This window comes from Equus przewalskii, chromosome 14 (genome assembly GCF_037783145.1).
Source record: "Equus przewalskii isolate Varuska chromosome 14, EquPr2, whole genome shotgun sequence".
Classification (NCBI taxonomy): Eukaryota; Metazoa; Chordata; class Mammalia; order Perissodactyla; family Equidae; genus Equus; species Equus przewalskii.
In genome coordinates this window covers 36,037,765-36,313,971 of record NC_091844.1, presented here as the reverse complement: position 1 = coordinate 36,313,971, position 276,207 = coordinate 36,037,765, and the positions used below count along the sequence as shown (strand labels likewise).

At 42.2% G+C, this 276,207-nt stretch overlaps 4 protein-coding genes and 1 long non-coding RNA gene across 39 annotated transcripts; 3 read left to right on the top strand and 2 right to left on the bottom strand.

Annotated features, from left to right (window-relative positions):
• Positions 1–3,114: 3,114 nt before the first annotated feature.
• Positions 3,115–29,162, top strand: SLC1A4 (solute carrier family 1 member 4). Its single transcript, XM_008535433.2, has 9 exons — positions 3,115–3,259; positions 3,776–4,348; positions 14,644–14,686; positions 16,952–17,014; positions 17,796–17,962; positions 22,018–22,251; positions 23,501–23,695; positions 23,996–24,130; positions 26,340–29,162. The coding sequence occupies exons 2-9, from the start codon at positions 3,822–3,824 to the stop codon at positions 26,572–26,574; spliced, it is 1,599 nt and encodes a 532-aa protein (XP_008533655.2). The 5' UTR covers positions 3,115–3,259; positions 3,776–3,821; the 3' UTR covers positions 26,575–29,162.
• Positions 29,163–48,735: 19,573 nt separating this feature from the next.
• LOC139075536 (uncharacterized) lies at positions 48,736–60,102 on the bottom strand. Its single transcript, XR_011526021.1, has 2 exons — positions 59,899–60,102; positions 48,736–53,119 (listed from the first exon to the last, which is right to left on the bottom strand). It is a non-coding gene; the product is annotated as an uncharacterized lncRNA (long non-coding RNA).
• On the top strand, positions 59,254–84,418 carry CEP68 (centrosomal protein 68). Of its 28 annotated transcripts, XM_070572493.1 has the most exons (10): positions 59,257–59,391; positions 65,593–65,645; positions 66,480–66,527; positions 68,452–68,851; positions 70,512–71,151; positions 71,653–72,038; positions 73,525–73,647; positions 76,103–76,199; positions 79,749–79,921; positions 80,902–84,418. In XM_070572493.1, exons 4-10 carry the CDS (start codon positions 68,501–68,503, stop codon positions 80,923–80,925), a joined length of 1,794 nt encoding a protein of 597 aa, XP_070428594.1. In that variant the 5' UTR covers positions 59,257–59,391; positions 65,593–65,645; positions 66,480–66,527; positions 68,452–68,500; the 3' UTR covers positions 80,926–84,418. The 28 variants fall into 28 exon arrangements, with proteins under 28 accessions (XP_070428579.1, XP_070428586.1, XP_070428594.1 ...); XM_070572492.1 differs by lacking the exon at positions 66,480–66,527; XM_070572486.1 differs by lacking the exons at positions 59,257–59,391; positions 66,480–66,527 and adding an exon at positions 62,014–62,102 and having other exon boundaries at positions 68,452–68,590; positions 68,812–68,851; positions 70,512–72,038.
• Positions 84,256–210,891, bottom strand: RAB1A (RAB1A, member RAS oncogene family). 6 transcript variants are annotated; one of them, XM_070572500.1, is made up of 12 exons: positions 210,538–210,891; positions 210,105–210,252; positions 189,911–189,978; positions 125,372–125,421; positions 124,703–124,754; positions 117,956–118,203; positions 113,089–113,968; positions 96,844–96,916; positions 92,774–92,869; positions 88,324–88,419; positions 86,351–86,482; positions 84,256–86,091 (listed from the first exon to the last, which is right to left on the bottom strand). In XM_070572500.1, exons 7-12 carry the CDS (start codon positions 113,109–113,111, stop codon positions 85,894–85,896), a joined length of 618 nt encoding a protein of 205 aa, XP_070428601.1. In that variant the 5' UTR covers positions 113,112–113,968; positions 117,956–118,203; positions 124,703–124,754; positions 125,372–125,421; positions 189,911–189,978; positions 210,105–210,252; positions 210,538–210,891; the 3' UTR covers positions 84,256–85,893. The 6 variants fall into 6 exon arrangements, with proteins under 6 accessions (XP_070428601.1, XP_070428602.1, XP_070428604.1 ...); XM_070572501.1 differs by lacking the exons at positions 117,956–118,203; positions 210,105–210,252 and having other exon boundaries at positions 210,538–210,786; XM_070572503.1 differs by lacking the exons at positions 117,956–118,203; positions 124,703–124,754; positions 125,372–125,421.
• Positions 210,892–210,925: 34 nt separating this feature from the next.
• On the top strand, positions 210,926–243,530 carry ACTR2 (actin related protein 2). Of its 3 annotated transcripts, XM_008535093.2 has the most exons (11): positions 211,256–211,802; positions 214,126–214,313; positions 215,981–216,047; positions 218,047–218,157; positions 223,706–223,921; positions 227,414–227,486; positions 229,276–229,412; positions 231,010–231,159; positions 233,782–233,927; positions 237,445–237,577; positions 240,838–243,530. In XM_008535093.2, the coding sequence occupies exons 5-11, from the start codon at positions 223,712–223,714 to the stop codon at positions 241,006–241,008; spliced, it is 1,020 nt and encodes a 339-aa protein (XP_008533315.1). In that variant the 5' UTR covers positions 211,256–211,802; positions 214,126–214,313; positions 215,981–216,047; positions 218,047–218,157; positions 223,706–223,711; the 3' UTR covers positions 241,009–243,530. The 3 variants fall into 3 exon arrangements, with proteins under 3 accessions (XP_070428599.1, XP_070428598.1, XP_008533315.1); XM_070572497.1 differs by lacking the exons at positions 211,256–211,802; positions 214,126–214,313; positions 215,981–216,047 and adding exons at positions 210,966–211,105; positions 220,263–220,277; XM_070572498.1 differs by lacking the exons at positions 211,256–211,802; positions 214,126–214,313; positions 215,981–216,047 and adding an exon at positions 210,926–211,105.
• Positions 243,531–276,207: the final 32,677 nt, after the last annotated feature.

Genomic DNA, 276,207 nt, shown 5'->3' with positions numbered 1-276,207 from the left:
CACAAGAAATGTGATGGAAGAGCAAAAGGAGAGGGCTTAAAAAAAGAAAGGAGAGACAAAGAAGGCAGCAGGTGAAACCCTTTACCAACTCTTGGGGAGGCCAAGAGCGAACACCTGTTTCCTGGTCTGCCTCACAAGTAGGCAGAGCAGCCACAGGGCAGCCAGTCCCTGAAAGAAGCCCCAAGAGACCAGCTCCTCCTTAACAAGAGGTTTTGCTAGTTCAATGACAGATACATTCGGCATGGCATAAGGCACCCCCAAACACTACTCTCCCACTCAGCAGCTCACTTATGTCCAGTGAAGGTGCCAATAGAGCAGGGAGTTCTCCACTCCCAACTGAGGATTAACCATTAACACAGCTCTGGGGTGCACGAGAACAGCACAAAAAGCTATAGGCAGCAAAGCAGGGTTGGAGCAGGCGGGATTAAGAAGGGCTTTGGGAGAGAAGTGGTATCTGAACTGGGACTGGATGGAGGGGCAAGAAAATGCAAAAGGACCTCAGAGCCCCATTTATGTTGCATGCATAGAGGGCACAGGCCTGGAGAGTGAACTGAGGCCAGATCACGGCGGGTCTTGAATGCCACACTGAAGAGTATATTCTTTTTTTTTTTTAAAGATTGGCACCTGAGCTAACAACTGTTGCCAATCTTTTTTTTTTTCCCTGCTTTTTCTCCCCAAATCCCCCCAGTATATAGTTGCATATATATATATATATTTTTAGTTGTGGGTCCTTCTAGTTGGGACATGTGGGACACCACTTCAACATGGCCTGATGAGTGGTGCCATGTCCATGCCCAGGATCCAAACCTGTGAAACCCTGGGCCACTGAAGCGGAGCATGCGAACTTAACCACTTGGCCACGGAGCCGGTCCCTGAAGAGTATATTCTTAATTCAACGGGAGCCACTGCAAGCTTTTGAATATTAAGTGATATGAAGGACTTGCCCTTCAGTATATTCTTTCCTGCTTCTTTATTAACAGAAACCCCAATTTTTAACTGTGTATATGCCTGTGCAAAATAACGATTACATTTCCTATTTCTCGTGCAGCCAGGAGTGGTCATGTGACTAAATTCTGTTCAATGAAATATAAAGGAAATAGTGTGTGCAAATTTTAGGAAGTGTTCCTAAAGGGAGAGGGCATTGCTCCTTCTTTTTTTTCCTGCTGGATGGGAGCTGCATCTAATCCTGACCCGCATATTATTCATTAAGGATGACTGGCCTGAGGCAAGGCAAAATGGAGGATGGTTGGAACAAGAGGAACATTGGAAGCGGGAAGGCTAATTAGAACATTGATAGTCAAGATAAAAAGTGAGGAAATAAGAACTGAGCCAGTATGGTAGCAGTGGGAATGGATGGGAGGGGTGGTTGTGATAAATATTGCAAAAGGAGTGTCTGTGGGACTTCGCAATTGATCAGATGAGAGGAGACACTAGAGAACGAAGAATCAAAGGTCACTTTGAGGTTTCAAGCAGAGGTGACCGGGCGGTCAATGATGTTGATAACAGAAATAGGAGAGTCAGAAGGATGAGCAGGCTTGAGGAAGCCAAGCGCGTGTTCGGTTTCGGACATGTTGGATTAGGATGCCAGCAGGATACCCAGGTGGAGATGGAAAGCAGGCAATTGGAAATTCATTTCTGGAGCATGATTTGAGAGTCCTTTGCATAAAAGTGGTAGTCAAAACAAAGAGAGGGGATCGTTGGTCAAATACAGAGTGTGTCTTAGAAATTCCTCTTTCTTCAGTGCACACAGAGTAACAAACTTCTTTCTGCAAAACCAGATAAAAATATGTACAGCTTTTCACCTGACACTACCCCCTGCCTCCCTCAAAAAAAAATCCGACAGGCTCCAGCCAATGGCTGGCTGGCTTGCCAGCCTCAAGCAGCTAATCCTCACGGTCTCCAGATTTGCACAGCTCCTCCAAGTTCCTTACCAAAGTGTTTTGATTTGCACAAATATCTGGTGTGACATGTTTTAATCTTAAAACATGATTCCTTTTCAGCAAGATCTATAGTAAACTACCTTCCTCCTTCGTTCAGGTTAACCACACATAAGAAGACTTCCTTTTCACAGAAGTCTTAAAAAAACAATTTCTTTCAAAAGCAGAATGAGAAAATATAAAAATCTAATAAATGTGACAGAGTAAAACGACTCTGTAGAGGTTTCTCTTATATCTGCTGTGACCAGAGCAGATATTAAAAGTTGAAATAAAAAGGAAATGAGGGGCCAGCCCTGTGGCATAGTGGTTAAGTTCGCCCACTTGGCTTCAGTGACCCCAGGTCCCGGGTAACGATCCCTAGTGCCGAGCTATGCACCGCTTATCAAGCCATGTTGTGGCAGGCATCACACACATAAAGTAGAGGAAGATGGGCACGAATGTTAACTCAGGGCCAGTCTTCCTAAAAAAAAAAAAAAGAAGTGAATCAAATGTGAACATTAAGGAACCATCTTTGCAAGCTGGCTAAACAGCTGTCTGCACTTTCACTAGACGGCTGAGCGCCGGCGGGATAGAAGAGGTTAAACTCCAGCTGCTTGTGTGTTTCAGCTAAAGTTACACGGTGGAAACACAACCGTAAGTGGTGGCGAGAGAACTGTGCTTCTTTTGGAAAAGTTTTGCGTCTTCGGCCCACATACCGCAGGCAGCTGCCAGGCAGCCCCCAGCACGCGCCTCCGAGTGCACTAGCGCCCTCAGTGGCGGATCCGGCGATGAGTTTGGTGCCACGGGGGGCCCCCCTTTCACTTATGGGTGAAGCTTTGTCAGAGCCGTTAATGAGCGTGTGATAAGGCTTTTCTAACTCATCCATCCATCCATCATCCATCTATCCATTCATCCATCCATCCATCCATCCTTTGTCTCAGGGCCAGGGCCTGCGCTCAGCACCCGTGTCCTTTAGCCCACGCAACCCAATGGGACTCCCGGAGGACGGGATTTTACGCAAAAAGAGGGTGCAGCTGGAGGACAGCCCTAGGCCCCCCTCACCTCGCGAGGCCCCTTCGTAAGAGGCTGGCGCGCTCTGGAGCCGCCTCCGGCCGGGCGGGGGCGAAGGCACCCAGCCTCGCGTGAACCCTTCCCCTCCCCCAATCCCCAGGACAAGGAACGCGCCGCGTTCCACATTCTCCTGGGCCCTCTAACTCCGAGGGCCCAGACCCCGGCCGGCCCGAGCGGCCCCGGCAGGTGCCAACGAGCGCAGGCAGTCGCTCAGGCCGCGCCTCCTTGCGGTCGCCGGGAGCCGGCCCTCATCACCCGGGCCAGGAGGAGGGGTGGGTGCCGGCATTGGCGGGCTCTGCAGGCGCCCCAAAGGCCTGGGACAGCGTGCCGGCCCAGTCGACCCCCGTCCACGCACAGGCAGCTAGGGGCGGGGCGGGGGGGCGGGGCGGGGGCGAGGGGCGGGGCGGGGGTTGGGGAGGGGCGCGTGGCGGCTGCTTCCGGGCGCTGATTGGCTGCAGGGGCGGGGGCGGGGCGGGGCGGTGGGTGTGAAGGCGTCACGCTCAGGCCGCTCTCTACTCCCTCCTTCCTCGCCTTTGCGTCCCGGCTCGCCGCTCCCGCGTTGCATCATCTGCAGCGTGGGGCCGCCGTGGGACTGCTGGACGCGGCACGATCCGCTCAGGCCGGGGCTCCAGCCCGCTCTCCCGCGTCTCTCCTGGCTCTCTCCGCACCTGCTTCTGTGTCCAGGCCGGGAGTCCCCCACGGGCCGGCTCCCAGAACCCGCGGGGCACAGCTAGCGAGCCTCGCCAGCTCCGCCTGATCCATTCATTGAGAGCCCCGTCTTTCCTCAGAGCCCAAGTCCCCCGCCTCCTCCAGCTCGGAGCCGCGGCCAGCGCCATGGAGAAGAGCAGCGAGACCAACGGCTACCTAGACAGCGCTCAGGCGGGGCCTGCCGCGGGGCATGCCGCGGCCGGGGCCGCTGCGGGACGCGAGCGGCGCTGCGCCCGCTTCCTGCGGCGCCAGGCGCTGGTGCTGCTCACCGTGTCTGGGGTGGTGGCGGGCGCAGGCCTGGGCGCGGCGCTGCGCGGGCTCGAGTTAAGCCGCACGCAGGTCACCTACCTGGCCTTCCCTGGCGAGATGCTGCTCCGCATGCTGCGCATGATCATCCTGCCGCTGGTGGTCTGCAGCCTGGTGTCGGGCGCCGCCTCTCTTGACGCCAGCTCCCTCGGGCGCCTGGGCGGCATCGCCATCGCCTACTTCGGCCTCACCACGCTGGGCGCCTCAGCGCTCGCCGTCGCTTTGGCGTTCATCATCAAGCCTGGGTCTGGCGCGCAGACCCTTCAGTCCAGCGACCTGGGCCTGGAGGTGTCGGGGCCTCCTCCGGTCCCCAAAGAGACAGTGGACTCTTTCCTCGACTTGGCCAGGTAACGGTCCCCCACCTTGGCGTTTGCGCAGTGGGAGACACCGCTCTCTGATGCGCTCCAGTTCATACATACACACATACCCTCATATATTCCTAGGAGTTAATTCTTAATTGGCTGCTGGTGGCCTTTAACATTTTTTTAAATATAGAAATAACGTCTGGAGTCTGCATGCTGACCACACCTTTGCAAACATCAGCCAGGGCGCACCTGACAATCTCAAGGAGCAGGCCTGCATCTTTTAGCAAGAGCCAGTCTTACCGTTAGGTCGGAATGTGTGTTAGGGAAGATGCAGCCGGCTCACCTGTGCTTTATTCCTTATACTCTCTGGCCGCCTACACCGGTAAAAACGTTACTCCACGCCCCTGATAGGTTCGCCTCATTTTCTCCCCGCAGTGCCGGAAAGCTTCTGGGAGCATCGGTTAAATTTTGCCTGTTGGGTCGCCCTCGTCTGTAATCGATGGCCGCCTCTATTTCAGCCCTCTGACTGGGAGGAAGCTGGCAATTTTTTGAAGAGTTGTCAGTGGATGTGAGGATAACAAGACTGGGGTTAGCCGCGTGGGGCCCATTGCCCAAAAACATGCCTCTCTTCTACGCTTGGGGCAGGTTGCTGCTCACCCCATAGTCAGGACCACTTTAGAGGATTGTGAGTTTCAAGGGGCTTTATTTGTGGGAAGGTGTGAGTTCTGGAGGGGAGGGGAGAGAAGCATCTTCACTTAGCTTTGCCTATTTTTTGGCCTTCTTAGAAATTGCATTGCATCCCTTGAAATGCAGTGTAGTTTCTGTGGATCATTTAAAGCCTCTGTCCGGGCCTTTCTTGGTTTCTCCATTAGCCCGGAGTTCGTAGATGGGAAAACTGCAACCTGGAGGCATTCTCTGACCTGGCCAGGTTCAGCCGAGTGAGGGGCTCAGCTGGCTCTCCCTCTAGGTTTCCGATAATTCTGGGTTCGGGGCCTTGGAGGTAGATTTTGTCTTGAGTCACTGAGGCAAAGCTCCTCATTCCTGAGGCTGTTGAAAAACAGCAAATCCTGGGCAAAATGACTTGACTTCCTGCTATTTCCATTTCTCCCTCTGGAAAATGTGATGACTGTCTGCCACTTAAGAGAGAGAGTGTTCATCTAAAACTACATTGAAAAAAAATCTCTGATGAGGGGGACCGAAATGTTCTCACCAAGAAGGCAGGTGGAGGCGGCCTATTAGGACTTGGATGAGATCACAGAGTTTGTTTAGCATCTGGCAGCTAGATATTTAGAGTCTTTAGAGGTCCTTAAAGTTTGGGGACTCACTTTTAGGTGGGTGCTGAAAACAAAGTCTGCTGAGGTTGAGAGTGCCTTAGACTTATTACCTTCAGTGTGTCAGTCAGCTCTCCCCGGGAAGGAAGTTGATTATGGGGTTAAAGGATTCCTTTTTGCAGGGGTCAGTGGTCCAGAGAAGGGAGTGTGGATGCCCCGCTCTGACCTGCTGGTGGTGCCCCATAAGGAGGCTCAGTAGCATTCTTTTATCCCCAAGAGAGGGGCAATGGCCCAACAACAGGGGGTAGGGGCTGAGGGGAGGGGGTACCTTATTACCACCAGTCCCAGAAGAGACATCTTATTTCCTGATCATGGTTTTCTAGTTTTGGATCCAAGCCTCTTCAGTCCTGCTTCTGAAGTGAGTGGTGACCCAGCCTCGTGGCTTAGCAGTCAGTGTAGGTGCAGCCTTTTCAGTGACTTGGGCTGCAGATACAGGAAGGGACTAAGAGAACCTTTGTCGTGGCTTGTTGGGAATAGCTAGCATTTCATGCTTCCAATGGCCAACCTCATTTAATCCAGCAGCTCATGGATAAAGGTAGGGCAGGGGGTGTGATCCTATTTTATGACTGAGGAAACTGAGACATGGAGAGACTAGGCCATTTGCTCAAGGTCACAGAGTGGTTTATCAAAAGGGGGATTAGAAAGTTCAGGGCTCTCTTTCTCCCACTCCCCTCGTCCCCAAGTCAACATGCCATGGTAATGACACTGTGCTGCTGGGCTAGTCTGACGGTCTCAGAAATGTTTGCTCTAGGCCCAAGGAGGAACCAGGTGAGGGTATGATTGCATCAGCCAGATGCTCCTTCCTCTCAGCTCCTTCCTCTCAGCAGAGGAGCTGAGCCCCTTCCGTGAAGGAAAGCACGGGCGTGTGCAGCTGCAGGCTTTCGCGTGGAGCAGCTTGTGTGAGGAAACAGTCCTGAGGCTCGTGGAAATGCTTCTTAGGTCTGGAGAGTCTCTGGATAAAAATTTTAAAGTTGCTTCCTTCAAAGAAACCCCGTGGATGCCATTTTTATGACTCTGGGCATGTTCTTTCGCAAAGGCAGGGTGCAATGCTTTCTGCCTCTGGGCACTTGAATGAAATGAGATTCTGCCAGTAAATACCTCAGTTCTCCAGCAGGCTCTCACCTGGTCACTGCCCAGAACTTAAACACCTGCAAGGGGTGGGAGAAGTCTCTGGTGATTTAGTGTAGCTACCACCAAAGCTTTGCTAAAGTCCGTGATCTTTCCTGGTGGCAGAGTGCCCCAGAACTCCCGTGGGGTTTCTTTGCCATCATTTCTAATTTATTTTTTCAAGATGAAACTACAAGTCAGAAAGAAATGAAGCTAATAGATATTCATTATGCCTTTTAGAAAATTCAGAATGACATTGCCAAGTGATGTGATTTCCCAACACACGATGGATTAGAAATGACATAGTAGACTGGGGAGTGGGTATGAGGCACTGGCGCTAGGAGCAGGCCCTTTATTGCTGAGGAATGATGGCGGATGTCAACCGGCAGGTAGGAAAGTCACAGACAGTCTCCCCCTGGGCAGCCTGGACTCGCTGCCTGGGGACCTGGAACAGTACAGGACTCTCAGAGCTGGGTGTGCCCCTAGTGATTGAGCTGTGATTTTTCATCCAAAAGGAAATGGTTTGGGCACCAAAGAGACAGACACAGATTGTCAGGAACCCAATCCTTGTGGAACTTATGGGTCTGCAACAATTCTTACTGATTGTGGGTCCTAGGGCGTGTCCGGAGCTTTCTGTGCCTTGGCCTCCTCATCTTTATAATGGGGTCATGAGAACAGCTACCTCACAGGATGGTTTTGAGGGTTAAATGAGTGCTGTCTGTAAAGCTCTTAGAACAGGACTGGCCCAGTATATGCTTGCTCTTATTATAAATGGAACGATACCACAGAGTGATTGTGTTTTTCCAGTTCACATGAGCTAATGGGAATGACTCTCTTTTCATAATCTGAAATAAATGAGAGTAAATGGGAAGAAAAGGAATGTTTAGGGGAACCCAGGATGACTTGAAGCTAGTGTCTCTTTAGGTATATTGGGAACCACATGGAGCCTGGAGAAAAAGAAGTGAATGGTGACTAAGTTTTGGACTAATGGAATCAAACTATGGGAAGTTTGGAAAATGGAGAAAAGCTCAAACTAAACACAGAAGAGCCTCCCATTCTGAAATGGGGCAGAAATCCGCACATATCCTCGCTGCCATTCCGGTTTCTTTTTTTCCTGCCTTACATGTTCATGGTCTCCAAAGTTGACCTCAGTTTTCTTTAGCTGTAAATGTAAAGGATTGAGGCAACTGGCTTCTAACATTCCTCTGGATGCTGAAATTTGTAGTTTTCAATGGAAACCCAGAGGCTTATTTGCAAAGGAAGCAGGTAGGGTCAGCTCCTCAGCCAGGACTCTGGACACCAGCAGCCAGAAGAATGGCCTTGGGCCACTGTCTTTTGCAGAGGGTGGCAGGGTGCTACCATGTGCCTGGTAAACACAGTTGAGATTTTGCTTGTTGCCCAGTTTTTTAGGCTTTATTGTTTTTTCTTGTGCTCATTTTCTCAACAGTGGACAGTGCCTTTCCCTTCACTGAGGGAGACGCAGGGGCTTACTTTCCTCCCCAAGGACTGGCATGAATGTGATGCCTCTCAAGCTGCAAAGAACACATTTCTTTAATCCATGCCAGGAAACCTATTGGAGACGGAGATCTGATGTCAGCGCCTAGATTGCAGTCAGAGAGAATAGTGAATCATTTCTTCTAAATATTGGCCATGGCAGGTGGTTTGAGCTATGCCTAGGACTACTCTTCTGTAGGCAAGATGAAGACTCTTAGCAGATCTGACAAGGACCCAAATTAATGGAAGTTTCTCAGCCTAACTAGTCACTAAAGGGAAAAAATGTCAGCTTGCAATTAAAAAAAAGTCTTTAACACGATGCTATTTCTTCTACCACCCAGGAGAATACCTGAGTAGTTCAGAGACTGAAAAGAGCATAAACCCAGAGAGGCAGCATGGTAGTTACTAAGAGCAGACACTGAAGGTGACTACCTGGGTGTGAATCCAGCCCTACCACTTACAGCTGAATGGACAAGTCATTAAGCCTCTCTGTGCCTCAGTTTCCTTATCTGTAAAATGAGGTTAATAATAGTATCTGCTACTTACACTTGTTAAGAGGATTAAATGAATTTATATTTGAGTGTCTTGCTAATGTTCTGTGTCGCAGGCTCTCAGGGACAGCTGAGGGCTACTTGATACAGAGAATGAGTGCTCCTAAAAGGTCCCCTACCACGGGGGCCCAATATTAGCTTTTCCGGCAGGGATCTAAAACTGGATGTGGGCCTTAAAAAGAGGGCGGGTTACTCCCCAACCCCTACTGTCACCATAGCGTGAGCCCACCCCCTCTGCCCTTCCTCTGCTCCCAGCCTTGAAGGGAGTGCCGATATCCGAAAGGGCACATCCCTGTCAACTGCTCTACAACAATAAGCACTCGGGATAATAAATATTTATCAGGTGTGCCATATCCTGTTCTGAAGAGTCTTTGAAATTTTCATCAATTTGGTAAAGAATTTTTGAACTTAAATAAAAGGAAATACTTCTGGAACAAAAATATACATAAGCAAAAGTAAATTGTTTTACATTCTTCTCATATAGAACAGGAAAATGCGTACCACCCTTGACAACAGGATCAGAAGAAGCAGTACCAGATGTGTAAAGAAGGACCATTTTTGAAGTTTCCATTGTGTGAACTGCATGAGTCTGTACAGCCCCACTAACAGAACTTCTGCCTTCAGCAGCTCGGCCTCAGCTCCTACCAGCTTTTCTGTTTGTTTTAAGTAATGTGCCCAAAGATTCCTAGAGCACTGGAAAGCCTTGTCCATTCTCTCTCCGTGTGGGTCTCTGGATTTAGCAGTATGGTCCTGGCATTTGCAGATGTCTTTGACTTAGACTCACGATAAGAAATACATTTTAGATTATGGCATCCCCACATACACAACCTGAAATACAAGTTCCACAAAACAGCATTTTAAATGTGATACATGCTGATATTTTCTGTTCTGTCTAATGTTTGACATCTTTTATAAAGTGCTGGTTAGAGCCAATAACTTGATTTCATGGCCTACTAATGTTTGAGAAACTTTGGTCTAATGTATATCTGGTATTATGTAATTCAAGTAAATTTCTCAGGATCAAATAACAGAGCAAAGAAATATTTGAGGATTTGAATAAGATACAGAGCGCAGCGGTTAGAAGCACCCTAACACCCAGTGAAATTGGTGCTGTGCAGAGGTAACCATGAGAAGACCATTGGTCCTTCTGATTTCCAGACTCTGGATCTCAAAACTCCAGATTTGCACTGTCCAGTATAGTAGACACTAGCCACAAGTGGCTATTGAAATTTAACTAGTTTACATGTAAATAAAACTAAAAATTCAGATCCTCAGTAGGACTAGCCTATTTCAAGTGCTCAGTAGTCATGTGGCTACCATATTGGACAGCACAAATATAGAAAGTTCTATTGGACAGTGTTGGCCTAGATGGAGCATGAGTGGGAGATGTATCAACTCAACGTCTCTGGGCCTTGATGTTACCATGGGCAAAATGAGGGAGTTGAACTTGATCACTGCTAAAATCCCTTCCAGCCCAAGTTTTCCTCACTTTGAAAGCCCACAAAGTTACTGTGTGAATGTGAGGATTTGGGAAAAGTGCCCAAAGACAGAGCTCTGGGGAGCAAAACATGACGAGCAGCTGATCCTGCATGCAGGAGAGCTTAGGAGCAAGAAAAAGCCAGAGTTCATGGCGGTATCTGTGTTTAAAAGCCACAGGAGCGAGGGGTAGGAAGAGGGCAGAGAGAGCAGAGTCAGAGGACTGACCCTGCCCGACTATGAGACTTACCACAGAGCTACAGTAATCAAGACTGTAGTATTGACGAAAGAATAGGCAAATAGATCAATGGAACAGAATAGAGAGCCCGGAAGTAGACTCATGTAAATACAGTCAACTGATCTTTGACAAAGGAGCAAAAGCAACACAATGGAGCGAAGATAATCTTTTCAACAAATGGTGCTGGAACAGCTGGACGTCCACATGCAAAAAAATGAATCGAGACACAGACATTTCCTCCTTCACAAAAATTAACTCAAAATGGATCATAGACCTAAGTGTAAAGTGCAAAACTAAAACTCCCAGAACATAAGGCTGGAGAAAACCTAGGGGACCTTGGGTAGGGCAGTGCCTTCTTGATATGACACCAAAGGTACGATCGGATCGAGGAAGAGTGCAGAGAAATCTTTTGCTTTACTCCCACAGCCTCCGCTCCTTGGCCGTTGGTGCGCACAGGAGGGGACTGCTCCTGCTCCTAGGCTGTCTGTGGCAACCAGAGGGACCAAGGGAAAGGAGTAGGATTTTGTGGATGCACGAGCTTCAGCTCCCTGCCCCCAGACGATTCCTTCCCAGGAATAAATATCTGAGAGCTGAAGTAAAGTTCAGTCATCCCTTTGAATGTGGTTTTTTGGGAGGGGTTATGAAATCACTGCATCTTTTTTAACTTTTTAAGCAATTTTAAGGTATGATTTACGTACAATAAAATGCACCCATTTTAGGTGTACAGCTCAATGAGTTTTGACAAATAGATAACTCATTTAACCACCACCACAATCCAGACTCTGAACATTTCTGTCGTCCGTGACCCTTCTCGGCAGTCCCCGCTCTCCACCCCTGGCCCCAGGCAGTTTTGGAGAGAAAATTCTGCTTTCTATCACTATAGATTAGTTTTGCTTTTTCTAGCCTTTCACATCAATGGAATCATTCAGCGTGTACTTGTCTGGCTTCTTTTGCTCAGCACGATGTGGCTGAGATTATCCACATTGTGTTTATCAGTAGCTGGTTCCTTTTTATTGCCAGATAGGATTCCATGGTATGGATTTATCAGAATCTGTTTGTTCATTCATCTGTTGATGGCCATTTGAGTTTTGAGCTATTATGAAGAATGCTGTTATACATATAGGTCCTTTTTGCAAACATGTATTTTCATTTCTCGGGTAAATATCTAGGAATGGAATTGCGGGGTCATATGGTAAGTGTATGTTTAACTTTAAGAAACTGCCAGCATACATCGTGTTCTTCTTAGGAACTTGATTTTTTTGGCAGGCGTGGCTGTTTTGCCTCTAGTGTTGTCTGTAGCCCTCTGTTCATGTTGGGTTTTGTAGATTAGATACTGTAGACTGTCTGAAAACAGGTGGATGTGTCAGTGGCTGTTTGGTTTACAAGTTCTGGGTTAGGGTCAGGGTCCATTCTGGGTGAGAAGGTATTGGGTTATTGTTTATGCTAAAGAGACCAGGCAGGCCAGATAGAAGGGCTTAAACGAATAGTGTATGCTCTTTGGAAGAGACTGCATTTCAAGGCTGTGGGAAAGGCTGTGCTCGCACCCCTTGAGGAAATGGCTGATCCCTGAAGGATGCAGGGTATTTGCAGGAGAAATTGTTCCCTATGGGGAAGATGGAGGGCTTCTAACCCAGCTCTTTCCTTAACTTCCCTGCCGTCTTAGGGGGAGAACCCCGTGGCCAGCTCAGTCTGGGAACTACTGACAGTTGTGATGTGGTGGACAGGGAAACCTGTCTCCTGACCTGTTTCTGCTTCTAACTAGTATAGCAAATGGAAATGAGATACCAAACCTACGCCCCAAGATTGAAATGTGTAAGAAAGGTGCTTTATAGTGAAAATAATAGGCAAATGTAAGTTGCTATTCATTTATATGTTAAAGAATAGCCAATGCAAATTGCTAGTCTGTTTCTGCCTTTTTTTTATTTAAGTAAATATGTTTGTGATAGGAATGGAATTTCTGATCACCATTTTGCAGTGGTTAATTCAACTCACAATCACGTTTTGTCTGCTTAAATGCAGATGTGTACTTCCTGGTATTCTCTAAGTATGTTCTAAGCAATTCTGGTCATAGACAAGTAAGTTTGGGAAATGCTGTGTTGCAGTCTCTAGATGCTGGCTGTCTTGTGGAAGCACCCTAATTGTACTAATGAAGTCATTTCTGCATCTCATTAACCCTGTTGGCTGTTGTATTAGTTACCTATTGCTGTCTAACAAGTTACCAACAATTTAGCAGCTTAAAATCACACACATTAATTATCTCACTGTATCAGTGGAGTCAAGAATCCTGGCATGGGTCTTCTGCTTCAGTCTCTTACAAAGCTGCAATCAAGGTGTTGGCCATGGCTGAGGTCTCATCTAAAGGCTTAACTAGGGAAGGATTCACCTGAGGTCACATGGTTGTTGGCAGAATTCAGTTCCTTGAAGTTTAGACTGGGAGCTTCACTTCCTAGTTGGCTGTTGGCCACTGGCCACCCTCAGTTTCTTGCCACATGGGCCTTTCCAACATCAAACATGCAAGCTCAGCAGGAATAAAGAGCGTTTTCTGGCAAGATGGAAGCCACAGTTTTATGTAACCAAATCATGAAAGTGACATCCCATGACCCTTACTGTATTTTGTTGGTTAGAAGCAAGTCATAGGCCCCACCCACACTCAAGGGAGGGTATTACACAAAGGTGTGACTACTGGCAGTCCATCTTAGCCTCTGCTTGCCAAGCTGGGTTGCAGTCAGAACTGCCTACCTCTGAAACCAAATGCACTGCAAATAGTTGCCTAGAGATGCTAGTGCTAGGTGAACAACTCAACCACAAAGTAAGAATTCGCGGATAAGTTTGGCACAAATTGTAAAGGAGGGTCCAGAGTCTTTTACTCTCTAGATTTATTCTCATAGGAAGTGAGTAGAACAAAATGGACTGTCAGTGGGATTTTCTTATATATCAAGGCCGGCATCCTGCACAGAGCCTGACCCAAAGAAGGCCTTCAGTAAAAACTGTTTACATGAATAGATTTTAGCTTCAAAATAGAGCTTAACTTGATCAGCTCTATTATCCTGCTTTTGTAGCAAGTATTTTATAATATCCTTCATCTTGAAATGAAATCCAGGTATTTCAATTCAAATGTAGGTAGAATTTACCTACACACGTAATCTCAAAACATCTGTCTTAACTGTAATATCAAAGACAAGAGAAGAGTAATTTATAATAAAAAATAATGTGTTTCAATATGTAAAAGAAAGTGGTTAGGTGCTTAATTCTGAATTTAGAGTCACCATTAATGAGACAGCTATAAATGCAGCTATAAATTTATAGCTATAAAAAGCTATAAATAAAATATAAAATAAAAAGCTATAAATGCAGACAGATACTTGATGCTGGTGTTTGCAACTGAGGACCCAGATCCTGCAATTTGCCATTGGTGATGTGATTTTCCAGAAAGATGAACAATTCAGAAAATTTGGAAGATGCACATTTGGAAACACTCTGAACAAAACAAAAAATAATTATCCCACATTTTACACAGGAGTTGCACTCCCAGAAAATTCAGTGTGTGTTCAAGTTGTGCAAAAATTACCTTGTTTTGGAGCTAGTTTAGGCTCAGGTAATTATAAATAAGGCTTGCATCTACAGACATGTCATATAATACATTTGAAAGCATGAGGAACTTGAGACCTTTTATTGTACTGGACTAGGCTACACTCAGCAGAACAAGTGGCTGGGCCCTGGCGCTTCCCCCTACACACACTCCGCCAGTTTCAGGAATGCCCCCCACTTATTGCGACAAGAACACTCCCTTGCATTTCACTGTGGGCAGCACCACTCCCCCCTGAAAACCACTGCAGTGGGGCTTACCCTCTTGGGGAAAGGGAAGTGATGCAGTTATTCTGGTCTGGATGGACCCAGTTAAGCCTAAATATCCACGAGTACCATGAGGGAGAGGAAGATAAAAATTGGTGCATTCCAAGGATCTATTGTGGCCCAGTGGCCGAGGCATAGTTCGGGGCTTGGATCAAGCAGAAGACCCAGTAACTGCTGAAGTGGAGAGAGAGGGAACTCCGTGTTAGGCTGTCAGGATGGGCGTCTTAAAGTGGGCACTTCGAGCACTGAATTTTAATAGTACTGATGAAATGCTTTCTTTTCCAACAGAAACCTGTTTCCTTCAAATCTTGTGGTTGCAGCTTTTCGTACGGTAAGGCCTGATGCTTTGCTAAAAATGTGAAACTGACGGGGGAGGAGGATGTGTAAATGACTGCTGTAGAGTTAGGTAGGGTGGAAGAAGGAGCGACAGTATCATTAACAAAGCTTGGCAACATTGGCCTGAAGTTTTATAGATGGGCCCCTGGAGTGAAAACAAACAAAACAAAACAACACTAAACAAAAAAAATCCCCAAATTTTTCTAAAATATCCCACTGGTTCCAACATCTTTTCACATCACCTGAGAAATACCTTCAAGGGGCTGGCCCCGTGGCCGAGTGGTTAAGTTCGCGCGCTCCGCTGCAGGTGGCCCAGTGTTTCGTTGGTTCGAATCCTGGGCGCGGACATGGCACTGTTCGTCAGACCACGCTGAGGCAGCGTCCCACATGCCACAACTAGAAGAACCCACAACGAAGAATACACAACTATATACCGGGGGGCTTTGGGGAAAAAATTAAAAAAAAAAAAAAAAAAAAGAAATACCTTCAAATCACATTTCAGGAATCTGTTAAGTATTTTAGAACTTTTTAAAAAATACACATATTTTTTCTGATTATAAAGGTAATATATCCTCATTGTAAAAAAATGAAAAAGTGCAAAAAAGTGGAAGAAAATAAGAATCACCCATAATCACTACCTAGAGCTACCCATTAACATTTTGGTATACACCCTTCAGATATGTTTTTTCTATGCATGCACACACACGTTTTAAAAATAATTATACTACACATATTGTTAGTATGTACACACACTGCACACATTGTTTTGTCACCTGCTCTTTTCTTTTTTTTTTTAAAGATTTTATTTTTCCTTTTTCTCCCCAAAGTCCCCCGGTACATAGTTGTATATTTTTTTTGTGGGCCCTTCTGGTTGTGGCATGTGGGACGCCGCCCCAGCATGGCCTGATGAATGGTGCCATGTCCGCACCCAGAATCCGAACTGGTGAAACCCTGGTCTGCCGAAGCGGAGTGCGCAAACTTAACCACTCAGCCACGGGGCCGGCCCCAGCCTGCTCTTTTCTAAGACAATATATTGTGAACGTTTTCCCAGGCCGGTAAATGTCCTTCCACACGTGTCGTTGGCTATGTTCCACTGTGCGAGCAGACCGTCAGTTTACTCCCTCAGCCCCTTGGTGCTGGGCATTCAGGCTGTTTCTAGTTTGTCCCTCATTTTAGCAGTGCTGCAAGTCATGTCCCTGTGCCATGCTTTGCACAGAGAAGGAATATAAAGGTCTATATTAGATGGACTAATCTGATTGCCTTTTTCAAGTGAAGACTTGCCTGTTTCTCCTCACAGTCTTTTTAAAAAAAATCTGCATATCAGCCCAGCTGTGCCTTGTGTATATAATATGAGGTAGGAGAAAAGTAAAAGGTGTGTGGGGCTTTCAGTGCCTGTGACAGAAAGTGTAGGATGGGGTTTGTTTCCCCTGCCACCCCTGATTACAGGACATCTGAGCAGCTCAGCCATCTGAAAGCTTGGTAAATCGAAGCCGGGAGAGCCCAGAGCTCCTCCAAGGCAGGCAGAAAGCAGCCTCCAGGTCTGTGCCCCCTAAGGGGCTCCCACAGATAGTTCAGAAGCCAGATGTCCTTAAAAGAGGTCAGGAAGGGGGTTTTATAACAGATTCCACTCGATAGAGCATCCTGCCACAGGGAGTCACCTGTGTGCCTCGTGCAGGAGTATGTGAAGTCAACCGTCGGACCAAAGTTTGCAGAGACGGTTCACTTCTGCCAAGTGAATCTCCCAGAAGTCTCAGCCAGAAGACGCCGCCTTGCCTCACATCCTGTGCTTTGTAGAGCGGCGGCTCAGGCAGATTAGAAACAGATGGTGAAAAGCAGTCAGGCTCAAATAAGTTCTGGAACAAGGTGGAGCACAAATAAATGAATGAAAATAAAATGACACATTGAAAAGTGGACTTTGTCTTTATGGAATTAATACAGGCGTTCTCCAGATCGCATCAAACTATGAGCGTGTAATTGTGCAGACCTTCTCCTCCAAACCATTATCTGAGGGACGGAGGAAATGTTCCCTGTTTTCTTGGGTCCCTAAATAACCCAGAGGCCTCTTGGAGTGCATGCTGTCGTGGTCTTAAGTAGCTTTTCTGCAGTTCTCCTAGGCCTTGTCAGGCCAACCACGTGAGGAGTGCCCGGAACCCTTGGAATGGATGATGAGGAGTAGCCGGAGGCCTGCAGTGCTCTCCGTTCCTCTGGTTCGGTCTTCACCCGTGAACTGACAGTGGATTTTTCTTTCTCTTGCTCACAGTATGCAACCGATTATATAGAGGTGACCCACAACACGAGCTCTGGAAACGTAACCCGTGAAAAGGTAAAGCTCTTTGTAAGATCACTTGTGACAAACACTTAGAAAGCAGATAATGTTTCTTCACTGAAGGAGCATCCACAATGCATCTTTTTCTCAGCAGGGCTGGAAACTTTGGGGTTAGAATGAACTATTTGAGGCACACAGGTTAGGTTTGCTCCTTTGGCTGTTTACCAGCTTGGCCAAAGGCCAGTGTCTGGAGCGTTGGAATCTTTAGTGAATCCATTTCATTGAATTGGAACTAACATCCCCTTTCTTCAAAAAATATTTTATAACACCCATTCTGCTATCCTGAAATATAATTAACAGATGACTTTACCTACCTCTACACGTGGAACTTGTCTTATGGGCTTAACTCACTATAGCTGTCATTCATTCCACGTATTTTTTTGAGTATGTATTATTTGCCAGACACTGGGCTAGGTCCCAGGCTTCATGATAGAGGTGGAAGGGACCAGGGACTTCAAGGATTATTCATTCCAGCCACAGAGCTGTCATGGGAAGAAGGAGGTACTTTGTGCTTCCCCCGCCCCATATACAACTCCCCAGGGCTGAGGGGCTCTGAGTTCTACCAGCCTTTCTTTGGTTGAAGGAGAAGTTCCTCGGACTCCTTCTCCCTTTGAGTTTCCTACTCCTCAGTTTGTGAAATTGCTGAAGGTTAAAGAAAACATGAACCTTTTCTCATTCTGGCATAGCGTTTCAGTCAGCGTTTCGGACCAAGCAAATGCATGTTTAATTTTCACTCATCTGCTGAAACTTAGACCCACTGTCCCCGCTGATCCTACAGATCCCCGTTGGCACTGAGATTGAAGGGATGAACATTTTGGGATTGGTCCTTTTCGCTCTGGTATTAGGAGTGGCCCTAAAGAAACTCGGCTCTGAAGGAGAGGAGCTCATCCGTTTCTTCAATGCCCTCAACGAGGCAACAATGGTGCTGGTGTCATGGATCATGTGGTGAGTGTCGCCCCACTGCCTACTCTCCCTCTCATTTCTCCTGCCATCCAAAAAAGAACCCGACTCTGCTCTTCTAGATTAACTCTGTGGGGCCACCTGGCTCAGTGCTCTGCATGTGGTTGAGGCATCATGGGCCATCTTGGTACAGCAGGTGATGGAAGTGGAGATGATTTCTCCTCTTGTCCAGGACCTCAGAGAATCACTGACTTCCTCAGCACCCACAGTGACCCCTTAGGGTTCTATCATTGGTTGTTTGTTTATGAGTTCCCGCCATCATCTCATATTTTATGGGATGCCCATATCATCTTGTGGGGCAATGAGTTCCATGTTTGCTCTGTGCTGAATAAAATAAGGCTCATTTATCTTAAACCTTCAAGCTTCAAAGGGGCCGCTTACTGTAGTATTTCACAGCATGGAAGACTAATCCATCTTCACCTCATGCATATATTAACCAGAATGGTCTTTTTTTACAAAAATGTTTCATTACGTAATATCAATGAATGGGGTTATTGTTTAATAAAACCCATTAGATTGGTTTCTGGCTAAAAAGTAAAAATTTGACCATATCCCTCAAAGTAACTTCTCAGAAATCATACCAATTCCAGTTCCAATGCCTCATAAGCTTCATCCTGCTGTTTTACTGAAGCCAAACTTCTGTGGGTTTTAGCTTCTGCCCATTCGTTGTTGAGAAACTATCCTTTCATGCACAAAGCATTTTCCTTATTGTCAAGCCTTAAATATCCCACAACTTCTCTCTCTCAGATGGCGCTGGGGACTGATTTTAGGAGAGAAGCCTGGAATTTGGTGGGAAAGTTTAGAATTGAGTGGGAAGCACATCCTGAGCCCCCACTGGTGGTGTTTATCTTGCTCAACCCCAAATTCCAGAATCTGACACTCTACCCTTGCAAACATTGTGCTTCTTATGACTGTTGTTCTCGGGAGAAAAATATTTTCAGAAAGGGAAAAGTGTTTTCCTCACATGTCAAGTTCTTTTCCTGGCTTATTTTTTTAGTCTGAAATCCTCCCAAAGTTTGGATTAAAAGAAACCCTTTGCGAGAGAGTGATGTTCCTATGTTAAGACGTTCGTTTTCAGTCTGGAAACCAATCTGCAGTCCTTCCTTCAATGGGATGTACTAGTTACATAAGCAGGTATTCGGTAAGGCAGGCCCTGCTGAGGCTCCAACTGCAGCGGGAGATCTGTGGCCTGGAAAGTGTGTCTGAGGTTTAAAATGCCTTAAATGGAGAAAGGATCTCAACCAGGTGTGGGTGGGGTCTTCAGTAGTAGCTCTTTCTGCTTTCGTTCCTCCTCTGATGACCTCCTCTGATGTCAAAGCCCCTGCCCACCCTGCACTATTTGCAGAAATAACTTCTCGATGGATTAAGCACACGGTCAGCAAAGTGCAGGCCACATGGTCTCTATCGCGACTACAGCTCTGCCACCGTAGGGCAAAAGCAACCAGAGACCCTTTGTACTCGAACAAGCGTGCCTCTGTTCCGTGCATTAAACTATCCAGAGGGGAAGGAAGGACGAAAGAAGAGAGTCCTCTAAAAGTAGTAGAAGAAAATCTAGGAGTAAGGAGTCTTCCTAAACAAAATATGAGAAGTAAAAGCCATAAAAAGCTGCTGAATTTGACTACATCAAAATAGAAAATGTTTGCATGTAAAAGCTACCTTGAACAAAATTAAAGACAAGACACTTGTTGAAAAAAATTGATATCTGTTTACAGATAGTACGTGTGTATATACACACACACACGACCTGGAAGCATTCCTATCCAAGGGACAGGTACCAGTTCACAATCTGTTTATCTGTCTGCAGTGAGATTTATAGGGAAGTTGAGAATAGTGTTTAGAAACTTTTATAGCAATTTCATATTGCTGCAACATTCAAGCACATGATCATTTTTCTAATATTTTATTTTTATTGTCTTTCATAAGAATATTGGTCCATGACTGGCTGCATAGAAATAAACTGGTCTCTCACCAAAGAGAGTTTGAGAAGCACTAATATAAAGCGTTCTGATTATTGAAAAAGAAAAAAGACTGAATAAACAATTAGAAAATGGGCAAAGTATGTGAGCAGGCATTTCATAGAAGAGGAAATCTGAATGACAGGTAAAGATTTTAAGGGCTGCCCAACTTGTTAGAAATCAGGGAAATGAAAAGTTTGGTTTTATCAGGCATCGATAAGGTGAGGACAGGCTTTCTCACCAGCAACACTGTTGACGTTTTGGGCTGGATCATTCTCTGTTGAGCGGTCTTGTGTACCGTAGGATGTTTATTAGCATAATCCCTGCCTCCACCCCTAGATGCCAGCAGCACCCCCTCCCCAAAATTGTGACAACCAAATGTGTCTGCAGACATTGCCAAATGTCCCTGGGGGCAAAAGCATCCATGGATGAGAACCAGTGGTGCAGGAAAGGATTATTCTCCTAGACAGCTGGCGGGAATGTGAATTGGAACAGCCACTTTGGAGAACAGCTTGTCAGTATCTACTGAAATTTGAAATATGCACACCCCATAACTCAGCAGTTCCACTTCTCGGTGTCTCCACCTCAAGAACATAGGCATGTGGGCACAAAGAGACCTGTTTGCAGTGTTGTTTGCAATGATGAAAACCTGGGGACAATGTAAATGTCCATCGGCAGGGCAATGGCAAAATAATCCATAGTATTTCAGTTCTGAGGCTAATATTTAAAAAGAATGAGGTAAAGGCGGAAACATCCCAAATGTCCATTGACAGGTGAATGGATAAACAAAAAGTGGTATAAACATACAATGGAATATTATTCAACCTTAAGGAGTGAAATTCTGACACACGCTACAACATGGATGAACCTTAAAGACATTATGCTAAGTGAAATAAACCAGCCACAAAAGGACAAGTATTGTATGATTCCACTTATAGGAGGTGCCTAGAGTAGGCAAATTCATGGAGACAGAAAGTAGAATAGAGGTTACCAGGACAGGAGGAGCGGGGAACAGGGTTTACTGTTTAATGGGTGGGGGGGATGAAAAGTTCTGGAGATGGATAGTGGGGATGGCTGCACAATAATGTGAATGTACTCAATGCCACTAAACTGTACACTTAAAAATAGTGAAAATGGTAAATTTTATGTTATGCATATTTTACCACAGTTAAAACAAATGAGGTTTCTGTGTATTTGAAAGAAGAATGTATTCATGCATTGCTGTGGGATTTAAAATTAATAATACTGCTTCGAATATCTCTGGAAAGAAAACTCAATAAACCAGTGACATTGGCTATCTCCAGGGGAGAAACTGGGTGCTTGGGGGCAAAGCGGTGGCGGGAGACTTCACACTCTTCACCCTTTTGTACCCTTTGAAATTTGAACTATGTGACATTATCATTTATATAATTAAAATTTACAAATGAAGTCAACGGTTGCAAAATTCTTCCTCAATTTATATGAAATTCAAAACAACAGACTTTTGTTCTTGTACCTCCCATGGTTCATTCCTTCCCTTCCTGCCATTAAAAAAACCCTCACGCTCCAGGAGTGTTCCCGGAGGGTCATTGTTAATGACTTTTTCCCACGGAATCGTGTTTTCCAAACTACAAAGAACTTAAAACTTCACAGCAGTCCCAGCTTTGGTTCAATTTTATATCACAGCGATTCTGCGAAATAGGTGTTAGTCTCTTGTGTTTCTAAATTCTCGGAACAGACCTGAGCAAAGCGGAAGGTCAGGCTCACAGTCTCAGGCTTTGATCCTTAAGAGCTCCTTGCCTTTCCACTTGGGAGGAGCCTATGGGGTTGGTAGCATCCATGTGTTAAGAACATAATATATCCGAGGGGCAAGAAGTCTGGGTTCCGGTCCTGACTCCGTTAGCCAGGGTGATTCATCATGTTAATTTTACTCAGTTTCATGGCCTGTCAAATGGGCCCATCCTTTTCTATTCCTCAGGGTCATCCTAGGGAGAGATGAAGACCGCCTAGTTGAAAGTCCCTGTGTTCTGTATCTGGAAGGGCCTGCATCTCCCAGCCCCATCGTCGCACCTCTCTTACTGACAAATGCCCTTGCTCGTGCTCTAGGTATGTACCTGTGGGCATCATGTTCCTCGTTGGAAGCAAGATAGTGGAAATGAAGGACATCGTCGTGCTGGTGACCAGCCTTGGGAAATACATCTTCACATCTATATTGGGCCATTTCATTCATGGAGGAATTGTTCTACCACTTATTTATTTTGTTTTTACACGAAAAAACCCCTTCAGGTTCCTCCTGGGTCTCCTTGCACCGTTTGCAACAGCATTTGCCACTTGCTCCAGGTGAGTGGGTTCTGGGTGCCCTTGGCTGCTCTGAGCCATATTAAGGTGGAAACAGGTAAGGCCAGAGGTGGATGCACAGCTAGCATCTTGACGTGTTTTAATCCCTTGAAAACTCTCTAAGCTGGTCTCAACTGATTTTTTTGTATTACCAGCCCCAATGCTCTTATGGAGGTGGGTTTCTGGGATTGTCAGAATGAGGGATTGCCTCATTCCCTTCTCCCTCCTTCTCCCTGAAAGTCAATCAAATTGTTATTTCACCCAGATATGGGCCCTCACTCTAATGAGTAAGACCTTTGCCTGAGTAAAAGAAGGCAACCATTTAACTCAAAATGCATCGCAGAGAAGTTTCTAGAATGACACCTGCCCAATTCTCCCTATGGATGCATGAATTAGAAAATAAGACCAAGACACCATCATCACCATCATGAGGGATGTGTGCTCAGCTCTCTAGGAGTCCACAGTATTGTGGGATTATCTAATTTAGCACAAAAGATACACCTTGTCATTATTGGAAATCCCTTCGAAAAAAGGTTGGGCTTTCCCAATATGTTAAAGAAAACTTTCAAAGGATGGCAGCACATTGTTTCATTCACACATTTAGTTTTTGCCTCTCTACTGCATGTTTCCTCCCATCCTGAATGGCTGTTTGTATGATGGAGTAGTGGTGGTGAAAAGAATTAGGGAGGTAAGTTTCTCTGGCTTGGGCAGATATGAACCTACTTCTGAGCTGCGCCAGCCATCCTCCTCAGAGCCTGCAGAGGCAGCTGAAGAGAGCAGGTCTTCTCCACGGAACATCGACACGGTTACTCTTTCCAAACTCTCAGAGCCATTTCTGCTTCTTGGCCTCAAAGGAAAAAAAGAGAATCATAGTTTGCCTTTTACTTTTTTGGGGAAAAAAAAACCATTCAAGAGAGGAGATGCACATAAAAAGTAAATAGTTATTTGTTCTCTTGAGAACATTTTACACCACAAGGCAATGTGTGGTTCCGGAGAAATTTGGAACAGGTGTATCCAGGTAAATAACACAACAGGTAAATCTAGGCAATCAGATTCTGAATACTTTGGGAGTTGACAGAACCCCTTGTTGTAACAGAAACTTGGAAACATTTTGGATTTTTCCCTTATTTCAAGGAGAGAAAGCCAAAAACTAGGATGGTGCTAATTGCTGTGTTCCTGGGTCGGAGCTGAGTACTATGTTAGCCTGGCTGGGAGGGCCTGTTCTCATGGTGGGCTGTTTTTCCATTTCTAGCTCAGCAACCCTTCCTTCTATGATGAAGTGCATTGAAGAAAACAATGGCGTAGACAAGAGGATCAGCAGGTTCATTCTTCCCATCGGGGCCACCGTGAACATGGATGGAGCAGCCATCTTCCAGTGTGTGGCCGCGGTGTTCATTGCCCAGCTCAACAACATAGAGCTGAAAGCAGGACAGATTTTCACGATTCTGTAGGTTCATTATTCTTTCCTTCACCTGTAGGTTTGGGTCAAAACTTGAGGTTTTTCTCGTGATTTCCTTTGAAAAACCTCATGAACACCAATCTCGCCATAACTCCGGTGTCTCATTTGTAAAGTGAGGACAGCATGAATTCATTGCTTGAAGAGAGTGAATCATTTCTCTAGGGCTCAGCTAGCAGAATCTAGGGTTGTGTGGTTTTCAGTTTCATGCAGTGGTTGCCATGTTCTGCATTTCTCTGTGCCCACTGCGTGCTCTGTGTTAATTGCTCACCCTGCTTTGCCATCCCCTAGAGTGACGGCCACAGCATCTAGTGTTGGAGCAGCAGGCGTGCCAGCTGGAGGAGTTCTCACTATCGCCATTATCCTGGAGGCCATTGGGCTGCCCACTCATGACCTCTCTCTGATCCTGGCTGTGGACTGGATTGTGTAAGTAGCAAGTCCTAAGGGCACCGAATAAAAGAAAGTCTGTATTGAGTTCCCTAGGAGCTTGGCACTCTGCTGGGCCTGGGGCATGCAGAGAAACTTAAAACATGCTCCCTCCCTGGTGAGGGAGCCCACACGCAAGACATTTTCCATTTACTAGTTGTGCGATAGGAGCTGTTCTGGGCTTTGGTCTGCTCCTCTGTGAAATGGGAAGAATAATTGAACCTACACCAGAGTTGTGGTGGAGGTTAAATGAGTTAGCACATGCACAGCACATAGAAGAGTTCTGGGCATGTGGTAAAACATTCAGTAAATATTAGTGAAGAAAGACACTCCTGGCCAGGCTAGTCAGAGCCATGCACGGGTTGACCTAAATACTGGAGCCTGGCACTGGGCTCATAGCTCTGCCCACTGTGATTGGAAAAGGTGGTTTCCAACCTTTTTTTCTTTTTCTTGGTAAGGAAGATTGGTCCTGAGCTAACATCTGTGCCAATCTTCCTCCATTTTGTACTTGGGACACGACCGTAGTATAGCGTGATGAGCAGTGTGTAGGGCCACGCCTGGGATCCGACCCCGTGAGCCCTGGGCTGCTGAAGTGGAGCCCACGGGCTTAACCACTGCACTAACCAGGCTGGCCCCAACCTTTTTTTTAAGCCCTAGAAACTTGAAGGGGTTTCTCAGAATCTTTATGGCAACTCAGAGCAATGAAGGTGAAATGTCCAGCATTGTCGAGACAACTCATCAGAGGGAACTCAGTCCCGGAGCTGGTGAGTTAGACAGGACCAGAGGCCCTGTCTCCTTCCTCCGCCAGCAGCCTCCTCCGCATGGGGAAGGCAGGCCTCTGAGAGGTGCTGAGGCAGGAATAGGGCAATAGGGCACCAGCGGGCTGCCCGGTGGAGATGTGAGGTCACACGAGCCCTCGCCACCCTGTGGCCTGTGATGCCGCAGCCCTCAGCTTCTCCGTGCCCTCAGGCAACTGCACATTTTCCCCTCTCTTCAAAATGGGCACAATACTTCCTCTGAGCCCCGGGGACGGAGGGTGGCTATTGGGCTAATCTATGGGAAGACAAGCTTCTGGAAAGGACAGTGCTATTTGTTGTGAGACGGTGTTTGCCAACAGCCGTGGATTCACATGAAGATTAATATTCAGTAGAGATGCAGTGTCACAGTGAGAAAAAGAGGGGAAGCTCCCACAGTGTGAGAGTGAGTGGGGCACAAGCTGGACGCAAAACTGTATCTGTTATTATCCCAGTCATCTGCGACTTTTATATGACGGGCCTATCCCACATAGGATACACACATAGAAAGTAACTGCAGGGAAACAGGTCAAAAAATGGGTACTGACCGCTCAGAGCGGTGGAGTATTGGGGGGGCACTTTTGTTTTCTTCTTCATATTTCCCTTTTTTCTAAGTTTTCTACAGTGAAGGTCTGTTACTTTCATAAGAATAAACGTATTTAAAGAAAATCAATTTAGAGTAAAATGAGGCCTTATGCCCTCAGTAGCATGCTCTCCAGGAATCAGCAGGGCCCCCTCAGGGTCACAGCTTCTCCAGTGGCTGTTCAGCCTGCTGTGACTGGGCCGCCCCCATGGTTGCTGCAGGCAGCATCAGCTGTAATGCCTGCCTTTTTCCTTTTTAAAAAAAAATTATTTTATTAAAATCATATTGGCTTATAACATCTTGTAAATTTCAGGTATACATTATTATATATCAGTTTCTGTATAGACTGCATTGTGCTCACCACTAACAGTCCAGTTTTTATCCATCACCATACGTATCTGCCCCTTTACCCCTTTCTCCCTCCCCTGGCCCCCTTCTCTGGTAACCACCAATCTATTCTCCTTATCCCTGTGTTTGTTTATCTTCCACATATGAGTGAAATCATATGGTGTTTGTCTTTCTCTGTCTGGCTTATTTCACTTAGCATAATACCCTCAAGGTCCATCCATGTTGTCACAAATGGTACGATTTTGTCCTTTTTTATGGCTGAGTAGTATTCCATTGTGTATATATGCCACATCTTCTTTATCCATTCATCTCTTGATGGGCACTTAGGTTGCTTCCATGTCTTGGCTATTGTGAATAACGCTGCGATGAACATAGGGGCACATAAATCCTTTGAATTGTTGATTTTACGTTCTTTGGATAAATACCCAGTAGTGGGATAGGTGGATCATATGGTATTTCTACTTGCCTTTTTCTTTTCTCCCAGGGACCGCACCACCACCGTGGTGAATGTGGAAGGGGACGCCCTGGGTGCGGGCATTCTCCACCACCTGAATCAGAAAGCCATGAAGAAAGGGGCGCAGGAACTGAGTGAGGTGAAAGTGGAAGCCATCCCCAACTGCAAGTCGGAGGAGGAGACGTCGCCTCTGGTGACCCACCAGAAGCCCGCTGCCCCTGCAGCCAGCGCCCCAGAACTGGAATCAAAGGAGTCGGTTCTGTGATGGGGCCGGGCGTCGGGCTGGCCTGCCCGCAGTGGTGCCCCGCCCTGTTAGTGCAGCCGCGGGACACTGGCACGCCCTCTCTGACTTTTAGCCTCCCAGCAATGCTTTGGCCCCGTCACCAGTTTGAGGATTACTTCTCACACAGGCACTGGGCTTCCCAGCGGGAACTGGTTGCCGAGGACCAGGACACTGATGTTTGGCCTGATCCATGTCCAGGTGCCACCGTGTGTGCACCCGGGCTCTGTTTGGAAACATGCCCTCGGGCTACCAGGCTCTGGAAATAACAGTCTCACCGGGACCTGGTGGTTAAAGTTTGGGAAGATGCTGGTGTACGCCTCGTCGCACCCAGTCAGCTCTGCGCTGGGTGCTTCCCCGGCAGACCTAGGGGTTTGCAGTCATCTGTCACATTGCCTTGTGAGCCGAAGTAGTTGGAAAAGTTCCCAAATTCTTAGCCTTGGCTGGACTTCGCTGAGCTGGGACTGAGGTGTTCAGTGTGTGCTGGGTGTGGCTGGCTTCTGGGTCACCGATGGCCGGTGGTGGGCTGGATGTATGTGCTGCGCGTTGTCAGGTTAGAAATATTCCAGGTGGTGTTAGCACTGCTAGGGTCTCTGGTCAGTGTCATTGAGTAAATAATGTAAATTCGGAGGTAAAAGACAGGAGGGGGGAACGCAGCCTGCAGAGGGAAAGGAAGCACCCTAATCAAGACAGGATGACAGGATGCACACACACCATTGTCCCCACTCTCCTCCCAGCCCTGGGGAAGTTTTCTGCTTCCGTGACCCGGGCCTCTGACAGCACTGTGGCTTTATCCCCAGCCACTCTGATTTGGCAACAGGCCAGAGAGAGGCCTTCTCCTCTTGGGGGGTGTGATGTGGTCGGCGTGTTCAGGACCCTTGTTGGTTTATCAATCTATTATTTTAGTTCAACTAGACCCTGCCTACAAAGCTGTGTTGCAGCAAAAAATTTAAAAAATAAAACACAAACCCACCCACTCATTGGAATGGGGTGCCCCCATCCCCAGATCCCCTGGCTTGGGCTGATTTCCGTGGACTTGGTTTGAATCTAGGTGAGGGGGTGTTGTAGAGAAGACCAGCATTGCCAGGGACAGGGAAGACCGAAAAGGCACAAGACAGCTGTTCCGCGGTGTGACCTGCAGCGAGTCCTGGGGCCTCACTTTACCCCGTGTGTAAAATGGGTTGGTGTCACCTGCCTCTTACCTACCTCAGAGGGATTTGGTGAGGCGAACTGAGTGGGTCCATGAGAACGACCGTCTCCCTTCTTGGATAGCGAGTGCTGACACCCCTCTGCTCTTCTGATTCGGTACCAGTGGTACCTTTCTCCTGGAGGCCTCGTTCTCCTGGGCAGAACAGCTTTGATGAGCAGGGCCTCCTCCGTGTGCATTAGCAGTGTTATCACGCCACTCGTTCTCCCCGTAGTTCTGTGACAGCATCAGCGCTGCCTCTCCCGGATGTCCTTCAAGTGTCCGTGAGTTCACTACCCCGCCTTCCACGCTTCCCGGTACCTGACTTCCGTGACTCCCAGACCTAGGTAGTGTGTCTGTCACCCCACAACAGGCCATTAAAGCTCCCACACTTTCAGCCTCGTTCATTCCCTTGTTTTCCCTGTTGCTGTGGTGTTGCTGTCACCCGGGCCCTATAGGAAGGGAACACACCACTGCGATGTGTGTCCCCTTGTGCTGAGGATGGGCGGACAGGACAGAGACAGTTGAGCGCCCTCATATTAAAATGAGGGGCGTGTGCCTGAGCAGAAGGGGTGGGGAAGAGCCAAGGGCACAGAGCTGGCCCGGCCAGGTGGGAAGGCCCAACTCCCTCCAACTCAAAACCAGCTGAGCCACTCCCACCTCCTGTGAAGCCAGGAATGACGAGGGACTGAGTCGAGAGGTGCCTCCCTGGAAACTCACCCTCCGGCCACAGCTTGTTGCTGATAACCTTTCTGTTTTCAAAGGGGAAACAATCACCTTATTTGATTCCAAACTGCGAATGAACATTCACTGTTTTTCAGGTTTCAGTGCATCTCATCTGTCCTTCTTCCACATATATATGGCTCTATATGTACACGTATACGCATACATATTTATGTGTGTATGTATGTTGTTTGGCTCCAATCCAAGCAAGTTTGAATGTGGCCAGAGGTGAACTAACTGGAAGTTGTGTGGCTTGGGCATCCTGGAGTTCCTGTTTCTAAAGATGAATTTCACAAAATGTGGAAATTAGAGCTGGACAATGAGACCCAGTGACTGCACAGCCTCTTTCTTGGACCTGGAAATGCAGTGAGGAGAGTGCATGGCCTGGAGCAGGGCCCTTCCGTATACAATCCCAATGATGAGCACACCCCTTCCCCTGGGAGGAAGAAGGTGCTGCTTTTCTCATTTTTCAGTCCACGAGAGGAATCAGACCCGGCTGGCGAAAATCCCGCTTTCTCATTGTCTGAAGATGTCTCCCCGCTGTTCTCTTCTAACCTGTTGTCATAGATACTGTTCGAGTACTGTTCGTCTCTGACTGTTTTGTACGCGTGACATTTGCCTTAAAACATAGCAGTCCTCAAAAATGAATCCAGTGTTTCTACTAGGGTCTGTGTGTTCCTTTATTCCTTTCTTGTGTTTTGAAGTGGCATTTACTGATGGAGCTCTTCTGGGGGATGGCCTGCGGGTAACTGAGTTAATTTTTTTCCTGCTGCTTTTAGCCAGCTGGCCCCCCTGAGGCAGTGTAGGGCTGTTCAGGTGGGCAGAGCTGGGGCAGAGCTGGCAGTGGTGTGGGTCGCATCCAGCCACTTCTGGGCTCCTATTCAACCCTGGCAGGGCTCTTGCAAAAAGTGAGTGGTTTTGCCACATACCTCATAAAGTTAAGTCTTGTTAGAACAACTAGGTGAACGGGCCCTAATTGAGCATCTCCTGTAAGCCAAGAGCCGGGCTGGAAGAATGCCCCAGTCGTAGGATTACTGAGGAATTCCGTGCATAAGGCAGTTGCCCATGCCTCTGCCATTGGCACCACCGCACCCAGCCCATTCTTTCGTATAATCTCAGTTTCAGTGACACCACGTTCCAGCACAATTAGGGAATTTAGAAGCCTCTTATAATAGGATTATCCTACAAGTTCACACTGGAAGCCTGAGTTTCCAGACCCCGGAGCCTCTGAAGAAACAGGTCCCTATTCTGACTTGGACATTTCTGGCTCTTCATGTCATACAGAAGTCGGTTTTAATTTCTGGGCAAGGCCCAAAGGGATGAGGAGAGAGTTTGCATAGATCAAGAATTGATGGGGCCTGTTACTAATGCGAGGTTGGGCTCCCACCTTGGACTGTGGCCGCCTTGATTGTCTGTTGCGGAGAGTGTGGAGGTTGAGATTAGTGCACAGCGATCCAGCTTTTCAGTGGAGCCAGATCAATAGGAGCAATTCCATAGGCTGCCTCTTCCCACGTGAGCAGAAAGGGCACTGATCTGTTAGGTTGCCTGAGCCTGCTCAGAGGAGCCCCCAAGTGTGTCCATGAACAGCATCAACCATGTACCAAGGGGGAGCGTGCACTGTCTGGGTTCCAGTTCCAGCTCTGCCACCTGCTTGCTGTGTGACCCTGGGCATGATAACATCTCCATGCCTCAGTCTCCTCATCTTTACAATGGGGATAATAATCATACCAAGGGCATAGGCTATTGTGAAGAGCAGAGGAGTTAATTAACATAAAGGGCTCAGAAAGGCTCGGCACACAGAGGTGCTCTGTCAGTGTTGGCTCAAATGAGACGCAGGGTGGCAGGAAAGCTTCCATGTCGCTTTGCATCTGGGCCCCACACGTGGCATCTTCATGTATGATCCCTTTTTCCCTTGGGGCAACTGAGAGGAAGTTCTCTTTCAACTCGTGGGCCCCCCTGCCGTCTGTGCCTGTGTAGTGCGGGAGCAAGCCCATTTTGAACATTTGTTCCAAAACTATTTGGACAACTGCTTAAAAGGAGCCAGGCCTTGTAAACGATTGTCAGGATGCACTTGAATGTCCCTCATCCACAAAAGTTCTCCACTCACGCTTTCCTCTCTTCAGCTGTAGCCTGCCAAGTCACAGCCCAGGGCGCAGACGCTCCCAACAACACCCTGCCTTCTCTCCGGGCCTAAGCGCCACCCTACTCACCACGCTCAGGGAGGCAGAGGCAGGCTTGGGCATGGGGGTTCTGGTCTGCCTCAAGGTCTCAGGCCCTCCACCTGCAGGCCCTTCCCCTGGGGCTCTCGGGGAGGGAGATTGTACATGGGGAGAGGGCAACGTTAGTGGTCTGAAGGAAAACCTCCGCCTCTCACAGGAAGACAGCCGTGAGTCCTCACCGGGCTTCCATCTTTTCAGAGAGTTGGAATCAAGTATCTTAGTATTTTAGAATTTCTCACATCAGAGTCTCAAACTGAATTATTTGTCTTAGGAGCAATATATAGAAGTGTTGGGCCAGATTTTTAGCACATTTAAGATTATTTGGATCAAGACATGAGACTGAGATGACAGCCTTGGGATTCTGAGGGTGGTTTGTAGCAGGCGAACTTGCCCCAGGGCCTAGGGCACAACTGTCCCCAAGCTCTGCCTTTAGGGGAAAAGGAAAATCGTACATAAAGCTCAGAAGTGTTCATTCTTTGAAAAAATAGTTTCAGGGGCTTCCTGAGGTCAGTGGAGACTTAGTGTCTTTTCATTATTTTAAAAAAATTATAGTTTTATTGAGATATCATCCATATACCAAAATTTACCCTTTAAAAGTGTACAATTCAGTGGTGTTTAGTATATTTACAGAGTTGTGCAACTATCACCACAATCTAATTCCAGAAGATTTTCATCACCCCAAAAGAAACCCAGGACATCTGGCAACCACGAATCTACTTTCTGTCTCCATGGATTTGCCCATTCTGGACATTTCATCTGTATAGATAGAGATGTTTCCTTCTATACATACATCCCAGATAAAGCGAATTGATGTTCACAATGTAATCACTGCCCGCCTTCGCACTGCCCTCCGTCCTCCCCACACACCCCCACGGGAGATTCTGTGAGATCTTAATCATCAAATACAGACTCAATCCTTTTAGCCCGTTGGGTCCAAAAAAAAGAAAGGACTTCTGGCTAATGAGTTAACCAAACACTTAACTAATTTGAAGAGCCTTTTCCCCAAACATGTATAACTGATGAAGGTCTATGTATCTAGATCACAAGCTAAGTTAAACCGTGATCTGGATCCAGGCAGCTGATTCTGCTAACATGCTGCCAACTGCTCTGTGCAGTCCCATGGGCAGCAAGGTCACATTGTATTCTATGTAAATGATGCCCCTGGAGTTGTGCAGTGCGCAGCCTTCACAGTTGTACGTGGCAGCCCTGAGATCCGGAGGTGAGTTTCAGTTAAAAGATTTGATTCACACTCAAGCATAAAGCACGTTGAATACATGTCTGCCCCGTCAGAAATTTTTTTTTTTCTTTTTAATAAGTGGAGGCTAATGAGTCTAGACTTGAGGTCAAGAGGAACTTCCTTTATCAACTATGGCAGTCAGCGGGGTTTTCCCGGTTGTTAGCCTGCCTGTCACAAGGCATCTGGTTGGTTGCTAGGCACTTTGTAGCATCAATGTACCTTTTATCTCTAGTCCCCACAGCATCCTGGGCAGGCCGGCTGGCTGCTCACGGGCCCTCCTCAGCTCCAGCCAAGCCACTCTAGGACAACGAGTCTCATGACAAAAGGACCTTGTGAGTGGTAGTCCCTCCAGAAACACAAGAGCAACAATGATCAGGACAGAAAGAGACCAGACACAAAGTGCAATGTGATATGGGGTATTATTCCATTGATGCCAACGAAACTGATCTACAGGGTTAGAAGTCACTTTAGTACCCTCCTTCAGGTGGAGAGAGTGGGCAGTGATTGGGAGGGAGACAAGAGGAGCCTCTGGAAGTGCTGGCAAAGTCCTGTTTCTTGATCTGGATAGTGTTTGCTTTGAGGTAATTCATTTAGTTGTACACGTATGTTTTATGTACTTTTCCATAAGTGAGTAATACTTAATTAGGGAAAAAAGAATAGGACCATGCGGAGGCAGGACCTGGTGGGAGATCTAACTCTCTGTAGGGGTTACCAGTCACTTTAGGTGACCGTGTCTTTTCTTCTTATCCTATGGCCCACTGGAAGTTCTCTCAGGTAATTACATCTGGTCACCTAGAGCAGAGGTCAGCCAACCATGGCTACAGTCAAATCCAGCCCACTGCTTGTTTTTGTGTAGCCCTTGGGCACCACTCCAACAGACTAGTACTGTGAGCCACGGAGACCAAGCTTGGTTCACCCTCTCCACCCACATCAGGGCCGACTTAGCCATTAGGCACAGTACGCACAGAGCCTAGGGCCCATAGTACTTTCAGGGCCCCACAAAAGTATTTTAACTTATTTTAAAATCAGAAGAAAAGAATATAATTCAGCCTGGATTATATGTGTCTTTATACCAACATAGTTGTAAAATATAACCTTTAATATGTTTTTAAGGAGGAAGGGCCCATGAAGGCCAAAGTTCCGAGGGCCCACAAAAGTCACATGCAGCCCTGGCCCCTGTGCTCCCCTCCGTGCCCAGCACCAGCCTCCCTAGCTGGTGGCCACATCTTGCCCCCGCCCAGGGCCCACACTGCTCACTATCTCATGCTGGTGACTTCACTGTTGGCAACTGCCATGGACGAAACAGTGGAATCCCAACTCAGTGAATTGCCTCCCCTCTGGCCAGTGGCCCAAGTTGAAACAACCAGATTTGTGCTCCAGGGTCTATGTGACACTGGCAGAGTGAAAATGACTGTGGCAATCAACACTCCCACTGTCCATCAAGCCCCTCCCCATCAAACCAGTGGCTCTTTGTCCTAAGAACATCTCCAGGTGATGGAAACCGGGCATCAAGCACGTCCACCACTGGGGATGGCTCATTCCAGGTGAGTGGGGTTGGGTGGGGCAGAGCAGGAGTTTTCTCTTCTGTTATATAAGCACCTACATGAGAGCCTCGATTTTGCCTCTTGTCCCAGAAAGCCTAAATGGCTTACTATATGGTCCTTTATGGAGACAGTTTGCCAACTCCTGCTCTAAGGAAAATGTTTCCTCACTCTCCTGACCCATTTGCCACTGGTGTCATTTGGCGGAAACTGGAAAGCCATGTAAACTGTGCTACAGTGTTCAGCCCAGGAAAGAGGGCTCAGCCATCCCAATCCTAGGACAGTGGTCTGAGGTCTTTTGGCTGGCTGGTTGGAAGTTTTATCACCTAGAAGACAAACTAAGGCACATATCTGAGAGCGACTCCAAGACGGCCCCCGATGATCCCCGCCTGCCACTTTTCATGCCCTTGTCTAGCTCCTACTCACCCCAAAAAGGCCTGATCTGTGTAGGATAGTCTTTGATTGGGAGGCTGGTCTCCAGCCACAAATGGTACTTACTAAAAAACCTATGTGGTTACTTCATCTTAAATCCTCAGATGCCTGTGAAGAGAGGAGAAAAAGCCACACTCACAAGGATAAAGGGGGCAAAGTAGAAAACCCTACCCAGTGGTTCCCATTAGCACCACGTGAGCTTAAAAAAGAAGTGTCTGGGTCCCACCCACAGAGATTCTGATTTGATGGGTCTAGGTTGGGCCTGGTTATTTACATTTTTTAAAAAGTCCCAGTGATTCTAACGTGTAGCCAAGCATGTAAACCATTGGACTAGCGCAATATTGTGATTGATAAGAAATGTGTATTTGGTCATTCAGATGGCAAAATATATTTCTCACATATATTTGGCATTTGTCCACAGTTCCTGGCTCACAGCTCCCAAAACCCTTGGAATTTCTTGAGCACTGAGAGCAATGAGAGCATCTTTTATTGCAATATTTGGTCTCTTGTCCTTAGTTCCTGAAATCGCTTCAGAGCCATAAAGGTGAAATGGGTGTCTTATTGATCAACCAACGCCTTTCCATCACAGCTGGGTTTACGTTAATGAGATGACTTTTGGACAGCACCTAAGGACGGGGTCTGGCCGTCGGGAGAACCAACCATGCGATTGGAGGGTTGGAACTTTCAGTCCCACTCCCTGATTTCCAAGGCGGGGGAAGGGGCTGGGGGTTGAATTGATTGTCAATGGTCATGGGTTTAATCAATCATACTTATGAAATGAAGCCTCCATAAAACCCCAAAGGACAGGGTTCAGAGCACTTCCAGGTTGGTGAACACGCGGAGGTGCTGAGAGAGCGGCTTGCCTGGAGAGAGCATGGAAGCCCTGCACCCTTAGCGTATACCTTGTCCTATGCATCCCTTCCATCTGGCTGTTCCTGAGTTATATCCTTTTATAACAGAGCAGTGATCTAGTAAGTAAACGGGTTTCCTGAGTTCTGTGAGTCACTCTAACAAGTTAATTGACTCCAAGGAAGGGATCATGGGAACCTCCGATCTATAGCCAGTGGGTCAGAAGCACAGATAACGACCTGGGCTTCCAACTGGCATCTGAAGTTCCTTACCCTCTGGAATCTGATGCTATCTCTGGGTAGAAAGTGTCAGAATTGAGTTGAATTGTAGGACACCCAGCTGGTGTCAGAGAATTGCTCGGTGGTGTTGGGGGGGTGTTCCCCCACACACTAGAATTTGGTGTTAGAATTGCAGCTAGCCACTTTATGACCTTTCTTAGCACAAGCGCCTTCTCTCACTGACTAGTTAGTACTATTGACTTGAAGCATCTCTAGGCGGTTTTTAGTCCTTGTATTCAACTTTCTTGCCATCTGCCTCTTTGTACAATCAAAGTATACTACTCTAGTACTGTTCTATACAAGGCTGACAGTGCCACTCACATGAGGAGTTACAGCTTTGAAGAATAGAGTTAACATAGATCTTTTTTTTACAGTACCCGTTAGCCGGTAGATGGAGCATTATCACACGCCCTCAGCCAAGGAGAGCGCTCCTGGCAGGCCTGTGAGCTCTGGATCAATGAGCACTTAGGCTTTGTTTTTTCATTTTGAGTCGTGTGGGTCAATGTGTTTACCTCCCCATGAAGTTTGTGTTCTCATGGTAATAGCTGTCAAAAAACATCCAAGTGACAGTGCCGGAGGCGCCACAAAAGTGTCAAGGAAGAGTGTCAGGCTGGATGTCAAAATGAACACCTTCAGGGGACCAGAGGAGGAAACAGAGGACAAAAATCAGCAGTCAGGTAGGGAGTAAGGGAACCCCTCCAGCAACAAACATCGGAGCATACGGAGGAAGAGATTGCAACTGTGATCAGTAAGTAGAAGAAAGGGTAACCAGAGACTTGTCAGGACTTCAGGGGATTTGGAGAGAACAATGTCACAACGCATCTCCTCAAGCCCAGGCTGAATAGCTTTGATTTGGATGAAGTAACCTATTGGTAAGGATTCCAAGTTGCAGATAACAGAATCCACTCTAGTTATGAAAAGCAGAAAAGCGTTGATTACAGGGTATTAGTAAGGAGCGTACAGAATTTCTACAAAGGATAAGGAAACAGGTGGGTTGCTAGTAGCTAGGAACAATGCAGCTAAGAGTTCTAGAAGAACTGTTGTCACAGAAGTTCCATCTCTGCCGCTGCCCACCACCCCACAACTGGGACACTAGGAACCACACAGTGGAACCCATCCAGAGTTACTGCAGCCTGACCTCCCAGTGTAGCTAGACCCTGTATTCCTCGCTTCCACCTTCCCAAGCTCCCTTCCTGAGCTTACACAGGTGCCTCTTCTCGGCAGAGCTTCAGGGAAGTCCGGGAAATGGTTTCTAGTCTTTCAGCCGTTACAGTTCAGGATGGTACACCTGAGGAAGTTAGAATGGGCCTGGAGGGGCCAGTGGGCAGGGTCTGCCACAGCTCCCATTTACAGGATACACCCCCCTATTCTAGAGGTCCGGATTCCCCTAAATGCCTGCCATATGCCAAATGCAGACTTTCAAGAGTGAACAAGTACTTCAAACCCTCTCACGGTGCTGCTGACCACCAGCCAGTGGATCTGTTTCTGTGGTGTCACCATCTCTTCAGCAATATTTCTTTTACAGCTATTTGAACTTGTACTTGCCCTAGTTCTTTTCAATTTTTTTTTTTTTAGGAAGATTAGCCGTGAGGTAATATCTGCCGCCAATCCTCCCCTTTCAGCTGAGGAAGACTGGCCCTGAGCTAACATCCATGCCCATCTTCCTCTAGTTTATATGTGGGATGGCTACCACAGCATGGCTTGCCAAGCGGTACCAATCCTGCACTCGGGATCTGAACTGGTGAACCTCGGGCCGCTGAAGTGGAACATGAGAACCACTGGGCCGGGCCTGCCCTAGTTCTTTTTTTTTCTCTCAAATGAGTAGAAAACAGAGAAATGAGAGTAATGACATTTATTATAAGAAACATAGGTCTCATAAACTTAATAAAACTGAAACGCAGATTAAAGATTACCAGTAGTACCCAAAGCAGTCAATCTGTAGCCTCAGTGAGACTCTTACTGGGAAGAGAGATGGACTGCCTCTTCACAGGTAAAGAACAGATTTAAATGGCTGAAACTGTATTGATGACTATGTCTAATGGGCAAAGTGTCATTAGGAATTTTTACGGTCTTGCTTACCTTTCTGGGAATGGAAACCCCCTTGTAATATGGAAGGCTATATTTAACTTTTGCACATTCTCACTTGGGTATGTGAAAGATGACGTGAGCGGAACTATATATTAAAATAGAACTGGAGAAGCCATTTCAGACCTGCACGTCTTATTTATCTCCCAAATTGGACCAAACTGCCAACATTCCAATAGGTCAGTAAGGACAAGAATATCCTGTTTGTAAGGACTGATGCAACTAGACTTTGCTGATGACCAACTAGCTAACCAGTCAATGAAATATAAGTCTAGCCTTTTGCCTGATGACCGAATCTCAAGCCAATCTATGAAGGTCAAACCTAGCCTTACCTCATCCAGCACCAATGAACTCTTCCTTCACACAACTCACCTCGTCCTCCCTTTTTCCATAAAAACCCTAAGCCTTTCTCCTATTAACGGGACACTATTTAGGTTTCTACCTGAATCTTTGCTCCCCAAATTGCAATTCTGATCCCAAATAAACGCTTTGCCTCTTAAACTGGTTTCTGTTTTTGTAAGTTGACAGATGCGTTTTCCAGATTCCCATAATGTATGAGATTGGGTTTCAGTCCACAAAGAAGGGGATCAAGGAAACAAGCGCGCAGGGGAGAAGAGGGAGAAGCCTATACTGAGTCCACTCACGTCGCCTCCCACCCCCATCCCCACCATCCCTCCACCGCCCCCACCCCCGTCCCAGCACTCGCCACTTCGGCCCCTCAGCTGCCAGCCCAGCTACTCCTCAGGTACCAACACCTTCAGGTGGCACAGGCCTTCAATCCTCCCTCCTTTTCTCCCGCTCCTGCCGGTCCCGGGCTCCGTTGTCTGGCTGGGAGCGAGGTGAAGGGCAGCTGGCAGCTGAAGGACAGGCCCCCCTCTCTTCACCACAGTAACGAGTGGTTGGGGGTATGTGAAGGGGTGTGAGTGGCTGACAAGCGCAGTGTCTATTGTGTGCAGGGGGCCACGGGCTACAGAGAGGTGGTCGTTTGTTTGGGTATGCTTCCTTCCTTGTTGGCTACAACAAAATCGCCTTTCATCTTCTGACATAATGTCCTCCCACACTTACAAGTCTACTTTCCCCTGGGTCATTTCCATCTGAGTGACAGCAGTGACTTCCAACGGAGCACAGAATCACATTGCTAAGGAAGCCACCAGCATGCCCCATGAGGCACAGCCTTTTGTGAACAGCAAACTACTGGTCCTATAGATAAATTCACTTTTTTTTTAAGAGAAATACTTTGGAACTTCTCTAAATGACAATAGCTGTTTTAATTGGGGGCCAATGGGATTATTACTAGAGCCAGGGGGCCACCCTGTGGCTAAGTGTCAAAACGTGAGGTCCAGAGCTTGTTCCCCCATACATTTCTTCAATTAATCTTTTTCATTCAAAGAGCAGGTAGGAACATCAGGACAAAATCTGCCAAATTTCTTCTCAGAATGGTCAATTGGCCTTCCAGGCTAGAATATTTAGGTCAAAGTATATGCTTGAACCAGCATCTCAGTGCCACCTAGGAACTTACTAGAAATGCAAATTTTTAGGCCCACTCCAGAACTACTGAGTCAGAAATTCCAGGGATGGGGCCCAGCTGTCTGAGTTTTACAAGCCCTCCAGAGGATTCTGATGCCAGGTCAAGTCTGAGAACCACCAGTTTAGACCAGTTGGGTAAAAAGAGCATGTCCCTGGGCTGGGCTAGCATTACAGCTTGTACTAATTATTATTGATTTTCATGATTGTAGAACTCATTCATTCATTCATTTATTCATTCAGCAGCTATTGTATTTCATTCATTCAATGAATATTTATTGCATTGTTGGGGATCAGAATTGGCCACCACAAAATCTGTCTCTTTGGCTTGTTGATTTGTTTGTTTATTTATTTATTTATTTATTTATTTTGTGGAAGATTAGCCCTGAGCTAACATCTGCTGCCAATCCTCCTGTTTTGCTGAGGAAGACTGGCCCTGAGTTAACAACCATGCCCATCTTTCTCTATTTTATATGTCGGACACCTACCACAGCATGGTGTGCCAAGCGGTGCCATGTCTGCACTCGGAATCTGAACCTGGGAACCCTGGGCCACCAAAGCGGAACATGCACACTTAGCCCCTGCACCACCTGACCAGCCCCTGGCTTGTTTATTTTTAAGAACAAAATACTCTAAAAGAAACTTTGACCTTCCCCCTAACTGCCTAAAAGAATTAAAATAGAAGGGCCTCTTTCAGGAAGGAGCCAATACCATAAGATAACTGCAATGTACTGTAAAATCTATCTCTTGGGTCACATTGTCTGTAGTTGGCCCATTTACATTTCCCTCTCCATATATATTGTCTTCCTCCCACTTGAAGCCCAAACCACTACCCCCAACATCCTCCTTTGTCTTTAGCTAAAAATGGTATTTAAGGTAGCAGCTTTGGCCACTCGGGCAAGCTGCTCAGTTTTTCTGGGTTTCTCCCATGTACACATGTTATAAGGCTTTGTTTGATTTTCTCCTCTCATTCTGTCTCACGTCAGTTTAATTCCTAAACCAGCAAGAAGGACCTAGAGGGTAGAGGAATTGCCTTTCTCCCCTACAGTGTGTTTAAAGAACAGCAAGAAAGCCTACGTATTTGGAAGAGAGTGGGTGATGGGGGGGAGTGGAGGAAATGAGTTCTGAGAGGCAGGCAGGGGCCAGGTTGTGCAGACAAGTACACCGGGATGCGGACTGGTGTGTCATGGGAGCCACTCAGAGGGTACTGAACAGGGAAGAGATATGATAAGAGTGTCGTAAATAATCGCTCCTGCTACTAGATGGCGAACAGACAGTGATGAAAGCAGGAGACAGATGAGACGCTACACAAAGCTCAGGGAGGGAGAGGGTGACCGGATCTGGGTGTAGCAGTGGAGGTGTTGAGATGGCTGGATTCTGGATGGACTTTGAAGGTAGAGCCGGCAGGATTTACAGATGGATCAGATCTAAGATGAGACTAAGAGGACTCTAGGATGACTCTAAGGTTTTGTGCCTGAGCAAAACTGTGTTTAGCGAGAAATAACTAAGTGGCTAGTAAAGGTACACTTAAGATGTACCTCACAGTTACAGATCAAATGTTTTAAGAGGAAAGACCAATTAAATGAAGATTATGGGTTGTTTTTTTCTTCCACACAATTTACCTACCACTTTGTTTTAGTCAAAATATTTCACTTCTTTTAAAAAAAATGTGTTTCAATTTCAACAAGCACTTTGGAATTTCACAGACAGTACTCTCCTACACTGGTATCTATCATTAAGGCAGGGGTTGTACTTAATCAGGGGCTATTCTTCATATTAGAAGTAGAAATAGAACTCCTTTACCAGTTTGCTACTTTTATTCTTACTGAGGTACAAATTAGCAGCGATTATGCGTGCCTGCAAACATACATTTTCGTATGTAATAGAGCCATACTCCCCACTTAATTCAGCAGCCAGACTCTTGGCAACCTCAACCATCTGGAACTCAGGTATGAGTTCCCAAACTACACTCAGCAGCTGAAGCAATGTCTCTAAAATTAAGGTTAATGATTTAATAAGCTTAGTTATTTGATTTCTTTTGGCAACCTTCCATTCTTCCCAGGCTTAATCCAATTTAATAAATGGTTATTGAGTGCTTACTGTGTACAGGGCACTCTGTTAGGCTGTGATAAAGAGTGTAAAAAGGATAGCAGAGAGCAGATGACAATTACCCGGTGAAGGGGAGCAGAGAGGCCGACTGCGGCAAGAAGGAGCTGGAAAGATCACCACACAAAAAAGAACACAAGCCTCAGAGCTTCAGAATTAGCACTAATAACCCCAGATCATTAAATGGCCCCCTAGGCTAGACTGCAGCCAGCTCAGAGCCAGCCAGCTCCGAGGTTTCGTAACAACTCTGAGTCATAAAATTATATAAAAAAAAAAGTGGTTAGTAACTCAATGACAGGAAATGATAGGACGTTTTAGAAAAAGTTTAATCAGAATAAGTAGCATTTAACTTAAAGAGCTCGTTTTTGGTTGTCCGAACGATTAATTAAATCTAGATATCTCATTTCTATAAGAATTAATAGGGGGCCAGCCCCATGGCTGAGTGGTTAAGTTTGCGCTCTCTGCTTCGACAGCCCAGGGTTTCGCTGGTTCGAGTCCAGGACGCGGACATGGCACCGCTCATCAGGCCATGCTGAGGCGGTGTCCCACATAGCACAACCAGAAGGACCCACAACTAAAATATACAACTATGTGCCAGGGGGCTTTGGGGAGAAAAAGGAAAAATAAAATCTTTAAAAAAAAAGAATGAATAGGGTGTTTTTGTAAATTCACTTGGAAAGTTCTATTAGGGAAGAATTTGAAAACTGAATCTCGACTAGCCAAATAGACCACTAGTCTTTGGTTCTTTCTACATTAATGGGCTACGGGCTATGCTGGAGGAGTAGGGCTGAGAACAGAGAGAATAATTGCTAACTTTTCATTGTTGTTACCTGTGTTCTTTCTATATTTTTTTAACCTTTTTATTACGGAAAATTTAAAATACACACAAAAGTATACATACCATTATGTATTTATCACCCACTGGCCAATCCCATTTCACCTTGTTGCTGAGCAAGGGCTCGTTACCCAATGCACACAGAAGCAGATACCATGATACACCCGTCTTTGAAAGATGCAGTTTATTGTGCAATAGGTTGGTAAGGAGACAGAAGGAGAGGCTCTCAACTGTCTCCGGGATCTAAGGAATAGTGTAAGGTTTAAGGGATCAACGAGGGCAGGCTGGGATGCAGGAGCCCTGGCAGGATGAGTTTCAACTAGCTGATCAAAATTTTCTCTTCTGCACATGCTCCTGGCTGGCTCACTGCTCTTGAAAAATAGCTTTAACATCCTACTGTTAAAATGAGGTCAGCACAGTCAACAAAAATAAAGTTGTTATGCAGATTCAGGTCATTGCCTTTTTCATTGAGAGAGTTTCCAGAGATTTCTTCAGACGTCCTCTCCTTCCTGGCACAGAGAGGACGGCACCCTCTCTCAATGCTCTCTCAATCTCAAATGCAGGTTTGTCCTATAAATGTAAACTTATACAATCTATACCCACCTGTGTTGTGTCCCCACCCCCCCGCTGGTGCCCCACATTATTTTGAAGCAAATCCAAGACATCATATAATTTTATCCATAAATATTTCAGTATATATCACTAAAGGACAGTATATATCACTAAAGGTAAAGGACTGTTTAAAAAATTCCATTATCATATCTAAAAAATTAACAATAATTCTTTAATATAACCTAGTTAGAGTTCAAATTTCCAATTGCTTCATAAAGTTATAACTTTTAAGGAGTTTACTTGAATTAGGATCTCTATCAGGTCCACATTGCAATTGATTGATATGTCTCTTAGTCCATATGACACTGAGCCTCTTAATCTCAAGTTCGTGTGCCCAATGCACAGTAAGCCAAACCCTGAGACATCAGTGCTTGGAGATGGAGAAAGATTATTCCAATCGGCCAAAACGAGGAAGTGGGAGCCTCGGTTCCCTCAAAGCTGCCTCCCCAGGAACAGAAAGCAGGGTTTTTTTATAGAGCTAAGGGGCTTGGCAAGAGGAGCTTCCGGGAAACAAAGGGGTCACTCCCCATAAACTCCTGGACAATCTGACTTCCGGAAGGCAACGGCTGCTGAGGGCCGGCCATCTGGTGATGGCAACCTCCCAGAAGGTGTTCTCCTCCTTCTGAGAAACAAGCTCACGAATCCTCTGGAAAATAAGCTCGCAAATCCTTGAGACTCCTGAGTCACCTCTCAAGTTAAACAGGAAAAACAGCAAATTGGTTTAACATCTACAGTGCCCCTCAGGTACCAGCTTCACATATGTTTCCCCACCCCTCACACCCCAGCCCCTTGTAAAATTTTTTCATGAAAATTAATTTATTTAACGTGTTTCTCTCTCCTCTCCTTTGAATTTCTTAAAAGTTGATTGTTGGAAGTAGAGTCTCATTCAGATTCACGTTCAATGTTTTTACAAGCCTACTTCCCGGGGAATAGCGTCTTCTACTAGCAGGAGGCTCTTCATGTCTGATTGTCCCTTTTTTTGTCGTGATGATAGGTGTTGACGCTCAGCACCTAGATCCTTCAACACATGAAGGTTGTCAAATGGTGATAGTCTAATCCCATCGTTCCTTAGACAGCACTTAAAGAGAAACGCCCTTCATTTACTACTTGGTTACCCAGTCACACAGTTCATACAGAAAAGCAGGACAAAAGCTTGATTCTCTTCTTTTTCTTTTTTTTAAAGATTGGCACCTGAGCTAACATCTGTTGCCAATCTTCCTTTTTTGCTTCTTCTTCTTCTTCTCTCCAAAGCCCCCCAGTACATAGTTGTATATTCTAATTGTGAGTGCCTCTGGTTGTGCTATGTGGGACGCCTCCTCAGCTTGGCCTGATGAGCAGTGCCAGGTCCGCACCCAGGATCCGAACCCGTGAAATCCTGGGCCACTGAAGCGGAGCGTGGGAACTTAACCACTCAGCCACGGGGCCAGCCCCTGGTTCTTTTTCTTTATTTACCAGTTTTCAGAATACTGAGTTGACTTCCTAGCATCCTCCAACAGGGAACAATATATTTCTTTTTAGTAACGTTGTTAACTCATCTTTAAATATATTTGATGTGTTTGAATCCATTGCAGTTTTTATCCTTCTTGATGCTGAAGTCTTCCCACTTTTGGACAGTGGGAGGCTCCCCAAGTTGGCTCCTGAGTCCTTCTCTAGGACCCAAGTCATCTTTGAAAGCTTCCGTACTCTCTGATATGAGAAGATCTTCCAGGCTCATTTCATATATTTCCTGGAGCCAACAATTTCTCCAAGGACTACTGGTTCCTTTTAGTGGGAAATGGTATTTTGAGATATACTAGTTATGTTTTAATTTTATGATGTTTTGGGATCTTGAGGAGCCTTGACGACTGGGAGGAGACTGCCCCTCCCAGGGCTGGCTGATGCCTAAAAGAATAGACAACTCACCTGCAAACATACCTTTCATATGCAAGTCCATACCCCCAACCTCCTTTATCTAACTCTCATACATCAAGCCAATATTTCCATTCTCCTGAATCAGCCCAGGGCCAGGTACCAGACAACCAGAGCCTGGAGCCCAGAGCCCACTGATATTATTCAGATTATCCAGTTCTAAATGGTTTACTTTGCCTTGCCTTTCCCACAGAAAACACAGTAAAGCCTCTACACCACAGCTTCTCCTCTCTTCTTCTGCTTCCTGCCTAAACCGAGTGCTTCTCCATGTGGCCCTGCATGGTAAGGCATGCCTTCTTCTCTTGGGAAACATAAGTAATATATTATTCTTTTGATGGCGGTAGCCTCTCTGTGCCATTACTCAGTCACCTCATAAATTAGTATCCTGTGGGCAAATTTTAACACAAGAGCTCACAATCTGGAGGCCAGGAGTGCTCGTTGCTACAGGGACAGAGCCAGGAAATACATTCTAAACTCACACTGATAGCTCCCACTCAAAATCAGGGGGATTCTGCTTGACCTCTTCTGTCTTATATCCACATACCCTTCCTCCCACACTGAGAATTCTGGTTCTCATTTATTCTGGGAATGACGGAATTACCATAGCACAGATTGTACGGCTTTATCATACCACAACGATCTCAGAATAACAGTTCTGTTAGCAAAAATGCAACTACTTTACACAGTTTAAAATCTTTATTTTAGTGGTTCTCTTTTGTCCTCAAGATATAACCAACCAGGGATGTGCACCTAAATTACTGTGTTTCACAGTCACTAAGAAGAGCTCCTTCTCTGGGTTGTTATCCCCAAAACTGGTTTGTCCGTTTTATTTTATTTTTGAGGGATGGCTTTAACATTTTTGAATGTTATTTTATGATTATGTAAATTATTTACATGGCTCCAAAGCAAATCTACAAATGAAGTTATGTTCAGAGAAGTCTGGCTTCTACTCCTGGCTACCTCCTCCCCATGACCTCATTCCCTCTGTCCTGTATAGGTAACCATTTTTATTTAATTGGTTATTCTTCCATTATTGTTCTTTTAATATAAGTATATATGTATCTAACATATAAGTATGTGTATATGTTTTTGTATATTTAATGTGGTTGCAGACCCTGTACACTTTTCTCTACCTTGCTTCTCTCACTTGGCAACACACGCTGGAGATCACTGTGTGGTAGCATTTAGAGATTCCCTTCACTCCTTTTACGTGACTAGCTGCTAACTGTGATTGAGTGCTCAGTCTTCAAGTGCCAGGCACTGTGCTAAGTGGCTTACACAGATTATCTCATTTAATCCTCAGAACAACCCAGTGACATTGGCACTATTATAATTGCCATTTCACATGAGAAATTGAAGGTTATGTAATTTGTCCAAGGTCAGTCAGCTGAAAAGCAGTGAATAATCTTTTATGATGGAAGGAGGAAATGGGTAAATTTTATGTCTACATTATCCATGTATTTCTTTATCTCTAGTTAGACATAGAGATGAGAAACCATTTACACCCGTGAATTAGTAGACATCAGTGTCCCAAAATATGCAGAAGCCGTGTCTGGTTTGTAAACAATGATTCATAGAGAAGTTTCCATGGATGCAGAGGGCTTTTAGAGCAGGCAGAAAATAAAAATAGACACATAAAGTAACTTGAAAACCATTTTAAAAAGCTATTCTAGCATGTGAAAAAAAGTGTAGATTAACTCTATAAATAATGAGGTGACTTGGAATCAGTGAGAAATCAAAGTAGGTGTAACATCACAAAAGTCATCTGGAGATTGTAATTCTTTGGACACAAAACTAGAGACACCTCTACTGACACACTCCATCTCTTTGTCCATTTTGTTGTTGTTGTTCTCTTTTTGTTTGTTTGTGCGCTTTCTCATAGCAGGGTCTCTTTCTGCCATCAGCTGCAGCTGGTACCTCCCCCAGGGCAGGTGGGACAGGTTCTAGAGAAAGAGGAATGAATGGCTGGTGGGCTGGGATGACACCCCAAGTGGCTTTGGGTTTTTTTTTTTTTTTAAAGATTGGCACCTGAGCTAACATCTGTTGCCAATCTTCCTTTTTTTCTTCTTCTTCTTCTCCCCAAAGCCCCCCCAGTACATAGTTGTATATTCTAGTTGTGAGTGCCTCTGGCTGTGGCATGTGGGATGCCGCCTCAGCATGGCCTGATGAGCGGTGCCATGTCCGCGCCCAGGATCTGAACCAGTGAAACCCTGGGCCGCCCGAAGCCGAGCGCACAATCTTAACCACTCGACCACGGGGCTGGTCCCAGCCCAAATGGATTTGTATTCTACTCGTATGCTTATTTTCACCTTTCTTTTAGACTGTTAGCAAATTTAGGCAGGCCCTGTTACACTCATTCTTGTATGCCTGCCCCCATCTCAGCTAATGGACCAGATGGACACTTGACTCAAAGGGAGCCAATCAGACTCTTTCGTTGGAATTTTTGATTAGGATCCAGAGACGCTGAGTGGCCTCTGCTGGACACTGACCTCCTGATTCCCACCCCTGCTCCCTACCCTCATCATCATGACTCAGTATTCAGGCTGGCAACTGAAAAGGTGCTCTACATTCTTCTCCTTCTTTCACTTCCCACCCATCCCCATCCTATCCATCAGTAAATCAATCATGCTGATGCTAGCTCTAAAATATATCTCAGATTCGCTCGCTCTCTCTGTCCCATAGCTAGCACCTGTCTGGGTGTCTGCCATCTCTTACCTGGACAACTGCAGCGCCTTCCAAATTAATGCCCCTCTTTCTGGAGTGATCTTAAGATGTAAATCAGGTTAAGTCTCACCCCTGCTTAAAATCCTTCAGTGGCAACTCTCTGCACCCAGAATAGAATCCAGACCCTGGTCTGGGAAGCCCTGCCTGCCTCTCCTGCCTCATCCAGGTGGCTGTCCCCTTTGCCCGCCTCCCTCCAGCCACACTGATCCTGTGTAGGTTGGGTACACACCTGGCACTTCCCTATTCTCAAGCCTGTGCTCATCAGGGGCCTGGAATTCCTGCATTCCCTCCGCACTTGTTGGCTCCTCCTCATCTCTCCAGCCTCAGCTTAAATGTCACCCTCTCAGAGGAGCTTTCCCTGAGCACACAATCTAAAGTAGGTCATCGATGTTTCTCTTCTCTCGGTGCCTCATTTGTTTCTTTCCTGGCACTTAGCATAATGTATAATTATTTTTATTTGTGTATTTAATTGTCTTCCCAACTACAGTGTAAGCTCCATGAGGGCGGGAACCATACCTATCGTGTTGGCCATTACATCATATCCAGTTGTGGAAATAAGGACAGGCTTGGTATTAGTCAGGGTTCTCCAGAGAAACAGAACCAATAGGATATATATGTATATATATATATAAAAAATAGGAGAATTATTATATGAATTGGCTCATAGGATTATGGAGGTCGAAAAGTCCCACGATCTGCCATTTGCAAGCTAGAGAACCAGGAAAGCTGGCTGTGTGTCCCCTACAGCTAAGGAGGCATTGTGGATGAGTGTCTTGCCAGCACTCAGGAAATCTAGAGGCAAGAAGTGGGCTGGTGAGCTGCCTTGGGAGGAGCATGAAGAAGGGTTGCTGCTGTACTGGGATAGGCTTGCCCGCCCAGTTTCTCAGGGCATGGAGAGTGAGAGTGTGTCTCATGGACCTGATGGTAGCTGAGAGGGAGAGAGAGAGAGCCATGGAGCCGGTGATTTGTCTTAGACAACCACCAGTTGGGCCATCCAGAGGAGCAACAGAACCTCAGCCACAGGAGGACGTTGAAGCAGACTCTTAGGGACTGTGGACGGAGCAAAGAAACTGCTGGATTCCTGGGTCAAGAGAACTCAGGTGAAACCTGATCAGTGGTGTTAGGGTTCTTAAAAGAGAACCCCATGTATAAATATCAAATCACTATGATGCACACCTGAAACTAATAAGATGGGGCCAGCACCGTGGCCGAGTGGTTAAGTTCATGGCTCTGCCTTCGGCGGCCCAGGGTTTCACCGGTTCGGATCCGGGGCACAGACGTGGTACCGCTCATCAGGCCACGTTGAGGCAGCGACCCACATGCCACAACTAGGAGGACCCACAACTAAAAAAAATATATACAACTATGTACTGGGGGGATTGGGGGAGAAAAAGCAGAGGAAGAAAAAGATTGGCAACAGCTGTTAGCTCAGGCGCCAATCTTTAAAAAAAAAAGCTAATAAGATATTGTACATCAATTACACTTCAATCAACAAGAGAGAGAGAGAAAGAGAGCCCATGGGAAAATCAGCTTTAAACACCTCGAGGCGGACAGCATGAAGCCATCCTCCTATGGCACCAGTCAAGTAAAAATGTACCTGGCCCCCTCCTACTCCTGCTTCCTGTAATCCCGAGGGGTCCAAAGCAGAGTCAGAGAGCTGGGGTGAAGGGGGCAGGACTGGAGCTGGGAGCAGGAGACAGACTCCTCCTTCCCCACACCCCCACACCCCAATACCTCCTCGCATGCCCTTGTGCGGAGCAAGGAGAAGATTTAAAATCATTTTTGGAGTTCTGATTACTTAGGACTGACACCTTAATGGCTAAATTGAGACTGTGTTTATAATTGAAAGTGATGACCTTTTTTTCCTTAAAGTGACCAGAAAAATAATGGAGCTTTCAGAGTTTAATGCAGGTGAAAGGGAAGAATTACTAACCCCCCCAAAAGGGATGATGGGATTTAAAACTAAGCTTGCTGTTCATATTATAACTTCCAAATGCAGCTATTTCAACATACAGTTAGATTAATAATGCCGATAACAGTGTAATTCCTATTAGTAAGGCATCTTATTTTCTCTCGATAGGAGAGGTTTGTTGTCCCCCAACACTCTACAGGGAAGATCTGTGCCTTTGGTCAGATTTGCCTTTTTCAATTGTGTCAATGTCCTCATTGTTTTTAAAAATGGGGGGGCGTGGTGGAGAAGAGCTTTAGTAAAATACCCCAGGACATCTCTTGAGTTCTGTTTTCTTTTCTAAGTGCACTTTCAGAAAGAGAAAAGTATTTCTAGCTCCTAGCGAACCCAGTTTTGTGACTGCCCTCCCACCAAGCTGCAGCCCCAGCCATACAAGTCAGGGAGCTTCTGGAAGGCAGAGCCCAGCACAGAGAAGATGCTCCCTGGATGCTGCCCGGATGAATACTGTGCTCCCACCCCCGGTCAGTCTAAGCAGTTCTTTGCAACAAAATGGGCTCCACCTTGTGGTCACACTTAAGAACTGCACCACTGCTCTCCAAGGTCTATACCCCCAAGGGCAGCAGGATCACCACCCTGTCTTTCCTAGTGTTTCTTATACCTTTAGGCTCCTAAAAAAGAAAAGTACACCAACATAAAGTTTACTGCATGGGACCTCATGCAGACATCTTCAACACAACTTATGTCAAACCAAATATACTCTTTCTTCTCCACATCTTACATCTTATTCTATCGATATTATTGGTTTTCTTCAATGTCTTCAAAGCCACATTGGCCAGGTGCTTTAAAAACATTTTCACATTTAATCCATACTATAACCCGGGAGACTAGCCATTTCACAAATGGGGAAATCTGGGCAAACTGGCTCAGACAGTTTCAATAACTTGCCCAAGGCCACACAGCTAATTAGCAGGGGAGTTGGGATTTTCACCAGGTCAAAGAGATCCACAACACAGGCTCTTTCCACCAAACCACACTGCTTCTGGCTGATAGGATTTTCATCTACTCAGATTTTGAAGCCGGAAATTAGTAAGGTGTTCTTGATTACTCTCTCTCCTTCACCTATGTTAAAAAGAGACAATAGGGGGCTGGCCCCATGGCCGAGTGGTTAAGTTCACGCGCTCCGCTGCAGGCAGCCCAGTGCTTCGTTGGTTAGAATCCTGGGCGCGGACATGGCACTGCTCATCAAACCACGCTGAGGCAGCATCTCACATGCTAACAACTAGAAGGACCCACAACGAAGAATATACAACTATGTACTGGGGGGCTTTGGGGAGAAAAAGGAAAAAAATGAAATCTTTAAAAAAAAAAAAGAGACAATAGGCCCAAAATGGAGTCACTTATGCTAAGCCCCACATCAGCAAACCAAGACTCGATACCTAACCTAAATGCAGTTTCAGCTTCTCCCAGGAATGCAGCCTTTATCCTGTCAATCCGGAAGTGCCTGCTCAGGACTAGTGAGCTAATCTGTAGGATAGACCCCTTCTGTCCCCCTTGGGAAGGTGACCTTGCCTGAAACAATCCACTCTTTTGGAATGACTTCCTTTTCTCATGCTCTTTCTGCCTTTAAAACCTTGTCTCTTCTACAGCTCTTTGGAGCTCTATCTGCCAAGGTGGGATGCTGGCCCATTCATGAATCATTAAATAAAGCCAATAGATCTTTAAATTTGTTCAGCTGAATTTTGGTTTTTAACTCCCATGTGCAAGAAGGTTGACTGATATCACCTCCTAAATGACATGCATTTGTCCCTTCCACTTTCCCCACTGCCGTAATCTCACTCTGGCCCTCCCTCATGTCTCACATGAAATACTTCAACAGACTGCTAACAGGTTTCCGGTCTCTCCACAACCCTAGCCCACTGAAGAGAGGTCCTAGTTTTAAAATCCAAATCTGAAAAGGCACAACCCATCCAGAGGACATTCAGGCCATACATATCAAGAGCCTTAAAAATGTCTATTCTCTTTCAATTAGTAATTCTACTCCTGTGAATCTACCTTCAAAAAAGAATCCTGTATATATAGAAAAAGCTGAATGCACAAAGATGTCAGGGCAGTATTATTGATGTGATATATTCATCCCCTACAACTTTTTTAAAAATTCCATTATGGAATAAACTAAATCAAGTTAATTTCAACTCCAAGCCAACAGGAAATTCTGCCTCAGATCATTTTTGAGAGCTCCTTGGAAGACCCTGCATTTATGGGTCATCCTTGGTCACTGCCAATCCCCCATTGTCTCAGTTTACCTGATCCCCCCTGGTTCTAATAGCCCACTAGCTTACATGCCACTCTGGGGACACATGGATATTTGGTGAAGCTGGGAACCCTTCACTATTCCTCTCTGAGATCTGGCCACCTCCCTGGAGTGTTGTCAGGGAGCAGGTCACTGGTCTCGGCTGTTGCAGGACCCTGGACCCCTCCCCCAGCCTGGGGACATCTTTTAGCCTGGGGAAAATCCGCCAGTGCCTGCAGCTGGTCTCCTCTCCCTGTGGTACACTGAATCACCTCAGGGGGCTAGACTTCTGAAAACAAAGCCGGGAAGGAAGTGTTTTGCAGGCAACTTCTTTTGGCTCGCCACAAACCTCCCCTGTGGAAAGCAAACACAAGGCCTGCTACCTGCTCAACAGGAGGAAATATGGACAGAAATCCCACATTAGTATCTCAGAAAATTATGCTACCTTGAGAAGCTTGATGATCAGGCAATGCCATAAAAAGTGAATGTTAGACATGAAGTCTGTGGGCGGCACGAGATGCTGACACAACATGGACATTATACAGCTTGCAAAACCCATTCACTCCAGCTGTTTAAGCTAGATGCAAATTTCTGAAGTTCTGGTGAAAATGGTTGGAAAAATAGATATTACTGAAGCAATCACCCTTGGCTTTCCCAGCTTTACAAACTCTTCTACGCCTATGGAACTCTCGTCCTGCCTGTAGCTTTAGCTGTCACATCCATATGACCAACTATCCCATCTTCTTCTCCTGCCCTGACTTCTGAACTTCAGCTCCATGTCTCCAACTGACCACAAAACGGCACCACCTGGACATCCTGCTTTCACTTCGCGTCCAAAATCAACCTCATTGTTGTTACCCCAGGTTGGCTTCCTCTGTACAGGTCTTATTTCTGGCAAGGAGATGGGAGTGTATGGGCCAAGCAAACTTCCTTCCTCGACACTGCCCCCTTCCGGAAGCCTCACAGTGCCTGCCAAAGTCCCCAGTTCAGGGGCTTCTTTGCAGAAGTTGTTCTGTCTGGTACCCCCTCAGAGGCCAATGAATGGACTAGAGGGGACCCGGTCCAGGGGCACCCAAGCTAGCGGCCCAACTAGCCCTTCTGAAGTCACCTTGAAGGGGAGCGCTGACCAACAAGAACACCCTCTGTTATATAGTGACCAGCCAAACAATGAGATCATCTCTCTGGGGGCTGATACAGGAGAGTAAAAGTTGAGATGGAGATAGATAGTAGTTGAGTGGCCATAACAGGTATCCAAGAATTTTAGTCATCAGGGACGCTCTGTTGATGCTGTTCCCTCCCACAGCAGGTGAGCTTTCCAGGCAGCTGGAGTAGAGGTGTAGAAGAAAGTATGGGAGATGTTTTCTCTTCTCTTTGTTTCTCTTCTTTTCTCTTCCCTCTCTCAGCCCTCCTTTCGTCCTTTCTTTTGTCCCCATTTGAGGGAAGTCCTCCATTGCGTGAGTCCTGGCAGATGGCAGGGCCACAATTCCCACTGTGGATGCTGAGAGACTCAGGTGCTTTCTGTCCCCAGACCTTGGGAGCTGGATCTTGGGCACATGAGAAATCAGACACTCGGAGTCAGTAGAGAAATAATCTGCGGCAGCAGCACCAGATGTGGGCAGTGGCAGCATTTAGTGTGTGGTGGCCATGGCAGTGGGCAGGCCAAACTGTGCCTGTGGTGAGAAAAACTGTTCGTCTATGGAAACATGGAAAGAGTACAGGGGATTCACCCACCACGTAGTGAATTAGTTGTCTATTGCTGTGAAACAAATTACTCCAAAACATATCAGCTTAGGAACAAACAGTTACCAGGCCACAGTTCTGTGGGTCAGGACCCCCGGCATCACTCAGCAGGGTGCCTCTGGCTCAGGGTCTCTCACAAGGCTGCAATCACGGTGTCAAGGGGGTTGCAGTGTCACATGGAGGCTGGGCTTGGGAAAGATCTGCTTCCAAGCTTGCTCAGGTGGTTGTTGGCAGGATTCAGTTCCTCACTGGCTGTTGGCCTGAGGCCTCCCTCAGTTCCTCATCACATGGGCCTCTTCTCCACGGGGCGGTTCACAGCAGCCAGCTTCCACCTGACCCAGTGAGGGAGAGAGAACGTCAAAGATGGAAGCCACGGTCTTTTTGTGACCCAATCACAGAAGTGACATTTCATCATCTCTCCCACAAGCTAAGTCACTAACTCTAGCTCATACTCAAGGGAAAGGGTGTGAATTCCAGGAGGGAAGAGAAGAATTCACTGAGTGCCATCTTAGAGGCTGCCAAGCACAGGTTTATTGATTGTTAGCATTTTACCACATTTGCTCTCCCTCCTCTTTATATAGATATAGATACATCTGTTCGTAGTATATCTATCTATCTGTCTATATTTGTGTATATATACTTTTTTTTGGTTAAACAACCAAAAATAAGTTCTAGACCTCAAGATATTTCCTCTACTTCAGCATGCATCTCCTAAGAATAAGGACGTTTTCCTACAAAACCACAGTGTTACCACACTATTTAACAATAGTGCTGTAATATCATCTAACATGAGCTCAAACTCAACTTTCCTCTACTATCCCCATAATCTCTTTTATAGTTCTTTTTTTTCCTGCTCCAGCATCCAGTTGAGGTTCCTGTATTGTTTTTGATTGTTTTATTTATTAGTCTCTTTTAATCTAGAACAGCTCTTCGCAATACCATCTGTTTCTGTTTTCTCACACTGTTGACATTTTTGAGAGCCCAGGCCAATTGTTTTGGAGAATGATCCGTATTCTGGAGATGGGTATTTCCTTACAGTGTTGTTTAACTTGTCCCAGTATCCACCGTATTTCCTGTAAGCAGGAAGTTAGATTAAATAGTCTTGGAAAAAAATACTTCTTAGGAGGCTAGTGGTGTTTGACCACTTGGTTATGGGGGTAGCTGCTCGATTTCTCCTTTATAAATACATCATTTCCCTCTTGTAATTAGTCAGCAATCTGTAGGGTGATACGTGGAGTCTGTGTGGCTATCCTTTTCCCCAACAATGTTTCTCCCAGGGGTTTTAGCATCCATTAGTAATTCTTGACTTGGTTAATTATTACATTTGGGGTTGCAAATGGTGACTGTCTAATCTATCATTCCTTCTACATTTACCATTCTGTAAAGATGAACTTGTCTTATGTTTTATATGTTTGTTTGAGAATTATGTTGAACTCATTTTTTAAAATTATTATATTACAATCAATTAACATTGTTCTTTTTGATGTGCAAATTGTCCCTGATTTGACCAATGAGAAACTCTTTCAAGCTGATTCCTGTATCCAATAAAAAAAAAACTCTGCTGAGATATAATTCACCTACTATACAGTTCACCCATTTACAGTGTACATTTCCATGGTTTTTAGTTTATTCACAGAGTTGTGCAACCATCACCACAATCAATTTTAGAACATTTCACCATCCCAAAAAGAAACCTGTTACCCATTAGTGGTCACTCCCCATTCCCCACAACTTCCTCAGCCCTAGGCAACTATTAATCCACTTTCTGTCTCTATAGGTTTCTCTATTTTAAACATGTCGTATAAATAGAATCATATAATATACGGTCTTTCGTGAATGGCTTCTTTCACTTAACATTATATTTTCAAGGTTCATCCATGTTGTAGCAGGTATCGGTACTTCATTCCTTTTTATTCCCAGATAAAATTCTATTTTATGGATATACCATATTTTATTTATCCATTCATCAGTTGATAGACATTTGTGTTGTTTCCACTTTTTGGCTGTTGTGAATAAAGCTGCTATGAACATTCATGTACAAGCGTTTGTGTGAACATATGTGTTAATTTCTCTTGGGTAGTGGAATTGCTGGGTCATATAGTAAATCTATGTTTGACCTTCTGAGGAACTGCCAGACTGTTTTCCAAAATGACTGCCCCATTTTACTTTCCTACTAGCAATATATGAGGGTTCCAATATTTCCATATCTCACCAACACTTGTTATCACCTATCTTTTTGACTATAGCCATCCTAGCGGATGTGAAGCGATATCTCATTGTGATTTTGATTTGCATTTCCCAGAGCCTAATGATATTGAATCTACTTTTCCAACGTACTTTTGATCCCTTTCAAAAATTCATGTCTTATTTTATTTCCAGAAAATTTCCCTGTATTATAGCTTTGTTTTCTTGTTATGTTTTTCTTCTCTGGGGACTCTGATGATATACATGTTAGTTCTTCTTTGTCTATCTTCTACGTCTCTCACTTTTTCTCTGATATTTTTCCTTCTTTTCCAAATTTACTTTTGGTTCTCCTAACCATTTAAAAAGTTTTTCCCAAGGTCCCTTATGAATTCTTAATCTATCCTGTTTTCCCTTAGATACCATAAAATTTAGTTCTCCTATCTCAGGATTATTTTTTCTTCTTTTTCTTTCCTGAATTCAGTCAGTCTTCATTTCACAGCTTTCTCTTTCGTGTCCATTTCTTTTTTGAGCTTTTAAATATCTGATTTTTCTATATTCTTTACAGCTGCCGTTGCTTGCTAAATGATATTTAATTCACGTTGAGTTCTGTGTTGCAGTTTTCCTCTGCTTTTTGGCTGTATATTCATTAGCTAAAAAGGTTTGATTATTATTTTGTTCTTATAGTTGCTTTATAGGGATGGTGGTTGCTGTTTTCAGTTTATTTCAAAAAGTCTTGGATCTTCCTGAACCAGAAATAACAAGTGTTTCTACTGAGGGGAGATGACAGTGCAGGAGGCTGAAGAGTGACAGGTAAGGTTGGAGCAAGAGGCTGGAAGGATGGAAGGAAGGTTTCTTAGGAAGAACATCTCTGGGGGGAAATGTAAATGGTAGAACATATGATGAGTGTGAGTATTTTAAAACAAACTATTGATAGAAACATGACACATTTAATGGAAAAACTAAGAACAGAAACAATGAAATCTGTGCAGGTGAAAAAATCATTAGCTCCAGGAAAAACCAAAAAATTGTAAGAGAAAGGAAATATAATCACAGTATAGAATTCATCAGTAAGCAATATTTATAAAATCATAATAATATAAATGCTGTCCAGTGACTTAAATAAGGAAAATTGTGATATAGCAAATATAAGCTGGATGAGAGACAATGGGAAAGGGGGTAAAATGGGCTAAATCCTCATGTAACATAATAAAAAGTCAACAGATCAGATCTAAAATGCATAAATCAATAAGTAACAGTACAAGTACAGATCTTCCTCAACTTATTATGGGTTTACGTCCCTATAAACCCATTGTAAATTGAAAATATCATAAATTGAGAATGTATTTAACCTACCGAACATCATAGCTTAGCCTCACCTACCTTAAACGTGCTCAGAACACTTACATTAACCTGCAGTTGGGCAAAATCATCTAAGGCAGAGCCTATTTTATAGTAAAGTGCTGAATATCTCATGTAATTTACTAATACTGTACTGAAAGTGAAGAATACAATGGATGCGTGGGTACAGAATGGCTGTAGGTGTACCGGTTCTTACTCTTGGGATCGCGTGGCTTTCTGGGAGCTGTGGCTGGATGCCACTGCCCAGCATCTCAAGGGAGTATCCTACCGCATATTGCTCGTCCAGGAAAAGATCAAAATTGAAAAATCGAAGTATGGTTTCTACTAAATGCGTATCACTTTCACACCATCGTAAAGTCAGAAAATCATAAATCAAACCATCCTAAGTCAGGGACCGTTTGTACTATTTAAAAATGTGAAAAAAAAGAAAAACAGAAGAGAAAGCTAAAAATTTGAAAGTGAAAGCCTCAGATAAAGAAGACTAAGAGGGTTGAATGGGCAGTGGACTCCTTTGCCTTATGAGTCTTCTAGTTCTGCATGATTTTTTTACAAAGAATATGTGCACACATTACTTTGACAACATAAAAAAATGTAATTCTTTCGTGTATGAGGAAGATCTGCCCTGAGCTAACATCTGTGCCAATCTTCCTCCTCTTTATATGTGGGACGCCTGCCACAGCATAGCTTGCCAAGCAGTGCCATGTCCACACCCGGGATCCGAACCAGCGAACCCCAGGCCGCCGAAGCAGAATGTGTGAACCTAACTGCTGCGCCATCCGGCCGGCCCCTGGGTCGCATCTTTGAGGACAAGAGGTGGGAGACTATAGGTGGTCAGGCCTGGGCCCCACCTGACTTGGGAGGCCAGGGAAGTGTGATGCCCCTAAAAGAACCATCTGACCCAGGGGATCTCAGGCGATCCTTCAAAGGAAAGATTACTTGTCAAGCAAAAACAAAAGATGCTCACAACAGAAAATCACAGAATTACAGTCAGAGCTGAAAGGAACCTCAGAAGTCACCCATCCTCTCCCCTCTTAGAGATGAGGAAAACATACGAGGAGGTAGAAAATGGTAAAGGCCCCGCCAAAGGGACACACAGAGTATGGCAGAGTTCAAGGAAGGGAGAGTGCACATCTGGCTGAGGAGATCAGGCTGGGCTCGATGAAGGTCAAATCCCTTTGACCTGGGACCTGACGCACAGTGGGTGAACGGTAGTTTTTTTGCTGACTTCGGAATTACTCTTCTCCTCATGGTCTGCTTCTCTTAAATCCCACCACCCACAACTTCCTTGACTTTTTGAGTCCTTATTCATTTGGCTTGGATTTTTTTTTCAAGTTCCAATTCCCTTCACTTGGATTTGGTGCCCTGGTTCAACCTTGACCTGGCTGCCTGTTTGGACTTGACCCCGTCCTCTGTCCAGCAGGGTGTCTTGGCTGGGAAAGACCAAGTCTCAGCCCATGGGACAAGGTGACTCCCCCAGAGGTCTTCTGTGTATTCAGAGAAGACCCAGGGTCACAAACATGAATGCCGTCAGATGTCAGGCAGGTAACAAATGTGTGAAGAGGCTGGCTGGTTTAATATGCAAGTGGTGCTTGTGGGATTTAAATTCTTATTAAAAAACAAGAGCGTGGGGCCAGCCATGGCATTCTGCTTCAGCAGTCCTGTTCTGATCCCGGGTGTGGACCTAGACTTGTCAGCCATGCTGTGGCAGTGACCCACATATAAAATAACAGAGGAAGACAGGCACCCATGTCAGCTCAGCTCAGGGGACTCTTCCTCAGCAAAAAAACAAAACACAACACAATCAGTGTGCTGCCCAAACCACACCATCTGTGGGCTAGTTTCTGCTCTTGCTGTAAAAACTTTGTGACTCCCGCGTTAGACAAAACCTCGAGCTCTCATGACAGGTTCAGGAAAACCCAAGTCTTTATCTCCTAAACTGAAAGAACGTGTACCCTCCCTACAGCTGTTTTATGACCTGGCGAGGCATTCAACAGCAGCCAGATCGCTGAAACTGCTGCTGGGAAAAGCGTCAGAAAGCAGGAACGCGGGGTTACAATGTGACCCCCTCCCCAGCCCCGCCCGGTGGTAGTTCCTCTAGGCCCCAGGATTCCCCTGAGCAGTAAGAGCTGAAGAGCTGTGTCACTAGGCTCCTAGGCCTCACTGCTGGCAGGGGCGGAGGGGAGGGGTTGTGGTGAAAGGGGGACGTGCATCTTAGCCTCCCACAGGCTGGCTCTCACTTCCCCTTGGCCTCCGACACCAATTTCCCATCAGACCAGGCTAAAAAAAAAAAAAAAAAAATCAGAAACCCGCTAAGCAGCTCCCGGCTCATTTATTCACACCCCTCCCATCCGTTTCGGGCCTGCCTAGGTCCCACTTCCCTCCTGAAGCCATCCCAAACCCCCTGGCCTAGGGACCTCGCCCTCCTCGGGCGCTTCTGCCCGACGGCACCTGTTCGGGCCTGGGTTACACGCCGCCCGGTTGTTTAGATGCGAATGTAAACAGACGCACAGGAAAAGAGCGTGGGACCGCCTCCCCGCAGCGGCGCGCCTGGACCCAGCCGTGCGCCCCGCGCAAAGGGAATGAATGAACTCAGGACTCAAGGGGCGGCCTGCAGGACGGAAAGAGCGCGCGCCGACCGCCGGCACCCACCCCTCCGCGCCGCCCGGGACGACGCGCCCCTGCGTGACCCCGCTCGCCGCGAACACGCGATCCCGAGCCGCGAGCGCGGGAGGCAAGGGAAGGCAGGCGCTTGAGGAAGATCCGGCCTCATAGGCCCGGAGGCGCAAGGGGTGGGCTCTTCTTGCAGGAGTGGGCCGCGCATTGGCCGAGCCTCCGGACTGAGCGCTGGGATTGGGCGCCCCGCCCCGAGGGCGCCTCCGCGGGAGGAGGGCGGGCCCCAAGGGCGTGGCCGGCGCTCGGCCCCGCCCCAGGCGTTCCAGGCTCGGGTGGGAGGGCCGTGGTCTGCATCTGGGACCCCCGCGTTGGGGCCGCCGTATGGGGCTGTTGGGCCCGCGCGCACCGCTGCAGGCCCGGCTGGGGCGTCCGAAGCGCTCGAGCTGCGGTAGGTAGTGGCCGGCGCGCAGCCGCGGTGTCCGAGGGGCCGCGGCGCTGGGGGCCGCGGCCGGACAGCCCGGGTCCCCGGCGGCCCGGCCCCCTCTGCCGCGCGGTCTCTCTGGGTCTGCGAGGCCCTGCCGGGCCGCCGCGCCTCGCGTCCCCCGCGGGAGGGGCACAAAAGCTGCCTGGGGGCGGGGGCGCCTCGTGCCTTCGCCTCCATTTTGCAGGCGGAACGGCGGGTGCGGGTCGCGACCGCGACCGCGGAGCCGGGGCGGGGTGGGAGGCCGCGGTTGGAAGGGCCTGAGCGCGGCGAGGCCGGGCGGAGGTGGGGGCGCGCGTGTCCTCGTCCTCCCGTGCGAGCAGCTGCTCGGCCGTGGCCGCGGGGGCTCGCTTCCCTCTCGGCCCGGGCCCGGGCGTGCCCTGTTTACCCTGCGCCCTCGCCGAGGCCCCGATGCCCCGGAGTAAGGGGCTCGCGCTGCTCCCGATCCGGCCCACTGCGGAGACCCTGTCTCACCAGCTCAGGGTCATTCCCACTGGAAAGATGGAGACGAAGGATGCCTTCTTGTCGCCTTGAATGCAGCAGTCCCCAGCTGCCGAGGGGAAAAAGCAAGATGTCTCACTTTTTTGCCCAGAAGGGCCACCCTTTCCAGCCGTCATCACTAGAACAGTTCTCGGCAGCCCAGGGGCGCGTGTCCAAAACCTCCTTCAGCCCCTGTATAATTATCCGGTTGGGTTTGGGGTATTGTTTGTAATAAAAATGAGCGGAAACCTGCCAGTGCCAGAGTAAATTAGACCTCACTGGGAATTCATTGCGGGGTGGAGGGAGGCGGGCACGAAGATGGGTAGCGTTCATGAAGACCCTAACGGTTCCTAGATCCAGAGTATGAAGAGCGTTGTTAAAATGCATTACAAACTGTGTTGCGTCAAGGGTCAAGGGCTTGGTTAAAAGAAGTAGAGGTCACCATTTCTCATCCTTGTTCCCCCATCACCTGGTCAGTCAGTTCCACTCAGCACAGAAAAGAGCAAAGAACTCACCACTTCTGGAAGCTTTTTATAACTCTCCTCCCACTCCAGTAATAATCACTAATAATCACTCCCGCCTTGGGCTACCTTCTCTTGCCTCTATTTTTACACAGCACACTGTATCGTGGTGTCTCCAGCCCCTAGCACAATGCTTGGAACATAGAAGGCACTCTGTGATTGAAAGAAGCCAAAAGAAAACAAAAAATCAGCAGTGTAGCCAAAACTTGACAAAAGGAAAAAAACACGCTTTAATTCCTTTAACTTGTTGGGCCAGTTATTCCTCCAGGGTAGGGAGACAGTTGAGCTCTGGCTCTCTGAAGTCAAATCAGACTTTAGCTCTGTCGTGTTACTAACCCTGGACAGGTTATTTAACTCTGTCTCAGTTTCCTTATCTGTAAAATGGGAGTTAGAATAGTATTTACTCCATGGGTTCTCAATATTAAATAAAATCTTGTCATAAAGTGCTGATCATAGTTCCTGGCACAAAGAAAATGTGCAGTTGCTGTAGGAGTTGTTAGGATAAAAATAAACAGGGACTTGAACAGATTCACTAATACTGAGTATATCTGTGTAGTGCTTCACCCGTCAGGGTCTATCTGCCTTTGGTCTTTATCTGCTCCTTGATTTTAAAAAATTGCTTAAACCTTTCCAGATTCTCCCCACCCCCCAGTAAAAGAATTCCATAGAAGATTAATAGTTTATGCATGTAGTCCTACCATCCACTAGAGATTGATGAGGTGCCAAATAACAATTTGGCCAAGTATTACAGTAGTATTTGATACACTCTTAATGTGGTCTCTTACTCAGAATGGTCATACAAAAGCAGAGGAGGAAGACAGACTCGGCCTGATGTGGCTGAGAGAAAGTCCGTGGGAGGGGTGGTCCAGCCAGAGAGGCGGAGCTTGTGGAGGTGGGCTTGCGCCGCTGTCTCTCCTTATAACTTAAGTCTCTTCTCATGAAGAAACTGTCTCCTGTCTTTAAAGTTGTTCACAAACATTGTGAAAAGTGGAAGAAGCCTTCCTGTTGGCTCTAGACAGATTTGCCAGCCCTGGAGGTGGCAGATACAACCCCTAGGGGAGGTTGCCTCACTTCCAGGTTTTTCTGGACCACTTTCTGGTGCAGGAAACAGGCTAAGTTGTATATTTCCTTACAGCTGTAGGTCCCCTTGGCACATCAGTTTCTCTTAAATTATTTGGAGTCTCCAAAAGAAATACCAGTCCTCCTCTCATTTGAAACTATCATAGGAGAATTCTGGTCTCTGGTTCTGCTTGTAGAATAGCCACAATGAGTCTTGAATCCTTTTTGAGGAATACTATTCTTTCTGGGGACTCTCTTCCAGCTGTGACATTCTATAATTAGCCATTAAAAACCTGCCACAAGGTGTGGGTTTTTTTCTGGTGTCCTGTTGGAAAGCCGTTAAGTTCGAGGACCGTAAATTTCCTTCTTTGTGTGCCTGGCATAAGAGAGGCGCTCGATGAATGGTTGTAAAGCCATGAAAGTTGTTGCTTTTCAGGGCGCTAAAACAGGCGTACTCACCTGGTGTTCTGAAACATTATTGTGCTTACCAGTTGCCTGGAGATCTTAATGAAATGCAGGTTCTGATTCCAAGGCTCTTGGTGGGGCCTGAGAATGTATTCCCAACAAGCTGTGAGGTGTGGACACTGCTGGTCCATGGGCGACACTTTGAGTAGAAAGGTGCAGACATAAGCATCTGCATTTGCTTTTTATAAGTACCAGTAAACAGGTTTTGTTTTCTTTGGGTATTGGAGTGAAGTCTTGAATTTAGGAGCTTTTTTCCTATTTATTATTTTATTCTGTTTTTAACAGTTCTCTTTTATTCCAAAAAGTGATTTGAGCAATCTTTCCAAGATAACTTTTAGTGTAACAAGATTTTATATAAAAGTAATCAAGGCAGAAAAGGTAAAAGAAAAGTAAGAGGAAGTCGAGGGTAAGATGAGTATAGAAGGTGAGTGTTCCTCTGTCCTATACGTTTTAATTGTGCAGGACTGCAGATTTGGCCCTGGGCTTCCTAGTAGCCAAAGCAAAAAGGAAAGTTTTTATCAGTTTTGCCAGTACCTATAATGTAAAAACAAACTGGCTGCTCAAACAGCTGTTTCTATTACTGGGACCAGAGAATTCTCCCATGGGTTCTCCAAAGAGGATGCTTTGATAAGGTGAGTGACATTCTTAATAGCATCTCTTGAGAAAACCAGTAAGATTCTTATCCGTCTTCTTACATGTGGCCTGATGGGCTCACAAGAAACTTTCAGTACAGTAAAAGCAATGGCCTGTGGAACTGCGACCACGTGGTCCAGGGCCAGCTTCCTTGGTGGGTAGGACCGATTTTTGCTGCAGGGAAGCTGTTTTTCTGCCTTGCTCTTTGCTGGGAACAGAGGGTACAGTTGATTAACATGTTCAGTCCTCTGCATCCTCATACATTGAGCTTTGTTGGATGGGGACAATCTAGGGACTACTGAGGCCAGAGGGCTTGGGATTGAGGGGAGGGGTGGCTGGAAGCTCAGACAAGCTCCTTGTAGCTGTGGCATTTGCATCTCTTTAAAGGCCATCTAAAGACCTCTCATGACAAGTTGGAAGATAGGCTTTGCTGTGAGGCTGTCTGGTGGTCCCAGTCAGCCAGCCAACTGGTGAGTGAGCAAGTGAGAAAGCAGGGGAAGAGCAGCCCAGTGACAGCCTTCCCTCCACACTGATCCAGAGGGATCCAGTGGTTCTCTGAGGGCCCTGGAGGACTCTTTCTTTGACTCTCAGGAAAAGGTAGGGAAGCAGCCTAGGGGGAAAAGGCTGGAAGCTGCAGGTGCCCGAGGATCCTGAGGCTGGCATTGGCATATTGCCACACCATCAGAGACACCCCTCCACAGCTTTGAACCTGTTCTTCCTTTTCACTTTGCTTTGCTGTTACCTGCATAGGAGGGGACACTGCACTGAGGGTGATCTGCCCCCCAGCAAAGACAAGGTTGATGCAGAGGACTAAGGGGCTTCAGGGCGTCCACAGCTGCGGAAGGAGCAGGTGGAACAGTGGGGCTCTTGGCCATTGGCCTCCCAGTCTCAAACCTCCAGCCACAGCGCTCCTGGCACCCTCCCTACTCTGTGGCAGGCCTGGGCCTCTTGTGACTGACCCGTTTGTTGCCAGCCCGCCCCTCCCCCCCCGCCCCCCCCCCCCCCCCCCCGTATGTCTTTACCCCCTTTCATGCTGCCTCCTATGCCTGGATTGGCTTCTGCCTTTAAGCTCCTTTCTCCTGTCATTCTAGTTCCCCGAGAAGCCTTCCAGCACCCAGACAGTTCTGGGTCCTGCCCGACCCGGTCCCCTTTCCTTGTGGGCAGCTTCGTGTTCTTAGAGAAAGAGCAGCACTGAGAGCTTCTTTGTCTGGTTCTCAGGCTTGATTCTGCCAGTGTGTGTGCACGGCATTTACACTTACACCTGGGGCCTCCCGTGGAAACAAGGAGTCGTCTCAGGGCTTTGGCCCCTGATCTCATAGGGCTTGCTCTGTGGCTGGTACAGGTGGCTCTCTGTGTGCTCAGGAACAGAGCTTCCTGGGCAAAATTGATATCAGATTGTTTCCTTTTTTTTTAAAGATTGGCACCTGAGCTAACAACTATTGCCAGTCTTCTTTTTTTTTATACTTCTCCCCAAAGCCCCCCAGTATATAGTTGTATATTCTAGTTGTGAGTGCCTCTGGTTGTGCTATGTGGGACACCGCCTCATCGTGGTCTGATGAGCGGTGTCATGTCCATGCCCAGGATCCGAACCAGCGAAACCCTGGGCTGCTGAAGCGGAACGTGCAAACTTAACCACACGGCCACGGGGCCAGCCCCTGAATCAGATTGTTTCAAAGGGAGCTTGTGATTTAGAGAATCCTGGAGAAAGTCCTTTTTGATCAGAGAAGGATTCCTCCTTTGTTGACCATTCATCTGTTTCATCTATTTGAATGATTTGGTTAAGACAGGAACACCACTCCTCCCCCCAGTCGCCAGTCCCCCTTTCTGATCCTGGACAGGAGCAAGTGGGAGGAAACCCTGGCAGCTGTGACAGGACCGCATGAGGATGGTGAGGCAGATACCAGGAAGGGTCAGATGTCCAGGCTTATGGAGTTAGTGTTACCACGTATGTGATGTGTGAGCATATTTTTACTGTAGGGCAAGAGTAAGCCAAGCCTGCATCACTCCTAATTATATCTGGTAGGTCATCCGGCCTCTGCAGGCCCTGGAAACTAATGGAGAATTTTAATAGCCAAGTCCAGGTCATCCCTAGAACATCCTGCAGCTTACGTGGCTTGTGTCTCGGTTTGGCCAAGGACAGGGCAGATCTGGGTATACAGACCTTCCTCAGATGGAAGGTTGAATTCATTGTTCATTTCATTGTTCATTGTGCTGTGAGGCCTCTCCTCACTCAGCCCAACCTCCTGGTGCCTCCCTGTTAGGGAGAAGGCCAGCTGAGGCCTCTGCCTGCCATGGAACTGCTAGCCTCCAGGAACCCTGTACAGTGTGTGATCTGAGAGCAGCGAGGCCCCACAGAGAGTAGTAGATTGTTTACAGCTACTGACCTGGGAGACAGTGTTGGTCTAGCACAGCGAATCGTTTTCATCAGTCTGAGCAGTCCGTTGGTTGCTTTGGAAAGGAGTAAGCTGTCTCACTGGAAGGGTCCAAGCAGAATCCCCCACTCCACCTTCACCCCCAGAGACTTCGGAGGAATGATGTGCAAAATCCAGACTCTAGGGAGGTGAGGGCTGGACCTGTATGCAGGGGACAGCTGCCCACCTGGCAAACGCGGACAGGACTGAGCTCTAGAAATCCAGAACTCGTGCGTTTGCTGGGCTGATGTTTTCTTCAACATAATTGATGTTTTAAAATGGTTTGCCTTTGACAGTTATTACTTCAAGGAATTTTCCCTGGTTATCTCTATCCCAGTTGATTTCTCCCTTTCTTTGTGTTCTGTAGCATCTTATATACAATTTGGAATGAACTTTTGAGGGCCTCTTTTTGTTTTTTCCTTGTTTTTTCTTTCATGGTTCTCATAATAAACTTGTGTAGCACGGGAGAAAAAAGCATGATTTGTCAGGCAGATTAATAAGTAAAATTCTGAAGGGACTGCTTATCCAGACTCAGAAAATAACCACCTGTAATCTGTCTTTTCAGAAGTAACATTTCCTTGAAAATCATTGCATTTCAGACCTTCTTACCTGGTTGCTGCAGGGCTCTGGTGACACTGTTAACCTAGCTCAGGTTTGTATGTATATTTGTAAGTTATCTAGGTGTCTCCTGAACAGCTTATAATTCTAGCTCACCCCCCCCCCGATAAATGGATACCTTCTTGTTTGAATAATGAGATCCAGACAAGACAAATCAAACATATGTTATCAAAACAAAGACTGCGCTCATTTGTTTGCACCCCTCTCTTGCCCCAGCATCATCTTATTCCAGGCCCGTGTCACAGGACCACACCCTTTAGTGGAGGGGAGGTAGGGGAATAAAAGGAGTAGCCACCCCTCACAGCCCGACTCTGGCCATTTGAGAGTTGCTAGGAATGGAGCAAGAAAGAGAAAGGGGGGGCTGTGGGCTAGGTTCAGCCTTCACCCTAATTGTTCCATCTCATGGGCTCAGCTTACTCCCATTATTGAAAACAGTTTGCCTGCAAGCATCTTCATGTGCAGTTTCTTAGATAGCCACAAGGTGAGGATGTGGCTCCATGGAAGTCTCTGGCTCAGCAGGACTTGGTCACCCATCCCTCAGTCCCTCCAGCCAGCTCTTCCCTCGTCTACTTTGAGTGCCTGTCTGTTTTGTAACTCATTCCCGAGCTGGTTCATGAAGGGCTTGGGTTCTGGAGTCACACGGTCTTGGATCTGAATCTCTCTGAGCCTTGGTGTCCCCCTCTGTGAAATGAGGGTAAGAGGCTGGCACTCGCATGCTGCTGGTGGGAGTGTAAATCGCTGCCATGCACAGAGGGCCACTGTACCCTGTGCCTCAGCAGTTCTGCTTCTGGCTGTTTATGCCGTGGGTGTGCTGGCGTGCGTGCAGGTGATGTGTGCGTGTTACTCACTGCAGCATTGTTCGTCACAGCAAAAGACGGGAAGTGACTCCAGTCTCCACCGGGGAGGGACTGGTGAGGTAAGTTAGAGTACATCCTTACAGTGGGCTGCAGTACTGGGCAGTGAGAAAAAGGACGAGGAAGCTCTCTGTGTATTGCTAAGGAAAAATCTCCAAGATATTTTGTTTAAAAAAAGAAGAAAAAAAGACAGGAGAGTGAGGTTCTGAGCAGTGTCCTGTAGCGTTTGCTACTTTTGTGTAGAGAGAGGGAAGGGTTAACTAGGTCTTTGCGTTTGTCTGCATCTGCACTGGGAGATGAGGGGACGCGCAAAATTAATGAGACTGCCTGTTTTTGTGGGAATATCTAGTAGTAAGTATTTTCCTTGGTTATACGGAAGAATTGGCTGCTTTTTCTCCCCCTGTTGGAGTCCATTATTCCTCGCAAGATGACTTGTCACAGTGACTCTGTCATGCACATACTCCCTCCCCGTGACACTGACGGCACTAGCTGACACTCGCTGCACACTCTGCAGGCACTGTCGTCATGCCCTGCACACACCACCTCACTTAGTGAGGGATGGGGACGGGGGCAGAGGCAGACTTAGTCCACAGTGCATTTTAAGTTTGAACCACATATTATCTGTCCAAAGAAATTGTTTTTCAGCTTAGTTCCTGCCCCTGGTGGTGGTTGTGAGAAGTAAATGAGAGTACATGTGAGGTGTATGTTCTTCTCTGGGGTCGCCTCTGAATGGGTCTGGAGCCTCGAGTGCCCAGGCAGCCGGGCAGGGCCCGCTCGTGTTCGGGTAAGGGCAGTCTCAGGTGACATGCTGTTCCCACCCAGCCCTGTTGCCCAGTGTGCAAGCTGAGCAGATGAGCCCGCGTCCATGGCCGCCTCCACCTTGTCAGGCTTCCCTGCTGGCGCCAGCTCCTCCTCTTGCCATCACTCCTGCTCCCAGGCTCTGAGGAAACAGGCTATTTCTGCCCAGCTTTTCCCTCTGAGGTTGGCCCAGTGCACTCCAGGCGGCCACCGAAACCCTGGGCACTTGCTCCTTACCCGCCTTCCAAACCCTCCTGGGGTTCTCCTCCTGCCAGCTTTCTGGCTTTCCAGCCCCAGCCCAGCCCAGCCGTGCTCCCGGCAGCAGCCCTTGCCTGCACATGTAGGCTGAGGGGTCTCCCTGTGTTGTCACTAAAGCTCTTACTGGAACAGCCCTATTTTCAGCTCCAGCTTCCAAATCGTTCCTTCCTCCCTCCCTGAGCACTCACCCTGGTTCTCCCTTGCCTGGCAGCGGCTGCCTGGTGTGCTGCTCGCTTGCTTGTTAGCATGTTAGCGTACTTGCTGTCTCTCGCTTGCACGCGCTCTCTCCCTCTCCCTGTCTCTGTCCCTCTCTCTCCCTCTCCCCCTGCCCGTCCCCCTCCCCCCCTCTCTCTCTCACACTTGGAATGAGAAGTCCCCATCTGCTCCACAGCCTGAAGTGTGGTTTCTGGCTTTGAGAGGGTCCTCCTGCCTCCTCTGCTGGGCACCAAGGGAGCATCCTGGGCTCGGCCAAGGCCTGAGCCTGCCCTGACTTTCTGTTTTCTAGAGCAGAGTGGTCAGAGCCAGGCCAGAGTGCCTGCTGACCAGGGCATTGTGACAACAGAACCGGAGGGCCCAAGCCAGGCCCCTTACTCATTGGGGATGGGCCGAAGGGACAGGGACGAAAAGGTGATTTTAGGCAGGACCAAGCCTTGTCTCGGATTGGACCTGCATTGTCCCTGCTGGGCACCCGCTGCTGGGCCTGGTACTGGCCCCGTAAAAGCAGAGGACAGGATGATGGTTCCTGCATCTCCTTGTGGAAGGTCTAGAGCCAAGGAAAAGCTGGACCTCTTTTCTTCTCTGAGGAAGAAGCCACGTTTGTTCTTATTTTCCTTTGGCTAAAAAAGTGTTTGTCTTAATCATTAAAAAGCAAGGTCTCCTGGACACAGATGCAGAAAACTTATCTTTTTCTTTCTCTTTCCCATTTTGTAGGGAGCTGCAGGTTTCAGGGGGCGTCTTCAGGGGACCTACGGACATCTCAATGGCCCTGGGAGAAGAAAAGGCAGAGGTAGAAACATCTGAGGACACAAAGGCCCCATCCTACAGGAGGTGGAGCTGCAGGGAGCAGGAGGTGGGCACCCCAGGGCCCGTGAGCGGGGAGCAGCTGCCACGCCTGGAAGCTGAGGGAGGGCCCGCCTCCCCTGTGTGGCGGGCAGAGGGGCTCCCTGTCACTGCCTGCTGCGGTGGGGCCAGCCCTGGTCCCTCTGGAGCCTACCAGCCGCAGGCCAGTGACGCCAGCTGGGAGCCTGGTGGCTCCAAGCCTGTGTTCGGTTGCCTGCTTCCTCCTACCAGCATGGGGACTGGAGACCTTTCGCACTCCGTGGGAAGCCAGGTAGGTACTGAGGTAAATGGGACTGTGGGTTTACCTAGTGCTGTCCTTTTGGAGCATGTCCCGGCATTTTCTCACCATCTTACATGCTTTCCCAGCCCCTGCACAAGGTGGGGAATTGGGCGAGCTTGGGTGTGATGATCTGTTTTATAGGTTCACCTGGAGAGCAGGGCCTTGGGGCCAGCAGGGTCCTCTGTCCACAGCAGCTCCTATTCCTCAAGAGTGTGACTGGTGACCTTTTGAGGACTGGGGATGGTGTGGCCAAGACCTACTGCCCAATGGGCCAGCCAGAGGAGCTCTGACAGGGCGAGCCACATCCTGTTTCTGACTCAGTGATCTGAAGGCTCCGGGGCCCTAAGGAGACTTGGGGAAGGAGGGTCCAGGGCTTTCTGCTCCTGAGGCCTCTGAGACTGTATCTCCTGGGGACCCAGGGAACCTAGCAGAGCTGTGGAGCCCATGTAGTAGGCAGTACTGTCCCTGGGCAGGGAGAGTTTCTTGGGCCTCCCTGACTGCAGGGCGGCCTTGCCTGGTGGGAGTCACATGGAGCAGAGAGCCCTGCCTGGCTCTGTGACCTCAGACAAATCACCAAATCTTTCAGGCCCTCAGCATAATTGGGAAGGTGACTGAATGACCTGTCCCTCCCAGCTCTGACGTCCTATTATGTTCTGCTTGCCAAGGCCTTTTGTGGGAATGGCTTGATCTCTTCAGTATCATTGTGGGCTTGGCAGCTGCGTGCTGCCCCTCTGGAGCCCCATCCTGTGAGGAGGCTCTGAGCAAGATGGTCTGGGAGGAAACAGAAGCTGGGCCCACCTGCCTGAAAGCCGGGGGCCTAGGGAGGCTCAAGGCACCCATGAGTCAGAGATTGAGTGAGGCAGGAAGCAAATCAGCAAACACAGAAGTGGGCCGCTTCATGAGTCTGCGTCTGGTGTGCACATAAAGCTCTCGCCCTGTGCTTTTCCCACATGAGCTCACATAATCCTCAGGTCCTGAGGAAGTGGTCCTCTGACTATTCCTGTTTTACAGGTAAGGGAAGTCAGGCTCAAAGTCACATATCTGGAAGGTGCTTGGCGTCAGGTCTGTCTGGTTCCAAAGCCCATGCCCTTAACCACGGTGCCGTCCTGCCTCCCTTGGGGAAAGTTCTTCCTGGAGCAGAGTAAAGATTCAGAGTGAAGAGGCTGAGATGAACGACTCATTTTGCCAGTGTGCAGTTAACACTGGCATCTGAGCTGAGCCTGGTGGAGCCTGGTGGGTCACCTGCCTGCTGGGTTTGGATGTGTCTCCTGTCGGTGACAGAATGATTGAGGTTTCGTCTGCCCAGGACACACTTGTCAAAGGCGAGGCAGTGGGTTCCATCTTCACATGACAGAGCTGTCTGAGCTCTGCTCACTGGCAACTGGGTGTCTGTGGAGGAGGAACCTTTGACAGGACCGAGTGGGGGATCAGTTGGGGAAGACAGTCTGCTTCCCAGAGCAGGGTGACCTTGGTGCCGGCCACTAGCAGCGCACTCTGTCTGATTCTTGCATCAGGAGCTGACTCTTGATTTCAGGACCTTTCCCGAACATCACCTGGGCCCCCCAAAGAAAACTCCGAGTTGTCATCTAAGAAAGACATTCAGTTTGCCTATTTTCCCCTGAGTGTTCTTTCTTCCCTCTTATCATTGCAGATGGAGGAGACCAGGCTTTCTGCCTCAGAGGAGCTACCTCAGACCCTTACCGTTCCCAGAGCCACAGCCCTTTGCTCAGGACATGATGCTGACACCGAAGAGGACCTGTCCCCAGTTGAGTCACCCCGGGTGCTGGACCTCAGCCAACAGCCTCACATCTCAGGTTTCCCTTTCCCGTCAAGGTGGAGGTCTGGGGTGAGCCCAGGTGCTGCTGCTCCGCAGTTTTCCAGCTGCAGCGGCTCCGCCTCGTCCCCCGGCAGCAGTCTCCAGGGTCACCAAGAGAAGGCGGAACCTCGAAGTTGCTCCCTTGCCAAGGTCTCCTCCCTGGAGCTGGTCGTCCCCCAGTCAGCCCCCTCTGTGGGGCGGCCAGGGCCTCGGCTCCAGTGGTCGCCACAGCCTGTGTTCTCTGGGGGTGATGCTCCTGGGCTGGGCAGGAGGCGCCTCTCCTTCCAGGCTGAGTACTGGGCCTGCGTGCTGCCGGATTCCCTGCCCCCTTCCCCCGACCGCCACTCTCCCCTCTGGAACCCGAATAAAGAGTATGAAGACCTCCTGGACTATACTTACCCACTGCGGCCCAGGCCTCAGCTCCTGAAGCACCTTGACAGCCATGTGCTGGCTGACCCTGTCCTGCAGGACTCAGGTGTGGACCTGGATAGCTTCTCTGTTTCCCCAGCAAGCACGCTGAAGTCACCCACTAATATCTCCCACAGTTGCCCACCAGCAGAGGCCACTGCCCTGCCATTCTCAGGGCCCAGAGAGCCGGACCTTAAGCGGTGGCCCTCTGGAATACCCCAGAAGCAGGGTGGCATGGGGCTGGCGTCTCGTAGACTGCTTGCATCTACCCCCAGAGCCCCAGGCAGTACAGATGCTCCTTGGGAGAGCAAAGAGCCAGCCCTGAGGGGCGTGAGGGACTGGCTGCCTGTGGGCAAGCACCTTGAGGTGGGCCTTCCCCAGCTGAAGACATGGGACAGAGGGTGGCCTTCACCCGGGCCAGAAAGAGAGAAAGGGACCAGCCAGAGTATCCGGCACCGTGCCTGCATGGACTCTGGATGGAAATCAGAGGAGGAGGTGGAAAGTGACGACGAGTACCTTGCCCTGCCCACTCGGCTGACGCAGGTTTCTAGCTTGGTTTCTTATCTAGGTTCCATTCCTACTGTGGTGACCCTGCCCACCGGGGCTCCCAAAGGGCAGAGCTCCCTGGACGTGTCAGACAGTGATGGGCCAGCTTCCCTCCCATCGGACTCCAGCCAAAGCCAGCTTCCCTCCAGGCCTGCCCGCAGAGGGTCCAGGGGCCCTGAGGGCCAGAACCACTGTTTGCTGCGCTCCTTCGTCCATGCAAGGGACTCTGCAGTGACAGGCGGTCTGGGGAGTGGCCAGGCCCTGGGGGTCTCCTCTGGACCGCTGAGAACATGTTCCTGCTTGCCAGCTATGTTGGACCGGCGGGCATTCTCAGATCCAGATGCTGACGGGCAGCCTCCCCGGAGAGGAGGAGAGCAGGGAAAAGAATCACTCATGCAGTGTGTGAAGGTAAACTCAATGTTTAAGAGGCTTCGTGTAGAGGCGTCTTGTCTCCTCTTCCCCCAGTCCATTAACATCATCATAAAACGTAGTAACACTGAGCACTTTTCATCTGGCAGGCACTGTACTGCACCTTATGCTGTTCAGTCCTCACAGCTCTACCCGGTTAGCTATTGTTCTCATTTCACAGTTGGAGAAGAAGGCAGCGAGAGGTGAGGTTACTGCACACTCACAATTAGCAAGGGCTGGAACCTGAGCTCTAGACCCCTGCCCCAGGCTGCTCTGCAAGGCTCCTGACCTTGAGGCCTGAGAGGTTCTCTGCACAAAAAGGGCTTGTGCTCAGATGCCTTCAGGAAACACTGGGCTAAACAAAATGAGTGCTTGCTTGACTGCAGGGCTTCTCAGAGCTTCCTTCTGATGACGTGGGGTAACTGCAGAGTCAGGGGCGTTAGATGTGCCGTGGCCACCGAACCTTCTCTTGTGGGCCACCTCTGAGTATCCAGAGATAGAATGAATACTCTGCAGCCTAGTGTCGTCAGTGTCAGGCAGATCTGCATTTGAATCATGGCACTGCTGTCTCTGAATTTTGGCTCAGTCCCTGAAAATGGAGAGCCTTCCCTCCTTGGGATGTGTGGATAAATGGAATCATTTGCGTCAAGGGCTTTGCACAGCCCCTGGCGCAGCATCAGGAGTGTGGCTCCCCACACACTTGGAGAGCCACACAGGCTGCCTCCTGGCTGAGCACATGGACACTGAAACCACACCGCGGCAGGGCTGTGGGCCAGAGGGCCGTGCCCCATGAGCCCACACCCCAGACATTTCCTAGCACTGGAAGGGGGCTTTCACCTGCCCCGTGGATTATTTTATTTGCCCTGTGAAGCGGGTAGGATGGATGTTAGCCTGTGCCCTCTTTTATGATAAAAGATTGAGATACCATGAGGGAAAGTGTTTGGCTCAGACTCCCCTGGGTGTGCGGCTGGCAGGAGCCTAGGGCCCTGGCTCCCTGGGCAGTGTGGGAGAGAAGAGGGACAAGCAGTTTGAATTTGGTTGTTTGGCTGCAGGTTCAGGTTAGGCACGATTATAGTCACTGATTTTCTGTTCCCATTTTCCCCATGACAATTCGGTAGTTAGCAATGGTGCTGACGTGAGAACTGGTTTCTGTGTACCTCTTCTGGGCTGTTCCCATCCCTGCCCTTACCTTAGCTGCTCTAGTCCCACATGCAGGGCTGGCCTTTCTCAGCCTGTCGTTTTTGGTGTCCCATCAGGCTGAGGGGATACAGAGCCAAGGTGGGGCTCTTCCTCTTGCCTTGGTGGAAGTCTGGAGTCATAGGGTGGGGCCAGTCAGGGCAGGAGAGAGGAGACTAAGGCTTCCAGTGAGGGGAGCTTAGAAGGGTGCACGGGCTGTTTCCAGGAACCCCCTGGATAGTTGCAGTCTTGAAAATGTAAACAGCAGTTCGGTCAGTAACCCCGTGTGTTCTTCTACTTGTCTACACAGACATTTTGCTGTCAGCTAGAAGAGCTGATCCGCTGGCTGTATAACGTAGCAGACGTTACCAACCACTTGACTCCAGCCAAGTCCAATCTCACAGGTCTCAGGTCTTCTCTGCAGCTTTACCGGGTAATGTGTGGTCCTGGCTTCTGGCTGCCCACTCACCAGAGTGGTGGCTAAATTACTTGATTACCAAGTAAATTCTTAAATCACAGATGCTTGGTATGTTGTGGCTCAATTGACGGTTTCACCTGAAATCTAATCAGAGCTCCCTTTTCAAATTCTTAATGCTGAAAAACTGTAAAATGTATGTTATTTCCCAGGCCAAATAGAGTTTGGAGAAAATATATTTATGCTCAATCAAAAATACTTAAGTGTGATTTGCAGTGTAATTTTCCAAATGTCTCAGGGATTGATAAGCATCGCTCTGCACTGTTACGGAGTCACTATCACACAGGGCTGTTTAAGTAAAGTTATCCATTCCGACTTCTCAGCTGCACTGGCCACACTGGACTGAAAGTTCCAAGTGTTGGATCATCACATTTATCTAGTGGCCGCCATACTGAACAGTGCAGCTACTGAACATTCCCCTTGTCACCGAAGGTCCTATCAGACAGCACAGACTGGTATTCAAGGATTTGAGTGGAAATCATACTGACTCCAGAAAATACACAGGGCATTGTGATGATATTTAAACAAAAATACAACTTGATTAGCTTCTTGGTATGTTTTGGTTTTGGGGTTTTTTGCCTCTTTTTCATTCAGGTTTTGTTATTTTAAAAATCTCTTTAATTTCGGCTTCTGGGTAACTTGACTTAAGATCAGATGTATTTAGGGTAACGGTTTGTGCCTGCTATTCCGGCATAATTATCAGTAGATCCCCCTTCATTCTGCGAAGTGTTCTGAATTGGATGATGTACAGTTGCCCAAAGTATAACATTAACTTGACTGAACTGCCTGCCGACTTCTAGCATGTCTGGTTGGCCAAGCCTTTCTAACCTCTTGTGAAGGAGCAGAGGTGATATTTGTGATCTGAGCCCAGTGCTACTCGAGAAAGGGTTTCCTAGGACAGTTCTTTGAATTTCTACCACCATCTATAACCTGACCATGTGCCTTCAGAAGAAGAGGGTGATTTACACGTGCCTGGGCCAGGGCCAAACACCCTGGCCTGACTGCAGCAGAGGGACTTTGTTTTTCAATGTGAAGCCAACTAAAATTTAGGGGAGGGGCCTGGCCGGGGTGTGCCAGCTGCCATACCCTAGTGGGAATGCTGTTTCCTGCTGGGTGGAGCAGGATTGCCATGAGTTCCTTGCCTGGAGTGCACTTGAGGCAGGAGAGGAAGGCTGAGTGTGAGGTCTTTGTGTGTAGCCCCCGAGTGCATGCACATAGCAGTGCAGGGCCCACCCCCAGGAGGCCCAGGGGCAGTACCACTGCAGGCGATGGAACTGCCATCCTTAGACTTACCTGGGTGGCCTTTCCAGGGTGCCTCAGCCCCGCCGCCATCGGAGCGGGTATCAAGTAGAACAACTCCATTCCCTCCATTTGTCTGTCATTCTGTCCTTTGCCTCAACTTCCAGGCTAGCCAGAAGCAACTATCTTGCTTTGTGGGTAGAGCCGAGATCTAAGCTGGGAGTTACGCCTGTGGGTCAGTGAAGCCTAGCCCTCTGCTGTCACCCACACAACTGTGTCACAGAGTAGGACTATACTGCCAACCCATTCCCCACCCAGAATGGTGCATGGCTCATGCATATGTATGAGCTACCTTGACCCCTGCTTAGATACCTAATATAAGCAAGTGTGTGTGTTCACATATTTTAACCGTGACTCTGTCTCATATACTCACAGTTTGTCTTAATAACACAGTGAGTTTGTGGCAGCATATAAACTACGGAGTGCTAAAGAATAAAATAATAGGCAAAGGAAAAGTGAAGACAGGAACATAGTAAATCCAACAGTAAAATCCTAACTTCAGAATGTGAACGGCCAAGTTCTGCACACTGTACTGAAGGTGGGCATGGATTTGACTTTACATTTCTTAGCAGCTAAAGGAACATCAAAAATAGTCAGCTTGGTAGTGATGAGGGGAAAACAAATCAGCTGCTTAGGAGACTCACAGAGGCTTCTCGAGGCCTGTCCACATAGAGGAGGACATGGAGGCAGGACTCGGTGGAGGCGGCGGCTCCCTGTGGTCAAGTTCACAGCATCTCTTTTGTGGTTCTTACACGTCCATTAGAAGAGAAGACTGTGTTTTGAGAATCCCATAGGCCTGTGAGTTCTAAGAGAAGCCAGTGAGATGTGGCACAGGAAGGAAACCCTGACTTTAGGCTGTTCATGAGCCAGGCTCTGCCAGGGAAAAGAAAACTTTTGTTAAATTGTAAAAAAGGATTGACTCTGTATGTACCTTTGATTCAAAGAAGGTGAAGTTAAACTATTGCACTGTTTACTTGGGGAATTCTGAAGACTGAGTGGGTTTATCTTCCACATTGGAGGGCAATCAGGCTCCCTGCAAGGGATCATTTTGAGTAACTTTTACAAAACGATAGTAACAAAGCTTTCTTCTTTTTTTTTCCTGATATGCTTTAAGCAATTTAAGAAAGATATAGATGAACACCAGTTCCTGACGGAGAGTGTCTTACAGAAAGGAGAGATTCTTCTCCAGTGCCTGCTGGATAATACTCCAGGTAAGATGCTTGGGGTTTTGATTTAGCCAGCGCTTAATCCCTCTTGGCAGCAGGTCCAGTGACCCGCGTGTCACTGGTCAGGAGCCCCTCCCATATGCACCCATTGTCTTAGATTTCCTGACTGTCTGCCAGCCCCTCACATCCTCACTGCCCTGGCAGCCACACGGTGAGGCCATGGCAGTCCTAAAGGTAAGCCGAGTGGAAGTTAGGCGTCAAGCCTGCAAGAACAACATTTTTGCTTCTGCTTTTATTTTTTCCTGATGGGCTCCTGGGTGGGAATGCTGGTTTTAATCCAGACGTCTTTGGTTTTCCGCTAGGGTGTTCACAGTGGGGAGCCCTCAGAGACTCCCCCCTTTCCCAGCACAGGTTGAACCCCTCTGTAGTTCTCTGCTTTGGAGAAGGATTTGTTTCAGGGTGGGAGAGCAGTTGGTCTGTTCTGTGGGAATAGCCTGAAGGATGAAATGAACTGATAGAGCGAGCACAGGTGGACAGTGGTGCTCAAACTGGGCTCAAGCCCCTTTTGCAGGGTGGGTTCCCAATTTAGAAAATGTAAAAATCATAGACTTCAAGAGTATGTCTAAGCACGCAGGGTACAAGGATTTACAATTGGTGTTGTCCTTGCTGGGGGCGGATATAATGAGGAGGATGAGCTAGAGGTTAGGTTGAAGCAGTAAACTGATGGGCCCCCAAAATCAGCCCCTCATTTTTCCTTTAAGACTGAAGAACCAAGTGCTAAAAGAGCCTGTCGTATTATGCCTCAGTTTTGGAGTGAAGTGGGGTTTACACTGGAAGCAAACAGCATAAGCAAAGCTAGGCAGAACCCACAGGCTTGAGAGGCAATGAGGTTGCACTTGCCTGACCAAAAGTGGGGGGCGGGTACTTGTTACGGAGGTGGCATACAACAGCTTCTCAAGCTCAGGACAACTGACATTTTGGCCTGCAGGATTCTTTGTTGTGAGGACTTGTCCTGTGCATTGCTTGATGGTCAGTAGCATCCCTGGCCTCTACCCATTAGATGCCAGCAGCACCTCCTCTCCAGTTGTGACAACCCAGAATAGCTCCAGATGTTGCCAGGTGCCCCCTTGGAAGAAGAATCACGGGGTTGACAACTGCCCTCGGGGATAGGGAGCCCTGAAGGGCTTGCAGCAGGGCGGTGATTATCCAGTGTGAGTTATGGGAGCCATCCGCCCGAGCCCCTGCCTTGGGGAGGACTTTGACTCTTCTGGTGTTCTCTTGCACTAGGGTTTTTTGGTTTTTATTGAGGCAGAAATTCAATATGCCAAGCTTCTTTAATTACACCAGCATTTTACTGAACACCGTGTGCCAGGCGCTGAGCTGAAGCAGTTGACATATCAATTATTTTTCCATTTAATCACAGCTCTGTGAGATGGATACTATTATTACTCTCACCTCACAGAGTTGTGAATTTGCCTGCGGCCACACAAGGAGTGGCGCCCTGGCTTGAGGCCCCCAATGCCGGCTCCCAGGCTGCCCTCAGTATCTGGAGGTGCAGGGGCCTGAGCAGGAAGGGAAAGAGCTCAATAATGGAAGCTCTTCCGGAGGCCACATTAACAGTGGGCCTTGTAAAAGCTACAGGTTCTTTGACTGTCATTTAAAAATCAATGAAGTAATACTTCTCAGTGCTTAATCTGTAATAAGAATATCCGACTTCGCCCTTCTCTTAAAAGGAGTCTAAAAGTATTTTACTGCCAAAAGAAGAGGCTTTTGGGTTTTCTGTGGTTTTCAGATATGTATCCAGGCTCTTTCAGATTGACACTCTGCCGCTCCCCATCCTTGCTTGGAATAATTGCTATTGTGAAAATCACATTTCCTTGACATTCACAGGGTCTCTCCAGTTAGGTGCATGGCTGTTCTCCTTTCTCCAGAGCACCCTGCCAGGCTCACTAGAGCCCAAGCACAAACACTCCTGTCCAGCTTCCTCAGAGCCTGCTTTCTTCCTCAGCCACGAATATCACCTTAGGGATGGGAAGCCAAATTAATTCCCCCTCTAAAATGTCTCTATGTCAGCCTCCTGCCAAAGGCCTCCCCACAGAAATCTGGCAGATTTTCACTACATTTTGACCCAGTTACAAGTTGACGATCCTGTCTCACACCCAGACTCCTTATACTGATCAAATGACTGGAACCTATTGACATTAAGCTGAACCAGGCCCCTGTATGCATGTGTTCAAGTAAAAGATGAGTCTCACTGGGAAAGGCTATTTCATTCCCCTTCCCAGCTTTCCTCTCACATGGCCCCAACCAAATAGTCTAACATTGTAAAATAAAAGTTCAGTGAAATAAAGGTTCCCTGAATTCCACTGACCACACACAGGAGGATGAGCAAAGGTCTGGTGATGGTGGAGGGGAGAACCCAGCCCGGTCACCCTTACAGGCGAGCTGTACCACACACCCTTGCTGCATTCCTCTGCCAGCCTGGCCAGCTCTCGTGAGTGGTCAGGATGGCACTTTGCCCTGATGCTGCTGCAGTGATGCGGCTTCCCCAGGGGCTGATCTCAACACAGGCAGCCTGTGTTCCTTCTCCTTCTGCCCATCCGTCAGCATCCTCTGCAGATAGGCAGCTTCCCCTTTCCTTTCCGCTGCTGGCAGACATTGCAGCTGTGGCAGGAAACTAGGGAGAGTGTTAGCACAGCTGATAAAGGCACAGGAAGCTAAAGCAGCCTTTGAGTTCAACAAAGGAAATCGTTTTTAAGAGAAAAACACAACTGTGCATTCTGAACCTAGCCCATCCCTTCCTCAAATGAACCCTTGGCCTCACTAACCATCTTGTCTTAGCCTGCTTTCAGATAACTTGCTTTTGAGTTTGTTCATTTAGGACCCACAAAAAAGGGTTCACAAGCATTCCCAAATACAATACCAGACACCCATTTACATGCTGACACTCCCCCAGCCAAAAGCAGCTGATAGGACCTGGTAGCAGGACCCAGCGTCCGAATCTTGGCATGTTGTTTTGTTTCATTTAAGCCTTCTGCCCCACAGGATCTCCATGTGCCCTGTGCCTTCTCTCTAAAAGTCAGATAATACCTACCAGTCCCCAGAGAACCATGTTTGTGTCTCCTTTTGTAAATTATGTACAGTCATGCGCCACATAATGATGTTTGGGTCAATGACAAACTGCATATACGACAGTGATCCTATAAGATTAGTACCATATAGCCTAGGTGTGTAGTAGGCTACATCTTCTAGGTTTGTAGTAGGCTACACCTTCTAGGTTTGTGAGTACGCTCTCTGATGTTCGCATAATGATGAAATCACCTAACGATGCTATTCTTGTCATTAAGCAGTACATGACTGCAATTTCAAAGTGGAGCCACTGAAATTCTTCTCTCAGCTTTAATCAGAAGTTAACAACATAGATCCCTCCAGTACAACAGCAGTCCCCTGGAGAGTGACTGTTTAAAAAGAGTGGACATTCTTAGACTATTACCATGGTCCTATTTTATGTAAAATGCTACACCCTTGTATGTTCTTTTGAAAATAAACTTGGATGATTTTTTTGGCCTAATTGCTTTGAACCTCATTTGTCAGTGTTAAAGGATGTCCTCAGGAGGATCTCGAAGCAGCCCAGTGAGCTAGAGAGCCACGCAGATCACCTGTATGACACTATCTTAGCCTCTCTGGACATGTTGGCTGGCTGCAACCTCATCCCTGACAACATGCCAGTGACACACAGGAGCGCCGACGTGAAGGGGATTAGCCTGGTAAGGAGAGGAACCCAAGAGAAGAAAATCTGTCTGTAGACCCCAGTGCTGGATTAGGGTATTGAGCTCCTGCTCTAACAGTTGGCTGTTTCTTAGAAGCTTGTTGAGCTAAAGAAATGAGATGCTGGGAGAAGCCCCTGATACTGAAAAGGGAGTTGCTACCATTGCCAGGAAGAAGGCTGGGGGTCTTTCTATGATGATGAAGGCTCACCTGGGTACTTTCCATTACTCAGTTTCACCCCTGCTCTAGACTAGGGTGCCCCAGGCTCCCATTTATGACAGTCCCTTTACCACCACTCCAGCCACTCAAGGAAAAGAGTGGCAAAACCTACCTTTTTATTTTTGCATGTGTACGGTTCTCCTGTATAGTGCTGTCATGTTGCCCCCTGTTCTGCTGGCTCTTCTCACCCAACTAATTTGGTACTCCAACTGCAAGCAACTCCTGACAGCACCAAGTGCCTGCAGAGACCCAGAGTTACAGATAACTCCCTGCGCCTCCCTTTCCCACAGAGGGCCTCTGCAATTTCTCATCCCACTCCCTTCCCAAAAGGGCTGGGGGATAGATTGGGGTAACAGGCCTTAGAGACTTAATAGTACAACTCTCTTTTGATCTCTGGGAAGGCCAACCAGGGAATGAGAGCGAGCTGGGCTAAGAGAGCAGAGAGGGTTCGTGCCCACTGTGGGGTTGCCACTGCCCAATGTTCTTTATGATTCCACAGCTGGACCATACTTCTCTGAAATTCCTCTCCTATAACCAAAATATGGTGCTTGACACAGATTTTCTAGGCAAGAATTCACTGTAGATAAAAGAAAGTAAAGGATAAAATCCAAGGATGTCAAGAGCAGGGAGTCCCTGTGTTTTCATGGAAGGAATTTGAGCAATATTAGAAAGTAAAATTTTAGTTCTAAAACGAACGGAGGTTGTCATTTCTTCCTCTGCGGCATTCTGCCTATAACAGATGCTTCTCTTTCTCTTTCAGGCATCTTCTCAGGCAGAGATGTAATCTGTCAGCCCGAATCTGGCTGGTGGGAAACTTTCAGGAAGTCCTTGTAAGAGCCATTTAACACTGAAATCAAGGGGGAAACTTCACGAATGTACTAGCTTTAAAATGCCTTTCTCTTCCCTGAAGTAAGGGCCACTGCGTTATTATTTTTATTTAAAATGAATCCTTCCAAACTACCATTTTCCTTTGGTGCTTCTCTACAAAGAGCATGTGGCTTTGCAGTTTTTGATAAAATAATGCTAACAGGACTTAAAGGTCTTTCCTCCCCCCACCCCATTCTAGTTAAAAAGGGCAGACAGAGCTCCTAAACTAGTCCATCTGCTGAGATCATTTAAAGAAGGCTGGTATGAGAAAGGTGGTACCAGATACTTGGTATTCTCAGGCATACAAGATGACCCAAGAGACTGAAAAAAGTGAATGCTTGGCTGGGAACTTGGGTCTTTTCAGAAAATGAAGCTTATGTTTATAAATCCCTCTTTGAAGGTTTTAGAAGAGACTTTAACTCTCCGAAGAAGGTTCTAAACAAAGTGAACCTCTACAAATTATTTTGGGCTGTTAGGACACCTTTTGTCATCTTCAGGGTTGGCTGCATCTGCCTGCCTAACTAATATCTTAAAGGAAAATGTGTGAGGGACTTAGGAACTGCCCCTGAGCTCCGGCAGGGCTACAGACTAATCATCCACCTTAAGGGTACGTCTAGGAGGATGCAGCCCTCCAGCCCTCCGTTCCTCTTCTTCCTTGGAAGAGTATCCAAGGTCAGGGAAGGGCATGGATAGGAGCACACAGCCTGATTACCTAAAGAAACTAAGGCTGTCAATAATAAAGGAAAAAAGGGAATTCTGTGTAGCTTAGGAGTTGACATCTAAGTACCTTGATGGAAAAAAAGAATCTATGGATCAACCACTTGAAGCACTGATTTTATATCTTTTCAAAGCAAAATGCTCAGCTCTTGCTAGTAACCACAGATTCTGCAAAAACAAAAAAGCACTTAAAAAAAGTTCTACTGGGCCATGTTTATGGAAGGAGGAAAGCACATTTTTTTCCCATCTATTTTTAGTATTACAATAGGCTAAGACGTAAGGGAAGAGTTCTTCACACTTAAATATGTGTGAGATACGCCCTGACAGATCTTTTTTCACACTCCTTCCAAATTCTCATTTGAGGAGGCTGCTTAAGAAAGGAAGATTTTTTTTAGGCTTATAAAGAAATTAATAAGTCATCTTAAGCCAAAGAGGGTGACTTTGGAACAATTATTCTCATAAGCAGACTTCTGATATCCCTTCAGAACAAAAACTTTTAATACTAAATTACCTCCTTTAAAAGACGTTTAGGACTTTGGTTTTGGGGGCTGAGCCACATAATCTTAACACTGTCTCATCCACCTCCATATTAAATTAAGTATCAAACATGACTTTTCTGCTTTAAAATTTCTTCAGACTTGACAGTGATTGGAAAATAAGCTGTTAAATTCTAATGTTTAAAGATTAACTATGAAGGAAAACTATATAAAGTTCAGTTGTAGCTAAATAAAATGCAGAATTTCAAGCACCTGCTGCTACTATGGCACGATTTACCATACTGCTCAAGGGCAGGATCAGAATTAAACTGTATTATGATTCTGCCATCTCCATATTAATCTTGGTTCCATGCACAGATTTAAAAAGACAACACAAAACACCTCCCTAGCAAATAATTATATTTGTTAAACAGTCTTAAAAGCCTAGAATTAGTTAAAAAGGCAGATATGTCTGATGGCCCTATTCTTAAATTGATGTATTTCACTTTCTCTTTAATGTGGCCGTAAATTGGGACATGCCTTGCCACTTGAGTATGTTACAGGATAGCCCTCAGGAGTTAAACCCATTTATTTACTAGTATTGGATAGGTCTCTTAGTTAGCCAAAAGATTGAAGATGACAACCCTATAGAAACAAACTGGCCAATATTATAGCAACTGAATGCTGAATATGCCATTGTTTTCCCGTTCAACCTAATTATAATCAGCTTCAACTGACAGGAATTTTCATAGAATATTTTATTTCAGAGTGCCCTGTTTCCCAAGAAAGTACTACTTTACCCAGAAATGATCTAAGATATTTTTGTTCATTTCCTTTGAAATAAGATGTGACTGAAGGGTGCTTACTCTGGACCTAGCCGTGAATGCCACTGAAGAGTATCAACACAACTGTTAATTAGATCTTCAGCTGTGCTTTAAGAAGTCTAAGACCTCCTTTAGAACTCAAGCTGAAACTGTTTGGGCCTAGGAAGACGCTGCCAGCAGCATTTCTATCAGGAAACATGGCTGGGTTAGATTCAAGTAGCCTGGCTGGCCAGTGTGCTGTGGTACACGTTAGCCTTAAAGACAACAGTGGCCTGCAGTGACATGACAGTGGTTATGAAATACCAAACCAAGTGTACCTGTAGTAAAATTTCCTAGTAGTTCCTTTAAATTAGAACTTAAGTCCACAGGGAAGGCACAGTACTAAGAGCCAGACAGGCAGTTTCGAGACCTGGCTTCTTGTTGCAGCTCCATGGCTAAGCTCATCTGCAAATAGGAGACAATGTCAATACCGGGCTGTTCTGAAGCTTAAATGGGAACATAAAGAAGGGTTGCTGTAAAATACGCTACAGTGGCAACATGTGTGCTAAGGGATATTTCAGTCAAAAACAGGAAGTTACTGCTCAGACCAGAACAGCTATCATTCTGCAAGGATTTCCCAGAGACTGTGACTGCTCCGGGTTCAGAACACTCTTCACTTATGTAAGCTAATTCATGGCAGCCACTTACATTCAAAATGCCAATAAGCAGTAATTCCCTTTAAGTGGTCAAATTATTAAAGGCCATAGTAGCTGGAAATGTTTGTTTTTGAAAATGGGAGTAGAAGTGGGAATGTTATTTACAAAACTGCATTTATTGGCATATTCATAAAAGCAAATAACGAAGCACGCTGCAACAGCCTGTGGTAAGCCCCAGTCTTGACTGCCATGGGGGAAAGAACACTAGAATTTTCAAAACTAAATAAGTGTGTAAATATGCTTACATCTTAAATTTATGTAATGGTTTTTTCTAACTCACCAAGAATAATGAGCTGATGGTTTGAGCTTGCTGTATAGAACTGAAGTGCACAGCATCACACTGTCTAACATTTGTGTCACTTATCTAATTCAAAAAACAGTTTCTGAATTCCTTCCCCCTTTATACTGTATTGGTAAGGCAGAATGCAAACCTTTTGAAGCATTAAAAAAAAGATCTTCACCCAAATAACTATTGGTAACTTGAGGAATTTTTCAGTTGCCTTATGTGAGGATGAATAGATCCAACAAGCACATCTATAATACAAAGTAAACTATGATTTTATTGTGAAATTCTCATAGATGGAAAATTAAATTGAATATTTATTCTGTCCATTTCATTTTACAATAATCTTACCACTTATTTTTGTACCATGTATTTCAATTCCCTGTTTAGTGAAAATAAAAAAACCTGTAATTTTTGGCTTGTTTTTAGTTTAGATTTTATCATTGAATTAAAGACCCCACCATAAAATGTGTTGCCAAGAACCACATCCCAAGCCTCTAAGTAAAGAATGTTTTGGCTGCTACTTCAACCCCAAGGAAACAATCTTTGATTTCTATCACCTTAAAATGCCAGTGTTAGCAGAAGATTTTTGTTTCCCACAATAAAACAAACCTTAGGATCGTTAAGGTCCTATTTAACAAAATTTTTCCCATGTGCAAAATTCCACTGAAATAAATATATTTCTCTCATTTATCATTCCCACCCAGCCTTTGTGTTTTCAGTTAATTTTTAGGGATATAATTTCTAAAATTAGGGCAATCAAGTAATAAATTTCCTGCTTTCTACTTGAATGCTTTAACTCTCCTCCACTCTAAGTTATACAGTTGTGGAGGATAAAACAGTTGGCATCTGACTCGAGCACGGAGGAAACAGTATTATACAGCACACGCATTAGTCTGATCGTTGCCAATTAGGAAAGGTGTGCTGCTTTCCCACCTCTACCACAGATGAATTAACAAAATGTTGATCAATGAAGCCATTTCAAATGGTTTTCAGGGAAGGATCAGAGATAACAGGCTAGATAGGGTAACATTCTAAACTTGTTTTCCATACAGTTAAATCTCCCTGAACCGTTAAGCCGGGTTAAATCCCTACACAGCACAGAAGGCTCTCTAGGTCATTGATTGGGTATATTATCTGGAAAGCATATTGGATGCTGCTCTAAGCTAGGTCTGCAATGCCCTGCTTGCACACACAAATGGCCATTTTGAGTATAATGCAAGGTTCTATTTCCCTTTAACCATAAGAATTAAAACTTATCACCATACAGTTTGATATTACTTCCAATAAGTACAATATTTATTAAACATATCTTCAGTTGTTTTGTTACATAGTGTGCAACAAATTACAATATTCTGCAGCCACAAATTATATGCAGAGTATGAAGAAACTATTAATCAGATAGTGTAATCTTTCCGTTTATAACTCTACAAGGAAGAACTAGCAAATCAGATCTTACATATAACATCTCACTAAACTTTATGCATGGAAAGTGACAGACACTGGTTGTGCTGTTTGATACAAAATGGCTGAACTTCATCTTCAGAAGACTAAACCTGACGTCTAAACATGCCAATATAAACATCAAAACAAAATATATTCTAACCAACCACGGGAAACAGTCTGGTATCAGGAAAGCAACAAAGATTACACACATTATTTTATAAACCAGCACACAAAGGTTTAAAACAGTTCTGAAAATGAAGTTAGCTGTCTTGAGTCAAGGGAATAAAAAAAAAGTCAGTATTGACCATTTACAATCTCTGACCTTTGTGGAGACGGTAAGAATCTGTTGTAGTGCAGCTACATACAGTACAATTCAGGCAATTTTGTTTTCACTTGGGTTCAGATTGCAAATTCATTGCTGTGAGAAAAGGACGGAGGCAAATCTTAGCAGCAACCTCCACCTGACTGCTTGACCGGAGTGCTCTGAATTTTAACGTTGGACTTCTCTGCACCGCCAGCTGTTGCTCCAGGACCCATTCGCTTTTTAATCTCAGCTGCCATGGTCATGAAAGACTGTTCTACATTCGTTGCGTTCTTAGCACTGGTTTCCAAAAATGGAATTCCAAGGGAATCAGCAAATTCCTAAGAGAATAATAAGGCACAATTAACACTGAAAAATCTTTTTCACTTAGTACATTTCTATCACCTGAAATGGGGGGTGAGGAAGGACTAAGTTTACCGAGTCTAAACAGAGACTACGTGAATTGTCACTGTCAGAGTGTTCTAGTGCACGTATTTTAAATACCCATATTCTAGGTGCACATATTTTAGATACTCCATAGCCATACATAATGCAGGTCAACACCTTCAATTCAGTTTGAGCATCAAACTTTAAACATACCTTTGCTGTCGTGTAGTCTACCACCTTCTTTGTGGTCAGATCACATTTGTTCCCTACCAACAACTTGTTGACGTTTTCACTGGCATAACGATCTATTTCCTGCAGCCACTGTTTAACATTATTGAAGGACTCCTAAGAAAACGGACATTTTTAAGAACGCTAATACAATTCTGGACACACGCTCTAATGAAGCAAGTGATAAACAGAAGTGTCTTTCTTGACCTACGAAGAGCTAGTGAGACAACTAACTACAAAATAATAACTATAGTGCTGTGAAAGAAGTGCACTGATACATTAAAATGACTACATAAATGAACAAGAAATCAGAATTTGAAGGCTTGAGGATGCAAATACCTTATCTGAGAGGGAAAGAGCTCAGTATTAAACTATGGCTCAGGCAAATCCAATTGTATGGAAATATGCAATTTAAATGCACTATAAAACCTGGGTTTTGAAATTTGATACAATTTTGGTTTATGAATAAGATGGCCTACTCAGTGTTAACTACTAGAGATATCAAAAGAGATTAAATGAATGGGTCCCAAGATGCTTGTTTTCTTTTCCACAGTCATATTTCAGGGAGGAAAATTTTCATTTTTAAATATTTCATGGCAATGACTTGAGATTTTTGAAATTAGCATTTTTTTCTCCTGTTGATATCAGTCACCCAGTACTTCTAAATCGCACTGAATCTGAAGTCTATGATTCTAGTTATTTCCTAATTAGCTATGATTTCACAGTTGAGGTGAAATTTAACATTTGCTCTAAGAAAAATAAATTGTAAATTTCAAAATTTCTTTTTTTTTAAAGATTGGCACCTGAGCTAACATTTGTTGCCAATCTTTTCTTCTTCTTCTTCTCCCCAAAGCCCCCCAGTACACAGTTGTATATTCTAGTTGTGAGTGCCTCTGGTTGTGCTATGTGGGACGCCACCTCAGCATGGTCTGATAAGCAGTGCCAGGTCTGCGCCCAGGATCCGAACCAGCAAAACCCTGGGCTGCTGAAGCGGAGCTCAAAGACTTAACCACTCGGCTATGGGGTCGGCTCCCTATTCTTTTCTCTGATGGGAAAAAAAAAAAAGGACCCTGAAATTTTGTAAGTTGCTGATCAAAAGAACAGTTATGACCCTTGGACCACATTCTTCACACTATCTCTATATCCCCCTACACCTTCTCTCAACAGCTAATCTTCAGATATTCACTGTCGTCTTAAAATCTTCCTTGAGCTTATCTTATTTCTGAACCACATCCTCTACAGGCAGAGACCCCTAATCTCGCTTTTGGCAATTCTGTCAGGTCTAATTACTAGGCAAAGTCCTGTTAATACGTAACACCAAGAACACAGTATAAACCAAACTACCCCACAGTTCCCTATGAACTCTTGCCAAAATAATCAGTTATTTAGTTGACAATAAATATATCAGAGTCCCTTGAAAGCAAGTGTAAAACCAATTACTAAATTTTCTATTTATTAAAGGAAAATAGTAAGAAATTTTGGTTGACCAGTTCATTAAACCTTCAAATGACGGGAGAGGAGAAAAATAACAATGTTCTTGTTTTAAAAAGATTATTGCAGGGCTGGCCTAGTGGCTCACTGTTTGGGTTCACATGCTCCACTTCAGTGGTCTGGGCATGGACCTACACACTGCTGCTAAAGCCATGCTGTGGCAGCATCCCACATACAAAAATAGAGGAAGACTGGCACAGATGTTAGCTCAGCGACAATCTTCGTCAAGCAAAAAGAGGAAGATTGGCAACAGATGTTAGCTCAGGGCCAATATTCCTCACCAAAAAAAAAAAAATTATTGCTTTGAAACAAATTTTTTTAATGTAATTCACTTATCTGGGGGTGGACAAAGTTTTCTGCCATATAAATAATACTGATGGCTTATATGCAAAGTAAAAGAATGTGATATTTATCAAATAGTAACTTCCTACTTTGTTACTATAACACAATTTCCTCCTGGAACTTACCTGATCTGTCACATCATACACAACTATGATGCCATGGGCTCCTCTGTAATAACTGGAGGTGATTGTTCGAAATCTTTCTTGGCCTGCTGTGTCCCACTATTATAAAACAATCAAGAAACCCAAACAACTCCATTAACATAGAGTGGGGGGGAGGCAGGAGTAGGGAGAATAGTTTAGTTTACATAGTTATGGAGACTGTCAGGATTTGATATGGAAACATTAGCCCTCAGCACTCACACTACTAAACTGCATGGTAATGACACCAATCTTATAGGCTCTCTGATAGCAGGAACTATGTCATACTTTTCATATTCCCTACAGCTCTTAGCACCGTGTGAGGCATGCAGTATGAAGCCGAGATGGGCTGACTTGATTAGGAAAGCTACCGGCTGAACGTCCCTTTAACACAGTACACTCTCACACGTAAGACAAAACCACTTGCTGGCTCACTTTACCATCCTGGAAAGCACTGAAAGAACCTAATTCAGGTAACTACCAGTCAAGACGGCACTTCAGCCATCTCAGGAAGGTGGTATTTTAATCCTAGGGAAAACAATGTAAAGATGATTCCAAATACTTTTATAAAACTCATTTTAAAAGCAACCTACCTTCAACTATTTAGGCTCAAACACCAAAAACAAATGCTTACATTGTTACATTAAACTTCTGGGTTTTAAAAACTAATTAAAAATATCAAGAGGAAAACTCAATTGTTAGATTTTAAAAGCCTTGGTTTTAACAAAGGAAATGAGAATTTTGTTTAAATTGCTCCTAGACAATGGCTTCTTCTTAAAAAAAAATTTGTATAATTAGAATAGCTACCGACCTCACTTTAAAAGATACTGGTAAAAGGTAACATCTTGATTGATTGGGAAGTAACAGAATGGTTATTTAATGGTTACCACAAAAGAAAAAAAGAAATGGATTTGAAGCCTACAACAAGTAGAGATTAAGGTGCAACAGCTCTTAGCGGGAGCCAATTGTAAAGTTTTGGAGTATACCTGTGAACTTAACATTGCTCCCCACTAATGTCTTAAATGGGCAAAAAAAAAAAAAAAAAAAAGGTTCAGTTTCTCTCAATGAAATCACTTCCTTTTCTAAGACCCAGTCAACACATAACTGTTAAAAACAAGTTGCAATTTTGGGGAAATCTGAATATAGACCAGTTATTAGATAATATTAAGGCATTAGGGTCTGTTTTCTTAGATGTGATCATTTACACTGTAAAACAGATGCATATTGAAGTATTTTTGAAGTAAAATATCATAATGTCTGCAATTTACATACTCCAGGAAAAAAAAGTAATGAAGCAAATAAAGTAAAATGTTAATAATCGTTAATCTAAAACAAATAAAAACAAGGCAACACAGCTTCATTACCTTTTTTGTCCAAAGTACTAGCCTGAGAGCTTACAAGACTATTTAGATCTGACGTACCAGTAAGGCGCCTCAAAGGCTTTCAGGATATCCTTGGAGAAACATGGCTTTGGAGTCAAGGTGACCTGACTTCAAAACATCAAATCTAGGTTCCCGATTACTTAACACTAGGGAGAGTCATCCAAAAGTTTACTCACCTATAAATCCTAGATATCACTCACCTTATAAAATTACTAAACTGTTTAAATGAACTAATGTTTGTAAAATGCCTAGCACAGCGCTGATTATAGAAGCTGCTCAATAAAATAGTCCCTTCTCCACCTACCTCCTTCACAAAGATAGCACAAGGAAGAAACTGTTTCTGAATTAGTATTAATTAACTGAATTAGTACTAATTAATTGCCGACTAAGCAATTACCTCCAAAGAGTAAAATTTCTGACATCTCCTTGCCGCTCTGAAAACTCTCCTGATTCTACATCCTATCAGTACCTTTCTCTGTAATTGATTGCCCTTTGTTTATAACCCTCATTACCCCTCATAATCACAGGATAACTGATTTTCCTGTTTGTCTCTCCCGCTGAAATGGGATCTCCTGTGGGGCTATGTTTCATTCATCTCTGTAACCTCAAATCTATCTGAGCTCCTCATGTAATATAAGCATTTCCATAAATACTTCATCAACAATCACAGAAAGAGTGCTTCCATGGCATGGGACTGGACTCCACACCCACCCTGCCCTGATCAATGTTTTGTAATCACTAACTCTGATACAAAGATCCAGATGGCACAATGAAGAGGAAAAGCTGAAAGAACAATTAAAATATAGATCAGCATGATCATTTTGAAAGACGCAGAAAACTTGGAAAGATAACTCAAGCCAAGCAAGATGAAATGTAATGAAGTTATCAAAGTAAAATCTTGCATTTAGATTTAAAAACACTAGTCACAAAGTATACAATAAGACTTTTTTTCTTTTAAAAACAAACCAAAAACCTCAAGATCCAAACTAGTAGGTAATATGGCCACTGAGACAGCAAATGCAGTAAACTCAGGCTTTCTTTGTCCTTGAATGGATTAATGATGAGAAAAGAAGTCCAACAGGGAAAGAAAAGAACGTCATAGTCCAAATCAAGAGAGGATTTACCTCTCTCATGTAGTCCTCACTGGCTGGACTATACCTCATATTTGATTTTAGGAATCACATTTTAATAAAAGGCACTTAAAAATTGAAAGAGTAACCCAAATTGTAAAAGATTCTGAAAACACGCTTCCAGAAAGTTATGACTGACTTAAGAGGCAGAAGGTTGTGATATGATCACTCTATAAAGGGCAAGCTGCCAATAGAAAAGGAATTAATCTCATTCGGGCAGCTCCAAAAGGCAGAGGAATGACAGACAGAAGTTAAAGGAAACTGGCTTCAGCTCAATATAAAGAATTAACAATCAGAGGTTATTTATAAATGAAACTAGCTGCTTTGAAAAGTGATGAACTTCCCAAAAATGTTCAAAAAAAGGCACTACATACGAAAAGGAAATTCCTACTGAAGATGGAATGAAGACTGAGTGAGTGACCTCTAAGATCCCTTTCAGACGTAGCAAAGTATCAATATATGAATGTTTCACAAATATACACCCAAATTGTATGGAGACAAATGATCATTTCACTTCACTAGTTAGATTAGAGGCTTGGGTGTATCTTTCTGAAATATTCTTTATGGTGCCAAGCAGAAAGTTGGCACTCTACATGTAATGGGAAAAATCAATATAGAAGGTAATGTGTTCACTGGCTGAAATTATTTCAAGCTATTTCTGGTAACTATATCCTTGCAAGTCCTAATTTGGAGTGTCAAGTGTATTCACTTGTATCAAAATCCACAATTTGTTTGTAATGTACCTTTTCTTTTCCTCATCAGTAACATAAATACGAAAGGGAGAAACTAAAAAAAGTAACCTATCAAACATCCATTCATCTGGGTATGTCATATCATCAGTAACATTTGTATACTGCCCAAAAGTTTACAAAGGGCTTCCACATACATTATCGTATACACATAGAACTGCAAGATTTGGTTCTCACAATTACTTTATGAGTTAGTAAATCATGTATCATCATACTCATTTTAGAGAGAAGAAACTGAGTCTCAGGAAAAAGGCTGAAGTAAGTTAAACTGACAACTCTGTAACTAATAAATACCAGAAGGAAGACAACAAATCCAAGTTTTCTGACTTGAAATCCAGAATTACATCCCAGTTTAGTGTGTTATCTGTTACATGAAAAGGTCACTGATTTTCTGTTACCTCATACTGAAAGCTGACTCTAAAAGATACCCAGAGATTGATTTTTTTAAAGACGATAGATATGTCCACACTGGTAGTACCCAGGCCCATATTAGAGTGATACTTCTGAACTACTACAATAGCCTGTTTTTAATTTGGGGTTGGGGATGTAAGGATGGAAAGGGAACTAGAATGGCACAGGGACACAAAATATTGAAGACAGAGAGCTGTGGGTCACTCGGTTCTGCTAGTAACTGTAGGCAAGTCATTAAATCTCTTGGCATCCATTTTCTGAGCTGTAAAAAACATGTTAGAAAAGCTAAACTCCTTTCCAATAAAATTCTATGTTACTACAGAATTGGTACATACTATTTAATACATACAACAAACTAAATAAAAACTCTTCAACTAAACCACGTATCAAGAACCTCTGCTGGGTTGCTTTTAATGTTCCACAGTATTCAGCACAATAAAAGACATACAAAAAATGCTAAATATACTTTTCCTATAAGAAAAGGTAAACTTCAACTTAGACCACCACCAACCCCCACCCCGCCCCAATAAAAGCACAAGAAAAAAAGCTGGGACCAAGTTTGACTTAAAACATGTATTTCTCTGCTTTATGAACAGAAAATTCAATGAGGAAGGTAATTTTAGACAAATCATTTTTCTACCACTCTATCAAAGATGGATGATTCTTAAGATAGTTTAATCTTGTTAACATACTTGAAAGTAACAATATATTCTAAATTTATCAAAATAATTTCCAAAAAAATGTCTAGTCCAAAATTACTTACTATCTGAAGCTTGATTGTTTTCCCATCTAACTCTATAGTTCTTATTTTGAAATCCACACCAATTGTGCTGATGTAGCTTTCTGTATATGTATCATCCTGAGGAAGAAAATAGTTAATGATTAAAATTAATATTCAATAGAGTAAATATTATGCTTTTATCTACAAAGTTGATAAACAAAGTTTCTAAGGCATAACACGTTAAGAGGCATTCCACCCTGCTCCAGTACTCAGTTTATGTTCTGATTACAAAGCACCATTTAACCGCAGTTTCTTCTTAAGATTTTTCCAATAGCTATTTTTTAATTTTTCCAAACATCTCTTGACAAATTCTTTACATACATCACACAGCAAAAGGTTTTATATTTTCAATAATTATGAATGATTTTTCTAATTGCTAATCAGTGAAACTTTTGATCCTCTGCTCCGCCCCCACATCTAATTTATTCACCACAAAGCAATGATAATGTCACTCTCCTGGATTTTTTTAGAAGTCAATTTTATTTTCCAGTTGACTTTTTAAAATTGAGATATAATTCACATAAAATTCACCCTTTTAAAGTACACAATTCAGTGGTTTTTAGTATATTCACAAGGTTGTGCAACCATCACCATATTTAATCCCAGAACATTTTTGTCACCCCAAAAGGACACCCTGTACCCAGCTGGCAGTCAACTCTCCACTTCCTCCTCTCCCCTTAGACCCTGGAAACTGCTAATCTACTTTCTGTCTCTATGGATTTGCCTATTCCGGACATTTCATATGAATGGAGTCACATAATATGTGGCCTTTTGTGCTTGGTTTCTTTCTCAGCATAAAGTTTTCAAGGTTCACTCATGTTATAGCAGGTATCAGTAGTTCATTCCTTTTGATGACTGAATAATATCCATTCTTCAGTTGATGGACAGCTGGGTTGTTTCTACTTTTTGGCTATTATGAATAATGCTGCTATGAACATTTGTATACAAGTTTTTGTGTGAACAATGTTTAACCCAATGTTAAACTTTTAAAATTACACCTGTTTTTCTCTAGTAGCTGTTATGACATTTTACTCAGAATGGAGACAAAACTTTTTTTTTTCCTTTAAGTGAAAATGTTTGTGAAAAGATGTGAACAGAGAGATCAGGCTACCCAAATCACTGAACACTCTTAGCAAGCACAAAGTACCACCTAGGATGTATGCTGCCAACAAAGATGGACCTAAATCTAATCAAACTGAAATCCAGTAAGACAGCACTGTCAAACAGATTTCTTTGATGATGGAAAGGTTCTGTAAACTGTGCTAGTCAATACAGTAGCCACTGGCCCCATGGAGCTAGTGAGAACGAGGAACTGAAGTTTTAATTTTATTCAACTTTAATTAACTTAAATTTAAACAGCTACATGGGGCTAGCAGCTACCATAAGGACAGCACAGCTCTGGGGCTTACTTCCAATTACAGAAAAATGAGGGATAAAGGAACAAGTTAAAAGACACTACAAGGAAGCAAAGTGACAAATCTAAAATGTTGGACAATCTACAGGACAACTGCCTCAGTTTCTGCAAAAAGCAAATGACATGAAAAATTCATAAATAAAAAAGTGGGAGGTTGGAAAAATTGTAGATTAACAAAGTAAGCAGCAAAACAACCAAATGGAATGTGTGGACCATGTCTGAATCCTGATTCAAATTAACTGTAATCCTGTTTGAATCCTGATCCAAATCAGCCAATGCACGTCTGAGAAGATCAGGGAAATTTATTTATTTTGTAAGTTGATAATGGTGTTATTTTCTAAGAAAATGTCCAGCTTTAGAAATGCACATTATAGTATAGAGGGGGAAAATGACACGTTTGGGATCTGCATTACAGCACTCCCAAAGAAGAGAAGGGGAAAAGAGGGTTAAATGAAGCCAGTGTGTGCAAGTCTTGATAATGCTGAATCTGATGTGAACATGGAGAATTAAAACAAAAAAGGTCTCTTAAAAAAAACTGTAAAATGTGATCAGAGAGAATTCCAAGTGGCTAGAGGTAGCTATGTTGACTTACCCTCTTCATATATTCACATTTATGCACATAGAGAATCACTGGGTAAAAGGATATCTATTTTTAAAGCACTGAATGCAATTTACAAACTGGTCCTCACCATTACTAGGTACTCATTTTTTAAAAATTTTATTTATTTTTAATTGAGTGTCTAATAAGTAGCAGGTATTACAGAAAGTGGATAGAGAACAAAATGAATGCAATAAACATTCATTTAGCACTTCTACATGCCAAGTGCTTTGTTAGAAATACTGAATTCTTATAAATCCCTAAATTACCCTTACTTGCATGCCTCTGAGCCACTGCATTTGCTATTCCTTTTGTTCAAATTATTAGTGTATCTTTCTGCATACTCCTGTCAGGGACAGGGAAATTACCCCTGCTACCCTTCTTGTGTTCTCATGGCCGGACTAATAATAAAACTGACACAAGACCAGAATAACAGGAGAAAAATCCAGTTTCATACACACATATTGGAGATCATGGAGCGATGACGCTTGGAGAGTGAACAAAGCAGCAATGTTTATATCTTTTACACAGAGAAACAACAAATTTGTGAGGAATGACAGGACACAGACACTTAGATTTGAGGTATGTAATTAGCGAGGATCTCAAGCGGAGCTTTGGCTTGAGGTAGTATTGAGCAAAGTTTGTTCATATAGACTTTTCAGCCCTGAGTCCCTGACTCTGGGGATAAAGATGCAGGGAGAACACCTTTCACAGGGGAGATTTACTTCCTGCTTTCAGCAGGAACAGAGACAGGAGGGTGGGAATGCCCTTTTTGCTTCTCAAGTATTGGAGATGCTGCTAAGCTCACAATGGTGAATTAAAATTCTCCCTTAAAAGCTTGAATTTTATTATAGTTCGCAAATGCTGTCAGATATTTTCCTTGAAGTGACAGTTTCGGTTCATTTGAGAAAATGTTTGCCCAATACCCAAGTCTACATAATAGTTTGTCTGTCAGTTGTTCTTTCAAGTAAAAAAAATGGTGTTCAATGAAAAAAGCAGCTAGTTCAGCTCGCAACTCAAACTACACAAGTATTTTTCTTTTCCTCAAGACAACCAACACACTCTAGTATGTAGTAAAGGTGCTTATGCACACTCCTCATTTCTTCACAAAGAATATTCTAAAAAGAACCTCAAGGAACAAGATTTTTAAAAATTAATCATTTTTACTGTTTCATCAAAAACACTCAAGTGAAAGTGGCTTTTTCCCTGTGCTCTGTGAGTGCACAGAGGTAAACACCATGACTATGAGTATAGCTGGGGCTTAGCACTGCCTTGATGTGTGTGTGCTGGGTGCCAGCAATTTTACCCAACTCTGCTTTAGTGTCATCAGAGCAAATGTCAACATAGTGGAAAAAGGCAAATGTCTTTTGTCTTAGTACTATTACTAAGTAAGTATTTACTTGGTCAATACTAATAGTTTAGTAGCATTAGGATAATAGCTTTAATCTCATGGACCCCCTGAGAGGGTCTTGATGATCCCCAGGGGTCTTTGGCCCATGATCTGTGGACCAATGATCTAGACAGTGAGAAGGAAAACATGCTAAATTTGAAGATAGTTGATAAAGACCAGGAAGCAGACTGTGGATTCTATTCATTAGGTTGAAAGTTATTTCCCTGTTTGTAAATTGCAGCATATAGAACACTATGCTATTGCCAAAAAACCTTTGTACCAGACCCTGCTTTCTCTTTTTATTCCACTAGTTTCACTTGAAGATTCACTTTCCATCAAGTCACTTTCAACAAGGGCCAAGTATTTTCCCCTTAGCTCACTACCTACGTTGGAATGAAACATTGTTTGACCTCTACCAAGAGTATTAGACACTCTGACTTTAGAACCACACTTTGCTGAATTTCTTTCAAGAGTAACAGCATTTCTTCTATTTAAGAGTTCAAGACATCTGTGAGGATGTACACTTGGAGGCTTTAAATATATAAATTCTGGAAGGATTAATTTATTCTGAACAAAATTGTTTAATCTTTTGTCAATCTAGAAAACATACATGCATAAATTTCTTTAAAGGCATTTCAATTTCAACTTACTGCAAACCTAAGAAGGAGGCAAGACTTTCCAACCCCAGAGTCGCCAATCAGAAGTAACTTGAATAAATAATCACTGCAAAAAGAAAAAAAAAATCACATTAATAAAAAGCATATTGCATTGTAAGTTCTACAACAAAAACACAGCCAAGACCAACGGCACACTGAGGAAGACTAAAGCCCATGAATGGCTTAACAGCAGCCAAAACTGCAACCAGCAGAAGTTTTTTTGATGAATCACTGAACATGACAGACTTATGTAAAAGTAAGATAGGCAATGCCACCCTTAATCTCTGAGATCGGCCAACTCCTACTTCCAAGGAAAGAATGCAAGGAAACATAAGTGACGTGCATTCTTTGAGAGTCTCAAGAAACTTATGCTAGATAAATCCCACTCCTCTGCAGTTTTAGAATACAGGGAGTTAACTTTCCATTGTTCTTGCCTCTTGCCAATAAAACATAAATCTCTCCTTCAAATTCTAAGATGAAATCATTATTCCACAGCAATCCTCAAACAAAGGAGCTTTTATGATCCTTTCCTAGCATCCACCTGAAATTCTCCCCTTAAAGAAAAAAAAGATCATTTAACTTCTGAAAGCCTGTATTATAAATATTTTAAGGTGGAGATATGGTAAAATCAAAGGCTGTTTATGCAAATCCACAACTTTACCAACATTCTAAGCTTGCAGTAAAGCCTATTTCAGAGAACATTGACAGCTAGGCTCTGTTTATGTACATTTTACCATTGCCGAGTCTAACTCAAAAACGATCCCCAGTGACTCCCTCATGGACCTGAAGAGGAGAGACTGTCTACCTATGGTCTCCAAAGGAATCATAGATCCTTCCCAACTCCGATCACTTCTTTATGTTCTTTTAAGCAATTTCAAAAGGACAAAAAAATCCAGAATTTACAAATATTTTTTCAGTAAATAAGATTTTCAATTCTTTTCTTTGCGATTTAGCTTTTTAAAAATGCTACCTACTTAAGGCGAAACCCAAATATCCACGATTTAAATTTAGATTACAATTATCATATTTACATGTAAGATATAAAACTTTCAGAAGTGATAATCTGTGTGAATATTCATTGTTACCTAGGTTTACATAGTCATATGTATTACTTAAAACATATCTTTTTAATTTTACCAAGTTACCATAAATATGCTTATTGTCCCTAATTATAGCCAAAGGAAAGAATAAAAAGAAATCCAAAGTGCCCTAGTCAGCAGCAAAATAAAGGTCACATAAGAAAATAAGAAGCTTTTAAACAAGTCCTCAAGAAGAGGATTAAACTAAATAACATCCCTTCCAGGGGCTGGCCCCGTGGCCTAGTGGTTAAGTTTGCGCGCGCTCCACTGCAGGCGGCCCAGTGTTTCGTTGGTTCAAATCCTGGGCGCGGACATGGCACTGCTCATCAAACCACGCTGAGGCAGAGTCCCACATGCCACAACTAAAAGGACCCACAACAAAGAATATACAACTATGTACCAGGGGGCTTTGGGGAGAAAAAGGAAAAAAAATAAAATCTTTAAATAACATCCCTTCCAGTCTGAGATCATAAAGAAAAAAAATGAGGAGGGGGATAATCATTGCAAAAATTTACCCTTTATAAATGATACTTAATATCAAACAACTTTCATTAGGCAGTGAAGCTGCCGACTGACTCTAGTACTACTGATAGCTTCCTCCTTAATTAGATCAAATAAATTCTTAAGAATGCTGCACACTGACATTAGCAATGAGTACATGTTAAAATTTACATTTCAGTCAGCAAGAATCATCACATCATTGATACTACCATAGTTACTTAGTTTTTAACAGAAATTTTTTTTTTAAATTTTTTTAAAGATTTTATTTTTTCATTTTTCTCCCCAAAGCCCCCCGGTACATAGTTGTATATTCTTCGTTGTGGGTCCTTCTAGTTGTGGCATGTGGGATGCTGCCTCAGCGTGGTTTGATGAGCAGTGCCATGTCCGCGCCCAGGATTCGAACCAACAAAGCACTGGGCCGCCTGCAGCGGAGAGCGCGAACTTAACCACTAGGCCACGGGGCCAGCCCCCTTTAACAGGAATTTTGACACAGTAGATGCCCTGAATTTACCAATCTCGCTGAACACAGTGCGAGGCATCCAGTAAACACTCAATAAACATCCCTTGAATCAGCTGTACTGACCTGTCACAACAAAGAACAGCAGTGGGTCACAGATGTTGCCTAACGTAGCATTCATTACCTTAAAGATCAATTTCTCTATTTCAGAGTAACCATAAGGCTTGAATAAACATGAATTCTTCCTAACTGTGTTACAAATTACATTATGGTTTCAAGAAATTAAGTCAATTTTTAAAAAATCACCTTTTTCAATTATCACATTCTTTTTAAATTTTACAGAATTATTTCAAAACTATTTATGTGTTTCTGACAGTTTAAAGTTCACAGCCATTATAAACAATATGAAGAACTGAGCACTCTTCTCTGCAATGAGATAATCATTGCTAAAGAAGACTACTTTGTTCTCTCCCAAACCATTAGCTTTACTAACATGACAAGAGACATGGAGAACAGCAAACAAAATCTAACTCACAAACTTCTTCCCCTTATTGAATACACACAGCTGGAGAGTGTGATCAACAGTATGCTACTTGCATTGGAACATTTTAAATTATCACTACCATAGTAGCTTATTTCTAAACTATTAATATACTGAATGTTCAAGAGAATTCAGAGATTTGAGACTGCTTAAAGATATTTCTGTAACTGTAATTTATAAAACAGAACACAGTAAGAGTGTTGACAGAAAATATGCAAATCTAAAATTAGAAAGCACAAGGTCAGAATTTTGGTACAAAGAGTCAAGAATAATTTAGCAAATGGTAAAACTTTAAATGAATTTTTTCTTTTTCCCTCAAGAATTTGGATTAAGTTTTCAGTATACAATATAATTTTGACTTAAGTGAAAAAATTGCATTATGCTAGCTGAGAACTCTATAGAGTTATAATTGTAATCGTCATTCTCCTAAATTAAGACTATCTAGTAAATCCTATCCACTATTTCCAAATCAGAACTTACTGAAGTCTTTTTCATGCGTAATTTACTATGACACTTCATACTTTCTCCCCCTAAGTAGTTGGAATCTGTTTTTCAGCACTCTTTTTTTTTTTTTCAGTGTTGAGGAAGATTCGCCCTGAGCTAACATCTGTGCCAGTCTTCCACTATTTTGTATGTGGGTCACCACCACAACATGACTGCTGATGAGTAGTATAGGTCAGTGACTGAAAACCAAACCTGGGTGGCCAAAGTGTAGCATGCCAAATTTAACCATTAGGCCATGGGGCCAGCCCCTGCACTCTTATTTTTGACTTATCTGTGAATGAGAAGATAAACTGACTTATTCATCTGTATATCCAAAATCTAGCATTGTGCCTTTTAAAAAGCATACGCTAAAAGATTAGAGGACATTTTAATTTTGTATTTTTAATCAGGCCTCTTTCATTGTGAGATATATACAAAAAATATCTATGGCCATCCTCGATTAATATTTTGGGCAAAATGGAAAAAAATGGATGGGAACATGGCATGTTAAAAGGACATAGGAGGGACCGGCCCTGTGGCTGAGTGGTTGAGTTCACAGGCTCTGCTTCGGCAGCCCAAGGTTTCGCCAGTTTGGATCCTGGGCGCTACTCATCAAGCCATGCTGAGGTGGCATCCCAAATGCCACAACTAGAAGGACCCACAACTAAAAATACACAACTATATACCAGGGGGCCAACCTGAAATTTCTCTCGATAGCCAAAGCAGAACAATTTGAGCCACAAAATAAACAACCATGTACTGGATTATAACCCAAAGAATAAAATAAATATCCATGAGTCCGTAGTACTGGTATAAATCATTAAATAAATAAATAGCAGAGAAGAGACAATCTTCCTTATAGGATTCCAAATAATACACATAGAAGGAATGAGAGAAAGAGAAAATCAGTGGTAGAGATCACCACAGTAATAACTGCCACTGGCAAGATCCACCAATGAATACTAAAACTAGTGAGTGAAACTTTGAGAAACAGAATATCTGCATGCCCCCCAAGTATGTACCCCAAAATATTTATTTATTACTGTGGTGGTCTTAACATACGCCTACAAATTCTTTGAATACTCCTCCCCCTAGGAGATGGAGCTTAATTCCCTTCCCTTGAGTGTGGGCTCTTAATGACTGGTTTCTTAGAGTATGGAAGGGGAAAAATACTAACTTTAAAATGGGAGAAACCTGACAGATGCTAATTTTGATAAATGTAGCACGGGATGTAAGCTTAACATTAGCTTAACATCTTAAGTTAGGTGAAGGGTATACAGGACTTCTCTGCATTTTTACATTTTACAAGAGTTGTATTTTCACAACTCTTCTGTAAATCTAAATTTATTTCAAAAAGGTTTTAAAAAAACAAACTACGAAGACATTAGTGAAATGAGCACAAGCTGGCTTCTCATATTTTTTAAACATAAGAGAGACATAGTCTGTGTTTTCTCAAGTTAAACAGTTAAGGTAAGACCGACAGATCAAGGCTGGATGGAAGGGCAGACTCAGGGGAATTAACAGGCTTTTAACAACTGGATGGTAAGGTGTCAAAGATAATAATAAGTAAAAACTTATTTTTTGCTATCAGTTCCTCCTGTGAGTCAACTCTTGGTTTACTTTAGCAATACTGGAGATTCTCTATTTCCATTATTTATGATCTGAACATATCTTGAGACCTATGCCATTTCTGCACGCAAGCACTAACATTTCCTATACCTTCAAAACAGTCACTTTTATGAAAGCATGAAACATTCTTTAAAAAAGTTTCTAAAACAGATTTTAGTTCAGAATTCCATTTATGGAGAACGTTTTCCTTTTCATGAAGTTACCAAACTGTATACATAAAATATGAAGTAGAGGATGAATCTGCTTGTTTCTGAATCTAAAATGCTAATGGGAATTCTAAAATCTCAAAAGAGACTGTTACGTGAAAAGATTACAGGACATTTTGTTTAGTAAAATTCATTTTCATTTTAAAAATTTTTGCACACAGATAAATGATACGGAAAAAAACGGACACTCCTAGATTGTAGCATTACAGTTAACTGATTATTTTTCCTTTATGCTTTTTTTAACAGTCTGCAGTAAGCTTGAATTACTTTTATAACCAGGAAAAAAAAGCTATTTGAATTACTTTTATAACCAGAAAAAAATGTTATTTGAGGGGATTTGTTAATCAGAGGGTTTATTCAATGACTTAACATGCTTAAAAGTTCCTTCAGCACACCTGCCTACCATAACACAAATGATTTCTAAGTAGGTAGAGTAGGTCAAGGGTGTAAGCAGATAGCATTGGCACATTCCCAATACAGCCACAAGTGTATGAAGTCAACTTTCCGTATTAAATGAAAACAAACATTTTTCTTCTTTTATGAAATAAAATTTGGATTATCAGACATAGTTCACATGTCAGTGAGTATTTTACACGAGCCAGTTGACTGACATTAACACACCTTTCAACATCCCACGCTTTGGAAACATATACCAATGAAGAAAGATAAAAGTAAAACAGTGGAGGACTATAACGTATAGCTGCTTTTATCTAAAAGGTGGTACCCCCAAACACAAACTTCATAATGTCAGCTACAATATAAGTATATCTTAGAAAAGGCCTGCTATTTTAAAAAGGTCAGTGGAAACTAACTTTGTTCTCTTTCTTCTAGAATGAATTTACCTGCATGATGGGAATCATGTTATTTTACCTTTTTATAAATGTCATACTTAGAAAAAGCCTAAAACTAAGCTCACACATCAAATTCAAAACAAAATCAGGATTATGATATTATGATATAGTGGCCAAATAAACTTTAATTCACTATTAAACTAGACACTATTCTATTAGTCTTTGGGGTAAGGAATGATTAATAAAAACTTGGGCTGCAATTAATTGTGTTTGACATCAACTTTTCTTCTTCACTCACTTTAAGTAGGTTCCAAAGAACACAATTCAAAACTGACCATCATGCTGGAGGAAAGAGGTAAGAACTTAGTTACTTCATATGCTTCTATACTGTTTGAATTTTATAGAGCATATATTACTTTTGTGATCAAATTTAAAAGAAAAAAACCACGAACCTTCAGCTATGGAAAAAAGCAGCCTGTTAGGCAAAATAAACAGGCAAAATAATCAATTACCAAGAATCCTAAAGGGCAACAGTTTTCCTCCAAATTTAAGGAAACAACCAAGCAATTTTTTAATAACTGTCCCCATAAGTGACCCCTAAAACTACATGTTTGTCTTTGATATTTAGAGACAATGGATTAATTTTCCAGGTTCCATTTTAGCTCTGTTTAGAAGAGTGTTCCAAAAACTCAAAGCTGGAATTCTGAAAATGAAGGAAACTTCGGTAGTGCTAAAAGAAGTGGCAAGTCATAAAAGAGGACAACAGAGTAGATGGTCTTATAACCTATTTAATGACAAATATTTGCTGAAAAATGCACCAAAAGGAGGTGTAAAAGTCCTCTATCTTCTTAACTTTCAAAGCCTGCATGTGTTTTAGAGCTGGAAAGATTTGTATTTGAATTCAGGCTCCGTTGCATACTAGCTATAATTGAGGCAAGGTACTCACCACTATGAGCCTCAATTTCCTCATCTGTAAAAAGGTTAATTAGCACTTTCTACCACCCAATTAGGCTTGTTGTCAGGATTAGAAATAATGCCTCTAAAATCTCTAGCAGTGTCTCGCACATTATAGGAACACAATAAATGGCAAGTATTATTATTTTTCTTTTCTCACTCCAAACCACGTGACAACTTGATGAAAAATTTCAAGAGCTATAAACAAAAACTTTGAAGCTATTTATCCAAAGCTTCTGTTCAGATACAGGTGACGAAGTATCACAGGACTTTACCAGTACAATCTAAAGCAAAAGTTTAAAAATTACCAACTAATAGTTGTAAGTACTATGGATCACACCAGTCACAACTCCCAAAACCTAGCAACACAAAATAGTAACATGGTCTGCAGCAAGTGGGTCCTCTCCAGCAAGAGAAAGACAGTTCTCTGCTTCACTTCTTTACTCACTGAAAGACATCCACGACTTCTAAGGTCCCAAGTATAAAATATTCAACAACAGTCACGAGGACAGAAAAACTGAGAATGGATACAATAATTAACCTCAAGCCTAAGGCAGCTTTAAATATCAACCCAACACAAGATGTGAAGGAGAAAGTCAAAGGCCCTGTCATAATATCTATGTACCTCACAAACCGTTTTTGAAATTTTAAAAAAGACCTCTCCAATCATGAATTTTAAAAGTAACCACAAAAATGTTAGTTGTCTAATTAACTGGCTTAAATTTTAAATTCCTAGAAGTTAACCACACACAGTAAACTGGAAATAGCATACTTGGACTGTGAAATTACAGGCCCTTGAGTTAAAATTCCAACTCCGCAGTTTACTCTGAATGCCCTTGGGCAAGCCATTTAACTCTTCTCTGCCTCTGTTTCCTCAACTGTAAAACTAGGACACTATTTCTTCACAGGAGGAAGGGAAATAATGCACAGACATAAAATTTCTGGCTGCTGGTGACAACTCAAATTGTTAGCTATTGACCACATTCCAAGATTAGCATCAAGCGTTCTGGAGAGTCCTCCCTGGTGCTCTGTTCCTCTCCATCTAAATCAAACATAACTAAAACTTTCTGTTAATAACAGAAATCCGAGGCCCTTTCTCCAAATCTTTTGAACCGTCTATTCTTCCATCCTATTCTTTAAAAGTATCACAAGATACAATTTGTGCTAATACTGTTATATTGATTATGCTTGTTTGACCACAAGTCATCTTCATAACTAACTGGTAAGCACCTGAGAGCAGAGTCCATGTTGCATAATTAAAAAACAAAAACAAAAAACCCCCTCAATTCCTAGCATACTTTAACTGATGAGAGAGAGAAAGAAAGGGCTGGCTGTTTATTTACCAAGCTTTCTTCCAAGGTGAAGCCAGGAGACAGAGAGACAGAGACAGAGACAGAGACAGAGAGACAGAGAGACAGAGAGACAGAGAAAGAGAGAACCTACATACACATAGATGTACGTATGTATACGTATATATTCACCTGGAAGATTAAAAGTCTGTATTGAAAAAAACTGTTAAAGTAGACAAGGACAGAGATAAATGTATGATGATTAACATGTAGAAAAAACTTTAACTCCTGCCATTCACACATATTCTAACATCCCTTACTAGAATAAATATGTCAATGTCTGCATAGCACCATAGTTTACTCTTGAGACTCAGAACTGAGGTGGTACTAACCCCATTTTATAGACAAACAAACAAGCTCAAAAGGCATAAATGACTTGTATGAGGTAAGTGGTAGCCTGAACTTAAACCTAGGGTTTACAACTCCAAATGCTGGGGCTGGCCCAGTGGCGCAGTGGTGAAGTTCGCACGTTTCGCTTCTCGGTGGCCCGGGGTTCACTGGTGCGGACATGGCACCGCTTGGCACGCCATGCTGTGGCAAGCGTCCCACATGTAAAGTAGAGGAAGATGGACACGGATGTTAGCTCAGGGCCAGGCTTCCTCAGCAAAAAGAGGAGGACTGGCAGTAGTTAGCTCAGGGCTAATCTTCCTCAAAAAACAAAACAAAAACAACTCCAAATGCTATGTTCTTTTTATCACATCACGTTCTCTCAACGATATATTTTATATACTCAGATGATAAAAATTTCAGTAAATATGCTAAATCCTACATATAAAACCTATCGGAATAAATCAAACTGTCTATGAACTAGCACACGGGACCCAAGCAAATATAAAGAAAAGGGTGATTCACTGCTTAAATTAACTTAGATCATTTGTGTTAGTAGAGAATAAGTTGGCTCAGCTCAAAAGAGCATGGTAAATTTTGGCATTCAGACATCATCAGCTTTAGTAAGTGATGAACCCAACTGTTCTTCATGAGGACATGTGCTAGCCACCAATCTACAAATAAAGCACTGAATAATTATCCATAGTATGGGACCAGCCCAGTGGAGCAGCAGTTAAGTTCTCGTGGTCCGCTTCGGCGGCACAGGGTTTGCCAGTTCGGATCCTGGGTGTGGACACGGCAGTACTCGGCAAGCCATGCTGTGGTAGGCGTCCCACATATAAAGTGGAGGAAGATGGGCACGGATGTTAGCTCAGGGCCAGTCTTCCTCAGCAAAAAGAGGAGGATTGGCAACAGATGTTAGCTCAGGGCTAATCTTCCTCAAAAAAAAAAAAAATATCCATAGTGCATGTTTCACAAAGTTGCTTAAATGTCCTTTTATAAATCTAGCTATTCAACTATTTTTCTAAGTTCCATCTAATCCGCTTAAGTAAGAATACATATTACACTTGGCTAGGCACTTATCCTAACTACATCTGTATGGATTTTAAGGTAATAAAGATACTAGAGAGATGACCTATTGTTCTTAATGCGAATGCTAACATTCTATGAACTTAGTGTGCCTCTGTTTCAAGACTCTTGGAAACACTTCATATACTAGTAACTTAATGAGAAACAGGTAAGCATTTAAAAAAAAGAAAGAAGAAAAGAAAAGCACTGATGAGGTCACCAAAATAAAGCCATGCTGAAACAAATCTCATATTTTAAAATTAATTAGTTCAGGATACCAGATTTAAAATTAAACTGCCACTCCCAGGTTTCCACATTTCAAAAGAGTGGTAGTGAACACTCTCTTTTCTGTTTTCTCAATCTCCTAAATCAGGCATCCTTAACTTGAGGTTCATGAATAGTCTCAAGGAGTGTGAACAGCTTGCAACTTCACGCAACATGTTATGAGTATGTATGCACATGGGGAGAAGGTAGGTACAGAGGGTTCATGAAATGTCCCTAGGAGTACACGACCATAAATGGGTTAAGAATAACGATCCTAACTCAAGTTACTGGAAAATGTCTATAGGCAGAGTGGAAAGGACAAAAAAATAATTCTACTTAAGTACTATTGTCATTTAAAGGAAATACATTCAGACAAGTTAAATTCATCATTGTTCTTGGAAAACTTCAATTATACAATTCACTCAATTTTATTTGTAAAGTTTGAGGTACCGACTGCATAAAATACGCTGTGCAAAGACCATACCCAAATGGCTGGCACATACAGTTAAGCATTCCTTAAATAGGAGCTATTATTATTAAAGAATGGTGTTTCCAGGGGCTGGCCCTGTGGTGTAGTGGTTATGTCTGGCACACTCCACTTTAGCAGCCCAGGTTCATGGGTTCGCATCCTGGGTACGGACCTACAAAGCTAGTCGATCCATGCTGTGGCAGTGACCCACATGCAAAATAAGGAAGGCTGCCACAGATGTTAGCTCAGGGCTAATCTTCCTCAAGCAAAAAAAGAGGAAGACTGGCAAGAGATATCGCTCAGAGCAAACCTTCCTCACTAAAAGAAAAAAATTGTTTCCAAAGAGGGGTTCCCCTTATGAGCAAAGGCATGCATATGTAAAACTGCCTGTCAGAATTAGGAATCTACAAACATGGAACAGAGTTAACTGGAATCTATCACAACCTGGAATTTAATAAAGCAATGTATTCTGACCAGTCACAAAAGTACCACAGAAAACTGCATTTCCTACTTCTCCTTTGCACCCTATGTCTTCACATGTTTAAGTCAGTCAACATCCAATAAACAACTGTTCTCTGGCTTCTTAAGGCCTCAGGACTATTTTTTTTTCCCAAATAATAATAATCTGAAACACTGACAGGATGGTCCCAAAGAAAAGCCAAGACCTAAGTCTTCTTCCCTAAATTCTATTCCAGACATGAAAGAAGCGATCTCAGCCCCAGCTTCTACAGGAAAACAGTGGGGCAGGCTGACCACTCCCCTAAGATTTTAAAAAAAAAAAATTTTTTTTTAACATTTTGCCTAAATCTCTTACTAAAACTCCAAAATGTAGTTCAGGCAAAGAGTGGTAAAAAGCTGATAAGCTACATATCTAAAATATCTCATGCACTGGCATCCTACGCCCATTTTTGGTTTCTCGTCAACTTAAAGTATTTTTTAGCAAATCTTTGAAAATCTCAAAACTGGGGCCAGCTCCATGGCTGGGTGGTTAAGTTCACGCACTCCACTTCAGTGGCCCTAGATTTCGCAGGTTCAGATCCTGGGTGCGGACATGGCACTGCCCATCAGACCATACTGAGGTGGCATCCCACATAGCACAACCAGAAAGACCTGCAACTGGAATATACAACTATGTAACTGGAGGGCTTTGGGGAGAAGAAGAACCCAAAAAAAAGAAGATTGGCAGCAGATGTTAGCTCAGGTACCAATCTTTAAAAAAAATCTCAAAACCTTAAAAAGCATTTTATTTAACACTAAACATTTTCATATATCAAGAGAGAGACAACAGTAGATAACATTAGCAAAAGGAAGCTACTCTTACCTATCAAAAACAAAACAACTATTACAACTGCAAGTAGGAAAACCACCATATATGTACAGTCAAAGTTGCCAAGGAGAGAAAACACACATACACAGCCAAAGGACTGCTAATAGGATGTGAATATAACAAGATATTAGCACATAGGTAAATTACTAAGACTGCTTCCAGAACAAGGAAGACTGAAATATCCAAGAAATAAAATTACACAAAAAGCAAAATTCTCTTTAAAAGCCAACTAAAGATTTGGCAAAGAGAACACTTGATTCTGAAGCTCTTCCATCTTTAAGACATTAAAAAAAAATTTTTAAAGATTTATTTGCTGGAATATGTAAGAAACTGTCAACATCCCTCATTTTAACTTAATTATGATGAAAAGGAAAAGAAAATTTTTTTTTTAAAGACTGGCATCTGAGCTAACAACTATTGCCAATCTTTTTTTTTTTTTTCCTGCTTTTTCTCCCCAAATCCCCCCAGTACATAGTGGTATATTTTAGCTGTGGGTCCTTCTAGTTGTGGCACGTGGAATGCCGCCTCACCATGGCCTGATGAGTGGTGCCACATCCACACCCAGGATCCGAACCAGCGAAGCCCTGGGCTGCTGCAGCAGAGCATGCGAACTTAACCACTTGGCCACAGGGCCGGCCCCAGGAACAGAAATTTTTAAATGCAAAATTTGAGTTATCTTTAAATGATCCCACAAGATCATACATTCATGCTAACCTCTTAAGATGCACTTTGTGGAGATTCTATATAGCTAACGGAAACGTACATTACCCAAAGAATTACATCTGTTGATTCTCTACAGACATAAAGAAATCATATTCTGGATAGTGAGAATTGGTTACTTCACTTCTTTAAACTTTTCTGAACTTTTCAAACCACTACCAACACCATCAAAAAGTCAACAACACAACCAACAAAAAGAAAACTTACTTTTAGTTGATTTCTTTCTTTTCTAATAAAAAAATTCTAAAAATTATATGAAAGCCAGTAATGATACACTTATTAATGAAACTACACTCTGTCAGACAACAGAACTGATTTATCTTGCTTTTACTTTCAAACCCCAAGATAAAAGACAGATTTATTCAAAGCACAGTGCTGGGGGAAAAAAAAAAGTCAAATGTTCCTTGAGTCTACAACGACAGAAAAGTGAAGTTTGAAAGGCTGATTAAATCTTGAACCATGATCTCAAATATCATTCTGGAGCCATGATAAAAAAAAAAAAAGGTTAAAAAACATGGTAATTACCACATAATTTTTCTGCCTTAAAGAACTACAGTTGATCTAAGCAGATTACTATAGCTCTTACTAGTGTAGTTTACTGGGATATTCAGGACAGGGACACACACTTTATTCTTAACACATTCCTTATAGATGAAACAGCCAAACAGATTTTCTTGACACCAAAAAAACCCACCAGAAGGTAATGGATTAGGAAAAATGTTTCTGGTATGAGAATAACGTTAGGTATTTCTTAACCAGCGTGCTGAAATAATCACTGCCTGCTTCACCACCTATCTCAGAAAATCAATATCTTTTTTCAGATCTCCAGAAAAAGAAAGCTCTGATCCTTTCCATCTACTTTTTCCACTGTTTGGATTCCACCTCTAGTTGCCTTGTGCTTTTGTTTGTACTTGAAATTCCAACGAGTCAGTCATTATCCTTAATTTCTACCATAAAGATAACCCAAGGTTGTCATTTCCCACAAATCAGCCAAATAACATGCAAAGTAATCAAAGGGACACCTTAAAATTAAAACAGTGACTGGCATATTTCTTATTCTCCTCACTCCCAAAAGCTCACAACTTAAAGACCATAAAGTAAAAGCATTCAGTAATAAAGCTACTAACAGGTAATCTTATGTCAATCAATATAAATCTAAAATCCTATTCCTTCTGAGAGAATCATACTTTCTTTTGTCAAGAGCCCATTTTCATTACCAAATTCAGCAGCACTGATAAAGCAGATTTTTAGTGTCTAACAGGAATAAGATAAATTCGTAAATGATAAACCAAAACAAGGAACATTTGGGGTGCATTCGTAAATATTACCTAGTATACTATTCTTTCACATTAGCATATAATGTGTCTGCTATAACACACATGTATTATAATGTGTAATATTGTACCTGGCATATAATAAGTGGCTATAAATGAGCTATTAAGACATCATGGAATCATGAAAGGCACTCACCCATTTAAAGTTTTAATTTAAGGAAAAAACATAAGATTTTTAGAACAAGGTGTTAAATGGCCTTATATTTGAGTGATAAATCTCTAAGTCTTTCTTTCCTTCTTTTCTCTATTTTCCAATCTTTCTCTAATTACTTTTTTTATGGTAACAAGCTTCATTAAAGACAAAAAGAAGAAACTGCTGAAGTCAGATCGCTAAAAATCTGCCTGCTAGTTGCCCTTGTGACCTTCCCGAATATAATATCCATCACCTCCTCTCATAAGTAATTTTCACTAACGCTTTTCCAAAATTCCCAGATTATTTTACTAGACACAGTCTAGAATATAAACACAGTAGCCAGGTACTGGCATACTCCATGCCAGAAAAAATTAAAAAATGACTTCTAGCTTTGATTCTGTTGAGGTTATTAATCTAGAGTCCTCAAAAGAAAGAATGGTTTGGCACTGTATTTACTTGAGAATTACTATCCTTGCCATTTATTAAACCATTCTTCCTTCTTCCCCCTTGAAAAATCCTCCTCACTCCCTTCTGCTTCTTCAAATCCACTGCTAGTAATTCTCTTACAGGTCTCTTTTCTATAAAGTCTTCCTGGACCCAACTAACCAACCACAAGCCTCACCTTCCTTTGAAATCTTGCTCCTCCAATCCATGCTGCACATCTAGAACTTGCTATATCTAGAGGTATTTGATTTATATACAATCTATTTTCTATATTCCATTATAAACTCCTTGAGGGTAAGGATCATATTCCTAAATCCTGGCACTACTAGAATGTCTTACATGAAGATGACGTACAAAATTAAAGTGCTCTTATAGTTTTCCAAATTCTTTTACAAACACTTGAACCTCACAACTACCCTGAGAGGAACAATGACTCCTACTATCCTATTTTACAAAAGGAGAAACAAATTCAGAAGCTAAATAATTTGTCATAGTTCTGTTCAATTAATCTTCAAGATTTATTTACAGTACTAAATACATGTAGCAAATCTAAGAAATTCCCTGAACAGAAGAGGTTTACAAACCTCTATAAAGTAGCAAATCCATGTACTTTATTGTTGCCAGGAAAACTACTAAATTAGGGACCTCAAGTTCAACTCTGCTCAATTATGCAAAACCTTGTCCTTGGAGCTCTTTATAAAGAAATAAAAAATTGCCAACATAGCAAATATGGCTCTATTACACCACTACCCACAACTTCTTAAAGTATATAAAATTTTAATAAAATACTATGGCTTCTGTTTAGTACAAAAGGGGATATTTCAGCTTCAAACCACAGTATTACAAAACTTGAAGTCAGAATGCATTTTGCAAGAGCCATGTGACACACACATGACAGTCAGCTAAACCGATGGGTGGACGGACCTCTTAGGGGAAACGCTTAGCAGTAAGTGACCAAAGCAGCAAATAAACTCAACTTTTAGGACAAATACTGATTTTATGCTTTAAAAAATTCCACGTCTCCCCCAAAATCTTCTGACACTGAAGAGGAATAACAATTAAATCTCCTCTAATTATTCATTAATTTATATACGCAAATTGTAGGAGGATTTTTTTAAAGGGCCATTAAGGAGAGCCCAACAAAGTCTTCCCAGGGAAAGTGAACCCCAGTTCCCAGGAAAGGTGCCAGGTGTGTCACATCTGCTGGGGTGACTTCTTGAGTAAGCAAGAAAAAGAAATGCATTAACTTTTCATGACAAGTCATGGAACCTCATTCCCTATCTGTAAGCACTCAAGTAGGTAATGCAAAACCTACAGATCTATCATGGGGTCCATTCGTTTCTCTTTCAACCTGACAGCAGTGTCTTCCCTTAATTTGGTAACACTGTCAGAAAGGTGTTCCTACGTCTTAGTTTTAGGTTTTCTTTTTTCTTGACCTACACAAGACAAAATGACTTTCGTGTCCTCTAAAAGAAAATTCTCACAAATGCCCAGGTTTTTAGCAAGGCACTGGGCCTGGCAAGTTCTTAAAGAACTCCAGGAAATAACTCAAAATGAGAACTAAACATTTTAAATCGCTTCTCACCATCTACTCATTCCCCTCAATCCCACGCAGTCCTGAAAAGCATCCATATTACCTGCAACCTGGCGGGGAGGATGCAAGGAGAGGGAGCCAACAGGCTCAGGATTTACAAGTAAAGCTGGTTTCCACCCAGCCGATTCTGACAGCTCCGCAGAGTGCGGGAGCAGGGACTGACAGTGCCCTCTAGGAGTGCTCTCCCACCCCCGCCCCTCCCCTTAAAAACAAGTCCTCCTTCAAAAGTCACTGCCTCCAGAAGCGGCCCCTTCCCACCACCCCACCGCCGACTCCCAAACGCCCCAACCCCCTCAGCAGACTGGTCCTCCGCCCCGGCCCCGCAGTCAGGCCCTCCAACCTGGCCCGGTCCAGGCCCGAGCAGCTCGCCCCTCCAGCCCGACCCCTCCCCCGGCCGCCCCTCCTCCGTCAGACAATGGGGCCCCACTCCCGGCCGCAGCCTCTCCTGCCCCATCACCCTCCCCTCACCGCGGCCGAGGCCGCTCCTCCCGCCCCAGCCCTCCTCGCCCCCTTTAAGCTTTCCCAAGCTGGCCCACCGACCCAGCCGACCGGCGCTCTCCTGCACTCACTATTCGGGATTCATGCTGGACATGTCACTGCAGCTGCCGCCGCCGCCGCCACCGCCGCCCTTGCTGCTGCAGCCGCCGCCCTGACTCTCCGCACCACGGGTAACCGAAGGAGAGGAATGAGATAGGCTGTTCGGGGAGAGCAAACGTCTTCCCCCACTCGGTCCCCTTAGAACACAATCAGCAGCCGCCGCCACTCAGCTATCGCTTCCACCCAAAATGGCCGCCGGCGAACCAGGAAATAGGAAAGCCTTGGACCGAGGGGGTCTTTACATAGCCCCGAGGGCGGCCGCACCGCGCGGCATGCCGGGAAAGAGAGTTGCGAGTGCGGCTGTGGCCGCTGAGACCGACGGTGTGGCGCGGCGGCCGGGACTCCACTTCCCGTCGAGCCCCGCGCCTCTGGCGCATGCGTACTTGAGGGGTTGTCGCCCGCCCCATTCCCCACTCTCTCGCCACCCCCTCCGCCCCTCCCAGTTCCCCTCCCCGCTGACTCGCTGGCTAGGACCTCGGTCGGACTCCCCCTAGCGGATTGGCTAAGGCCGAGCGGCCCTGGTGATGTCATCAGTGAGACGTGGCAGCCGGGCGAGTCAGCGCCCCACGGGGGAGGAGGGAAGGGAGGGGCAGAGGGCGGTGCCAGCCGCCGAGGGAGGGTGGGGGTGCGGGGCGATCAGGGGACTCCGAGGGTTGGGGAGAGACGCGTCGGTCCGGGAGGAGTCGCTGAGTGCCGAGGCCTGGAAGGAGGCGGGGTTGGAGGCCACTCCTGGCTGGTCCTGCCGCCCGTGGGGTTTTCAGCTTGAGGCTTGAGCTTCCCGGCTGGCCCCAGCATGTCCGCTCTGAGGACGGAAGGGGAGTCGAGGGGCCTCTGCTGAAAACTTCGGAGTTTCTGGAAAATACGAAGCCATTCTTTCAGTTCTCTTCCTCACTCACCCAACCCCACTAGGTCCAGTCATCGTCCAGTGTTGGCCGCAGGCACTACCATTTTCTTTTCTGTTTTTTTACCATTCTCTTTCCAGCCCTGCTCTTATCACCGCAGCCTGGTATTGCAGTAGGCTGACTGCCTCTTTTTCCTCTCTGCCCCAGGCCTTTTGCACACACAGCCAGATTTATCTTCCTGAAACAGAACTTTCATTGCGACCCCACAACTTTCAGTGTATCCACTTTCACAGCCCAGGGTCAGCCAAAACTTCGAGGTCTTCCTGTCCTGGTCCCAGCCTTCAAATTGAATTGTACTTATTTTTAGTTGATATTTAATGCTGAGCTGTTCTGCAGGATTGGAAAGTAATAAGCGATAGAAACACGCAATTCATCACTATATAATGCCTAGAAACTCTGGGAAAAGTAATATTAACAGAATGTTTTTTAAAACCTTATGGTCTTAACAGCTCTCTTTAATCAGCTCGGGAATGTAAATCTCCACTAAACTTTAACACATTATCTTGGGTTATTTAATTACAAAGGGCATAGTATAATACATTGTCCAAAGTTTATCTTCCAACTTGTTCTAAGAACCAAGAAAATTATCTCCTAAGAGTGATTGCAAAATCACTTTAAATCCTCATGACACCAAAAATATGGGAAGAAAGCTGTTCTCAGTTCTACCCATTTACTAACTACACCATTTAACCCCCAAATTCCACCATGTGGAACTTCAGCACACAGTACCCTAGAGTTCCTTCACGTCTGGTTGGCTTCTGAAATGAGCATGGTCACCACACTGTGGTGAAGTACCCTGAATGGATCAAGGCTAGACATCAAAAAGTGTTTATTACCTGGACTCTGTCCCTTCCTGGTTATTGTGATTTCCCAGAGGAAAAACTCAAAATCTCCGAAGAACTCATCCTGAGCCGAAAAGACAATTTTTAACCTGTCCCTCCCCTTGGAGGTATACTCCTAAACTTCCTTTAATTAGCTGTTTCCTTTCCCAACAAAGAATTACCTCCTAATAACTTTTAACTTAAGTGAGAGAGCAGTTTAAGAATTAAGTAAAATGGGCTATGAAGCATATAATTCTATGACTTTGCGGGCACTTGGTAGGTGCTAGTTACCTTTCTCCTTCCCTTAACTTCTCTGACAGTTTTCAATGTACCTGCTATATACCAAGCACAGAGCGCCTCATATCTTAGTGATGGGGTTGTAATATGCAAGGCGATCAGGGGCAGCCTAGCTTGGGAGGGGTGGATTGTTGTTTCCTTCCCCAACCTACGACTTATGTGTCATTGACATTAAGACTTCCTCCTCAAACTTAAAGTGTCAGTTTTGCTGATTCAAACTTTAATGTATTTTATGTTTAGGTGTTTAAGAGTAACTACTTTTAGGGACCAGCCCCGTGGCTGAGTGGCTAAGTTTGCGTGCTCCGCATCGGCGGTCCTGGGTTTTGCCGGTTCGAATCCTGGATGTGGACATGGCACCACGCATCAAGCCATGCTGAGGTGGCATCCCACATATCACAACTAGAAGGACCCATAACTAAAAATACACAACTATGTACCTGGGGGCTTTGGGGAGAAAAAGGAAGAATAAAATCTTGAAAAAAAGTAACTGCTTTTATAGTTCAGATTAATTAATAACTCAGAATAATTCATTAAACCAACATGAGCCCTGTTGGCTGCCCTATTGTTGAATCAAAACTCTCCTGGGGCTGTTTGTCCGTTTGCTTTTCGGCTTATTCTTTTCTTTCTTCCTTTCTTTTTCCCTTCCTTCCTTCCTTCCTTTTGCTTTTATTCCCTTTTTTAAAATCAAATATTTATGACCTGGCACTTAATAAATGTGTTTGGAACTTGTTCTTGGAACCATGAGGAATACAAAGGTGAATAATTACAACTTTCTGTCTGCAAGGAAGTTACAACCCAGTGAGAGAAAGACGTGTACACAAACAAGGCCTATAGAGGAAAATGCAAAATAAGTTAAAATGGCATGAGGTGTAGAGGGACAGTAATGAGATCAGTGATTGCCAAGAGCTAGGCATGGGAGGAGGCAGTTGTCTACAAAGAGACACAAGGGAACTTTTTTGGTTTGATGGAGATACTCTATATCTTCATTGTGGTGGTGGTCAGTTACTCAACTGTATATGCTTGTCAAAACTCAGGACTGTTCTCCTAAAATGAGTGAATTTAACCGTATATAAATTATACCTCAATTATGAACCTGACATTAAAAAATGATGTGAGATGGAAGTACAGAGGAGGGAAACAATTCCAACTCAAATTGTTGAGAATGCTTTCATGAAGGAGTTGCTATTTGAATTAGGCCTTGAAAAAGAATAAACGTTTGATCTTTGGCAGAAATGGGGGAGAGGGAGCCATTTATCCTACAATGACCTACAAAGGAACGTGAGCATAACCCTAGAAGTGTGAAGATACACGTGTGTTTGAGGAACAGTGAATACAGGTTCCATAGGGCATGAGCTGGGAGATGTTTAGGTTCAGGTGAGATCTTGGGGAGCCCCCGGTGCCTACGAAGGAGTTCCAACTTTATTCAGTAGCAGGAGAGAGTCAAGAAAAGTTCTGAGAATGAAAGCAAGGTGTTCTGCTCAGTGTTTTAAAAGGAGCACTTTGGGGTTCTATGGAGACTGGAGGAAGGGAGATGAGCTAAAAGGTAGTTACATTCATTTAGGCAAGACACGATGTGCCCTGACCTCGGGCGGCTGCGTCATGAATGGAAAGAGGGGAGAGTCCAGGGAGGAGGAGATAGAATGTGAAGGTACGAGGGAAGGGAGGACCTAAAAGTGACCCAGAGATATCCAATTTACCTGCCAGCGTGGGAACCAAGGCCCCAACCAAGTCAGAGAACAGGGGACCAGGGGCTTGGAGTCGGGTAGAGAAGGAGCAAGATGGACAATGCCATGCAGTTCGAGATCAGGGTTAAAGCCGCCTTGGCATGGAAGTACTAGGACTACCAGAAATTGTCCTTCTGTCCTTCTGAATCGGCACAAAAAATAGAAGCCTGTCAAAGACAAAGCTATACACTAGTTGAATCTCTAAGCATAGACTTCATTCAGTAACAACTGTTGCAATAGGGAAGAGGGCCCAGTGGGAACTGAACTCAATGTCGCTGAAACAAAAGATAGACTTTTTTAAAAGCTGGGATGAGCTAAGGGAAAGGCATTGAGGGATGTTGAGGAGGTTGGTCCACGTGACTCGGTCATCTGGGTTTGTTAACTGGCACTATCTGGAAGACCAACTTTCTGCATCTTTATGACAAGAGGCAGTGGTGCAAGTTAGCGCAAGGGGCCCACTGGGCTGGGAGTGAGAGTCCTCTCCTTGAATGTTTGCATTTCAAAGAGACTGGAAGCAGGAAAGGATTTCTAACTGCAAGCTTTCTAGAGTCACTGCTCTGAGAAGGGGTCCTGGAGCCTGTCTGCCTATCACCAGGTTTTGGCTGGAACAAACAGTAAACTCTCCAGGCAGAGTTGAGCTTTCTCATGGAAGCATCTTAAGGGGGGCTGGGGTCATCCTAAGAATGTGGCCTTGAGCTGTTAGAAACTGTCCCCATGGTAGTTCAAATCTCTTAGTGTATGGGGTTGGGGGTAGACCAAATCATTTGTGCTGAGAGTCTGTAGTTTTAGAGGCGACAGTTGAGACCTCGTTGAGAATAGGGCTCCAAGGAGCCTGACCAGAGTTTGGCCAAGGAGAGGGTCTTGTGAGGACAGAACTCTGGATTTAAGATGTCCAGCGATTGTGTGAGAAACACCCCTTTATTTCAATGTCTCCAGAGTGCCACATTCAATCTACAGATAGGAGGCAGCAGTGGTGAAAAATCTTAGGGGAAATTGTAAAGTTCAAAAATGTTTCCAGAACTCAAACTTCCCGCTCAGCACTACCTGCTCCATACCCAACCTGACCCCAAGCATATGCTCTCAACACACACTCACCTCATCCCCACTTCACTGTAAGGTGTTTTCCACTCCTGCTCTAGCTCTCCCCGCCTCTTCCAACATACAGAAGATCCCCTATTGCCTTAGGGGTGAGAGGTCCTTTCGAGGTGAGCTCACCACTCCTTCACCTCTGCTTTCTCCCTCCGAAACAGGAAGGTGGAGAAGATGTAGACTCTTGCCTCCTACACCCTCCATCCAGTCCCCTTCTCCAAGACTTTCAGCTCAGCGGCATTGGGCTGCACCTCCTGTTGCACCGAAATGGGATGGGAATCAGAGAACACTGGTGCAGTAAACCTGGAGAACATTTACTAAAGAACCCTTGATTCTTTTTAAACAAGAAAGCTAAGCCCTGTGGGTGAGTTAATGACACAGCAGGAGTAGAACCCATGTTTCCTGACTCCCATTCTAGTGCTCTTCCCATTGCCCTTAAGATTATTCGGTCAGGCCCCTGGGAAAGAAGTGTCAGAGAGTATTAAAGAGAGATAATTGCCTTACCAAGCCGACCATGTTTTTAACACAATAGAAGAAATGAAAACCAGAAGAGCACTGTACTCTGTTCAATATTTGCTCTCTGGTACCCCCAACAGTGCTCCGAAAATTCCCAGAAGCTAGTACCATCTTCTATGTATTCTCCTCTCAGAATCCTACATATTCCTAAGGACCCAATGCTAACCACAGCCTTCCTTGTCCACATCAACCTGAAGTGGACGATCTTTGTCCTCTTACTTACCTCATCTGTTTTTTTAGTGCTCATTTAATGCCTCATACAAAGCTGTCCAATTCAGAAGCCACGATCCACATATGACTATTTAATTTAAATTAAGTTAAAAATTCAGTTCCGTTCCTCAGTTGCACTATCCACATTTCAAGTGCTCAACAGCCACATATGGGTAGTGGCTACTATTAGACAACGCACATTATGGAACATTTCCCTCATCACAAAAAGGTCTATTGGACAGCACTACATACAATTAGTTATAATTTTTTATGTACATGTTTTATTTTCCAGTGAGACTGTGAGCCCTTTAGGGACCACACCTTATCAAACTCTATATCCCTTTCCTACCAGCAATCTTAGCACAGCGCTTTACACTTAATAAATATCCAACATATTCATTGATTGGGTCTTCAGGAAAGAATTCCCTTATTAGTCAGCTCTCATATTACTTAAAACTTTTTGCTTTTCCTCAGCCACAAATAAAGCTCAGTCCATCTTCCCAGAAAGAGGAACGGTGCATTGAAGCCTAACAGATAAGAAATGCCTGTCCATCCAGGCGTGGTCTGCAGGAAAAAGGGCAAAGGAAGGGACTGGCTGCCATGTACTACGCCTGCCATACATTCCAGACTCCAGGCCTTTGATCCTCTGAAAAGAACTTCTGTCTGAATGCCTAGTTCCCTGACTTCTACCTCCCAGGGAGTTGTTCCCAATTTGAAATATTCCTATGAGGTCAGGGTGCTGCCAAGGCCACGTGATGTTTAGCAATTGGCAAGGGGTGGGGGGTCGGAGGTATGTTGAATAAAATCAGCCTGAAAATTCCCTAAGTAGGTCTCAGAACCATTCTAGATGGCCTGGGCTCTGGGTGACAAAGGACTCAGCTAGCCATTCTGGACCTGTTTCACGGTGTACCCCCAACAGCCTGGCCTTCCTCAGCTCTCACCTGCCGACCTCATCTCCATCTGGAGGGTTTTTGGATTTAGTTACTGAAGCCGAATCTCTCCTGGAAATCCACCAAGAACTGAACCACCCTTGGATATGTTCAGTCCAGTATTTTCTTCCCTAACATCTTCTATTGTTTTCTAGTTGTTTTAAGTATAATACTTATACCCTTGGGAGCAGAGACCTCATGCCATCATTGTACTCCACCTTTTTTGAGATGATTAAAGGAAGACGATGTTTGTGAAAGTGCCTGCCTGGAGGAGGCCTCAAAAATGTCAACTCCCGGGGCTGGCCCAGTGGCGCAGCAGTTAAGTTCGCATGTTCTGCTTCTTGGCGGCCCGGGGTTCACCACTTCAGATCCCGGGTGTAGACCTGGAACCGCGTGGCAAGCCATGCTGTGGTAGGCATCCCACATATAAATTAGAGGAAGATGGGCATGGAGGTTAGCTCAGGGCCAGTCTTCCTCAGAAAAACGAGGAGGATTGGCAGATGTTAGCTCAGGGCTAATCTTCCTGGGGGAGGGGCAATGTCAACTCCCTCTGCCCCTGTCTCCCTCCCCGGCATCTAGCCTGGAGCCATGCCTCCTTTTTTGTTCCTCCAAGTCTTGCCCATTCTAAAGATGCAGTTTAAAGTCCCTTTTCTCTCCATGAAGTCTCTTCTGACCACCTAGTGGGAAGTGATTCCTCTCTCGTTTGAAATTCCACCACCACACTAGGAGACCCTCACCACTCAATTGGCATAAGTATTGTTAGTTACCCTTCCGTGTATGCTTCTTGAGGACTTTATACTTCTTTGTGTCTCTAGGGCATAGCCCATAGCAGATCTTCTATGAATATGTAGGGTTTGATTTGTTTGTAATATTGACAAGTATATATATATATTTTTTAAGATTAGCACCTGAGTTAACATCTGTTGCCAATCTCCTTCCATTTTTTTTTTCCTTCGTCTTCTTCTCCCCAAAGCCCCCCAGTACATAGTTGTATATTCTAGTTGCAGGTCCCTCTGGTTGTGCTGTGTGGGATGCCACCTCAGCATGGCCTGATGAAGCAGTGCCTTGTCTGCACCCAGGATCCAGACCAGTGAAACCCTGGGCCTCCAAAGCGGAGCACACGAACTTAACCCCTTGGCCACAGGGCCAGCCCCAGGACAAAGGCTTTTAAAGTGGCTTTTAGAAAATATTCATATATCTTAAAGCACTTTACACAGTACCTAACATGTTTTAAGTGCTGAGTAAATGTTGAGTGAGTGAAGTTTCCAGATAAGCCCTTTAGAAAAGCAAATCACAGTCATCTGGTCACTTATATTCTAGTATGTATATAACAGTGATGAGCCTATATCAACCACACCATTGATTGACAAATCTCAGTGATGACTCTTCTTATGGAGCATGTCCTAGTGCTGCTGCCATGGCACCACTTGTGGGCGTAGCACCATAACCTTCTTCACAACATCACTCAAGTTTCAGCTGATGCTCTTGTACGGGAGGAAAAAAATCTTTTCCTCTACCAGTCATACGTTCATTTGCTTGTGCCCTATAAATTAAACTGATAAAAGACAGATTAACAAGAGAAAAACAAGTTTATGAACACATGCATCACGCATACCCATGGGAGCACTCAGAGATGAGTAACTCAAAGAGGTGGTTAGAACTTCGGCTTATATAGCATTTTAAAAGAAGACTAGTAAGTCTTTAGAGATGTGACAAGACAAAGGCAAAGGACTTTGAGTTTCTAGCGGTGGCAAATTGTGGGAAGGTATATATATATGGGGGAACTAACGGAAGATCAGGGCTAGTTAGTAAAGTTTGTTATACAGATTCCTCTGCTGCCATCTCTGGGCTGATAAAGGGCTAGAGTTGTCTCTGATGATTAATATTTGTCCTTCCAGGTAGAGAGGAGAGAGGGGTCCATCTTTACAAATTTATGTCCTGCTTTCAGGCAAATAAGGGGAGAGCGGAGAGTTTTTCTTACATCTGATCAGCTCTAAATAATCCTTGTGTCAAAGTGGCATATTTTGGGGTGGCATACTCTGTGACCCTTCATACCTCAACCAGCCAAGCCACACTGACACATTATGTGCTGCAAGGAACTCATTTTCACTCACTTCTCAAACAATGGCAACCCTTGTGGACTCCTATTTCACCTAATGGCGATATTACACAACTAGGCCAGGCAAATCAAAATCATGAACTAGCAGATAAGCAGCTATATGACAATCTGAGGTCATCATCAGAGCTCCATGTAAAATCCTGTATGGTTGCATGATAGTCTCTGGAATTGGGTTAAAGCGGAAGGGTGAGGAGCTGTTTCTGTGGCCAAGTGGCTAAGTTCATGTGCTCTGTTTCAGTGGCCTGGGGTTCACCTGTTGGGATCCTGGGTACAGACCTAGCACCAGTCGTCAAGCCATGCTGTGGGGGCATCCCACATAGAAGAACTAGAATGACCTACAACTAGGATTCACAACTTTGTAATGGGGCTTTGGGGAGAGAAAAAAAAAAAAAGAGGAAGTTTGGCAACAGATGTTAGCTCAGAGCCAATCAAAAAAAAAAAAAAAAGTGGAAGGGCGAGAAAGTGGAATTCACTTTACCACAAGTCTCAGCTAGGAAGTCTCATCAGTAAGAGTTGCCCTTGTACTCCATGAAATCCATCTTGGTCTGTCATCTACTCATTGATCCACTCATTCATTTAATAATTATGTATTAAGTACCTAATCTGCCTGGACATGGAGATAAACCAATGAACAAAACTGACCATGTCTAGGCCCTTATGGAGAATGTAAATTCTCACAAGAGATTTATCAATCAACTACTCTATTTCCTCAAATCTAAGTCATCACTGATTTACATCATGGATTTAATAACAGCTTTTCAGGAAAAAAAAAGAAGAAGAAAAAGAGCTACCACATTAAATATACACATTGATTAGATATTAGCATCAAAATTTACTCCCCTAAAATATCACAAAACAATGTGTGGATATGACAAAACTCAGTTTATTACTTACAAGTTATCTTGCAAATCTTTGTAGCATCTCAAAGGAGGGTAAGAGCAAAACTGGGCTATTTATTAAACTTTGAAAGTCTGGTTGAAGGTGGGTCTTTCAATAGGGGGAGAGGGAAGTCTTAGCATCAGATAATGATCATGATAGTTTAGAACCAGTAGCACAGCAATTGAGACGAGGGGCTCAGAGAGTCTTGGGGTATAAATTGTGATTTGGTGCTTTATTTTGAAGAGTTGGTAGGTCTTTCAAGAAGGTCCTGGAATCAGCAATAAAGTCATTTGTTTGCAACTTTTATCTTCCTTGTCAAGAGCTTGCTGGAACAGTAAAGTTATGCTGATGACAGCTGTAGAACAGTAGTCATGCTCATGTGTAGAGTAAGCTATGGAGATGGTCTCATAAACATGTGAAAACATGCATCTTAGGAGAAAGAAAGTAATTACACAATTAAGGATATGTGATTAGAATTGCAAAATACACTGTGATGGATGAATATAGGGTGCTGTGGGAGCATATAACTGGGGCACCTCACCTAGTCTGCAGAGGTCAGAAAAAGCATCTTTGAGGAACTTGTATTTGAACTGACACAAAAGGATGAGTTTGGCTAGATTAAGAAATGGAGAGGTGGGGGTGGGAGGATGAGATAGCTTGTGCAAAGGTCCCACGGCAGGAAGTAACATGGTATATCTGAGGACTTGTTGCAAGATCAGCAAGGCTAGAGCACAAGGAGTGAGAGGAAAGAGGCACACAGTGGGGGTGGGGAGGAGATTGCTGTCCACTGCTATGCTTCAGAGAGATCTCTTTTTCTGAGATGAAAAACATTTTATGCTCTGAGATCGGAAGACTGCATCCCCAGAATCATGATCTAACATTCTCAAAGCTTTAAAAAGGGTGACAAGTGAGCCTCCATGCTAGACTACCACAACAACATCAGATTCAAATTGTTGCCCAACAGTAGCAAAACCAGTTCTAGACTCTCCTCCTACCTGAGCTCAAACTTGTCATCAAACAGGTTGTCCTGATTCTCATCTAGAGATCTGGCCATGACCAAGAGGCCAGGTCAATTTAAATTAAGAAAGAAGAGTTATTTCCAAGTGTTTGATTTGTAAGTGAGCAAATCAACTTTTTTTTTAATCTGGGATTAAGACTTCTGCTTTATAGTGATTTTTGTTTTATATACAATCATTCATTAATTTATTAAAATACTTCAATAATGTCTACTAGGTACCAGCTGCCATGCTTGTTCTTGAGTAAAACTTGCTCTGAAGGATTCCAAGTAGTTGAGGATGGGTTTAGAACTATGTGGTCAAGTGAAATCCTTTATGCAGGGGCTTCTTTGTTCTGGTTCTCTATCCCCCAAACGACAATGTATTATTATTTCCTGTGGTTTTGTGGGTTCACTGGGTCCAGCTCAGCAGCTCTTGCTTGGTGTCTCTCATGTAATTGCAGTTGTAAGTCAACAGGGACTGTAGTTAGCGGAAGACTCCCCTAGGTGAGACATCCCACATGGCTCACATACCTGGCTGGCAGTTGATGCTGAATGTTAGTCAGGAGCACAGCTGAGGCTGTCACCCAGAGCACCTACATGTGGCTTCTCTATGTGGCCTGGGCTTCTCACAGCATAAAGCCTGAGTTATGAGAGAGAGCAGCCCAAGAGCAAATGTTCCAAGAGGCAGGAGCAGAAGCTGCTGGGCCAGTAAAGGATTATGCCTGGAACTTCCCCAGTGTTACTTCTGCCATATTCTGTTGATGAGAGCAGTCACAGGTCCTTCCCAGATTCAGGGGAATGAAGAAATAAACTCTACCTCTTGATGAGGGAGTGACAAGGTCACATTGCACAGGAGCAATGGCACAGGGTAGGAGACATGACTGCAGTAATCTTTGGAAAGTACAATCTACCATATTGGAATAGTGGTAATGTTTGGACAGAAACTTGGTCCAAAGTTTGGTAAGGCTTGTTACCAAGCCTTATAAAAAGAAGGAGAGGGATGCAAAAGAATACCATGCATGGCTCTTGCCTTTGAGGTAGTTGTTGCTTATGCTATGTTTACAACTGAGAGAATGAGCTAAGGTACTTCCAAAACCACATACCAGTAAGTACGGACAAATGCACAGGCCTCTTCCGCTCAGTGTCAGAAAAGATCTGAAAAGTAGAAACTCTGTGTGAAAACTCAAAGTGAGAGCCTATTTTGTATTATTTAAAGGGAAAAAAGTATAATCAGTTACACATCAACCCCAAACTCCCAATCAATTTTCTAAGTCACAACTAAAACATTAAAACATTGTAAAGCACCTACATATATGTGAAAATCAATTATATTAGGATGCAAAATGCTTAAAACATTTGCTTCCTCATCACCAAATGATTAATATGAATGTTTATAAATAGCTGCTTTGTGTCAAGTACTGTGAAGAATTTGAGATTTTTATCCTACTTGCAAGCTAAGTTAGTCTGCTACAGTTTTGTGGTTGCTGACCAAAGACAAACCCCCTGCGTTAGGGACAAAGGACGATGTATTACTCACAGCAATAGCAATAGCCAGAGAACCATCACTGTCTTGCAATTCCCTGACTCCAGTTCCTACAGATGACACAAGAGCCAGGTGATGCCTGCACATGTGATGGGTTGCATTCCAGGAGAGGAACACTAAACTTAGGAATCTCCAATTTTGTATGATGGGCTGCAAGCAAGCCCGTTGCCCAACCTTTGCCCCAGAGGGAGACATTATCTTTATTATACTGCACAGCAAACAGACCTACCTTCTGCTCTGGAGGGAGACACTATCTCCATCTTCCCAGGCTGTACTCTCCTTGAAAAAAAAGCACAAAACTTTCTTGTTGGTGCCTCTGCTCACAAGACATGAAAAACATGAGAGCGCCATGGAGAACTGTCTCTCAACACTTTTTGGGCAGTGAAATGCTATTTCCTAGATCAAGCAATAGCTGAATTGTGTGCCCCTTTTCTTGACATTTGGCATTTTCAAAATATTTACACCGAATTTTGATGTTTTAGTACTTGTGTTTGTAAAATAGCAAAAGAATTTCCCTGACTATCATTTTATTATTCAGTTTCAAAAGAGAAAGAGAACTGGCAATATACATTTTTCCAGTCACCAATACATTGATGAAAATTGAGGCCATGGAAGGAAATGATGAGGTCACCATCTAACCATCTGTTATTTCTCCATTCGTGCACTCACTCATTCATTTATTCAACAAATAATTATTTAGGCTCTTAGGATTATGGAAGTGAAAAAGACAGCTATGTTCCCTGCTGTCATGGAGTTTATGGTCTAGTGGAAGAGACAGACATTAAACAACTAACTACACAATGAATTGTTTATTAGAATTGGGATAAGTCCTCTGAAAGAGGGGAAGCTGATCTTGCCCGGGGAGTCAGGGAGGGCTTATCTGAACGAGGCAGGTTAAAGGACAAGTACTAGTTAACTAGGCAGTGAAGGGGCAAGACTGAGAGGAGTGAAGAGAGCGAGCATAAGACAGACCCTGAAGATAAAACCTTGAAGATCACCAGTATTTAAGGGAGGGGAGAGGAAAAGAAGCCCACAAAGAAGACTGAAAAGGAAGAGCTAGAGAGGTTGAAGGAAAATTAAGAAAAATTATCCAAAACTTGGAAATGAGGTGAAGAGGGTGACTACGTCCTTTCAATGTCATGGTGAAGCCCATGTTTAACAGGCCCACTCAAGGATGATTTCATTTTCAAGGAGAATGTACCATTGTTTGGCTTTGTCTTTTATTATTAATTAAGAATTGAGACTCTGTAAAACTACTTAATAACATGTTAATATCAGTGGTGTGCTGGTAAACTGGCTGAAGGCAGAGGGGCTAGCTTACAAACTTCCTGAATATTTAATAATCAGCTGGTATGAGCTGGCTCTAGCACACCACCTGGTAACCTCAAAGGTTATGGTTTGTTAGGACATTAACCAATTTTGTCTCCAACCCAGCAATCTTATTCTAAGATTCTTCTTTTTTTAAGGATTACATAAACTCTGGTTTCTCAAAATAGTCTTTGAGCCAGCGTTACCATCTTACTGGTTTCCTCATTAATTAATGAATTAATTAAATTTTGACGCATTTTCATTTTAGTTTGGGAAAGAGTCATGTTTTTAAACTTTTTTGAAAATTATATTTCGATCCTAAGAGTATAGCTTCTTGGAAAGCAAGGGAATCTTTCATATTCAAGAAGAATGGTGTGTCACAATGAGAAACCACTTGACACCCACTAGGATGGCTGCATCAAAAAGTCAGATACTAACAAGTGTTGACAAGGATATGGAGAAACCAGAACCCTCATACAGTGCTGGTGAGAATGTAAAATGGTGCAGCTGCTTTGGAAAACAGTGTGGCAATTCTTCAAATGATTAAACATAGAGTTACTATATGACCCAGCTATTCCACTAGGTATATACCCAAAAGAAATGAAAACATATGTCTACACAAAAACTAGCACACAAATGTTTATAGCAGCATTATTCATAATAGCTAAAAGGTGGACACAACCCAAATGCCTATCAACTAATGAGAGGATAAACAAAATGTGGTATATCTATACAATGGGATACTATTTATCCATAAAAAGGAATGAAGTACTGATACATGCTGTAACTTGGATGACCCTTGAAAACAATATGTTAAGTGAAGGAAGCTAGTCATCGAAGTCCACATAGTATACGATTCCATTCATATGAAAGTCCAGCATAGGCAAACCTACACAGACAGAAAGTAGATTAATAGCTGCTGAGGGGTGGGTGTGCGGGAGAACAGGGAGAGAGAGGAGTGACAGCTAAAAGATATTGGGTTTCTTTGTGAGGTGATGAAAATGTTCTAAAATTGACTATGGTGATCGCTGCACATATCTGTGAATATACAGAAAACCACTGAACTGTACACTTTAAATGGGTGAATTATATATCAATTAACAAAAAAGGAATGGTGTGGTTCATAGTGTTAAATACTCAGGGAAATCTAATAGGAATAGAATAGTAAAGTGGGAGGTGAGGGAAGAGATGAGTTGGAGGAGTTTTTCAGGAAGTTCGGCTGTGAAGGGCAAGGTAAATGTCTAAAGTGGATGTAGTATTAAGGAAATTTTGTTTTAAAGATTGAAGATGAGGAAATATGTCTAAAGATGTCAGTAGAGAAGGAAAAGTTGGAGAGACAGGAGAGAGGTTCATTGATGGGGTCCCCGAGGCGGCAGCAGTAGGAAAACCCAGGCCAAGTGAAGCGCACCATCTGAGACTGCATGAGGAACACCACTTCGGGTGAAACGGTGGGGGATGGAGAAAGGCAGCTGGGTGTGGAAGCAGGTAGGTTTGTAGGTTGGGTTATAGGAAGTTGAGGAAGTTCTCTGATGCCCTTTCTTCTTGCTGTGAAGTAAATTTGGCCATCTGAGGGAGTGAAGAGGAAGGTGACAGGGGTGGAAGACTGAAGAGTGGAGAAAGTTTGAAATGGTTGCTTCTGAGAATGGGAGAGTCAGTTTGCAGTGATGCAGCAAAGACTACAGTAGGAAGAATCTTATTTAGTTCCTACCCAGCAAGTCCAGACAAAGTTTAATTCATAAATATGTCTACCAAGATGAACAGGAGAATGATGGATCCCAGGGTCATGGTGGCCTGCTGGAGACTCCTTTTAGGAGAAATAACTTTGGGTTTGGGTCTAGAGACCTGGGTTCTAACTTCAGATAAAACACTTACCTGTTGTGTGGTCCTGAGCAATCAATTAACCTCTCTACGCTTCATTCCTTTTTCCATTGAAATTGTATTTTTCAACTTTTATCTTGAAATAATTTTAAGTATATAGAAAAGTTCCAACGGTAGTACAGAGAGTTCCCATGTACCTTTCACTGAGCTTCCTCTCCTGTTAACATTGCACATAATTATGGCATATTTATCAAAACTAAAATTAACATCGGTGCAATACTAAACTACAGATTTTATTTGGATTTTACCAGTTCTTTCACTAAGATCTATTTTCTATTCCAGGATCTAATTCAGGGTACCACATTACACTTACCCGTCATGTTGCTTCCAATCTATGACAGCTTCTTAGTCTCTTCCTGTTTTTTATGAACTTGACAATTTTGAAGAGTACTGGTGAAGTATTTTATAGAGTTTCTCTCCATTTGGGGTTTATCTGATGTTTTCTCATGATTAGGCTGGGGTTATGAACTTTTGGGAAAAGATTCACAGAGGCGATGTGCCCTTTTCATCAACGTGACCTATTACTGATGATGTTATTCTTGATCATTGGTTAAGGTGGTGTCTCCCAGATTTCTCCATTATAAAACTGTTACTTTCTTTTTTCCATACCCTGTTTATTAGAAGTCAGTTCCTAATTTGAGCGTATACTCATGGAGAGGGAAATTCTGTGTTTCCATTTTTAATCTTTTTAATGAAGAAGTTTAGCCCCCACATTCTATGATTCTAGGGTCTTTTCCATAGTGGTACAATTTAAGGGGAACCAAGAAGTTCCCTAACATTAGTCATCTACCTATCCTAGCCTGTGCTTGAAATTCCAGGAGTAATGAGGTGTTCCTTGGGGTTTTGTATCACGTACTTTCTGCAGGTCTTCTTTCAAAATGCAATTATTTCTGGGTGAATCAGCACCATCTTCTTGGTATCTTGTTGGGGTTTTGGATTTAAAAGGATCCTTGGAGGCCAAATAGTGCAACCTCCCATACCAAGTGAAAACTTTCTTCTTTTGTTTATGCATGTGTAACCTGAAATACCTATTGGGTAGTCCTTGCTCTGGCCCTTTGCCCCACTGAGACCAGGGAAATGATTTATTTCCTTACACATATACCCAAAAAATTACTCCCAAAGCATTGTTGAGTAGTCTAGATTTCATGGATATTTTCATGGGGAGACTAAGCCAAACAAGACAAAGTTCCCATTAGACATCTCTGTACTCTCTCTCAAACCACCCTCCTCAACTGATCAGTTCCTTATCTCCTTCCACAACCTGTCCCCTACCCCACTTCCCAACCCCTGTATTATCCCCATCAATAAGCACTCAGCATCTCTCACGAGTAAAACAAAAACCCAAAGCTGATTAGATGGCCCCTGGGGAGGGTCTAGCCCAGCCTGTCATATCTGGGTCATACCTTTTTGAGACAAAAAACTAAGAATTCTCTTCCCAAAGAAATGCACATATGCACTTTCACCAGCAGCTTGCCAACATCTCTGGGGGCATCACTGGACTCTCAAAGCCCATCCTTGAACCCCCCAGGTTCCCACTGCTCCACTGCATTCCTGAAAGCTGGTCATCCACCTCCTGTCTGGGAAATGGAGTCACTAAGTAAGTCTGTTCTCTGGAGTGACAAATAATAAATCAAATCCCCTTCCATATGACAGATTTTCCTATATTTGAGGACTGTCATCATAACTCTTTTTGGTCCTCCTGTTTTTCTAACCAAGTAGCCTCATTTTCTTTAGTTATTTCTTCATGTGATATGTTTGCATAACTGTCACCAGCCTGGGCACTCCTCACTGGATATAAGACCAGTTCTCAGAAGCTTTTTAAAATGAAATATCCCAATGAGATGCTACTTCACATCCATCAGATTGGCAAATCTGACAGTACTGATTGTGGCAAACAGCTATTGGGTAAATAAATTGAAGGGTATGTCCATCCAATGGAATACCATACACCAGTGAAAACGAATGGACTAGGGTTACATGTGTCAATACAGATAAATCTCACAGAAATAATGTTGAGCAAAGTTGTAGAAGGATACACATAGTATGATTTCATTTATATAAATACACGGAAACCATCTATGTATACGTAGTTTGACTTTTTAATATAAATATAAAAATACATGGGAATAATAAATACCAAATTTGGGATAGTGGGGCCCTCTGGAAAGTGGGAGGGAGATGAAATGGGAAAGGCAAACAGGGGGCTTGAACTACTGGCATTGTTTTGCTTCTTAAGTTGGGTCGGGATACCCAGGTATTTCTGGTATTGATCAAAATGTAAAACTAAATAAAAGTGGATCCAAGATTGGCAATATATATTAAAAGCTTTAAAATTGTTTATATTCTTTCATTTGCTTGTTCCTTTTGTAAGAAATTTTCCTAAGGAAATAATAAAAAACATATACACATACTTATATATACAGACAGTTGTGATGGTTTTCTTTATAAAAGCAAAAAAAACAACCAAAAACCTAAAGGCTCATCTCTAAGGGTTTAGTCAAAGATTATGTTCCATTCAGAGGCTGAATGAATACAACGTAGCCACCAAACATTTTGTGTTGGGAGAATATTTGGTGGCATGGGAAAGTGCTGACTACTTACTATAGTTTTTTAAAGGATGTCACAGAGTAATATTTACTGCATGATTTCAGTTAAAAAATGAAAATATATGGACATGGAAAATGGACAAATTGTGACATATTCCTGAAATGCAATATGAAGTGGCAATTAAAAGAAATTAATTAACCTTCATGTATCAGCTACCGTCAAAATTATAAAGCTGAGTGAGAAGTGTTAGAAAATGATACATACCATAAGCTACCATTTATAAGAAGATTTAAAACACACAAAATTGATTATGGACATGTACTATTTATAAAATACTTAGAATAGTACCTGGCACCTAATAAGAATTTGTGACAGGTTATATTTTCCGAGATGGCCACAATAAGATTTCCCATGCTACATGATCTTCCTACAATGTGACATTTATATTCCTCCCATCAAGAGGTGTGGGAAGGTTGTCTATGTCCTCTCTTCTTGAAGCCGGGTGGGACCATTACAGCAGAAATAACACCATGTGACTTCCAAAGGTAGGTCATAAAAGACGATCCAGCTTCTACCTGGTCCTCTTGGAACATTCTCTCCTGGAATCCAGCCACCATGTTAAGAAGCCCAGGCCATGTGAAGAGGCCACATGTAGGTGTCCCAGCTGATGGCCCTAGATGAGATCTTAGCCAACAGCCAGCATCAGCCACCAGATCTGTGAGTGAGGAAGCCTTCAAGACGACTCCAGCTCCAGTCTCCATCTGACTGAAGCCTTGTGAGAGAACCGCCCATCAGCCTCATCAACCCACAGGACCGTGAGAGATAATAATACAATTATTGTTGTCACTTTGAGCCAGTAAGTTTTGGGGTGATTTGTAATGCAGCAATAACTGACTGATACAGTGTTACATGAGTATTTGTTAAGATAAATAACTAAAATAGTGAGAGTATAAAAACAGAGCCAGGAAGTGTACCTGCCAACTTCGTGATAGTAAATGCATCTGGGAAGGGAGGAAAGAGGATTGAGACTGGAGAAGATATGTTAGTTCTTTAAATACAAACAAAAAAATCTGGAAAAAAGATAAAATTAGGATTTGTTAGTTCTGGGGTTGAAAGCTTTTAATAAAAAAATTATTTGTCTAGCCACCACTCTCCTCCCCTAATACACACATACTCCTCCAAAAAGCAGATATGGGTGTATAAAAGGGACTCTAAACCTATCGGGTTTAATCAGATGCTGTGCTGCCTGCCAGAGGAGCCTGGAGCCTTGAGAGGCTCCCGGCTGCGCTTGTCGGGGGGGGGGGGGGGGGGGAGGGCACTGGAGCCAGGAAAAACAAAGGCCCGGAGGGTGCCTAGTCAGCGCTGCTTCCTTCACAGTCTAGGGCCACCTAGGAAGAAAGAAGGTCACCTCATGGCCTGTTGCGGGTTACCTCACATCTCAGCTAACCTAATTCGTGTCTGACACAAGAATGTTAGTAACACACCAACTCCTCCTGCTCTGGGAGAGAGGAACATGAAGGCACCAGAGAGAGGAGATAATCCTTAGCACTCTTCTAAACATAGTGGCCTGGCCACACTGTCACAGGCACCTTACAAACGGCGCCCTTTCAATATTGACTAAGATCTGGAAGGAAATTGAGCCCTATTTGGAAGGGATTAAGGAGACTAGAAGGGCAGGAGGAACAGAAACTGATTCTCTGTCATGGTGCTGAAATCTGCAGCTGAAAACATCAGATGTCATGTGTCTTCACACTTGGAAGCAGAGCAGCTAAGAAGGATAGAACAGTATTATTCTGTTGCCTAAGAAAATTTATGAGGTCAGTCATCCTTGGAGAAGATCGTATACTGCTGAGAGAATTCCCTACAATAGCACTTTTCAAACTGTCCGTGGTGAAGGACCAGAGTTTTTCATTTTCAATCCAACATGAACTGACACTTTTGCCAAATGAAATGAAAATAAAGTACCACAAAAATAATCACACGCGTAGATTGCTATAAAACTTCTTAGATGCTTACTCTCTATTTCTGAGCTTATCTCGTCATGGACAAGTAACAAACAGTTTGCCAGCTGGCACCAGTGAGTGGATGCCACCTTAAGTAGCACTGCCGTACAAGGCTGTCCCAGGAAGGCAAACCTCACACTGTCCAATTTCATGATAAATAAGTGACCCGCTAGAGAAAGGTGGGAATTCCTCATTACATCCTTTATCATTAAAAGAAAATTCGTTCAACTTCTATGGTTTATTTTTCATTGCTGCATCAAAGGAAGTTGGTTCATTGTAAGTAAACTTATTTTAAATGGTTTTGGTGGAAGAAATTAGGACAGGCTGGCATTTTGTAAAACTCCATCTGAAGCCGTAGCTAAGGATAAGACAGATTGTCCAGAGTCTCAGGAAGGCAAGCTACTTTCCCTATCTGGCAATTTTTATTAATTGATCCACCAGTTAAGAAAAAATAAATAAGAAAGAAGAAAGAGGAGAGAAGCCCTGATAGTCAATCTGGAGCATAGGCTGTCAAAATCGATGAGCATAAAACTCCACTGCTCTTGAGACGTCTCACACCTGCATGACTCTGAGCCAGGTCACCTATTTCCCAGGACAACTCCAGAGATAATGCATCTAGTCAGGTTGGCAAGAAAGGAGTGAGCTGCACGCAAGGACATGCATCTGGGGTTTAATGAGGCACACAGGATTATTATTTATAACACAATCAACATACACAATGTATGTAGTGATTAAATCTTGTCCCAGAAGAGCTCACATGCATCTATGCTATGATGACCCAATTATTTAGAAGATTTTTCTCTTTTCTGTCCTAATTTGCTCTCTTGTGACAAAAAAAGGATTTGAACGACTGTGAGATGAAATTCAAAGCCATAATGGCCTTTGTTTGCTCCAAATTAAATGGTAGCAGAAACAAAGACTTAGGTTAAAAAGCAAAACAAATTAAAAATAAGCTCACCCTGAAACCCCAGAAGGGGCCATGTACATTTCAAACTTTGGGTTGTCATCCCCGGTATTTTTATATCCTTTCACTCCTCAGGATCTGACATTTATATGGTTGTTATTCTTTGAAAGTGTTTTCAGTTACTGTACAAGATCCTTTCAAACACTTTGGGGTAGGCAGTTTAGTTATTATATCCACTTTCTGTGGTGATATTAAAAATATTTGGCTTGGACGCCAACCAGTCCAAATGAGGCATGAGCCAATCAGAAGTGACACCAGCAGTGAACTCCCAGGACAGCTGGAGCAGAGCCCACGAGGAAAAATGGCCCTGCCCATTTGTGAGAGAAGGAAATGGATGGTCAGGAAAACTATGCCTGCGGCCACATAGTATTTTCTACTTCTGGATAGTAGGACTGGTTCCAGGCTGCCTGACTTCCAATCTGAGTCCCCTCCCCCAGAACATAGTTCTCACCATTTTACAATAACACTAAAACTCCAAAATGAGTAGAGAAGATGTTGGATAAATTTCTTTCATGTCACTACAAAAAAGTAGGAAGGAAGAAAGGAAGAAAGGAAAAGACAAAGGAAGGGTAAAAGGGGAGACAGAGAAAAAGAAAAGGAAATATGGGAGCCCCATAATCAGCACTGTTTATGAGAACTGGGAATATAACTTCATTGTGATCAACTGTTCTGTTTTTGGTTTCTTTTTTTTTTTTTTTGAGGAAGATTAGCCCTGAGCTAACATCTGCTGCCAATTCTCCTCTTTTTGCTGAGGAAGACTGGCCCTGAGCTAACATCCGTGCCCATCTCCCTCTACTTTATAGGTGGGACGCCTGCCACAGCATGGCGTGCCCAGCAGTGCCATGTACGCACCCAGGATCTGAACCCTGGGCCACCGAAGTGGAACGTGCAAACTTAACTGCTGCGCCATCAGGCCAGCCCCTGATGAACTGTTTTCAAATATCAAGTCTGTTCTGGTAGATTGTAATTGTTCAATATACTTTGTTTAGTGCTGGGTTTTTCAACATTAGACATTTGACATTTTGGGCCACATCATTCTTCCTTGTGGGGCTATCCTGTGCATTGTAGGATGCTTAGCAGCATCCTGGCCTCTACCTAGTTCATGCCAGTACCATGTTGTGACAATCAAAACTGTCTTCAGACCTTGCCAATGTCTCAGATAGTTCTCCAGTTGAGAACCACTGGTTTAGTGTGTTTGTTCTAAATATATTTTCAAAGTCAATTCAGTTTATATCTGAAAGTCAAACATTGCAGCTGAGAATTGGAATTCATATAGAAAAGAAAATACAAGATTCTTTCACTATAATTTGATCAAAATGTCCCCCCATGCCCATCCTCTGGCTGAATTTTGAAAGCAAATGGAATTTTAAATCAGACAGGCAGCCATGAGCAGATACCTACCTTTGAACTGTACAGGTCATAGGTCAAACAACAGGTTTGCATTCTTCTACCTGTTATGATATATAGACTGCTATTTCTTTTTTTTTTGAGGAAGATTAGCCCTGAACTAACATCTGCTGCCAATCCTCCTCTTTTTGCTGAGGAAGACTGGCCCTGAGCTAACATCCGTGCCCATCGTCCTCTACTTTATATGTGGGATGCCTACCACAGCATGGCGTGCCAAGCGGTACAATGTCCACACCGGGATCCGAACTGGCGAAACCTGGGCCACCGAAGTGGAACATGTGAACTTAACCACTGTGCCACCACACTGTCCCCTAGATTGCCATTTCTTGATATTTTTCTAACATTTCCAATAATTTCTCATGTTTGTTTTAGATTTATAACACATTTTCTTTCATTCTTTTCTTTCTTATTTTATTTTATTTTTAAAGATTTTATTTTTTTTCCTTTTTCTCCTCAAAGCCCCCCGGTACATAGTTGTATATTCTTCGTTGTGGGTCCTTCTAGTTGTGGCATGTGGGACGCTGCCTCAGCGTGGTTTGATGAGCAGTGCCATGTCCGCGCCCAGGATTCGAACCACCGAAACACTGGGCCGCCTGCAGTGGAGTGCGCAAACTTAACCACTCGGCCACGGGGCCAGTCCCTCATTCATTTCTTAAGTATAATAACTCTATATTATCTTGGGAATTTACTTAAATTTTTAAGTAATTTTTACTTAAAAATTCTCTCAGGCAAAAGTTAGTTTCAAAGTACTTTCAGATAACTGAAAAGCGCTCCGTGAGTAAGAAATGTACCTTTCAGCTCAGTCTACATCAATGTTCCTGGCTGCATTAGTCACAATAGCTAAAAGGTGGGGTCAACTTGAATGCCCATCAACAGATGGACAAAATGCATAAACAAAATGTGGTACAAACATACAATGGAAGATTGTTCAACCTTAAAAAGGAAGGAAATTTTGACACATGCTACAACATGGAGGAACTTGAGGAAGTTATGCTGAGTGAAATAAGCCAGTCACAAAATGACAAATATTGTACAATTCCACTTCAGGTATATGAGGTACCTGGAATCACCACAATCATAGATACATCAAGTAGAATGGTGATCACCAGGGGGCTGGAGAGAGAGGGAGATTGGGAGTTTTTGTTTAATGGGTACAGAGTTACTGTTTGGGACAATAAAAAGATCTGGAGATGGATAGTGGTGACGGTTTGCACAACAATGTGAGTACACACGTGAGTGTACTTAATGCCACTCAACTGTACACTTAAAATGATAAAAATGGTAACTTTTATGCTATGTGCATTTTACCATAATAAAAAAAATCAAATTGGAACATTCAGCAATATAAAAATACTGCATGTACGTAAAGTAGGCAACCATAATACCTTCTTCACAGAAAGGCCTCCTCTCTGGAGGAAAGGGCGTGACATCACTGTGATGTCCACGGATACGTCTATCGTTCCTTGGAATTTGGTCCAATGCGTCTCCAGATGTTCTGCTGGACTGCACTTTGGCCAAGCCAACCATTTCAGTCATCCCTGAAATCCAGCTGCTGAGGTCAGCCAATCCCATAGGAACTCACTGAGTTCATTTGGATGATTCAAAAGAAGAAAATGGCCCTCTCTAATCTTTTTTCTCAGAGTCCCAACCTTGGATTCAGTTCATTAGCCTCAAAAATCACTCAGATCATTAAGAGTTGAGAATTAATATTGTTTCTCTCATCCACTAGGAAAGCAAGGTGGAAGGAGCACCCCATTTCTTTTCACGGCACAAAACCCTATTAAATATTTGACGCTATGTCTGTGGAATTGATTTGCTCTGTTGGTCACAGAAAATATTGAGTGTCTCTAGTAGAGGATATGGTGTACGGAACTATACTCTATACTACTTGATTAAATTAAAAGTTGGAGAAGAGAGTGGCCATATGTGGGATGAAGTGCAATCAACATCCAAAGACTGGGGCCAGCCTGGTGGCACAGCAGTTAAGATCGCACGTTCCGCTTTGGCGGCCGGGTTTCGCAGGTTCGGATCCCGGGTGCGGACATGGCACCGCTTGGCAAGCAATGTTGTGGTAGGCGTCCCACGTATAAAGTAGAGGAAGATGGGCACGGATGTTAGCTCAGGGCCAGCCTTCCTCAGCAAAAAAGAGAAGGATTGGCAGCAGATGTTAGTTCAGGGCTAATCTTCCTCAAAAAAAAAAAAAATCCAAGAGGAGGCCCCTTTCTCCCACTTCTGTTTGCCCAGCATCATTCTCGGGCTCTGAGAACTGGAAATGTTGGGAGCACCCAGAGACCACAGCTTGTGGGGACCAGGAGATGCCACCAGGAGGCTAAAGACAACAGCAGTGGACAAAGCGGTCCATCTCTGGAGAAGAAGATGAAGGGGGTGTCATGATGGGCACTATTGACGCACCCCTTTGTTGTTCCCAATAATGATGTGGGGTCGCTACGGGGGGAAGGGATGGGTCTCTTTTTACGAGTACAGCGATTCATAAAAGTCAGTAGATATTGAATTATACATAGATTGTTTTATTTAGCCCCTATAATAATCCCATGAGAGTGGTATTATTATTCTCATTTTACAGATGCGGAAACTGAGGCTCAGAGACGTTAAGTAACTTTCCCGAGGCAACACAGCTCCCAAGAGGGAAAGCTGAGTCAGAACCCAAGTATGTTTGACTCTAAAACCTATCTTCTTAACTGCTGTAAATGGGGACAGGCTCGGGACATCACAATTCCAAATGTTGCTAGTTGCTCCATTTTATGCATTATTACTTTATAAAACACAGGTAAGAACGCAGTATGTTTTATATACTCATGGTTTTGTCATTTTGCCAGTAAATGCTATAAAAAAAGACTCATAGTCTTTCTTACAAGTTCACACATTCAACGTAAGTGATTGTTTTCTTTTGTATCCCACTATAGTCCTTAAAAAATAGTCAGCATAAAAGTGGAGGCCCGGCCCGCCCCATGGCCGAGAGGTTGGGTTCCTGCACTCTGCTTTGGTGGCCCCAGGTTTCACCAGTTGGGATCCTGGGTGCAGACACAGTGCTGCTCATGGGGCCATGCTGAGGCAGTGTCCCACACGCCACAACTAGAAGGACCCACAACTAAAATACACAGCTGTGTGCTGGGAGGCTTTGGCGAGAAGAAGGAAAAAAACAAAATTAAATTAAAAAATTAAAAAAAAAAGTGGAGGCCAATAGCCTATCCCAAACTATTTTCAGATAAGGTTGTTTAAAGACAAATGCCCTCTAAAGCACAATTCTGAAAAACTAAAGAGTACCTCCATACACCTCCCACTTTCTTCGTAACCTGAACGCATATGTAATCCATACATGCGTGACACTTGTGAGTCCATCACACATTATTTTGTCTGACCCCTTCTGAAATGTGTTTATACTTCTGGCTTACTCAGTCTCTTCCATAACAAGCTCCCTTAACTTAGTTACATATTCCAAGTGTTTAACAGAATAGGACAGAGTGACCCTGGAGGCCCTCCAGTGGGATCCCTTTTACATTTAGCTCCTCTATTTGGGTGCAAGAAGTCTTCCACTAGAGTGCAAACTCCCTGAGAAGAGGGGCCTTCTTTTGCTCTCTGCTGTATCTCTGGAAAGATACTTTTGCTCTCTGCTGTATCTCTGGAGAACCATGCCTGGGGTAGGGGAGGAGCTCAGGACATATTTGTTGCATGAATGAATGAGGGAGGGAATGTATCCAGCCTCTGTGAAGGACAGGGGAAGGGATGTTTCAGATCCACGCGGGATGGAACTGTAGAGTCTATCTGGCCCTTGGGAGCCACAGGTACTGCCTTTGGGGCCTGGCCTGTGTTTTGGTGCAAATTCCTAGTCTGGGTGGCCCAGCTAAGGACCATGGCCCCCTTAAGCTCCGCCATGTTGTATTTTGAAGCCCAGTCTGTGGATGAGCTCTCCTTGGGTCAGAGGCCTGGCACGGGTCCAATCAGCACCCTTCTCTCTCCACTTCTCAGGAAATCCTGAATGGAAGACTATGGAGGAGGACGGTCAGTTTTAGCAGACACCATGGCAGACATGTTTTCTACTTTGGTCTTCAAAGTGTGGTCCCTGGACCAGCAGCGTTGGCATCACCTGGAGCTTGTTAGAAATGCACCCTTTCAGGCCCACTCCAGACCTACTGAATTCAAATCTGCATCCTCATACAATCCCCAGGTGATTCAGAGGAACATTAAAGCTTGCAAAGCACTGTTATGCAACATCATTCTTGCAACTTTCCTGCCATACACGTTATGCCCAGCACAGCTTTTCAGTATCACCTTTTACCTCAGTAGTACCATTTTTAAGTGCTTATTTTGCCTCTTATTTTAATTTTATTATTTAAAAAATAGAAGAACTACTGTTTATTGAGCACTATGAGATTTTTATCCTTTTCTTTATTCATGAGGAAACTGAGGCTAAGAGATATTACACCACCTGCTCAAGAGTGTAAGCATGAAGCCAGTACTGCTGTATAAGCATTCCTTGCCATACCCAAGGGATGAGTTCTTAAAAAAGCATGCATATGTCAAACAATTTCCTCAGAAGGAAAAATATCAAAAGATTTTATTGCTTCATTCCCAGGCTCTCAGAGTTGCAGTGAGGCAGCCTGGTTTCTTAGCTATGACACCAAAAACATAAGCCACAAAAGAAAAAATAGATAAATTGGACTTTGTTAGAATTTAAAACTTTTGTGTGTTAAAGAACACTATCAGGAAAGTGAAAAGGCAACCTATGGAACAGGAAAAAATATTTGCAAATCATATATCTCATAAGAGTCTAGCATCCAGAATGATTTTAAAAGGCTTACAACTCAACAACGGAAAGACAACAGCCCAATCAAATAAGAGCAGACACCTGAGGATTAACAGATATCAGAAAGCAGCTTCTAATATCAAAGATGTGGACCAGGACAAGCAAATAGAAGAAAGGAACTTGTAGGAAACAGGGATAATGCAAGGAGAAGGCAATCAGTAGCTATGAAACAAGAAGAGGATGCTACTGAAAAATAAAGAAAACAGCATTCAAGGGCCAGCCTGGTGGCACAGGGGTTAAATTCGCACATTCTGCTTCAGCAGCCTGGGGTTTGCCAGTTGGGATCCCGGGTGTGCACCTTCACACTGCTTGTCAAGCCATGCTGTGGCAGTGTCCCACATATAAAGTAGAGGAAGATGGGCACGGATGTTAGCTCAAGGCCAGTCTTCCCCAGGAAAAAAAAAAGAGGAGGATTGGCAGCAGATGTTCAGCTCAGGGCTGATCTTCCTCAAAAAAAAAGGAAATTTTGGGCTGGCCTGGTGGTACAGTGGTTAAGTGCCCACATTCCACTTCCACACCCTGGGGTTTGCTGGTTCAGATCCCGGGTGCTGACATGGCACCGCTTGGCAAGCCACGCTGTGGTAGGCGTCCCACGTATAAAGTAGAGGAAGATGGGCATGGATGTTAGCTCAGGGCCAGGCTTCCTCAGCAAAAAGAGGAGGATTGGCAGATGTAGCTCAGGGCTAATCTTCCTTGGGAAAAAAAAAAAGAAATTTAAAAAAAATCTTTAAGAAAAAAAAAGAAAACAGCATTCAGAGAATGGTCCTGGACATTAAAAATAAAAAAGTAAGGGGCCGGCCCCATGGCTGTGTGGTTGAGTTTGCACGCTCCACTTCAGCGGCCCAGGGTTTCACCAGTTCAGATCCTGGGCGCAGACATGACACTGCTCATCAAGCCACGCTGAGGTGGTGTCCCACAAGCCACAACTAGAAGGACCCACAACTAAAAATATACAACTATGTCCCGGGGGACTTTGGGGAGAAAAAGGAAAAACAAAATCTAATAAAAACAATAAAAAAGTAAAAATGAAAAACTCAATAGAATTTTTGGAAAATGAAGCAGAAAGTGTCCAAACTGTCATTTGAACCCAAGTTAGTCTGACTCCAAAGCCCACGAAAATAAAACAAAGATATCTTACATTTGTTAACATTATCTAACCCAAATTACGAAACTGTACTTCTTTGTGATGGATAACAGGGCATCTTATATTGCCAACTTAATCAGAGTCAGCTTGAGCCTGTAGTTGTTTTGGAATCTACTAGATCATCAGTAGAACTAGAGGCAACCTCTTGCTTTTATTTGTTCTGGAAATATAAAAAATAACAATAATTTCTGGTTTCAACCTCTTTATGAATCATGTGCAAATTATGGGATGCCACTCATACAAAGTGCTCCTGGCTAAAGGCTTACAATAAATATATATGGGTTTTTGTTGTTTGTTTTGACTTGGAGAGCTGCATTTTGGAAAAAATATTAAAAAAGCAGTATTTTAGGATTATGGAATTTTGGACCTAGGAGGAACCCTAGATGTCATCTACTCCTCATTTTCATCTCAAATATGTGAAAAACTAAGCTAGTTAACTGAACCGGGAGTGGAATTCAAGTGTGCTAGCTCCAAGTTCACTGCTGTTTCTGCCCCACAGAGCCATGAGAAGTAGAAATAGCTATAGCACCAATGCCCGTATATAATTACTTTAAAATCAGGAAACAGTAACTGGGTCATCTGCTTCAACCACAGAATAAAATGAAAAGGAGGACAGAAACACAAGACTTTGTCTCCAAACTGTAGTGCTGATGGAAAAGAAAGATAAAATCTTCTAACTTAACTTTTCCTGCACAGAATCATCAATAAGCATTTTTTGAATAGTCACAAAATACATAACAAGGAATAAAGCTACTAGAATATAGAGTAATGCACAAACGGAATTGCTGTGCATAAGCTGACTACACACTATTAAACATCATTTGGTGCAACATTCATTAATTTCAATGAACAACTAACTCAGGAATATTATATATGAAGCAGAATTCCTCTCACAATTAAACTAATTAGACATTGTCTTTTTGTGTGGCAGTATTATTTTTTATAGTGAATAAACTATGAGAAATCATAGGGAGATGAAATGGTGCTGAGTCCAACCTATTGAAGTCAAAAAGTATTTTCTAACATTTTAAAGATGATCTCTTATACTACAGATGTGTTATGTATGCAGTGAAAAATTGAAATGCAGATAAGCAAAAATAAAAATCTGAGATTATCACACTGATGCATATTCTTCTAAATCTTTTCTTTCTAATTTTTGACTAAAATTAGATTATATTGTACACACTACTTGTAACTGGCTTTTTTTTTTTAAGTCAGTGTTCTCTATCTTCCCATTTTAGTAAATTTTATCTCGCTTAATACCCAGATCCCAAACTGCTTTACCATTTGGTTTGTTCGGGAAGATTCAGTCCAGGATTTCCTTTACATCTGGTTCTTCTGTTCCTTAAATCTCTTTTAATCTAGCCCAGACTGTTGCTGCACGACACTGACTTAGCGAAGAGACTCAGCCAGCTGTCCCACCTCCTGGTTTTTCCGATTGCTTGTGTGTATTAGCTTGATCCTCTATCCCCTGTATTTCCTACAAACTGTAAATTAGATTGAAATGCTTAAAAGGTCCAATCAAATATCTTGGCTAGAATTTGTCATAGGTGATATTGGTAACTCCTTGCCTTACATCAGAAGACATCATGGTAGCTGGCTGCCCGAAAGAGTAGTTATTAATTACCTGCTGTGTGCCTAGTCCCTAGTAGTCCATTAGCAAGTGCCCTGGCGGAAAACCAGAGAGGAGTCCAACGCACAGTGTACCCGGTCTTCTTCCTCCCCGTTTTCTCCTTTAAGCTTCTGGATTTTCTCTGTTCTGCTCTTGTTGTTGTTAAGTGGCCTGAGAGTTTAGCGGATGTGAGGCATGATTGGGATGTTTGTGAAAGTCAGGGAGAAAGGGTAATTATTTAGAAGATAGGGCAAAATAATGCCACGGGCTCTGATAAGACTCCATTTGGCTCCATTATCCCTTTTCCTGTGTGCATGGCAGCAATGACCTCCCTGTTGGCTCCCTGTCACCAGCCTCAACTGCTCAGTAGGACATTCTTCATTCTCTCTGTCATTAGAGCTCTCTTTCTAACACATAATCCAATTGAATCATGAAACTCTCTCGTTTGAAAGTTTCTGCAGGCTCTTTCTATCTGCTACAAGATGCAGTGCAAGCTCTCCCATACAATGCAAGCTACAAGGCTTGTCAAATTCTGCCCCATCCTTTCCAGGCCAGTCATTCCTCATCCTGCACCCACATGCCCTTCACTCTGGCCGTACCGGGCTTGCCACCATTCCCTGAACACACCATGTCCCTTCACAATCCTGTCTTAGACACGAAGACTGCTTCCATCTGCAATGTCATCCCCCACTTTTGGCCTAGCAACTCCTAGTTTACTTTCTAGATCCAAAACAAATAGCCCTTTTATGGGGCCGGCCCAGTGGCTGAGTGGTTAAGTTCACACGCTCTGCTTTGGTGGCCCAGGGTTTCACTGGTTCAGATCCTGGGCACAGACCTAGAACCGCTCATCAGGCCATGCTGAGGCGGTGTCCCACATCCCACAACTAGAAGGACCCAGAACTAAAATATACAACTATGTACTAGGGGGCTTTGGAGAGATGAAGGAAAAATTTTTTAAAAATCTAAAAAAACCCCACAAATAGCCCTTTTGTGTAAAGCATCCTTGAGTCTCCTGCATTAGGTGTTCTGTTTTGAGATGATATCATCCTTTGTTGCTATCTTATAGCCCTTAAGACCACGTATTTAATTTACCTGTTGAACCAGTAGGTTGAGCAAGCATCACATATAGATTGTGATCAAAATCCGACTTTCTTTTTTCCACTGTCCTTTTTCTTTAACTCCTAATGTAAATTTTCAACATATGTAAAAATAGAGAGTATAGTATAATAATCCTCGCGTCCCCATAAGCCAGCTTCAACAACCAAATTGTTGAATTGGCCAAAATTGTTCATCTATGCCTGACCCATTTCCTCCCCTCAACAGTTTTATTCAGAAGCAAATACCAGACTTCATATCATTTCATCTATAAATACCTCAGGTTGTCTCTCTAAATGATAAGAAATCTTTTAAAAAACATAATAAGGATACTACTGTCATTCTTTAAAAAATTAACATAATTCCTTGATAGTATCAATATCCATAAAAATGCTGTCATTTTTTAATTCAGTTCAGTTGCTCTTTCCCGGCACTAGGTGAAAATTCCAGTTGGCCTAGGATGTCTCTGTTCAGTCTTACAAAACAGATAGTCTTATGCTGGCTTTTCCTACAGTCAATTTAACTAGCAAATACAGTCTCAATTCAGAAATCAGAATGTCCAATTTCCCATAATAATCAAAACTCAGAGCCTGACCTGCGGTATATCTTAGATCTTAGATAGAGTAGGATGGAGAACTTACATCTTTCTGCCCTCTCCTTGCTCGCTTCCTTCCCTGCTACCGCTGGGGTTGAGGTCTGTGGGGATGTGAATGGGCCCCTTCCTCGCCATTTCCCTGCCCAGAAGGATGTGCTCCTCCTCCGAAGAGTCACGAGTGCCCCTGTCACCCAGGAAAGTCCCTAAAACATTTTCCATGTCTAATGCTTTGTTTTTAATTTGCGCTTGCTTATAGGAACCAAGACAGAACAATGCCAGGTGCCCAAATGGCAGAATCTGTCCAAACCAGAAAGGTCCAAGATGGTGATGGAGTGCCGTGCACAAAAGGAAACGTGCAGAAGGTGCCGTGTACAAGAAGGGAAGATCTGCGCATGCCCAAATGCCCCCGCACCCCAGCGATGATGTGGAGACCCCTCCCCCTTCACGTCCCATAAGAACCCTGCTTACTTACCCTTCAGGGAGAAGGTGTTTTAGAGCAGGAGCTCTGCCTCCTCCATTCATTGACCAGTGAACCACGTTTCTGCTCTGCTGTTCTGAACCCAGTCTCGTTCTATTGGCAAGAGCAGCCCTGGGCAAAAGGACCCACTTGAGGGTCACTAGTCCCTTAGGACTCCGTTAACACCTCCATCCTCAGCCCTTTGGCCTCTGGGACCCCCTCCGGCCTCTTTCTAGTCTAGGTAGTCAGTCGTACTGAACAGAATACAGGGAGTGCAGGGCAATTCCAACGCACGGCGTCTCCTAGCTCATCACCGAAGCAGAGCCCCCTCTCTCTCGCTGGATTTTGCAACATGGGCATCAAACCGCCTTCCAGGGTATGTCTGAAATTTCTCAGGCCTGAGCTCTGCGTCTCTCAGCTGGAAGAAGCACATTTTAACCCATCTAAATGGTTATATTTGAAGTGAGTTCCTCGTAGACAGTATAGAGTCGGGTCATGTATTTTATCCTCTTCTCAGTCCTGTGTTTCAACTGGTGCGTTTAGACCACTTATATGTAACGATATGTGAGGGCTTAAGTGTCCCATTTGGTTTTTTGTTTTCTGTTTGTTCTCTCTGAAGAAACACATTTGAAAGCTCTCAAAAGCTTTCCCTTGGAGGACCCCAGGATGGGATTAAGAAGGTCGAATTCCAGCTCTCTTCTCTCAGGGGTGGGGCCCTCTCCCATGTCTATGGGCTGGATCTAACTAAGGAATCTAAGCATTGTAAAGCAGGATATTTTTCATTTGCTGTGTAACTTCTGCATGGGGGAGGGGACTGTGATCTTTAACTGACTTTATGAACGCTATCTATTCACTGGTGCCTCCTTGAAGCTGAGACGGAGAAGCCCTGCTTGATTATCCCTGAGACATTTATTTACATCTCTTTCCCCTTCTAGATTGTAAACAAGATGTGGACAAGATCCACATGTTATTCTGCTCATCTTTATGTACCCCAACGACTATTAGATGCTTAATCTATGTTGATGCCTTGTTTACTAATACTTAGCCCAAAAAGGTCAAACTTTTTTTAACTCTTTATTTTGAAATAATTTCAAACTTGGAGAAAAGCTGTAAGAATTGTGCAAAGAACTCCCAGATACCTTTTGCCGAGCTACACCAACTGTTAAGATTTTGTCACATTAGCTTTATCCTTCTCTCTTTCAGGGATCAGACCTCTTTTTAAACCTCTGTTCAACTTACTTTGGTACAATTCATTTCCATTTAGTGTCTTATATTAGCTGTCTTTTTTCTCAGAATTCACCAATTTTCATGTCCTAATAGAAATGGAAGAGAGGGAGTAGAAAGGATAAGATCAACTTATTTTACTTGGTAACCAGTGGGTTTTCATCCATTTAAAACTATGAGATTTAGTTTGAGAAACTAAGAAAGGTATTTAACATGTCTATGAATATGGTTATGCTAGAAAAAAAATGGAGCTACCTTCTAGAATAGGCTATTTTTAGTACAGAATTACTATAGAAAAGAATGGTGCGGCATTACATAAATAACTCTTCCTGGGAGTATAATGATAACTCTGCTTCTGCTATTTGAGGAATCAGCCAAGAAAGGTTGGGAGAAATCTATTATGTTATCAAAAAGAAATTTTCCAGTCTGTTCCAAGGGACTGATAACATTTAGGAAGAACCTGGCTTGTCATTGAATATAAAGAATGTGGGGGTGAGTTTTAGGGAGAATGGATATAAGGGTTCATGTCCCATGGGACACATTTCAATTCTGCCAGTTCAAATGGAGATTCTTCTTCTTCTTTTTTCTTTTTTTAGGAAGATTAGCCCTGAGCTAACATCTGCTGCCAATCCTCTTTTTTTTTTGCTGAGGAAGACTGGCCCTGAGCTAACATCCATGCCCACCTTCCTCTACTTTATATGTGGGACGCCTACCACAGCATGGCCTGACAAGGGGTGCCATATCCGTGCCCAGGATCAGAACTGGCGAATCCCGGGCCACTGAAGTGGAACATTCACACTTAACCACTGCTCCACCGGGCCAGCCCCATGGAGATTATTCTTATTCTGACTTTAATTCACACAGATTCTCACATATTTAGTAGTGTCATTTCGCTTTAAGGAAGTACTAAGTGAAATCACTGAAATAGCTGAATTGATACAAGTTCCAAGAATTGCAACATACAGAGTAAAAAGAACAATGAAATCATTCACAGAAGAGTCCATTCACAGACATCTAAGTACCATGGTAGTAAGCAAATAAGGAACAAACTGGAATGAAAGGGAAGTGTAGCTCAGGGTTCTGGATTTAAAAGAGTTTTGATTTAAGTTTAATTTACGGCCTACTAAAGTTCATATTCTAGGTTCTTTACTCAAGAAATACAACCAAAGTGTGACCATTCAATTCATTCATTCCACAAACATTTACTGCATGCCAGGCCCCATATTGGGCCAGGCACTGTTCTAGGCACAGGGTATATAATAGTAAGCAAAATATCCCTATCCTCACTGAGCTGATATTCAGCTGATCAATACAATCTGTAAGTAAATTAGGTCGTGTGTTAGAAGGCGGTGTGCGCTATAGGGAAAGAAGAGCAGGGTTAGATGGATGTAGCATGTGTGGGGCGGCGAGTTGCAACCATAAGGGTAGGCTTTGTTGAGAAGTAACTGTAAGCAAAGACTTGAAAAAGGTGCAAATGTTTGGGCAAGAAGCCTTCCAGGAAGAGGTAATAGGCAGGGTGGATTCCCAAACAGGCAGGAGCATCTTGGCTTATTCCAGGAACAGCAAGGAGGCCAGAGTGGCTGGAATCTAGAGGGCCAGGAGGGACGTGGAAGGAGAGCACGTAGGGCCTGGGGCTGTTGAAGGAGTTCAGCTTCCACTCTTGCCTTGTTTGCTCTGGGGAAGACTGCTTTTGAGCAGAGAAAGAACGCAATTTGACTTCATTTTAAAAGGGTTTCGTTGGCTTCTCTGTTGTGAGTAGACTGAGAGGGACAAGGTGGAAACAAGCAGACCCATTGGGAGCCTACTGAAATGATCAGAGGAAGGGCTGGGAGTGGTTCAAACCAGACCAGGGTGTAGAGTGGCCGTGGTGAAAAGTGATCACACTCTAGATATGTTCTGCGGACAGAACCCACAGGGTTTCCTGGAGGATTGGATGTGGGCTGGAAAGAAAGAGAAGAGTCAAAGTGCCTTCAAGTTTTCTGGCCTGAACAACTACGAAAAAATGGACTTGTCAACAACTGAGGTGGGGAAGCTGCTGATGGAGCAGGCTTGCAGGAGGAGGCAGATGAGGAACTCAGTTTCGGGTATATTACTTTGACATCCAAATGGGGAAGTCAGTGGGCAGTTGGATGTGTGAGTCTGGCGTTCAGGAGAGAGGTCTGGGTTGGAAACATAATTTGGGAGTTGTCAGTATATAGATGACGTTTATTTACTTATTTCCATTCTTTTAACATGTACACATACAAACATACAGAAATGTACACATATGTAGTACATATACCTTCTACCTCCATTCAGTAATTCACATTTTGCCATATTTGCTCTATATATTTCTATTTGTATATGCTTTTATTTTGTTTGTTTAAGGGAACCATTTGAGAGTTGGAGGCATCTTGTTGCTTCACTCTCAAACATGCCTGCATTCTTGAATGGAACGTAAAGTCACAAGACTGAATGAGATAACTGGGGAATGAATGCAGATAGTGACCAGGGACAAGGAAAGAGCCCTAGGGCACCCCAAGCATAAGAGGTCTGGGAGAAGAGAAAGAACCCAGAAGGAAGCACTGTTATGGAAAGAAAAAACCAAGAGAGTAGGTATAATGTCAAGCTGGTGGACATTCTCTTCTGATTGCTTAAATTTACCAAAATGTAAAGAGGCAGATAGAAAAGCTATTCATGGGAATCGTCCTTCTAACTTCAGAGTTTCTCCTTCACGCTGTGAAACTGACAATTCCTGTTCTCCTCGGTCTACTTAAAACTGGAGTGACTATGAAAGGAATCTAATAACTCCCTTGGATTGTTTTAAGTGAGCAACCCAATAAACCCCGGGTCATAGATGACACAGAGGATTGTAGGGTGGCAGACTATGCCACCCCAAAATATCCTGCTTTGGCATATCGATTATTTTGAGTTTTAGCTGCTTAAAAAGCAGCAAATGTAGAGAGAGGCTTTCTCAGAACTCCCCTTATCTGCCCAGTGACAGATCCTCCACTAGGAACTGGATTGTCAGAAATCCTCTTATCAGGGAGTCTCATCAACCAGGAAAGATCAAATCTTATCACAAGAGAGGAGACTAGAAGTTGACGCCACACCCAGACAAACTTTGTCACAGACCATCATACCTCCCATCAATTCTTCCAAGGGCCCATTCATCTTTCCTAAAAATCATTTACTCTCCCCTCAGAGACCTACATTCTCTCCACTACCCCTCCAAAGATGGTATTTAATCCGGAATTCCAATCTGCTTTGGGGAGTTACTCATTTCCCCTGGGCCTCTCCCGTGTATACATGAGGTATACATGTTAATCAACTTCTGTTTTTCTCTTACAAATCTGTCTTTTACTACAGAGCTCTCAGCCAAGAACTCAGAAGCGTAGACAAAATTATTTTTCCTTCTCTACAGGACAAAGAGGCCAAGTCTCAACACTGCCATCTGAATTGGTAAAAAATCAGTTCGGTTTTCATAACTAACTTAAACCAATCAATCAAATTGAGACTGATAGAAAATAAAGAAGTTGAATGACAACTTGATTTTTTGTTTTAATCACACAGCTAACCCTTTCTTAAAAGGTGCTATTCACATCTACCTACACAAAATAAACCATGGTTAAAAACTAAAAATATTGGGGCCGGCCCGGTGGCGCAGGTGCACACATTCTGCTTCGGCGGCCCAGGGCTTGCTGGTTCAGATCCTGGGTGTGAACATCACACTGCTTGGCATGCCATGCTCTGGTAGGCTTCCCAGGTATAAAGTCGAGGAAGATAGGCACGGATGTTAGCTCAGGGCCAGCCTTCCTCAGCAAAAAGAGGAGGATTGGCAGCAGTTAGCTCAGGGCTAATCTTCCTCAAAAAAAAAAAAAAAACTAAAAATATTTCCTTTCCCTTGAAATACTGTTCATAGTCTAACCACAACAGAGATAAATGAGAGTATCTGTGGGTTAAGAGCAAACTCACACCCTGTATCCAGTCCTTGTGCGTAATGCTAAAAAGATTCATTTTCAGAGAGAGGTTGATAAGCGGTCAAGAAAATCTCATCCATTCTTGGGCTTCCTGAGCACAGGAACCCCTCCCTTCATGACTCAGGAAGTAACGACAAACAAAATAAATCATATGTGGATCCAAGATCAGACAGGCACTTTGCAATAAATAATAAAAATAGTTGGTGTCATCTACAACCCGAAACCCAGAGATAAAAGACACTGGATTGAAGACAGAGGAATGCTTGGGTCCAGCATCATGCATTTTATTCCGAGTCTAAGAGAAATGAAGTCTGGCTCCTTCTGGGAAGCTAGAGAGTGACTGCTCCAGTAAAGAGCTAGTCAGCTCAGGAATGTCTCTTCTCTGGACTCTGTTGCTTCTCTCTACAGCTCTGGTTCTTCACCCAACAACCTCTCCTCTTTCCTTTTTTCAGTTAAGCACCAAGTTCAGAAAAGCAACTACTATTTCCTAGACCTGCATCTACCTGGTTCCGAACAATACCAGTTCCATTCTGAGCTATTGGGAGGGATTCCAGGAAACAAAGAACAAAGAGAATAAAAGGGGAAGAAAAGAGACCCACGAGAAACAGGAGGGGCAGAGAAAAGGGAAGAAAATGAGAAGGAAGGACTATGCCGCCTGTTTTTCCACTGAGCACTGTAAACTAGCTGTAGAAGGACCAAAGGAAAAAAGGGTTCTATTTTAAAATGAGCTGCTTGCACATTCTAGGAGGGTTGCCAAGGGATGTGTCTTGTTGGAACGGCACTGAAATGGGCTTTGTTAGGCAGAGAGAGGTCCCTGGGCCAAGTCTAGAAGCAGGAAGTTGAGAAAAGAGGAATACAATGACCGTGGTAAGAACCTCAGAGGTGAGCTACAAGGGGCCATGGAAACCTTTGCAGATTTGTACCTTTGATGCAAACTTCCTCTTTCCGCTTGATGTGAATTTAGACTATCTTCTCTAGAGTTGTTGTTAGTCTTAGGACACTGGGTCTGTTGAGTTTTGTCTAAGAGCTACGGATGGACCATCAGGAATAGAGTTGCGGAGAGAACTGAGAAAACCAAGCAGGCCTCTCTTGATGTCACAGCGGCACAGGGTTCTCCAAACCAGGCTCACAGGTAACACAGAGCATTTATTATGTGCAAGGCGCTGCTCTTGGTGCTTTATCCATATTATGAGTACAACCTTATGAAACAGAACCTTATGAAATAACTCTTCCTCCAACGTCACGGATGCAGAAACAGGTGCAGAGAGGTTAAAGGATGTGTCAAGGTGGCAAGCGGAAAAGCCAGGGCTTGAACTTGGGTAATCTGGACCTTCAGACACCAGGATTTTAACCACTTCACTACACTGCCCTTTTAAGAGGACAAAAACTGGAGTGTTCTTGCTCCTCCTTCCCACCGTGCCCTGTCACATGCTCTCCTTGCTTCTTCCAACTCTGTGTACCACACCTGCCTCACCCCTATATGCTTATTTGAAAAACTCAGCCTGGGAAATGGACTGTTCAGGATTACTATGGTTCGAGGACCATCCTGGTAGTTGGGGGAGGGGAAAGATGAGGGGAGGATGGGAGAAGCCAGGCCCTGTGGGTAGAAGGTGGGGGGTGGAGATGCTCAGAGAACTGAACACGGCAGGTTTGTTTCTGCTGGTGGGGCCGCGGAGGGGTAGGAGGCAGGCTTGGAGGCCAGCAGCCTTCTCAGCCCACCCTCTCTCTGAGTGGCAGTACCCAATCAGGAGGTGCCTTGCATTAGGGATCCCATGTTTCCTTCAGAGCCGTGTTCTTGACCCCCAGCACAATGCGTGGAGTTTATGCTGGCTGAATGATTGAATAAACGAATGAACTAACCTTGTAATACATGCCCTTCTACAAGTTGTTGTTCTTTCCTTGTTTTGGCCACATGTTGATTTTCCCTCGCTGCTGTTGCACGGATACATTTCTCTTTTTCTCAAGCTGTTTCCCAGTATCAAAACATTAAGAGTAACTGTGAAAGCATCTGTTTTTTGTAAAAGCCCACACGTCCACTTTGTGAGCATCGCCGCAAGGACCGGATCTAACAGTGCCTGCATCCCACCTCCCTGGTTCCTTTCCTATCCGCCTCACTAGCGTTTCCTGCCTTAGCCTCCCAGTCCTTGTCTTTGAATTACTTTAACTTCACTTGATTAATAAGCTTTGTACTGTCAGCTCTTCATAAATAATCGGCCATCCTTAAATTTTATTTTAAAATTATTTAAAAATTTAAAATTTTGGAGATCTTGAACTCAAAACCCAACAGGCTGGTTAAGTCTAAAATGCCTTTATGAAGCAGCATAACGTTGTATGCCACATCATCTAACTGCTCAATAAATATTTCTTGAACGGAAAATGAAGGAAGTGAATCACCACACAGGGAATGAAAACACCTCTCCCGAGCCCTGTCACTTATTTGCTGTGTGACCTTAAAGCAACTCATTTAACCAACATCAATGTAAACTATTAAAAAATATTTGTTTTCTGAGGGGTGGAGGGAATGGGGAGAGGTTTGTAAAAGGGTACAAACTTTCAGCTATGAGATGAATAAGGTCCAAGGATGTAACGTATAACATGATGACTGTAGTTGATGACGCTGTATTATATAATTAAAATTTGCTGAGAGAGTAGAACTTAAATGTTCTCACTTAAAAAAAAGATAAGTATATGAGGTGATGGATGTGTTAATTAACCAGATGGGAGGAACCTTTTCACAATGTGTATGTATACCAAATCACCACGATGTACACTTCAAATGTCTTACAATTTTATTTGTCAATTATACCTCAATAAAGCTGAAACAAAAATTTGTGTCAGACTTATAACCTACAAACATGTAAGATAATAAGTTCGTTTTGTGTTAAGCCACTAAGTTTGTGATAACTTTTTACAGCAGTAATGGAAAACTAATACAGGGATTAATAAAGCTTAAAACTCAATCAAATCTATTTTAAAAATTCGGTTTTTTAAAACTACCTAGATAGTAGTCAAGACGCATGGTGCTGGCATAAGGATAAACATATAGATCAATGGAATAGAACTGAGAGTCCAGGAAAAAATCCGTACATTTATGGTCAATTAATTTTCAACAAGGGTGCCAAGACAACTCAATGGGGGAAAGAATAGACTTTTCAACAAATGAAGCTAGGAAAGCTAGATATCCACCAGAAAAAGAATGAAGGTGAAGCCCTACTTCACACCATATACAGAAATTAACTCAAAATGGATCAAAGACCTAAATTTAAGGGGTAAAACTATAAAACTCATAAAACAACGTAGGTGTATATTTTTGTGACCTTGGGTTAGGCAATGATTTCTTAAAGACGACACCAAAAGTGCAAGGAATCAACATAAATAAAATAAATTGGACTTCATCAAAATTAAAATCTTTTATGTTTCCAGGGACACTATCAACAAAGTGAAAAGAAAACCCACAAAATGAGATAAAATATTTGCAAATCATATATCTCACAAGGGATTTCCATACAGAACATATAAAGAACACTTACAACTCAACAATAAAAAGACAACCTAAATAAAAAATGGGCAAAGGATTTGAATAGACATTTATCTAAAGAAGATATAGGGCCAGCCCAGTGGTGTAGAGGTTAAGTGCATGCACTTTGCTTTGGTGGCCTGGGAGTTTATGGGTTCAGACCCCAAGCATGGACTTTTACACTGTTCATCAAGCCATGCTATGGCGGCATCCCACATACAAAATAAAGGAAGATTGGCACAAACGTTAGCTCAGAGACAATCTTCCTCAAGCAAAAAGAGGAAGACCAGCAATGGATGTTCGTTCAGGGCCAATCTTCTTCACCAAAAAAAATAAAAATAAAGAAGATATACACAGGGCCAATAAGTCCATGAAAAGATGTTCAACATCGTTAGCCATCAGGGACATTCAAATAAAAACAAACGTGATATTCTTCATACCCTCTAGTACACTATGGCTATAATAAAAAAGACAGACAATAATAAGTGTTGTGAAGATGTGGAGAAATTGGAACCCTCATACACTGCCAGTGGGAAAGCAAAATGGTACAGCAGCTTTAAAAAGTAGTCTGGCAGTTCCTCAAAAGTTTAAACATAGAGTTGCGGCATGACACAGTGATTCCACTCCTAGATATATGCCTAAGAGAAATAAAAACATATGTCCACATAAAAACTTGTTCACTAATGTTCATAGAAGCACTATTTACAATAGCCAAAACGTGGAAACAATGCAAATGATAAGCACCTGGTGAATGGATAAATAAAATATGCTGTATCCATGCAATGGAATATGGTTCAGGCTTAAAAGGGAATGAACTATTGATGCATGCTACAACATTGTTGAGTCTCAGAAACATTATGCTAAGTGAAAGAGGTCAGACACAAAAAATCACATACCTATTACATGATTCCATTTATATGAAATGTGCAGAATAGACAAACCGTAGACACAGAAAGTAGATTAGTGGCTGCCAGGGGCTGGGAGGCAGGAAGTATAGAGAATGATTGCTTATGGCTACAGGGTGGTTTGGGGCGGGGAGTGTGGGGGAGAACAGGTGATTAAAATGTTCTGGAATTAGGTAGTCGCAATGCTTGCACAACTTCATGAATACACTAAAAATTACCAAATTATATACTTTACAGTGGTGCATTTATCATAGGTGAATTATATCTCAATCAAAAATAACTACCTAGAAACACACAAAAAAAGCTAATCATCTCTCTCCTCATTCTTCATTTAATCTCGCCTCTCATATTAAAATTTGGATCTTTTTATTTGCAGTCTTTTCTTCTTGTTCTTACATACGTACATGCACATAAAAGGGGTTTTGTCTTTGTTTTCTATCCTTATAAAAATGAAGTCAGTATATACACAACTTGCTTTCTTCACTTAACTTCTCAGAGATGTCCCACCAAGTCAATACATATATAGATTTAATTTGCATAAAATTCATCTCTTTGATGTACCATAATTTATTCTTTCCCCCCCAATCTGATGGTTTTAAAATGGTCTCACAATATTTCACATCATCAAGTTGTACCCATTAAATTTATACAATTTATATGCCAAAGACATCTCAATAAAGTTGTTAAAAAAGATATTGAAAAAAACGGTGTCACATAAGTCTTATACATACATGTCTTTTGGTGTCATATAAACACATTTCTGCCAGGTATGTCTACCTAGGAATAGAACTGTCAGATTGGGGCCAGCCCGGTGGCGCAGCAGTTAAGCACCAACGTTCTGCTTTGGTGGCCCGGGTTTCGCAGGCTCGGATCCCGGGTGCGGACATGGCACTGCTTGGCACGCCATGCTGTGGTAGGTGTCCCACATATAAAGTAGAGGAAGATGGGCACAGATGTTAGCTCAGGGCCAGTCTTCCTCAGCAAAAAGAGGAGGATTGGCAGCAGTTAGCTCAGGGGTAATCTTCCTGAAAAAAAAAAAACAAAAGAACTGTCAGATCCTGGGATGGTACCCATCTTTTCAGTGTTAGTAGATGATGCCAGTTTGCCAAAGGGATTGCATCAAGGTCAATTTCCACTAGTAATATATGAGCAACCCAGTTGCTGTACATCCTCACCAAAACTTGGTATTTTCTGCTGTTTCATTTTTAGCCATTCTGATGAATGTGTAGTGGTATTGCATTGTAGCTTTTATTTTGTTGTTGTTGAACTTTTTATTGAAATGCACGTATCATAAGTATATATCTCAGTCGATTTCCATAACCTGAGTATACCTCCGTAACCAATACCTAGATTAAGAAACAGAGCATTACTAGAACATATGCATATCCCATGACCTAGCAATTCTACTCCTAGGCATATATCCAACAGAAAGGCAAGTTTACATTCACCAAAAGACACAACTCAAGTTTGATAACTGTTACCATTTTGTCACATTCCCCTCAAATCTTAATATATCTTAATAAAAGAAACAAAGAGTTGCAGTTAAAGTTGAAGCCCCTTTTGACTTCCAATCCCAGGCCTATTACCCTCCCCTAGGTCCCTGGGCCCCAAGCCAACCGCTCATAAATTGTGTGTTTTTATACCACTGCATGCATGTATTTATATCCTTGAATTCATTGCCTTTTCCTGACTCCCAGTGATACCGAGCACCTTCTCCTATTCTTTCTTCTGTGAACTGCCTGTTCACATCACTGGCTCATTTTTCTCTTGTGTTGTCTTTTGTTTATTAATTTGTAGGAGCCTTTGTTTATTAGGATATTTACCATTTTCTGTCATTTTTATCACAAACATTTTTCCTCACTTTTTCTTTTCACTTTCTGGTATCTTTTGCTTTGCAAAAAATATTAATTTTTACATAGTCGAACATGTCTATTTTTTTCTTTAATTTCTCTGGGTTTCCTGTCTTGCTTAAGAAGACCTCTCCATCCCCAAGGTTATACAAATATTCCCTCATATTTATTTCTAATGTTTTATTGTTTATATTTAGATTTGTTTGCAAAGCACCATATCAGACACTACACGGGACACACATGGACACCCTGGGGTGGGCCGGGAGAGAATTGCCTACATGGGAAAGATGAGGTTGAAACCACTTTTGTCTTCTTTTGCTATATAGTTGATGAAAAAGAAAAATATATACCACTAAAAATTACTCCAGCAGCTAGGCTACCATTAGCAGGAAGTAGAAAAATATTAACCGTTTGATGAAATGAAATCAGATGAGGATTTTTAATCTGCAACTTTTTTCTGGTGGTATTCAAAAGATGTGGTAGTCCTAGAAGAAAAAAAAAAGGCGGGGGGGGGGGGGGAGCGCTGGCCCAGTGGCCAAATGGTTAAGTTTGCCTGCTCTACTTTGGCGGCAGAGGGTTTCACTGGTTCAGACCCTGGGCACAGACCTAGTACCACTCATCAGGTCATGCTGAGGCAGCGTCCCACATAGTAGCACCAGAAGGACCTACAACTAGAACATACCACTATGTACTAGGGGTTTTGGGGAGAAGAAGAAGAAAAAAAGATTGGCAACAGATGTTAGCTCAGGGCCAATCTTTAAAAACAAAAAAAATGTGGTAGTCCTGAAACTATTCTAGTTCCTTTCTAGGTAACGACAAGGCCTAGGGATGAGCATTGACAACAGCTGAAAATAGCTGCTTAACTTTAAATACCAGACAAAGCCATTTTTGGCGTTTGGTATTTCTTTACCAACGCTGGCTCTCTTTGCTTTGTTCTCATCGGGCGCTCCCCCGCAAGAGCAAAGGACTTTTTAACAACGGAGGGGCATGGAGGAAGTGAGGTCTCTAAACAAATATTGTCGTTGCTCCCACTACCCAGACTCCTAAGTATACTATATCTGATTTCAGACTTTCCCAGCAAGGATCAGAACATACCATCACTCATAACTGAAGCAGTCACCTTGAGCTAAACTTGAAGAATAGAGTTGGCGCTTACTTTGTTAAGCGGCGGAGAGCTGCCCAAACTTTTGGAGGCTGCTTCACCCCAGCTCGCTTCAGGTAGTAGTGGAATCTGGAAGCCACAAATGGGACATATCTGATTTACATAACATAAACTATCTGACTTAATCGAAATCCTCGGGAACTGTTTCCGCTCGCCCCCTTCTGGCCGAGTAAGCTCACGTCGCTAAATGAGCCATTTTATTCCTCGCAGCTGCCCGCAAACGCAGACCTGGACGCAGAAATGCTGTCGGCCGTGCGAGGGCGAGGTTCCATTTGGAAAGGATACAAGGTTTAAACTTTACTTAGCTCATTTTTCAACATTTGATGGTAGATAAACCAACGGCCCATTCAACTCCCCTGAAAGTTTCCCATAGGTTAATTAAGGGGAAAAAGTGTTATTTTGTTTGGGCTTTTCCTTAAAGCCAATTAAAACCCTTTCTTGCGGATGTGTTTTGCCTTAGCGATGAGAAGGAAGACATGTTTAGGGAGAGAACCAACAGCTGGACTGAGACACGTGGCGCTCGGAACTCCTCACCAAATTATTTCTCTTCCGTTGTTCCTCCAGAGAGGAAGGCAAGCACAGCCTCTTTACTTTTGCTCCCTGAGTTGGTTTACAAGGTTAGTCAAATACCCCGTACCACGGAGGGCCCGGGTTAATGATTTATCCAACTGTGGTAAAAGCCATATGCCACTGCAACGCTGCATTTTATTCTATGTTCCCAAACTAGTCAGCTATCTACACTGATGATGTAGCTTAATGCTGTGTCACCAGACTGTTCTAGAACACATGTATATATTATGTTCACAGTGCTGCAAGGAGCAACAAAGATCTCCCCTTTTTGATAGTACTATGATTTTTCTGATAACCCTGAAAGGAAAGAAGAAAAAGTGACCCAAAGAGACAAGACTGCATGTGGGTAATGTTTCAATCAGATAGGATCTCAGATCTGAGGGCATTAGTAAAGTAGATTTTCACTTTATATTGAAGTTTAATATACGTACAGAAAAGCACACAGCACAGATCATCATCCTGTGTAATGCTCAGAAATCACAAGACAGACATCACATCATACCAGTCACAAGATTACAGTCCTAAGATTAATCTTGTCCTCTCTTCTGACATCATAGATTAGTTTTGCTTATTTTTGAACTTTATATAGATAGAATCATATGTTTTGATATCTGGGTTCTCACCTTTAAGTTTGTGAAGTTCATCTATGTTGGTTCATACAGCTGTAGTTTGTTCCTTCTCATTGATATATAGCATTCCCTGTGTGCATACACCACAGTTTATTTATCCATTCTACCATTAATAGGTATTTGGGCAGTTTCTAACTTTTGGTTATTATGGATAATGCTGCTATGAATATTTTTAAACCATATGTATATGTTCTATTGGGTATGTATACCTAGAAAGTGAATTGCTGAGTAATATACATAAAATTACCAATACGCATATGTACACATATTTGTTAGTGTTAGTAGATACTGCCGGTTTTCCAAAGGAATTATACATATGAGCATTCTTGTTACTGTATATCTTCATCAACACTTAATATTTTCTATCTTTTTTATTTTAGCCGTTTTGGTGGATATGTATTGGTGGTGCATTATAGTCTGTTGGGTTTTTTAACTTTTTTGAAGTATGTTGTACATGCAGAAAATGAGTTGTCCGTGAATGTTAATAGCCACTTTATTCATCATAGTTGAACACTGGAAGCAACCTATATGTCCATTAAGAAGAGAATGGATAGGGGCCAGCCTGTGGCCAAGTAGTTAAAGTTCCATGCAATCCACTTCAACGGCCTGGGTTTGTAGGTTCAGATCCTGGGCATGGACCTACTCCACTCATCAGCCATGCTGTGGAGTTAACCCACACACAAAGTACAAGAAGACTGGCACAGATGTTAGCTCAGGGCTGATCTTCCTCAAGCAAAAAAAGCAAAAGAAGAGGAGGGTTGGCAATGGATGTTAGCTCAGGGTGAATCTTCTTTACCAAAAAAGAGAAGAGAATAGATAGATGTACACCTGAAATTTATATAACGTTATAAACCAGTCTTACTGCAATAAAAAAAAATAGTAAGTAAATAAGAGGAGAATGAATGAATAAATAAAGTATGGGATATTTATAAAGCAAAATACTACTCAGCCATGAAAAGGAATGAACTACTGATAACATGCAACAATATGAATAAATTTCAAAAAGATGCTGAGCTAAAGAGGCAATTGCAAGTGCCTACTGCATGACTCCACTTAGATAAAGTTCCAGAACAGACAAAGTTCATCCATGGTGAAAGGAATCAGAACACTGACTGCTTCTGGGGAGTGTGGGGGAAAGGAGAGGATTGACTAGAAGGGGGCACGAGTTGCTTTCTGGGGTTTTGAGATGTGGTTTATGTGTTTTTCAAAATTAATCAAAGTATACACGTCATATCTGTGCCTTTTATTATGTGATAATTATACCTCAATTAAAAAGTAGTATAAAACATTTCTTATATATAATGAATCTTATTTACATAACCCCAAAAGGTGAAGGGATGAATTAAATCAATTAGGATACAAAAACTAGTTCTCCTAGCAGAAAAATAAATCAAGAATACTATCCCACTTACAATTGCTAGAAAAAGAATAAAATACCTAGAAATAAACTTAACCAAAGAGCTGGAAGACCTGTACACTGAAAACTATGATATTATTGAAAGAAATTGAGCAAGACATCAAGAAAGGGAAAGATATTCTGGGTTCATGAGTCAGAAGAATAAACATAGTTAAAATGTCCATACTACCTAAAGCAATATACACATTCAATGCAATCCCAATCAAAATCCCAATGACATTCTTCATACAAACAGAATAAAGGATCCAAAAATTTATAGGGATCAACAAAAGACCCCAAATAGCCAAAGCAATCCTGAGAAAAAAGAACAAAGCTGGAGGCATCACAGTCCTTGACGTCAAAACATACTACAAAACTATAGTAATCAAAATAGCATGGTACTGGCACAAAAACAGACAAAAAGATCAATGGATCAGAATTGAAAGCCCAGAAATAAAACCACACATCTATGGACAGTTAATCTTTGCCAAAGGAGCCAAGAACATACAATGGAGAAAGGAAAGCCTCTTCAATAAATGATGGTGGGAAAACTGGACAGCCACATGCAAAAGAATGAAAGTAGACCATTATCTTGCACCATACACAAAAATTACCTCTAAATGGATTAAAGAATTGAATGTAAGAACTAAAACCATAAAACTCCTAGAAGAAAATATAGGCAGCACACTCTTTGACATTGGTCTTAGCCACATCTTTTTGAATACTTTGTTTACTCAGGTAAGGGAAACAAAAGAAAAAGTTAACAAATGGGGCTACATCAGATTAAAAAGCTTCTGCAAAGCAAAGGAAACCATGAACAAAATGGAAAGACTCATCAACTGAAAGAAAATATGTGCAAATCATTTATCAGACAAGGGGTTGATCTCCAAAGTATATAAAGAACTCATACAACTCAACAACAAAAAACCCAAACAACCTCATCAAAAAGTGGACAAAGGATATGAACAGACATTTTTCCAAGGAAGATATACAGATGGCCAACAGACACATGAAAAGATGCTCAGCATCACTAATTATTAGGGAAATGCAAATTAAAACTACAATTAGATATCACCTTACACCAATCAGAATGGCTATAATTACCAAGACAAAAAACAAAAAATGTTGGAGAGGTTGTGAAGAAAAGGGAGCCCTCATACACTGCTGGTGGGAATGCAAACTGATGCAGCCACTATGGAAAACAGTATGGAGATTCCTCAAAAAACGAAAAATAGAAATACCATATGACCCAGCCATCCCACTACTGGGTATCTACCCAAACAACTTGAAATCAACAATCCCAAGTAACACATGTACCCCTATGTTCATTGCAGCTCTATTCACAACAGCTAAGACATGGAAAAAATCCAAGTGCCCATCGACTGATGATTGGATAAAGAAGATGTGGTATATATATACAATGGAATACTACTCAGCTGGAAAAAAAGACAAAATAGTACCATTTGTGACAACATGGATGGACCTGGAGGGTATTACGCTAAGCAAAATAAGCCAGTCTGAGAAAGACAAACACCATATGATTTCACTCATATGTGGAATATGAACAAACACATGGACAAAGAAAACAGTTCAGTGGGTACCAGGGGAAGAGGGTGGGGGGTGGGTGCAGTGGGTGGTGAAGGGGAGCACCTATGTGGTGACAGACAAGAAATAATGTACAACTGACATTTTCACAATGATGTAAACTATTATGAACTCAATAAAAAAAGATAACAATTATAACAATACACTGTAATAAAGATTACCTTAGATTTTAGCAACCTCAAAAAACAAAACCTGGTTCTCTGGAAAAAAGGAATTCTAAGATTTTTACAACATGAAGCTAGCTCTGCAGGCTGTTAAAATGAACTATTCGGTAACTGATTTAACTTCTCCCCCAAATTAATGTTTTTATTTCTAAAGAGATCCTTTTTACCAAATTGGGATAATATCCATTTTGTAAATTGTTCTCTCCCTTTCATGCTGCCTGCATGCTGCCTCTGTCAGTGACTTTTAACAATTTTTATAGCAAAAGGTTCAAAGAAAGAAGAAAGTTCACAATTAATCAATACATCACTTAATTACATCCTAAAGTTACTTTTTAACACTTAGGCAAATGAGAAGAATTCCTGTTCATTGATACCTTTATATTCTGCTTTTCAAAGGTTGATTTTCAGATATATAAATATGAACAGTGTTTTTAAAAGAGTTGAGATAGGCATTTTGAAATAGACTAGGAATTGTTACCTGAATTATATATCGTATCAGATATATGCACAATACAACCCTTTTGGAAACAGACCATTAAAGCAAAAATGGAAGCTCATACTATTTTCTTGTAATTTCACTTCTAAAAATTTATCCCAAAGAAAATATATTTAAGCAAAGCAAAAACAAACATTAATACAGCTTTTCCTTATAGCAGTGACTATGATATATTTTAAAAAGTGAAAATAACCTAAGTACCCAACATTACAATAGCTTAGTAAATTATGCTACATCAACAGAATAAAATATAGGTAGTAAAATGATAATTAGGAAGACTTGCGAACCTGAAAAAGCTGAACATAAAATAGAAAAATATTATAATTCTTTAAGAATTATCTATGTAAAAAGCAACATACAAAATTACAAAATAATTGTGTTAGAATGGTAGTTTTATGGATATTTTTAAATGTTTTTAATTATATGTTGTTAATTGTCTTATAAATACTGGTTAAAAGTTTTGAGTTTTTCTTATTCCCAAGTTTGCACATGATATACATTATCAGAGGTTGCACTTTTTTTTTTTGAGGGAGATCAGCCCTGAGCTAACATCTGCTGCCAATCCTCCTCTGTTTGCTGAGGAAGACTGGCCCTGAGCTAACATCCGTGCCCATCTTCCTCCACCTTATATGTGGGACGCCTGCCACAGCATGACTTGCCAAGTGGTGCCAAGTCTGCACCCGGGATCTGAACTGGCGAACCCCGGATGCTGAAGCGGAACGTGCGCATTTAACTGCTGTGCCAATGGACCAGCCCAGAGATTGCACATTTTAAATTTCCTACTAATAATCTCATTAACCTGAAATATCTTGCTTAGATACATTGTGATTTTCAGAAGAAACAATGTTTATTTAAAACGATGCTTTGTTTTTAAATTGGATAGACCTTATTGATAATCATAGTTATATCTTTAATAAGCTTGCGTTCAGGGCCATAAACTTGTCCTACAACTAAGAATCCAGTTTAAGCTGGTTCAATCCCAACTTTTCAAAGCTTATTTGTCCATGAAACAGTTAAATCATTCTGCTGGTGAGCACGGTGGTGTCTCCCACAACCCTATACCACTACCTCCTGCTCCCTATCTCCCCCTAACCCATCTCAGCCCCATAGGGCACTGGGAAAATCCTGAGGAGCCCACTTCTGAAGATCACACCCTGTACAGCACCTTCTGAATTGCTGGTGTGGATTTAGAAACAAGAAGCAGAAACATAAGGCCACTGCTCTACTGACGCCAAATGCTAAAATAATACTGTCAAGCGCTCCTGCTTTATCTCAAACCCATAACTCTGAAAAATTTTTTCTAAACATAACCACAATATCTTTTTCATATCTTAATATCATCTCCAAAATCAGGCACCCATTGGTGACACCCATTACAGTCCCACTCTGGCTCCACATGTGCTCAATCCAAGAGATGCGGATAAAATGCACAGCTGCTTAGCAGGCTAATTGGCAGGCTACCGCTTTTGGCCAATAGTGCTTGTCCCTGCTTCTCTCCCAAAGAGTGAGAGTGTGTTTGCCTCAGGCACCTGCCTGCTAAGCACCCTTGTCAATCTCTGCTTTGGTTCTTGTCATCACACCATCAGCAGGGGAGACTGATGTGGCAGAAAGAGAAAGAACATCCTTCTGAACATTGCATAACACAGGATTCACGTAGCATGGTCCTCCACCCATTCCTAAACGTCTCAGTTCACCCCAGCTCTTACTTCCTTGCTTCTAGCTGTATGTTTTAAGGTGATTCAACAAACTGTGTGATTTGAGTATCTTCATGTGATCTGTGAGCCTTTGTGCACCATGACCTCGTCTCAGATAGCTTGCCTGGTAGGATGCATGGAAAACACCATTGCATCAAGTTAATTTCCCACGTTATGGATTAAAATCCAGGCAATCTGATTCCAAAGCCTTCCCCCTTAAGAATTATGCTGTACTGCCTCTCTGAAGAAATCGTATGTTCAAAATCTATTGGTCTCCAACAATTAAGATATTTTATTCAGAGGAGGAAAGCGTACTTTCTAACAAACCAGGTAGGAAGATGTTGAAGTCCATAAAAGGAGTCACAAGGAACTTGGCTAAAACAAGACATTCTAAAGTGAGGTGATAGAATGAGATAGAACATGCATCAAATGGAGCAATTAGAATTTTGATTAAAAGTAGCTTTCTGAAAAAGCCTACAAATAACGACTAACTCAGTAACAATGAACACCTTTAGCAACTGGATTGTAGTTTCTGAATACAGTTTTCTACTAAGAAGAGCCATGCTTCTTGAAGAAATGGCTAATTCCAAGTCTGAAGCAGGAGATACACGCAAGGAGCCCTGGACCATCTTATCCTATCAGAAAGCAAAGAAGTTGTCCGTGATTAATAGGATCATATGAAAATGACTCAGGAGCAAAGGTCAAGATGCTTCCGCTGGCCAAAGAAGGGCAGTTTAAGTCTCAGTAAGAATAATAGCTGTAATGAGTTAAAACACAACACATTAAGGTGTGTAAACAGTAAGTTTAAAATTATGCTTTAAAAAAATCTCATTGGTCATCTTAGGAGAATGCTAGAGAACCAATTCATTATTTTGAAAACTCGTAAACAAAAGGAAAGAATCAAACATTTCTGAAAAATGGACTGTGGGTTCAACAGAACCTATTGAAGTGAATTAATTTGTAGTTTTTCAACTAACACTAGAAAGTGGGACCTCATTACTCTAGATCCGTGAATATTAAGATGGAGACTGTTCTGTTCCACGCTGTTAATAGTTCACTGAATTCTGTGAAAGAAACAGAATAGGGAAGAATGCTCTTGCTGTACTTTTAATAAATTTTTACTGTGGATTTGTAACCTCAAGTAGCCATGTAATAAATGTTAATGAGTGATGACAGAGATAGAGCAAGAGGTGTCATCAAACCTAGTTAAACAAAGCATTTTAGTCTGTTTTAACAGATTGCAACCCATTAGTCATTTGTGATCGTTTTCCAAGGAAACCTCCATTTAAATTGGCACACATATGTTTCACAAGTTTCATTATGGGCCGTTATTCCTATATATTTATGTTAATAACTACAGGAGACAAAAATATTATAGCATAATGTGTTTTAAGAGGACCAAGCAAATGAAATAAAATGTCATGACCTTTACTTCTCTCTTGTAGGTTTATTTTAAATTATCATTTTATCCTGCATAAAAGGATTTTTCAAGTGGCATGTGATTTTTCCATTCTAATAAACCTCTTCAGAATACACAGTATTCTACTTTGCATCCTACTCTATAATTTTCTACCCTACTCGATGGGTGTGGAGGTTACCCCATTAGCTCAATGCCTTATTAGGCCAATTCACAGTAACTGCCATGGCTGTCGTACGTAACCCATTCCAGAATGAAGGGGGTTTGAGGACGCAGGTTATATCAATTACACTCTTCCACAGAAGGACAGGAAAATGGACTCTAAAATGAGAGAACTAATAGAGAACAGGCGTCTAGAAGTCTGCTCCTAATTATCAGGTCTTAAAGGGTATGCACATGGGAATGGTCAGACCAAGGGTACATATTACACTTTTTTTTTTCACTCCTCAAAGGCAACAGTATTCATAGATAAGGATAAATTCAAGAAAATAGAAACCCCAATGTTGCCAGAAGGCAACGTCAAACAGTTGTGTTAGAATCACTGTGAAAGACATTGTGCTAATTGCTAGAGTTACCAAGGAGTATGAAACATAATCATTATTCTCAAAAGACTTCCACAAATAATAACTAACTTCGATGGAGTGATTTTTGTGTACCATGCTCAGCACTGTGTGTGTGTATCTTATACATATAAAGATATATATATATCTTCAGAGCCTCACTACAACCTTCCCAGATAGGTATTGTTATTTGCACTTTAGAGATAGAAAAAGTGAAGCTCGGGGATGTCAACTAACTTGCCTAAGATCACACAGCAAATTAAGTATATTGGATCTGGTTTTGGACACTTAACAGCCTGTCCCTAGAGTCTGAGCATTTAGCTATTAAGCTATCCTCTCCACTGCAAGTTTGATCAAGAGACAAAATATTTACATATACTAGCTAAGATGCACAGATTGCGGGCTGGCCCTGTGGCCGAGTGGTTAAGTTCTCATGCTCCACTTCGGCACCCCAAGGTTTGCGGGTTCAGATCCTGGGCACAGACCTATGTACCGCTCATTAAGCCATGCTGTGGCGGCATCCCATACAGAAGAGCTAGAATGACTCACAACTAGCATATACAACTATGTGCAGGGGCTTTGGGGAGAAAAAAAAAAGAGGAAAGATTGGTAACAGATGTTAGCTCAAGGCCAAGCTTCCTCACAAAAAAAAGAAAAAGGAAAAAACAAATGATGTGCAGATGGGTAGGTTAGAGATTTTGGCTTTAGTCTTTAGTCTATTTTAGTCCACTTTCTTTGTGCCTTATTTTCCTCATCTATCAAATAGGAATTATAACAGTTGTCTGTCTTCTGTAACCTACCTAATGCATTTATGATGATAATAGATGTCAAAGTGCTTTGAAAGGACAAATATACAAACATAAAGTGCAATTTTTTCTGAAGCAACCGAGGGCCCCTCATCTGTCCCCTGTCTTTGTTGGGCCAATGTCTAGATTGATATTCTCATTCAACAAATCCTTATTGAGCATCTGCTGTGGACCCAACAAGTACTTGGCACCATTTGTATAAAAGATGAGCAAAGCAGATATGGCCGCTGCCTTTGTCGGGTGCACAGTCTCAAGTCAAAGACAAACAGTCAACAAGCAAGTACACGAATACAGGTATGATTTTAAATTGTGTCTTGAAGGCAGAGGGTGCGGTCAGTGAGTCAGGGTGAGAGAGGTCCCAGCTCAGGGCTGGGGCATGCAGGGCCTCGGGTGCCCTCTGCTGAGTTTTGTATCCTACCTCAAGTGCAATGAGAAATCATTAATGAGTTAAAAGCTGAGTTTGGCATAGTGGAAGAATTGAAGGTGTTTGCAAAAGTGATTACGCTGATGACCGATGATGTCAGGACTGGATGAGGGGTCAGTGAAGAGAGGAGGGCACTGCAGGATGGAGAGAAAACAGCAGGTCTCGGGACTGAAGGGCTTGCCACAGTGAATAGAGTGTTGCCGGAGGGTTGCTTGAGAAAGCAGAAGGATAGGAGAGTGTGTTTGAACGAGTGAGGAGGGCAGGGAAGTTTCTGGTCCACGTTATGATCATGTGAGTGGGTGGTGGGGACAGACTAGAGGAGTGTGTAGCTGGAGATGTGAAGTGAGAGAACTGAAAGGCTGGGACGACTTGACTGAACTGGGAAGAAAGCTCCGACGCACGGAAGGCTCAAGCTGTGGGTTTTGCGCAGGGCTGACCCCTGCTGGCACATTTTGGTAGAAGCCGTGGAAGCCCAGCTTCGGGCTTAGTGGAACCCGGAGCGGGCAGTGAAAATGGCAGCCATAGGCAGCCAAGAGAGAGGGCTGTTTCTACTCAGACATAACACTTTCACTTTGCGAAATGTCTCTGCCACGGGTTTTTGCCTCAGAATGTCCTCAGAACTAAAGCACCCTTTATAAATAATCCCGGGCTCGTGTTATCAAATGATGAAAATATGATGCATGAATAGTTGGGAGAACACAAATTTCTCCATAAATATTTTTATTTCTTAGTGAAATGTTATAAAATACACAAATCTTAACTGTACGGCTAGGTGAAATTTTGGGAATGTATAAACATATTACATTATAAAACTTCACCATCATTCAGATTAAGAAATAGAATATTCCAGCAACCCAGAAATCTTCCTCTTGACCACCCCCTAGTCACTACTTACTGCACCATCCTGAATTCTAATGGCATTAGTTTTGTCTGTTCTTGAACATCATGTGAATGGAATCAAACAGTATCTACTCTTTTGTATTTTGCTTCTTCGACTTATGTCTGTTTGTGAAATTTACCGGTATTGCATGTAACAGTAGTTCATTGCTTTTTTTTAATTCCATCTTTAAAATATACAACCACTGTTTATCCATTCTTTTGCTGATGGGCTTTTGGGTTGTTTTCAGTTTATGACTTGTATACTGCTATGACCCTCCCTCTGTATGTCTTCTGTTGATTGTAGGTATGTGGCGGATATATAACTAAACATGGAATTGCCAGGTCACTTTACGTAGAAACTGTCTAAGGTTTTCTAAAGAGTCCCTCCCACCAGCAGTATATGATAATTCCAATTATTCCACCGTTTTTGCTAACACTTGGTATTGTCAGGTTTTTGTTTTGTTTTGCTTTCTGGTGTGTGTGTCCTCTCCTATTAGCCAAACAACAGAGGGTACTTCAAGAGAACACCTAGGACATTTTGACCTGGGCTCCTTGGAGTTTGTGTGGAACAGAGGTGAGTGCCAAATCTAGTTCTGAAAAAAATCCTCTGGGCCAAGGCAGCAGGTGGTGGCAGAGCACAGAGGGCTGTGCTGGATGTGGACTACACTCTCTCTGGGGCCAGGGCAAAGCATAGGTGCTTCTTATAGACCAAATTTGAGTCCTGAAGAGGCCATGAGAACCCTACAGAGAAATGGTCTGAAAGATGAAAGAGAGTGGCCAAAAATGGTAGTCAGAGGAGGGGCATTTCAAGGGTCCAGGGAGCTGTCATCAAAAGGCCCGGCTCAGGAATCTTTGAGGGACTGAAGGAAGGACCCCATGATAGGAAGGGCTAGCCCTGGGGATCCGCCTCCCCCAGAGGTCACCTTCATCAGGTGCCTGTCAGTGAGATCTTTCTGTCCCTTCCTATCCCAGAAGAGGAGCTGGAGACAACCTGTGAGATCTGGGGAAGAGGAGGAGAACCACAGTGGGAAAGAGATCCAGAAGCTGACCATGCCCTCTCCCCCACTGTTGTCCTCCCAGCCTAAAGTGGGCCAGAGCTGAGAGAAGGGGAGAAGGCTCCAATCAGGTGTGAGTGTGAAGTTGTGATTAAGACACTAGCCTGAACATTTGAATTACTAATATATGGCTGAGAAACTCCCACACTCCAAAACTTGCTCTCCCTGCAGAATTGCATGCTTCATTTAATGGCAACTGCATCCCTCCAGTTGCTCAGGCCCAAAGCCATTGAGTCATCCTTCTGTCTTCTCTCACATCCCACATTCTGTCCATCAATAAATCCTGCCATCCCTACTTTAACATGTTGTATGTTTTGAATAGGGGGAGGGGTCAAGTATGTTTTGGTGTTTTCCCATATTTAGGATGTCCTGAATTATTATTGCTGGCCAACTTTCAAGAAGATAAGAATTAGTACAGTCTGAGGTTTTCTAAGTTTACAAAGAAATGCTCTGTCCCTTCTTTTGCACATGCTTGTGTTACTAAAAGCTAAATCATCAAAATAAAGACCAAAACCTAAGAAAAGAACTAATAATGCTTTAAAGCAAAATGATTGTTGTTGCTACTATTTCATATAATCCAATACAAAAGAATTGTTGGTACAGGATAAATAACATAGATCCTGGGCAGATGAACTAAATCTGGTAGACGAAGGTTTTATTTGGACACAACTACCTATGAATATGGGTTTTAAAACAAATATAAAGCCTTAACTTAGAGTTTAATTGTATTTTATAATCATCACTGCCTTTACGTTTAAATATCTGTTTAAGTCCACTTAAAAAAGGAGAAATATGTGTTTGTGTGTGGGGTTTGTGAATATAAATGTAGTGAACCATGGCTTTTAAAAGAATACATTGTTTAGTTGGTATGCTTGTTAATCTAGCCAATAGAATTTTTTGTTGAAGAATTGAGCAGGTAATAGAGAGTTATTCATTTACAAATAAGAACTATTTCTCCAAATAACTTCAGTTACTTTAATTATCCTAAGATTATTTGTAAAAACTAAAATTTAAGGGATTCTACTTCCAGAATGGCAGCATGAGGTGCTCCACGAATCCAGTCCCCAGTGAAATAATCATCACTGGTGAAAATTACTAAAAACACCCACTTAAAGGCTCTGAAAATTGTCCTAAGTTTATACAGCAAATGAAGAAATAGTTATTCAAGGAAATCTACTCAATTTCAGTATGAACAGCAAGAGTCTAAGGCACTTAAGCCACAACCTGCTCCCTCTCTCTCTTCTCCAGCTCAGCTTGATCAAAGCTCCACTCCAGGCAGATTTGCCCAAGAAGGCAGGGCTTTCTTTCTCCTTAGTGCCTAGTCAAAGGATAAAGTATCTCAAAAGGAAGCGCCACCAGCATCTCTCATCTCCATCTCTGAGTTGCTGAGGCTAAATTCTTGATGAATGTAGCCAAGAAATTGAAGAGTCCCTTCCTCTACTCGTCTCTTACTCATTTGTTGGAGGCTCTACCCCTGGCACAGCTGACTGAGAATACTGGGGTCCCAGTTGCCCTTGCCCCAGCTCACTTGTAGGATGGAGGTTACATATCAGAAGTAGCAAGACAAGAATACCAGAGGCTACCATCCCTATCCAGCATCCTGTTTGTAAAGCAGTTAAACGTCATTTCCATCCCCAGCTCCAGAGCAATGGCTCAGAGATATCGCCTGGGAGGAAGCAACCTATAAGAGCAGAGAGTTCAAAGTTCTCTCCAAAGGAACTGATTTTATTTCAACTGGCATAAGAAAGAATCAACAAACTTGAAAATAGATTAATAGAGATTTTATAATCCAAACGACAGAGAGAGAAAAATGAAGGCAAGTGAAAAGAGCCACAGAAAAATGTGAGACATCAGTAAGCACACTGACATATGTGTAATGGGAGTAGCAGAAAAAGAGGAGACAGAAAGGACCAGAATAAATATTCAAAGAAATAATGATTGAAAACTTCCCAAATTTGATGAAAAACAGTAATCCACATGTTCAGAAAACTCAATAAACTCTAAGTATGATAAACTCAAAGAGATCCACATATAGACACCTCATAGTAAAAATGCTGAAAAACAAAGAAAAAGAGAAAATCTTGAAAGCAGCAAAAGAAAAACAACTAGTCATGAACAAAGGAAGCAAAATAAGACTAACAACTGACTTCGCATCTGAAACAATGGAGGTCAAAGGCAGTAGAATGACATATTCAAAGTTCTGGAAGTGTCAATCAAGAATCTAAGATCCAGCAAAACTGTCTTTCAAAAATGAAGGCAAAATAAAGCCATTCTCTCATAAACAAACCTGACAGAATTCATTGTTAGTGGACTTACCTTACAAGACATACTAAAGGAAGTTCCCTAGGCTGAAAGCAAGTGACTCCAGGGAGTAATTGAAATCCACATGAAAAAATGAGTAAAGGTAATTATCTAATTATGTAACTTTTTTAAAAAGTATACTTTTTAAAAAATAGTTAAGGAGAGTATACTTCTCCTCTTAAATTATTTTAAAGCCATTCTATAAAATAATGTGTCTATAATTGTATTGTTCAGCCTATAACATGTAGAAATGTATTATATTTGATGATAGTGGCACAAAGGAGATAGTGGGAGCAAACCTTTATGGAGTAAGGAAAGTACACCAGACGGTAATTCTCATCCACAGGAACTAGTGAAGAGATCAGGAATGGTAAATAAGAAGGTTAATATAACAAATTCTATAAAATATGTACTTGCTCTCCTTTCTTCACTTGGCTTCCTTACTAGACATAAAATTATATAAAGTAATAGTTATGACAATGTATTCTTGTAACCATGTGCCCTCTAGGACCAGATCAACTGACCCCATCTTATCAACAGAGTAATTGAGAGTGGTTTTTCAGGAACTTGGACCCCTTGTCCAGTTCAGGTCAGTTGAGACCACCAACCCATCAACTGGGCCTGTTCAAATGCCCAATAAGTGACCTTTTTGACATCAAAGGGCTGAGAATTCCACCCTTGGATCATGCTAACACCACCATTTTGTGAACATGCATTCTATGAAGAGCCATGAAGCTTGACTACTCTTGCACAGATAATCAGTTACGTCACTTCTCCTTTCCTCCAATCATCTCTCTCCACACTTTAGACCACTCTGTCCTTCATCCCATAAATTTTTCCCCAAGCTCTGGATCAGGGAGACAGATCTGAGAGTATATGCTTCCTGTCTCCTTGCAGATCAATCTCAGAAATAAAGCTACTTTTCTTTCCCCAAAGGCTGATGCTGTAATAATTGGCTCTCTATGTGCATTGAGTGGTGAGCCCTTGCTTGGTAACATTCTGAGTTTGTATCTTATATAGACATAATATATATAACAATGATAATACAAAAATGAGAGGAGAGAATGGAAATATATAGGAGTAATGTTTCTTTATCTCACTGGAATTGCGTTAGTATAAGCCTGAAGTCAATTCTGGTAAGGTAAGATGTGTATGGTGAGCCCTAGAGCAATCATTAAGAAAATAACTCAAAAAAATATTTAAAAATAATTAAAAGAATTAAAATATTACACTAGAAAATATTCACTAATGCAAAAGAAATCAGTAAAAGAGCAGTAGAGGAGCAAAAAGACATAAGATATTTAGAAAACAAAAGGTAAAATGGGGGCCAGCTCCATGGCTGAGTGGTTAAGTTCACACACTCTGCTTTGACAGCCTGGGGTTTGCCAGTTCGGATCCTGGGCTCAGACCTACACACAGCTCATCAAGCTGTGCTGTGGCAGTATCCCACATAGAAGAACCAGAATGACTTACAGCTAGGATATACAACTCTGTACTGGGGCTTTGGCAAGAAAAACAAAAAAAGGTAAAATGGCAGATGTAAATCCAAATATGTCAATTATAACATTAGGAGTGAATGAATTAAATAATTTAATCAAAAGTCAGACATTGTCAGACCAGATGTTTTTTTTTTGAAACTATATGCTAATACAACTTTAGATTTAAAGATACAAATGAGAAGCTGGAGTGTATACTAATATCAGATAAAATAGACTTTAAAACAAAAAAGGTTACTAGAGATAAACAGAAATATTTTATAATGATAAGAGGGATAATTCACCAGGAATTTATGACAATTATTATAAACTTATGTGCACGCAATGACAGAACCTCAAAATACATGAAGCAAAACTGACAGAAATGAAAGGAGAAATAGCTCAAAAATAATGATTGGCTACTTCAAAGCCCCACTTTCAATAATGAAAAGAACAATGAAGCAGAAGACCAACAAGGAAATAGAAAACTTGAAAACACTAAAAACCAACTAGATCTAAGACCCTACCTAAAACAGCAGAATATAATTCTTCTCAAGTTCATATGGAGAATTCTCCACAATAGACCATATGCTGGACCATAAAACACATCTCAGTACATTTAAAAGGATATAAATAATACAAAATAAATTCTCTAGGCGCAAGGGAATGAAGCTGGAAATCAACAACAGAAAGAAATTTGGGAAGCTCACAAATATGCAGAAATTAAACTACATATTCCTAAATAACCAATACGTCAAAGAAGAAATCACAAAGGAAATTAGAAAATACTTTGAGATAAATGAAAATGAAGATACAACATACCAAAATGTGTGTGATTCAGTTGAAGTAGTGATTAGAGGGAAATTTATGCCTCTAAATACTCTATATTAAAAAAGAAGAGGGGCCAGCCCAGTGGTGCAGCGGTTAAGTGTGCACATTCTGCTTTGGCAGCCTGGGGTTTGCCAGTTTGGATCCTGGGTGTGGACATGACCGCTTGGGATGCCATGCAGTGGTAGGCGTCCCACGTATAAAGTAGAGGAAGATGGGCATGGATGTTAGCTCAGGGCCAGTCTTCCTCAGCAAAAAGAGGATTGGCAGTAGTTAGCTCAATGCTAATCTTCCTCAAAAAATAAATAAATAAATAAAAATAAAAAAGAAGAAAGGTCTCAAATCAATAACCTAAACCATTATCTTAAGACACTGGAAAAAGGAGAGCAAACTAAACCAAAAGCAAAAAGAAAGAAGGAAATAATAAAGATTAAAATGGAAATTAGTGAAATAGAAATTAGAAAAACAATAGAAAAAATCAACAAAACCAAAAGTTGCTTTTTTTGCAAAATATTAACAAAATTAACAAAGTTTTAGCTGGATTGACCAAGAAAACAGAGAGAAGACTTATTGGTTAAAAACTAAACTGTTGATGGTGAACATGGTACAGTCTATATAGAAGCTGAAATGTTAATACTGTGCACCTGAAATTTACACAATGTTGTATGTAAGCCAATCTTACCTCAATAAAATATTTTTTTAAAAAGAGAGAGAAGACTTAAATTACTAAAATTAGAGATGAAAAAAGACACCACTATTCTTACAGAAATAAAAAGGATTATAAGGGAATACTATGAACTGAATGCTGATAAATTAAATAGATGAAATCAACAAATTCCTAGAAAAGACACGAATGACCGAAACTGACTCCAGAAGAAATAAAAAAGGCAATAGACTTATAAATAGTAAAGAGATTAAATTAGTAGCCAAAAAACTACCCACAAAGAAAATCCCAAGCCCTGATGGCTTCATGAGTGAATTCTACCAAACATTTAAAGAATTAGCACAAATTCTTAAAAACTCTTCCAAAAAGTGGAAGAGAAGGAAACACTTCCCAATTCATCCTGTGAGGCCAATATTACCTTGATATGGAAACCAAAGACATCACAAGAAAGAAAGCTACAGATCAATATCTCTTATGAACATATCTGCAAAAATCCTCAACAAAATACTAGCAAATCAAATTCAGCAATATATAGAAAGGATTATACACCAGGACTAAAGGAGGTTTATCCCAGGAATGCAAGATTGAATTAACATCCAAAAATCAATTAATATAATACACCATATCAATAGAATAAGGAACAAAAACCACATGATCATCTTAATAGATGCAAGAAGTAGCATTTCACAAAATTGAACACATTCATTATAAAAACACTCAAAAACTAGGAATAGAATGGAAATTCCTGAACTTGATAAAGGATATCTACAAAAATTCCACAACTAACATCACACTTAATGGTGAAAAACTGAATGCTTTCCCCTAAGATCAGGAACAAGACAATGATGTCTTCTCTCACCACTTCTATTCAGCATTGTACTGGAGGTTGTAGTCAGGGCAATTAGACAATAAAATAAAATAAAATGCATCTAAGTTGGAAAGGAAGAAGTAAAACCATCTCTATTTGTAGATAATATACTCTTGTCTATAGAAAATCCTAAGAAATCCACTAAAAAATTATTAGGAGCAGTAAACAAGTTCAGCAAGGTTGTATGATACAAGATCAACATACAAAAATCAAATATATTTCTATACTTTAACAATGAGAAAACCAAAATGAAATCAAGAAAACAATTTCATCTACAATAGCATCAAAAAATAAAATACAGTCAATTCTTGTTATTCACAGCAGTTTTGTTCCATAAGTCACCATAAACACTGAATTAGCATATACTGAACCATTGCTCCTAGAGGAAATCCAGGGTTAAGTTTCTGTGAGTCTCTGGTTACAGCATTTTCATCAGCTGGTCAATACATGACCTTGCCTATGTGTGTTTCTGTGTAAAGACACCTGATTTAATAAATATTGTTGATTCATTAGCATTGAACTCAGAACCAATAGCACTATAACTCGTGCCTGAATGAAGCTTATCTAACACATGTAGTTTTCCAAAAAGTCACATACAGCTTTCTGTGCTCAGGAACACCAAACAGCACTTCAGCACTATGCTTGGGGGCCATTTTAAACAGTGAAATCAGAAGCAAAAAGCACAAAAAATGTGGAAAATGTGGCACTAAATAGACCATGAAAAAGACACTTGTTTACAGTATAAGAGCTGAAAAAGGAAGGCAGAACATAGGCTTGTTTGACTTCAGCTGGGAAGGTGTGCATCAAGCAATTCAAACTTTATGCCACTCTGTGCATGTCGATAAATGACTGCAAAAGTCCTACGGGTATTGATTTTGGAGTCACAAATAAATGTTAGTGAATAGGAGAATTCACAAATACAGAATCTATGCAAAGTGCAAAAGCTATGCTCTGGAAACTACAAAACATTGTTAAAAGAAGTTAAAGAACACTTAATAAATGGAAAGGCATCCCATAGCCATGGATCAGAAGGCTTAATATTCTTAAGAGGTCAATCTTCTTCAAATTGATCTACAGACTTAACACAATCGCTATTGAAATCCTAGCTTGATTCTTTGCAGAAATTGACAAACTGATCCTGAAATTCATATGCAAGTTCAAGGGACCCAGACTAGCTAAAACAGTCTTGAAAAAGCAAAGCAGTTTTGGAGGAGGACCCGCACTTTCCAACTTCAAGACTTACTACAAAGCCACAATAATCAAGACAGTGTGGTACTGGAATAAGATAGAAATGTAGATCAACGGAATATAATTGAGAGTCCAGAAATAAAGCCTCACATTTATGGTCAATTGATTTTCCACACAGGTGCTAACATAATTCAATGGAGAAAGAATAATCTTTTCAGCAAATGATGCTGGGACTATTGGATATCCACACACAAAAGAATAAAGTTCATTCCTTACCACAAATCATATAAAAAAATTAACTCAAATGGATCAAAGATCTAAGTGTAAGAGCTAAAACTATAAAACTCTCAGAAGAAAACGTGGGCTTAACTCTTCATGACCTTGTATGAGGCAATAGTTTCTTAAATGTGACATCTAAAGCACAAGCAACAAAAGATAAAATTGAGAAAGGGACTTGTATCTAGAATATATAAAGAACTGTTGCAACTTAATGAAACACATCACCCAGTTAAAAACGAGCAAGGGATCTGAATAGATGGTTCTCTAGAGAAAATACACAAATGGCTGATAAACACATGAAAAGATGCTCAACATCACAGGATGGCTGTAATCAAGAAGACAGATAACAACAAATGTTAGCAAGGATGTGGAGCAACTGGACTTGTGGGAAAGTAAAAGGGTACAGCTGCTTTGGAAAACAGTCTTTAAACTGTTCTTTAAAAGGTTCTACTGGAGTCACTATGGATCCAGCAATTCTACTCCTAGGTATTTACCTAATAAAAATGAGAATAAAAATACATTTGCACAACTTATACATACGTACAAAAACTTGTACATGAATGCTCATAGCAACATTATTCGTAATAGTCAAAAAGTCAAAATGGCTCAAATTTTCATTAACTGATGAATGGATAAGCAAAATGTGATATACCCATACAGTGGAATATTATTCAGCAATAAAAAGAAATGAAGTACTGATACATGCTACAACATGGATGAACCCTGAAAATATGCTAAGCGAAAGAAGCCATTCACAAAGGGCCATATAATGTATGATTCTGTTTATACGAAATGTCCAGAAGAAGCAAATCTATAGAGACAAAAAGTATATTAGTAGTCGCCTAGACCTGGGGGAATGGGGGAATTGGGGGTGATAGCTAGGGGATATAGAATTTCTTTAAGGAATTATATTCTAAAATTAATTGTGATGAAGGTTGCACAACTCTGTGAATATACTGAAAAGCCATTGAAGTGTACATTTTGCAAGGGTGAATTGTACAGTATGCAAATTATATATCTTAAAAAAGCTGTTTTAAAAAAAGAATTGAGTTACAAATTTCTAAAAGGATATTGATGAAATTATAATTCAAAATAACCAAGATAATAGTGCTTGCAGGTAGCCTTATCTACAAGACTATGAGAAGATCTGAAAAATTATTTAATCCTGTAAGATATTTGAACAATGAGAATGTTGAAAATATTAATTATGGTATTTTTCTCCTTGATCATTTTCTCTCCTCCCTTTTTCTTTTTCTCACCAAATCATGTTTTTATGTCTTTTTAAGTCTTATACTGTATTGATTTCAAAGTCTTTTTCAATTCAGGTAGAACTCCGTGAACAAAGAGCATAGAAACCAATAAAAAGAGAATTGTTTTATTAGATATACATATATAAATTTAAATTATTACAAATTGATATAATATGAAAAATGATTCTAGTTAAAGGAACATAGTAGATTTCCATCATTTGAATCCATCCTTTGAAAAACCTATCATGTATAAAAAAGACTAATGTTTCTCACTTGTTTTACCTTCAAATTGGTTTCTTAATGGGAATAAGAACCTCAGACAGTCAAGTAAAGTTAAGGAAATTATTATTACTATTATTATTATTTGAGGAAGATTAGCCCTGAGCTAACTACTGCCAATCCTCCTCTTTTTGCTGAGGAAGACTGGCTCTGAGCTAACACCCATGCCCATCTTCCTCTACTTTATATGTGGGACGCCTACCACAGCATGGCTTGACAAGTGGTGCCATGTCCGCACCCGGGATCTGAATCAGTGAACCCCGGGCTGCTGAAGTGGAACATGAGCACTTAACCACTGTGCCACAGGTCTGACCCCCAAGGAAATCATTTTTAAAACCCATTTGTCTATGCTGTCTGAGAATTACGTATTTGTCTCCTTTAATTGGACCTAAATTCTAAAGCCAAATTATGTCTTTTTATTTCTAAATCTCCCTTTACCATTAGCAATTGCTGCAATTCCAGAGTTGTGAACAATTTGGCTGTGCTTTATGTAAGCCTTTTTATTTTAAGCTTATTTAAATCAGTTAGCCCTGGGTCTAATAACACTCAAGAATTTCTGTATGCTTTCTTTGATAATGTGTTCTAGAAACCAAAGCTGAGACTGAAAATATCTTATGAAGCAAGTAATGTTTTTTCTCTCTTTAAAACTTTTGCACATAGTTAATTTATGTCATCCGCTCAGTTCACCTTGTTGGATGAGAACTCTGTCACTGAGGTTTGAGTCTTTGTTATTCTGAGGCCAGGGCATTCAAGCATCAGAGACAGCTGTAGAATCCATAAGGAAGGAGCGAGAAGGAAGGAAAGCAATAACGAAAAGAGCCTAGAAGGATGGAAAAGCATGGTCTGCTTTGATGGGCTCTGAGAAGACAATTATTGAAAATGACAGAAAGCATGCTCTCGGCACAGTGAAGGCCTGTCTCTTCACGCAGGAACTCAGAGGGCTCCACCTAAGAGATGGGAAACATAATGAAAGAAGAAAAGCAGACCAAAAAAAGAGAGAGAATGGTAAAAGCAGAAACAGGGGCGATTAGAAACACCCAGCAAAAGGCAGAACCCAGAGATGGAGAGCTACAGAGGGAGGGCAGAGGAGCAATGAGTCTGGTGGAGATGGAAGTGAACAAGTGAGGGCTGCTTCGACAAGGAGGCTGAGCCCAGCCATTGACCTGAGAGAGGAAGAGAGGTGGGAACACCAGGTAGCAGGTGGAACAGCCCTCAGCTCTGAGGAGGCGGAGGGCTGAACGGGAAGGGATGGGGGAGGGCTCAGCACATACACTTGGGTATTTTTAGCACCAAAGCCAGGACAACTCAACAGTTTGGGTGGAATGGAGAAAAGTAGGTGGGAGAAAGGTTTATGGAGGGTTGTGACAAACTGAATTACTCATTCCTGATTCTGACATTTCCTTTATTACACAGTTCCCACCTGCTTTCTTACAGGAGGTGGGAACAGCATGAACACAAGTGCAAAGACAGGAAATTACAGGCATAACGGGGGGCAGGGAGTAGATGAATTTAATTAAAATGGAAGATTTTTTATACAGGGGAATGGTAGCAGAAAAGACTAGAAATCTGGGGCAGAGTCAGACTGTGAAAGTCCTCACATGGCAAGTTAAGGAACCGGGCCCCAGCAAGAAAGCAAAATGATGAGCACGGTGTTTTACAGAGAGAAGTTTACCAACACAAGACAGAAAGGAGGGAGAGAGAAACCAGAGGCAAGAAAATGAATTAGAAGGCTCAGGCGCTTGTAGTCCGGAGCAAAGGCCTTAAAGATGTGCATATAATGCAATTCTGCTTCTGGGAATTTACATCTTAAGGAAATAATTATGTACAAAAAGATTTAACTACTAAAGATGCTTTTTGCAACGTTGTTAGAAATCATTTATAAAATGTTTCTGAAAACAATTTAAAGAGCATCTTTAGCTGCTAAATCTTTGCACGCATTCTTAATTATTTCCTAAAGTTCTATCTATAGAGTCAAAACCTCCAACATTGCTAATGAAAATAAATTATTATGATTTTTCTTAGATCCACAATACTAAAATGACTAACAAAGATATAGCTATATAGCTACACACACACATACTGCTGTATGAGCTCCTGAAGACAGACGTATCAATGCATTGCTCAAATATATTGGTATTGGAATTGAGAAAAAATTAGTCTCCCATAGTTACTGGAGGTTTCCTCCATGAGCACCATCTAAACTGACATGGGAGCGGGGCAGGCAGCCCCAGGGGCGGGCGAGAACCCTTCAGAGGGCATGTCAGGGGCAATTACTTAACCTTTCATATCTTTTATCTCATCTCTAAACTACACTGTAAATTCAATGAAAGTAGAGACAAAACACCAACCAGAGGAAGAAAGAAATAGGATTTTTTAAATCATCAAACAAAATTTTTTTCTCTCACTGGGCCATTCCTGACCCAATTCCAGTGGTTAGCCAGTCCCATGCAACTGGCTTGTGTTTAGGTTACCTCAACCAATGACTGTTATAAGGGTGATGGAATTACCCTGATTGGGTTAAACCCATCAGAACATTCCCTGGGAGCTGGAGATGGGGATCCATCTGTATGCCCCTCAAGTCTTGTAGCTGCTACATTATTTGCAATGAATGGATGGTTGTTGGTAAAATAAATACCTTAAAGATTAAATTGAAGCCTATGATAGCAGAATTCAAATGTCAAGAGAAACTGCATTGTAATGCAATAAAGGATTTTGCAGACATGATCACAGAACTGCTGACAGTGATTTGAGAAATCTTGAAGAACAAATGAAATACCAAAAGACTAGACATATGTAGACAGTATTAAAAGATGTATGTGGGCAGGATGGTGAGGGGTAGTTGGGAGATCAACTCTACCAATTAATCAACTTTAACTATAGGAGAGTGGTTCTCAACTTTTGAGTATTTGAGACATTTTTAAATACTACAATTCTTGATAGCAAATGTCACTGGATGAAATTATATAGAAGTTAACAAAAGTTATATAAAACAAGTCAGCAATAATGACAAGGTACTAGCTACCCCGAGATAAACATATCTGACATTCATTGTGTAGTGGACGGCTGCTGCTTAGGTTTCCCAGCATCCATTCCCATTCTTCTGGGAAAACAGCACGCCAGAGTGCCCGTGGAGAGCCACCTCTCCTCTTTCTCTATCTATGTGGTTAGAGCACTAGGGGTTCTTCCTAAGTCAACAAGCGATTCCCATCCGCTTGGCCACAGTGATTGGTCCAAACCTGGCCAATAAGAATGAGGACCAGGATCTTTGTTTGGCTTTTGGAGGAAAGAAGCTCCTTCTTTTCTTCAGGACTTGAAGCAGAAAGGATGTAGAAGAGAGCTGCTGCTGTCCTTTAGGCATCACGGGCTGGGAGGTGGAGGAGGGAACGATGGAGTCTGGAACTGCCAGGAGCCACCAGGTGGAGCCTGAGCTCAATGCTGAGATAACCTCATATGGGTCATATCTAGCTATGCTGGAAAATTTATTTCCCTGGGCTTTTCAGTTATGGGAGCTGTGTTGACTATACCTTCTTATTTTCTGTATTCTTGATGCTCTGGCATTTGGGGCTTTGATCCTGGAGAGACTGCTTCTCCCAGGGCTAGCTAATTACTAGAGATAGCAAATGACTTCCCTCTGCTCCTCCTGGAACACGCACACCCAGAGCATGCCTTTGATATACAACTAACCAATCCAGAGCCCACATCCCAAATCATCTCCTTTATCAAACTCTCACCCACCAAGCCAACAGTCCCCCCTGCCCTAAATCACACCAGGACCAAGTACCAGGCAACTAGAGACCACCCCCATAGACCAGAGCCTACTGAAATTAATCAAACTATCCGATCCTAAACTTACTCAGCATCCTTACCCTGCCTCGCCCACTCCTTCCTATGAAAACTTTAATAAAGCCTCTGGGCCATCCTCTCCCCTCTTGCCCCTTCCTGCCTCCTGACCAGCCTCGGTCCTTCCCCATGTGGCCCTGCATGGCATGCCGTGCCCCCTGTTTCTAGGGATCTGAGAGCATAAACTTCCTTCTTGACAATCATTTCCGTGTCTATGTGTCTTACTATACCTAATTAAAACAAATCCTGTGTAAGTTTTTGAATAGGAGCCAATAAATTCCTTTCTTATTTTTTTTAAAGACAATTAGAGTTAGGTTTTTTTGTTGTTTGTGTTAGAACAAGTCCTAACTGATACATGTAACTGTTGCACTAGGGTTGCCTCCTGGGGCTGTTTGGTTGTCCAATAAGCATCCGTTTCCACTTCTTTTGGTAGCTGCATTCTGGTGTCCTGTTACAGATGCTTCCTGTTCTCAGTCCTCGAGCAGCAAGTGGGTATCTTCCTTCCATCAGGGGTTGAGAGTGTGACCAGGACCAGCCAAGTATTGGAATACCGTTCCCCTGGTCACAGTGATTGGTTCAGGGGATGTCATTTGACCAAATTTGCCTAATTATAATGAGTCATGAGAAAAGACTTCTTTTCTACTTTTGAACCCAGAATGATATAGGATGGAGAACTTCTGACATCATCTTATCACCTCAAGGTAAAAGCCTGCCTGAGACAAAGCGAACCCGGTGGACATAACCAAGAGATGGAGAAAGAGAAATTGAGTGCTGATGCCGTTATTTGAGTCTCTGATCACACCATGTTGAAGTTTACCCCTTACACTTTTCCATTGTAACAGTCAACTAATTCCATATTCTGATTAAGCCAGCTTAATTTAATTTTATTAAGCCAATTACTTGTTAGAGAAAAGCCTCTTATAAAATTTTAACTTGGTCACTCTTCAGTGCTATGTCCTATTTGAAGAGAACCGTTTATACTTCTGACCTGTAAGCCCTGGAGAAATTTTGATGGGCAGACCAGGCCTAACTAAGATGAACAGAAGGTGCTAACAAGGGACATAGGCAGACATCACACTGAGCCAGCCCATCACGAATATTCCACAGCTAACCTCTCAAGGTTTTCTAGAGAATCCATAAACAACTCAGGTTGTTGCTAGCTGCCTCTAATCAGCACTGACCTAAGAAAAGGAAAACAAAGCTCATTTGTCCTAAACCGTATTTTTTTCTTGACTTTTTCTCATTTTCCTTAAATAAATCCTGTTCTTGTTTTTCTTAGAATCAACCTGTCTGTTTATCCTCCTTGTACACAAATAAAATAGCATGCTAAGGGGCTGGCCCGGTGACGCAGCGGTTAAGTGCGCACGTTCTGCTTCAGCGGCCTGGGGTTCGCTGGTTCAGATCCCAGGTTCGGACATGGCACAGCTGTGTCCGGCATCCCACATATAAGGTAGAGGAGGATGGGCATGGATGTTAGCTCAGGGCCAGTCTTCCTCAGCAGAAAGAGGAGGATTGGCGGCAGATGTTAGCTCAGGGCTGGTCTTCCTCAAAAAAGAAAAAAAAAAGCATGCTAATAATTAATTCTTTGAATTGTTCTTTGATTTTGCTTTGACAATTTTATTCTCCCATAGCTAATTTATTATTGTTCTGGGATACAAGCAATCTTTCTTTGGTGTCTGCTTTTTGTCACATTATAAATCCTTTACCTCAAAGCAAATTAGATGCTGCTTTGTGCCTAGCCCCTACCTGGCTCCAGGTCACGGCAGACAGGCATCCCGTAACCATATGTATACTCAGTTATGGGAAAGATTAATGTTTCACATTAGTTAAAATGTTGTGGCACTCTTGAGGAAGATTCACGGAAGACCAGTTTGCTGCCAGACAAGCAAGTTTGGTGTTGATCCCCAGTACAATTTTAGGATAGATTTCTACATGAATGCTTGGTGAGTTCTTCTGAGAGGAGGTGGTGGGCAATAAGAACCAGTAGAAGAGTATTAAGAAAAGTCAATTTAATTTTTGATTGGATTAATAGACTGAAAGACCAGAGAAACGCCAATTCAAAGAAGGAATCCAACATGGTCTTTCATGATATTTTGATTGGCAAAATAAAGTAACATGGGCCATTGCGCACAGCTAATTGAACAATCCAAAAAACTATCAATTTTTTCATTTAATTTGCATAAATATTTATTAAGTATCTACTATGTACCAAGTAGATAATATAGAATAAATGCCTTATTAGACTTCTTAATAGAATGATCCAGGAGCACAGAGAGGCATCAAATGCAGGCTGAGTATAGCTACTCGAGGAACTATTATGCCAATGGTAAATATCATGCTTAAGAAGATTCACAATAATATTAAAAAATGCTGATATATATAAAGTGGAAAAGTGGAACACAATATTATATAGAGATTTTAATCTTAATTATGAAAATCAAATCAAAGGATACATAGAAAAATACTAGAAGAAAACGCACCTAAATTTTGTCAGTTGTCGTCTCTGGGTAGTGAGTTATCAGCTCTATTTTTTCTCTTTTCTAAACTTCTACCTTTCCCCATCATGGTTTGCCTTACTTTTATAATAAAAACACTTTAAAGTTTATTATAAAATTTGTTAAACATATTAAAAATTAGATAGAAAAGTACAATGAACTTCTATATACTTATCTCCCAGATTCAGTTATCAAGATTTTACCCCATTTGCTGAATCTATCACTTTTTTTCCCCAGAGTATTCTAAAGCAAATTCCACACATCATATCATTTCACTTGCAGACACTTTGTTAAGAATCTCTTTTAAAAAATCTATTTTGAAATATACATATTTATTTATATATGTAATATTTTAAAATATTTTTTAAATGTACTTTTTTTTGCATAATCACAATGCCTTTTTAGCACTTAACAAAATTAGCAATAATCCCTTGGTATCCTTGGTATACCATTTAGTCCCCATAATCCTATTTCCCCAATCATCTCAAAAATGTCCTTTTTTTAGTTGATTTATTCAAATTTGGGTACAAATAAGGTTTACACATTATAATTCGTTGTTGTATCTCTTAAGTTTCTCGTAGAGAAATTTAGAGAATTCCCCCCCCACACATGCACTCACACACTTTTCTCATGACATTGATTTGTTGCAAAAACTGTTAATTGTCCTATAGACTAGTCTACATTATGGATGTGTCAGTTTGCTTCCCTGCGGTGTCATTTAACTATTTCCTCTATCTTTTGTATTTCCTCTAAGTGGAGGTTACCTCTGGAAGCCCAATTAGATTCAGGTTCAACATTTTGGGCAGAAACACTTAACAGGGAATGCTCTAAAAGTTCTTGTACTTAAAATAAATCTTAATCTCAACATGCTAGAATTACGGTCCCGATTCAAGAAGATTTAATTAACCAGAATAAGTTTAAAAACACCGTTTTAGGTTGCAAGATTAACTCTCGAAGCACAGATTGAGGACAGCTGGATAAACACGCGGGGAAAAAGACCAGAAGGTTTTAACTGAACGCTGCAGGCGGCAGCAGCCACTGCAGAGGGTGAGAATACAGTGTCGGAGCTGGACAGATAGGTTTGAACTCTGGCTCTGCCTCTTACTGGCTGTGTGACTTCTGGCAAGTTAGTTAACTTCTCAGTTTCCTCACTGATTATAATAATATTATAGCCAGTGCTCAACAAATATTGACAGCTAGTATTTTTATTATCTCTAAGTATGGGAAATACCATGCTAGAAAAACTCTTGCAACGTGCACAAGTCAGGTACAAAGATATTCATCACAGCAAACTTTGCAATACACAAAAATAGGACAAAAATTTAAATGTTCATAAATTGAGGAGGGGATAAATATAATGTGACATATTCATATAATAGAATCCTATGCAGTAGTTACAAGAACTAGGTCTCTGTGTATTAATTTGGATGAATTTCAAAAACAGAATGTTGAGTGAGCAATCAAGCTTACAGAATGACACCTTCAGGATGATACTATTTATGGAAAAGACACATATGTACAAAAATCAACACTAGAAATTTTACACAGGAACATGTATGTAGGTAATGGATATTTTTTGTACTTGACTTTTGAAGTATTAAATAATTGTGGATAAACAGGAAGTTGCAAAAAGAATAGTATAAAGAGGTCCTATGGATCCTCGATCCAGTTTCCACCAGTGATAATATGTAAGTAGAGTTCAATATCAGAACCAGGAAAGTGACTGATGCAGTCTGCAACCTTATTCAGATAGCACCAGTTTGGGGGTTTTTTTGGTGAGGAACGTTCGCCCTCAGCTAACATCTGCGCCAGTCTTCCTCTATTTTATCTCTGGATGGCTGCCACAGCATGGCTTGATGAGTGATGTAGGTCCATGCCCAGGATGTGAACCCATGAGCCTGGGCCACTGAAGCGGAGCATGCCAAACTTAACCAGCACACCACCAGGCTGGCCCCCTAGATCTCACCGGTTTTCGGTGTTTTTTTTAAAAATGTTTTTTGGTAGGAAGAGTGGCTCTGAGCTAACATCTGTTGCCAATCAACCTCTTTCTTTTTTTTCTCTCCAAAGCCCCAGTTCGTAGTTGTATATCCTAGTTGTAAGTCATTCTAGTTCTATGTGGGATGCCACCACAGCATGGCCTGACGAGCAGTGTGTAGGTCCGTGCCCAGGACCAAAACAGATGAACTCTTGGCTGCTGAAGCAGAGTGTGCAGACTTAACCACTTGGTCACTGGGCTGGCCTCCTCACCAGATTTATGTGTACTCATTTGTGTGTGTGTGTGTGTACTTCTATGCAGTTTCATCACATATGCAGATTTATGTAACCACCACCACAATCCAGATATGGAACTGATTGATCATCACAAACTCTCATGCTAGAATCATACCCATCCTGCTCCCCTACCCCATCCCTGACACCTGGCAACCTCTGATCCATTCTCTACCTCTATAATTTTGTCATTTCTAGAATGTTATATAAATGAAATTAAACAGTATATAACCCTTTAAAAATTTTTTTTCACTCAGCATAATTCTCTTGAGATCCATTCAAGTTGTTGTTGAGTATATGGAAAGTTTGTTTCTTTTTGTTGCTGTGTAGTGTTCTACTGTATGGATATACCACACTTTGTTCAGCCATTCACTCACTGAAGGACTTTTGGGTTGTTTCTAGTTTTTAGCCCAAAATAAAACTGCTGTGAACATTTCAGTGTAGGTTTCTGCGTGAATGTATATTTTCATTGCCCTGGAGTAAATGCTCAAGTGTATGACTGTTGGATTGTACGGTAAGTGTATATTTAGTTTTATAGGAAATTGGCAGACCATTTTCCAGACCGAGTGCATCATTTTATGTTCTGACCATCAGTGTATGAGAGATCCAGTTTCTGCATCCTTCCCAGCATTTGGTGCTGTCACTATTTTTTATTTAATCATTCTAATATTCTAATTGGTGTGTATCCATATCTAATTGTGGTTTTAATTTGCATTTCCATAATGACTAATGATGTGGAATATCTTTTCTTGTGTATCTAATGGATATTTTTTTCTTTTTAAGATTGGCACCTGAGCTAACAACTGTTGTCAATCTTTTTTTTTTATTCTTTTCCCCAGAGGCCCCCAGTCTATAGTTGTATATTCTAGTTGTGGGTCCTTCTGCTTGTGCTATGTGGGATGCCGCCTCAGCATGGCTTAGATGAGCGGTGCCATGTCTGCATCCAGGATCCAAACTGGTGAAACCCTAGGTCTCCGGAGCAGAGTGCGCGAACTTAACCGCTCGGCCACAGGGCTGGCCCCTCTAATGGATATTGCTGAAATGATCTTTAAGGATCCACCAAAATGTAAAGTAATATTACTTCTGGGGAAGGTGAGAGGGAACTTGGAAGAATTATGAGCATAAAAAGGGACATGAAGTACATCTGCAATGCTCTGTATTTTAAAATAAGAATGAATTCGTGTGTTATTTATGTAATTAACTATTAATTAAAACCAAAAAGAAACACAGAATAAAAAAAGAGTATTTTATCATAGAAAAAACTCAGACTTCGAATCAGACAGACTTGGTTTGAAGTCTGACGTTCCTACCAGCTGTGGGACTTTAGGTAGGTGACTTTAACCTCTCTTAGTCTCAGTTCTCTTACCTGTAAAACAGTGATAATAGCACTCACCCCATAGGATTATTGTCAGATGGTAGTTAAATTAGATAATACATTGAAAGGGCTTAGTATAGTGTGGTAGAACAGAGTTGCTCAATGAATAGTAGCTCCTGTCCCTACTAAGAATGAGACTTTATTATTTTCTTTAGTGTTTATTTAGACCATTGACTCATCTTAATCTCCAGTAAATGGACTAGTATTCATTTGCAGGAATAGTGTCGTGCTGTAACATGCTTTGTGATCTCATTCCATGCTTGCTAAATGAGTAATAGATGACACTTTCAAGTTGTACAAAGTTGACACTAGCAAGTCTCTAGTAAACTCTTTTCCTTGAGGTCCTCAAAATTTATTAAAATATCTGTAATGCTGGGGCCGGTCCCGTGGCCGGGTAGTTAAGTTCGCGCACTCCACCTCGGCAGCCCAGGGTTTTGCTGGTTCGAACCTGGGCACGGACATGGCATCGCTCATCTGGCCAGGCTGAGGCAGCGTCCCACATGCCACAACTAGAACCCACAACTAAAAATACACAACTATGTACTAGGGAGCTTTGGAGAAAAAGGAAAAACAAAACATCTTAAAATATCTGTAATGCTTAACAAAGCCTTTTTCTACATCAATATGATCGTCAGACCAAATTAACAATGGAAAGTGTTCCCTTCCTATAAACCAAGCAGTAAAGAGCAATCATTTATTCTTAAGAATGCCCAAACAGGTTGGAACAGGACTCTGCTTCTCTGTGATGACTTCACATTCCAAGATAAAATCTCATCCAGATATTCAAAATGAAATCCAAGTCCTCTGCAGTGTGTGGTCAGTGAGGGTATCATGTTACCAAAATTATATGTCTGGCCTCCAACATGAGTTAGGCCACCTTAATGTACTCAGGTTTCTCCACCATTGGAGATGACCAGTCTATGGTCAATGACAACATTCTTTTAGGCGCCAACACATTGCTTTTATAATATACAGTGGGAATTCAACTCAAGTATAATGTATCAATAATCCATGTTTACCTGAACAAATATAAAGAAATGAGCACATTTCTAGAAATGTTAACGCAGGTCATGGGGGTGAAAGTGGTGAATCTTCTTCTGATAATTAAGGAGAAAAAGGAAACAAGGGAAGGGGAAAAAGGGAGGAACAAGTATTTGAGGTGAGAATATCTGATCATCTTAACGCTCACCCTAGTTAGAACATCCCCAGGGGAAAAACAAAAGGGAACACGAAGTTCAAGGTCGTAACTGTGATTTGTAAAATAATAACACCTTTTTAAAGTTAAAAGAGTAATGCATTTATTAGGGGCAAAAACCAAACAGAATAGTATAAAATGAGAAAATTTTTTAAAGTCTGGCCAGGATCACAAAACTAAGTCTTCCTAAAGTGAAGACTAGAACCCAGGTCTTGTAATTCATGGTTCAGTGCTCTTTCTGCTAGATTTGTTATTCCATGATATAACTATATTCATTATTCCATCGTCTAACTTCTCTGCACCTCAGGCTACTTACCTTCAAAATAAGGGGGTTATAACAAATCTGAAGGTAGTCATGGGCATCAGAGGGCTATCTTCCATATTCTGCAAAAGAACAGTGATACTGTTATTTCATAATAGTGATACTGATTATCTCAGGGTGTGCCATGACGGCTGCTGGAGCACACCTTAGACAGTCACTCACGTGCTGAGCACGTAGAGTATGTGCTCTGCCTCGCAACAGTTCAGAGCAACAGCCGTAATTCGCATCAACGTGTCCTCAATGGGATCCTCGTGCTGAAAAGATTGGAAACCAGTGGACTAGATGGCTGTGTTGTTTTAGCAGTGGCAGAAAGAGAGTTAAGTCCCCGCTCACTCCTCTTGCTATCTGTAACTTATCTGAACAGCCATAACCAGCAGATGAGTCAGAGTTGGAAGAGGGTTCATGGCTTCATCTAGGAGTTACAGGTAAAGATCTCAGCTGGACTCATAAAGACCACAACGCAGATAAGAAGTAATCCCGGGAAGGCAGAAGAAACAGACCTTAGGCCTCCAGGCCAATGGAAGAGGCAGGGCCTGTGCCTAATCTTAGGTTCCACCTCTATTTTCTTAAACTCACATACTTTTATTTTAGACTTGTTTGTTAAGCTTCCAGGCCTGAAACAGCTTGTGACAAAAGCTCATGCTGTTCCACCCGCTGCCGTTGGGAGATTTGGCCATGAACATATCCCTTTTTAATCTTTCTTTAGAGGTTTAAATTTGCCACTGCCCCCGCAAGCCTTGTGTTTCTTCTCTTCAATAGCAAATTATTAATATCAGGTTTTGATCACAAAGTTGAGATGACAGAGTATCTTATTTAGGTTACAGATATATAAATCCTGAATTTAATGAAATGTTTATTTTATCTAGGTAATCTGAATGATTCTTAAATTGAAACTTTTTCTGTTCTGATCATTTACTTTTCTTTCAGTGATGACAGATCACTTGGAAGTCAGAAGCTTATATTTTCGTGTCAGGCACACTTTTTCCACCTAAATCATGTGAAAAGAGAAACTCAAACCTACTTGGTTAAAAAAACTATTTAGGGGAGCTGGACCCTTATTAAAAAGTCATCTATTAATAGTCAAATTCTGAGAGCAATGACAGCCTCAGGCAACAACATGAATGAATGACTCTTGCAAACATGTTGAGTAAAAGAAATGAAACAACAGAATATATACTGTAATGATTCCATTTCTATAAAGTCAAAAATAGGCAAAATTAATCCATGTTGTTAGAAGCTGGGTAATATTTTCCTCTTGAGTGGAGAGGTCGGGCAGCGACTGAGAGGAGGTGTGGGGATCCTCTGGGGTGCTTGTAATAGTCTAATTCTTGACCTGGGTGTGGTTACATAGCTGTATTCACTTAGTGATGATGTCTTGAGCTATAAAAGTATCATTTGTGCACTCTTCTTCATGTGCATTATACCTCAACAAAATTTATTTTGAATTCTATGCACTTTTTAAACATTAATTTTTAACATCATGGGAAATATATCAAAACATTCCTCCTATTAAAAAAAAGGAATATTTTAGTTGAAGTAAGTCCTTTTTGATCCCCTTCAAATCTTGTATTCTCCCAAAACGGTATCAGTTTATCCTTTTTACATATATTTACATACCTAAGTAAAGACATATAGAAAATATAGTATCATTGTGAGTGTATATTTTAATTTTAAGCTCTGTGCTTTTTAAAAAACTATCTGGATTAATAGACTTTGCGTTGTTTCTTTCAATAATACAGGATATCGGCAAGATCTATCACCAAGAAACCTCTAATAATCTTCACTAAAATGATATATCATTATATAATAGGCCCTATAGATCTAAGCTTTATCATATATATTATGTTGGATATATGTTTACTTTTATATATGTTATATATGTGATATACATTTTATTATAGTGCAGATCTATTATGAAACTTACAATAAAAAATAAAATAAAACAGTTATTATTACCTGTTGATTAGCAAGCCTCAAAGACAGAAAATTAAACTTGTAAATGGAAACCTATAAAAATCAACGGTATGTTGTTGATGTCAGTATCATGGTGGAGTGACTTGTTCCCTTTGTCTCTCCCCTCTAAGTTACAAGCAGCAAGACATCCATCAACCAACAAAGGACTCCCTGCACAGCACACCAGAGCACCCGAGAGATCCAGACATCTATACATCTGAAAGTGGGTAGATTGAAACTCTGGGAGGCAGTGAAATTAGGGGATAAGCCCCATCCCCCTCCCTCAGTGGCGGTGATCCAAATAGTGGATACCCTAGGCAGTGGTGGTGGTACCCTGACCTAAGGCTTCAAAAAGTTGTGCTAGGGGTTGGCCCCGTGGCCGAGTAGTCAAGTTTGCATGCTCTGCTTCAGTGGCCCAGGGTTTCACTGGTTCAAATCCTGGGCATGGACACGGCACCGCTCATCAAGCCACGATGAGGCGGCATCCCACATGCCACAACTAGAAGGACCAACAAGGAAAAATTCACAACTATGTACCAGGGGGCTTTGGGGAGAAAAAGAAAAAATAAAATCTTAAAAAAAAAAAATTTCACTAGTGTTAGAGACAAGAGGATGCAGGAGCAGAGGCATTCATGGCTTAGCCTCTGCCCCTCCCCCAGCAGTGATGGGAGGCACCTGCAACCTGATGCTTCAGGAAACACAGCAGTACCCATGACCCAGCCCCTAATGGTGGCATTCCCGACACCAGCCCTACCAGCAAAGGGGGTTGCATACAAGATGCCAGGCCCCTGGCAGTGGCAGCAACACTTGTGAACCCAGTGCCCCCAGCAGTGGTGTTGCCAGCACCCCCAGATAACCCAGGAGCAGCAGTGCTGGTGGTACACATGGCAGCAGCACCTGAGTCTGTGGAGACCCAGTGGGGGAACATGAGTCCAAGCAAACCCAGAAGCAGCAGAGTGTTTGCAGCCTGGTGACCCCAGTGGTGACACTCATGACTGCAGCAACATTGTAAGCAGCAAGGCACCAGCAACCTGAGAGACACACTGCAGCACAAGGAGGGCACTAACAATGCTTCTGGCAGAGGCAGTGGAGGGCAGAAAGTGCAGCTCTCAAATACAACCAGAAGAAGCTCAGAATCAAAGTAACCAAAGCCTTACCCAAATATGAAAGATGTTTACTACCACAAATGTCCTGGCAAAAGATCAACTCCTCCAGCACCATGAAGAATGACACTAACACAGTAGAGCAGAAAGAAAATGACAACTCTCCAGAAACCAAACTTGAAGTCACAGAAGATTGTGATTTAGCTGACAGAGAATTCAAAATGCCTGTCATGAAGAAACTCAGTGAGGGTCTGATCCCATGACCTAGTAATTAAGTTTGGTGCACTCTGCTTCAGCAGCCCAGGTTCAGTACCTGGGTGTGGACCTACACCACTCATCAGCAGCCATGCTGTGGTGGCGACTCACATACAAAATGAAAGATTGGCACAGATGTTAGCCCGGTGGGGGGGAGGGGGTCCTCCTCAGGGGGAAAAAAAGAAAAGAAACTCAGTGAGTTACAAGAAAATTCAGAAAGACAGTTCAATGAGCTCAGGAATAAAATGAATACACAGAAGGAATATTTTACCAAAGACATTGAAACTCTAAAAAAGAAAAAAAAAACAAACAGAAATTCTGGAGATGAAGAACATAATTAATGAGATGAAAAATAAAGTAGAAAGCATTGGAAATAGACCAGACTATATGGAAAAGAGAATTAGCAAACTTGAAGATCGACATCTAGAAATGATTCAGATGGAAAAGGAGAGAGAAATAAGATTTTTTAAAAATGAAGAAATTCTACAAGAAATATCTGAATCATTTAGGAAAAGCAACATAAAGATAATGGGTGTCCAAGAAGGAGAAGTGAGGGAGAAAGGAGCAGAGAGCTTATTTAAAGAAATACTAGCTGAAAACTTCCCAAACCTGGGGAAGGAACTGGATATACAAGTATATGAAACTAATACAACTCCTAATTCTCTCAACGCAAAAAGACCTTGTCCAAGACACGTTATACTAAAACTGTCAAAACTCAATGACAAAGAAAGAATATTAAGGGCAATCAGAGAGAAAACAACTTACAAAGAAACCCCCATCAGGCTATCAGTGGATTTCTCAGCAGAATCTCAACAGGCTAAGAGAGAATGGAATGATATATTCAAAATATTGAAAGACAAATAGTATCAACTAAGAATACTTTATCTAGCAAAGTTATCCTTCAGATATGAAGGAGAAATAAAGGCTTTCCCAGACAAACAAAAGCTGAGGGAGTTCATTGCCACTAGACCTTCCTTACAAGAAATGTTGAAGGGTGCTCTCCTTCAACAAAAAAGCAAAGGTATACAAAGCTTTGAGCAAGGCGATAACAAGACAGACAGAATCAGAAAATTGCAACTCTATATTAGAATACATTAGTAAACACTTAATGGTAACACAAAGCTTAAACAGAAAGAAAGAATAAAAAATAACTGTAACCACTTCAATTTGATAACAAGCTCACAATACAAAAAAGGATAATTTGTGACAACAAAAGCATAGAAAGACAAGAGGAGAAGGATGGAACCTGTGTAGCCTAATAAGATAAGATGCTATCAGCAGAAAAAGAGCTATCTCACTTATAAGATCTTTTATACAAACCTCATGGTAAGCACAAAACAAAAAAATCAGAGCAGAGTCACAAAACAAAACACAAAAGAGGAGACTAGAGTAACGTCAGCATCGTGGCAGAGTGAGCTCTTCCCTTAATCTCTCCCCCTTAAGATACAACAAAAAGGACATTCATAAACCAACAGAGGACATCCACACAAAACAATAGACATCTGAGAGATCCACACAGCCATACATCTGAAGGTGGGGGTGCTCAACCCCCCCAGGAGGCAGTGGAAGGAGGTAAGGGGATTTCCTCTCCCTCCTGTGCAGCAGTGACCCAAGGGTGAGACCTTGCAGCAGCTGGTGCACAGCCATGAAAGGAGAAGGAAGAGAAGGCAGCCTTCCGCAGGAATGCTTGTGCTCTCAGAGTTACCGCCCAGCCTGTGGGAACACCCCACACTGAGGCAGCTAAGCAGTCATGGGGGTGTCTGCACCAAGGTGGGCAGAGAGTGAGTGCAGAGCTGGAGCATGCAGGATCACGCACATGAAAGAAAGCGCCCCCTTCCCCTTGCCTGGCACACCAGCTTTTTCTGATGGACTGAGCAGAATACCCCCGCCAGAGTGACTGTGCATATGCTTGTAAAGCAGCGGTGGCAAGTGGGCAAATGCAGATGGGCCTTGTCAGCATAGCTTCCAAAGCACTGGCACAGCTTCCAGAGACTACAGGGGGGCTCAGAATACACAGCTCCAGCCCCCTCCCCCTACCCCAGTGGCAGCAGGTGAAATCTGCAACTGGATACGACCACTATGGGAGGCACAAATTCACTCCATCAAATGGTATGAAGAGGTATATTAATACTCCAGACCAGAAGGAAAATGACAAGCACCCAGATCAATCCTGAAGGCACAGAAATTTATGCTCTAAATGACAGAGAATTCAAAACAGCTATCATAAAAAAAACTCAATGAGCTACAAGAAAACTCAGAAACACAGTTCAGTGAAATCAGCAATAAAATTAATGAACAGGGGGAATTCTTCACAAAAGAGATTGAAACTGTAAAGAAAAACCAATCAGAAATGTTGGAGATGAAAAACACAATGAATGAGATAAAGAAAAATCTGGAATCCCTGAATAACAGAGTTGATAGTATAGACGGCAAAATTAGCAATTTAGAGGATAGAAATATAGAAATGCTTCAGATGGAAGAGAGAGAACTAAAACTGAAAAGAAATTAATAAATTCTCCAAGAAGTATCTGACTCAATTAGGAATTGGAACATAAGGATTATAGATGTTCCAGAGGGAGAAAGGAGCAGAGAGCTTGTTCAAAGAAATAATAGCTGAGAACTTCCCAATCCTGGGGAAGGAGCTGGAATTACAAGTAAAAGAAGCTAACAGAACTCCTAATCACATTGATGTAAAAAGACCTTCTCCAGGGCATACAACAGTAAAACTCGCAAAAATCAATGACAAATAATATTAAGGTCAGCAAGACAGAAGAAAATAACCTACAAAAGAATGCCTATTAGGATTTCAGCAGATTTCTCAGAAGAAACACTACAGGCTAGGAGAGAGTAGAATGATATATTCAAACTTTTTTTTTCCTGCTTTTTCTCCCCAAATACCCCCCAGTACATAGTTGCATATTTTAGTTGTGGGTCCCTCTAGTTGTGCTATGTGGGATGCTGCCTCAATGTGGCCTGACAAGTGGTGCCATGTCTGCATCCAGGATCCGGACTGGCGAAACCCTGGGCTGCCGAAGCAGAGTGAGTGAACTTAAACACTCGGCCATGGGGCTGGCCCCTCAAACTTTTGAAAGACAAAATCTTTCTGCCAAGAATACTCAATCCAGCTAAAATATCCTTCAGATATGAAGGAGAAATAAAATCATTCCCAGATAAGCAAAAGCTGAGAGAGTTCATCATGACAAGATCTCCTCCCTACAAGAAACGTTCAAGAAGCCCCTCATGCATGAAAAAAAAAACAAAAAACAAAAGAAAGAAAGGAGGTCTGGCCCAGTGGTGCAGCAGTTAAGTGCACACGTACTGCTTCAGCGGCCTAGGGTTTTCCAGTTCAGATCCTAGGTGTGGACAGAGCACTGCTTGGCAAACCATGCTGTGGTAGGCGTCCCACACATAAAGTAGAGAAAGATGGGCACAGATGTTAGCTCAGGGCCAGTCTTCCTCAGCGAAAAGAGGAGGATTGGTGGCAGATGTTAGCTCAGGGCTAATCTTCCTCAAAAAAAAAAAAAAGTTTACAAAGCCTTGAGCAAGGAGATAAATAAGCAGACAAAATGAGAAAACTGCAGCTCTCTATCAGAACAGATTAGCAAACACTTAATTATAACAATAAAGATAAAGGGAAGGAAAGCATCAAAAATAAATAAAATTACTTAATTTTAACCACAAACTCATAAAACAAAACAATAAATAGTGACAACAATAACTTAGTTGGGGAAGAGGAGAGGGATGGAAACTGCTTAGACTAAAGAGATAAGAGGCTATCAGAAAATGGACTATCTCATCTATGACATCTTTTATACAAACCTCAGTAATCACTAAAAAAAATTTGAACAGAGAAACAAATGATAAATAAATAGAAAACTGAGAAAACCATCATGGAGAACCACCAAACTGAACTGGCAGTCTGAAATACACTAGATGAGAAACAAGGGAAATACAGAACAACTGGAAAACAAGTAATAAAATAGCAGCACTAAGCTCTCATATGTAAATAACCACTCTAAATGTAAATGGATTGAATTCTCCAATCAGAAGATACAGAGTGGCTGGATGGATTAAAAAATAAGACCCAACAATAAGCTGCCTCCAGGAAATATATCTTAGCTCTTAACACCAACACAGGCTCAGAGTGAAGGGATGGAAGAGAATACTCCAGGCTAATGGCAAACAAAAGAAAGCAGGTGTTGCCATACTTAGATCAGACAAAGTAGACTTCAAGATAAAAACGGCAATGAGAGACAAAGAGGGGCAGTATATAATGATAAAGGGATACTCCACCTAGAGGACATAACACATAAATATATATGCACCTAACACAGGAGCACCAAAGTACATAAAGCAATTATTAACAGACCTAAAGGGAGATATTAATAGCAACACAGTAGTAGTAGCAGACCTTAACACCCACTTACATCAATGGATAGATCATCCAGACAGAAAATCAGTAATGAAATAGTGGAATTAAATGAAAACCTATACCAGATGGACTTAATAGATATATATATATGGAATACTCCATCCAAAAAGAGCAGAATACACATTCTTCTCAAGTGCATCTTTTCTGACCATAACGCTATGAAACTAGAAATCAACTAAAAGAAAAAAGCTGGGAAGGTCACAAATATGTGGAGACTAAACAACATGCTGCTGAACAACTAATGGATCATTGAAGAAATTAAAAGAGAAATAAAAAAATATCTGGAGACAAATGAAAATGAAAATACACCATACCAACTCATATGGGATGCAGCAAAAGCAGTCCTAAGAGGGAAATTTATAGCAATACAGGCCTACCTTAACAAACAAGAAAAATCTCAAATAAGCAATCTTAAACTACACCTAACAGAATTAGAAAAAGAAGAACAAACAAAGCCCAAAGTCAGCAGAAGGAGGGAAACTATAAAAATTAGAGCAGAAATAAATGAAATTGAAACAACAACAACAACAAAACAGTAGAAAGGATCAACAAAACTAAGAGCTGGTTCCTTGAGAAGATAAACAAAATTGACAAACCCTTAGCCAGACTCACTAAGAAAAAAACAGAGAAGCTTCGAATTAATAAAATTAGAAATGAAAGAGAAGAAATTACAATGGATGTCACAGAAATACAAAGGATTATAAGAGAATACTATGAAAAACTATATGCCAACAAATTGGACAATTTAGAATAAATGGATAAATTCTTAGACTCATACAACCTCCCAAAACTGAATCAAGAAGAAACAGAGAATCTGAATAGACCAATCACACGTAAAGAGATTGAAACAGTAATCAAAAGCCTCCCAAAAAATAAAAGTCCAGGACCCGATGACTTCTCTGGAGAATTCTACCAAACATTCAAAGAAGATTTAGTACCTATCCTTCTCAAACTAGTCCAAAAAATTGAAGAAGACAGAACACTTCCTAACACATTTTACAAGGTCAACATCACCCTGATCCCAAAGCCAGACAAGGATAAAACAAAGAAGGAAAATTACAGGCCAATATCACTGATGAACATAGATGCAAAAATCCTCAACAAAATATTGGCAAACCAAATACAACAATACGTTAAAAGGATCATACACCATGATCAAGTGGGGTTTATACCAGGGATGCAGGAATGGGTCAATGTCTACAAATTAATCAATGTGATACACCACATTAACAAAATGAGGAATAAAAACCACATGGTCATCTCAAAAGACACAGAGAAGGCATTTGACAAGATCCAACATCCATTTATAATAAAATCTCTGATAAAATGGGTATAAAAGGAAAGTACCTCAATATAATAAAGGCCATATATGACAAATCCACAGCCAACATTGTACTCAACGGGGAAAAACTGAAAGCCATCTCTCTGATAACAGGAGCAAGACAAAGATGCCCACTCTTGCTGCTCTTATTCAACATAGTACTAGAGGTTTTAGCCAGAGCAATTAGGCAAGAAAAAGAAATAAATGTATCCAAATTGGCAAAGAAGAAGTGAAACTCTTGCTGTTTGCAGATGACATGATTCTATATATAGAAAATCCTAAAGGATCCATTAGAAAACTATTAGAAATAATCAACAACTATAGCAACGTTGCAGGGTACAAAATCAACTTATGAAGATCAGTTGCATTTCTATACTCTAATAACGAACTAACAGAACAAGAACTCAAGAATACAATCCTATTTACAATTGCATCAAAAAGAATAAAATGTCTAGGAATAAATTTAGTCAAGGAGGTGAAAGACCCATACAATGAAAACTATAAGACATTACTGAAAGAAATTGATGATGACATAAAGAAATGGAAAGATATTTCATGCACATGGATTGGAAGAATAAACATAGTTAAAATGTCCATACTACCTAAAGCAATCTACAGATTCAATGTAATCCCAATTGGAATCCCAAAGACATTCTTCATGGAAAAGAACAAAGAATCCTAAAATTCATATGGGGCATCAAAAGACCCCGAATAGCTAAGCAATCCTGAGAAAAAAGAACAAAGATGCCTGGAGGCATCACAATCTCTGACTTCAAAACATACTACAAAGCTATAGTAACCAAAACAGCATGGTACTGGTACAAAACCAGACACACAGATCAATGAAACAGAATTGAAAGCCCAGAAATAAAACCATGCCTTTGTGGACAGCTAATCTTTGACAAAGGAGCTAATAACATACAATGGAGAAAGGAAAGTCTCTTCAATACATGGTGTTGGGAAAACTGGACAGCCACATGCAAAAGAATGAAAGTAGACCACTATCTTTCACCATGCACAAAAACTAACTCAAAATGGATTAAAGACTTGAAGGTAAGATGTGAAACCATAAAACTCCTAGAAGAAACTATAGGCAGTACACTCTTTAACATTGGTCCTAGCAGCATCTTTTCCAATACCATGTCTACTCAGGCAAGGGAAACAAAAGAAAAAGTACACAAATGGGACTTCATCAGACTAAAGAGCTTCTGCATTCCAGAGGAAATCACTAACAAAATGAAAAGACGACTTATCCATTGGGAGAAAATATTTGCAAATCATATATCCAACAAGCGGTTAATGTCCAAAATATATAAAGAACTCATACAACTCAACAACAAAAAAACAGAACACTCGATGAAAAAATGGGCAGAGGATATGAACATTTTTCTAAAGAAGATATACAGATAGCCAAGAGGCACATGAAACAAGGTTCAACGTCACTAATCATTAGGGAAATGCAAATCAAAACTACAGTGAGATATCACCTCACACCCATCAGAATGGCTATTATTAAAAACACAATAAAGAACAAGTGTTGGAGAGGATGTGGGGGACAGGGAACCCTCATACACTGCTGGTGTGAATGTAAATTGGTGCAATCACTATGGAAAACGGTATGGAGGTTTCTCAAAAAATTAAAAATAGAAATACCATATAATCTAGCTATTCCACTTCTGGGTATTTATCCAAAGAACATGAAAACACTGATTCTAGAAGATATACTCACCCCTATGCTCACTGCAGCATTATTCACAATAGCCAAGTCTTGGAAGCAACCTATGTGTCCATCAATGGATAAATGGATAAAGATGTGGTATATATATACAATGGAATACTACTCAGCCATAAAAAATACAAAATAGTACCATATGTGACAACATGGATGGAACTTAAGAATATGTTGCTGAATGAAATAAGTCAGACAGAGAAAGACAATTACTGTATACCTTCACTCATATGTGGCAAATAAACAAACAAACACATAAATACAGAGAACAGACTGGTGGTTACCGGGGGGAAGCAGGCAGGAAGAGGACAAAGGGATAAAGGGGCCTATATGTATGGTGATGAACGGAAGCTAGACTTTTGGTGATGAACATGACGTAGTCTATATAGAAGTTGAAATATAGTGACGTACACTTGAAATTTATATAACGTCATAAAGCAATACGACCTTAATAAAATTTTAAAAACCACAAAGTAAAATAAAAAGAATCAACAGTCAGTGGCTGAGTTTAGATAACAAGATATATAATAAAGTTGCAAAAGTTTGTGACAGTGCTGCTGATGAGGTTATGCTAGGATGTCTTCTATATTTTGTCTAGAAGCCTAAGGGAGCTCCCAAATCCTGGATTAAAATTTAATTTAAGCAGGATATACTATGGCTTTGCGATTGATATTGCATAGGGTGATGAAGCCTTGATAAAAAGAAAGAGCAAAACATCAGCCATTGCTGATTTAACCTGAGTGTTCCAGCTGCACTCTAAACACACACACACACACACACGCACACACAACACAGGTTAAAAAGTCAAATGGTTTAACAAAGCTTATAATAATGAACATCTGACCCCTGTCCCACCCTCTTTACTCTCAATTTCTGCTTCCCCAAGGCAACTACCTTCAGCTCTTTCTGTAGTTTCTTCTGATATTTAACTCCATATTTCTGAACATGTTTTTTCAGCTATTTATTGATCTTTTTCGGTTTAGACATCTACTATTAACCATCTACTATGAAAGATCATTTAACTCTCTTACAACTCCTTCCCCACCCACATATACTTTCCTCCCCCTCATCCTCCTAACATCAACATATCAGGATATTTGAATAGATCGTTATTTAATATTTACATTCATACTGAGCCATGTAGTATATATAATGACATTTCCTTTGCATTACAATTTTTTTAACTTTTTATTAAGATTATGATAGTTTACAACCTTGTGAAAATTCAGTTGTACCTTATTGTTAGTCCTGTTGTAGGTGCACCACTTCACCCTTTGTGCCCTCCCCTCACCCCTCCTTTCCCCTGGTAACCACCAATCAGTTCTCTTTGTCCATATGTTTAACTTCCACCTATGAGTGGAGTCATACAGAGATTGTCTTTCTCCATCTGGCTTATTTCACTTAACATAATATACTCAAGGTCCATCCATGTTGCTGTGAATGGGACTATTTTATCTGTTTTTATGACTGAGTAGTATTCCATTGCATATATATATATATACATATATATATATATATACCATATCTTCTTTACCCAGTCATCACTTGATGGGCACTTAGGTTGCTTCCACGTCTTGGCTATTGTAAATAATGCTGCGATGAACATAGGGGTGCATGGGACTTTTGGAATTGCTGATTTCAAGTTCTTTGGATAGATACCCAGTAGTGAGATGGCTGGGTCATAAGGTATTTCTATTTTTAATTTTTTGAGAAATCTCCATACTGTTTCCATAGTGGCTGCACCAGTTTGCATTCCCACCAACAGGGTATGAGGGTTCCTTTTTCTCCACAACCTCTCCAACATTTGTCACTTTTCTTTTGTTTATTTTTGCCATTCTAACAGGTGTAAGGTTATATCTTAGAGTAGTTTGGATTTGCATTTCCCTAATGATTAGTGATGATGAGCATCTTTTCATGTGTCTATTGGCCATCCGTATATCTTCTTTGGAGAAATGTCTGTCATGTCCCCTGCCCAGTTTTTGATCAGGTTGTTTGATTTTTTGTTGTTGAGCTGTGTGAATTCTCTATATATTATGGAGATTAACCCTTTGTCAGATATATGACTTGTAAATATTTTTTCCCAACTAGTGAGTTTTTTTTTTGTTTGTTTGTTTTTTTTAAAGATTTTATTTTTTCCTTTTTCTCCCCAAAGCCCCCCGGTACATAGTTGTGTATTCTTCGTTGTGGGTTCCTCTAGCTGTGGCATGTGGGACGCCACCTCAGCGTGGTCTGACGAGCAGTGCCATGTCCGCACCCAGGATTCGAACCGACGAAACACTGGGCCGCCTGCAGCGGAGCGCGTGAACTTAACCACTCGGCCACGGGGCCAGCCCCCTAGTGAGTTGTTTTTTTGTTTCAATCCTGTTTTCCTTTGCCTTGAAGAAGGTCTTTAGTCTGATGAAGTCCCGTTTGTTTACTCTTTCTCGTGTCCAAAAAGATCCTATTGATACTGATGTCAAAGAGTGTACTGCCTATATTCTCTTCTAGGAGACTTATTCTTTCAGGTCTAATCTTTCGGTCTTTGGTCCATTTTGAGTTTATTTTTGTGAATGGTGAAAAAGAATGGTCAATTTTCATTCTTTTACATGTGGCTGTCCAGTTTTCCCAGCACCATTTGTTGAAGAGACTTTCTTTTCTCCATTGTAGGCCCTCAGCTCCTTTGTCGAAGATTAGCTGTCCATAGATATGTGGTTTTATTTTTGGGCTTTCAGTTCTGTTCCATTGATCTGTGCACCTGTTTTTGTACCAGTACAATGCTGTTTTGATTACCGTAGCTTTGTAGTATTTGCATTACAATTTTAAATTTTTCCTGGAATTAATCATTGCCTCATTTTTCCTATAAGAAGTTATTACTAATTCACCACCGAATTTTCCACTAGAAATATATATCTTTCCGTCTTAAAATACATCAGAAAATCTATTGTGCTTATGTGTGGGTGTGCATGCATGTGTGTGTATACGTGTGACAGAGCGAGGGAGAAAAAGAGATTGATTTCCTTCCTACAGTACTCTGCCCTGCTTTGGACCCTAGACTGATGCATAGCTGATCCTTGGGATTTTTGTCCCACCATCATTCATGCAATTCTTACCTCTCTCTTTCTTGAATCCCTGGTCTCCTAGTTCCCATGATTTCATATTTATTGAATAAGTCTCTCATTTTCCAGGAGTACATTCTTCAGTAACTTTCTGAGAAATGGAGCATGTCTAGAAAACTGTTTCTCAATTCTCGGAAATAATCTTGTATTATTTCTCAAATAATTTTTTCCCTCCATATTCTGTCCTTTCTTTCTGGAAATTCTATTATTCTGATATTGAACTTCCTGACCTGATCCTCTAATTTTTAAATCTTTTCTCTCTTTTTCCATTTTGTTGTTTTTTCACTCTACTTTCTGGAAAACTTCTTGAACTTTGTATTCTAACTGTGAACGAAACTGGGACCCTCTCTCTGGTCCAAAAGGCAGATCTAGCAAGTGAACTGCATAAACTTACAGTCAGTACAATAAAAATCCATGCTGTTCTGTGAAGCAGCCACGTGGCCCTCATAGCCTGTGTCTAAATGACCGTGCAACGCCAACAGGATGAATCAGCAACAGAAAGAGATAATGGGTATGTTACGCTCACATTTCCCAGATGCATTTCTTAGAGATTAAGGAAAAAAGTGATGACCCTGGTCCTTGCCTCCCTCCACACATAGATAACACCTTCACTCCAAGCCTTGTTTGATGTATGACCAAAAAGTTCTTGTTACCCTTGAAGCAGATGACTATTAGACGTGTAAGCTCTTTCCTGCACATACACTGCGTTGTTAAAAAGTATATAAACTACACTCAGATCCGTAGATGTCGAAGCAGTTTCTCAGAATACTCTGTTGCGCTGTTTCCTGGGATTTGATTTCCTCACTTTGATTATCAAAGAAACTCCTTTAATTAACCTTTACTCACTCTTTATTTCAATGGAAACAAAACTTGATACCTTTCTATTGAATTTTTTCTTCTATCATATTTAAAATTTTCTTATCCCTCTGAGGATATGAAGATATTAATGACTCTTTTTAAAAAGTTTTCTTCTGTTTCTATCATTGTCACTGTTTTGATCTTTGTCTCACGCGTTAGAGATTTTCCTCGAGTATCTGATGATCCTAGGCTGTCCAATGATATTTAAGAGTGAACACTAAAAACCTGATTGGAAGCTGTGTGTGTTGAGTGTTGTTGACTAGTGGTTGTTATTGCAGTGTGCTCTAGCAAAGATTTGACTATTTTTGTTAGGGGAACCCCAGCTGTCAGTATCTGTAAGTCTTGTCTCTAGATAGGTTTTGTTTGTTTTCCCCAAGAGAGGAAAGAGAGTGGGGGAAGGGGGAGCAGTGAGTAGATGGAGGTGGAAAAGTCGTTACCAGCTTATTGGCTACCCCGTAGGAAAGAGGCTGGGTGTCTCACCCTTTTGGATATAGACTTCCCATTAATCTCCCTGTTTTCCTCAGCTGTGCCAGTCCCTGAGAACAGAGACTCTTTGCCTTTAACTCATGCTAAAGTAAAGCCACTCCATTCCATGACAGAAGGGGGCCGGCAGGCCAGAGTTTCATCTGGCTACAAGGGCTGAAGGAGGGTATTTAGGAGTGCAACTGATTTCTAACATATTTTCAATCAATTCCTTTTCAGGTTTCTGCCTCATGAATAGGTTTATTTCATTTTTCCCATGTCAACCTCAGGCATTAAGTTTTTAGCTTTCTAAGCTTTGCTTAGTAACTCATTCCTCCACCTGCTCTCTAGTGTACAAATATTTGTTGATATCATTCTTTTATCTCTTTTCCACATCTCTTTAGCTTGTTGGTTTTATGGTTAATAGACAAACAAACAAAAGATTTTGTGTCATTTTATTGGAATTAGGGAGAGAGTGGAGAAAAACTGTCATGCTTAACTGATGTCCTTACCATGTCTCCAAGTCTAGTTTTAAAACAAAACCCTCTACAACTGCTCAAAACCTTCCAAAGGTGTGCCACTGTGACTGGAATAAAATCTAATCTTTTTACTGTGGTCCTGGAAGCCCTACATGTATGATTCGTCCCTTTATTCACTATGCTCCAGTCACATCGGCCTTCTGTTCCTTCAGTCAACACACCAAGCTCATTTTCCTTCTTTCCTTCCTTTCCTCCTTCCTTCCTTCCTCTCTTTCTTTCTGCCATACGGTCTTTGTACCTTCAGTTCCCTTCACCTGTAAAGATCTTCTCCCAGGTTATTCACATAGGTGGGACCCTCTCATAATTTAAGGCAAAGATTGCTAGGTATTCCCCAATATCTCTTCTCTTTTCTTCCCTGGAAATAGAACTTCCAATTTTTGGCTTGGAATGTGGCCATCCAGACTGCATTTTCCAGCTTCTCTGATAGCTAGATATGGCTAGGCAAGTTCTGGCCAGTGAGGCGGAACTGGAAATAGTATATGCAACTCTCAAGAAGAGTCCTTAAAAGGAAGACGCTTCCCCTTCTTCACATCTCCATACCCCTACCCCACTCCCTCCTTCCTGGCATGTGGAAATGATAGCCGTAGCACAAACCATCAGATACCGTGAATGAGCTCATTAGGGGAAGCAAACAGTATTTTTAAAAAATTCCTCCTTCCATGGGGGAGCAACAAGACACAGGAGGCTAGATCCCTGTTGCTGTGGAGCGTTATTCAGCTCTAGAACGCTCATTCATGTAGCAGAGAAATAAACACGAATTTTTAAAGCCATTTTTATTCTAGGTTCTGTCACAGCAATGTCTAATCCTAATGGACACGAATGCTCTGGTTACATGCTGTCTCCTCAGAGGGGTATCCCCCATCCCAAGTCATTATCCATTAATTTCCTTATAACACTTCTTGTTAGCTAAATTTATCATGTTTTTAAGTTCACTTGCTTAGCGTTCATCTCTCCCAGTAGAATGTAAGCTTCATGGAGGCCCCAGGATGGGACATGGCATATGGTGGGTTCCAAACATATTTGTTGAGTGAATAATGACGCGGGTCGGGTCTGAGCCCTACTGGTACAAGGGAAGCAGGGAGCAATCTCTAGGCTCTCTCTGCATGGGATAGTTCCTCAGTTCTCTCTGCTCACAGCCTACACTCATGTGTCCATTTTCTGATCACTCATTCAGTTTCCCAAGTGTTGGAAACTAGAAAATGAGGCCTCTGAAGAGAAGACTCAAACCACTCCTAGGTACATACCCAAGAGAAATGAAAACATATATCCACAGGCTTGTATATGAAAGTTCATAGCAGCATTACTCATAATAGGCAAAAAGTGAAAACAATCCAAATGTCCGTCAATTTGTGAAGGAGTAAACTATGTGGTATATCCATACAATGGAACAGTATTTGGCAAAATACATTTCTCTTGGGTATGTACCTAGGAGTGGTATTGGTGGGTATGGTAGCTTTATGTTTTACTTTTTGAAAAACTGCCAAACTATTTCCCAAAGTGGCTGCCTCATTGTACATTCCCACCAGCAATGTATGAGTTCCAGTTTCTCCACATCTTCACCAAAATGTGTTATTTCCTGTCTTTTTTGATTATAGCCATTCTAATGAGTATGAAGTGTCTCATTATGGTTTTAATTTGCATTTCCCTAGTGATTAGTGATGTTGAGCATCTTTTCATGTGCTTATTAGCCATTCATAAATCTTCTTTGGTAAAATGTCTATTCAGATATTTTGCCTACTTTTAAATTAGGTAATTTGTCTCATTATTATTATGTGTTCTTAATTTATCCTGGGTACAAGTCCTTTGTTGGATACACGATTTGCAAATATTTTCTTCAAGTCTGTGGCTTATCTTTTTGTTTTCTTAATACATAAATTAAGTTTTAAATTTCTACTAAGTCCAATTTATCAATTTTTTTAATGGATCATGATTAAATGATTTGTGTCATAACTAAGCATGCTTTGCTTAACATCAAAAGATTTTTCTGGGGCCGGCCTGGTGGCGCTGCGGTTAAGTTCACACATTCCGCTTCTTGGCGGCCCAGGGTTTGCCGGTTCAGATCCCGGGTGTGGACATGGCACTGCTTGGCACGCCATGCTGTGGTAGGTGTCCCACATATAAAGTAGAGGAAGATGGGCACGATGTTAGCTCAGGGACAGGCTTCCTCAGCAAAAAGAGGAGGACTGGCAGTAGTTAGCTCAGGGCTAATCTTCCTTGGGAAAAAAAAAAAAAAAGATTTTTCTGTTTTCTTCCAGAATTTATAGTTTTAGCTCTTTTACATTTAGGCCTATGATCCATTTGAATTAATCTTTGTGTATGGTGTGAAGTAAGGGTCAAAGTTCTTCTTTTTCCCCACATACATGGATATCTAATTGTCCCAGCACTGTTTGTTAAAAAGATTACCCTTTTCCCATTGAATTGTTTTAGCCTATTTGTTGAAAATCAATTGACCATAAATGTAAGGGTGTATTTTTAGGTTATCTTTTCCATTCCATTGATCTACATGTCTATCTTTATACCAATACCACACTGTCTTCATTACTGTAGCTTTACAGTAAGTTCTGAAACCAGGTAGTAGAAGCCCACCACCTTTGCTTTTCTTTTTCAAAATTGTTTTGGCTATTCTGGTTCCTTTGCATTTCCATATGAATTTTAGGATCAAACTTGTCACTTTCTAAAAAGAAAGCCTGCTGGAATTTTGATAGAGATTACACTGAATGTATAGGTAAATTTGGAAGGAACTATATCATCTTAACAATAAGTGTTAAATCCATGAACATGGTATGCTTATTTACCTACATCTTCTTTGATTTCTCTCAGCAATGTTTTATAGTTTTTAGTGTATAGGTCTTATATTACTTTCACTAAATTTATTCAGATTTTTCTGATGTTCTTGTGAAGGGAATTGTTTTCCTAATTTCATTTTGAGATTGTTCACTGATGGCATATATAAATATATTGATTTCTCTATGTAGATCTTATACCCCACGACCTTGCTAGACTTAATTTTTTTTTTAAAGCCCCCATTTCTTATGCATAAAATGGGGAATATCTACCTGGCAAGACTTTTTGTGGAGTAATAGACAAAAAATCTCAACCAAAGGCTGGAAATGAAAACCCCCCCCGAGAAAAATTCAATTGTCTAAAATGGGGGGGGGGTCTAAATATTTTGAGGAAAGTGAAATGACCAGGATTCACGTGGTGTAAAGGCAGGAACCAGTCATCAATGGTATTATACGTGAATTTGCATAATCCAAGGGATTTGCTGCATTTTCATTAGTACAGTGAATAGATGTTCATCGATATTTTCTGTCATCTGCATGTATGGTTTTTATAATCAGAAGAAAATAACAAATGTGGGCTGGCCCTGTGGCCTAGTGGTTAAGTTCGCACACTCCTGCTTCGGTGGCCCAGGGTTTCACCAGTTCGGATCCTGGGCGTGGACATGGCACCGCTCACCAGGCCATGTTGAGGCGGCATCTCACATGCCACAGCTAGAAGGACCCACAAATAAAAATACACAACTATGTACTGGGGGGGGGGGTTGGGGAGAAAAAGCAGAAGAAAAAAAAAGATTGGCAACAGTTGTTAGCTCAGATGCCAGTCTTTAAAAAAAATTAAAAAAATAAAAATAAGAAAAGAAAATAACAAACGCTATTTCTTAAAAAAGTAAAAATTAGTAATCCATTTAATTTCACAAAGAGGAAAAGTAAAAGGACATGGAAATGCTTGAGTTCAATTGCTGAGACCAGTTAAATGTCCTTCCGGGAAAACTGCACAGAGCTAGGCACTGGGGCCACAAAAGTAAGATATGGAATTTACAAACTAATGCACTGTCCAGCAGGCTTCTGAAGTACCCCAACCACTAGTGAAGCAGTCCCGAGCCTCCTTCCCATCCTAACTTCTCAAACTTCCAACTACCGTGATGGCAGCTTTACTTTCATCTATTTTATCTGTTGGGGCTCCAAATAAGATTAAATTTGAATATGGCATTCTATGCCTTTATAAAGATTTGAAAACCACTGGTTTAATACAAAAACAAAGTGAAAACTGAGAAGCAGCCTAGTATTATAACACTGAAATGGGGGGTTCATGATCCAAGTTTTATTCTAGTCATTGTACATGTACAGCCATGTGGAAGGCACAATTCTAGTTCTCACTTCTCAAAAATGATGGCATTTTTTTCTAGATGAATTTTAATGTAACTCATCCGATAAATATTTGTTGAGTATAATAAGTACACGGTAAAGTAATAGCAAAGAAAGAGTAAAGAGCATCTTGAGGGTTATCAGCAAAGTCTTCATAGCTCTGACAACTGGGTCTTAGAGGATGAGTAGAAGTCTCCCAATGGATTAAAAAGGATAAAGCAGGGGCGTTATAGATGGAACCGCACATTTAAAAGTATGGAATAATAAATAGCTACCACTGAATGGATGCTTACCTTAGGCACAGAACTTTATCCTCACAATCACCCACGGAAGTAGAGGTTATTATCCCCATGCACAGACAAGGGTATGCCCGAATCACGAGACTCTTGAGTAGCAGGGCCAGATTTGAAACTGGGGTTGTCTGATTTCAAAGCTCAGGCTCTGGGTTCAAAGAGGTACATATACTTAAGAAGTATGAAGCAACATGGTGCTGCTGGAAGAGGGAAGTGGTGAGCCATGAGGCTGGAAATGTAGGCACCCACTCTCATTCACTGGACTAAGGGCAATTTGGGCAAAGAACGGTTGGGCTGGAATTGGAGGTATCGGCATAAACATGATTTCAAATATGTGTGTGGGGGTGTATCCATTCCAGCTCTGTCCACTGAAAAGGCCTAGAAGCAAAGGCACACCAAGCCATGTTGAATGGTGGGACCTCCATTCAAATACCTCCAGGTTTGCTTCCCCTCCCGGCTGGTTTCTCCGCCACATTCCACTGCCATCTCGCGACAGACACAGCGTCCTTCACCTGCCTGCGCCTTCTGCAGCCGAGTGAGCGGCGCCCTCAACTCCAGAGACGCCTCGGGGAGAAGGAGAACCGTCCAGGTCGGCTGCCATCAACGCCCAGCGACAACCGGGAAACTAGGAGCCGAAAAGGTAAACCCGGGTGGCGGCTCGGGCGACCGCGGGGCGGCAACCGGAACCGGGGATTTGGGCGGGGTCCCGGCGCTCCTCCGTTTCTTATTGGAGCTCACCGCTGCCAGTTTCGGCCTCCTCCCGCCCGTCCCCACTTCTTCCGCACAGGCTTTCAGTTAAATGGCGGGCGGGGCCAGGCGGCGACTTCCGGTTGCGGGAAGAAAGTTGGGACGAAGGAGGGGCCGCGAGGAGGGAGGAGGAGGAAGAGGAAAGGGCCGGGCGGCGGTGGCTGTAGGTTGTTGGGTGGCAGCGGCGGCTCTCTTCCCGGCGGACGATGGACAGCCAGGGCAGGAAGGTGGTGGTGTGCGACAACGGCACTGGGGTAAGCGCCCAGCGGGGAGGCCGCGGCGGCCGCGGGCCCGGGCAGGGATGTGCGGGGGCCGCGCGGGCCCTCGGCGCCCGAGGCTGCACCCCTTGGCCTCGGACCGGCGGGACGAAGGGGCGCGGGGCAGCGCTTCCCGCCTCCCTGGGCGTGGGCAGCCAGCGGGCCAGGGCCGGCCCCGGTCTCTCGGAGCCTGCCCCTCCGCTGCCTTCCGGGTCAGGGCGGCGGGCGAGGCCGGCGGCGGATGGGCATCTCACCTGCGCCCGGCAGGGCCGGCTCCGCGCTCCAGGGGGCCAATTAGGCTAAAGGGCTGCAGGGGTAACAGGCTGGGTGTGTGTCTTCGGAGAAGGGCTCCGTTCCCCGGGGTCTCCGGGGTGTAGAAAGGAGAAAGACCTAGAGGCCTTCCTCTTCCTGTATCGCTGAAGATAGCGAACGGGAGGCAGGAAACGGGTTTAGAGGAAAAAAAAGGGAAGTGCTGTCATGCAACGAGCCTCGGCCTTTTCTCAGTGTTTGAGGTTTTCCCTTTTTTGAGGGAAGGGGAGGCCAGATCGGCAGCACATCATTTAATTTTTCTTCTGCACGCTGGGAATTTGGCCCAGGTGCAGCCCTGCAGAGACCAACATGTTCCGTTGAATGATCTTGGGAGATCCAGGACCCCTCAAGGCCCAAGGGTTAATTCCGCTGACTTTGGGGGAAGGTAATCAGTTTTGGTTCCCTCGCCCTTCCTTTTTCTCCCTTAGGTACAGATAATGTTAGTTTTTAAGGTTCTAAAATGCAAATAATTGTAAAAATCTGAGTAAAACACTCTTTTGGAAATGATTTGAAAGTTATTTCAAACGCCCACTCCTTTTTAAAAAAATCTATTTTGGGCAGCAAAGTCAGCAAGTTAGAAGACAGAAATGTTACTTATTTTGGATGAGTCCTGTAATGAGCATTTCCCCTATGTTACAGTGATGTCCAACCATTCTGGAGTTGCATATTTTGTGACTATTTTCCTCTTCCTTCAGTGAATGTGACATAGGAGTTAAAATATATTTTACTTGAACTTTAAAACACTTTGGAAACTGGATTGTTGAGGGGAAAAAAAGAGCTAATATTCACTACCATAGTACTTCCCTTGATTGAATTTGTTACAGACTTTTACAATCAATAATTATACTAGCTTTATCTGATCTGAGTTAAAAATGGATGAGAGTAAGAAGAAAAGAGTGTTATCGCATAATGGGACATCCCTACAAAATAGAATACTTTGGGGGGGAAAAAAGAGGCAGATCCACTGCTATTGAAACATGTCTTAAGATTTATTAAGTTAGGGCCCCCCGAGCGGTTAAGTTCGCGTGGTTCGAATCCTGGCGCGGACATACACTGCTCGTCAAACCACGCTCGCGTCCCACATGCCACAACTGAACCCACAACAAAGAATATACAACTATAAAAGATTTATAATAAAAAAAGTTTTAGAATGATCCCATTTATGTGTGTGTTCTTTATTAAAGATATTTATATGTCCCACGCACTTGTATCTGTATGTGAAAGTTTTGGAGGAACAGGTAAGAAATGTTCATTGTGGTTACCTGTGAGACCAGGGATAGGAAGTGAGGGAAGATAGGAAGGACTTGGTGACTCTTCTGAATTATTGGAAAACTGTTTTTTGTTTTGTTTTTTAACAAAACATGTATTGTTAAACTGTCTTTAAACTAAAGAAACTATAAACATGTATTACTTTTGCAGTTAAAACTCAGTTAAAGGTGCTTTTAAAAAAATATTAGTCTCAAATTGACCTCTAAATAAATTTAAAGCTTTAAAAATTCAATTTAGGGGCTGGCCCCGTGGCCGAGTGGTTGGGTTCGCGCGCTCCGCTGCAGGCGGCCCAGTGTTTCGTTGGTTCGGGTCCTGGGCGCGGACATGGCACTGCTCATTGGGCCGCGCTGGGGCAGCGTCCCACATGCCACAACTGGATGGACCCACAGCGGAGAATGTACAACTATGTGCCGGGGGGCTTTGGGGAGAAAAAGGAAAAAAATAAAAATCTTTAAAAAAAAAAATCAATTTAAAATCTTCTGTTTTGCGAGTATTTGTTGTTTGTTAGATATTCCCTTTAGAAATCTGAACCGGTTAGGTTTTATAGGATTCTTCCTTTTTAAAGGGTCGTGAACCCTGTACTTGTAAAATATGTGAGCTTTTTGATAATCAGTTAGAATAGGAATGTTAACTATGAGCTCCCTTTTTTTTTGGTGAGGAAGATTGACCCTGAGCTAACATCTGTTGCCAATCTTCCTCTTTTTGCTTGAGGAAGATGGTCACTGAGCTAACATCCAGACTGATCTTCCTCTATTTTATGTGGGATGCCGCCATAGCATTGCTTGACCAGTGGTGCTAGGTCCGTGCCTGGGATCCGAACCTGCAAACCTGGGCCACTGAAGCGGAACTAGAGTTCCCACTATGCCACTGGACTGGCCCCAACCACGAGCTCATTTTTATGGTACTATTTCATTAGTTTAGCTATGTTAGAGAGCTGATAGTTTATTATTGATTAGTCTTATGTCTAATCCATAATTTAAGAATCTTGTTCCTTAAGACAAAACATCAGTTACTATGAAATAAACAGAAAAAGTTTAGGTAATTCAAACAAAAATTTATTTATTTGGTGTTATATTTCTAGTTATTTTTCAATTTATTTTACCCAGATTTTCTATAAACACGATTGACTTCAAATGAAGAAAGAGCTCTGCTACAATACGTAATCAGGGAGGCTGTGATATTTCTGAAAATTTAGAGGATTAGGAACTGCTTAGAGTCTATATCCTATTTCTTACTGCTTACGCTTCGTGGTCATCTTGATTTTATTTAGGTACTCAAAGGTATAGCGAGCGTTTCCTCTACAATTAAATATTAAAGAAGGTGTTCAAATTTAATTTCTAAGAACTTGTGGGAGTAGTTGTTACCCTAAAGCAATTTGCCTCTTCAATGTTTTAAAATTTGCTTGCGGTTTGAGAAGTTGCTATGTGCTTCATCCTCAGAACCGTTCGAACCTACTGCCTAAAGTAGAGCCAAGTAGGTGAAAATCTGGAGATCGCAGAAGTTGAGGTGCCTTTCAAGAGTTGGACCCAGGACCCTGGTGTTGTATACTCTTAGACCAAACTTGGGTGATTTCATCAGCAGGGAGTGAGTTCAGCAACAATGAAGACACGTGCCTCCTGTGTGACTGGTACAGTTTTTAGGGTCTAGTGATGCAAAGTAGCTTATAGTGCTAGGATAATTATATTTTCATTTATAATTCACACCTGTAGTGGATTATGGCCTGCTTTGTTAGGCTTATGCTAATTTATATGTTGAATTTAGGAGTGTTTGAAATAGAAATAAACCAAAAACAAGTTTGGTTTTACCCTGTAAGATGCTTTGGAATAAATAGAATAATTATTTTGGTGGTGTAAGATCAGAATAATCACCATACGATTAAATTAATATATCGATACCATCAGATAAAATTAGTAAATGAAACATACAAATTAAATAAGCCTAAATGAGGCTTTATAAATCTTTTATTTTCTGAGGGGAGAAAGGTCCTTTTAGAGCAAATGTAGATGGACGTTTTCTTCATTTTTCCCTGAGAGCACGTTAGGCTGTTCATGTTCTCACCATTCGATGACTCAGTAGGAAGTGAGAGCCAGTTTACACCACAGTGCTGTAAAGAGGAAACTATATATGGTCAAATCTATTTCTTAAACGCAGCCTCGTTGCATACAGGGAGAGAACTAAGTCACCACTCTTCAAAGGATGGCAGTGGGGGAGGATTTCAAGGATTAAAATGATACCACATGAGTAGTTTAGAAAAGAATTTTTTTTTAAAGTATTTCATCACATCATGGTTTAGATTTTTAAAAATACTTTTTTTTTGCAAGAAAGGAAATGCCAGGTTATCTTTTAGTTTTATATTACTGAGAAATAGATTATTTTAATTATGTCCTTGTTATTATAGCTGTTAATGCTTTCACAGTTGAAAGAATGTGAAATACTGGGTTTCCTGCCACTTTGACCATATATCTAATACCCTGTAGGCATGCCAGCAGTGGATTACTGTGGCAGCATCTGCTTCCAGTAAGCTGCTACATGAGCAGAATAAATAATTTCATTAGTAAGTGATTGATATCTTTAATTTGAATTAAAAGCCAAATTTCCTTTTTTTGTAAAGCACAGGAATAGTAGGTTTAAAACTGTCTTGTAGTCTCGGAGGGCATCTCAATTTTTGTCTTCCTACTTCAGGCACTTGGCAAGTGTTTTATCCCTTCAAATAGACTAACAATTTTAAGATTCGAACCACCCATCTGAACAGTTATAATCAGAAAACATTGAGTGATGTGATTATTTCCGGATTTGCCTTGTTGCATGTTTCCTAGTGTGTGTGGCTCAGAATGAGAGGGAGGCGTGTCCATCCCAGGCTCGGCCTCCCACCTTCAACTTCTGTTATGATTTCTCACTAAGTCATTAGTTTCTGTTTAATCTACTGAAAATGGCCCTTCCAAACTTGTAGATCCTTATCTTTTCTTTTTTCAAACAACAGTATTGTAGACTTTTTCAGTGATTCTTTCTATAATTTTCTTTAAGAACATTTATACTCACATAAATGAGCATTTTCAGCCTGGTGAATGGACACTTTTGACCCCCCCCCCCCCAGTGTCCATATGTGTTCACTACTTTGAGATAAACATAAGAATTTAATATCCACATAGTATTTACTTTCTGTATTTGGAATATATGTGTGAAGTATGACTAATGCTGATATTAGGCTGGTGATCATGACAAATTCTATCTATGTAGAAATATGGGTATGGTTGGGATAAAAATTAGATTCTCTACTCTTCCGTATCATTTCAGTTCCTATCAAGTGAGCTGGATTTTGACTTAAGGACAAAAGAGAGTTTATGATTTAGAAGAGAAGCGTGTGAGTAGTTTTGGTTTTTTTTAGTTTGAATCTATTAGAAAATACTAGGTGTTTTTCTTTTCCTCTGTGGTAATTATTTCTCCAACTCTGGGCTCACGTTGATAAATTCAGAAGACATTGTGAAAAAAAGGACTAGTGCTTCTGAAATTCTGTTTATTTTCACACTCTTAGGGTGGGAAGTATATTGTAGTTCTTATAAACCACCATTGAGATGGAGAGGTAGGTATGAACAAGCAGGTTATCTACTGCATATGCCATTGTGTCACACTGACGTCTGCCTTGAAAGGTAATCCAATAAAAATTGTATTATAGTTTTAGAAATGGGTAGCTATACCTGAAAAATGGCCTAGCCTTGGTGGCCCAATGATAAACTGACCAAGACTGGGTTTTGTGGGTTTGGAAGAAAACATACCTGAATAGTATGTTTTATGTAAGTTCTAAAATATAAACACGAACTGAGAGGATAGGAGTTCATTTGGTACTGGGAATATGAAACTGCCTAATTTCAGACAGATTTTTTTGTAAAAGTAGCTTTAATCTGCTTAAGTCATGACTAACATTTTAAAAGCTCTTTTTTAAGACGAAATTCTGGATAGCAGAATGTTCTAGGCTATTTATAATTAAATGTGGTTCATCAATGTCATTTCCAACAAAGTTGTTGTAGATATCTTTGAAATATAAAAATTTTATATTTTGGAGGGTTAGTTAAAAGTCAGTGAGTTTAAGATTGGTGCTAAGTTTTACCATCATCAAACAAAACAGTTCCTTGTACGTAGTAGCATCTGTCAAGGGTTAGTTTAATAGAGTCTGTCCATCTTTGTGTTATTACTGTCATGCATCACAGTCAAGATACTGTTGTTCTCCTTAATTCTTCTAAGAGAATGTAGGGTGCCTGGAGCCATGGAACAATAGACTTTTTCTCAATATTAAACATTCTTTATATCAAAATAGTCGTAGTATCATGCTCTCAAGTCAACAGCAAAACTTTTGATATTTATTGATCAGTTATTTAATATGCACTTACTTCGTGTCAGACACTGTCTAGGCACTTGAGACTCATCAGTAGACACAAAAATCCTTGCACAGTGTGGCTCGCATTGAATAAAGACTTGTTAAGGGGGAGGGCAGAGACCATGATTACATTTCCTTTCTTACATAGCTTCCTCCTCCCACCCTGACGTTTTTAATTGCCTTTTCCTTGGAATGTCTGCTCTTCAAAATAAGACTAAACAGTCTGTATTATTGGTATAAGAATTAAAAAACCCTTGGTTCTATTTTCAGTTTTACTGTGGTTGTTCAATCTCCTAGTACATTAGTTTCTTATGCATAAAATGCAAGTGTTGTTGGAATTAGTGACATGCCCTTGTTGGAGAGGTGCCCTATCTGAATAGGAAATTATGTTACCTGGTTTTACTAAATACATTTATCTAAATATAAAAATGTAAATAGCCAAAAAAGCCTAATAAATGTTTATTTTAACATAATGTTAGTCCACAAACCATTTGTTTTTTCCCATTTTGGAAATGAGATTGCTTAAGTGAATTGCCAGGGATGAGTGAAAGCCTGCTTTAGAATTGAAGCTTTAGTTTTGTTCATTTTCTCACATTTCTCTTTTAAAAATACTTAGCATTTGTTGAGTGAATTTGTCCATTCCTAAATACTTCTTGTGTGACTGCTGTGTGCCAAGACCTCTTGGAGGCATTGGCTCCAGCATGAGCTGCTCAGCTTTAACTCCCTGCCCTCTGGAGGCTTTCTCTGGGTGGGGGGACTTAGGCACTAAATAAGCAGTTAACCCGTAAATAAACATGAACTCCAGTAGTAGTCAATTCCATAAAGGAAATAGAAGGAGATATGATAGATTGGGTGACTGCTTTGGGTAATTTGAGAGCACCAAAAGTTTAAAATATTTATAAGGGCAAAGTGGTATTTTTCAGGTACTGTTTTTAAATGGATATAGTAAATACCTTGACACTAACCCACTTTTACTATTCTCTTCCAGTTTGTGAAGTGTGGATATGCAGGCTCTAACTTTCCAGAACACATCTTCCCAGCTTTGGTTGGAAGACCTATTATCAGATCAACCACCAAAGTGGGAAACATTGAAATCAAGGTAATATTTTATTTATTGATAAATGAGGATCAAAATCTGTGAGGTCTTCTCTAAATGAAGTAGTTTTAAAAATGATGCCATGCAAAGCAAAGGGGGAGGGCAGAATTGCTTATATTTTTAATTTGTATCAACACCTGAAGAAAGGCACAAAAACTGAAGTTAACTTCATCTGACTTTAAGTATCGCTTCATGCTATTACTCTCTGAATGGAGTAAAATACTTAAGATTTTTATATTGATGTGAATACTGTATTAGTGACTTAAAGTCCTATTACATAATATAGTTTTTAAAAGAAATCAGCCTGGTATTTTTATGTTTTTCAATTCCATATATTTGTCATTAAATGTTAGTGTCTCTTTGGGACCTTAGACTTCTGCTTTCCATGTTCTCGTGGCCTGATCCCCCTACTTTTTTATATAGCTAGCCAGGAAAACACAGGATGTAAATCTTATTGTTTCTTCCTTTCACTAATGTAATAACTGATTTCCATACTGTGCAGGACAAAAGCTGCAAGTCGTTATTTGGCCTTGCATTATTTAATATCTTGCCGCAAGGAGAGCAGAGGGAAGGTTGTCAGTGCCTACTCACTGTGCTTAACATGAGAGACTCAGCATGAAGAAAGATAGGTTTTTCTCCCATATTAAAGGGATTGGAAATCAAGTGGGCATTATGATATTTTAGAAGAAAAAAGAAATAGAATCAAAAGGACTGTGGTCACCAGTTGACTTACATTCTTCAGGTGGCCTGGGGATCAGGTTTTACAAAATGCAGTAGAATGTAGGGGCTCTTTAACTGAATTATTTGTGAACAAGCTAGCATTGTTGGTCTTATCTGGACAGTCTTTGGCAGGATTTCAGTGAACTGTTAGATTATGAGTCATTTGGAATAAATGAGTTGGAGTGTACCCCTTTGGGACATTTGTTTGAGATATTTTAGGAAGGTGGTAATAGGTGGTAGAGATTTGCTACTTGGTAGCTCTCTGCTCCTGGGACTAGAACATTGAGTTACACAGTGAATGAAAATATGAACTAAAACTTAGGGTCTGTGATAATTTTTTAAAGACTTAAAATAGCGAATTATTCTGGCCTCCGTTATGTTATAAACAGTCAAATGGGACACTCAATATGAGAGTGTTTCTTTTTAGGGTCTTTTCTTTGTGGAAATTTGTGAGATTCTTTACTCTCTTTTTGTGAACTCCTTTCATTCTGATTGAATTCAATCTTAAATGAACTTTGACTTAAAATTTAGCTAATAGTAGTGATAAGGATAAACTTTTAAAATTTTAAGTTGAAAGTCAAACTTTTTATTCAGTATCGCACTTTTAAAGAAGAATGGCGTTTTTATATACTTTATCGATAACATTTTTGAGGTATTAAGATACATCACATACAGCCATTTTTGTTCACCAGCATAGGCACAAATAATTACATATCTTTTCACTTCCACTTTCTTGCTTTTTAAGGCCAAGTGATAGAAATGAAACTAGTCGATATTCTAATAAGATGATTTGCTTAAGGATTGCCCAATAGCATTTGCCTGTATGGTTTGTCATTCTGTGTTCTGTTGGCTCAGTTCTGTTCAATCTGCTCAGTCTTTTAAGTCTTTCAAGTTAAGTTGCTTTTCTAGTAGAAAACAGTAAAAGAGACCTGTGTCAAATTTAACTTGACTACGAAAGCTTAGAAAAACAACCCGAAACTTACCCTCTACCTATTCAGCTAGACCTTTTCTGTTATCATTTATTTTCCTTAATTAAGGTTCTTAAATTCAGTAATGAATTAAAGAAATTTAACTTTTTGGAATTCCTATGCCTAGTGGATTGACTTATACTTTTTTGTGTCTTCTTAGCTAAAATGTGATGGTAGACTAAAAAAACTGGAAATTTAAATTGTTTAATGACTTAATTTTCATTCAGGAGTAATAACTGTCCGTGTTAATTTGGCCCTAATTATTAACTCCGTAAAATATAGTAGTACTGCCTCTGACCTCGACCTAATTTGTCTCTATTGCTTGTATGTTTAAAAATTTCAGTGAGGATTTTATTTAGGCCTTTTCTGACTCTTACTTCTACCTTCTCTCTCTTCACCTTTCTTGACCTGTTGAAGTAGAATAACAAAAAGATGGTAAGTGAGGTTACACACATGCTCTCTGTGTGTTTTCCACTTTTGCTTGGTGGGACAGTAGTTGTTGTTTTGTGTCCCTTTAGTATTGGGGAGGGGGGTGATTCCATATTTTAATTTTAAATACTTTGATTTTTAACCTTTTTCATTGCTTCAATTTGGTAGCAACTAATTAAGTCCTATACTTTTCTGATTGTATAGAATGGACCAAACCAGAACTAATTACTAACATAGTTTTGAATTGTTTTCCTTGTGTTTCTTGTAGATGAATGTTGTGATTAAAATGGAGTGTGGTGTGTATAATATTAGAAACCAAGTGGCTTTATTTAGGATGTGTGTGATCCGGGAAATTGGGGTGAAGGTGTTATTTTTGGATAAATCCGTTGTATTGACCAATGTTAAACTGAACATTTCCTATCATAGCTGTATGTATATTTGCATCCAGTATGGTATCATATGTGTTTTTAATGAACTGAGTAAAATTTTAATATGTGATGAACTATAGATAGTAAAAGGGGAGGAAAAGAGAAGGACTTGTTTCCTATAACATCCTTATTCATGAGCAGCTTTTACAACATTATCTGAGGACAAATAAGAAAAAGCTGAAAGTCTTGTAAGACTTTCCCATAAATAATAGATTTTCCCCCAGAATAAGGACTATTGTGTGGTACCTTTTTCTTTTGAACTAGAAGCTTACGGGGTACATCCCACACCGCTGAGTCTTTTATTATATTTTTCTGCAATAATCTGAGTGCTTCTATAATAGGTATTTTCAAGTCTGTTTTTAATATTTATTTGTGAGCAGCTTTGACAAAGATGAATATCAGGCATTTCTAGTGATACATATCTTAACTAATAACAGTAACTTTGTGGAGTTTTGAATAAACAGAAAGATTTAAAAGTGGAAATTCCTATATTTATCGTAATAAAAGATTGTGCCTTTGTCTTAAAATCCTGAGGAGATTAAGAGAAGTGTTCTTGTAGAGAACAGTGTAGGCTTAATTTAACAAATGTTTTTTATGGAATTTCCTTCTAGGGATTTCATTTTGGTTTTAAAGTGTGTTTGTTCTATTTTCCAATTCGAGGTGACATTGTTCAAAATGATTCTTAGCAAATATAGTCTACACTGCCTGCTTTTCATAAAATATAAACGCCTTTGAAACAGCGTCTCAGACAGTTACTGTAATTTTTCATTTTTTCAGATAATAGATGATGGCTTAGGCTTGAGGTCCGGTGATGAGGCGGCTGGTAAAAATCTAAGGCCTGATCTCATCGCTTATAACTTGGTTCTGAGGTACGAGGGCTAGTTAGGAAAGCTCTCAGCGTTTTTGGTTTTGGGAAGGTGAAATGTTCTGGGGAAGATATGGTTTTAGGAATTTTTAATTAAAATTTTAGATATGGGTAAATTTAGGTAACTTGAGCTACTCAAGAGATTTTGCACTAATCTAATAAGTTAATGCTCGTTTTCTTCCATTTTAAATGTCCTCTTTGTTCAGAGGGATGGTAAGATACTCAATGCCAGATGTTTCTTTCAGTTGATCCTTTGTAGCGTGTATGTCCTAGAAGTAGATTTGTGAGCTTTTATTTTTAGTTGGCATTGGGTCATACATATGTAAGCCCCTATTCTTGCGTGGAATAAAAAGTAAATATTCTGATGAAATCAGATCAGACTTATTCTAAATTAGTTGAAATATAGTTGTGAATGCATATTGATTGTATAAACCATCTAATTATCTAATCTGTTACATTGTACAACACAAAGAAAATATATTCTAGAGGAAAATAAGTAACAATTGTGTGTTATATTATATTTGTTAATGGCCAAAAGTAATATATGTCCTTACCAGTATAGATTTCCCCCCTAACATTATATTAAGAAGTGTGTAGAATATACAACAAAGTTGAAGGAATTTTACAGTGAAACCCATATACCCATCACCTAGATTCTGACATTAATATTTGTATCACATATCCATCTATCCATCCATCTATCTTGTTTTTTGATGTGTTTCAAAGTATCATTGTACCTCTCCCTAAATAATTCAACATATGCATGTTATTAGAGTTCACCGACATAGACTTTGTTTTGCATTTTTCTATCAGATGATTTAAACAGTTAATATTTGAGAAATTTGAGTATGAAGTTATGGTAAATTATATAAGAAATTCGTTGCAACAGAAAACTTTCAGTGAACATTTCTATCATCTGCTTTAACTTTGTTTTCCCTTTTTATTGTTGCTTTCAGTGGATTTTCCAGAAATCTGTTTTTTTGTTTTTTTGTTTTTTTTTTTGCTTTTGTTTTTTTAGTAGAGTCTTCGCCCTGGTTTTACCTCTGATCTTTTTAAAATTATTTTTAAACGTTTTAAACTTACATATATTTAAACCTCTATTTTAAGACGTCTTATGTTAATTTTGCTGTTTCTTTTCATTTCCCTATGTTTTAAATTTAAGGTATTGTAGCAAATAGTAGCTATTTCTGATCCTAGTTGTTTTTTTTTTAATTCATCAGTTCAAGTAGAAATCAAGATTATTTAATATCTTAACTAGCTGATTTCTAAAATAAGTTTAAGTTCTTGGACATCGGTAGCCTTATTATACATATAAAACTTGACTTTTCAAATGTGGGTCATCTTAAGTATGCTGTCATTGGAGACAAGACTTGTGAGTATTTTGCTTCATGTGTGATAGTGTGGTTTTCTAGTATTACACTTCAAGGTTGAAAATGTTGCTCATGAGATAATTTTAAAGAGTTGTTTCCCTGTGTTTTAATTTTTTGTATCTCTACAAATGCTCATTCACCTTGGTGAAGCATAAGTAGAAACTTAATTTTTAATTCTAATTCAGGCATACGTAGGTAGAAGTTTGTAAAATTTACAAATTATGTGGTGCATATATGCGTTATCATAGTGTAATAAAGAATCAATTTTTGCTGCTTTCATTATGCTTTATAGAACTTACACTTATCATTTTGATGTTTAGGACAAAGATGTGCTGCATGCATTGAGCATTTTTCTACACGTTTTTTTTTTCCCCTGATGTGCTATTTCACATATCACAGGCCTTATTTTTTGAACATTTGAGCAAAAGAAACAGATGAAATCTCATACAAAACCCTCCAAAATATGAAAATGTGGGGTTTATTTGTGCTAATGCTCTTCTTTTGGAAACATATGTATTAAAGGTAAGGTCAATTTATTGATTTAAACCATGTTGTACATAAAAATTTATTATCCATGATTAAATTTTGAACGGCATTGTTCTTGAAAGAAAAGACTTTTTTAACTTGTGGAATGAAGAACTTTATCTGAAAGTGCCAGAAAGATTAAGATTAATTACTCCCAAGTTTCCCGAAATATAGGAGTTTGATTTTCTGAAGGTATTTTATGCAAAAATGTGACTGGTCTAAAGCTTTGATATTATGATTTTCTAGGATCTTATGGTTGGTGATGAGGCAAGTGAATTACGCTCAATGTTAGAAGTTAACTACCCTATGGAAAATGGCATAGTACGAAATTGGGATGACATGAAACACCTGTGGGACTATACATTTGGACCAGAAAAACTTAACATAGATACCAGAAATTGTAAAATCTTACTCACAGAACCTCCTATGAACCCAACCAAAAACAGAGAGAAGATTGTAGAGGTAAGTTTTCCGATAGAATGTGTATACATGTGTTCTGGGATGTGATGTTGAAGCAAATATTCTTTCTTTTACTGTTGTTGTTAAGGATAAAAGGCATAAAAGTAATTGTTGTTTTCCCCCAGATCCTATTTATTGAACACCTAACTATATGCTAGTTATTATTTCTAAGTACAATGTATCAGTAAACAGAACAAAATCCTGCTGCCGTGGAGCTTACATTCTAGCAGAGGAAACCAGGCCAGAAAAGAGAAAAAGTGAGTTAGTTGAATAGTTTGTTGGAAGATGATAGATGATAAAGGAAAAAAGGAAAAAGCAGGTTAAGGGGGAATGGGGCGTGGAGGAGCTTGCATTTGTACATAGGGTGTAGCAGAAGGTCTCTGTGAGAAGGCCATGTTTAAACAAAGACAGAGTAAGGGAGTAAGCTGGGATATATGGGGGAAGAGCATTCCAGGCAAAGGGAGTAGCCAGTGTGAAGGTCCTAACATAAGAAGCCTGGCATATTAGAGAGTCAGCAAGGAAGCCAGTGTGGGAGAGCAACAGGTGATGAGGTCGGAAGAGTAATGGGCCAGGTCATCTCGGGCCTTGTCGTCTCTTAGAGGGAATTAGACTCTTACTCTGAGGGAAATGAAGGGCTCTTATGGGGATGGGACATAGTCAGGTTTAGGTTTCTGTAGCTGCTGTGCTAGACCATAAGGAGGCAAGGGTGGAAGAGAGACCAGTTTGGAGATTTTTTTCAATTGTCTAAGTAAAAGATTAGGATTGGGGTAATAGCAGTGGAAGTAATGAGAAGTGGCCAACTCTGGATCTATTTTGAAGGTAGGGCCAAAGAATTTTTTGATGCATTAGATGTGGATAATAGAGGGGGCATCAGGGATGACTCCAAAGGTTTTGACCTGAGCAACTGGAGGATGGGGTTACTGAGGTGAGGAAAGACCGAGATAAGTAGAACGAGATTTGGGGGGACTGCATGAGCAGTTCAGTCAAGTTTGAGGTCCTCATTAGACATCCAAACAGAAATGTCAAGTAGATAGTTATGTACACCTAAGATCAAGTTCAGGAGAAAAGTTTGGGGCTGCAGATATAAAATTGGGAGTCATCAGAATATAGATACTATGGTTCACCAAAGAAGTGAGAGTAAATAGTGGTGAGAAGGCTAAGGACCAGGGAGATAGGAGGAGCTAGTGAAAGGAGACTGAAAGGGCTAATGAGGTAAGCAGTTACAGAGAGCAAGAAATCTCCATTCTTAATGGTTTAGATGAGTACTTTTTCAAGGTTGTCTTTCATTATCTTATATATGAGATAGAAACTTTTAATTACTTTTTGTCTGTATCAGCTTTCCAGTTACTACTTAATGTAAATATTTTGTTTTACTCTGTGACCGTGTTTAGATGTTGTGGAAATTTTGGAAGGGTTAGAAGAGATCGTTAGACAATATTTTAAAAGTCTGGATTAAAACTCAATTTTTGGGGGCTGGCCCCGTGGCCGAGTGGTTAAGTTCGCGCGCTCCGCTGCAGGCGGCCCAGTGTTTCATTGGTTGGAATCCTGGGTTCAGACATGGCACTGCTCATCAAACCACGCTGAGGCAGCGTCCCACATGACACAACTAGAAGGACCCACAACGAAGAATATGCAACTATGTACCAGGGGGCTTTGGGGAGAAAAAGGAAAAAAAATAAAATCTTTAAAAAAAAAAAAAAAAACCTCAATTTTTGTATTGTGTTTTAAAAATTTGAGATCATGGTTTTAGTTACAGAAGCCATATCATTCTTTATGGTTCTCATTTTAATACATTCTTTTCCTCCCAGCCACCCCTAAAACTGTGAAAGATGGGCTTTATTGTATTAGTTCTTTTTTTTTTTTTTTGGTGAGAAAGATTGGCCCTAAGTAACATCTGTTGCCAATCTTCCTCTTTTTGCTTGAGGAAGATTGTCCCTGAGCTAACACCTGTGCCAGTCTTCCTCTATTTTGTATATGGGATGCTGCTGCAGTGTGGCTTAGCGGTGTCTGGGTCCATGCCTGGGATCCGAACCTGTGAACCCCAGGCTGCTGAAGCGGAGTGCGCGAACTTAACCACTGTGCCACCGGGCCGGCCCCTGTATTAGTTCATATTTTAATTGCATTTTATACTTTATAAATTATTTACAACCACTAATACTTTGTGGTTAATTAGTAGTCATTTGTAATTGCTATTTATTTTTAGCAACGCATTACAAAATCAGAGTGTAGAGAGATTTTTTGTGTTAAACCAAAAGGTTCCTACTCATGGAAACCTTTAGGAGAGAAACATGTGAGACTGAAAAACATGTTTTCTTTCAGCTAAAAAGCTAGGGAAATGACATTATACCTGGATGCCTCGTCCACTGAGTATTAAAACTAGGACAGGTATTTTTTTTCAATCTGCAAAAATGACAAGAGTTGTTCTCACTGCGCAGTGACGTCTCATGTTATTTTAATACTCTTCTGAGTGCAAGTTTGGCTATGACTGATAATGCCCTTCTTTAATCTCATCCAGAAGGTGGTTTTAGCACTACAAATACTTTTTAATGGTCTTATAAATGAAAACCATTCTAACAGACCTTCAAGTTGACAAATGCAAATATAGCATCACTCTTCCATTTTCATCCCTGTGGAGGGGGAATAAAGATGATGGAATACAATGCTAGTCAGAATATCTAGTTGCTTAATTAATGAGTATTTGTTTCAGAGTTTTAAAATTTGAATTCTGTGCAATTTTCATTGTGGTCAGTTGTAAATTTCTGGGTATCTAGGTATTCAGAGTGGTAGTCAGCCCTGCTGGTCAAGGAGTCTTCACTATAGATGACAGGAGAAATCCTGCAGGATGTTCCCAGCCACCCTGGACTGCCAAGAATGAGCATGATTGTGACCAGGCAGGGCACAAGGAAAGGACGCCTCCCTCCAGTGTGGTTCAGCCAGGAGTGGGGCGACCTCCTGGGCTCAAGTCGGGAGGCGGGCCCAGCGGCTAGGCAGTTGCTGTATCTGCGAACAATCAGGATTTAACTGCGTTTATTTTTGTCTTCCTGCCCTACCATTTTACTACTACTTTTTTCTTTTTGTTTAACTTCTGGAGGTAGAGCCACAGTCGTGGCCCAGGTTGAGGGAGAGGCATGGGAGGGTCAGCAGTGAAGCAATTTCTGTACTTTGTCTTAATAGAAAGGCTCGTTCAAATGCAGAAAGCTGTCTTTCGCTCTAATTAGCCATTAACTAAAACGCGCAGAAATCTTTGCTTTATAGCACTTATGAAATGCGTAGGGACTCAGTAGTTATGCAAAACTCGGTCCCCCAGATTGGAGGTCTGTGACAGCAGGACTGTAATAGAGGCAAGAGGAGCTGAAGAGAATGGAGGACTCTTTTAGGTCCCTTTGCTTCTATTTTGGGCAACTAATCCACTCTGTAACCATCAAGAAAGCATATAAATATGTATTATATACCTTGTAAACACCCGTATATTTTTCTTTCCTTTTGCATTTCCAGGTCATGTTTGAAACGTACCAGTTCTCTGGTGTGTATGTAGCCATCCAGGCAGTTCTGACGCTGTATGCTCAAGGTAGGTGAAGCTTAACTTGCAGAAGAGTCAGTTCAGCAAACGTTTATTCAGTACATTTTATGTCACAGGAATTTGATTTTTCCTTAAGTTTTAAGTCCCAGAAAAGCATAGTATTTATATATTTATTCAAATATTTTCACCACTTCTAAAATGTTTCAAATAAAATATATGTTTTTATTTCCTTTATTAAACAATGAAGGATTTAAGGTAAAAAAGAGACTTCTCAATTTTTTTTAAAGTAGGAAGTTCCCTCTTTTAGGCTATTTTAATAGCTGTGGAGAATGAACATGGCATTTGACAGAGCTAAAAAAAAAGTACACAGAGATCCAGAAAGGTTAGTTTAAAATTCTACTTGTCAAATACATAACAGAGTAAAAACAAAGGAGAGTAGAGATTTGGGAGTGCACCCTAGTTTTGGGGGTGTGTTTAATGGAGGGGACTACTATATTTTCTTGATACTGCCATTGCCAGCTGCCTCCCTGTCTATTGAGAATAAAATATTGGCCATGTGGGGAGTGCTCTTTTTTTTCTTTTTGAGGAAGATTAGCCTGAGCCTACCACAGCATGGCTTACCAAGCGGTGCCATGTCCGCACCCAGGATCCGAACCAGCGAACCCCGGGCCACCGGAGCGGAACGTGCGCACTTAACCGCTGCACCATCCAGCCGGCCCTGGGAGAGCTCTTTATAGTCTGGTGGTCTGATTGAGAACTTATCGGGCTGTCAGATATGTGCACGGGGTCTGTTAGGCAGTTGAAATGTAAAGATGCCCTCAAGGAACTTGGAGTCTAATGGGAAATGATACGGAACCAGACCGTTTTGATTCGGCATGTCAGAGGTTTGTGAAAGAGGTGACACTAGCACCAAGTCTCAAGCCTTAGTACTTAAGCAGCGTGTATGATGTAGTACTTAGGAAACAAACTTTAATATGGGGATCCATCTGATTCTACACATGGATTAGTAAAAATCACCTTGTAAAAATACACATTGGTTAAAAACATTCTATTAGAAAACATGAGTTGGAAAAAGGTTATGTCCTGTCCCCCCGAATGTCATCCCCTATTCCCCCCCACCCCTGGATTAACCCTGGTGCAAAAGGTGGAAAACTAATGTCCACAGCCATTTATAGCTTTAAATAGCACGTCTGGGAAACAAGGTGGCTTCTTTGCTGTTTGTTTATTATAAGGTTTAATTGACATTGTCTTTCTGGTTTCTAGTGAATAATTGAGGTGATCCTTTGGCTAGCCAAGACTAATTGTTCTCAGATTTCTAGCTATCTAGTATCAACAGGAATTTTTCCAACACAAAACAGTTTTGAAAATATATGGCAAAAATAATATTAAAAAACTAGATTATTTCAGCAAATTCATTATCAGCTTGTGTACTATTTACCTTTTGCAATGGTTTTCATAGAAGTTATCCATGATGCTTTAGAAAATTTCGCTTCAAGGGAATTCAGGGGTCAAGATTAAGTTGGAAAGAGAAATAAAGAATTGTACGAGCTTTAAGAACATGTTGTGCTTTTCAGGCCTAGGTCTCGGGGTCTGTTTCTCCCATCTCCTGGGTTGGCACGTGATTAGACTAAGAGTCTCACAAGAGATGTGAGAAAACACTGATTTTAGTGTCTGTATATCAGAAACAAACGTCAAAATAAGCAAATAATAAATGCTGGCTTCTAGACCAATTCTGATTGGTGAGGTTTCTAGTTTGGCTTCTGTAGTATTTGAAATTTGCTGGCTTTGAGTTTTCTGATTTGGCTTTTTATTTAAAACCTCATGATTCTGTCCACAGGTTTGTTGACTGGAGTAGTGGTGGATTCCGGAGACGGTGTAACTCACATTTGCCCGGTGTATGAAGGCTTTTCTCTCCCTCACCTTACCAGGAGACTAGATATTGCTGGGAGGGATATTACTAGATACCTTATCAAGGTAAGCAAGAGCAGCTCACAGAAATTAGATTTTGTAGTTTGTGTTTACCAGCTTAACACAAAACTGAACGTATCATCGCAGGATTCTAGCAAATCTTCTGCACCACTAGAGAAATGGCCCAGTTACTCGATTATTCATGTAAAAATCCATATAAGATTTACACACGTGATCTCTGGAATACTAATGAAGATACATTATTTCATTACATAATTGTATTTGCTATTCCTGAGGAATGGGTAGAGAGGTAAGATGGAAGAGACCCGAAAACGTCCTTGAACAGCTTAAGTAGCCTTTACTGCCATATAGCCTTTCTTTGAACAGGTATACGTCAAAGCCATCGTCTTGGTTGGGTCACCATTTCGTGTCCTTTGCCACCAAATACAGTGATACCAAATTATTGATATTTGATTAAATACAGAGCCCAGATGTGCCAGACTTTAATATTTAGTAGTTTTCATGGAATATATCCAATTTTTACTGTTTTAAAGTATACTTCTGAATATAGTTAGTTAGAATTTTCTTTAAAAACATTGCTGGGGAAAGTCTATAAAGCTACTATTTGGAGACGTGTATTTTTTTAATGTCAAAAAAATGGTTTAGAGTATTGTCTGTACTAGAATTCTCTAGTTAGTGTATCCTCTCCAGGTCAGTGGCTCTCAACCAGGGACGATGCTGCCCCCTAGGGACCTTTTGCAATGTCTGGAGACATTTTTTGGTTGTTAAAACTGCAGGAATGCTACTAACCATCCTATAATGAACAGGGCAGCGCCCACAGCAAAGAATTATAAGGTCCAAAATGATTGGCGCTGCTGTTGGGACACTGTCCTAGGGGACATCTCTGTGACAAAGTGGGTTGCATTAAGTCCTCTTGACATGGGGTTCCTCTAGTCTCATTTAGGGTAACAGTGAGATTAAGTCAATGAGAATTTTAATATTCTCATTCTAGGCTACAATTCTGTCTGAGGTTAACTACCAAAGGAGTTTCCCAGGGTTTTCTTTTGAACATACACACAAAAATTAGGGGATTTATTTTTTAACGTTTTTATGTGAGAAGTCCGATTGTGTTTATGATGCATATTATGGTTTTAGTTTTTTTTCCTGTCAGCAAGTTGAATTCTCGTGTCATTCATTTGTTTAACAAGTGCTGTTGTCCATATAGTGTGTGTCAGACATGATGCTGGAAGCTAGGGATAAAACTTTCTAAGACCCAGGGGTATTTCATGAATATGGCATTGATTGAGGAAAGTGCAGATTGTAGCAGTCTAGTACTAAAATATTATTTATTAACAGACTTTTGATTGTTTATCAAAACTGTGTAAACATTAGCACTCAAACAGTACTCTTTTTAAAAATTAGCTCTCTACCTCATTTTCCCGATTTATTGTTCATGAACTGTTAATTCTGTTACTCTGTGAAACTGAAATAGAAATCCTTCTGTGGCGAGTAGTATTTCCCTTTCTGAAGTATTCAGTAAGAGCTAAGGATCCAGTCTATTGCATTTGTTATTGATATGACATATTTAGTGAAAAATAAGAGCTTTTGCAGAGTCGAACTCATTCAGATTAATTGTGAATTTACTGCTATTTTTTGGTACCAGCTGCTTCTGTTGCGAGGATATGCCTTCAACCATTCTGCTGATTTTGAAACGGTTCGCATGATTAAAGAAAAATTGTGTTATGTGGGGTATAATATTGAGCAAGAGCAGAAACTGGCCTTAGAAACCACAGTATTAGTTGAATCTTACACAGTAAGTATTTCCCGTATGTAATATATATGTGGTTTTAAAATGGACAACCATGATTGTTGGTGTGTGTTTAAGGAGGTTTTCTTGGAATCCAGTATTTTTGTTTTGGGTTGTTGAAATATGTATATGTGTGACCTTTAATGTCTTTCTACATTAAGATTCTATGACTTAATTATTTTAGGACACCATATAATGTAAAATAAAGCACATAAATTGTTTTTCTACCTTAGGATATAATCAGATGTGAAATGTTACTTTGAGATTCTGGTATCTGAAATAGCATATTTCAGCATGTGTTTTACAGAATGGCATTTCCCTGAGATGTTAATAGGTATTTCACAAAAATTAAAATGGGGGTTGCATTGTCAAATAAGTTTGGGGGAGAGTTGGATTTACTTTACTACAGGCCGTCTCAGAGCCTTTGATACGCTAACATGTGCCTGACTGTGAGAATGTAGCACGTGTGTTTCTTGGCCGTATTAGACTACAGGACTCTTCAGCATTTCATGGGACCAGTGTTCTAAGAACCGTGCTTTGGGAGGTGGTCAGCCTAGAATATTGCTTTAATAATTCAGTAGGTGGCAGTCTTTTCCTGGCGTAGTATTTTTTTAATGGGATGTTCAGAACAAATGTTATCTTGAAATTGTAACTAACGAGACTTAGAATCTAGTTATAGCTTACACCAGGGGAGTTGATCCTATCTGAATTTTTAATGTATTGCTATCGTAAGTCTATTATATTCATCTGAGTATAAAGTACTTCCATATCTCATCTTCAATCTAGTTATTGCTAAAATGAAATTGAGTAATGGGCAATAAAAGCAAGTATTCTTAAACCATTTGATTCGTGTAAGCTCTACATATCACAAGTATGTACAAAATAGTCATTTAAAAAAATTTTATAAATTATATTGTTTTAGTTTTAAAAGATACTGACCCAAATAGTCAGTAAGCCAATATGTTGCAACTTAATGATCTCCAGCTTTGCCCTGGAGATTCTTTCCTGAAGCCTTCTTGACAGTTCCTCTAGATTTATAATTTTTCATCTACCTGACTCATTTGGAAGAAAGTGGCTTGAAGCAAAGGATGAGGGAACTAGAAATGTAAGGCACATTTTATTTATTTCTTCCCTCCTTTCTCAAAGAGTTTGAGTATGTTACAAAAATATATACAACAAATAAGAAACAGTAAACTGATGAGTAAGTGAAGAGGGATAAGGACGGAGAAATAAAGGACAGGTTAAGATTTGGTGCAAAGAAATGAGAACCATACCGTCTCAACAGTTCTAGAGGTAGGTGGTTCCTAGGCTGGGTGGCCCATGCTGGTGCAGGAGCCAGAGCACTGAGAGAAGCCGCGCCATCCGCCAGGCTGGCAGTGCGAGGGGAAGAGGCTTTGCTGGTAATGGTCTGCCCTGGGAGGTTTATCTGGATATTTAGGTGATTTCATGTGGTTTTTTAACTCACCTAATGGTTTTATATTTTAAGGGTAAATGTTTGGATCAGTGTCTTTTTTTTTAGAAATTTGATAGAATTTATAAAACGATAATTCTGGCATTTTTGAAAAATGTGATTGCTTTGCAGGTATATCTAAGCAATCACGGCACACACACGGAGTAAATGTTTTAAACTTGCTTTGTGGCCCCTTGTTATGTTGGAAAGTCAATTTTGGAGTCTTGGTATAATTATTGTAATTCTATTATTACAAATAAATACACTGTTAGAAATGTTAATGTCAAACTAACTGTGGTATCTCGGATGGAAAGCGTCAGATGCAGCGTCCGCAAACGCGCTCGTTTCTTAGTCCAGTCGGTCCAGTGAATGGTGAGGTCGGTTAAGAGAGGGAGTTTTTATCTATCGTTTCTCATTTAATTAAGTATGAACATGATGTGACTTAAGAGTGTTCCCTGCAAGGTCATGTCATAACGACATCTGACCCGTTGTTTCAATTGTATTTGCTCAAGTTAAAATTCTATTCATCTGTTATCATTTAGAATTTAATAGGAGCTAGTAGAGGCTAAGCAGAATTGCCTGATGAAGTACTCTAGATCGATGTTCCTTAAACATTCTTGATCGTAAAACAGTTTTCAGATTAAATCATTTGACGGAAGTTTCACACGATATAAAGTATTTTGATGGCAAAATAACAAAGTTTCACAGAGTAATTGTTTGGTGAAAGAAATTATTTAGACTTTTTCATTGATTGTCTGTGCTACATGGTAAAAATATCCATAAAGTCACAAATGTATTAAAATGATAAGAGGAGCAGCATTGATACCATTAATCATCCAAATGCAGTGGTCGATCAGTGCTGCCTGTTTACGTTTGTTGCGCACACCAGTGGCCCATCGCGCACTCATGCACTGGTGGTTTCTGCAAGAAATTTCTGATGTTTGGGGGATGGCATACCATTTTAAAAAAAAAGCCTAATAATAAAATCAATTATCTAAATGTATTTTATTTTACCTTGTTTTTCTTTTTTCAAAAATGTATTTTAGGAGAAATGTGTTGCTGATAATGATTTTGGTTATAGAACAGATGTGTTTAAAAGTACTATCTAGTGTTCTAGAGAACACTGGGAAGGTTGTTAATCTTTTGCTGACTAATACCTGGTTATTTTTGGTTTCTAGCTCCCAGATGGCCGCATTATCAAAGTCGGTGGGGAGAGATTTGAAGCACCGGAAGCTTTATTTCAGCCTCACTTGATCAATGTCGAGGGAGTGGGTGTTGCTGAATTGCTTTTTAACACAATCCAGGCAGCTGACATTGATACCAGGTACGTTAGAAATGGTGGTTTCAAAGTTATTTATCAGAAATAGATGGACTATAAACAGTTAGAATGACCAAGTTGTCTGTTTTCTCACTTATGTCTTTAAATAGATAAGGCAAAATAATTTTTTGATAGGGTGGCACTGGATGTTGGACAACGTATCATTGTGTCTCAGAAGCCATTTCAAACTTTTTATTTTCAAATAATTTAAAACTTGAAAGTTGCAAGAATATCTATACTCCTGTATACATATACTCACGTATACTCTTTATCCAGTTTCCCATTTTACTGATTTTAACGTTCTGCATGCTTGTTTTGTCATCCTCTCTCCTTTTCTTGAGCCATTTGAGAGTAGGTTGAATGGATAAATGCTCTTTACTCCTTAATACTCAGTCTGTATTTCCTAATGAAGGTATTCTCTTATATAGCCACAGTACTGTTAGCGAGTTGAGGTTATTGCTGTAGTTTTTATCTACCATATTTCAGTCTCATCCATTGTCCCAGGAATGTCCTTTATCCAGTTTTTCTTTTCTCTGGTAAAGGATCAAATCTAGGATCACACATTGTATTTAGTTGTCATGTTTCCTGGTCACCTTTATCTGTTACAGTTCTTCAGTCTTTCATGACATTGACGTCTTTGCAGAGTGCAGGCCAATTATTTTAGAGAATTTTTCTCAATTTGGGTTTGAATGTTTTCTTGTGATTAGGTTCAGGTTGTGAATTTTGGGCTATACTACTATATAAGTGATGTGTTCTTCTCAGGGTATCACATCAGAGGTGATGTTTGCTCCTTATTGGTGATGTTAGTGTTAAGCTATTAATGACATTTCCTGTTTTCTCCACTGTTTGTTTTTCTATTTTTATTTCTTAGTTTATAAGTAATTTGTAAGAAAGTACTTTGGGACTGTGTAAATCTCCTGTTCTTCATCATATCTGCCCCCTACCCCTTTTAGCATCTATTGGTGATTCTTGCCTAAATCCATTTTCATTGTGATGGTTGTCAAAAAGTGATCTTCTAATTCCATCATTCCTTCTATATTTATTAGTTGGCATTCTAGCATAAGGAGGTGCTTTTCCATCTCCCTTTTTTTATCTGTTTGTTTATTATCAGACTCATGATTCCAAATTCAGTGGATTATAATTTATTACTGTCTTTATTTATTTTGATGCTGAAATTGTTCCTGATTTGGCCAGTGAGAGCCCTTTCTAGCAGGCTCCTGTGTCCTTTGACATGCCCCCATCTTTTTTTGAGCACTTTCTATTTTGTGGCACATGATATTTCCAGCTCATCTTTAATTTTGTTTTTTGAATAGGTAGAACATTAACAGTATAGTCAAAACTGTACACGAAAGTATTCTTAGAAGTATTACTCTCCCCACCCCTTGTCTTCCACCCGAGTCCTCCTCCCTCTTGTAGGTAAATAGTCTCATTATCTCATTAGTTTGAGATTTATCCTTTCTGTGTTTCTTACTTCCTTTTATTCAAAAGGTAACATACTGTAAATACTCTTTTGCACTTTGGTTTTTTTTCACTTAATATATCCTAAACAGTCCTATACCATTTTCTGGGGATTGTCCTCATTCTTCTTTCCAGTTGCATAGTATTCCACTGTGTGTACATATCATAGTTTATTCAGTGAATCTTGGTTATTTAGGTAGATTCCAATATTTGTGCTGATAAATAATATTGCAATTAATAACCTTGTGCAGACTGTATTTTTGCATTATTGGACATGTATATTCTGAAAAAATTTCTAGAGGGGGAATTGTTGGGTCAAAGGGTAAATGCATGTAGTTTTATTATTGCTCAATTCCCCTCTATGGATGTTGTACCATTTCTCATTCCCGCTAGTCATATATGAGGGCACCTGTGTCCCCACAGCTTGTTCACAGTTTGTCAGCTTTTTTACTTTTATGCCAGTCTAATGAGTGAGAAATGATATCTCAATATGCATTTCTCTTAAGAGTGAAATTGAACATATTTTTCTCTGTTTATGGTCACTTTTATGTCTTTTTCTGGTGAATTATCTGTTCACGGCTTTTGTCTGTTCTTCTGTAGAATTTTTGTATTTTTTCCCCTCAATTTTTAAAGGTTTTTTTTATATTAACTCTGATATCTCTTGCAGATATTTTCTCCTACTTAGCCCTTTATCTCTTGCTTATGGTGTTTTTGGCTATACAAAAATTTGTTTTTATTTAATCATATAAAAACGTTTATAATCTTTCTTTTATTGCATCTAGAATTTGAGTCATAGTTAGAAACCCTCCCTTTACACCCAGGTAATTGAGGAATTCACTCAGAAGCATTTTGTAAAACAAGCGTTTGTTTAACTCTGAATTAAATAACCACCTAACTCCTTCTGGTGGGATGGCTGGGAGCAGGAGAATAAATGGAAATTACTAAAAATAGCAATGACTCATAACAAGCTGCAGGTCTAGTGGAAGAAGATCAAAAATCTAATCTAGACTTTGTAATTATGGTGACTTTTCAGAGTTGGGTTAGGTAGATGCTTTTGTCCCTTGATTTAATGATCATTAATAGCAAAGTCGTATTTAAAAGAGCATGCCTCCTGGTAGGGATTAACGTTTTGGCATTCCTCAAGCACTGGAGTCAGGGTCGGGACCCTCTCCACGGAGCTAGCTTAGGAAGGTAGCACAACTCCAGTTTTGTTTTATGTGTTCCGCATGTTGAGACCTACATGTAAATGCTCGTGGGTACATATCTCATGTAGCTATAACTCAGCTGCTTGGCCTGTGCTACACTCACGTGCACACTTCTGCAATTAAATACAAAGCATTGCTCTTCCAGAGGCTAGAATTAAAGTAGCCTGAGCCATTGAGAACCTGGGAGTAAGTAAAAGCCTGGAAGCCAGTTTGAATGAGGTCAAAATGGATGTGACTCAGTTCCTGAACTTTACTGTGAGAAGAGTTCCTCAGACCCTTACTCAGATTATAGTACTTTTACTACATGTGCAGTTATTTCAGATGTGATTATCTGGTGTCATAACCAACAGCATATTTAAGGAAGAAAGAGAGGACTGCTATACGAAGCAAACACATCAGTCTAACAAAAAATAACACGGGACAGCCTCAAGGCAGAGGAACAAAAGGGAGAGCTGCACGAGGCAAATGGAGGAATTGAAAAGCAAGAACGGGAATCACAGTAGAACGTGGTTAATTAACACCCACATCTCAGTGCCTCCAGGGGAGCACTGTGACAACACGGGCCAAATACTGGAAGTTGACCGATGGCAACTGTGGTCATTATTAAGACAGTTACATTTGCAAGAAAGTGTGTCATGTACTTTAGAAGTATTTTCATCAAGATTATAATAAATATTTTATATGTAAAGAGGATTTGTTACCTAATAACAGTAGTGGTAGCAAACATTCAGCCCTGTGACTTACATGTTGGATTTCATTCTCCCAGCAACCCTCTGAGGCTGACATAAGTAGCAGGAACTCTGAGATATATTGTTTTCCTAATCTGAAACACCAAATGAATACCTATTGTGTCTTTCTAGATCTGAATTCTATAAGCATATTGTACTATCCGGAGGGTCTACTATGTACCCTGGACTCCCATCACGGTTGGAACGAGAACTTAAACAGCTTTACTTAGAACGGGTTTTAAAGGGAGATGTGGAAAAACTTTCTGTAAGTATTAATAATCTGTTAACATACTTTTAAAACCTTGTAAAGTAGCTTGTGAATCTTGACAACCACTAGAGGGAGCAAGAAGTCTTCCTAAACACATTCCTAATGCAGTCAAGTGCAGCCTTGGAGAGAAAAGAAGTAAATGGTTCAAGGTAAGCTCTGTCCCAGAATACTCGGAAAACTGCCTGGTCGCCTCGGTACGCAGTGGAGGGAGGTGACGAGGTGCAGGGCCAAATGTTCTGGTTCCCCTGTAAGGAACAGCCTGAGATCCAGGTGCCTCTAAGTGCGTGGGAAGAACCTGGTACACTACAGAGAGACAAAGGCCCCACTTGAGTTTTTGTGGGGTTTTTTAAACTTACTTTTTGGATATGAAATCAGCCTTCAGTGCTACTCTTGGACTATCTTATATTTCTGCTTCTAGGTTATTTTCTGGCTCTTGCTTGCATGTTTCTTACCTCCCCAAACAGATTGTAAAATATCATTTCTTCACTTCTTTAACATCCCCATCAGCTATCAGAGTTTTTGAAACAGACTTCAATTGGTAGTTGATGTGTAGAGTAGAAGGAAATTTTTAAACTAGTATGTAATAGTTGATGGTTATTTGGCATTGGTTTTTTTCTTTCTACAAACTCTGGACTGTGTAAAGTTTGCTATATATACTATGCACTCAACGAAGAGTTGAGTAATTCTGAGTTAATCTCTGAGCTTTGTCTCGACTTTGATCGACTGTTTTAGATAATGAGATTACATATTACAGAGGAGTGTATGTATTGGAGACTTAATGTTACATCTTTCATATGTGACTCAGATTGTTGAAATTAAATTGAGAATGGACTCACATACATTAAACAAATTAAAAGACTCAAAAGGAGCCATGTTGTCTAAGTACTTCACTCATTTGTCTGATTTTATTGGGTTATATCTCTAATTTAAAATCAGTCTCAGGTGATCATTTATTTATTCAGCAAATAGTTCTTGAACTCCTTCTGGGTGCCAAACACTGATCTGGGTGCTGGGACAAACAAAACAGTGGTGAACAAAAACGAATCCCTGCTTTTAGTCTATGAATAATAAATCAGTATTAATAAGCACTATGAAGAGAAGTGAAGTGAGTTAGGGGCTAGGAAGGGAAGTGGTTGGGGAGATGGTGTGCTCCTTCATGCAGCGTGATCGGGCAAGGCATCTCAGATGAGAGAACTTTTGAGCAGAGACCTGAGTGGAGTGAGGGAATGAGCAGGTGAGCTACATGACTATCTGGGGGAGAATCTTCCAGGCAGAAACAGCAAGTGCCAAAGCCCCAAGTTGGTGGGATTGTACGGGTGTGGCTGGAGCAGAGTAAGCAAGGGAGAGGGTTGGAGGTGAGGTCAGAAAGGAGTCGGGACGAGGGTCTTGTTCAGCCACGGTAGAGTTTGGCTTACTCCTAGAGAGATGGAAAGTCTTGGGAGGATTTTGTGCAGAGAAATGATAGGATCTGACTTGTTTTTAAAGAGTCATTAAGTCTAGTGTGGTGAATAGGCTGTTGAGGGAGGGAGGAAGAAAAGCAGATGTAGAAAGACCAATTAGGAAGCTCTGACAGGAGGGAGGGGTGGGGTGGTGGAGGTTTAAGATAGAAGAGGAGGTGTGAAATGGTTCTCTTGGACAGTGGAAGAGAGAGAAGAGAAATGTAATGGGATTGCCAGCACCACTAAGGGGCTTGATGGAGGTAAGTGATATATTGAAAGCAGGATGTCGAGTTTCTCTCCGATAGTCTTTAGTTCCTGGAGGGCAGGTGCAAAGTAGAGAGTTGATCACTGGAGTTGGTGTTTGGAGTGTGAGAGGGAGAGAAGGACAAAGTCAGGATAATGTCAGGAAATGATGGAGTGAGCACGCACACTCATGCAATAAAAGCAGATATGAGAAGAAATAACCTGGGGGTCTATAGATGACTTAGGCAAGGAGGCAGATGGAATAGTCTGATGAAATGAGTTTTGGAGGGGCCATGGAGTTGTGTGGAGGAGGGAGAGAGAAGCAGCAATGAAGAAGAAGAAAATCCCTGTTCCCAGACCTCCAGGGTCAGGAAGGGAGAGCGCGAGAGAATCAGCAGACAGTTGAGAAAGCTGCAGGGGCAGCAGTGTCTTCAGGGGCTTGCCATGTTTCCCCTAGAGCAGGGGTGGCCAGACTACAGCCCGGTGCGAGACCAGCTGGTTTTATAAATAAAGCTTTATTGGAACATGGCCAGGCTCATTCTTTTACATAGTGTTACCTATTTTCACATATCGTCTATGGCTGCCTTCCTTAGGTAGCTGCCAGAGAGACCCACAAAGCCTCAAGGATTACTATCTGGCCCTTTACAGAAGTTTGCTGACCCCTGCCTAAGAGCTAGAAAGTAATTAGAACAGTTAAAACAGTAGGTTAGTCTCAGAATTGATTAATAAGTTAGCTGTTCTTTCTGGTGTATTGTCAGTCTACCATTCGTTTATGTGACATAAAGACAATTTAGAATGACATAGTTACTTTGAGTCATTTTGCAGGATTTGTGACTGTAAATAAAACTGCTACATCATTTTAAGGTTTCTCTTCCAGGGGTTGGCTGACCAAACAGATTGAGGTGTGTCTTTGCTAGACAACTAATACTGGCTACAGAGTATAAAACTTTTCCCACTTGTCTTTAATTTTGGTTACTGTGTTCATTTTTTCCAACATCCCCATGATTTATTTTGACCGTATTTGGCTTTGTTTATTTTGAGAACATTTCATTTGAATTTGAGACAATAATCAGTGAGCTTTGCTTGTAAGAAAAGAACTTCAGTCTTACCCTATTGCATAGGACTAGAATCATAACAGCGTTAGACCTTGAAGAAAGCATCCAAGTCCTCATATCCAAACTCTTGGTCTCACAGCTCGCTGGGTGATTTGCCCCTGTGGTCATCCACCAGCTGATGGGGAAGCCTGCTGCATCAGGACTCTGGTACTCAGTAGGGTGATCCTGGAATTTCTCGTTCGGATCAGAACACTTGAGAGTGACAAGAGGTGCTGTTAATGATTGGGCAACAGGTGTAAATCAGGACTGTTCTGAGCACACTGGGATGGCTGTGTGATCTCCTAGCTGTTAGCTTTGGGCAAATTACAGAGTGTCTGTACCTCAGATACCACACCCTGCTGTCCTGCTTACATCACAGGACTCTTCTGAGAATTCAACACGAGAATATATGGAAAAGTCATTTTCCTAAAGCAGAAAGCACTATGTATGTGTGACATTTTATCATCTCCTCTTTCCCTAGAAATTTAAGATCCGCATCGAAGACCCACCCCGCAGAAAGCACATGGTATTCCTGGGTGGTGCAGTCCTAGCAGACATCATGAAAGACAAAGACAACTTCTGGATGACCCGACAGGAATACCAAGAAAAGGGTGTCCGTGTGCTGGAGAAACTTGGTGTGACTGTTCGATAAACTGCAAAGCTTGCTCCATCACACCCCTAATGCTTTCTTTTTCCTTTATTGCCAATCTTTGAACTCATTCGACTCCAGGACATGGAAGAGGCCTCTCTGTGCCCTTTGACTGGAAAGGTCAGGTTTTATTCTGGTGTCTTGGGGAAGCTTTGTTAAATTTTGTTAATGTGGGTAAATCTGACTGTTTAGTTCAACCACTTCCCTACAAACACAGGGAGAGGGCAAAGGGTCCTGTCTGCTGCTTTGTTTCTTCTAAGTAGGCATTTAGACCGCACCTGTCGGCTTCCTGTTTCCCTTTACTGCTCTAATGCTGCTAGTTTTCGTCTTTAGCACACTAGGTGGTATGCCTTTATTAGCATAAGAAAAAGGACCTGTGCGGGAGCTTTTGCATTCTGTTGGGGTGGGGGTGGTAAGGGATGGGTGGGCGCTGCTGAACCCCTCCTGGCATTGCCTCTCTAGCCTGGGCCTTCTAGTGACTCTACAGCTTTAAGTACCGCAAAGCTTCGAGTGATAACATTTTAGGGACACGTTAGGCGCAGAACTAAAGTGTTTTGGGTGGGTTTTTGAGTGGGGAGGGGGTCTTTTGATTCTGGTTTTTTGATTTTTGAGCTTTTCTGCTCTGGGGTATGTAAGATGAGCTTTACGTACAGTACTTTGATTTGGCAGGTTTTCTTCTCCTTTTGGTCTGCCTGTAATTGTTTCCATCTGATATAAACACCAACTGTAGTATTCCAGGACCATGTAGTTTAGGGATTTAGTGGTTTTTTAAAATGAACCTTGTTGGCTGAGACTGGACTCCCTAGAATCTATCAATGGAAAAGTAACATTTAAACATGCTTTTGGAAATTCAAATTACAGATAAAAAAGTGCTTAAGAGCTGATATTTTCTAAGTGCTTCTGTTTATACCAGAAGCATTAAGGTAGCCCAGTACCAAGGTACCATTCTCGCAAATTATTCTTCTATGTGACTACCAGAGCTTACTAACAAGTAGATACATATAAGTAGTTACTGGCAGTAGGTTATAATTGTTGGGTTAAAAATAATATTGAAATATGGGATTTGTTGCCAGTTGGGTAATTGTCATTAGTTTTGTTTGTTTCAGCTTGCAACCTGGAAGTGGAATAAAATTTGACTATTTAAAATGATGGCAAAAAAAAAAATCAAGATTTAAGTTTGTATTGTACTGAAAAACTAATCGTAACTACTAAGATCTCAGCCATTTTACCTTTGAAAGAAGGGTTGTTAGTATTTGTAAATGTTAGCAGACTTGCCTGCCTGTATCAGAAAATCATATTGATGAATCCTGTTGGTATTACTTGGTGACTGAAAAAATATCAGATAGTACTCAGACTTGAATTCTTTCTAAATTTGAAAAGTATAGTAGCAAGAAATTGTATCACGCTAAGTGCAGAATTCAGATTCTGAAGAAAAATGTTTTCCTTCATTTCGAAACATTCTTTACTTAATAATGGCTTTGAAAGATAAAGGTTTTGGGGGGGGGTGACTGAAATTGGAGAAATTATTGGCATTAGAGTCTCTTTTGTGAGAAAACTTAAAAATCAGTCTATATGAAATAAGCAACAAAAAAAGGTTAGTTTAAATTATGCAGCTTCTGTTAATATTAACTATTTTTTTGTCTGTTTTACCTCAATTTGAACAAATAAAACAAGTTGGCCTGCATGCTGGACATGCTTCAGTACACATGAATAGCCTACAAATGCCGTCTACTAGATGTTAGGGATGTGGACGTCAGAGTCCCTGTGGTATTCTGAAGTGTTCCTAAATCATGTTCTTGTAAATTCCCTCTGCCTTTTGAGTACTGGACTTGTTAAAGGACACAAATGTAGGACCAGGACCTACTAGCCGTTCATTTCAGGTAAATGGATTGACTCTTGGCCTTCGGTTATGATTTTAAAATATGGGGCTAGAAAACAACCAAGAACGGGATGGACTCTTAAAATAAAGAAAGCATTTTATCATTTGTCCCTTGAATGTAGAATTTGGTTTCAATTTCATAATTCTGCTTGCAAACATAACAGTTTAAATGGTGTATTAATATATATATAGTATAATTTAAAATTTTCATTTTATAATTTTCCTGTTCCAAGGTGAAATAATGCATTTAGTAATTTTGGGAGTGGGGGAAGTATTATGTTTAACTGGAGTTGTCAGGTGTGAGACCCTCAGAAATTACAATTTTTTCTGTTTTAAAAGAGATCTCATTTTTAGCTCTTGAAAACCATTGTCGTTTGAATTTCCAATAATGATTAAAAATCTTTTCTTTTTAAATTAAAACTGCCAATCCCTTGATCTTTGAGAAGGATTTCTTAGAAATCAATCTGATAGTTAAACTTTTTTCTCTGAAGCTTGGTATTGGATGTTAACTTTTACACAGTTCTGAGCACTGTTAACAATACGTGGAAAGTATTTTAAGAGATCAATGGAAAGTTAAGCATTTGAAATTTAACATGGATATTCTTCTTTTTGATTCAGAAAATAAAGCCAGATTTCTCAGACTCAATTTGAATTTTGTCTTTGTTTTTCCTCTTAATAGTTTTTCTCTTTAGTTTCATTTCCTTAACTTTATTTGTATTTTCAGTTTTGCTAATGCAGGATAGATTGACAACTTTATGCTAGTTGTTAGGCCAACTTTAGTTCAGTGTTCTATTTTGTGACCAGAAAACCTCTTTATTTCTGGTATGATTTTAAATACATAAGGAAAAAACAACCTGGAAATAAGAGCAAATTACGGCAACCTTGGAGATTTTTTCCTTGAGCAGACCTTCTTGTTCCTGGAAGACGTAAAGTGGCTTTGCAGTGTCAGGAATGCTTGGCAGGCCTGTATGTAACATGCTCTTTTCAAGGACATTTTAGCTCATCTTCAGACTCTTAGGCGTATTAGTTTTAACAAAACAACTAAAGAAGGATGAAAATTTATTGAACTGATCCTTTCTTGCTTTTATACTAGCCTTTGAGGATGGGGGCTAGGGAGTCAACTGAGTATTTCTGTGTTTCCTTCTTCTTGAACTTTACGCTTGAACCTCATTGCTCCCTTCATGGCCAGGGTCCCCCAGGACTTCCTCAGGTTGCTTCCTGAGGGCTTTTCATCTGGTCTCTTCCTAGTTGCCAGAAGAACACTGTGACAGCGATCTCCCTATGCTAGAGGAAGGAAATACGGGCCCTGCATAAGTTGTCCTTGTCGATAGAATGACTGTCTCAGCGCTCTTTGTTGTTTTTCCCCACCCACGAACTCTGGCCCCTGTACAGTTGAGTGAGTTTATTAAGTGTACTAGTTTTAGAACCATCAAAGAGGATATCCAGCCAAAGTGAACTAGAAACTCGAGGTAAGAGGAGGAGGTAGCAGGAAGGACCTGGGAGGGCATATTTATTTGCAAGTGTGAGGCCAAATTACTGACTTTGATTGCTATCTTGCAAGTAACCTTAGCCATAGAATAGAAATAAACTTCAGTTAGGGGGATGTAAAGAAGGCAGCTATTATATAAATTCCAGTGATTTTCACATTAAACTTAACATTTTAAAAGCACCCTAGGGGCTGGCTCTGTGGCCAAGTGGTTAAGTTCATGAGCTCCGCTGCGGCAGCCCAGGGTTCGGATCCTGGGCGCGGACATGGCACCGCTCGTCAGGCCACGTTGAGGTGGTGTCCCACATGCCACAACTAGAAGGACCTGCAACTAGGATATACAACTGTGTACGGCAGGGGTGGGGGTGGGGAGATAAAAGCAGGAAGAAAAAAAAAAGATTGGCAACAGTTGTTAGCCCAGGCGCCAATCTTTAAAAAAAAAAACACCCTAATGCATCTTGTTCTGCATTGTTTAAATAACAAACATCTGAAGTTAGGGAGAAAGACGCTATTAAACTATAGGTACATTTGTTTAAATCATCTGCACTGTGGCAGTGACTAAAATAAGTCTCGTACCTATTGTAAGTATCTCAATTTGTGTTATGTGCAGATGTAAAATAACTAGGTAGGGGGAGTCCAAATGATTTCTTGCTTCCCTTTGACAGAACAGAGTTCTTGTCTCTCTCATATCAGTTCCTTCCACCCTCTAGAGGAAAAAGGAAAGACTGGAAAGGACTCCACAAATAATTTTCTTTGAAAAAGAAGAATTAGAGAGTATTGTAACTATGCTCCTGTGGACCACTTGAAAGGTTTGCGTTTGGGAAGTGCGGGAACCAGTCCCAAGGATAATGCTGTCTAGATTTCTAACCCAAGGGACGCTCCAAGAACAGTACCTTCTGCCTGCCGGTAACGTCGAGTTGCGCGTTTGCCTGGTGAATGCTTTTGTCCTTAAAGATTAGTAAAAAGAAAACTCCTGTGAGCTTCTTTGTCCTCCTTGAATAGGGGTTTGAAAAAGAGGGCCCCAATTCTCAAGAATAAGAACTCTATGCATAAAAAAAAAGAATGATTATAAATATTTGAATGCAAATGCATTAATATCAAAAGTTGACATTTTAAGCAATTGGTTCCGGAAGTTCTGAAGTTAAGCCATGCCACAATATTAATTTGATCTTTTTGTTTAATGAGCACCTGGATATTGTGCAGGAGTCAGTACCTTTTTTTAGGCAGATCATAAAATATGCACAAGAAAATTGCCAGGCCTATCTGACTGTAGGAAACGAAATCTAAGGATTTCCTGAGTGGGAAATACTTCGATTAACTGGTCTTACACAGATTTTCATATTTCATGCCAACTTAGTGTTTGAAGAGTAAGAAATTTGGGCCTTAACTGAGGCTCAAATGTCAAAACTAAGTGATAATATACATTTGACCCCATGATTTGAAACCTTCAATCTACCTCCAAATGTGTGTGGGTGTGTTTTCTTTCTTAGATCTACATTTGAAAGCTTCTGACACTAAATTTAAGAACTATTGAAGAGGAACGCAGTTTTTGGAACCAGAACTATGATGATGAGATACAATTTGAAGGACCTTGATGACCAATTAGGGAGGCCATTTTGCTCGCTTGTTTTGTTTTTACTTGGTGGTTTAGGTGTAATTGAATATGTTAAGTATTCTATAAGAAATGATGTAACTAGAGTCTAATTACCTAAATTTAAAATATAGTCAAATGATTTGCCCCTCGATGTATTTCTCAATACGAAGTCAGAATCACATGGGGTGTTTCAAAGCGCGGTTACCCGAGCTGTACTTTGGACCTACCGAATCCCTCTCTCTGGGGCCTGAGGGTTGGTTTGCCTGTTTTCCAGCTGTGCTGCTGGTCCTGATCCCCCCAGAGCTCCCCCTCCCCTGCTGTAGGATAGTAACAGGACACGCAGGCTCCAAAGTATGAACTGCTCCCCTGGGCCCACGCCTGCGTGCCCTTGCCTCTCTCTTCTGAAAACTGGAGCTTTCACCAAATAGGAAGTGAAATGGGTACAAGGCCTGGAAACCAACTCTGAGGGATGTTGGTCGGTCGGCAGTGTGCTGACCACCCCTCCTCCCCCAAACAAATCTTCAGTTCAGGTGGGTGATAACATCCCTTAGCCAAAATGCCAATTCCTCTGGGAAGGTTAAAGCACCATCAGTTATTTACTCAGTTGTCTGAACTTTTAAAAGAAGTCCAGCCACTCAAACGGACACCTAGTGAAGATTAGCAGCTCTTTGTGATTTAAGTGAAGGGAAGATATGTAAGTTTGGCCTAAGGTATGCATTGGAGGAAACGGGCCACCTCTGAGGAAACCTAAAGAAGTGTGATTAGGGCAAGCTCACTCTTTAGGGCTGTGTAGATGGGAGCTGGATGCTGGAAGTGGAGAAAGAAGCAGAGCAAACTGCTTATTTCAAAATTGCTTTCAGAGATGTTTTCTCCTGTGACTTGCATGGTTCCCAGCTCCCTGAGCTCAAGCTAGTATGGCTAGTGCTACAAGCCAGCCACCTAAAGGATCAGAGTGATTTGTAGCCTGGCCAAGGATGTGGCCAGATGTGGCTTTACTTCTGGAGAGGAAATATCTGCATTTCAAGTTCCATGCAACTGACATAGAAACAAATTTTTGGATGCAACTTGGAGACCACCTGTATGTAGTTCTTTCAAGGGTCGATTTGTTTTCAGTCTAAACCCAGTTGGTTCCAAAATTTGGAAGTTTGTGGAATTTTACTATTTTAGTTGATAGCTGCTAGAGAGAGAAGAGGAAAAAAAGCTTACCCCTGCACTTGGCGCTTTCAGGCAAGGATAACTTTAGCCAGAGATTTGAAGGCGAGGAGGAGAGAGGCGGGCATGTGGCCACTATATATTGAACAAGTAACTGGCTGCAGGTGAGGAGGTTAGATTCCAGGACAGGAACCCTCTTTAAGAAGGAGGTTGCTGGATCCTCTGGGTGAGTAGGAAGTAACGTTTATCTTCTGAACCTCCTTCTACAGCCCAGACAAGAAAGCGTTCAAGGGCTCCAGGTGGACTGTGGGTACTTGATGCTGGATGCCTTTTCTTCCTGTTTGTTTGCCTGAATATTTCATTCCCGCTTTTCCACTGTGAAGGCTTCTCTTAAATTTTCCCTTTCTCTCTAGAGCACACAGCAAATACCCTCCAGCCGGGTTAAGCCCCTCTGACAGCACAGTCGGCTGTAACTACGCATCTGATGTTTGGTGGCCTCTTTAGTGCTGAAGCTTGGCCTGAAATTTGTCCCGCTGCGGAAGTGTTTAATTGTTCCTAATGAACAACAGTCATTTTAATAACTGCTATAAATAAATCTCTTGTGATTTTTCAGTCAGTTTTCACGTCCTGAGGGCCCCTAAAGCAGATTGCTGTTCATACTGTGAATTTTGGGAGTATCAGTGTTTGCTATTTGCCTTTTCTCAAACACACAGGTGGAGGTGGTGCCAGGAAAACGACCTTCTGACTTTAAGCTACTGTTATTTTTAAATGGTGTGACAATCTCATGTTTGTTTATTTAGTTTTGGTTAATTCTACCAATCTCAGAAAAGAGTGGGCTGAAAATTATCTTTTTTCCATTTCATATACGTAGCACTCTTTTATGCCTTAAACATTTTCTCTGTTCTTACCATTGAAAAGAAGCTAAGATTTGTGGTGTGAGCAACAAAAATCCTCTCCGAGGTTTAAAAAAACAATAAGAAAGGCTTCCTTGAACATTCTCAATGAAAGTTTTCTTTGTTTTGTTGCATTTGTGGGTCTTTGGAACAAATATGTGAGGGGAAAGATTTATGTGCTGAAATTCCCGTGTTTTAAGAGTTTAAAGAGGTTTGGATTTATGGCACTCCCACCTCCACCCCCGTCGTTGAATCAGTGAGACTGGAAAACCTGTGAATATGGCCCAGATCACAAAAACCTTTGCTGTTCCCAAGTTCCCTGAAATGACAGGATAAAATTAAGTTTACTAAAGAGCATCTTAAACTCTTAGAAGGCAAGATTTGCTAGGTGGCAAACTGAACCAAATGGTAGTTCACTCCGCTAGCTGATTTTATGCAGAAGCTGGGACCACAGGAGGGGCTCCTCCCACTAAACTTCGGTACAGTTATTGCTTTCAAGAATGTACCCCGTTTTCTTCAGGCTCAGAGCTTGTCTGTTAAAACAATTAGCTGCGAGGCAGACAGGGAAGGAACTGCATCTGCAAAAGGCAGGACAAGGTCAGGAGAAGAGGAGATAAACCCCTCGCTTGACTCGCGGCTGCCCACCCTGCAAGGAGCAGAGCTGGCCAAAAACAGCCACACTGATTTATGGAGGAGAAGTGAGGAAACTGTTGTCCCAGATAGCTTGGATTTGTGACAAGATTGGTGTAGACTATTTCCATTTAGACCGAGAGAGAATTCCGAGTCTCCGAGGTGTCCCCCTCCCTCGCCTGCACCCCTCCCCCCGCATTTCCAGCAGCCCTCAGGCTGGTGGTTCTCCGCCTTTGGGGTGCCTGTGAGTCATCCCTTGGGGGGCTAATTGGGACGCAGATACCAGGCCCCACTTCCAGAAATCGAGGTGACGTTCTTAGAAGGGTTCCTTTGCACTTGGAAAAACATGAATCAGAAACCAGGGGAATTTCGTACAGGATTAAGCTACAGCCTAAATGACAAAAATCTGGGTATATTTTTCCAAAGCTTTCACTTAATTAGTGTTTTCTAAGAGAATGAAGACAAAGGCTTTCCCGCCTAGAATTTAGCCACCAGGGACTCGGACTCTGGGTTTCTCCCTCGAGGGGTCCTCCCGTGGGCCTTGAGAAAATCGGCCTGGCCTCCTCGACTGTCGCCGTAATGTTCCTCACGAAGGAAAGTGTTGCCTGTCTCATCTGTGTCAAAGGGCCTTTATTTCAGATCCCTTTTGGAAAAGGAGTGCATGTTCCTGCCTTGGTTTACTGCCTCTCAGAGAACAAGAAGGCGTCTTAAACAAGTGTTTATTGAACTGTTAAAGTCCCTTAACTTTCTGTGAGCTAAGCCAGCAGGGGTCATCAGGCCCTGCATGAATTCAAGGAGTCACAGAGGAAGCAACAAGAACGATGATGACACCACAGAAAGCTGTCACGGTCTCCATTGCCTGAGCACCCCATCAGTACCAGGAGCTGCACCTTAAGCACTTTCCCAGCGTTCTCATGTAATTCAAGTGGGAGTTATCATCTTCCCTTTATAGATGAGAAAACAGAGACTGCAGAGCTAAAGTTACAGGAGCGAGGACCCAGAGCTAGTTGTAGAGGTGGCGTTGAACTCAAGCATCTCTCCAGAACACCCTTCGATGTTTCTGTGGGAGGGTCATCCGAGTCTTTCTCTGTCTCTCAAAGCTTTGATCAGCACAGGACCCTGTCCTGGCTCCACCCCTCACTCAGCGGCTGTTGGAAAAGTCCTTGTCTTTTGTGGGCCTTAATTTAACTCAGGCAGATGAATGGAGGGCCCCCAGCCTGGAGTGGTTGACATCCTCAGTACCACTGGAAAAGTGCTTTGATATGAAGTCCCCATAAGAGCTTGCTCTTCTGTTTATAGCCAGCCATTCCTGTGAAGAAAATTAAGTGGAAGCTCTGGGCGTGAACAAATGAATGGCCTGTTGGCCGCAGGCATTTAAATCCAGAGGAGCTTGTCACACTTAGGATTGATCAAGTTTGGGCTTTTTTTTTTTAGGCTTCGTTTTTGCCTAGCAGGTGTTCATTCTGGTCCAAGGCCCTGAATTTAGATCAGAACTTGACAAATTAGTCAATGGAGTTTTCAAAATCTCCACTCCACAGGAAGGCAAGAAATGGAAAGAATGTCAGTTATTAAGGTTCTCACTGGCCCTTGGAATCCAAATGGCCCTTGGAAAGAACACTCGGGGAGGGGAAACATGCGAATTGCTTAAATCTCCTAAGAATTTGCCCCGAGTGGGATGCTCTGAGAGGTGCGAGTGCGTGAGCGAGCTCTCAGAGTGACTGTCCCGCCGAGGACAACCTAATGGAAGGCCGGCTGCAGAGGCTAAACCTGCAAAGGGTGTGGCCTCTGGGGGACGGTAACTGCTCCCATGCAGAGCCGCCGTGTGTCACTTAAGCGGCAGCTAAGTTTGCTATGTGAATTCGAGGATGTTTTCCCAGATCTCCATGCCGTGAACAGCAGTGTTGTTTAAGATGCCATTATTGCTCACATCCCCCGTTGGCCAGGACAGAGGGAGGAGCCTGGATCTGGGTGTCCTGTCCCGGCGGCTGCTGCAGAAGGACATGATTAGTGGTCAGCCTATCTCTGAATGCCCTGGGGAGCACAGGGGAGGAAGGAAGGAAGGAAGTTGTGTAGGATAAACAAAACAAAGCAAAACCAAAAAAAGCCACAAGAAAGTACTTCAGATGTGCAAGAATCTGTAATTCACATACTCATGGGATAGTTGAGGGTTAGGACCTGGATTAAATGTTTTCACATGCGATGAGGATACCAAGAAAAACAACTGAGCGGGTGGAGTGCCTGGCTCGGTCTAAAGAGCTTGGAAACAGATCCCTCTTAGGTTTCTGGAGGTTTAGACACATTAAGGCCTATACGTAAATTGTTTAAAAATACGTCCAGCAAGTTTGGCCATAAGGCCATCCACGTTGCCAATTTGCCTTTAGGTTTTCATGACGGGATTAAATAGGTTTTATGATCTTGTTGAAAATAATTCATCACTTTTTTAAAACTGCGCTTTAAAGGAAGTGAATATACTGATAAAACGAATGAAATGATCTCTTGAGTTACTCAGAACCCATTCCAAACGAGGGGATCTCCGGCAGACAGAGGAACCAGGCTGGCGCCTGCTGACCCTCGCCACTGGGCGCTTTGACCGGGTCAAAGCAGGGATCCGTGGGGCTGCTGCTGTGGCCACACCTCAGAGACGGGGTTTTTTCAGCATCTTAATGGCCCTTGGAATAGAACCAAACAAACACCTTTAAAAAGTAGGATTGGTGGGCATTTTAACAGGGTGTGGAATTATCTCAATATAAAGTGCGCCAAGGATTACTAAGCCAAATGGTATGCCGCCGTTGGAAGTGTCAGCCCTGTGCAGCTGTTCTGGTGAGGGGCTTGAGGCCCAGCTCTTGTGGGAGCCAAAGTTTTTGTAAGTTTTGTACATGTAGATGTGTTAAATTAATTTGAGGATAATCTGTCAGGTTGAACTTGACAGTGAACCAAAAAACAAAACAAAAAAATAACAAAACAAAAACCAACTCGTGACAAGGTTAGTTTCAGTTTGTGCAAAATAAGCACATTTGAAATTTCATGTGTATTAAATTGACTTTGTAGGAAACAAATCTTTCTTCCCTCCCTGGATACCATTATTTTATCCTGTGTTAGTTACAGTCATTCAAGTGTGAAGCTTGCAGTAAGGCCAGGGGTCCCATTGTTTAAAGATCTCGAGCTGCATTTCCGAAGTCAAATGGTGGCAGAGGAAAAGCGACTTCCCAGACACTCAAGAGAGCTTGAAAGGGACTGAACGTCTGCAGCGTGCTGTTCCTTCCTTCCCTTTTGAAAGTAGCCCTCAAAATTGGTCTGAAACCAGTGACATTTAAAAATCTCTTGTATTTGCATGAAAGTCTCTGAGTTTTGAATTTGAAGAAGTGAAGTGTTCCGTCTGCGGAGCGCTAACCTGGGTAAGAGGCAGCATGGGGTGATGCGGCATTTCCCCAAGGGGATTCTGTGAACCCCACGGCCCAGCAAAGACCCCGTACAGCCCGAGTGGGCTCTGCGGTCCAGTGAGTCACGGAAATGCTGCCTCCATCTCCCTTGCAGCAGGTTAGTCTCGGAGAGGTCCTGAAGGAAGGAAACCGGGGGACTTTATCCAGTGCGGAGTCTCTCTCTCACTCATTGCCTCCTTCCCTCCCTCCCTTCCTCTCTCTGGCCATCAACTGTTAATACGGTGCAAAGCACATTCTGGAAAGTCCGGCTCCTAGCCAGTGGCATAGACAACACTAGCTGTGGCCAAATGCCACATTTTGGGGCCCCTTTTCCTCATCTGTAAACAACAGGTTTCAAGGTGCTTGGAATAGTTACTACTTCAGTCTCTTCCTCAAAGTTTCACTTTAGAGCTAAGATTTGAGGAGTTTACAGCCTTTTTTTCATATTCAGAGTAAGCCTTAGACGGCCAGAACAACAGCAGATCGGGAGAGAGAAGACAGTGACTGAAGACACAAACACAGTGGACTAATGAATGCAAAGAAAACCTAGAAACCCGGAGTGTTCCCTGGCTTGGCTGTTCCCACATGGGTGCCATGTTATTGGACATTGGTCATGATGCTTGCAGCCACTAAGCATCTTTTGAACTCTCTTCCTATATTTAGGGGCTTTTCAACATTGTAAGTCCAGCCTCCCCAAGATAGACAGGTCACTAACTTGGCCCGCTGAAGGCCTGGCTCCCGCCTGGATGGTCTCCGCCTGGGCTCCGGCCTTCCGAGGGATTCTGTGGGCTCCCAAGTAGCCCTGAGGAATGTGTTTTCTGCTTAAACCGTCCAGGGCAGGTTATGTTGTTTGCAGCTGAGACCTTGACTCACCGGTACATCCTGCCAACTAAGATGCGATTCTGTCTTAATGAAAGTGGGGCCTAGCAACGAAGGACACTGGAGGCAGTTCCAAAACGTTTAGTTCGGCAATATCGAGTGTGTTTATTCCCTCCAATGTCTGGGATAAGAGCTCTCTGCATGCCACACCAAGCAGAGGCTGGCTCAGTATGTCTCAAATTAAAGACAACTTTCTCTTTCAAGCAAGAGGCCCCGCTCAGTCCCTTCCACCTGGTAGAGCGAGAATCTGGCTTAAGATTTTCATAGGAGCAGCAGGTCAGAAGAAGAGCAGACAATGTACTCAGCCTCATCCTGCTGAGTGTGTTTTTTCACCCTAGGAACACGGTAAGAGTAATAAAATCCCCAATAAGTTTCCAGGAAATATGAAGGAATTTGTGAATGATGATGAAGTAAGACAATTTGCAGTAGGGTTTCCCCCTTTCTCAGAGGAGCTGGGGGTAGAGTGAGAGTGGGTTGGTGAAGGGTCAGAATTTATTTCTGCCTTCTCTGAAATCAAGCAGAAGTGTGAGAAGCCAAGAAAGCCACTTGGAAAAGTATTTTCCTTGATGTCAGGAAACTGTGGGATTCGGGGATTTTTTGTTTTTGTTTTTGTTTTTGTTTTTTGAGGAAGATCAGCCCTGAGCTAACTACTGCCAATCCTCCTCTTTTTGCTGAGGAAGACTGGCCCTGAGCTAACATCTGTGCCCATCTTCCTCTACTTTATATGTGGGACGCTTACCACAGCATGGCTTGACAAGTGGTGCCATGTCTGCACCCGGGATCCAAACCGGTGAACCCCGGGCCGCTGAGAAGCAGAACATACACACTTAACTGCTGCGTCCCCGGGCCGGTCCTATGGGATTGTTCAATCAAGTAAAAACAAAGATTTTTAAGTCACTTTCTGCCATGGGCTTAGCTCTCTGCTGGCGGCTGTAAGGAATATTACAGCAACATTTCCTTTTTCTGAACTGTTTGTGAGTAGCTTCAGACGCCGTGCTCCATCTCCTAACGCCTCAGGGTGGACTGACTTCCTAAGTACAGGATTTTCTCTGACATCGCAGCAGCACTGGTACCGAATTCAGGAAATGTAACCCTGTTACAGTAGTCTTTTCTAGTCTACACTCCATATTCCAAGTTTGTCAGTGGGCCAATAGCGCCTCTGAGCACTTCCCTACTTGGTGCAGAGTCGAATCCAGCACAACACGTGACGTTTAGATGTCCTGTCTCTGGTTTCCTTTCCTCAGGAACAGCTCCTCAGGCTTTCTTTGTCTTTTGTGACATTGAAACGTTTGAAGAACAGGAGCCAGTTATTTCATACAATGCTCCTCAATTTGGGTTTCCTGGGATGTTTCCTCATGGCTAGTCCTGGCCAGAGGACCACACAGGAGACGCTGGGGGATGTCCACCTGCTTCTGTTCATTTTGATCACCTGGTCAATGTGTGGTCTCCACTGCAGCTACCATTTTCTCCTGGTAACTAATGATCAATCTGTGGGGCGACACACCCTGTCTTTTAAGGGACTGGGACAGACCTTTAATAATAATATTATAATAATAATGGAGGGGGCTGCAGAGGGCAATGGTAAGAACTGGCTTGAATCCTGACTATATGCCATTCACTAGCTGTGTGACCTTGGGCAAGTTACCTAACATGTCAGATCCACCTTTCCTCATCTGTAAAATGGGATAATAATATTTCTCTTGCAATGTTGTTGAGAGGATAAATGAATAGGTAAGGTGCTTGGTGCACAGGAGGCATTCCACAAGGGTTAGTGAGCTTCTCATTCTCTTCCTCCACCTTTTTAAAGTTACTTTAAAAGTAAATTTTTATACTCTATGGTTTATATACTACTACAGTATATAACCGTATATAAGAATATACTATTTATACTCCTACTATTGTTTCCAGTGCTATGAAGGGACATCAAGGACAAGCAAGTCATACAATGCAACACCTATGGCAAGAGGCATGAAAAACTGGATATGCAACAGCAGCCCAGCGGGGGAAGTTTGGATCCTCTTTGGAAATGCCAGGAGCAGGGGGTGATGGTAGCAACAAAATGGCCATCTTGAGGGGCATGGTCTTGCTCAGTTTGAGAGTCAGCTGTAAGGAAATGCCCAATGGGACTTAGATTAGGAGACTGAGTAGGGCTCCAGGACGCCAGCTCCATGACATCAAGGTCCCCAGGGGTTCACCCTACACCCAGGCCAGAGGCCAAGTGCACAGGGCAGAATTGCTCTGCGCGGCCCATGGTGTGGCCCCAGGAAGACCACCAATCTTCTCTAAGCCTTCATTTGCTTGTCTGTAACATGAGAGCTTTTGACCAAATCTGAGTTCTCAGTCCAGGCTGGGCATTCGAACCAGTAGGGGAATTTTAAGAAAATGCTAATTCATGGGCCCACCCCCGGGCCAATGAAATGAGAAGCCAGCCATCGGAATGTTTCCAAAGTTCCCCCGCTGATGCTCCTGTAAGCCAAATTTCAGAACCACAGGCCTAAGTAATCTCAAACGCCCTTCTTAGCCTTGAGTTTCTACGAGTCCACAAATGGAATATTCGGAGGAACTGAGTTTTCTGGGGGAACTTAGAATTCACCACCAGAAATTCCTTCTTGTTTCTATTCCTATTTTTGAAAACATTTTTCCAGTGATTAAGTGTAAATAATCTTGAAGGTCCTCCCTACCTTAATGCTACCATAACTACATGAGAAGGATATTCTGAGGAACTGGGGTTTTCTGGTTAATTTAGAATTCCACCCAAAATTCCTTTTTGTTTTTATTCCTATTTTTAAAAACTTTTCTAAAGTGTAAATTTCCTGCCTAGGGATAGTAACTGCATTAACGTGGAAGCCACGACTTGCCCTCTCCCGAGCCAGGGCAGACATGTCTGCTGAGGTGGACACTGACCTCCAACTAGCCTCAAAAGTCCGTCTTCACCTTCAGCAGCCCTGACCCAACACTCAGCTGACACCTGAGATGAAACCTGTTTGCCATTCCAGGTGTGCTGGGTTCAGCTCCATATTTCTTTCATAATGGCGTAGCTTGCAGGCCTTGAAGGCAAGATTCCTCCACCCCAAGTCCCGCAAATGCACAGGACAAGAGAACAGGCGATGGAGGGGCTATGCTGAATGTTAACAGAGTCCGGATGAGCGTTGCGTGTGAAAAACATACACGTTTTTATAAAAGTATGCTTTACTGCCGTTTGCTTCTTTTACTTAAATTGAACGCAGAGAAGTCAGTTCTGGGGAAATAGTATGGCAAATAGATTAAGGCCAGGGTTCAAATTCTGAGTCTGCCACTCACTAGTTGGGTCACTTTGGACAAGTTACCCATTTCTCCTCTATAAAATGTGGCTAACACAGGCTGGCCTGGTGGCATTGTGATGAAGTTCACACGCTCCGCTTCGGATCCTGGGTGTGGACCTACACACCGCTCATCAAGCCATGCTGTGGAAGTGTCCCACATGCAAAATAAAGGAAGATTGGCACAGATGGGGAAGCTTGGCAATAGATGTTAGCTCAGGGCCAATCTTCCTCACCAAAATAAATAAATAAATAAAATGTCTTTTAAAAAAATGTGGCTAATAAGAGTATCTATCTCATAGAGTTATTGTGAAGTTTGAATGAAATAATAGACCTAACACCCAGGGTCTGGCATGCAGGGAACTCTCAACAAGTGTTACCTATTTACCTTGTTAATATCATTCATTCATGAAGTGAGTTATGATTAATCAAAATTGTATAGAGTGTTAGAGGTAGTGGAGATAATAGAAATACCTATATTGAGCCCCAAACACCAGCTGGTGGCAGGGACAAGTGAATCTGTGTCCGTCCAAAGTTGACGCGTGTCAGTGTGGTCTTGGGTGGCAGTGCCCACATCTGGGATGTGCTCACGTGATCATGGGGTCATCAAGAGGAGCTGAGGTGCCCCAGAGGGGGCATTTTGGAAATTAGTGGGTGTGATTTTTGGTTGACACCCCCATTGGCATCAGCGATGGGGGGGAAGCAAGATGTCCTGCAATGTTTGCAAGAGTCCCATACAATGAAGAATCGTTGCATGTCCCAGGTGACTTTCGAATGTTCTCCCAGACTAAACTCACTGCAAATGTAAAGCAGCAATACTTAGAACATCATAATTCTGAAAATCAGTTCTAAAAAGTTACTTGGAAAACCCAGTGATTTAGAAGACCTTTCCAAGGAGAGAAGCTTAAATGGAAGAAAGATCTCATCTGAAAATTATTGTGTAATTTACTCACGCTGTGTAGGTTGCCGGCTCTATGCATTAAGCATTTCTAACTACAAATTTTCCTCAAAAGGGTTTCAGTGCCATAGGGCAGTCACTGTGCAGTGAAACCAACTGAAAATATTAACAGAGATTTGAGATTTCTTTGAACATACCTTGAACCAGGTATAAATTAGCAGAGTCATGAAATACAAGGATTTCACTGAATTTCATTACTGTTGTTTTAAAAAATATTGTGATAATATTGCCATCTATATACATACATATATATATGTTTTGTTTTTTTTTTTGTAGCACAATGATAAGAAGTCTAGGTTGTGAGAATTACATTTTCAAATTATTTTTCAGTTGGCCTGTTCTTTTTCAGCATTGTTCTGATTCCTTCGCTAGAGGTCTTCCTCACCACTGGGCGTCTTTCAATCCATCCTCTCGCAAGACACAGCCCCCAGTTCTTTTTAAGCCCTAGAGACTCTATCATTAAAGCGATACCCTGAGTCATAAAGTAGGGAACCACCCTCATGCTGTCCTTATAAATGAATCCCAGCTCACTGATGACTTTGAGTCTGTAGCTCGTCTTGGTATACTATCTCTGTTTTAATTACGGTTACTTTATTCTTTCTCATATACATGGGTAAATGTTCTCTGTTATTACTTAGCCTAACACTAGTTTTTATTCCAAGGTCCATCTGTACCTCTGCCTTTCGTTTTTCTGTTCTTCTTGCATAAACAGCTTCTGATCTTCTCTTAAATCCAAACCCCTTCCTTGTTGGTGGGCGCAGGCAGCCGGCGGCTTCCCTGAGTCCTCCAGGGAGGCCATGCTCGAGCCGTTACATTTTGAAATACATCTTACTTTATTATACATGATCATCTTTTTAGCCTTAATGTTAGAGGAGTGGTTCTCGATGGGGCATGATTTTGCCCTTGAAGGGACACTTGGCAATATCTGGAGACATTTTTGCTCGTCACGATTGGGGGTGAGGTGCTGCCGGCATCTAGCAGGTAGAGGCCTGAGATGTTGCTCACCATCCTACAGCTGACAGCACAGCCCCTCAAGAGGTATGTGGCCCCATGTCACAGGCTAAAACATCCCGTGTTAGAATTAGAGGGTTACATTAATTTTTTCAAACAATGTGTATAGATAGCTTCTATAATCCATGAATTTAATTAGGGATATTAAAAGGAGTTTATAAAATATTGATTGTACAAACAAGCTATAAACCACCCGCATAAATCAAAATAATAGGAAGTAGTCTGAGTGGCCTTTGGATTCCCCACTTCCACCACAGCCCTTAAACTAGTTATGTAAATAGAAAATGACTTTGAAAAAGTCTTCTGTCCCTTAATCTCACGTGGACGCCAAAGGTCAAATGTGAAACGCCAGCGCATCTAACTCACTGAGCATCCATCCTTCCAGCTGTATTTCTCCAACGGCCGCCACCGAGCACCCTCATTTCAGGAAACATTTGTTCAGCACCTGGTGAATCCACAGGCTTTGCCCCTCCCCTTCTGACAAGGACTTTTTAGGGAACACTTGAGAGGGTCTAAGTCACGCACAGGATCTGGGAGAAACACTTCCGTGTCAGTCAGCACCCAGCTCTGGGTGTCCATCACAACTCCTAACCGAGGGGCACACAGCTGCGAGGAGGCAGTAAGGCTTCCTCCCCGCGCCACGAATGTCCTGAGAGGAACGTCTCAGAACTATTTAATGGTGTGGCTCTCACTGTGGCTAATAGGTGGGAGAAGCCAGTTTGTATATAGTACCATTGGGCACATTCTTTCCCAAGTTGCATTAGGAAGCCTTCACTACAAATGGCGGTAAACAAATGGAGTGGAAAATTCCAGAGTCTGTAAAACAAAATAGGGGCGAGCAGACTTTGGAGATCTTATTCTCTTCTGGTGCAGTGACTTGGCAGCATTTGGACTCTGGTTCCACCTTTTATCGCGCGGCACGGCGTTGGCCACACCCTCGTTCGTCTGCACCCGGACGGAGGTCCTCTCTGTAGACGGGATGGAAGCACCCAGCAGACGGCTGGCGCACAGAGGATGCACAACGAGCTGCTCTGGCTTCATAAATCCGCTCAGGGCTGTACCGTACAGAGGAAAGGGCCCACCCACGTCAAAGCTGTGGCTTGCTTTCAATGAGTTCCACCCAGGGCAGCTTGGTTAGCACCGGGAAAGGGTCCTAGGCATTAAGCCAGCCCTGAACTTTAAGCCACCTGGGGGCCAGTTACTCAGTTAGGGACTGGCTTTGGACCCCACAAACCATCTTAAGAGGTACCATTGGTCATTATGAGCACTGTCTACGTGTCAGATTATACATGCATAATCTCATTTTATTCTCATGATAATCCAAAATATAGGTGCTTTGTCCCTTTTAGTGGCCGAGGAAAGGGAGGCCCAGGCTCGCCGCCGGGGCAGAGGCTATGGGGCCGGCAGGACTGAGCTCGGGCGTGGCTTTTACCCGCTGCCTATGCACCTGGTCAGGGCCTGGCCCCTTCCTTTGGGGAAATCACTGCCAAAAGCCGACTCACACGCTTCCTGGGAGGGGAGGTCTGTGAGGCCGGCCCGCCCTTCCCAGGGACTCCCGGCTCCCGGGCCTCCCGCTCGCTCCTGCTCTCAGCCCGGGCCGGGCCCCCCAAGCCTTGGCTCCCGGCGACCACATCTGCTTGGTGGAGAAATGGGTGGGGCCCCGAGAGCAGATTTATTGTGTCTCCAGCGCCTTGGGCTCCATCCCAGCCGCGCAGAATTGGAGCGATGACAAGGATAAATGCGTTTGGCTCCGGCCTCAGTCACCGAGAATTTATTTAGCACCTGCAGTAATAAAAAATAACGCCGCAGCGTGCAAGGCACCGCGTGGGCACGGGGAAGACGCAGAGGACCGCGGCCCGCAGAAGATGCTCGCTTGCTCTCTAGCTGCTTGCAATCCGGCTGCAGAACAGACATGGTTCCCGGAGAACCTCTGAGAAGGAACAAGGTGGGGCATCTCTGAGATGAGGAACCCGAGAGGTCGAGTACTCTGAGGTCACACAGCTAGTGAGGAACCGAATGACAGCTGCAGATTCTGTGATACTTACGCGAGTTCTTTTTTTTTTTTTAAACACGTGGAAAATTTTAAAAATACAGCTAAGCGTAAAAGGAAAAACCACCCAAATCCCACCGCCCAGAGAGAACCACCATCACCCTCCCAGCTTTCTCTTTCTTTATGCAGATGTCCGTGAACGTGTCAACAGCGTGTTCTTATTTTACAAAGTTGGTTCACTCACACACTAATCTGGAACCTGCTTGTCTCCTTTAGGCGCATGCCAGCTATTGAAATGGGCGGGGAGGGCTGCCCGAGGGCAGGAAAAGGGCACTGTTCCCAGGGTTCCTCTCCCCTGCAGGCAGCCTTGGGCTCCAGGAGGGAGGAAGCCGTCCCAGCAGGGCCTCAGGAGGTAGATAGGAGGTAGGTAGGTGAAGGTGACACCTGGAGGAGGAAGGATGAGCCTGGCGAGTTGTGCTGTGTTGGTAGGACTTGCGGATGCTGAAGCGAGCTGGTTCAGGTCCAGGGGCCAGCGGCCGCGGCAGAATGTAGAAAGGAATGTGCTTCGTACCCTTGCGAGAGATGGAAGGAGCTGGCAAGCCTGGCTTTGTGGAAGGGAAAAGCACCATCTCTGGGTTCTTTAGGGAACCAAAGCAACCGACTTTCCTGCAGCTTCCCACACACCTATTCAGAAGGCACTTTAGCCAGGAAAAAAAGCATGTTTTCCAAGATGCGTCCCAGGGAACACAAATCCCACAAAAGTGTTCTCCAGAACAAGAGTTAAAAAATAGTTTGAGCACTGCGCTCCACAGTCACCCCACCTTGGAGAATCACAACGCACAGAAGCTTACCTGCGGCCTGAGAGGCAGAGAGGCAGGGGGATCTGCTTACCCCAGGGTTTCCCAGTTGTCTTTTCTCAGAACAGCTCTTACCATGCACGGAATTTCCCTCTTGCTCCAAGCCCAGTGATGCTGGAGAAGACACGGCAGAGCCACTGGCCTGGGAGTCTCCCCTCATCCGGGCGGCTTCCTTACAGTCAGTGGAAAGCCCCAGGCCTCGCAGGTGTCAGGTGCCCCAGCTCGGCCCCGCAGGGCCCTGTAAGGGTGGGAGTCTGTGATCCCAAGATCTCCTCCAGTTCCAACGTTCTATTTCTGTTTCTGAAATTCCTGCCAATCAAATCTCACTTCAAGAGAATACCTAGCGGGTGTGGTGGCCTAGGCAGTCAAATTTGCTAGTTAAATTCAGTCATTTACTCAACAAATATTTCTTGAGTTCCTACAGTGCGCCAGGTACTGTTCTAGGCATCTATTCACAGGAGAGAATAAGATCAGACCTATTCTCTTATTGCTGTAATGGGGAAACAGACTATAAACAAATAATCGTATCATGTATATGTCATCTAAGGGCTATGAGAAGAAATAAAGTAGTGGAACCACAGAGTGTGGGATGGGGAGACTGAGAAGGGAGGCAATATTAGACTAAGTGATTTGGGAAGGCTTTCCTAAAGGGGTGACATCTCAGCAGAGACCTGAAGGAAGCAAGGATGAAGCCCTGCAGAGACTCAGGGCAGAGCATTTCAGGTGGAGGGAACAGCAAGTGCAAAGGTGCTGAGGCAGAACCGTGTTTGAGGAGCAATAAGGAGGCCAGTGTGGCTTAAGGGAGTAAAGGAAGGGGAGAGTGTTAGGCGATGAGATCAGACAGATGGGGCCAGATCTTGTAGGGCTGTGAAGGTTGTGGTAAGAATTTTTTATTTTATTCAGAGTGAGATGGGAAGCCACTGGAGGAATTCGGCAGGGGAGTGATATGTGATACAAGGGAGAGTTTCTGCCTGCTAACGGGGATGAGCAATCTTCTAAATGGTTAGAGCCCACTTTCCGCCTTTGAAAATAAGAGAGCTGGGGCCGGCCTGGTGACGCAGTGGTTAGGTTTGCACGTTCTGCTTCGACAGCCTGGGGTTCCCCAGTTCGGATCCTGGGTGCGGACATGGCACCGCTTGGCACGCCATGCTGTGGTAGGCGTCCCGCATATAAAGTGGAGGAAGATGGGCACGGATGTTAGCTCAGGGCCAGTCTTCCTCAGCAAAAAGAGGAGGATTGGCAGCAGATGTTAGCTCAGGGCTAATCTTCCTCAATAAATAAATAAATAAAATAAAATGAAAAATAAAGACACCATCTTAAAAAAGAAAAGAAAAGAAGAGAACTTATGAAAAGTAATTGCATTTTCCTTGGATGACTGAAGATCCCGCAAGGCCTCAGGATCGGTCATTCATTCGTTCTACACTTACTGAGCATCTTCTATGTGTGAAGTTCTGGGCTAGGCACCAGGGATACAAATGTAGTTGAGGTGACTTTTAGTTCCACTTTTGATACAAAAACATCACAATTACTTCACCCCCCTGATTAAATAGGACCCCAAACCCCCCTTGCCGTGGTGGCCAGGAGTTCCATCTCAGTCATATTTCAGGAGGTGCATGTCCTCCCCTTCCTCTGTGGTTCCACGGGAATCCAGGAACTCACAGGTGGCTGGGAAAGGATGGGTCTCTGGTCTCCAGTCTGTTGTGAATGATGCCAAGATGCTTGTGGTCCAAGCCCAATGGTGTCTTCCAAGGCAAGTAGCTCTATCCCTCGGACCACCCGGGGCTCCCAAGGTCCTTCCCTTGGTTCCAGGATCACGGCGTTTAAAGAACTCAGTCTTCCTGGTGTCTGCTTACCACTCTCAGCAGTCGGGTCATTAGGGATGCTGCACAGATGCATAAGGCACAGTCGCCTTCCCTCAAGCCTCTCAGAGCCTTTGGTCTGACAGACAAGTAAGCCAGCGTTAATGGGAGGTGTGGCTGGCTCTGTCAGGGCAGCAGGATAGCCTCTGGGGCTATTTTCTGTAGAAAGAATGAGCCAAAGTAGGTTCTACAACCCATGTTCTCAAGGTGTTGGGTTTTTTAGTATAAGCTTCAGTTTTTAATATGATACAAAAATTATTCATTCAGTTTCAGTTTTGTGCAACAAGGAGCGGTTCTCAACAGGCTGCTTCTGTTCTGGTGAAAGATGCTAAATTGATCACGGTGGTAGAATAGAAACAGAGGTACATTTTTTCACTTCTTCTTGGAGGTAGAAGGACTTTTAGCGATCATCTAGACGAGATGAGAAAACTGGGTTCGTCCCTGAACTTTGACACGTCTCTTGACCTCTCCAGGCCTCCGTTTCCTCATCTCTTTGTTTTCTACTCTAGAGAATATTTATCAAATGTCACAGGCAGTGTTTTACTAGAGACAATACCCGGCTGAATAGAATTTTCTTGGTCTGTTCTTGTATGTTCCGCTTTTGTTTCATTCTCTAGTTACTCAAGGAAGATTCCTCTCCTTCAACTCTCTCCTTACTCTCTGGCCCTCCTTTCTTTCTCTATCCCCATTTTATTTGTTTGCTAGTTTAGTATAAATGATATGATAAAGGAGACAGAGGAAGAGCTGGATGAAGAGGAACATAGGGGCTGGTCTAGAAGGGTCCCAAGCGTGGCAGCTTCTGTCCCTGTGGAAGTGGGGTGTCCCACCCTCCCGCATGTGGATGCCCTCACCAACCTGCGATCACCAAGTTTTGTTGCTTTTTTTTTTAAAATCACTTGAAACTCTGGGTGAGAGGAATCAGGCTGGGATAGGCTTGCAGCGGGCCCCACAACCTCCCCTGGACCCTCCACTCAGCTGGGAGGCCCCCAGGTCCCCCTCGTTGGGGACCCAGGAGAGCCGCAGTGCCCTGCTGCAGCAGAGGTTTGTCCTTTCCTGGGTACCACACTCTCCGTGAAGAGTCGGACATCTGCTGGCAGCAGCACTAATGAAGTTGAGGAAGTGCTTGGCTGAAAAGGGCACGGATGGGGTAATTGAATTGGTGTCAGACACATAATGGCTTTGAGAGTCTTTTCTCCCTCATTTGGTAAGAAGAGCCCTTTCCCTCACATCCTCCGTAAAAGCTCAAGGAGAAAAGGCTGTTCACCCAGCTATACATCAACCCTGTCTATTGAGCGGGAGTTTTGGGAAACCATACAGAGAAGCACACATTTTAAGAAGGCTTTGGGGACTGTTAATAGCAGGCTGGGCAGGGCACAGGAAGAGGTTACAAAGGAGTGTTTTCCACAAGATACTGCCAGGTGATAAAATATTAAAACCAATACCAACGCTCGCTCTTCAAGGAATGGTCTTAATGATTCTGTCAGAGAGCTGGGCCCTGTGGTCAAATGGACAGTGAGTGTTGGGTGTTATCAAAAATAGCTTAATGGGTGCCATGAATGGATGCCAAGAATGCTTAATGGGTGCCAGGCCCCGTGCTAAACTCTTACACATTATCTCATTTAATCCTCACAACAATCCAGCGAGGTAGGCATGATTATTATCCCATTTTACAGATGAGGAAACTGAGGCTTGCCCGAGATCACAGTTATGACGTAGAGAAGTTCTGCTTGAAATCTAGGATAGGGAATCCAAAGCCAGCATTTCCTTTCTTCTTTGATAAAAAACTTGAAAGGAAAAAAGAATACAGCCATGTGTGATGAAACATAGTACAAAAGAGTTTACAGCGAAAATTAATTCCCTGTCTCACCGGATCCCAGTCCAGAGGCAACCACCATTACTGATTTCTTGTGTTGCTTTCCAGCTATGGAGAATACACACACAAATGCCTGTATGTGTGTGTGTTTACAATTCTATGTATACAAATGGTTATGTGCTGTCCATACTATCTGCACCTTGCTCTCTTCATTTAATGCCTTGGAAGTTTCCAGGATCAGTGCAAAGAGAGCTGCCTGACTTTTGAATGCTACATAGCAGTTCATAGGATGGATTTATTGGAACTTAACCAGTCTACTCCTTAGGGATATTTAGGACTTTCAGACTTTCTTCAGCCTTTCTAGATTTCTGCCATCACTAACAACATTGCAGTAAGCATCTTCAGGGACACGCCCCTGAGCATGTATGTGAGCAACATTCTGGCACCAAGGGGGCCGTGCAGGCTCTTGGCTTTCGGACATCCCATACGTACAACCCTCCAGGTTTGATAGATCTCAGCACGCCCGGTGCCCCCCGGGACATTTCTGAATGAAAGCATGAGTGTTGATAGCAGAGGTTCCTCTCTCCAGCTGCCATCCCATCAGGTTCCCCTTAGGGCAGCCAGGAGCTGTAAAGGTCGTCTGTCAAGCCTGCCGCCCCAGGCAGGCGGAGCCTGGTCATGTCATGCCTGGTTCACCTAAGGAGGTACAGTCCGAAGTCCAGAGGGTTGAAGCAGCTTGCCCAAGGCCACACGGTAAACAGTTGGTGGGGAGGACAGTGGGGCGGGCTGGAGCGGGGTCTTCTGCCTCCCTGTGCGCTGCTCCTTCCACTGCCCCCGCTTGGTTCAAGAATGTCCGCTCCACAGAGGTTTGCCTCTTCCCCAGTTAGTACTAAGGCTTGAGAAGATTCTGAAGCCACTCTGGGCCTGGGGGACAGGGGGTCATCTTCTTGTCACCTTCTGGCCTTCCCGTCACTAGGCTGAAGCTGGGTTTCTGCCTCATCAGGTTGATATTTCTTATAGAAACGGCTGCCATCTTTGTATCAGTCAGGACAGTCTTTTGTGGTAACAAACCAACCCCAAATCCTACTGGCTTAATACCAAGAGTTATTTTTTACTTACTCATTCACTCCCTGACTCAGGCCACTCCCCATGTCAGCTGTCTTCCCTGTAGTGACTCAGTCACCCAAGCTGCTTGCATCCGGTGGCTCACCACCTCCGTGGGTGGCCTCCGTGATTGCCCTGGGGGAGGGGTGCAGCTCTGGGGAGAATGCAGGAGGGTCACACACTGACTCTCACAAGTCTCCCCAGGTCACTTCCACACACAGGGCTCCCTGGCCAGAACTAGGCACATAGCCACACCTAATTGCAAGGGACTGGGCGGAGTGTGTGTGTGTGTGGTCACGTGGATGATTCTGTGTGATACATGTCTCTGCCGAGCCCACAGACTAGTGGGGCTGGGTGAATATGGGCTGCACTAAGCAGGGCAGTGACCACAGGCCTGTGGGGGCTTTTGTCAATAATAGCAGATTTGGGGACAAATGTTAGCTTTTAGGTGCTACTCAATTGCTAATTCATCTGCAGAGGACTTTTATTTTTCTTAACTATCTTATTGTCAAATAAAACATACATACAGAAAAACCCACACAACAAATGCATAGCTGAAGCTTAGTAAATTATTATCAGGCAAACATTCGTGGTTTTTTTTTTTTATGAGGAAGATTAGCCCTGAGCTAACATCTGCTGCCAATCCTCCTCTTTTTGCTGAGGAAGACTGGCCCTGAGCTAACATCCGTGCCCATCTTCCTCTACTTTATATGTGGGACGCCTGCCACAGCATGGTGTGCCAAGCAGTATGTAGGTCCACACCCGGGATCCAAACCAGCCAACCCTGGGCTGCTGAAGTGGAACGTGTGCATTTAACTGCTGCACCACGGGGCTGACTCGGTGTTTTTTTCTTTTTAACAGGTGGCTGTTCTTTTTTTTTAAGATTTTATTTATTTTTTATTTTTCCTTCTTCTCCCCAGGACCCCCAGTATATATTTGTATATTCTAGTTGTGAGTGCTTCTGGTTGTGCTATGTGGGACGCCGCCTCAGCAAGGCCTGATGAGCGGTGCCATGTCCACGCCCAGGATCCGAACCAGCGAAACCCTGGGCTGCCCAAGTTGAGCGTGTGAACCTAACCTTGCAGCCACGGGGCCAGCCCCCAGGCAAATTTGAAACTGCTTCCCGAGGTAAGAAACAGAACAGTAGAATTCCTTGTTTTAATTTTTGGACTCAGTGCTCTATTTTACCAAACTTGAGTCTAACACAGCTTTGGAAAAGTGAAATTTTGAATTTCAGAGTACAATACTCCACTTTTGTACTGAGGGCTGTCTGATCTTGACAGTGAACTTGCAGTATGCCTGTGACGGAGGGTGCGAGGCAGTCCTCCCATCTCACAATGAGTGTAAGGGAAGGAATGCGGGGTGCCTCGGGCAGACCGGCCAGCATCTGCCAATCTCTCCCCATGTGCCCTAACTGTGCATTAGGTCCCGGGGTCAGCCGGCTGCTTGTGGAATGCCTCCACCCTGAGAGGCCACCACACCCACTGTGGGGCCCTTCCTCCAGGCCAAGCTGCAGCCTGGAGGTCAGCCTGACCCTGAGGACTCCCAGCTCTGGGCAGAAGCCCCATCACCCCTGCCAAGGTATGTGTCAGCCTCGAAGAAGCACACCATGTTTTGGTAACTTGCAAAGGACAAATCCTAGAAAGACTGCGTGTTCCTGGCTGCTGGCCGCCCAACCTTGGCGATGCTCGCCCCGCCTCCAGGGAGCCCAACGCACCTGCTGGGAGACAGCCTCAGGCAGGGCCCTCCCATCTAGCTCTGTCAACACATATTTCTAGACTCAAGTCAGACTCAGGAAAGCATGGCCTTCTCCCCTCCCCACACCCTGGTCCCCCTGCATCCATGAAGCAGCTGACCCAGTTTGTGATAGAAAAATGGGAATCTTCACAGTCGGAGGAGAGGAAGCAACACCACGGTTCCCTAATCTAGTCCAGACGCGACCCTCCTTCTGAGGAGGGGCGAGGAAGCTGGGCCTTCTCCCTCTCTTTTCAGAACATTTGGAGCAACTCCCCAAATACCAGTTGCCAGTGCAAACCTCCTTTGCTGCCGTGAAGAGGAATGATGAATCATGCACACACACAATTTCTCTCGTCCCAAAATACTGCATGTAGACTTACATTTAGTGTCATTTTACATGTGCAAGGTATTTTTAAAAAAATTCTTCTCTCTCTCGCTCCTTTTTTTTTCTAAACCAAAAACACCAGCTGTAAAACCCACTGCTTCCTTCCTCGCCAAGTCTGCAGTGGTAGGAGGTGGCGGCGGCAGCAGACGGCCGGGCCCCTGTGCTCTGAGTCAGGCCTCCCTCTCGGTGGCTCGCTGCCTGCAAAACAAACTTAAAAGCTGGTGAATGGCACTTAGGGGCCTGCAAGCATGCAGGCAGGCCTAAAATATTTGCAGAGGCACACACTCGGTTCAGAGAACAAAAGGCCACTATGTAAATATCTGGGCCCCGTTGGGGCGAGCCATTTTCAAAGTGGCTTCTGCTTGTTGCATCAAGCCAGTGAGGAAGCAAAGACCTTCATTCAAAAGCAGCAGGCAGGAACCACACCACAACTTCCTGGCCCCAGAGGGTACACGCAGAAAGGGACCACAGGCCTGGGTCCTGTGTTTCTCCTTCTCGCTTTCTCCTTCACTGCCTGCTGCACAGGATGGTTTTGTGACAGCCTACAATGTCAGCTTTCAGGGCTGGGCAGACATGATCAATTTTCTCTCTCGGCAGGGAAAGCCTTTTCTGGAAGACACTCAAAAGGCAACCATAGTTACTAATGGAGCATGGTTGAGTGTGAGACAGAGGTAGTTGTGACCCAGTCTTGACAAAAAGAGGAAAAAACGTGGGATGGTTTTTGCATCAGGCCCCAAATATTCATTCCAAAGACTCCCAGGTGAGTGCGGAAGCAGATCAGACAGACCTGATGCCCCCTTGCACCATCCCCTAAAACTGCCAGGAAGTCTCACACAAACCTGAAAGCTGGCAACAGCCCTAATGGCCAAAGATGAGACCACAAGCCAAAATCTAGGTAGAATTTTCACTAACCACATGGTCCACGGGATTCACTGAGAAGAACAATCTCGGATTTCACACCATTTGTCTTGCCCCGCCTCTGAACCAGAATAGGACAGACAGTCCCAGGAAGGAAATAGTTTTGTTTCACTCAGTCCCTTTGTTGGGGATGGTCTCCTACCTGGGCAGGCAGGACTTAGCTCCGAGTTCAGGTGGAACCTAGTTTCATCCTCTTTTTCTGCCTACAGTCCAAAGCAACAAAGACTATAATTCCCAGCACACACCGGGGGAGACAGAGAGAGAAGGGCGGCTGAAGGCATGCACCAACTTCTTCACAGGCTTCATGGCTGGGAAGGGTTGTCAACAGTGGTAGAAAACAAAGGGTGCTGGGTATGGATGCTTAAAGGTCTGCAAACTACATTAGATTCTCCAGCCCAAGAACTGAGCAAAAGATGCAGCCTTAGGCTGGCTCAGAATTACCCCAGACAATGCTCACCAGGCATGAACATCTGTGCTAGGTAGGCTTAGATCCATGAGAGGAAGCTGCTGGCACCCAAGTGGGAGGCTAAGGACGTTGCATTTACCTTGTCTGATGGCCAAGGCTGAGCCTGGATAAAGGGCTCTCCACGTGATGGGAAAATACCAACAAGGGGCCAGTGAAAAGACAGTAGAGCCTGGAGAGGAAAACTGCCCTCAAGACCCAAAGGCAGCAGAGCGCTCTGAACATTACTGTCCCACAAAGAAACAGATGCTCATCTTAGATAATTGCTGCCCTGGGTCCTTGGAAAGATGCAAGAAGATATGGCCCCAATGGAACTGGCCAAAGAAGGAACTAGAAGGACAAAGTCTGAGATGAGAGAAGAGAGACGAAGAGAGCTGGCTAAAATAAGAAGATAATATAAAGTAACCCAAAAAGAGAAGAGCCAGAGTCAACGCTACATTTGAAGAGAATAAGAGCAGAATTGACTAAGAAACAGCCTGTTGACCAAAGAGAGGAAGAGGCTGCCAACTTTGGTTCTTAGGATCCCTTTATAAATCTTAAAAATTGAGGACCCCAAAGAGCTTTAGTTTAAGTAGGTTATAACTATTGATATGCTTGCATTAGAAAGTAAAACTGAGAAATTTAAAAATTCATTTAAAAATAACAATAAACCCTTTGCTTGTTTATATATATATGTATATATATATAATTTTTAGTGAGGAGATTGGCCCTGAGCTGACATCTGTTGCCAATCTTCTTTTTTTTTTGCTTTTCTTCCCAAAGCCCCAGTACACAGTTGTATATCCTAGTTGTAGGTCATTCTAGTTCCTCCATGTGGGATGCCACCACACTATGTCTTGATGAGCGGTGTGGAGGTCTGCCCCTAGGATCCGAACTAGCGAATCCCAGGCCGCTGAAGCGGAGTGCATGAATGAAACCACTCGGCCACAGGGCTGGCCCCTAAATAACATTTTTAATGAAAACTACATGTGTTTTCCAAATAAAAAATATTTTAGTGAGAAGACAGTCACTGGCATATATTTTGCAAATCTCTTTAATGTCTGCCTAAATAGAACACACCTGTATTTTCATATCTAGTTTATTTTATTGAGATATAATTGACATAGAACATTATACTAGTTTCAAGTGTACAACATAATGATGATTTGTATATACTGCAAAATGATTACCACAATAAGTCTAATTAATATCCATCACCACACAGTTATAATTCTCTTCTCTTGTGATGAGAACTTTTAAGATTTACTCTCTTAGCAACTTTCAAATATGCAACACAGTGTTATTAACTCTAGTCACCATGCTGTACATTACATTCCCATGATTTATTTATCTTATAACTGGATTTGTGCCTTTTGATTACTTTTGCCCATTTTTCCCTCTCCCACCACCTGCTTCTGTCAACCACAAATCTGTTCTCTGTATCTATGAGTTTAGGATTTTTTTTTTTCATTTTTTTAGATTCCACATATAAGTGAGATTATATGGTGTCTGTCTGTCTTTGTATGATTTATTTCACTTAGCATAATGCCCTCAAGGTCCATCCAGGTTGTCACAAATGGCAAGATTCCCTTCTTTTTTTATGGATGAGTAATATTCCATTGTACATATATACACCACAATTTCTTTATCCAATCATCTGTTGATGGACACTTAGGTTGCTTCCATGTTTTGGCTATTGTAAATAATGCTGCAATGAACGTGGGGGTGCATATATCTTTTCTAATCAGTGTTTTCGTTTTCTTCAGATAAGTACCCAGAAGTGGAATTGCTGGATCGGATGGTAGTCCTATTTTTAATTTTTTGAGGAAGCTCCATACTGTTTTCCATAGTGGCTGCACCAATTTACAATCCCACCAACAGTGCTCCAGGGTTCCTTTTTTTCCACATCCTCACCAACACTTATTGTTTCTCATCTTTTTGATAAGAGCCATTCTAACAGGACTGAAGTGATATCTCATTATCATTTTGATTTGCGTTTCCCTGATGATTAGTGATGTTGAGCATCTTTTCATGTACCTGTTGGCCATCTCTATGTCTTCTTTGGAAAAATGTCTATTCAGATCCTCTGCTCACTTTGTTTAAATAGAATTGTGTTTTTGCTATTGAGTTGTATGAGTTTCTTATATATTTTGGCTATTAAACCCTTATCAGATATATGAGTTGCATATATTTTATCCCATTCAGTAGGTTGCCTTTTCATTTTGTTGATGGTTTCCTTTGCTGTGCAGAAGTTTTTTAATTTGATGTAGTCCCACTTGTTTATTTTTTCTTTGTTGCCTTTGCTTTTGGTGTCAAATCCGGAAAACCCTCGCCAAGACCAATGTCAAGGAGCTTCCCACTCATGTTTTCTTCTAGGAGTTTTATGGTTTCAGGTCTTAAATTCAAGTCTTTAATCGGTTTTGAGTGAATTTTTGTGTATGGTGTAAGAGAGTGATCCAGTTTCATTCTTTTCCATGTGTATTCTTTCATTCTTTTCATTTGTCCAGTTTTCCCAATACCATTTATTGAAAAGCCCATCCTTTCCCAATGATATATCCTTGGCTCTTTTGTCATAAATTTACTGACCATATTATGTGTGGGTTCTCCATTCTGTTTCATTGATCTATGTGTCTATTTTTATGCCATTATCATACTGTTTTGATTACTAAAGCTGTGTAATATAGTTTGAAATCAGGAAGTGTGATGCCTCCAGCTTCGTTCTTCTTTCTCAAGATGGCTTTGGCCATATGGGGTCTTTTGTGCTTCCATAAAAATTTTTAGGATTGTTCTATATCTGTGAAAAATGCCACTGGAATTTTGATAGAGATTACACAGAATCTGTAGATTGCATTGGGTAGAATGAACATTTTAATTATATTTATTCTTCCAGTCCATGAGGACAGAATATCTTTTTATTTATTTCTGTCATCTTCAATTTCTTTCATTAATGTCTTATAGTTTTCAGTGTATAGGTCTTTCACTTCTTTGGTTAAATTTATTCCTAGGCATTTTATTCTTTTTTATTTTTGGGGAAGATTAGCCCTGAGCCAACATCTCCTGCCAATCTTCCTCTTTTTTGCTGAGGAAGACTGGTCCTGAGCTAACATCTGTGCCCATCTTCCTCTACTTTATATGTGGGATGCCTGCCACAGCATGGCGTGCCAAGCAGTATGTAGGTCTGCACCCAGGATCTGAACTGGTGAACCCCAGGCCGCCGAAGTGAATGTGCAAAGTCAACTGCTGTGCCACTGGGCTGGCCCCAGTATTTTATTCTTTTTGATGCAATTGTAAATGCGATTATTTTCTTAATTTCTCTGATAGTTTGTTAGTGTATAGAAATGCAACAGATTTTTGTACCTTGATTTCTTATCCTGCAACTTTACTGAATTAGTTTATTAGTTCTAACAGTTTTTTGGTGGAGCTTTTAGGGTTTTCTATATATGATATCATGTCATCTGCAAATAGTGACAGTTTTACTTCTTCCTTTCTGATTTGGATGCCTTTTATTTCTTCTTGTTGCCTAATTGCTCTGGCTAGGACTTCCAGTACTATTTTGAATATAGAGGCAAGAGTGGGCATCCTTGTCTTGTTCCTGATCTTTGAGGAAAACTTTTAGCTTCCCACCATTGAATATGTTAGTTGTGGGCTTGTCATATATCTCCTTTATTATCTTGAGGTATGTTCCCTCCATACCCACTTTGTTGAGAGTTTTTATCATAAATGGATGTTGAATTTTGCCAAATGCTTTTTCTGCATCTATTGAGATGATCATACGATTTTTATCCTTCATTTTGTTAATATATTGTATCGCATTGATTGATTGGTAGATGTTGAACCATCCTTGCATCCCTGGAATCAATCCCACTTGATCATGATGTATGACTCTTTTAATGTATTGTTGAATTTGGTTACCTAGTATTTTGTTGAGGATTTTTTACATCTATGCTCATCAGGGATATTGGTAATTGTCTTTTCCTGTGGTGTCCTTGTCTGGTTTTGGTAGCAGGGTAAATGCTGGCCTCGTAAAATGACTTTGGAAGTGTTCCTTCCTCTTTTATTTTTTGGAAGAGTTTGAGAAGGATTGGTATTAATTCTTCTTTAACTTGTGGTAGAATTCACTAGTGAAGCTGTTTGGTCCTGGGATTTTGTTCATTAGGTGGTTTATGATTATTGATTCAATCTCCTTACCTAGTAATCAATCTGTTCAGGTTTTCTATTTCCACATGATTCAGTCTTGCATGTTTCTAGGAATTTATCCATTTCTTCTAGGTTGTCCTATTTGTTGGCATAAAATTGTTCATAGTAGTCTCTTATAATCCTTTGTATTTCTGTGGTATCAGTTGTAACATCTCCTCTTTTATTTCTGATTTTATTTACTTGAGTCTTCTCTTTTTTCTTTGTGAGTATAACTAAAGTTTTGTCAATTTTGGTTATTTTTTCAAAGAACCAGTTTCATTGATATTTTCTATTTTCTTCTAGTCTCTTTTTCATTTATTTCCATTCTGATCTTGTTATTTCCTTTTTTTCTACTAATTTTAGGCTTCATTTGTTCCTTTTCTAGTTCCTTGAGGTATAAAATAAGGTCGTTTGAAATTCTTCTTGTTTTTGATGTAGGCATTTATCACTATGAACTTCCCTCTTAGAATTGCTTTTGCCGCATCCCATAAGTTTGGGTATATTATTTCCATTTTCATTTGTCTCAAGATATTTTTTGTTTTCCCCTTTGACCTATAGTATTTCACTAGCATGTTGTTTAATCTCTGCATATTTGTGAATTTTCCAGTTTCTTCTTGTAATTGATTTCTAGTTTCATATCACTGTGATTGGTAAAGAATTTCAGTCTTCTTAAATTTCAATCTTCTTAAATTAATTAAGGCCTAATACATAATCTATCCTGGAGCATGTTCTAAGTGCACTTGAGAAGAATGTGTATTCTCTTGCTTTGGATGGAATGTTCTGTATATGTCTGTGAAGTCCATCTGGTCTAATATGTCATTTAAGGCTGAAGTTTCCTTATTGATTATCTGTCCAGGTGACCTATCCATTGATGAAAGTGGGGTATTAAAGTCGCCCACTATTACTGTAATGCTGCCTATTTCTGTTTAGGTCTGTTAATATTTGCTTGGCTGCTCCCATGTTGAGCCCATAAATATTTACAAATGTTATATCCTTTTGTTGGATTGACCCCTTTATCATTATATAATACCTTCTTTGTCTCTAGTTCTAGTATGTGAATTACAGTTTATTTTGTCTGATATAAGTACAGCTACCTCTGCTTTCTTTTGGCTTTCTATTTGCATGAAATATGTTTCTATCCCTTTACTTTCAGTCTATATGTTTCCTTAAAGCTGAAGTGTCTTGTTGGCAGCATATAGATGGGTCTATAGAGACACATTATAATTAAAATGTGAAAAGTTAAAGACAAGGAGAGAATCTTAAAAGCAGCAAGAGAAAACTTCTTCATGTACAACTTTTTATGTACAAGGGAACACCCATAAGACTATCAGTAGATTTTTCAGCAGAAATTCTGCAGGCCAGAAAGTAGCATGATATATTCAAAGAGATGAAAGAAAAAAACTTCCAACCAAGAATACTCTCCCTGACAAAGCTGTCATTCAGAATTGAAGGAGCAATAAAGAGTTTTCCAGAGAAGCCAAAGCTCAAAGAACTTCATCACCACTAAAGCAGCCTTACAAGAAATGTTAAAAGGGGTTTCTTTAAGCTGAAGAGACAGGGCACTAATTAGGAACAGGAAAATATATGAAAGTATAAATCTTACTGGTAAAGGTAAATATGTGGTGAAATTTAGAATAATTTAATGTAAAGATTAAAGATTAATCCCTTATAAAGCTAGTATGAAGCTTAAAAGACAAAAGTACTTAAAATAACTTTAACTACAATAATTAGTTAAGGAATACACAAGATAAAAAGATGTAGAATGTGACATCAAAACATAAAACGTGGGGAGGGGGAGAGTAAAAATGAAGAGCTTTAGAATGCATTCAAACTTAAGTTATCAACTTATAGACTGTTAATAAATATAAGTTCTTATATGTAAGCCTCATGGTAACCACAAAGCAAAACCTATAGCAGATACACAAAAGACAAAGAGAAAGGAATCTAAGCACACCACTAAAGAAAACCGTCAAATCACAAAGGAAAAGAGCAAAAGAAGAAAGGAAGAGAAGAACGGTAAAACAGCCAGAAAACAATTAACAAAATGGCGATGAGTGCAAACCTATCAATAATTAAATGCAAATGGACTAAATTCTCTAACCAAAAGATATAGCATGGATGAGGGTATATTTTTAAGTAAAAACAAAACAAAACAGGTTTTAGAGCAGAACAGGTAGGATGAGTAACTTATTTTAGTTCCTCTTCAGAGAGAAAATACTCACATGTGCACATATACATGTAAATGTACACACACACATCTGTGTATACATGCATAGAAAAGTCCAGAAGGACATGCAGTGCTTACTTTTGGTGGGACAGAGGAGTGTTATGGGTTGAGTGGTGTCTCCCCTAAATTCACATGGAGTCCAAACCTCTAGTATCTCAGAATGGGACCTTATTTGGAGATAGGGTCTTCACACAGGTAATCAAGTTAAAATTAGCTCATTAGGAGGGGCCTTAATCCAATATGACTGATATCCTTATAAAAAGGGGAAATTCGGACAGAGAGACACATAGAGAAGGAAGACGATGTGAACAGACATAGGGAGAAGACGGCCATTTACAAGCCAAGGAGGCAGGCTTGGAACAGATCCCTCCCTCACAGACCAACTCACACCTTGATTTTGGACTTCCAGCCTCCACAGCTGAGACATTAAACTTTCATTGTTTAAGCCACTTAGTCTGTGGTACTTTGTTACAGCAGCCCTAGTAAACTAATAC

What these genes read in the sequence shown, in the direction of transcription:
- SLC1A4 (XM_008535433.2), top strand. Translation starts at nt 3,822, where the DNA reads ATGGAGAAGAGCAGCGAGACCAACGGCTACCTAGACAGCGCTCAGGCG. An exon ending in GAAACGTAACCCGTGAAAAG is followed by an intron (nt 17,015 to 17,795) that starts GTAAAGCTCTTT and finishes CTGATCCTACAG; the next exon opens with ATCCCCGTTGGCACTGAGAT. An exon ending in GGACAGATTTTCACGATTCT is followed by an intron (nt 23,696 to 23,995) that starts GTAGGTTCATTA and finishes GCCATCCCCTAG; the next exon opens with AGTGACGGCCACAGCATCTA.
- CEP68 (XM_070572478.1), top strand. Translation starts at nt 68,501, where the DNA reads ATGGCCCTGGGAGAAGAAAAGGCAGAGGTAGAAACATCTGAGGACACA. An exon ending in CTTCTCTGCAGCTTTACCGG is followed by an intron (nt 73,648 to 76,102) that starts GTAATGTGTGGT and finishes ATATGCTTTAAG; the next exon opens with CAATTTAAGAAAGATATAGA. An exon ending in CCTGCTGGATAATACTCCAG is followed by an intron (nt 76,200 to 79,748) that starts GTAAGATGCTTG and finishes CTCATTTGTCAG; the next exon opens with TGTTAAAGGATGTCCTCAGG.
- RAB1A (XM_070572500.1), bottom strand. Translation starts at nt 113,111, where the DNA reads ATGTCCAGCATGAATCCCGAATA. An exon ending in AAACAATCAAGCTTCAGATA is followed by an intron (nt 88,420 to 92,773) that starts GTAAGTAATTTT and finishes GTTTTATAATAG; the next exon opens with TGGGACACAGCAGGCCAAGA. An exon ending in TGTATGATGTGACAGATCAG is followed by an intron (nt 86,483 to 88,323) that starts GTAAGTTCCAGG and finishes CCGTTTTCTTAG; the next exon opens with GAGTCCTTCAATAATGTTAA.
- ACTR2 (XM_070572497.1), top strand. Translation starts at nt 211,058, where the DNA reads ATGGACAGCCAGGGCAGGAAGGTGGTGGTGTGCGACAACGGCACTGGG. An exon ending in ACAGAGAGAAGATTGTAGAG is followed by an intron (nt 223,922 to 227,413) that starts GTAAGTTTTCCG and finishes TTGCATTTCCAG; the next exon opens with GTCATGTTTGAAACGTACCA. An exon ending in TCTGACGCTGTATGCTCAAG is followed by an intron (nt 227,487 to 229,275) that starts GTAGGTGAAGCT and finishes TTCTGTCCACAG; the next exon opens with GTTTGTTGACTGGAGTAGTG.